Raw genomic sequence first — 245,216 nt, forward strand, 5'->3', positions numbered from 1 at the left:
CCGATTCAGGCTGCCTTTAATTGTCTGCCTGCTGCGAGGCTGCACAGATCAGCAGCCCCTCCTCGTTCGTCATAACTTCACTCCCGCATTCAGTATTTTTTCTCCAGCCAACAAAAGCGGATCTGACTACATTTAACACCCATTTTGAAGATCCAACAGCCACCGGACTCTTTTTTTTTTTTTTTTGTTAATTCTGTCCTAATCCGTCTTTATCCTTATTTAAACGTCATTTACTACAACACAGAGGCGCGACATTACGCAGGTGAATGAAGAGGTTAAGAAAATAATTCTCCTTCATTGTACCACGCGCTTCATCACGGAGTCAAGACTGAAACACATGTTCTCCATTTCCACATACAGTCACTTACTCCACTGTGACCACAACATAACAGCATCCATTAAGTATAATTCGTAAATGTCGTTATAAATCGTTCATTAACATAATCCGCCCGAAATATTTTATTTGAATACTTAGGACTCGATTTCAGGTCAAAACACGAGCCTGTTATTTATTATTATTTATTTATTTTAATCGTATAATTTATTTGATCAATTATGAAAAATATAACTATTTAACATCATTATTACTATTAATATAATTATTGTCATTATTGTCCTTTAAAAATAAAAAAAATAAAAAATAAAAAAGGAGAGGGGCGCCATTGCATTTTACAAGTGTTTTACATCTAACGGAATGACTTACATGAAGGTGCAGCTGCAGGTCCGCTCAAGTGGCGCTGGTATTAATTTATTTTGTCAAATTTAATTTTCTTTCGGAGTGCGCCAATGCCAGTGAAGCCCAGCTTTGTCGGCATGTTTGTAGTTGTGCTTGGCAAAGAAAGCTGGCGAAGTTTTCAGATCGCACGAACTCGTGTTTCAAAGAAGACTTTCATGAGTTTATTTCATTTTTAAATATAATCTCTCAGCTCTCGAGCTTTGCCGAATGTGCTCTAAATGCATCGGTCTGTATGGAAGAGTATTTATTACAATAGTGGGTTCAAAGAGTGCGTCGTTAAGTTTAAGGGACATTTAAAGTCGTTTTAAGGAAAATAATAATTTAAAAAATTGCTTAGGATGTGTTTAAATAATTAGAAACAAAATAAATAGCGTAAGAACGAAAAAGAAAGGGATCAGAAGGACAGCATCTCATTTGGAATTAAAGGGCTAGATTAAACGTGTCTCCCTCAAGGCAAACGTGAAGCCAGGATGACCTAAGCGACATGGTTTTCGTCTGAATACATTAGTCTGGCCACACGGCTGCTTGCACACATGCCCTTGGTTAGGTCGTCTCCTTTCGTAGATTTCCCACAGATTTTTCGGTAACTCAATCTGTCGACAATCAATACGCTGCCCAGAGCCTATTGAATAAATACATTATTCAATTATTTGGAAAACTCTTCACAGCCCACTCCTTTTTCATCTCATTAGACTGCGAAATCTAATGCTGAGCCAATTCGGCATCCTCTCAGTAGTTCTTCAAATGTTTAGGAAATGAACTCTGAAGAAAATGTACTTTAATTAGTTATTAGACCACAATCTCCAATGAACATGACAAGTTTTCAAATGTGAGTCTGCAGCCATGCCCAAGGAGTTTATTCCAGTCAGTCGGACTCAAGCGAGGTAGCAGAGAAGCAGGTGGTTTCTCTTGGTTCTTCAAGGGTCCCACTATAGCCTTAAGGACACAGTCATCCTGGGTTCCCCCATTCTGCAGCACTCCTTCACCTCCTCTCTCTCCTGGATGGCCCGCTGCTCTCCCCCTCCCTCCTCCTCCTCCTCCTCTTCTTGGGCCTTTGATCAAAGCTGGCCTCTCTGCCACAGCTGCCCATCAGGGGGCTCCTCACCCTCACCTACAACAACACTGCCTGCTGGGCGCCCTTCTCTGATGCACACACAGCCACAAACATACAGGGGCTAATGCAGGAACCCACACACAGATTCACACACAGATCAGGCCTGACCCCCACACTCCCAAAAAAATATTATTAATCTCTAAGGACAAAGCAAAGCAGATGAAACCTCGGACACAAAGGTAAAGATAAAAAAGAAAAGAAAGAAACGTTAACTTATTTGTGCAAAAACACACAGGAGTATATGTAAAAATGAGCCATGTGCGTTTGCATGTGTGAGTATGCTCAAAGTTTCCAAAAGGCTTCTCAAATTCACACAGGTTCATTTGTTTTTGCAGAGTGAAAGAGACAGGGAATGTTACCCAGAGTACATGCTATGCTTTGAAAGGGCAAACACATTATGTGCTGGGAGCTGCATTTTGTACATACAAACAGACGCCAGAACAAACAAGCACCACAGCTTGCTTGCATATGTAAAACTGTACTTGGGTCCACCTGTAAGCTTTTATCTGAAGGTCTGGTACCCAAGTTACTTCCTCTTCTGTGCTTGACCTCAAAGTTCCTCTCATCTGGCATGTCTACACCCAATTACAGACACAAGAAAGGCTTTGGTCTGCCTTCCAGTGGCACTGAGAGCATTCTGGTACATAATTTTTATAATCTCTTATGTTCCACTCATCGTGGTGGCAAATGTTAGTTGACTTCTTTTGTCTTTCTCCATGGTGAGCTGTTGGTTTCTTTTTGAAAACCCACAGTTCTTCTCCAGAACTGGAAGTAATCCTGTTGAAACATCTGGTGATGACTCAGTCGGCATATCAGATACACATCACATGTGATTCATTATCCTGAGGTTGGCCTGTCCCGGGCAAATTGGACTTTGTATATTTTCAGACGGTCCCATACATATACATGGGACCCGGCTGTGATGACACATCGGCCCGATGAAAGTGTTTCCAGTGTTTGTGTCCCAGTTCAAAGAGGTTGATGGGAACCTCCGCTGCTGATGTGACACAGGAAGCACCTTGGGCCAATCCTCTCCACCCTCACCTGCGCCCCGAAAGCCCCTGTCACACTGTTAGCCCAACAGTGCTGGGGTCAATTAACTAATTAAGTGCCAATTAAAGCATTAACTGTTTCCCAGAGGTTGTGAGGTAGCACGGGGGTGGGACATTGAGCAGGTGGCCACGGGGCTGAACAAGTATGAAAGGGTTTCATTTCCAAAAACACAATGACAAAGAAGAAGAAGCTTGGCTACCCGAGCAAGAATAGTTGACATCAGTGTATTTATCCTGCTGTCCGTGCATAATTAAATGAAACAGACTTTTTTCCAAGTGCGTTTTTTTTGTTGTTGTTTGATTATTAGCTCAGAAGCCAATGATGATATGAAATTTACCAACTTATTCTAGAAGTAAATGAATTGAACATTTTGCAGTTGCCATCAGCGGTTTTGTTGATGGATGTTTAATCAGCAGCAGCAAAATTCTGAATGGTTTTCTGTCCCCCTGCATCCAGTCATGTGACAGTCCCAAGAAGTTAAAGGCAAACACGTAAATTAATTATATTTATCTTCCTGCTAGTGTCTGGGTTACTCTTACTGGTTAAAGTCCACCCATCTGGAACTTCACGCAGGTTAAAATACACAAAATTTCAGGACACTATTTAATATGAGTCTGTCTGAGTTATGCCTCACAAAGACACAACTACTGTAAGACCTCAGGCTCTCTGTTGAATACAATGTTCTCTGTGTGATTTTCTGACCCCATGCTGGTAGTATGGTCTGAGCTTAAACCTTAAACAGTCAAAGTTGAAGGGGGAATAGAAAGTCAGTGAGGTAAAAAGCATTAAAGACGATATCCATACTTCTTCCGAGGGGTGAACGTACAGGATGCAGAGCGGATACATAAGTAGCGGTGCATGTCCATGTAAAGCTCCCCTGTAGAGTTGTGGTCAATTTGCTCTTGGTTTGCCCAGTTTAGCATGTAATTTAAAACTGGAATTAAGTAAATGATAACATGAATCTAATCCTCACTCACTTCCTTGTAGGTTAGAACAGAAATTTTATGGTTGTTTTCAACCTTTATTTTCAAGAAAATCTACCTAATATATTGACTTAAAAGTGAATTAATCTTTTCTACTTTGCAAATGGGATACTGCTCCCTAGACAATGATTTTCTGTTTAAAAGGCCCAGGCTCAAATCTTGTGTGCTACCTATACATCCCTCCGAGCAGCTGTCATGCAATTCCTTTACCCACTCCCAGCGAGCATGTGTAAGGGTTAGTGCCTTGGCGCTGCTTGCTCCCCACAGGCTTAGTTATTGGACGTTTTTCCTCCACATTTAGGACCAACAGGCTGTGTCCCTGGCTCCCCCTCACTCTGTGTTTACCCAGGCGGGGCGCCACCTCCCTTTCAGCAGGTTCACGTGGAGTTCTGGGGTTTCAACTGGCCAAGTGAAGTCTGTGTCAAGAAATCCCATCATCATGACATGGAAGAGAGGTTAGCAAGAATCACTGTGCTGCTGCACAGAGCAAGACAGTTAAATAAAGTCTGCTCTTATTGTGGGTACCTAACAGGCAGTTTCACTGATCGCTAGGAGGAATGCAGGGCATTAGTCAGCTAATACGAAAAGGGCAAATGAAATGGCTCAGAATAAAAATATTATCAGAGATTGTGGTAACTAAATGATGCTGTTCTTGCTGACTGGGCAGGTTAAGTTTTAAGATGTAATCCATCTCACATTTTAGGCATTTTAGTGTGACAGAGGATAATTAATGTGAGGCAAAAGTTTTTATAAGCCCTGCGGCTTCCAAGGCATTCATACAAGTGTTATGTGAGACAAGAGGAGAGGGAAAAAGACACCATGGGAGTGAAGACTGTGAAGAGGAGTGATACAGCAAGGAGGAAGACAAGGAGTCGGGTGGAATGCCCAAGAAAACAGAAGACAACACAAGAGACTGCAACTGTTGGATATTATCATCCTTTTGCAGCAGCAAAAAAAATTCCTGCAATGCAAATAAGCATGCACAAGCACATACATGCACGAACGGACAATCCACGGAATGCTGACAGCAACTGGTCCTCATGCGCCTTCAGTGTTGAGAGAGAATCTGAGGAATGGTATAAGGAGGAATTTCAGATCTCTAAAACAATCTTTCACTTTCCTCCTAGTGCAGGAATTTGAGATCTAACCGTTTTGTGAAAGCACTCAACATCTGAGACATATTCATCGACTAACGCAGCTCATATGCTATCGCTATCGTGTATCAGTGCTCCACCTAAACTGAAAACAAGGACAAATGCTTCTGTTCTATATGCTGGGACACAGCAGGTCGCAGGTTAACACTTAAACCAGCAGCCGTTCATGAAATATCGCTCTCCAAACTACAACTCTGTTCTCTCTGTGTCTTTCTTTCTCTATCTCTAATATCTTCTTCACTCAATGTTTCCTCTGGCACTCAGCTTCCCTGTCTGTGTGCATCAACAAACACAAGCGGCGAAACCAGCAACTGTATTAACAGATGGCCAGAGTCAATAAAACACACACAAATCAAGTGCTGGACACATCTGTTGTATGTAGAGTCTGACTAATCTTTCTGTGTGGCTCAACGGGAGTGATGGAATCACAGCAGCTTGGTCAGATTAGAGGGAACGGGGCAGATCACTCAGGGGACAGCAGGCAGCTTTGTAATGGATTGCAGGATGGAGATGAAGTCCGATCGAGGCTTGGGGGGGGGACATGTTTTAGTCCGATAAAGTCAGTAGCATACATAGGAAGTAGAAATAAATGGGCCATCGTGGGTTACTGCTGAGGAACTTTTTGTTTTTAGTCGCTGTCACTTAAGCTTTTTGACAGTCAGTGTTATATATGGTTTGGCCCTGAAAGTCTGATTTCATATGGAGTTTAAGGTGTGTACCTGCAGTAGAAGTGTGTCAGCTGTAAGCAGCTGAAACCTCCTCTGCACAGTGAGAACAGACAAAAAGTGATGTAGCAACTGCTACTTACATTTATTAAAATTGCATATGTACTGATTGTGAACACTTCAATGAGGGCTGGAGCATAGAGGTTATTTTAATCATTTCTGAGTAACTGAAAGATTTTAACTGGAAAAAAAAAACGATATGAGAAACAAAGTATTAGCCACACTATACATTATTTAAATATAATTTAACTTGCCTGGTGGGAAAATATTAAGATATTGTTCAATAAACTCAGTCACACAGCACTTTTTTTAAGTAAGTGAGACATCCTGAAAAACACAACACAAAAAATAAAGTGTTTGATTTTTTGGAAACTCATAATAAAAACTTTCATTGATAAATCCCCTCGTAAGTATTTGTACCATCTAACCCAGTGCACTAAAGAGATGTTGCAGATTAAAAAGTTGCTTTCTTTAGTTATCTTCTTTAGCCAGGACATTTTTTCACAGCCACCAATTACTCAGCTTTTACATGATTCTATTAGTTTTTATTTTATCCGCTCTCTATATATTTTATATAAATAGTGTGTGTGGAATAGGCACAAGCAAGACACCATTTATTGCAGAGATGTCCATTTTACCAACCTCTGCATGCATGATTGGAAGGTCAGATATCACTGGTGAGATTTAATTAGTTATCAGCCACCATGAAAAGGCCAGCATTACTGTAGCTGGAGAGTTCCCGACGCCTGTAATTAGAAGTGCTGCCCAATATTAATCTCTATTTTCCTGAAAAACATTTAACAAAAGCAAAAAACAAATATCAGTTAGCGGCTGAAAAACCATTAATGCTGAAGAAAAACATAAAAAAGGTAATCAGATGAAGCTGATGAGCATTTGGGCTTTGTTAATTCTCAACAAATTATCTAATCCAGATGTTGCACTCTTAGTGTAAACACGGTGCCCTGTAGAATCATAAAACAAATAAGCATGAAAAAGGTTTAAAGTTTCAAACAGAGCCCAACCCCAGACTGAGACCTTTCAACTCCCCCCCAAAAGAAAGAAAAGAAAAGAAAAATCCACACCGCACACACTGACTTTGTTGCCTTCTTGAAACAGGAAAATGTAAATATGGTAATATTTAGCACGTGTTTTAAAACAGATCAGTTTTCTCAAGCATTGGGGAAGCAGAAAAAGAGAGAGAGAAGACGAGAGCGACAGAGAGAGACTCAGACAGAGAGCAAAAGAAATGAAAAAAGCGGCCCACACACGATAGAAGGCCTCCCCAGAATTGTGTGTGTGTTCCACTCTCTGCGATGTGGACAGGCTGCGGCTTCCTATGTTTGCACACAGTACCACCGAGAGCTCTGGCCCGGTGCTGATGGCCTCAGCGCACTCCAAAACACCAAACTGGATCTGTCACACTGTGAGTCTAGAGAGTCAACAACAACTTAACAATAGGAAAACACCACTCCAATGGGTCATATCATCCGTCTGTGCGCCGCAGCCATTTTTCACGGAGGGAAAATAAGAGGAGGAGGAGAGAGAGAGAAAGAGAAAGGGTGAGAGAGCCAGAGGGAGGAGCAGAAATGGGAACATGCTGGACATATGGATGTGTTTAAGGACCACCAGGGAAGGGAAACTTGTGCATTTTCGCATAAAGCCCGATAAACTCCAAATATGTAATTACACGGGGTTTAGGGCTTGTCTGTTGCCGATTCATTCAGGAATTTCTGGTTACGTCTCTCTGAGAGTTCGGGTGTAACAGGGCTCTTTATCGTTCTCAAGTGGCGGATCTGCTCAGCTTTAGTGCAGCCAGGCCTTCCACTCACACTTAGCCCTGGACCTGCTCAGTGTGAGAGTGCCATTGTGCCCCCACCTATTTAACAAGGCGGTGTGTGAAAGAGGAAAGCAGTCAAAAGAAATACCTCCTACTACATAAAAAAGCCAAAGGAGAGGGACCCTCGTAAACTACCTGCGGCACGTTTAAAGATTTCATCACGTAGCAATATTTATAGTTCTTCGATTCCTTGTCAGTGTTTGTAGCCAATTTGTTGTGCTCCAATAAATAGACTAGCTTATTTATCAGCACACCACATGGCAGCCATTTATTGCGGCTAACAAGAGGCAGATGTGTTTTGTATATGTTTTCACATGCAGGTTTGACGCTCTGACAGGCTGAGACAGATAGCCGAGATGTACAACCTCTGTCCTGACTGCAGGAATGGCTGTAAACATTGGCTCTGATTAAACCGGGCAAAACACAAACATGACTCTTTGGCCATCCTTGAGCCTTATTTGTCTTCCCATGACAAAGGTCTTTGAATCATACACGGGGTGCGTCATTTCGACTGCGACCGAGACATGCGAGCGCCCGGGGAGCGTGCACCTTTTCGTCGGCTGCCTGTGAGGCCTGGGTGTGTGTTTCTCTGTGCGTGTGAAATCCACTCCCGAGCGTAAACACAATGTGTGCCTACACTAACTGAGCGAGCATTCAAAAGTGTCTATTTCTTTGTACTGTCTTGTGTTGCGTGTGCGTGTATAATGTGTGTGCGTGTCTGAGTGTTGCCAATTACCCCAGCTATAAATACAAGATCCCCATCCGTCACTGAGTTTCTGGGTGGCTGCAGCGCCGCCATAATTGGTTTCAGATGGTCACCCAGATCTTTCTCTCTCGGCTGCAGCACCATCACACTGGCTGTGTGTGAGAGAAAGCCACAGGGGAGAGCGAGGTGGAGAGTGGAAAAAAAGAAGAGTGACAGGAGTGAATAAATACAGAGGGAGCACAGGAATAAACAAGCAGACACTAAATGTTTCTTTTGTTCTGAAGTTCTCGTCATCCTGCGTGTGGCGAGCCGGGGAGGGGAAGGAGAATTTAGCTTGTTAACGCAATAAGTGCTCGTGGCTTTTATTTTGGCGTGAGACTGCAGGGATACAATATTTGGATTAGAAACAATAAAACATGGTTATATTTGTTATCAGTTATGAATGCTCATGCAAATACAAAAAGTCAAATATTTGCTGCTTCATGACAGCATTACAGAAACACAAAAATATCATCATTAGTTACATTATTGTAAATTATAGCATCACCAGTAAGAACTTTTTAGTTCCAAAAACATCTATTTAGAATGTATGACTTTTGCTTAATGATATTTCTGTGACGTGTGATCTTACCCAAGGAATTAGTTAAACTAGGCTTAACTGTGAGTTCCCAATCTGGTCCCCGAGGACACATAATCAATGGACTTATTAACAATAAATTAGCAGACTAGACCTATTGATTTCCAAAGGAGAGGACATTGTGACTTGGTGACAGCTGGTAAGAGGTTGAGTCTGAAAAGGCTGGATCAAAAAGAATTACAGGCATAAATTGGTCCACTAAATCCAAAGCTTCATTGGCAGAAATTAAGACACGATGATGTCATTGATGGCATGTCAGAACATTCACCAGCGAGAAATTCATTTTACAGATGGTCCTGTTTTTCTTGTCTTTGTCCCTCCTGCTACGTTAGTATATAATGTCAGTTCAAATGTCCACTTAACAGGACATGTAAACTTAATCTTATGCCTTTGAGATCATTAAGTGAAGGATTTTTAGTGTATTAGCTTACTAAACACTTACCCATGTAAAATACATGCGGCATTGTATAGATTACTCATTCCACCTTTAACAAACTCAACTTCTATAAGCTGCAAAACTTCTGTGAAAAAGAATGTGAGAGAATTTCCTTCATTACGAAACTGATTTTCACACAAACACTTTCACACTACTCCCACAGTCCTCTTCTCACTGCACTGCATCTGTGTTGGCCTAAGCTACCTGTTCTCATCACTGCCGTGGGAAAGCAGTTTGAGAGGCATTTTTTCACCCTCTTTGGTCCGTGCTAATGTGGAGGCGGCTCACCAATTATTACAGACGTTTCTAGTCAGTGAAGCCAAGAGCCTGCGGACACGCAGGAATCCTCCACTCCTATAAATCCATTAAATCCCTCTCATTAGAGCGCGGGCCTCATCACTGCGAGCCGGGATGCGTAGCGGCAGGCGCGTGCAGTTTCTCACACCGGGTGTCAGCCTGCCCTCGTGTGCTCCCTTCACACCACAGTCATTACTGGCTTGCTGGGGCTCTAATTGCCTCACTTTGTTCACAACAACACGACATCAGCACAACAACGCACGCAACGCTTATTTTAACTCAAACGTGCACTGTAAAGTTAAGTCAAAGTTAATGCATATACAAAGGCCTGCAGTGAAAAAGCCAGAGTAAAATGCAAGCGTCATCATTTAAACATATTAAAGAATAAACATGAGCAATACTAGTAAATGATCAGTAGCCGACAGCTGGCCAGCATTTCACTGTTCTAGTTACTATAATTACATTATCATGTTGCGTTAGTATATCTTAAGTTTTCCATATAAAAGTGAAGTCCTATTTTTCCTGTAATCCACAGAGCTATATAAAGGAATCAAATGGAAATACTCGTAGTGAATAAAGCAGGTTTGCATGTTTAATTTTAGCTCCACAAAGAAGCTGGCGAGCATTCATTACTTCAGCATACACTTGAAAAGAGGCAAACAAACATTCTCGAAAGCTCAGTCTAGCAGTGGGCTAACATTTATGGTTATTATCACTGATTTGATAAAACGCCCAGCTTTGGGCTACAAAATACATTCTAAAGACTTAAAACGAATGTTTTTTTTGTTTTTTTTACGAGGAGCAATAGCAAAGTGAAGTCCAATTCAGTGGAAGGCCAATTTATAATATTATTCTATTTCCCATAATATAGTATGACACACTCTTAGATTTTATTGTTCGACTGGAAAGTGAGTGAAACAGGAAGCTAAAATAACAAACCCCACTTTTGCCAGGGCGAATTTATTGCAATCCAAAACATCCAACAGGATCAGAGCTCCATTTTTGAAAAGGAAAGTGCACAAGTTGTTTCTATAACACAGCGGAGCCTCAAACTTGATTTATACATGGGTCTATAAATCACTGTGGCATTTTCAACGGTGTCAGCTGAATCCTGTTTTTCACAGTATTCTCTAGCCCGTCTGTCTACAAGTGATACATCTGTGTTAGAGGGGATTAAGACATCAGAGCCTTTCAAGTTCAGTTTATGATAGAATATTAGAATTTCTGCATTTTAACAAATGGACAAGACCGTTGAAAAGAGTAGGCAAGAGAGAGAGTTTGTGTGGAGGAGGAGAGCTCTACCGTACAGAGTAAGAAGGATACTACTGGAGGATGAAGAGGAGGCAAGGAAAACGAAAGGAGGAAGACTGGGAGGTGAAGGAGAGGGCAGTAGGCACTCATCAGGAGGAGAGCTGAGAGGAGCGGAGGCCACAGCGTGGAGAGCAGGCCCTTGTGTAAATGGAGATGTACTAAACCTTTGCTAACCTGCGTTGCCCAAGATAAAATATTTATATATGCTATTGTGAGACAGAGCGCTGGGATGAGCAGAGCCTTAATTTGTTTTCCTCCAGGGTAAATTAATTCCCTCCCCATCATCAACAGAGTGAACCTGCAGTGATTACTGCCTGGTCTGTCTCTAGCTGCTCCTGGAACAAGCACTTGAGAGATTTTAATGGTCAAAGTCCAACTTGCAATTATACTTCATCTCCTCCATACATTTCCATAGATTAAAGGTGAAGCAGATGTGCTTGAGGTGGATGAATACTGTTTCCTCGCTGCCTTTTCTGCTCTCCTTTAACTTTGTATTCGTTTCCTCTCCAATCAGCGTGTTATTTCTTAACATTCGTTCTTAGGTGTTGATTATGAAAACAGTTTAAAACAGCATACTCACCAATGATTTGAAAAGTGCACACAGTCAACTCTTTATGCTTTAGATGTTGGCTACAATATAGTTCCAAGTGGGTATTTATGAGGACATCACTATAAGCAGTGTATACGTACGCACTGTACAGCACGACTTCTCGACACTGATAGATGTAAAAGCAGCATGCAAAGAGTGGAGGCGAGGGAAAATCTGTGTATGCTAACCATATGTAAAGCACACAGTCAAAGGACACAGAGTGCGAACAACACTGGGAGCCCAGCACAGATTGTCACTGATTGTCATACTATTACAGGCAAATAGCAACACTTGGTCGGCCGTCGACAGGGCATAATCATGTGTGACTAACAGCGATGGAGAGAGCGCTACAAAGGAAAGGCGAGATGGTGGAGGTACAGGCTCTTTGTCTCCCCTGCCATCTTCCTCATCTCTGAGTAGCCTGGAGGACGCACAGAACGGGAGATGATAAAAAGATGGAAGCCACTCAAAGTTCAAGGCAGACATGCCCTTTCATCTATTTCAAGACAATCATGTTGGGTTCTACATGTGCATTACTGCAAACTACCAATCTTTGCTGCCAACAGAAGTAGCCAAAAGCAGCAAGAAGTGAAGAGGTGGTGGCACAACTAACTCCTGCATAATACTTTTCTCTTGCAACTTTGATGGGTCTGGCTGTGGAATAGAAGTTCAAATATATGTAAGACAACACACTATTGTTCTTCTGTTTCAACCCCGTCTCCTTTATATCGCAACAGCAAATGCATTCTGACAGAGACATCAAGCCCACAGAATAGCAGTTCCATTTGCAGCAACTAAAGCATGGTTGACATTTTTCATGGTTGTGATTAGGCATTCAAATGAGTTTAAGGGTGAGTATGAGACGGGACATGTTTACTTTATTAACTGAAACCAAAGAGCTTTTGTTGCATAAATCATACCCAGAAGTCAGCACGCATAAACGGAAAAAAAAAAAGAAAGCTTGGGAGGAAATTAAAAACACACATACATTAAGTCACTTAAATTCAAATATCTCTGGCTGAGCAGTTACTTTACATGCAAAACGGATTTGTAATAATAAAGTAATTAAGAGCTTGGCCAATATGTCAGCCCCACACTCAAACTAATTTATGTATTTTGACTTGATCATTTGTAGAAATGTATGTACATGTACATGGAGATTGGAGATGATGTTCCAAGCCCCAGGCCCACAGCAGCAAATTTCATACAGTCTTTGTATTTTAGACATGCGTATCATATGAATTCCCCCCAGCTGCATTTATGACTCTGCCATAGTCCTTGTGTATATATCTTATATCTTATGTCAAGTACAGTGGAGTAATCCACACTTTTCACCCCCTACCTCACAAGCACACAGAAAGGAAGTAGTGGTGATTCAGCAGCTTGGATAAGTCAGGCAACGGGTCAGTTGGGAAGCCAGTAAGTCCACCACAGCCCGTGCAGTCTTTGTCTTGTCCTTTAGCATTTCCTCAACACTGGTGGGCAACCACAGCAAGAAAATTACAACCGCTAAGCCCAATTTCCTCTCATGCACCAAGTAAATGCAAGTCCAATGTTAAGAACGGTTTTGATGTTGCTACATGCAGCAGAACCACAACTGGAACTGATGGACAATTAACTTTAACTGTAATTAACCCCAGTCAGTGCTACTGCTTAATCCTCATTGGAGAAGCAGCCTTTCCTGTGTTACTCATCCCGTGTTACTCATTAAATAACCCTGTACACATATATACACACACACACACACACACACACACACACACATATATATATATATATATATGTGGCGGAGTCAGGAGGCCAGCAGTCAGACAGGACAGAGAGTGCAAAACAGTCCCTGCCACGCAGTCTGATAACGTGTTCATTTCACCCTTACAGTGGAGCAGAAGCCCATGGTTTAATGAATGTAACCTGAGCTCCTTGTTAAACAAACAGGCTGAACCTGTAAGGAAAACCTCCACATCGCCTTTTATTCATCTCTCATTAAAGTTTCTTAGACCTACAGTGAGAGCCAGACAAAACGGCTGCCTTCTATTTCTTTAATCTTTCAATTATAGTTACTGCGTTATTCTGCGTATTTTCATAAAGAAACATTAGAAGCTTGCTGCTGATGGGTTTTGCCCTTTTACAGAATGTGGATGGATAACCTAACTGATAATTCTTGACATGGCTATGGAAGGAAACACATGCTTGATGTAAAGATTCCAGATAAATGATATACATTCCCTTAATTAACATCTATCTGCCTCATACTTCATCCCGTCTCTCTTCTACCCATAATAGACCGATCTAGTCCAACTCTACATTCAAGCTACAAATCGTCTTCTAAACTTTTCAAACTTTATATTTTTACCTTTAGTTGACAGTTGACTTTGTTAGTAGGAAAGTGAGAAAGTTTTGCATGGATATACAGCGATAATAAGAAAAGATCTCTGCAGAAACACATTTTTTATTATTATTTTTTAGATGGTTATGTGGCCTATAATGAAAAAAAGATTCACCCTGCCCACCCTCTTAGTATATGCTTTGCCTCAGCTGCCTATCAAAAACCAATATCCTCAAATTTGATGCAAGTGTTGTTGTTTAAAATTAAGAAAGAAGCTGTGTCTAATGCAGTAAGCCAAACCTAGCTGCTGTGAACTCTAACCTCCTTCAACTGATCTCCATCTCCCCCTTGTTCTTCTTCCATCCTCTCTGTTCCCCCAAGAACTCGCTGTCCAATCTGTGCTGCTGAGGCCGAAAAGTAGACCAAGGATTTAGAGACCTACAAACCCCTTTGTGCCCCCCCCCTCCCCTACCCACTGCACAAATCCCCAATCCCCCAACCAACCCTCCTCTCCCACACCCCTCTTTTTTTTGACTCTCCAGTCATTTTTAAATACAGTAACACAATCTTAGGGAAAGCTGATATAATCTTTTCTAAACTATAAAAGTCAGTCACCCAGAAAAACATCTGCACGGTCAAATTTAAAACAAACTGTCAGAGAGTCCGGTGTCCCCATAAAGAGGGAGTAGAGCAGGAGGAGAGGTGGGGAGGGGTAAATGGTGGAAAATAAAGAGAAAGGGAGTGATTTTTAGGAGGGAGTTTTAGTGCTTTCCACTTGTGTTACTTAAACGCAAAGCTCCCTCAGGCTATCCGGATCCTTGCAGGGTAAAGCTAAGGCAAGAGCAACGTTACCAATCGTCTTTTATGGCTGCTTGAATTACCAAGTTACTGTCACTGTTTTACAGTCTCTTGACACCTGAGACATCCAAATATGCAAAAGTCCTCACAGCTAACACCTTAACAGGCCCACATTAGTGAAAAATTCACGTTTAGATGAAGCGTACGAAGCGCTGCTGTAGGTAGAATCAGTGCAGGGTAAACATTTAATTAAAATTGCACATTGAAACTTTTATTATCACACAAATGAAGCTGATTTCACTTTTAAAATATGCTTTTGTTAAACTGTACGCCACGCAAAGTGAAAATATAAAAAAGTGACTCCCAATTAGAGAAGCCTTATTAATGCAGTTAATAAAAACAATTAATAAAAAGCTGATGAAAACAAAACTGTTATCAGATCACAGTGTTTGCAACCGACGCCTCCTCAAACACAATTTGTTAATAGCACTCGGACAACAAACAAGCAGAAAGCAGTAATTGTTGGGTTACACTATGATGTTTTCAATATTCAGAATGTATTTCAGCCAGAATCACACTTTATTTATGAGCCTACGCAGAACAGCAAACTGATCCATGAATTCACGGCACCATCTAACATAATCTGACCATGGACGTCAGGAACAGAAGCTCAAGAAAGACTTCAACGTCTTTCTTTCTGATTTATATTTAGCCTTTTTCTCTTTTGTTAAAAATCTATTTCAGTCATAAAATCTAACAGCATCAGTCAGCATGACGAAGAAGCTGAAGACTCCTGTTCATGTCTTTGTTTAATACCAAATATGAAAGAGGAAAAATTCAATAACAGACACTATAGGATTTGGGTGATGTACGTCATTCATGCTTCAAACAATGTAAATTGACCATACAGTTTAAAAAAAGAGAGAGAGAAGAAATCAGAATGGACATATTGTTATTCATCTCAAGGCCTCAAATGTAAACGGGCCTCTACAGAAGGCATTATCCTGGAGTGAGTATAGCTAAACAATCCAACACACTTCAGTCCAATTTCCACGGGTTTTAGGTTAGAATGCCACTGAAGTACACGTTGAACAGGGGGGCACAGTGCCTGCTCTACTCTGCCCCGTCTGTTTTGAGCTGAGTGTTGGATTGGTTTAATTGATTTAATGGGAGAGCATGGAGTCATAGTGGGAGATGGGGAACATGGGATGCTTTAGGGAAGTCAAGTGTGTTGCACTACCTCAACTCGATCTTAGACTGCCTGTGTCAGCTGGCAGAAACAGCCGATGGTGATGATACATGACAGTAAACACAACAGGCGAGTACACACGAGCAGAAAGAGCCACACACGTGAATTTCCTTTCTCACATATAAACACACAGAAATCCATACACACTTGTTCCGAGCCTAGAACATCATGCACCCTGCTAATGGTTTGAATAACACCCAGAGTGGCCTGATAATGCCTTAGTGAGATGTGTTTGTGTGTGTGTGAATGCTGCGTGTTTGTATTCACACACAGTGTGAGGGACACAGTGGCAGAAGCCTGTGCTAATGCCACCCTGAATGGTGTGTCTAATTACTTGGCCTACAGATAGCTTTTAGCTAAATCACCCCGCCTTCTGAAGAGCCAGTATCAACAGTGACAAGGGCCTGGACAATTACATTAGCCCTCTCCCCATCCACCGGGTCCAGCACTAACAATCAGTGTGATTTGCAGCCGCTTCATTGTTGTCATCCCTCTCTCCATGACAATGATGTTTTCCCTGCTGGATAGACAGAGAGACACAGCGAACAACAGAGAGAGAAAAAGGAAAAAGAGAATGCAGAAGAGAGGCCAATATAAGAAGAGAGAGCGAAATAGAGAGGGGAGAGTTGACAGAGAGCTTACTTATGTTAATGTTTGCCCTGCTTGTGTGTTGGCTGCAGCAGAGAGCCGGATAAACCTGGGTGACAGCCGCAAGTGGAGAGAGCTGGTGAATTAATTGATGCTGGAGAGGGGTCTTCTGGATGGATTGCTCACCAGCCCACTGTGCCAAACACCACCACCACACACAGACACACATAAAACCACATTACACCAAGTACAGTAGCCACCCACAGAACAAGCCAAGTATCCAAATCACATTACAGCTAAAGTAGAACTTTCATTCAGCTCTACTTAGTCCTCTTGCATCTGCCAACTATAGCGTGAGTGAATGCAGAATACCGTTTCCCAACATGGATTTTTTACCTCAGACATTCCTCCGGTTTTATTTTCCCTATTTTTCTTTATCTATTTCTCTGACTTGCACATGACTTAACATACACCCAACACAAAATAAGCAAAACTTTTTTTTTTAAAAAGCCAGGGACTAACTTCACAGTGTCTAAATAGGAGGTTTTATGGTTCCTGAGTTCAAGGTCAAATGAAATTTAGCGTTCTAGCTACATCAAACCAGTTGTGCCAGTTTTGAGAACAAAGACTGACACGATTCCTCTGAAAGACCTTTCCTTACTTTTGAAAGCCTTTTTTTTTTCTTTAACCTCCTAGGACCTGGCATCCACATATGTGGACATCACGTTTTGGGACTAAAATAAAAAGATTTGCTCTACAAGGGCCTAATTTCCACTTACGAGGATATTAGACTGCCACTGTTCTATCGAAATTTAAAACGAATATCCTCTTATGTGGATCTCATTTTTCTCAGAAACAAAAATCAGGTAAAAAAAAAAAATCTGGTAATTCTTTGTTTTTACATTCATCAGGTCCCAATCATGCATGCCACGAAAGAGTTCGGGTCTTAGGGGGTTAAATTAGAACATTTATGATATAACCATGTGTGTCATGATTAGGGATGGGTACCGGTGTCCGGTGCCATGATGGCACCGGTTCTGACATAAACGGTAGTAACCAGACCGAAAAGCAGCGCACATTTCGGTGCTTTATTTCGGTGCTTTTTTTTCCTGAGCTGTGATACACTTCTAGCTAATCATTTTACGTTTCCGGGGATAGTAGGCGGGTCCAGGTACGTACGTTCTGTTAGAGCAGAGCTACAGATTAAAATGCCCAAGGCGAAGCGGTCAAAAGTCTGGCTGTACTTCACAGCAAAATATGCAAACTCAGCAGCAACAAGTGCTTTAAGCTGATACTGTGATACTGTCAAAGGAGGTAACACCTCGAAACTGATGAAACACCTGGCGACGCATAGCGTTTTTTTTTTTTTTTAAAGCCCAGAAATGCGCCGTATGATAGCTTGCTGCGAGACCTCACACCGAGCGCATCTACTGTGCGTGGGTTGCCTGTTATCTGACCCGGAGTTAGCAATATCCCCCAAAAATCCCGAAGAGGAGAGTCCTGGCCCCTAGCCCTGCCAGTGTATCAGAAATGATGAGGATGATGATGCAGCAGCAGCCGTTCTTCTCTGCGTGAGTAGCTTAATGTTGTTCGTGTGTAATTTACGTTGAGTAGGCTAACCACGTTATTACATTAATGCATGTAAGGTGAACTAGCAAACATCATCATAGTTACATGCGGCTGTCTTCTTGTTTGATGGCAGATACTCCCTTCACCCTGGCCAAAAAGGCTAAAATGACCAAAGAAAAAGTGGGAAACAGTTAAACATGAGAGGTTTTTGGACAAAATTTGTGTTTTTTCCATTGTTTAAGCTTCCAGCCAAGAGTGATACCATATATGCCCCATAGCTGCAGAAAAGGCTAACATTGTTATCTTTTTACAAAAAACCAGCTGAACATGAGAGGTTTTTGGACAAAGTTTGTGTTCTCCATTCTTTAAGCACCGGTTTGAGCACCGTTTGAGCACCGGCACCGTTTCAAAAGTACCGATTTGGCACCGGTATCGGATAAAACCTAAACGATACCCATCCCTAGTCATGATATTGTATTGATGAAGGAACTCAGGCAAAGCATAACTAATGCAAAAATCTAACGATCTCATGCTAATAAAACTTGAAAAACAACTGAAAGCACCTGAAAAGGAGAGTTGGAGAACTAGAAAACTCCTGCACTCTTTCATATAGACAGGACTGTGGAGCAAAGTGGTGCCAAATGGGGTTAGATCACTCGACAACAGCCTGTCTCACCCTATTACCCTTTGAGTCTCCCCATACCCCTTTTTGCCCCCCTACCCGTGTTCCTCTGCTCAGGGAGGTGCACTACCAGCTGTAGAACAATGACACCCTCACTGGCTCTTATTGGGTGAATGCATATAGAGACAGAAAAGAGCTTGAAAGGGGACAGTAGGTTGCTCTTAATGTTGAGGGATTTTGCAATAGCTGCAAATATCTAAAGATGCACAGTATCATTGTAGTTGAAGTCTGTGGCTCAAGCTTAAAGAAAATTTGCACTGCAAATATTTCAGTATCTTGCAGTTTAAGGAAATTACAAAAAGGTTGTTGCTTTGGTGAGCTTTTGTGTTTCTAAGATTTAAGTAGTCTTGAGCAGGCTTCTCTATGGAGCTACTGAGTGTTCCCAATGTGCAGAACATAAATTCATAATAAGCACAGCCAGAGCCCAAAAAACCCCCAAAGTATAGTCACCAACATGGGACATACACGTCACTTCTCCTTGATGTAGATGACATAGATTGGTTCCAGAACCCTTGCTGTGCATTAAACCTAACTGGATGTGACCAGTATTTGGGTTTCTTCCCCGCACCAGAGAGGTGGTATTCACTGCCCCAAAAGCCAGTTTGACTCACTGAGAACTGGACTCCCAAGGCCTTGTCATCTGACTTTATGAATCGCCACCATTACATGGTGGAAGGATTTAGATCCCCATTATAAATTGACTGGCACTTTTCTGCTTTGAGCACTTTCTTGAGTGCTTTCTTACTATTCACCCATTCACGCATACATTCATACAATCTTTTATTTCTAGGTGTGCTTTTTAATGACATTCACATACACTCACACTCTGAGGGATGCATTGGGGATAAATTAGGTTCTGTATCCTGCCCAAGGTTCTTCAAGTTAAAACTCCTCCTGTGTGAGTTGCCTGACTAAGTTCAGCCACATGGGTCTGCCTTCCTGAGGTCCAACCCCTATGGAAGGAGCCATAAGGGTTGGCGGTGGTAGGATAACCAACCTTACTATTTATTTTCAAGAACAATAACACTTAAAAGTGTCTTATAAGTACTACGGTGTATTTTACCATAACAAATACTTCATACGATCAATAACAGACATAAAATGAATGAATGACTGAATGAATGAATGCCCTTTAAGACTATTTTAATTAAACATGAACAGTCACAGTTCAATATGAGCTTTAAGAATTGCACAGCAGCTGTTTTCTACTTGTGAGTCTCTGTGTACATAGCCTGGATGCAGCAGATTGAGGACAAAATGCACAATGAATCAATAAATAAATGAAAATGAATAATCAAGCGTCATTGATACAGGTTGGAGCCTGAGTGGGGTCATTATTTGTGGGCGGATGCAGGTGGGCGGGTGGACAGGATGGGTGGACTAAGAGGAGTTAAAAGTAGAGCGCTTTTGGAAGCACTCTGGATCTCCTGATGTTAAGGAGGTGCTCCCAGAGGTCCGACACAATGGTACCAGTCAACAACAGAAGCTGGCCTGCCTCTTTTTCATGTCTCTCTCTCTTTCTCACTCTCTCTTAGCCTCAGTGCCTCTTCTCAGTGCCACACAAAAAGCTTGTTGGGGGGATAGTAAGGTAGACGGGTCGAGAGAGCTGCATGGCATTTTAATGGTGGTGGAGAGAGTGAGAGAGGAGGGGAGGTGGTCGGGTTGGATGGGTTAGAAGCAGAGGATCGCCCCCCACTCACACGCACACCCCTACACACACATAGCAGTATAGGGGGCTTTTTATCTGAATGATTGCCCTCAATTAGATCCCTGATCAGAGTAGGTGAGAACAGACAGCTATCTGGAGAGGGGAGGGTTGGGGGTTCAAACCAGTAGAAGGCAAGAAGAGTGAGATGGGGCATCAATCAGTAAGGGGAGCTCTTCCTGCTCATGCTGAGGACCAAAAATGAAATGTGTTTGTGGTTTTCAGTTCATAGACACAGAATGAGTAAAGAAAGAAAGAAAGAAAGAAAAAAAACACAATCAATCTGTTTTTGAAAATACTCTTTTTGGACATTTCGCTGCAGAGAAATACAGGACAGTTTGACCACAGGGACAGAAAAAAAAAGACTGAAACGTGCTTTGAGCTTAAAAGCCTTAACAACACATACAATGTTGAGAACAACCACCAGCTGCCACGATGGTGCCAAAACAAACCACTCTGTGTCCTATAAATTACTTTTGTGAAATATACATTTATTTTCCAATAACAACTGAACTGCATGCAAAATAATATTTTTCTTACCCACAATTCGACGCAGATTAAGCTACAAGCCACGTGACATAATACTGATAGGTAGGGCAATAGTTGTTGCTTTACAGCAAGAAGACGAATCTTCTCCCTGTGCATGCCTGTCTCCTCTGAGTACTCTGGTTTTCTCCTACAGCTTAAATACATGATTGTTGGGATAACAGTTGATTCTAAACTGGCATCTGTTATCCCTGTTATGGACTAGAAACATGTCCAATGTGCACCTCCAACCCCTGGGATGAGCCCCAGCCCCCCTTTAACCCTACATTAGATATATTAGTTATGGAAAAGGATGCATTATCAGAAATTACATGTATGTTTCCTTTAGTGTATGATCACCTGTACCAATAAATCACTGTGTTTTCATTAGTTTACAATGAATGTTTTATTCTGGATACAGAGAATGCCTTTTACATTTTAACCCATCTGAAGTGATTGCTACTACAAGTTCTCCTAAGTGTAGTATTCAGTTGGTTGTACTCTGTAACCTCAACGCTAGACGTGAATAAATCCTGCACGCTGGTCTTACAGTGCAACAAAATCTCCAGTAATTTGTAGTTCGCACCTCATCTCTGAGCAATTCCTACAACCTACCTATAAGTTGCATTAACTGACACTAAAATAACACATCTGAAAAACCAATTAAACTCCTGGCAGTTAGCTGGCATTGTGGGGAATAATGGTGTTGTGTTTTGACATTGAAAAAAAATAGGTATAGCAAAAAGAGATCATATCCCCCCGTCCTGCTACGCTGATTTTAAATTATGTTTGTAATGCGTCCCTGAACTTTAACGAGTTTGTCAAATTGCAAAGAAAAAAAAAAAAACAAGAGTTCTGTCTATTTTCAATGTGGTGAGTTTGCAGGTTTCATTAGTTAAATTGCAGTTTTAAATGCTTTAATCAACGCAAGCAAAATGTAATTTCTTCACTAAATATATATATATATATATATATATATATATATATATATATATATATATATATATATATATATATATATATATATTTACTTATATTCATTATAATATATATGACTTTTTTACCATTCTGAGATTAAAGACGGAATATTTTTTGCCAGTGAATATATTTCCCTTTCTGTATAAATAGACATAAACTAGCAGTTTAAACATTATGAAAATGTTTTAAAGGAAAATAAGTTCATCGCATTGGTGACAAGCTCCGTCTTTTTCCCCCCCTCCATCTTTGTATGGACTTGTAGTACTTATAGGACTGATAAATCTATCAAATATAACAATAAAAACACCCATTACAGTTGGCTGCCTGTATGAAGGCTGCATGCTATCGCACAGAGCAGCACACTATCACATACACAGGATACAGAAGGTTCAACCATCCCCACTGCTGCCCACTAAATCCCAGTGTTTACTCTGTTTTGTTTTTAATCACAGCAAGCCTAAACTCTAGATGTAATTTTCCACTCTGCATACACCTAAACACAAACACAGACACATAGAAAGATACACATACACATTCACACACACACACGCACTAACACATACAGTACGGTAAACTCAGCTCCACAATTACCCCTCAATTAGAGATAATAACATGACCACTTCCTGACCAATCACCTGCAGTCTTGCTATGACTCACACAGTGTTGCTCTCATACAGACACACACACACACACACACACACACACACAGTCAGATGGCTTATAAAGTTAGTGGTGGCTGCAGAAATCATTGGTTATTTTGTCTGACCACTGAGCTTTGTGATTTTCTCTGTATCAGGCAGGTGGAGCAAAACCTTTCCCTCATTTTATGGAGACAAATGTTAGCGTTCTGTGGTTTCCTGTATGTGCTGACTGCTGTTGACACACACACATACACACACATGTGTGCGCATGCATGCACACACACACACAATACAGACAGATTTCCTGGCAAAACTGAAATAACCTTTCCTGTCTCCCTGTCTCTCTCATGGATGAGTGAGAGAACACAATCTTTTCCCACTCTATAGCTTCCACTGCCAAGACATCAAAACTTCCACAGTTAGAAAGAACAACTTTCCTCTGCCTACTGAGTATACCTGGAGGACAGAAATTGGTATTTAATAGCTGACCGTATTCCCACGGCAGCCATTTTCAACTTAAGTCACACTCAAGCAGGAAAAATCTGACCCAGATTTACAGCTGAAAGCCTTTTGCAGATTCATCTGTTATTAGATCAGCCATGAGGACAGCAAAAGTCAGCATTTCAGTGAAGAAAATAATCATTTTTCTTTCCATTTGTGATACCAGGGATATATTTTTTGTGATTTCTTCAAAAGTTTTTCCTATCTGTTTCTGTGTCAGTACAAAAAATGGATGACACCAAGTTGGGAATCTATAATAGCGGTGCCTTGAGAACAAGCCTAAGGTCCTGAAAGATTTGTTATTTGGAGTTTATTGCAGGCTCTGCTTGACTTTATTTAAACTGCAGTGTTCAAACTGTTTAAAAATAGGTTAAGCCAAAGTTCAATAAATGACAGCTCATGATAGTTGATATAGTAACTCAAGGCCTTTACACAGTTTTTCAGGAGCTCAGTTAAAACAGTGACCATGAGAACAAGTGATGGAAATACCTGACACAAGTACTAAATGTTGAACAAATACCTCTCAGCATTAAGCCCAATCTTACGTGGCTGCATCTGAGCACCAACAAGTTAAACAACAGCTTAACAAGCAGGTTCTGACTGCCAATGGAACAAAAATATCCTTTTTGTGGACTTGCAGTATCCGCCCTCTCTGTGTACCATCAGGATTATCAGGGGCTTTAAAGGCCTCCAAACTATTTGTTTTTTCCCCTGTATCGCAGAGTTTATATATATATATATATTAATTAATATCTATATTATTGCTAAAGCACTTTCTGGATGGATGCAAACTGCGTTTCATTACCTTGTACTTGTGGCATGTGCAATGACAATAAAGTTGAATTCTAATCAAAATTATATATAAATAATCTACATCATTTAAAACGATGTAAAAAAGCAAACAAAAAACGCACACACACACACACACACACACACACACACACACACCATCTAACAAGGACTCCTTTAGAGACCACTAGATTGATCAACAGTATATTTGATGTAGGCCACCAGGGATTTATGCTTATGATTTAATCATCTATTGCATCTATTGTAACTGGCCTTTTCATTTTTGTCAATTCCTCCTGTGCATTTCCAAATATTTTACACAGCAGTCTCTGAATATGAAAAAAACCCCAAAGAGTGGGAGGGGAAAACAAAGTTTTAGCATTTTATTTGTTTCTGTCATGGCTGGCACTGCATATAGAACACAAGGTAGCTAGCTAATGTATAATACACCAGTACAAGCACAAATGCCAGCAATGATGTCAGCCACTTACATAAGCCAATTTTTGGTATGTTAAAATACTGATTTTTCAGTAAAACAACAACATTTTCACTAAGCCGTGGTGTTAGTAATGTTACCCGTGAGTCCAATGAGGACACCATCCCTAATTTTAGTCCAAGTGTGCAGTTTTTACCATGTTCACATTTGCTAAGCGTGACCACATTGCACACATGCACACCAAAAGATTAAAAAGAGAGCCAACTTAAAGAGTGAGCTTTGGCAGTTTGGTAAAATACAACATAGCAGATTAAAAAGAAATTAACAAATAAAAATTTACTTATTTATAAAATATCTAAATGGGAGTAAATGTAATTTAAGCCAAGCGGGTTGTTACAGGCATTTAAAACAGATGCCAAATTGTAATTGACAGTAACATGAACATGAACCAAACAAAGCATCTTCAAACTACACTGTCAGTAGAAAAATGAATTTAACATTACTTACAGATAAAGTCTCTCCTGTACTGACTAGGAATTTAAATAATGACGGTTTATTTAAGGTTGAGATAACACCAGGTACAGCAGGCACATTATAAATAAGTGAATCTTAAAAGTGATGCTTCCATTGAAACAGGAACCATTAACTAGTTTTTGTGGTCCTAGGAACACTTGACTACACACAATAGGCTACAGTTTTAATACTAAGTGGTAGAGCAGTATAGGCAACCAAGTCAGGACAAAAGCTGAACACAGCCTGTACCTTGGAAGAATCCTCTCCACTGAATCATTTCTGTTTGCTGGGAGCCTGATCCACCTCTTCAGCACATCACAGCTCCACAGTTGTAGTTGATAGGTGCTTCCAATGCAAGCAGTTAGTTCGAATCTCTGTGAAACGTATAAGAAAAAAAAAAATCCAAGATAGACACAGTAAATATAAAAATAATGCATGGACACACACACACAACACTGCAAAATCAACCACATGTAAATGCTTGCATGTGACACACTGACACAAATCCTCAAAGAGCTCTCCCCTCATGTTCATAGGATCATTTAGACTCCAATACAAAACATTAGCGGATTGACACTATCACACCGGCTATCCGGCAGAGCCCTTTTCACACATAATTACTGGCTCTCATTTCCCCCGCCGAGGGAACAGGTGCAGGCGGAGAGGAAGAATCGCTTAGGCCCACTGTCTCCTTGGGCTTAGGGCCTTTTCCTGGCTCTGAGAGGCCTGTATTGACAACGACAGAGGGAGAACGTCAGCGCCAATAAATCACTGTGAACGTGTAAATGCCACTGCACTGCATTCCGCGAAAGAAGGGGAGGCCAAACGGCTACAAGTTCCTTTCTCTTTCTGTTTCTGTTGTTTTAAGACCTTCCCCCTCCTCCCACACACACACACACATATATTATCCATGGCTGCCCCCCCCTCCCCTCATTCTCTGTTACTGCTCCCCAAAGCAGCTAATAGCATAATTTGAGGAAGAATGTTCCTGGAGTTTCCTGTGAATTCTGCCATTAGTCATCGGAATGACCTCTCTGTTCCTCTCCTTTTCCTTCCCTGTCACTAACATAGCACTGCTCTGAAGCAATAGCTGCCTGGGGAGGAGGGATGTAAATAGGAACCAGAGGTGAGCTTAGTTTAGCCTACGTATGTGTGTGAAAAGCATCTCTACTTACAGTACATATTGTGTTTTCTGTGTATGGGTATGAAAATCAGAGTATGTATGTCTATGTGTGTGTGGGGGGGTCTGTGTGTGTGTGAGTGTGTTAACCCCCCCTCTGCAGGGTGGAGAGGCAGGGCCCCAGTACTTACCCCCTGACACTGAGCTGTTAACCGGGAAAAGTAGAAGAGATGTGTAGGGTGCACTGGGTGGAGGGTTTGTATGTGCATGCATGTGTGTGTGTTGAGTGCAAAAATAGAGTTGTGCAGCACACAGAAGGCAACCAAAAAAAAGTTTATGTCACCACCACCATGATAGCTGACATTACTTGTTTATGTTTCTTTCAGCTCTAATAACCAAAGCAATTATTTGCTTTCACAGCGCAGTTACTACTTTGGCTGCGTTTCTATATAAGATTTATTTGAACTGATTAGAAAACAAGACAGAGAATGGGGTTGTTATGCTGCGCAGTTACGAAAATTACATACATATAAACATCATTGTCTGGGATAAGTTGGCCTTTGCTGTGGTGAGTGTGCAATTAGTGTTGGGGGAGCGAAAGCAAGGACAGTATTCAAAAAGCAAACAGTCGCTGACAAATTTAACTCCAGATGATGCAACATTTGCTGGATTTGGAAACAGAACTGGGAATCTGAAACCAATTATTTACAAAAGGAGATTGGGAAAGACTGAGAGTTAGCTTCATAACAGATGTTTTTGTAACTTATGACTGACTCTGGATAGGATTATTATTAGCAGTTCTGCTCAGGTCTTTCCAACATAATCCTCAGTGGAAGATGTAATTGGCAGACCTTGTTCTATTATTCCAAAACATTTATGTTAAAACCATCAGATCGTCAATTATATTATGTTTCAGACTATAAGATATGGTGGATACAGGGAAAACATGGTGGCCTATATCGATAAAAGTACACAGAAGTCAGTAACGTCAATATATATCAGACATGCACTGTGGTGACACAGTTGTATATAACAGCAGACTCCTCTGTGGCCTTAAGCCTGGTTTTTACCTATCCGTACACTCCTTCCATCCTCCATCCCAACACCCTGAGCCTCTGCACCTCAATCCTCTATTGCGCCACCCCTCCCACATCAAAGACCATCAATCTCCCACAGTACAGGGGGAAAGGCAAATATTTAGAGAAGGACTGAGCCCCCATAAATCTGTAGTAGGAGAGAAAGAGAGAACATGATACACCCTGCTCCTCCAAATTTCTACCCCCACCACCATCGTCAGCGTCCCTTGGCAGTCCTACGTCTCTCTTCCTGTGGCCTCCTAGGAACTGGAGAGGAAGAGAAAAGGAGGTTTGTGGCAACACCAGTGAGGAAGACAACAGAGATTAAGAGATTAACAAAAAGAGAAAGAGAGAACACCCTCCCACACTCTGTAGAAACACACACTCCCCGACAGCCAAAGAAAAACACACTCTCATGCACAAAAAAGGGAGCTCACCACAGCACACATGGGCACAGTGGTTGGACTCCTCTTCTTGGCCTTTGATTTACTACTCTCTCAGTTCCACTTGAGTGAGACTCTAGAATATTAGCAAGTATTTATGTCCCTTTTTCATTTGAAAACAATATGGCTTTCAGCAATAAAGAAAGGAACGCTGCACTGATAGGTCAGGGTTGGGAGGTCACTAGGAAAGTAAATTGGGGGCAGATGAGATCCCGAACAAAGTGGAGCTAGCTAGAAAAATTCCCTGGGTAGAGTATGGGGGCTAGTCCTGAACAGCATAAAGGGAAGCTAGGCACGAGGACAAAGACAGCTATTAGTTTACTGTCTGAAAGATATGTGGATTTTTATATATAAAAATTAATTTTTACTGAAGAATCGAACAAAAATAAATAAAAATGTAAAGGAATTTGACACGTATTAAACATTAGAAGGTAGAGAAGCACACGTACAAATACACACATACACTTGGTCTGAAATACACAGTCACATCCACTTTAAAACTACATTTTTTCAGATCAATGCAGACAAAACCAAGCTGAAAAGCATTAATTATAATAATAACACTGCGCCAAATGTGTTTCTTTCATTAAGAGTCCAAATGAACACTTGCACCCACATTCAGGCATATACCCACACACACTTAGAGAAGTATTCCCGGCAGGCAGCTGTCAGAGAAGTACGAGGGATTTAAGGAGCTTTGCAATACCCCCACTGACTAAGCAAGAGCCTCAGGGGTGAAGGGTATTGATCCCTGTGCAGAATATGCATCCTGCTCTCCTGACAGACTAGTTGATTGACTTTTCAGCCCCACTGGGCAGCAACACAGGCAGATAGAGACACATAAATGCCTTAACATCACTGTGTTTGATATAGTAATACATTTACTTGTCACTGAGATAGAACACAAGTGCAAGGACATACATTATTTGTGGGTCAAATTACATTTGCACATAATGCTAGTGCATGCATGCAGTAGAATACAGTACGTGCATGTATTTTACACACACGCACATTAATGCCTTTACTGCAGTCACCACCACAGCTGCCATATTCATGAGAGGGATCTGCACTGAGCTGCATTATCATGGCCCAGCTTCTGCCTTTGTTCTGCCCTTTGTTGGCTTTTCTGCCCGCCTCTGCCTCTGTCAAATGTCACGTCTCTGCGGACTCTGTATTTTGAGCATCAATGTCAATAATTACACATACAACATTATGGAAGCCCGTAGACCCTCCTGCACAAGACACATTAATACATTTTTATGTGTGTGGTTTTGTGCTTTCTTTCTCCCTTTGTTCACCATATGCCTAAATATGAATTTAAACCGACCTTGCCGTTTTTTTCAATCACAGTTTCTGTCTCTGTACCTTGCTGTTTTTCATCTCATCTTCCCTGTTTTTGATCACATGCAGTCTGAATGCCAGATCTTCTTAAAATATGTCTAAAGGTACTGCACGACTCCTGTGAGAATCTATTTTTTGGCATCTGGCAAAACCTTTTGACAGCTGGATGACTGTTTGACATTTTTTAACTGCAACACAGAAACACTTATTTGACATTTTATTTAGTTTTGAAGAAATCAAGTTTGAGGCAGTTTATTTATGATTTCCCCTCGTTCACTGCCTTCTTTCCTTCCTATTCGTACTTCAAACACACATATGTAAGCACACATGCTAGATGTGCTTGGGGAAGGACAAAGGTTTGGGATGTGCTGGCAATGGGCACCTAATTGCTTCTTACTGATCCAAATAGTACATCAGAGGCAACAGCACTTCAGTGGACCTCCAATGAGATCCACTACGTTGGGCCTGTTCATTACCCTGCTGACCTCCCAGCTCGACCCCATATATGCACACATATTACACACACACCTCCACCCCTTCACCTACCCCAGCTCATTGTCTCTGGGGTTTAATTGGGGCGATGTTCTCCATTGTGAGCAGGCTCAATGGCTGTGGAGGGCTCCATTGTGGGGCTGAATGAGGGCAGGAGTGTTCATTAGGTGAGTCTCTGAATAAGGCCTTCTGGAGGTAGGGTACTGAGAGCAGGGGGCTGCCGGAGACCTCCGGGGTGGGTGAAACTGCATGCTCTTCTCCTTTCCTCTCGTCCCCTCACTTCTCTTCTTTCTTCTTCTCTCCTCTCCCTGCCGCTCTTCTCCTCTCTGTCCTCACTGCTCCCCTGCTCCTCTCCGGTTGTCTACTTTTCCTTCAACAGCCTGACGCTTGGCCCTGAAAGGCAGCGGCTGCGTTTGTTGGAAGGACAGTCTTTGTCTGTTCCAGGAGAGTGAATTGCAGGAAAAGAAGAGAGAGGGATCAAAGACGGACTACAGAAAAAGCAAGGACCACCTCCTCTGATAGAAGGAGAAAAAGAACCAATGAGTCCCGCACTACGAGAAATTTCATCATTCCTAAGTTTGCATTTGGACCTCGATGCTCAGTGGTGGTCCTTACCAAAATACTTTATGAAACAAAACTATGAAAGTAATAGTTCACTGATGCCTGTGGGGAATATTCTCTACACTTTCCAAGAGTCAGGAAGGTCAGGATATTGCTTCAGCTGCAGAGCAACACTTACTGGGCTTCTGTAGGTCACTTTAGGTTCAGATTGGTAAGCCACCCTGCAAAAAAAACCCCGTAAATGCTATATAAGCAGTTGGCTTCTGTTAAAGCTCAACTTTCTTCAAGAAAAGCGACAGTTAAGCGAAATAACTGTCTGTCTGGGTTTTGATTTAAATAAAGGCTAAATTCCCAAAAATTGATAGCCGTGCAAAATAAGCACTTATCACGGTAGCATTTCGAATAAATAAATATAAAAACTGAAGGAAGGGAAACAGGTGGGCATTTCTGCACACTGTCTCACTGCTGGAACTGGCAACATCCACACTGGGCTGGCACACAGCCACACTGCCGATCAAGAGACAGAACTGCATCGCAGATTACAGGGATTCTCTGCTCGGCTTTTTTTGTGACCGAGTTTGTTGAAAATTAATTAAAGCAACTGAAAATCCACTTAAAAGAGAAAATCGCAATCAGCTACATCTGATTGGCTTTAAAATGTTAAATTTACCATAGAAAAGTACACACCATTAACTTCATACGGCCACGAGGTTGAGATGGAAACCTTTTAATGTAGAAATCCAATGCCAGCCTTTCCTGTGACTGTTACTTTTCTCAGTCCAGATTGCTGCACTGAAACGTTTAAGCTGCCACGGAGCTGACAGCTTTTGGCAGACCACCGTCAGCCAGCCCTCAAACCACTGCCAGTGGCTGAGTGCTCTGTTGTGAGTGTGGCTTGCAGTCGCACAACGTCTGTGTGACAGACTTGACTTTCACACTGACCAGAGCCCCTTCACCCCTTCCCTGCCCAGCCGCTGATGTCATTATCCCTCTACCGCACACCCATGCATACACACAAACCCACGCATGGAACGTCTCTGGTCTTCCACTCTCCCTTAGCCACTACCTTCCGCTGTTTACATTTCTCTTACTACCCAAAAAACAATACCAGACATCTTGTTCCACACACACACACACACACACACACACACACACACACACACACACACACACACACACACACACACACACATATATAAACACAGGCTCAAACTCACGCTTAATGCTAATCTGACGTCATCTGAGTCGTGTGTAGAGTTACACTGGCGTATGTGTACACACAGAGCCAAGTCTCAGAACTGTGTTATTGCTGCCACACGCAAACATACTACCTCTGCTTAACAAGGGTGCGTTCAGGTTTCTGAAACAGGATGATTCATCTGTCTCTCAGTTCACTCTGCAGCTCCCCGACTTCAAACATACTTGCTTTCCTCTCGTCCTCTGACACTATTTATTTTTCTGTCTGAATAGCACACATGAGGCTCTGCATGGACAGTGTACCGTCTGCCTGCTGCCTGGACTGGCACGACTGTTGCAACACACCAGGTGTCGACTTGCAAACAGGAGTACAGACTCGATATTGCAGGTGCAAACACAAATCCCTTTACAGCGGGGCTTTGACTTATATGAAGTCACTTACAGGTGTTATGAACAGTGATCATGTATGACCAATGGCAAGCCTGAGGCATGCTGAGGGGGCGCCCTTTGGGTATAGGTCTGATTTCTGAATCCCAAATGACGGTCTCCTGTCCCTTCCTGTTTAGCCTGGGCGTCTGCCACACATAAACATTTTAGGGGCCTCCTCTGCTCCACAATATGTGGATGTATGAAAGTCAGGGGTAAGAGTCATGGTTTCAATCCCACAGGAAAGCCACCTCCAAGAGGGCCAGTGGAGAAACTGAGTTGAGAAGGGACAGAGTGTGACTCGGCGTGTTTGATTTGGCAAATATTTATGTCAAATGTCCTTCCTGACGCGACCCCACAAAGATTTATGTCTCCTCCAAGGATCAAACCAGAGATCTTTTTGCTTGTTAGGCACATGTGCAAACCCCTTCGCTGCAGAGCAGGGGTCGGCAACCTTTTTTATGATGAGTGCCATCTAAAATTTCCTCACAAGTCAATGTGCCATATGATTGCATTAGCAATAAATGTAATAATGCTCTATATGAACAGTTACACACTATATAGAACAACTTTACAGAATTACATTTGTTTACAGATGTTGGCAGCTATCAGCGAATAGTTATCAGCTATTTTGAAACAAAAAAAATACACTTTTTATCCATAACAGTAAATGAACTGTACAACATGCGAATGTTATTTATGGTCTCCTCACAACAATGAAAATAAACGCTGTTGTGACAATGATGCACACTGTCTTGTTGGTATATGTATGATTTCTATACATTTTACATCAGACAAAAACTTTGGTTGTAAGATTCAGATAATTATTTATTAAAAGCGAGACATTTTAAATAACAATAAAAAAAGAAAAGTATTTCTTTGTGCCCCCCTTTCCCTGTTAATGCCCTACCTGCCCCCCTGGCAAAACTTTGCTAGACCCGCCCCTGCACAGTTACCAGCTGTCAGCTACATATAAAAGGATCCTGGTGTTACTTGTCTTGTTGGCAACTCTACTAACTAACCTTATGAATAAAATAAAGTTCACTATCAGTAACATCATAGTCCTACCCAGCTGAATATAAACTCCGTCATTTGTTTTGACATGTTTCAATTTATTTTAGTTTTCTTTTTAGTTATTTATTTTATCTTATCTCATTTTAATTTTCTTTACTTATGCTTTTAGCATGTACAGCACTTTGTGAACTCTGGTTTTATGTTAAAGTGCTTTATAAATAAAGGTGGTATGGTATGGTATGGTATGGTATGGTATGGTATGCTAGCTAGTACGCAGTACGAGTTATTGTAACTGACTGTAAAAAGTCAGCTAACTCCACCTAATCTTGGTTTATATCTGGCCCAGATAGACTGCAGGTCATAACTTCTTACTTGAAGTTCAGTTCACCGCCTCGGGTCTCTCCTCCTCCAGCCTCCCCTTTCCCTCATTCCCCTGCTGGCCTCTGTGGAAGCTCCGCCATAGCAACCACCAAACAACTGAGTTATTTTTACATTTTACACATCGGCCAGCATCTGGCCAATCCACCACCTTTCATTGTTTATACCGTTACAAAAAAACAAAACAACAAACAAAAAAACATCAGCCCATAAAAACGAAAAATCACAGATGACTAGTCTAGCTATGGTCGTGCCATCAGTTAACCCTTCCCATGCCAACTGTGGCATGCGTGCCCAGGGTTGCAGACTCCTGCTGTAGAGCCACACAGAATTACTCAGGCAATATTCCACACTTTTCTTTTTTTGTCAGCAATTCCTTTGAAAGAGCCCAAACAAGAAATGATTTGACTTTCTAATAAGATTGTGCAATTAATTGGAATTTATATTCAAGTACAATTATAGTTGTCGACAATTATGTAAACAAGAAAATGGAAATAAAGCAATTATTGTGCCACTTTCTTTTCTAAACCCAGCACATGCTTTTTCTTCATAGCGCAGGGCTTTTACACCTAAGAATTTAACCTAACTCTTGTGGTAGGTTTCATTCTATTAGAGCAAAAATGACAGAAAGAGGCTTTAGTCATCAAGGAAAGCACACACAGTTCACTGAGGATGAACAAACACAAGTGCAATTTTTGCTAACAAATGTTCAACAAATGCTGTTGTTTCAAAAGTGCAGTCGTTGTGTTAAATAATTGCGATTTTTTTTGTACCTAAAGCCTTGCAATGTGTAATTAATTCTGCTGTGCCGTAGACCTCCGCTCTTGTCCTCACCCCAGCAGATGGCGGTCCTTCCCTGAACCTGGTTCTGCCGGAGGTTTCTTCCTGTTAGAAGGGAGTTCTTCCTTCCCACTGTTGCAAAGTGCTCTCTTGCAGGGGATCATTTGAATGTTGGTGTTTTAGGGTCTTTAATTTACATATAAAGCACCTCGAGGTGATTGTTGTTATGATTTGGTGCTATATAAATAAAATGAAATTGAATTGAAGTTGGCTAACAATGATAAAATGAGACAAGTTGCAATAGGTGACATGTTCATCGTGACACACATGGACACCATCCTTCTGATGTAAATCCGCAGAAGCCAACAAGTGCACAGTTGTATCCTGTTTTGCAAACTTCTTGCAGACCATTTATATAAAGTTCACTAAAGGAACAATAGATTTACAGGCTGATCAGCAATTTGTTGGTACATGGCCTTCATTGTATTCATGTAGCTCCTTTTAAACTTTAGCAAAGTACTACAAAGAGTTTTGAAAGGTGTATCTCATTTACATATTTCCTCATGGACCAATTGCGGCAGAGCGGCCACGCATACCCAAGGACACTTCTTGGCTTTACAATGCATAAAATCTTACTGACAGGTCTTCTTCTGCCCACCTTGTGTTGACATTTTGCAGGCACTGTGTAACCTGCGCACTTATCACTGTGTACATAGCAACAACTCACAAGCTACAAACAGAAGTCCACTCCATAGGGCGCAAGTTAGCTTTGGATTTAATTATATGTAACAAAAAGGTCACTAGCATAAGTACACATAGTTGTTCTGCTTTGCTCTCTGCTTTTAGGTTGTTTAATTTTGAGCTGTGTATGAAGCAATCAACATGCAATTGTGTGGCTCGCAGAGACCGTATGTTACTTTGTTAAAAGCATCAATTAAATAAACTACAATCACTGGATCAATCACTACAGATGTTTACAACACAGAGCCCACTTAAACAAGGTATGTGCACGTGCGCGCGTGGATGCGTGCAGCACAGATGCAGTTTGAAAGATGAACAGGAAGAACGACTTCCCTGTCCTGTTACTCTGCCATTCTGACTGCTCTGATCACAGGGGACGGATTTGGTCAGAGATAATGAATTCAAGAACACAAACGCAGTGTTGCCGCACCCAACTCCTTCTCATCTCTAACATGGAGGCGAACCGCTATGACACCAGCTGCAAGGGCCACAGAGGGACCACACAGCAGGAGCTCAGTTATTCATCAGTGTGAACATCTAGTTAGGGTTTGGGAATGATAAGACGTTATGGTAACTGTGCAACATGGGCTGTCTGTCCCCAGTGTGATTACGAGAATAGTTCCACTCTTACTGCAGACACTGCTGCAAAGAGGAAGTAATTAAAAATTATTTGCCATTATGGTAGGGTTTAACGCAACTGCATAAAACATTGTGTCTCAACTGTCACTGTTTTACTCCTGTAAAGTTCTAAATATTTACAATAATTTTTTTTAAAAACAGAATGCCGTGCCATGAAGTCATCCATAACAAAAACACTTCTATCAGTAATCTCTGTGTATGACACCCGTTATATATTGCATGTGTGTGTGTAAATTCAAGTACATGTATTTACTTTCACATCAGCAGGCTTCCCTGTGTATGTGCTTGAATTACAGCTGAGGGAACTTGGCAACACTTGTCCCCTGTGGCACTGTGAGAATGTTTCACAGACTGTGGCGTAAAGTTCTCTAGTTTGTTTGTTTTCTCTGTCTTGGTACCATAAAAACTCAAGGCCATGCAATTGGCACTGCCCTGTTTACTGTACAAACTGAGACTGCAACTCCAGAGAGATGAAGCAGAGTAGCTCGGGGGAACAAATGCCTCCCCATGTTAATTTCCCGCAGAAAGGAAGCCGTAGGGAGTTTGACCAGTAAACAAACATCGGTTTGGGGACTGGGGACGGGTAAAAGATGAATAGAAGACATTAGTGAGTTCTCTCCTCCTTGTTTGGTCCCACTGCTTGTCTTGGGAAATCTGAAACTTGAGTAAAACCACATTACCAAGAAAAAGTGGAGAAGACAACAAAATAAGCGACAAAGACCAAACTAAAAAGAACTCTTGGTGGTTTTTCTCTATATCCAAGAAGTTTTGTAAAAGCACAGCAACAAAATTCACTTACACAAAGGCCACTGTTGATATGATGAGGACTATTTAAAAAGGGCATCAAATAACAAATTTGGAATAATTTACATCCTATTCCCAAAGCTTGGACACTTAACTCACAGCTTAGGACTGGAAATAAATATTAATGATAAAGTGAATGCATGCCAGATTAACACACTATACTTAATCATACTACAATTAATGAGAACATTGGACATGGGAGTGTTTTAAGAGGCAGAGCTATTCATCCACCAATCAGAGAGTAAGTAGTACAATCCCTGGTTCCTGCAGTCTGCACTGAACTTGGACCCCACCCATCAGAGTCTGAGTTTGGGCAGTTACGGCCCCAGTCCACATCCCTAGAGACCAGTCATCGAAACCACTGACCGCAAAGAAAAACTGTATTCCCCAACCTGTTGGTGAGTGGTTGCTGGAGGTTGCTGAAATCAGTTACAAAGAGGTGGAAAATCTCAGTAGAAGACTGCCTGTGGTTTGCATGCAAGATGCTTACTTGTCTGCAAACACTCAACAATGACTTGCAGAAGTGAAACTGTGAGTAAAAGTTGTGCCTTTTGAAATATATCGGCTATAACACTAAGGCAAATTTATTGGTCCTGCCAATTTTCACTGCTCCTTCTTTCATGCAACCCTCAGCAACCCTGGTTGCAGCAACCCTGGTTGCAGCAACCCTGGTTGCAGCAACCCTGGTTGCAGCAACCCTGGTTGCAGCCGATATAACTTACCAAAGTCAGCAGCATCCAGCAGCCACTTCTCAATTGGTCAGGAAATATATATTTTAGCCTAAGACATGAATGTGGCTTGTAGTAAAAAGTGCTTTGAGTACTCACAGTAGAAAAGTGTTAAGTACTAGTACTACCATAGTTTTACTATGTGTAGAAGTGCAGAAAATTTTAAATGCTACAGGAAGACATCGGACTGTCACCAAGAATTTTTTATTTTCATTAAAAAAAAAAAAAACAATTAGACCCAAAAGCTGTTTCTCCTTAGTTGGCACAGTTCAGAATAGCATCATTCTCAAAAGAAAAACCTCATAGCCCAAATGTTAAACACCAGATAAAACAAATGATGTCAAATCTTCCACAAGAAAAAAAGTGATCTGACCTCACTGAGCATCAGTCTAAATATTTGTTGGACAAAAGCTGAAGGACACTGAAAAGAAGACAGCAAAAAGAAAAGGAAAAACACATCCGTAAGCAATGAACATCCTGGCTAAAGGTGTGCCATCTGGGGCTGAACACTGAGTGGAAGAGAGCTGGGATCTGTAAGAGAGAGAAGGTGGAAGTCCAGCTGGGTCCCATTAGGGCTGGACCACATGTGTTCGTTGGGGGGGAGTGGGATGGGGTGGCGAACCGAGGGGGCAGAAGGGAGCAAAGAGGGCAGCGGGGAGGAAGTGCTGAGAGCGATGGGCCTAGACCCTGTGAAGCTTTATTAGGCCTGTCGTCTGCTCTTCTCACCAGGGCCGCTAACACCCCCTCTGCAACACCCGCCGCCTTACCTCACCTCCCTCCTCCCAGACCTCCATTGCCCTCGGGCACCGCCAGGGCAGAACAGTATAAAACTATTAGAAGGAAGAAGACGGGACTAGACCACCCAGACCCACATATACACACACACAGACACACACACACACATACACCCATAATGGCTACCAGGAGGAGGCCCCAGCATGAGAGGTGCAGCTGGAAACGGAGAGGGACGTTCACGAACACACACATATCCACTAGAATGACACAAGATGCACACACTGAAGTGGGGTGTATGAGCAAGCAAAGTGTAACAAGGACAGTTGAGTCTTTTATTTAAATGTCAGACGCACATGACGGTTTTCTGCAGTTTCACGTGTTTTACTTGAGTCTAAATCCTGAGGGGACATTAATGTGACATCTGTATTTATGTTCATGGTTTGCAAATTGTGTGTGTGTGTGTTCATGTGTGTATTTCTGCCATAACCACCTGTCGGTCTCTGACACCTGTGATTTTGATAGGTACAGACATCAGAGGTGTGTGTGCGAAGGAGAGAGTCATGCATACATCTGGCTACCTTTATTTATTTACGTGGTTGCATTTGACACATCTTACATTCTTGGATGATCCTCTGCCCTTTGCTTTCATACCACCCAACTATCCATCTATCTGTCCTTTCACTGGGTCGGCCTAGAATTTGGCAAATTCCATGCAGCACCATGAATGGATGTGTCAGTTTTGCTGGAGCAATGATGGCAATCACTCTCCATTGTAAATAAAACTTATCACTGCAAGTTAAGTGCTGCAAGTCCGGTATGTCAACATTAGCATACAGTTCAAAGTGCCTCAGCAGTGGAGGAAGTCCCAGCTTTTACTGTATGTGTGATGCTTTCAGAGAACCTGATGGTGCCCCACAGTGGCTGAGCTTCAAAGCTCCACTTGTATATCCAATGCCACAAAGCCAGTATTTGCTATTGTTATATGAGATAATATCAATGCGAAAAAATATTTAAAATATGTATGCAGAAAAAAAATAAGCGATGACTTGCAGATATAAATGTGAAACACTTACATAAAGAATATTTACTGTTAATGTCTGTAAGATTAAACGAACGAAAAGGCTACTGAAACGTGTTTTATTGTAATTTTAGCCAGCATCACGAAGAAGGAAAATATTGAGGGTCAAAGTCTGATTACAGTTTGTTGTGTTTAAAGGGAACTGAAGGCTTTTTGTTCAGATTTAATCATTCACTTCAGTATCCATTCCAACAAAAAGATTTACTGTGGCAAATCCTTTGCCAAGGTAAGTCCCGGGGTGTGTATGTCACTGTATTAGCTGATACAAGCATCTGAAAGGTGTGTGCACTGGTAGATTTTCCCCTATCAAGCTGCTATAAAAGGACTAGTCTCTTCTCCACCCCTGTCCGGGTCAGGGCCCAACAGGCATAGTTACAAGGTTTAATACTTCAGCCATTCAATCATTACGGCGTTTTATACAGTCTGTCCCCAGGCTTCTCTTGCTCATAAAAAAAATAATATTTGTCTTTCCAGCTGCACAGTAGACCACAGAGTCCTCGTGTTTTATTTTAGTCAGAGCAGTAAAACTGTATTCTTCCCCCTGCCAACCTACTGTACTTCCATGACAAGCTGTTGTTCTTGTTTTGTAACTGTACAAGGGCATGTGTGTGTATGTATGTACTAGGCTGCTTAAGAGTTTAAGAGCTTTTGTTTTTTTGGGGTTTTTTTTTTATTATTTTTAAGCTGGAGAGATGATATCACGAGTGATCACACTTTTGTACTTAAATTAAATTTTCCCAATAAAGTTCTGCTTATTTTCTTCCGCGTAAGGAATGAAATGTCACTTGTGTTTAACCTATATTTTAATATTCAATCACTGGGACAGAAAATGTTTGATGGGGAACGTCAGTTTCTTTTTGGCTACAGAATTTACAGACTAAACGTGTTTGAGAGCAACATGCACATTAAAAAACGATTTAAATCTATTTAATTCATGATCTTTGGCATAAATGTTTTGTAGATGTTAAATGAACTACAAAGCTCTGTAAGCAAACACAACAAAAACACAGAGAATCCAGGACTTCAGCAAATGAATAACGTCAGCCAGAAATCTGACACATTAAGCATTTTCCTAATTTTTGAAGATAATTTCGTTTTAACGTGAATAAGACAAAGCTATAGGAATGTTGTGCTGAGTTATTGTCAGTTATGTGGTTTAAATTCTTATGAGGCCCATTTGTGTATTTTTTTAGCATTTCCACTTGTAATTTATATATCCAGACAAGTCTGTATATATTATCGGAAACGGTCACCATGGAGGAAGAAGTTTTCTGTCATGCATGCTTATATGAACATGTTGCATGCAAAGCGCTTATCTTATTTGAGTTGCAGTTACCCGCTGGCTATCAGGCATAATTACTAGTCGTTTTTCACCCTCAGAAACAAAGTCACAGAACACAGCCACTTAAGTGTCTGGCAAACAAGCAAGATAAGGACAGACCAAGAGATGAACTGCTAGCTTAACCAGATAGAGATGCACTTGAAGTGTGCTGGGGTTTATTGACAGGTCTATTTGACTCAATCCTTTTAGTATGAGACATGTTTTAGTACTCAGCGGTCTTGGCTCTATCCACCATATAAGTTAAACAATTTAAAAGTTCATTTATATAGACATACTTGTGCTTTTGGAAAGGAAATCCTAGGGTGTGAGCTTCAAATGGAATGTTTTTGAAGTGCATACGTTGTTGTCTGTCAGCTATAGAATGCTAGCATCTGAGTTTTCCCTCACGCTGTAAGACTTGCTGCATAAACATTTCCATGCAACACCTGAGCTGGAAAACAGAAAAAATATGTTAGAAGTTTTCAGTTTTTCTGAAGAAGAATCCCATATTGGCCATAGTAACTGTGGATTTCTTTTCATATATTAAATAATTCTGTGCTTAGATCATGTTTTTCATTGGTGCAGCGGTTAGGATTGTCCTCACAGCAAAATGGCTCTGAGTGGTTCAAACCCACTGGACAGCTGTGCCCTTTCTGGTTGGTCTCTACATGTGCCTGCATGGGATCTACATATTTGCCTTGGGTATGAATGTGAGCACGAGTAACTCTCTGCATTAGCCCTGCGGTAGACTGGCGACCTATCCTCCCTCTTGTCCAATGTTAGATGGGATAGGCTCCAGCCTGGATGATTGGATAAACAGATAGAAGGATGGAGTGCGAAAGTCTTATTTGTAGCCTTAAAGTGTTACATCCTCAGTGTTGACAGAAGTAGCCCTAACTGAATAAATAGTTTTACTTACTTTAAAGATAAATTGTCTACTTTTTTAGTTCTCACTGCCCACATTAAATTCTCACTGTGGAAGTTCAGTAATGACACAAGCAGGTGCTTTCACATGCTGAATTTATTTCATGCTACAACGCAGTTATTAAAGCCTCACAGCTGTCAGGCATCATCAAATAAGAAAATGCTGTTAAAGGATATCCTCACACGTATTAAAAAACTTTTGCTTTAACACAAGTAACACATTGAAAGTAGTAAATGTCCCCTAAAGTGGTGCCCTTCATTATACAGCTGAAGACTAACTATACTTCTTGGATCGGGTATTTTCAGTACTTTACAACACAACAACAACCAGACTTCAGGAAGCATATGAAAAATTACTCAATATTAAAACTGCCAAATATATTAGAAAATCTAGATGATCTTATTCTAGGATATGTGAAAGCTCAAACCTATTTTTAAAGTGTTTCTTAACAATCAATACCAGACGAATCACTCAATTTTCTACAACGTAACAGGGCCCGCTGAGCATTTAAATACACAACGCTGAAGCATTAACCACAAGTGCATGTGTAATTCCACCTTATTAGCTAATCAAGTGAGAGTCGTTGACACATCAGAAAATATGTCTCATTGAGCAAGAGAGGAGACGATAAGACGAGAGAAGAGCCATCTCTTAAAGCTGTTGCTTAGGTCTTTAAATGCTAGAAGACAAACTCGAAGTCCATGAGTGGTCAGGATTGTCATTTATAAAAGTCTCTTGTGTACAGATTTGCTCAAGGTCAGAATTTTGTATTACAAGCGATTTATCAAACCACTAATATCTAAATCAGTTGCTTGGATCTATTTCCAGCACTTACACCCAGAAAGCTGTTGATCTTGTTTGAAATAGAGTAGTCTCAAAAGGAAAGCAGCTCAAAATAGCTGCAAATAACAGATATTTATGTGCATTTCAATTTATGTTAATAATTTAAAATGATGAAGAAAAGTATGGAAACAGCTTGTCATTATGCAGGTCTGCGAGAACGAAAAAGCAAGGACAGTTTGATGGAGTATGTCAGAGGTCGGCTTTGTTAGGGGTATGGATTTGAGAGAGCTGGTGTACATTAATGACCAATGTTTTATCCACTTGTGTGCTAAAGCATAAAAGTAGTCACATAATGGGGAGCTTCAAGTGTTTGTATCAGGTTTTTAGATATTACATGAGCATAAAGGGTTTTTTTCTAACTGGTAAAGTGTAGCTGTACAGTGAGAAGGAGCAGCTATAACCCTGACTGCATCATTACTTGCACCAAACAGAGCAGAGCTACTGCTGTGAGTGGTAAATGGATGTTATGGTTGTGATTCATAGATTTGCTCTACAGGCATTATTGAAGAAACAGTCTTTGAATATTTTCAAACGAACATTAACTCGTGTCCCAGCTCTTTGCTTCCACCACACAGCTTTTAAAAGCTGCATTCCCTTTGAACGCTTCTCTCTCGCTCTGTAATTTCCTCTGTCCACTCTCCATCTCACTTTTTCTCCAACTTTTTTAGCTTGTCTTAAAACTCCTCGCTTATTTCTCCCATGAAACGATGCTGTTGTCCCGTTCATGTTTGCTCACAAAATAAAGTCATGTTTCACGTAAAAACACCTGTCGATTTTCCTCTATGATATGACTCATTATATTTCACGCCTTATCAGATTTTGACAGCGATACAACAGCAATCTGCAGCTACTGCAGAATAAGATGCCAAGCTTGGCTGCTGCTTATCAGCCGTTTACGGTGCTATTAAGCACAGTTCTTTGCCACTTTTTCTACCTTCACAACAATCATCACCATCACCACCATGCACCATCAGAACTTTTATCTACATTGAGCAGGTGTCAAACAGGGAGATTTGAACTCAGTGACCACGACAAAACAGCGCCCACTGCAGCTGGTTACAAGTGTCGTGCATTTAAAGGATTAACTTCTGACTGTTCATCTGCACTGGTGGTAAACTATAACCTTTGATCAATGTATGCTCACTACATAAATCTATTACAGTGAAACCACACAAGACTACACTGGCTGTGTGTATTATTCTGTCTTCTTCTATCATTTTTGTCTTGTATTGCTTAGTAATTGGAAGAAAACTGGTATCCCACTGCACATTTCCAATGTGAGTGATCCAAAGAAGCAGTTTGTTTTAAAGTACAAATATTATGTCACTTGAGTTATTTATGAGACTCAACTTGTAAAGCCTTTGTGGAGTTTTATGATGGAGCAAACTGTCAAGTAAGCAGGGTAACAACGGACAGCAATCAAGAAAGAGGCCGTGAAAAAAAAAACAAGGCATGGAAAAAAAAAATGTATACAAAAAGTGTCGACCTGTGACACCCAGACAATCTTGCACACACACACACACACACGCACACACGCACAAAGATATACACATAAAACCATTTGCTGGCTTCTTACATTTGTTTGCTTTTTTTATTTCATTTGTTTAACTTGCACTTTGAAATGTGCAGGTAGGGTTGATATTTTCATTTTTGTTAAAGCAGGATTTTTTTTAACCTTTTACAGCATTTTTCAAATGACTTCCTTGAATCGAACTGAGGTACTCAGAAAAAGAAAGAGAAACTGCAATGGTGAGAGTTATAAAGAAAATGGATGTCAGTCTCTACCCACCATGGAAAGCTGAACCAAACAACCCAAACAAATAAAAAGAAACAGTGTGGAAGATAAAAAGTAAGAAAAAGTGACAGACAGAGGGAAAAATAAACATCCCTGAGGAGTGTGATGTTTGTGAAGGGGAACATGAAGTGGCAGACTGAGTATTCAGTGTCAGGGATAGGCTCGGTTTCCAACTTTAGCATTGTCAACACTCTCACTCCTGCGCCTGATCCTGTGTCATTCTGCAGCCCACCATGTGTTGGCCAGGAAGGGGTTCACCCTCAGAACAGGAGCTGGCGTCACCATCCGTGCCAAAACCACTCCAACTTTACAACACATGGACTCTGCGAACATAACACCGGTGCTCGGTGGAAAACAGCACGCAGGACCAATTCTGTCACGGCCTGGGCCATCTGAGATGAATGTTCTCACTTGATCTTGTTAATCCGTACCTTTACTCCTGCCTGGTTTGGATTTCCCTCCTACCAAACACGTCACACACGAACCCGCCGGATCAGCCTAATAAATTGAAAATGCTTCACTTCTGACAGCTACGTGTCACGTGTGCATCTGACAAAAATACAGTCGCCTAAGAATGGGAAACAAAAGAACTGGAAGATCAAAGATGGGTGTGGATCAGATAGGAGACAGAGTGGGGAGGGAAAAATATGAAAAAAGAAGTCTGAGAGTAATACTGAAGGAGCAAAAACATGTGTGCCTGTTTAACATCGTGTGGGAAGCCAACAGGAGTGTAGTGACTGGCTAAGAGAGAATAGGGTCTGTGGCTGCTAGTGTTTAGGTTTAGCAGTGTCTGATGACAGCTAGCTATTCTTGAATGTGGCTACACGCTGCCCACACTGGGGCTACAGAAGTAGAAATGATAGAAAAATAAAATATGACAAAACAATCCACTCAGCATGACAGCTAAGTGGATTGGTGGACAGATAACAAGGATGTCGGGGTGTATAAACAGATAATGCATTTAAAAACATGAGTCAGTGTGTTGCAAACAAAAATATATTTTCAATTTAGTGGTGTGTTGTGACATTTTGGGATGCTTACTTAGCTTCTCGCCAAGAGTTAATTCAGAAAATTGATACCAGTCTCATGGAGCGCAGCAGTCTGTTTCATCTGCGTAAGATCTGTCAGATGACTTGTTCCTAATATGTCAGCTCGCTGCATATAACACATAGGTTGAGGAAAGCCATCAGCCTCCATCAACGGAGGATCAACTATGTGTTTGCAGCGGGGTTGCTGGTAAATAAATAAATACATAAGTTAAAATGTAAATTCGGAGTAAACAGCAAGCTTTGTCACAACTGATTTTTGGCTAGTGAGTACCTAGCAGAGTCATAGGAAGTGTGTTTGTTCTGGAACCAAAAACAAGGTTTAGGTCTGATTTATTTTTGTAAGAGGTATCTCCCTTTTCTTGGGCAAACAATGATGCATCCATGCTTCAAAGTTCAGTGTAATATTTTGTAACCACTGGCAGCCAGACCAGTAGATCAAAGGTTTACTGGTGCCTTGGATAAATGACTTTTCAATAAAACGGTTCATTTATTTGTTTGTACATTTCTAGCCACTCTAAAAAAAAGCAACTTAAAAGTATGGCCCTGGGACAATGGCCGATCGCTTACGCATTGTGGGAAGACGGCATCAATTAAAATGATACCAAAGTGAAAGCAATCTCTCTCCTTACATGGGAGAACAGCAGTTTGCCTAATTGCATCCATTTTCTCATTTACTGCTTAATTATGCCTAAAGTTAGCCATTGCCTCTGGAGGCGAACCTGTTGTTTTATTATTGTATGTGTGTCCTGTTGTCAACACAACAAGTGTTGATGTCTGTTAAATACTCTAAATACAAAGAGGAAGCAGGGACAAGAGAACAGTCACATTTTCCTACGATTTATCAGCTGAACAGATCAGCATCTTTTACTAATCATCATTATCAAGATGTGCGACAGCCAAGCAGTTAGTTTGTCCGATTGTTTTGATAAAAACATCTTGATTTTTCTTACATATTTTTATTCTCCGTGGAGATATATTTAGTTCTGCGTTTTTGGAGGAGGGGGGCTGAAGGGACTAAATGAGGCATGAATGCATTTTAATGTTATTTTGTGGTCACTCGGACAGTTACCGTGTTGAGGTCATGACAGCAGAGCTTTCAAAAAATGTTATTGAAGCATATCATTTTAATAAAGCACTAAAAGGACTTTTATAATTAGTAAAGCGCTAAAGCAGAGGGAAGATGACAATTTTTTGTTCGTATTTGTTTCTTACATTTCTTCTGGAAAACGCTGCCGAACAGACCTCTGCCAGTTTCCCACTGCTCCCAGTCTGCTGAAGGTAGTCGCAACACAGATATGACTGCTATGATCATTCCATCAAACCCTCCACAAAAACTGAAAAAGCCTACTTCTCCTAATTTCAGACTACTCCATTAACAGCATCATCCCTCTTCCCTAATTTGAAAATCACTCTGTTTGCTTGTGTTTTTCTTAGCACGGGTCTGTATGAAATGAAACACTCAGGCTTTCATTGCTCGATGCCTTTTTTTTATTAAGCCTGGATATTTTATGGTCAAGAGGAATGAATTATATTGGCTAAATGTGGTCTGTTGTTTTAGGACTCGTGCAGCTATTCGATTAGACCAGTCATTTTGGTCTACACCTCATTCTGCAGGCCGTAAAGAGCAAAACCTCAGAAAATGTGCATGTGTAAGCTTTGTGTGGAATAACAATGACACAAGAATAGAAGCAGTACTCTGAGGGAAAGAAAATTCTCTGAAAAACATTAGAAGAAAGGATCAAACAGCCTTAAGCAAATATGGAAGACTTTTTCATCATCCCCACGCACGAATTCAGCATGGACTAGTCCCTTTTCTCGCTCTTCTCTTTCTTGCCTGCTTATATGGACACACAACCATTAACACACAAATAAACACACACAGGGCAGCGATCGCGCTGACCACCCAGCCAGTGCCCTCTGGGCCCCACCTCTCACCTCGCTCAGAGGCACTATAGCTGAGAAAAACTACACCATTCACTTCCTTTACCTCCCTCCCTACCTAGTTCCCCCCTCCCTCCCTCTCTCAGTGCTCCCATTCATGTTGTAACAACTCGTAAAGGAAGGAGACTTTGACCCCCTCTGTAAAAAGCTCCCAATCGCCTCTGTTCATCTGCTGTGTGTAGGAGTGGGCTAGGCAAATTCAGACTGACTTCTCTGGAGATGACGACTGCAATCTCACATCCTGTTCAAAGTCCCGTTGTAAATGTCAGAGCTACTAAAAGGATTTTATTGAAACAAAATACTGACTTGCATTAAAACTCCGTACAAATAGGACTTATACCAAATGTCATGACCAATCCCTTTTAAACAGTACTGTAAACTTAAAAAGGGGTAAGATGAAAAAACACAGCCAAGCTGCTTTTGTATGGCGGTCATTGCTATAAAATTAATGTATGAAAACAAATTTCTCTTAGCACATATGCTTTGGCACAATATTTGCATCGGTACAGTTATCTCCCAGCGATGGGTCAAATAGATCGGTGTTAAAAATGGATTGTGCAGCTTCTCTAAACAACTGCATTAAATTTAGTCTCGTAATGCTAAAATAAACTGTCGAATCATGAGATTAGTGACAAGGTGGAAATACCACGCCATCAGCTTTTAACACGATGCAGACTGTTTCATGTTGTAGCCTACTGCCTCTCAAGTCAAAGTACTCCTGATACGACACTCAAAATGAATGTTTTTCACTTAATAGACTGAATAAGTCGGTGAGTGTTTTCAGTTTACATCTTTGTGCAGTGCTGACAAGCTGAGCTTTCAGCATACAGCGAAAGAAGTTCCAGTCCTGCAAAATGCCTCCCATGAAATTCTCCCTTTAAAGGCTGTAGTGGACATCCCTCTAGAGGGAGCAAATCCTGACTTCTCTGTCTTTTCAAGACTCCAAACTGTTCTGACAACAAGTGTTAGAAACCAATACCGAGTTGTAATTATTTAACAAAAAGACTATGTCAATGCTGCGTATTGCTGGTGTTGCTAGATTCCAAAAGTCAGTTTTCCTCATTCTTTGACTTTATTTCCACTGACAGTCTCCTGCAGATGTGCCATAACTGTGAAATATACTTTACTGATTGTTTGTCTCATAGCTTCTTTTTTTGGCACTTGTACCAAACCCCTTTACATGATGACTCGTGTTTTTGACACTTTGACAGCAGTTTGACTTCTATGGCTGCTAGAATTTTTATTATAAAAATCTACAAAAACAATGAGATTATTTATTTTTTTACCTCTTTTCTGCATTTACCATAGACGGCATAAAACATGGATTTAGCTGCCAGGTTGGAAAAATTAAGCTAATGCTAATGTGCCATAAAGCTGCATTCTGCAAAGCCACCAGGTGGCGATAGCTGTGGTAGCAAACAGACATTTAGTCTGTAGAAGTCTATGAGAAAACGCTTTCTTACTTAACCTTTATAAACACTTTCCTAATGAGTTCATGGGGCCTGTCACTCATTCCAGGTTATACTGAAAACTACATTTAAAAAAATAAATAAACAAATAAAATAAATGTGTTTTAAAATGAAGGATTATTTATGCTCATTGGCTAAGGACTTGTGACTGACAAGTCTTTAGCCAAAGACCAAGAGGTTTGACAGTCAGACCCACCTTTCATCACATTAGGTGTTTTGAAACTAAGATGAAAACACTAATCTCAAGGCTTCAAAACAGAACTTCAAAAACCAGGCGACGACATCACAGTAACTACATCCATCTTTCATACTAGCTGTGGCATTAGTGTATGACTTACCATTGTTTTACAATGGACTGAAGTTGTCTATGTGAGGGCTGTGAGCAGTGCTACTTCATGATTTTCCAGCTCCAGTTCAAAATCATCTGGATTCATTTTTTGAAAGTAATACTTATCACCTTATTTTGGAATTACTACTAATTTACTGTCTTTTCATGCTGCCGTTTTGATCTTTAATGGTGTTTTTTGTGCTTTGACATGTAGACTCTGCTGTCACTCCCTTCCCTGTCCTGGCCGGATTTTTCACCAAATCGACATTTAACCGATACATCGTCCCCATCGAGCACCATGCAGTTGGAATTTTAGAGGACTGCAGAAAAGTTGCCTTGGCTGAAAACCCCTATCTGTAAGGAAATACCTCCACAAACAGATACAATCGCTCTGCTATAAATTAAGCATGGCACAGGTTGACACTGTAAGATCAGGGAATAGTCCTGTCTTTAATACAGACAACTGAAGAGACAGCTAAACTAAATCCATGCAGGAAAAACGTCAGGCAGACAAGACAAGTCAGGTAGTCTTTTAGTAACTCCAGCCAGGACCATATGTGGGCCCAGTAGTAGAGGAACCAAACAGAGCGCAGAGGTGAGGTGGGATTTGGGGTTCCTGCTTGTAGTGACCTGTTGCTCTATTTTATTTCAATATTAAGTGGAGCTGCTCTTACACAAGCAAGAACAATAGGGAAAAGAATTGCTCTTAATGAGGTTGGTTATGCGCACATTTACTGGTTGAGTTAATAGCTTCTTTTGTTATTTTAACTATTGTATTTTTACTGTAATATTTTCACATGCTTTATGCACATCATACACGCATGAATGGCATATGAGGGACATTTTAATCAGCTTGCAAAGTTGTTTTTCTGCACACACAGTCAAATATGTGGGTTTCTCATAGATGTCCGCACATGTGAATTTTTCATGCATGCTGTTGTTTTCATTACTCACTTCTGTGTGCTTGTGCGTGTGTGTGTTTATGGGCCACTGCAGCCCTCTTTATAAACACATCAGCTGGGCTGACAGTGCACAGCGGGAGGGAAAGAGAGCCTTGAGACAGCCTGAGACAGAGGTCTCATAAAAAATCACTTCTAATTTATTTCCCTCCAAATTGGAAAGTGCACGCTCACACCTGACTAAATCATCACGCGTCAACTGGAGACGGCCCCCCACTGCACGCTGACGAAACCTGATCTCAGTTTTACCGCTCAGGCCAAAGCCAGGCCTGCCAGGGAAACACAGCATCACGCCGCATACATACACAATTCTTAATGGCTTTTGCAGATGTGTTGTTCCTGATAGCCCCTCTAGCCTTGATCCCTAGTTCTCTCTACCTCACTGCACACTTGATCTGACCCACACTAGCAATCAAACCAATCACTATTTTTTTCATTTGTGGTTTACGTAGCCTCCATGTGACCTCTTGCTTTTTGCCACCATCTCCAGTCCAGCCTTTTGCTTCTTTGTATGATTCTACCAGTTTATTTTTCACCTCTCTTCTTCCAACTCTATCACATATCACACTCTATCAATTCAAGGCCTGAGCTAAGGATTCCTGCAGACCGACCTCCCATTCTAAGTGACTCCCATTCGATTTTTCTCTTTGTCCATTTCTTATTATGAATCTCACTACATCTTTCCTGTTGTCCAAGATAGATTGCCTATGTTCTAACATGGCTGCCATAAACCTAACACTACTCAAACAGCAGGGGTGGAGGGGTAGAGGCCATGGAAATATGTGCATGCATTTGGGTCTGTGACATATAATGTGTTTCTACACAAGCATCCACTGATGCAACCCCACCGGTGAGTCACGGGTCCAAAGGGTAAAATAAAGCCCGTTCAATATATGACATACTAACTAACACATCCACTCATATTGCAGCTCGTGTACTATAGGTCCATATCCAGTATCTGATCACAGTTCAACTCATAGTATTTTTACATTTGCCTAATAGAAAAATCAATGCATTTAAGGATTTTAGTTTTAGCATCTTTCATATTACTCATGCCATGGTCACATTTGCTGCTACCTCCTGTAAACCAGAAACGAATCAAAAAGAGATGGAAAAGGAACCTCAACAATTGAAGCTATGGCTGAACTGAGTTTAGATCAGAAGCATTTTGGACATGCTTTTGGGTTTATATGCAAAAGTTTTCCTCTTTAAAATGAATTTATTACAACCTGCAACTAGAAACAACAAGCCAATCGGTTCAGGCTTACTGTAATGTATTTAATCATGCAGGCAGATATGCAGCTAATAAATCTGCACCAAGTGTGTGATGCTATCATGTCAACATGGACCTAAACCTCTGATGAATCTTTCCACCAGCTTATTGAATCTATGGCAGGAAGAACTGATGTGGTAAAAAGGGGATCCAACCCACTACAAAATTTACAAAAAAAAGTAAATATGCAAAGAATTCAAAATTAGTTTGCTTTAAATTAAAAATACTGATATGTCAACAAACATTAACTATGAAAATGTCTAAATTCCTACCAATGAATCTATTAAAAAATCCAAAAGTATCTGGCTCTCAAAGAACGCGCTCCACATATTCATAAAAATCAATGAAATATTTTACTTACTGTTTTGTTCCAGGTGTAGAGATGTGTGTGGCACAAAAGCAGCTGGAAATAGCGCAAGATGAAACCGTCCCATTAACCTTTCCGGATTACCTTTGTCCCTCACGAGCTCCCGTCGTCTAAACTCCCTTGTTGGGGGATTCAGTTCTCTTCCAGTCATCCTGGGTTCTTGTAACTTTAAAATCAAAATCCTCGGTAATTCGCTTCACACACAAACTAGCGCTGGCTTAATTGCATTGAGACCAAACTAACCCCAAACGGGTTCACGATAATTAATTGAAATGATAAGAGCTGTCTTCTTTTTTGGCTAACCCCGCCTCCCCATCTGGTCACGTGGTCATAGCTTACTAAACACGGCCCAATCACCACACTTACAGGTTTAATATTTTTGTTTTGTTTTTTTATTTATTTGTTTGTTTTTTGTTTTCCCCCTCGGGTAAACCATTACTTTCCTCTATGTACACCACGTGTTGTTCTACTGCTCACCCCTCTAATTGTAACTGAAGTCAGTTTGTATTTGCCACCAGTCGAGTTCATGTTTTTGTGTATTACTTTCTTTATTCAGCAGTTTTTATTTGTGAAAATTTAGCTAAATAATCATTAATGTTGCTAAATTTTTCAAACCTGCATCACTTTTGTCTCCCACTTCTGGTAGTTGAAGTGATTACAAAGACATGTTCCCGATCGGTAGTGTTTCATGCCTGTCCTGCCTTTTATTTCTTTAGACTGTCGTCTTTCTGAATGTCAGGTTTCTTTTTCATATGAACAATTTTATTTTTTTACCTTCTAGGATCTCTTCATAGGCTACACAATGCTACCGTTTTGTGTCTGAGATCACATACTAGATTCACTATATCCAGTATATGCACCACTGTTCAAAATACTTTAATGTCAGTAGTATGTGTTTTGTTGGCTGCACCACTGTAGATTGCAAGTCATGAGCTTCACAGTTAGAGACATGCTGTCATGGTAACCTGACCTTGTTTGAGATTGGCCAAGTACGGACAAACATTAAAAATATATATTACATGGGACAAAAAGAAACTTTTTTTTATTTAAATACTTAAGTTGAAGAGTTACTGATGTCAGATCTCAGCTGCCTTTCTCACCGTCAAGCAATGGCCTTGCATTATGAGATATTTATGTTGGCCTGCTGTCCGGTTCTTGCATACTTTGTTATTACACCAGAAATACTTGGCATACTTTTCTCAAATACTACATTAGCATACTAAATAGCAAGTCAGTATCTCATTTTTAATCCAGCACCAGTTCCTGTGGCTAAATCTGTCTTTGTTACTACAGTTGCTTCCCTAGCTATGATCTGCACCAAAACACATATGGCAGTTGTTTTGCTGAATCTTCAGTCTGCATAACCCACCGTGGTTGACTGACCAGTCATGCATGTGTGTTCCAAACACAGATTTGACCTCCATCTGCCCACCACAAATACCGTCCCCCCTCATTATATAATGAAGACTGTGGCTAAGGAGTTGCAAACCAAACAAAACAGCAAATCTCAACATGTCATGTAAAAACAAAAAGTGGTGAGAGAGAATGAGGCAGGGAACAAAACAGTTCACTCATATACAAATAGGCCTAGAAGTGCAGATCTCCACACAACATAGGCTTACCTTAAAAATAGCCAAACACATTAAAGGGCAGACAAATGAGCAGCATGGTAACATACATAATATTTATTGGTCTTGGCACTGGTTTGCCTTTTGTCTCCTTTATTTGTCATTGTGCTGCCTGTTTGCCCTGAATAGTAAAATGAAAAACATGGTGTCCTTCAACCTTAGGATAAAAGCAAAGACTATAGTTAATATTAATAGTAAAGCTGAAAATGATTGTTTAGGTAAATTATATTTTTTAAATCACATTTAATCTAACAGCTGCCTAAGCTCATTGTGGCCAGCAATACCCATTTAGAACACTACATGGACATCTTGCTGAAGTCTTCTCGCTCAATAGCCGACTCCGTTGAAATATTCATTGGTGTTTTGTTCTGAAATGTTTTTAAAACCTGACTAACTTAAAAGATGCTTGAATGTTGATTCTCAGTGGAACTGATAGTACTAGTAGCAGTGACTCTTAGATTGTTTGACATCCTTTTCAGCACAATAATAATTTCTAGTCATCTCTATCTCCCGATCTTCTTGTCAGAAATGAGTAACTGTATTTCTGCTGTCTGTGTGGCGAGCTGTTCATAGATGCACAAATCCAGACATATCAACTTGGGTCCAATTCAATTCAATTCAATTCAATTCAGTTTTGTTCATATAGAGCCAAATCACAACAAAAGTCGCCTCAAGGCGCTTCATAGATACAGAGAAAAACCCAACAATCATATGACCCCCTATGAGCAAGCACTTTGGCGACAGTGGGAAGGAAAAACTCCCTTTTAACAGGAAGAAACCTCCAAGAGAACCAGGCTCAGGGAGGGGCGGGGCCATCTGCTGCGACCGGTTGGGGTGAGAGAAGGAAGACAGGATAAAGACATGCTGTGGAAGAGAGACAGAGGTTAATAAAAGATATGATTCAGTGCAGAGAGGTCTGTTAACACATAGTGAGTGAGAAAGGTGACTGGAAAGGAAACACCCAGTGCATCATGGGAATCCCCGGCAGCCTACATCTATTGCAGCATAACTAAGGGAGGATTCAGGGTCACCTGGTCCAGCCCTAACTATATGCTTTAGCAAAAAGGAAAGTTTGAAGCCTAATCTTAAAAGTAGAGATAGTGTCTGTCTCCTGAATCCAAACTGGAAGCTGGTTCCACAGAAGAGGGGCCTGAAAACTGAAGGCTCTGCCTCCCATTCTACTTTTAAATACTCTAGGAACAACAAGTAGGCCTGCAGTGTGAGAACGAAGTGCTCTAAATGGTAAATGGCCTGTATTTTGTATAGCGCTTTTTCTAGTCCCTAAGGACCCCAAAGCGCTTTACACAACCTGTCATCCACCCATTCACACACACATTCACACACTGGTGATGGCAAGCTACAATGTAGCCACAGCCACCCTGGGGCGCACTGACAGAGGCGAGGCTGCCGGACACTGGCGCCACCGGGCCCTCTGACCACCACCAGTAGGTAACGGGTGAAGTGTCTTGCCCAAGGACACAACGACCGAGACTGTCCAAGCCGGGGCTCGAACTGGCAACCTTCCGATTACAAGGCGAACTCCCAACTCTTGAGCCACGATCGCCACCATAGGGTGATATGGTACTACAAGGTCATTAAGATAAGATGGGGCCTGATTATTTAAGACCTTGTATGTGAGGAGCAGGATTTTGAATTCTGGGTTTAACAGGAAGCCAAAACAGGAGAAATCTGCTCTCTTTCTAGTCCCTGTCAGGACTCTTGCTGCAGCATTTTGGATTAACTGAAGACTTTTCAGGGAGTTTTTAGGACTTCCTGATAATAATGAATTACAGTCGTCCAGCCTGGAAGTAATAAATGCATGAACTAGTTTTTCAGCGTCACTCTGAGATAGGATATTTCTAACTTTAGAGATGTTGCGCAAATGGAAGAAAGCAGTCTTACATATTTGTTTAATATGTGTGTTGAAGGACATATCCTGGTCAAAAATGACTCCAAGGTTCCTCACAGCGTTACTGGAGGCCAAGGTAATGCCATCCAGAGTAAGAATCTGCTTAGATACCATATTTCTAAGATTTTCAGGGCCGAGTACAATAACCTCAGTTTGATCTGAATTAAGAAGCAGAAATGTCCTACCTCAGCTTTTGCTGGGACCGTCACAGGAAAGTCCTGCAAAGTTATTTTGCTTTTATCCAATTGTACTTTATTTTGACTAGGCATTCAGGAATGGGAATTGTGTATCAGTTGCTTTTCTCATCGCTGGCATGTTATTCTGACAGTTGCACATTGCAAACTCATAGCAGCGGAGGTTTTGTACACTTGGTTTACCTGTTTTTAAGGCTGCATTCAGACTATCTTAGAGATAAACAATCAGCAAGAAAACTGATCAAGAATCAGTAGGAAAGTGATAAAGAATCACACGTGTAAACAGATTAGCAATACAATCTTTAAAATAATCACGCCTAATACTAACTGATAATCCCTTCGATTCACTTAACATGCTGTAAATTAAGACTGAAATGTAAATAAAGTAAACCTTATTAGTCAAGTCATATTATATAAATGTAAAGAGCATTCTAATAATATGACTTAATTTATTATGACATTATATTGTTTGTTAACAACAATCATCAAGTCAATTTATTTATGAGCACATTTAAAAACAACAAACATTCACCAAAATCCTGAAGTAAAGGATTAAACCATAATCGGCCGTGGTTCAGGGGGTTGGGAAGCTCATCTGTAACCGGAAGGTCGCCGGTTTGATCCCCCAGCTCTCTCTGTCCTTGTCGTTGTGTCCTTGGGCAAGACACTTCACCCTAACGCCTCCTGGTGTTGGCCAGAGGGGCCGATGGCGTGATATGGCAGCCTCGCTTCTGTCAGTCTGCCCCAGGCAGCTGTGGCTACAACTGTGGTTTGTGTGAATGTGAGAGTGAATGAATAGTGGTATTGTAAAGCGCTTTGGGTGCCTAGAAAAGCGCTATATAAATGCAATCCATAATTATCAATAAAACACCATGAGCTTCTAATTTTAAGGTAAAATTGTTCCAAAGTGTAGGTGCAGCTACAGCAAAGGCTAAATCTCTTCTGCGCTCCTCTTTCATCTGCTTTCTGGTACAATGAGAAGCATCTGGTCAGTTGACCTTAATGATCTTTTGGGACTGGGCATAGTTAAAAGATCAGAAAGGTAAAGAGATGCTAACCCATTTAGTGACTCTTAAAAACAAACAATAAATCTTAAAATCAACTCCAAAGTGCACTGGGAGCCAGTGTGAAGAAGCCAGCTTCAAAAAGTTTAGCGCCATCATTGATTTTATGTTTGCAAGACCGTCAGGCATGATTTTCAAAGGGGTTGTGGAAGAAAATTTTGTGAATCACTGGCATAACACTGAAATGAAATTCCAATTTTTCTGGAAAATTGAACCTAATGGGAGCATGTAGAATGAGAAGAACAGGAACAAGAACTGGTCCTTGGGGGACCCCAGACTGAGAGGGGAGCAGGTGTTAGCGAAAAGCCACCTAAACTGATCGAAAACCTTCTGCCTGTTAAGGAAGATCTAAAACATTGGAGAGCAGCCGCTTTAAGGCCCACACAGCTCTCCAGTCTAGAGATTAGGATACCATAATCCACTGTATCAAATGCACCACTTAGGCCTTAGGTCAAATGCTCACTCAGGTCAAACATATGAAAAATGTTATTACATGTGTGCTTCCACTGAGATATACCAGTAGTCCAAACCAGAAAGCTGTTATATATGGGCCTGTGTTATCTTTTAGCGTCAGTGGTTTTGGACTTGAAATTAAATTTGCACTGACGTATTGTACACATGGATACGGACATGTTTTCCTTCCCATTTATCACCAACTGGTAGCGATGTAGGGCACCAGAGGAGAGACCGAGCAACCTACAGAACAATTCCCTGTCCTCTCATATCCTGTTGGGCCACAGAGGCCAGTTTGTAGGTGAACCTCTGAACTTCATTACATAATGACAGGGGAAGTCATCCGTCAGTGCAGTGAAGTGTGATGGACCGCAGCTATGTCCCCCTTTTTCTCTCCCTCTGTGAGGAAGCCGCCGCTTCCAGTGTGTGAGGCTGACAGCGCAATGAGTCTGAAGTGTTTGTGTAAGCCTAAATCAGTTTGAGAGAGAGTCTGGGGAAGCGATCCAGGGGGCTCAAAAGCGCATGTGTGTGCGTCCCTCCCTAATGATTTATTGTGACAAATGATCGGCCATAAACAAACAGCAAGCAAGCCACCCGCCTGTCCACACAAACAAACAAACAAGCAGAGGAGACGGACAAACAGGCCGTCAGGCAGAGTGATGGCAGAGTTTAAGATGATCAATCAAAGTTCGACAGGCAGGGATGAGTGAGTTCAGTTGGTTGTGATAAACGATTAAGAGTGCACAGTTGTTTGCGTGCTCATGCATGCCTGCACACCGACTGGTATTAATAAGCGTGTGAACATGTGTTTTTGGCATGAATTTAAAAGTATGTGCTGTTGCCAGTCTGGCCGTCATGAGTGCGTATGCGTGTGTTTCGCAGAGAGCAAGTGTGTGCGATGTAACCCAAGCCAGAGCGGCACAACACAGCAGCCTGTTCAAAGGCCTGTTTGTATTATTACAGCTTGTGCAGCTGCTCGGTACAGACAAACAAGGCTTAGAGCTCTGAGCTACAAAACACAGACCTCCCACCCCATTGCAGAAACCCCTGTGGTCCAGCCCAGCCCAGCATTGTGGTTCAGAAATGGACAAACAAACGCCTGCGTAGATAAACTGCCAGGCATGAGGAGAAGTTTGCTGGAAAGCAGCAAAGAAGGAATGCAAATTCAGATCACTGCTAAAAGCAGCGTCCATCCTTTGTTTTGTGCTTTCCGTGACTTGTGGAAAAAAATTGGCCATCTGAGTCATTTCTACTGAATTTCCTCTGAACGGGCTCCATCGTTCTTAACTGCAGTGTGCTTTTGTTCTGTTATTAAAGGCGTTTCCATGATGCACAGCTTTGTTTCCAAATGATGTTGTTTATTTCTTTAAAGTAGATATGCTATACTTAGGTCAACATTTATGTAAGGAGGGCCCCTCCATGCGGCATTCTCTCCCTGCGAAAGGTCTGGAAAGTGCCTATACATTTCTACGACGCAGTGTAATGCGTAACGTTAGCTCCTGTCAAAATATTGAGTCTCCATTTCACATTTGCTTTTTAAATCTCACATACTACTGTGAGCAATCACCCTAAAAACAAAATATTGCTTTATATACACAGGGATCAACTTAGAAAGCTGATGAAAATTAATGCCTGTGTTTTTAGTGCAGACTTTTTTTTCCGGCAATATTTCTTCACTGTGTGTACTCAGTGTGCACTTAGTTGCCCTCTGAACAGCGCTCTCCTCTGGAGATCACCACAAATGGATCTGATTGTGGTGATTAAGATCAGAGTAAGCTAACACTCTTGCTCTCCTCTCGCGCCTCTTGCTCCCTCACCTTCTCTAGTCCTCTACTCTGTTCACCTTATTCCATGCCTATGTTTACTCCCCTGCACCCTCTGTCCTCATCACTCGTCTGCCTCACTTCTCCATTCCTCATCTATCCCGCTCTCTTCCTCCTCCTCTCTCCTTGTGTTCCTGCTCCCTCTCTGACTCGGGGTCCCTGTGTGCCTGTATGTAACATCAGTAAAGCTGTCAGGCAGCCAGGCCAAGGTAAACAGCCCAGCACCGGGTTCAGGGGTGATGGGGGCCGAGATGTTTTTCCTCAGGAACCAAGGGACCCCTGGAGGCTTCTGGCTGGGGCCAGGGAGGGGCCAAGGGGGGGAAGATGATCCCCTAAGTTGCCCCCCAAAAGAACGCACACTAACCAGTTTATCTTTTTTTCTCTTCCAGTCGTGATCTTCTGCCTTTTGTCACTTTCCTCCTCATCGCTCTGTTTGTGGTTCTCTCATTCTGCATCTCTCTGCGTTCTGTGTTGGCATCTGTGTACACAGCCCTTCAGCAGCATCTGCTTCACACATATACAGCCATTCATCATCACTCTTATACACACTTTCATTCACAGTCTTTTCCCCAAAGCATTCCTCTGCTGGAACAAAGAAGATATGCACATGTGTGTACCTTTAAAATTTCCTGAATACGTACAGTATGCAGCACCTGGGAGAAGTGAAATCAGGAAAAAAATAAGGCGTTTATTTCAGAATGCAAGCCAGTTAAAGTGAAACAAAAAGAGTATTTTAACTTGATGTGCTTCTGGAAATATTCACTAAATCCATTATGTCAGGAGGATGAGGGGGAAACTGAGGAAGAAAAGAGGAGAAAGAGGATAAGGAAGGATGTCAAGAGGAAAGAAAGGGACACTGCAAAGGGAGAGAAAGAAAATATAGAGAAGGGTTGGGAAAGGAGGAAAGGGGAATAGGGAAGGGATAGAAAGAGATAGGTGTGAAGTGATATCCCTCACCCAGGCGTGACCCCTCTCAGCCCCAGTGCTGCTCTGTCTGAGTGAAGCAGACGGCCCAGAGAAGGAGAGAGAGATAGGGAAAAGCCAGAAGTTGCATATCAGAGCCAGCACTAAAAGCACAGCAACTGGGAACAAGGAGACAGAAAGCTGGAGAGGAAAAGAGAAAGGGATTGCTGGAAGTTAAAGAAGAGTGTGTGTGTGTGGGGGGGGGGGGGGGGGGGGGGTATGAGTTTAAAGGAAGAAGTCAAAGAAGAAATGCAACAGGCAGAGGGGAAAATTGTTGAATGAGGATGGGAGCTGGTCGGGCCAAGAAAAGCATGTAGAATTGAATTAGGGGAGGGAGCGCCACCAAGCAAACCAAGAGGAGAGGAAAGCAGGGGTGCAAAGAGGAAGAAGAGGACCATTACCCTTCGTACATCAGCCGTTACGTCCTTTAGCAGCTGTCGGTGAAGGAAAAAAAAAAAGAAATACTGCAGAGTGGATGGAAGGATTACGATAATTGGAAAGGAGTTAAGAAAGGGAGAGCAGATTCGGATGAAAAAGAGGTTAAGACCAGACTTTGCAAATATTATTTCTTTTTAACCTTTTGCGAGCAACAGGTGGGACTGGTTTAATGGACAGAGGGACACCCAAAGCATTATATGTATTTACTGTGGAAGAACAATTCAAACCCTGAAAGGGTGCCAAGATTTTCCCTGGGTAAAGTTTGTCAGAAAATTAATATTAGTTTACCAATGATTTTATGTGGTTAATCAGTCACAACTCCAATAAATTATTTACTTTTTTGACATTTAAAACTTTTCTCATTGATATTCAATCCAGACCAGATCCTGAAGGGGTAAATGTAAGAATAGAAGGTGAGGGAGCAGGAGAGATCCTTAGCCCAAGAGACCAGTAGGAGTTTAATTTTAAGAGATTTGCTGACATTCCCACCTACAGACATGAATCCCTAACCTTTTGATAAGCACTTCAGTTATCTGGATGGGTCATGTTATCAATCTGTCTATTTAATTTGTCATCACATCTACATCTCTCTTCCTCCTCGCCTTCTACTTCTCATCTGTTCTTCTTCCTGTTGTAGTTTCCAGCAGCCTTCCTGTTGCAAGTCCTCATCAATCCCACGCTGCCACAATTGTCTGTGACAGCACACTAACAGGCCTGTGACTGACCTGCCACCCAGACAGCCTGCCCCAACCAGCCACAATATGGTGAAAGACAAACAGGCGGGAACACCAACAACTCATTTCCCTCCTCTCCAGATCTTATTGGTGCCTGACTGCGTGTCCTGCCTCTCTCTGCTAATGCAGTCTAAACTTCTCTCAGCGCAGTCACTGCCTGCTACCTGCCTCCATATCATGCTGTAAAACTGCATGATTGCTCTAGGGTTGCAATGTAGGTCTCTCAGTCAGTCCAGCACTTCAGTCCAGACTGAATAATCCACCCACAGCTGCCATGAATTTTTGCAGACATTCAAGGTTCCCATATAGTAAAACCAAGTAATGCTGATGATCCCATTTTTTTCCTACCAAGAACTTGACATTTGTGGTATTTGAGTAAAATTTCTCATAGGGGACCTATTATGCGTTTTTTTCTCTCATATATATGCTGTTACAATTGTAGATGCTCATATTAAACATGGCCCAAATTTCAAATAAAAGAGTCAACATGTGTGCAAGAAAATAAGTCCAAACCTCAGGATTCAAGCTGCTCTGAAGACCACAGTTCAAACTTTTTTTTCTTCTTCTCTGCATCATATGGTTATCTCAGGCACAGCAGCCGTACCCACCTTCTGTTTCCAAGGGGCAGCTAATCAGAAAAAAATGGTTCAAAGTTGTGATTATCTGGCTTGCCCAACTTCAGGAGCCAAAAACGTGCCATCCCACACTGCACAATATTTATTTATTTATTTATTTATTTATTTATTTATCAGTCATTAAGCTTAAAAAAAAGGGGGGGGGGTAGGCTGATTCTCATTTTGATAACAGCAAACAAACAAAACCTGTGGGGCTTTTTTGTTTGTTTGTTTTAGTTAATTCTCCTGTTTAAGAAAAAAAAAACAATAAAAGAAAATCATCTGCATTCAGCCGGGTCCCACTTACAGTGGCTCACTTCACAGTTTGAGAACCAGCTGCCTTAAAAAGAGAGTGGGCTACTGGGGGAAGATCCCCACCCCAGTTTCATAGTTAATAGCCTTTCTTGAGGACAAATTTCAGTGGAGGTTTTTACTTTAATAGAAAAAGATTCATTATTTCAACCTTTCATCTCAATTTATGCTTGAAGTTAACATTTGCTTTAGAAAACAACGGGAATTTTAAAGTTTGTTTGTTTTTATGAATCATGGTCCACACATTGTGTCCAGTTAATATGTTAGTTTTCATTTTGTCGAACTTCATAAGGCTTACATTTGATTTTTTTGTTTATTTGTTTGCTTGTTTTGCAGATGACACCACATTTACCAAATAAATGTCTTCAAAACTTCCAGTGATCCAATAAACCCAAATAATCTGAAAACGAAAGGCAACTGGAAACCTTTGAATTTCATTTTTTGAAGCCACATTAGTCATCAAACAGACTCTAACACACTAACCAGACTTTTCATTTTTACGACTGCAGATGACCATTGAACAGGAAAATTTCTGCTAATTACCCACACTTTTGTCACTCAGTTCCACTTAGAAATTAATGAACTTCAAGCTGTTTCTCACTGCGGGAACACATCATGGAGAAACAGGAGGAAAGACAGAGTGACTCCACCGTCGTGTTCCTATGCCGAATAGATAAATAGCGAAATCTGTCAAAAATGCAGCATTCCGAGTACGATTATGTCTTGGTGGCACTTTTTGAAATATAGCTTGTGAGTAGGGGTCTTTCTAACTCTTTTGCTCTAACGCTTTTGCTCCCTTTCTCTCTCACACACATACAAACTCCCACTCCCCCACTCTTGATCTACTTAGATCTGCAACATCTAACTGCCACTTAACCTCACTTTCTCTACTTACCCATCTGCTCGCCCCTTCAGCTTCCAATCCATCATCCAGCCGTGCCGCTAGCCCTGTGAAATGACTCTACTAGTCATGAACAACATTAACCTCCCCCATCCAAATGCACACAAACACACGCACACATCGATACACGCACGTATGAGCACACATGTGATCAGATGCCCCTTTACCTCTACTTAGAGTGCAATCTCAAGCTACTTCACCCCTGCATCAGCCTCTCTCTCTGTTGTTTCTCTGCTCTGCTTTCCCTTCTTTATGTGTGACATTTCTCCTCTGGATGGGGCCTCAGAGTAGCCCTATCATCTTTGGCCTTTTCATTTGGCTCGCCTTTGAACCTGGGTTTTCTGTGAACTCCATTGCAATCACACACAGACACACACACACACAGATGAACTCACAGATGTTAAAATACACTCCATTTATGATACATCAGGCCTAATTGGATTTCAGCATTCCAGCCTCAGTACAAAGAACACGTACACGGTCTTGAAATGAACCACAGTGTCTTTATCACATTATTTCTTTTTTTTAATGAACCGACTCAGATTAATAACATGAAAAAGAGGGAAAAAATCTAAACAAAGGCGTTGCACTCTTTGATGCTTTTCAGGGACGATTTTCATAAATGAGGTGTGTGATGTGTGTGTTGAGTCAACATGTTTGTGGTGTTTAAAGATGGATTTTGTACAGTCATACCTTTGTTAGGCTCATACTGTGTTGTTTTTTTGTCTACCTGCATGCATAGATGAACTATACCGCTAAAAATGACATTTCAAACCAATATAAAACCACAGATACGCTGGCTTTACTTTACTTATCATTTAATAAGAAGAAACATGAGTCCATGTATGCATATTTATGCAGTATTTTCTTGTTTTAACTTATTGTGTCTTCAATAAAGCCCTAAACTCCCTGCAAATCAGACAATGGGATCCTCCTGCGTTGTTTCTTTTTGCAAATAAAAAACCTCAGCTCTACCAGATGGGACAAAATAATTTAACTGTTTAAGCACAATGTTGTAACCATGGTTTTTTTTTTTTTAATCTCTCTTTATCCACGTCTTTCAGTCTTGTAATTCTTACTGTACACTCTGCCTCTCCACTGAAGTGGCTGCTCGCAGGCTATGTTGCTGCTGACTCTATAACTGATGTTGTGGCTCCTCAGGGCTCTTATGTGCTGAAGAATCATATGGGCCTATATTGTGTGCAATTGTACAGCACTTTCAGCCAATAACTCACATAGAAACTGTATCCACAGCAAAACTCTTCAGACACAAACACTAACAATAACCACCTATATATATATATATTATTTTTCAATCATACATAAACATATAGCAAACAGATCGATATATCTACCTATCTGTTTATAAACGTTTTCCCTTGAGCAGCTGCAGGCATAGACATATTGATGACTTATGAGATTGATAAATAAATAAAAACTTTTCTTTTCGAAAGCACCCTCACCTGGCCTTTAGACTTGGCCAACCACTTTAAATTTAAAATGAACCACACAAATCCTAACCATAAAGTTTTTAAAAACAGTCCCTTTTATTAAGCATGGACTCAAATTAAGTCACAGAGCATATTTTGCACAGAAATTGAATTTTATAAAAAAGAAAACAGCCCCTGTCCATTAGAGCAAGTCTATCCAGGAAAAAAAAAGTGGCCCATGTGATTAACAGTGTCATTTGACAGTCGTTCCTGTCCACATGTGATTTCCTCTGTGTATACAAGCGCTTTCCGCTGGGTGAAATGTGTGCACAATGCGCATGCTCATGGGCTGCAGGGCTCCCTGTGTGCCTTATCCTTGTCAAGTCTGCTTCTCAGATCAACGCTGGTGGCTGACTGTGAGCTGTTCCGAGGAGGAGAAAGTTAGGTGTTGGGGGACCTTAGGGTGTTGGGGAGGTAGTGGGGGTGGTGGGGTGTTCTGGTGGGTCAGCACAGAGAGATTGTAAAGATAGAAATAAATGGACAGCGTGGACACAATGTCTGATAGCAGGTCCAGCTGAGAAAACAAAAATACCCACGGAGCACTAAAACCTGAGGGGTGAAAAGTATGCCGGTCTGGAGAGAGGTCAGATTCCCCACCATATCTAATTCAATTTTACAAACTGTAAGAAAACACGCTGCTGTTGCTGCTGCTGCTGCTGCTCTCCAAGCGCTGGGGAAAATGTGCTGCAAGTATGTCCGTTTTTACACTTCGTGATCAAACTTCTTTCTTCTTCCAGTGAGTCGGAAACGGCAACGTTTCGTTTCGCTTGTTGAGCAAACCGAACAAGGAAGGCTTCTGAATCCCTCCTCGATATTTTTATTAGAAGGGAGATTTTAAAAGAGTGGTAGTCTAAAACAGCTTAAAAAATCCGATTCAATATTATTGTTAGATTAAAAAAATAAATAGGAGCTTAAGACTCAGTGGAAAGGATTATCTTTGCTGCTTGCAGTAGTACACGTTACGAGTTTAAAAGACAGCAAACCTGCTAAAATGAAGCCTAATGTTGGGCCAGGGGGACGTGCTTGCACGGTATCTTGTGCTGAATGTGGTCGTGTTTGAAAAGGCCACAAGAGGCTACAGACTGCACAGAGCTGCATGCGCTCTTGCTGGTGGTCCAGTCGGGCCTGGTAAAGACATTAGTGCAGCATTCTGGGAGGACGGGGAGTCCCATAGACAGCGCTCACTTCTCTAAATAAACATTAGTCTTAAAAAGTTTGGCCCCACGACCTCAGCGTGATCGCATTTCACTCTGGATAGTAAACTTGAATTTTATCACGAGGTTTTCGACGACTTTTGAAAACACACATTCACGCTGGAAAATAAAAATAGACGTCAGATTAAACAAAAAGTTCGTGTTCACATTTTGGTGAGAAATACACTTGCAACCAAGTTTGAAGTATAATCATTATGCTCTTGAAACCCACCAGCCCTGTGATCAATTAACCAAACACGCTGAAGCTGGCCTACAGTAGACTGGCGGGAGTACACGTGTGCATAATTTGTCCTCGCTTAAAAGAACTGGGATCAGTTCCTTCATTAGAAGAAAGATTTGTGTATTTAAATATGAATGTTTGTTATAAGTGGCTCGCTGATAATAACGGTTTAATTCATATTAAATACACGAAAGGGCAAATCTGAAGGTTTAACATCCACACTTTTGTCAACAACCCGATTTAATTAAAACAATAGCAACATAATGCTTTTTCCCGCTGTTTGTTCTATGGGGGTTAAATTAAACGCTTTATCTGCTCGGAGAATATATCCTAAATCAATAATTATAGGCTTTGATAAGTGGGTCGCAGCCATTAATCGCAGTAGATCCTTGCTGTGAGTCTAACGCGCTGGCATCAAAGGTCAACTGGAAGAAGCCAGTAAAAGCGCCCGCAGTGACACCGCTCAGTGTGCAAGAGCGACGGGCAGCAGCTGCGCCTCTCTGTCAAAGCGATAGAGAAAAGTGTTGCACTGTCGCCTTTCCGTTAGTGCGGCTAAGCCAAACCGGGGAGACGGACTGCGGGAGGAGAAACCGAGTGCCAAACATAAGGTCCGAGGACTACCTGAGGGCCTTACAAGGCACTCGTTAGGTCCCTTTTCGATGTAGCCCTAAATGCATCGAAAGTGAGTGTGCAATGCTTTCAGATCAATAGTTCTGGGGGGATTCTAAGGGAGGATACGACACACTCACATGACACTTCAACCTGAGGATGAGGATCAAGTGCTCAGGTCCCAAAAACTGTCGCTCACCAATCATTTTTCAGAAATCCCTACTTGTGTGATAGAATAAGAGCGTAAATTCAATTAAAAACGGAACCAATACACGAATACAAACAGCTAAAATAAAAAAAAACAGAAACTTTAAAATAACTTAGACATTGTTTATGTAGAAAACAAACTGTATTTTCTCCTATAAGTGCTCTCCGTGTGCTACATGATCTGTCACTGTAGTGTTTTTGTTTTTCTAAATTTTGCTGATATGCGCAACTATGTGTTGCGCATTGTGCCATTTCTTTAAACTGCTTCCAGAGACAGATGTGTGAACAGTCACGGGATCGCGTACGCGCAGGCCTTCAGTGGCGTGCAAAGCAGATGTACCCCTAAGTCCACGTATGTGGCCATTAAAAGAATGTATACCAATTTGCGCACAGGCGACACATTTATTAGTCACGGGCACTTCCCAAAGCTTTATTTTATCCACGTGGATCGTAAAATATGACAAATTAAAAATGACCAATAAAAAAAACTTTTTTTAAAATCCAGTAAACACGAACCAGACTTTATACGATCCCCACTCTTCTTAAACAGGCTAGAATGACGGGTGCAGTAGCCTTACCTGATATCATATTCTGGTGATCCTTGCGCAGTAATACTATCTTCAGTCATTAATACCCCTGCCCCGATAAAGCGTGTGTGTGCATAGACCAGGCAGGCCATCGTCTTTATTTTCTGCAGCAGGTGTTCTTTTAGTCTGTCGAGTCGGCAGGGCGAAGATCTTCCAAAGTTAATATTGTGTTTCCAGAGATGATGGGGAGTTCACTGTCCTCGCTTTGTTTACACATTCTAAATTAATTAAGCGAAGGATTCCTCTGTCTGTTGCAAAAACACGGAGGCTGGAGGGAGGCTGGGTGCAGCGAGGGGAGGCTGTGATTTATTGCGGCGGTGCAGATATAGGGCCGCGGATCGCCTCTCCTCCAGGCCGGGGAGCCGCGGACCGAGCCAACATTCCTGTGCGGGGGCGAGAAAGGGAGGCTCGCCTGCACGCACATAAAAACACAAGGGACGTGGAGAGGGTGATCTCTATGGGACAAGAAATGGTCATGTGTACAAGTGAAAGTATCTGGGGGGAAAGTGCATAAAAATGAAGGAAGGAAGCCTCACCAGTGCTTTCACAAGTCGAGGGGAAACAACGTGGAGTGTCTCTGTCTATGTGTGTGTGTCCAGAATGTCCCCACCAGTATAACGAGAATGGTTTGTTTTTATTATTAGCACACTCCAGAGTTATCCCAACTGTGCAGCAGCAGGTTTTATAATTATGTATCCAGGCGGGCCTGTAGGAGCATAACCAGCGGAGGTTAAGGAGGAATCTGATTTCTCTCATCAGAGGAATCTGTTTGTATCATAGAACAAAGTTGACGGATTTTAAAGCTTATAGATGAATCTTTTAAAATAGGAAGCCAGCTTTTGTGCCTTTAAGGCTACAGGAGGCGGGTATTCTCATCCTACATATTGGCATCTTTATATTATATTATATTATATTATATTATATTATATTATATTATATTATATTATATTATATTATATTATATTATATTATATTATATATGAGTAAACGTGACTATTCTCTTAACACCCCGAAATCAGGAACTTGACCTTGATTATCGTACGCAGTCACACATCCCGCAGAAAAATCACACACACACTCATGGTGTCCTTGTACTGTCAGCGCACTCTGTCCTTACGTCCTTCAAGATGCAGCGGTGAACGATGCATCGATCGGGGGCATGACGTTATTGGCAGGGCTGTGAGATATTTAAGTAAAACGATTTTATTTAATCCTCTGGGGTCATATAGTGTGTACTGAAAAACATTAATAATAATCATCATTATCATCATCATCATAATCCTGGTTACCATATAATTTATTGTTATTATTATTATTATTATTATTATTATTATTATTATTATTATTATTATTATTATTATTATTATTATTATTATTACTATATGACCTAGCTCTTTATTTTTCCCGAGGACTTGAAGAGCCTAAAGGGAACAAATATTTAGAATGAAATGAAAATAGTTCTAAATGTATGTTGACATCTAAAGCCTATAAATAAATTTTAGCGGGTTTAAGGCTGCTTATACGCCCAAGCAGGGGCATATGGAAGCGGTTAGAAAGAGACTGGAATTGCCCCGAAAACTAAAATGTGTTTATGGTGACTGTTGAGTCATTTGGCTGTCACTTCACATAGCACTCAGTTATTTCGTTTGAGGGAAAACGTCACGAAAATGACGAATGTCGTTGTGGTGTCGGGATCAAGTCGCAGTCTGGTGCTGAAAGCACGGGTGGTCTCGGAGTGACAACAGCGCCAAAGAACTTTATGAAGCATTAAGCTATCAGTGTGCATGCAGTGATTGCATGCTGCGTGGGACTTGCATGACAAATTAAAGAGTGTTTTTAAAGATGCGCCCCTGATATCTTTGTGTTTGTGCTCGTTGCTCGCAGTGGTTTGAGGAAGAGCAAGTTCCACTTCTATTCTGGTCACAAGCCTTTAATCTTACAGCAGAGATGGAGCTTGGATGGTCAGTGCGCATTCGAGCTGAAAATCCATACAAATTAGTTCAGTCTCAAATGGTCCGTTTTCAAAGCTCTTTCCCTCTGCATGAACCTCCCCGTGGCGGATCTGTAGCTTGCATTAAAAGTCTCGCGATTTTTATTGGCTTCGTTTTCGTTCCTGTCGTTATTTAACCGTTTAACCACCTCTGCACAAGCTTGATGTGGATTTTAATGGTCTGATGCGGCGCATAATGACTCCCTATCAGCGTGGGCGTGCGGAGAAAACTCTCAATAGTGCGCTAATGTTTTTTCCACCTCATTTACTCTGCAAATTATACATAGAGGATATCAATTAACACTGTGGATATACCGGGAGAGGCGCTAATCATAATGATTTCCCAAAAGCTGTATGCGACTTTTATTAGTTGTCCAATTTTAGCTAACAAGGAGAGGAGAAGAAATAGAAATGAAATAAAGGCTGCTTCTGAGTAAAGAAAGTAGTCATGTGTTGGTTTTCGTTTCAAAGACTTTCAGTGAGCTGTGCTGAGGGGAAAACACAGGAGTCAGCCCTCCCACCCTTCATCCTTAATAATCATCTGTCAAAACACCCACAAACTAATTTAACCATTTGCGCACAGATCTGGTAAATAAAAGAGGCTTTACACCAGCTTCTGTCTGGAAACATGTGCTCCAACAACTCTGAAAAAGACCAATAGGCCTGTTTTCTGTAGCCGGACTTGTCCCACTGTTTCTTTTGAACGTATCCCGAGACAACACAGATGACATGAAAGCCGAGCAGACCGAGGGCCTTTTGAGAAGATTGCTTTTCAGGGTCCAAATGCATGTGGCTGGTCTCACAGGGGACCGCTCGCTGTGCGCACATTCACTCCCCTGGGCCAGGGGTCCACACTGACAACATCAACAAACGGCCAAAAAGCCGCATTATGGTGGATTAGGAGCCTGGTGAAAAATGCTGCTACAAATTAGCAACGAAAGCCCAAAAGACCGTGGGTATATCCTTGTTCACTTTCAATTACAGACCGCCGAGGCCCGCTAATGTTCCCATTCATTTAAAGCCTTTGTAACTCGCTAGAAAATGGTCCTTTACAAGCGAGCAAGAGCCACACAAGGGGAATGCATGCCCACTGTTGCGTGATATTCGTGCGTGTTATAAACGTCGAGCCGTGTTTGAAACATTTAAAACCGAATTTTGTGGGTTTCGTTTCTCACAGCTTAAATTAGTCTTAATTTAGCGGACTGCATGCCCAGGACGCCAAATTGGTTTAATTGGTCAAATCAACACCTGAATTAGTCACATTTAGGAATTGAACGACTGATACATCGTTAAAACTGTGGGTTATTCAGGTGGGCAGGATATGGACTGTAAGTGTCATTATAAATAAATAAATAAAAGTAGCTTAAATGCAATGAAATCTACGACATTTAGTTTTCAGTTTAAAAAATTGTTGCAAATATAACATGAATGCAATTCGTTATTGTTCAGTCTATGGCGTCGAGTCTGCTTGAAGGTCATCTTCCCATGCAATAAAAAAAAAACATTTCTTTAAGTCACAAACATTTATTATTCTTGTCATTACAACAAAAATGACCTATGAACATTTAGGTGTTTTTCTATTGGCAACACATGACATACTGTATGCTTCACAGATTAAATTGCGAATAGGTAGGAACGAACAATTAAAAGGTTGAGAGAGGTAATACGCTCTTTAATACCAAAAGTCACATAGCCTAAGGGTCCACTGACAACATGAAATGATATTGTCACAAATTTACCATGTAGAGAAGATTCAGGGGGAGTGATAGTGGAAAAATTGTAGTGTTATTTTTTTAAATTTCAGAAACACCCCTTTGTCTCCGTGTGCTTTCTAAGTAAAAACCTGAGTTTACAGTCTCTTGTCAGCATATCTCAACAACAGTGCCACTTTTTCTATAGACACAAAATAAAAAACAATATAAATCAGAATAAAATTCTCAATTGTATTTTGGAAAAAAAAATCAAAAATAATCCCCCGTAACCACTTAGGACAAATTTAACTTATGTTAAAATAACAGACTCCTTTTTTCCCCTCCACTGACAATTGAAGGCCACACGCCACACTGCAGGCCAGCATTATTTAAAAAGCTCCCTCTCCGAGTTTCTCTTGCTTTTGTCTCTCAATATTATACACATATTTACACCCTATAAATAAACCTGTCTCTCCTCGTACACTGTTAAGAAACTGGGAGAACAAGAAACATTCTTACTTCCCGAAGAATGTTTACCCTACCTTCACAGAGGACGACGCCACAATTGATTTTTTTTCATGAAAAATATTCAGAGGGCATTCTGGCAGTCTTTTCTTTTTCTCCTATTTCTTAAAAAGGGCAAGTGTTCATATTCGGTGTTTTACTGGAAAAAGTTTGACTCTGCGGCCCAGGTTGTAATATGCTCTCCTGTGCTAAGTTCAAATGACTTGAGGCAGAGGCCAGTGCTGGGGTCAGCATGGCCAGAATCTGAGCCTGGCTTCCCGGCTGTGCGCTGTAGGAAGAAGCGGTGGAGTTGGCTGCACCAATGATATTATCAATGGAGAACGAAGGTCGACTCGGGGCGCTGGAGTCCGTCTTGAGGGGTGGCAGAGAGGGGCTTAGCTGAGGATAAAAAGGCTTTCTTAAATCGGTCCCTAAAAGGGAGGGCAGATGATGCGGCGCGGGGAATATGGAGGCTGATGAGGGCAAGGTGCAGGGGGCGTTAGGGAACGGGAAGGAACCACCTGTGTGGTGTGGGTGGTAAGGGTTGTGGGCTGCGTGGAAGTTCTGCAGCTGAAGTCCATAGTTGTATCCATACGGCGCATATCCAAATCCTGGTAGAAAGCCACCGGAGTCCCTGAGGATATCATTATTTTGGTGCCTCTTGAAGCGCTTCCGCCTGCGCAAGAAGCTCCCGTTGTCGAACATGTCTGCGGAATCCGGGTCGAGAGTCCAGTAGTTGCCCTTCCCGGGGTTGCCGGGCTCCCGTGGGATTTTCACAAAGCAGTCGTTAAGGGAAAGGTTGTGACGAATGGAGTTTTGCCACGCAGGGAATTTTTCCCGGTAATAGGGAAATCTATTGCTAATAAACTCGCAGATCTCACTCAGAGTGAGACGTTTCTTGGGGCTCTGCAGGATGGCCATGGTGATCAGAGCGATGTAAGAGTACGGTGGTTTCACAAGTGCACTTTTTCTGGGTTTGTCCCCAATCGCAGTCCCGGTCTCTGCATTGGACCCGACCTGATCCGACGGGCAGTCAGAGCTGCTGAGCCCTGGAGAGGCAACCCTCTCGGCCGTGTTCTGGGAGTAATTATCGTCCGAGTCATTGTCGAAGTTGAAGTCATGGTGGATGTACTTTCCGTCTTTTCCAACCGATATGTCACCACCAACCACATCGATGTCCACATCCTCGGACAATGCAGAGCTGTCGGACATATCCGTCCCTAAAGTCATCCTTGGAGTTGCCGCTTGTCTTCCTCCTCTCTCCCAGATTTCCTCCTGCTCTCGTCCGGTGAGGCTACAGAGCGAGAGCGCGCACACACCCTTCCTCTCTGCCTTACAACCACACAAGGGTTTTTATTGCAGCTTTATCTCCAACTACCGAAATCACACATGGCTAAAATTGAAAAAGACAAATAACTCTTTGACCTGTGGATTTGGCGTGTCCTCGGAGTCCGAGTCTGGTCAAGCGGGGCCGTGCGACGCTCTCATCGAGAAAACTTCTGGGAGTCACGCGTAAAAAAAATAGAGTCAAAGATCAACGATCTTGCACCGATAAGAAGTCGTGTTTTCCTCAGACACGATGGTTTCCGTCTGTGATCACTTCAAGCTTATTCTTATTGTTCAAAAACCTACTTCGGGGCATCCAAATGTCTTTTCAAAAAAGCTTTTACGCACAAGATTGGGTAGGTATCCAGCCAGACTGTCACACTATCCTCCTTAGTGCTCAAAAGGTATTTATAGGGCCACGCTGATCACGTGGTCTTTGAGTCACTGTTACCAGGAACTGGACGAAATTATCCAGCAAAAAACAATATTTGCATTTGCTCTTGAATATTATATCATATGTTAAAATGTTATACTAATAACAGAAGCACTCAAGTCTACACAGGTTGAAACGACATCAGTTGTTCCCTTGTATATGTACATATTTTAAGACCTCCAAGTGCGAAGATCTCAAATATTCTGTGCATATTTTATGCTTTATCAGAGGGAAAAGAATATAAGAAATAGGTATGTGAATGTATGTGTTAAAAGTGAAAAACTGTCTTACTGGTAGCTTCTTATTCACTTTAAAAAAAGAAAGAAAAAAGTTTCATACCTGGACATGAAGTGTTTGATTCACTTAAAGAAGACACCGTGACTTCAGGGGAAGGTGCACCACTGATGGTGACTGATCAGAAAAAAGATTATAAAATTATTATTATCATTATTGATAATAATAATAAAAATAATAAAATGATAATAATAATAATAATAATAATAATAATAATAATAATAATAATAATAATAATAATAATAATAATAATGCACGCATATTGAGAGAAATCAAAATTTTGAATCTGTTCATAAAGTAAAAAAGATGGAAAAGAAAAGATAATAACAATCTGCAGCTCAAGTTATTATTATTACTAGTATTGTTATAAAGCTTTTTAATTGAGGTTAATTTATGAAGTAGAGTGCACAGCACTTTAAAATCCGAGTGTGAAATAGATTTTTTTTTAAATATACATATTTTACTAAAATAGTCCTCGACACGTTTTGGTTTTTTTTTTTTGTTCAGTATTTTACATTTTTCTTTCGATTTTATCTAATGTAACGTAACCTTAAATCCGTTTTGTTTATTCAAGTATCCAAAGTGCTGCATAAATAAGTTGTACAAGCGGAGCATGCACAACTGTCTGAAAGGTTTCAGACAGGCGCATAATTCCGTGATTCAAACGAAGAAAAAATTCTCACGGGTTTAGTGTTTTCCTCATCAACAATTCGCAGCATTATTCGTGGGCATTTTTTGCATATTTTACAGTGTTACACGGGGGTATAGTGTGCCGCAACCTGCTTCAATTCATCTTCGTGAAAGGCCAGGAGCAGATGACAAAGTGCAATGTGTGCGGGCTTATTTAAAGCAGGCGGGCATTCCAGTTCATTATGGGGCAGAAACATCGAATTACTGTAATGCGTTTACATCAGCACCCCATTAATCCTAGCTACAGGTCAAACAGCAAACAGATCAGATTCATATATGTCATATTTTTTGCTTTTAGGGTGGGTTTTTTGTTTGTTTGTTTTTGGGTTTGGGAAAGTCAAAGAACAAGACTTTCATGCGTTTTCGACGACACTTGTTTTCTTTATGTTGTTTGTTGCCTTTTCTTGAACAGTGTGTGTGTGTGTGTGTGTGTGTGTGTGTGTGTGTGTGTGTGTGTGTGTGTGTGTGTGTGTGTGTGTGTGTGTGTGTGTGTGTGTTGTTTTTACTGATAGAGCAAGTTCAAATCGAGCATGCGTAACCTTAAACATGGAAGCGCTTGCTGATCTATGTGTCCTGCTCTCTGACCTGCCTGTCACAAGTCTTTAAAAATCTGAAATAGACGCTCTGACACCTGCCTGACAGCTACCCAAGAGACATAACACATTAACTTATATTAGATCATTCTTATGGAACCCAAGGCCCAGCCTTAGTTTTATTCACAGATCAGCGAAAATATTGCTCTTATTTGTTTATTTATTCCCTCTATTATCTTTTAAAACACCGACCATATGTCACAATGACCTGCCTTACGAACAGAAGGGGTAGCAATTCGCATTGCCTTCATTTGATAACTAATGCTGGTTTTTTACTTACAGTATAACCAATGAATTAATTATATACATATTTACGTAAAAATATTGTCAGTCTACTTAATGCTACGTGTGTAATCACGTGGAAGTAAGAAGAGTAAGAGTTACCGGAGCTTTTGAGAAGTTATCATCTTTTAAAGCTTCAGTAGGCGTTAGTTCATATTCTCTGCGACTCTCAAAAAGAAGAGGCTTATTTCAGTTTATGGTGTTAAGGCGCCCTCTGCTGTTTGCAGAGCAGTGATGATTAAAGTCTTGCACTCGCAGGTGAGACTAGCTGTGACTCATTCAAGCAGCAAATCGGTAAAACTTGCACTGACTGGCAGAGGTTATTGAAACATTCTCACGTAATGAGGAAACCACTTTATACAATGCAAAAGCCTTTGTTAGAAAAATTAATATAGTTTTATTTTTTTTATAATGCCAGAGAAGTACATAACTTCTATATTAGGCTATAAAATATCAACTACTGTTGATGTGCAACACAACACTTCCTGAAATAAACTGTCTGGCTGAATAGACGGTTAGTGCTTGACTTGAGGTTAAGGGAGCAGATTGTACTGTGAGACTAACACCTGCTGAAAACTCATATGTAATGTAAATGAAGCCTGGTATAGCTACACATGAGCGCCTGCTGGATATTATTTTTAAATTGATGGCAAATAAAGAATAAAAATGTGATCATAATGACTGGATTGTGGCTTTCCTGGATGTCCTTTGGGATACTTAAAAAATAACATTTTGCTTAAACAGTCACATTGTGTGTCTCAAACCTTCAGTGCGTTTTGTTGACGTAAGCACTTTTCAGCACTTGAATATGAAAATTAGATTGAGATTGCATCTCAGTGATGAAACACGAACACCCAACAAGACTTACCAACAAAATAAAAATTTAAATAAGCTCATTTCAATAAATCAGAAAGTGTTTTCACTGGTGACTGCTCTTCAAAATATGTTCGGGTAAATCATAATTCAAAAAGTTAATGATTAAAAAACTTAATGGAGGGTGGAGAAAATTATACAAGCTGGACACGTCGTGCCTTTGCTTCCACCTAGTGGTGAGGCAGCTGTCCGAGTCCTTCGGCGACTTCAGCGCTTCAGAGTTATCTAATAAAAGTTTTGGGGCGTTTTTGCTGAATACACGGTTGTTGTGATTGGTTGGCGTGAGGTTTGGGCGGTGATGAGCAGACCTGGACTTTGAATTTGACTTTTCTGTTAGAATTGTTAGAAATTGTTGGGTTTTATCCTTCAAACGGAACAACCATTACAGTTTATACTTGCAAGTAAGTGCTTTACTCATGGGTATGTTTGCGTTTCCACAAATTTGTCCCAGGTGCCTAAAACGGAATGTTTTTCTTACACCTTTCTTCAATCTGTATTATAAGTCAAATATAAGTCATATAACTGTTTACACGATAATTTATCCCAACTATATACCTCAGAGATAAAAAAAAAAAAATTGTCCCAGCTGTTGTCTGAAACATATTTTGTCTCCAGCAATAACTGCTATGCACACTTTCTTTATGTCCTTATTTCATTAGATTACCAGGAAATTAATTTCCACAAAATACGGCTCATATGTGGCTCTTTTTTTGTTGTTTTCTTTTCTTGTGTTGTATTGCTGTTGTTACAATTCACAAGTCTAGAAAATTACATGTAAAAATCCATAAAGAGGAAAAGCCTACAAGATATTAAAGATTATTATAGCAGGGATGCTTAACATAGCATAATAGTAATTAATAATTAATTAACAAATTTTAAAAAAGGCTTAATGCAGGTTTTGGGGCATTTATTTATTTATTTTTACAGTTTGAGTATCTTTGTTAAATCGCCATGCATCTTTGCTAACCTGAATTCCATGTGATTGGTATCAAATTCAAGAATGATGGTAAAGATGATTTTATTTTTAGTTTTGAGCCTAGTTTTTTAATTGAACACTTCTCAATAAAAACTCTATTTGTTTTATGTCATTTATTATTGATTATGTCAGTGAAATACATTTAAAATATAATTATTCATTCGTGCATTTGAACACAGAAAGTTCGAGTCTACCTGTACCCAACTCAAGACGTCATTTTAAAAGTGTGGATTTTGAATGGTTCATTGGTGATTCGTGGTGATGCAATGATTCATTCCAAAGAACTGACTAAAGTGGTTTATTTGTGAACTGGTTTAATATTTTCTCACACCAATTTAGGTTAAATCAATGTAAGAAAACTGTGTTCATAGATTTTAGCTTGTATTGACATGGAATCTTTTAAAAATAAATATTACCCATTTTCATAGTTTTAAAGTTTTAAATGGTCAAGGAAAAAGGCTACATTTACTTTACTGTAAAAATCCTTTTTATTTCCTTTTTATATCCTTTGTCGCGTGTAATGCTAACACCCTTCCTTTAATAAAGTCTTTACATCAGCACAATATTTACATAAAAAAACAGCAGACGTGAAACAGCAGACGTGAACAGTCTATAAGTCTATAAGAAACATGTAAACTTAAAAACAAACGGCAAAATACAGGAAATACGAAAGCAGTGTTTCACAGATTAGTACATATTGAGATACACTCATGGAATGTGTCAAACTAAATGGCTTTACACCTTTTCAAATAGGAATGTTTCATAGTGAGGCTCGGTCTTATTGTGTCATGTCCTTTTGAGCTTGGCAAAAATTAAATTCCGAAATTCCAGCGTGAACTAAATCTATTATTTATTGTTATGCTGACTGAATAATATGGACCTTTTATTTTTAAGCTGTTCTTCTGATTAATTTGGGGCTTTTTCCTTTAATGGGCAATTTAGGTCTAGAATCCTTCCTGTCTGCACTCAATTAAGTTTTTAGTTTTCATCTTACATATACCGCTCTAATCCTGACGCAAAGTTGGCTTGTCTCATGTAAGTGTTGTTGTAGTTCATGGGGCTGGAGAGGCCCAGTAGCTGCTCCGAGTGCTCGGCGCAGGAGCTCGGGCGCAATGCCGGTAGGGAGAGCCGGTTGCTCGTACAGTACACTTGGGAGCTGCCCGGGGAGAATCCGGACTGGGTCATGGTGGGTAGATTTGGAGGAGAAGCCGGAGAGGAATATGGGTACCCGGTGGTCAGGTTGGATGAAAGGTTCCCGCTGTTTCTGCTCAGCATGTTCGCTGACGGGTTGACAGTCTGAGTCTGGAAGCAAGCAGACGGGTCGGCGCCGGTTACCGAGCAGCTGGAGGTCATAGTGCTCAGATCGCCTCCACCCAGTCCCAGCGCTTGGGAGTTGAGGTCCCCAACTGGGCCGCTCTGCACAACCGTCTGCTGACTGATGATGTTGTCGATGCTGAACATGCGCGGCTGTCCTTGGCTGACTCCAGCAGAGGTCTGGTAATGATGCAGCATGGCTGGGTGTGGGGATGTGGCCGTCAGCTGAGAGCCGTAACCTGACCCTATGCCGGCATACAGGGCGTTTGGATACGAAGGCCTTCCCATTGGCGTTGGCGTAAAAGCGCTGGAGCTCTGCATGTAACCGGGGTATGTGCTAACGTCTGTGCGCTTGAATCTTTTCCTTCTCCTCAAAAAACTTCCGTTGTCAAACATGTCCTCAGCTGCGGGGTCTAACGTCCAGTAATTGCCTTTACCTGGTCTGCCGGGCTCCCGGGGGATCTTCACAAAGCAGTCATTGAGCGTGAGGTTGTGGCGGATTGAGTTCTGCCACTTCTTCGAGTTCTCCCTGTAGAAAGGAAAGCGCTCCATTATGAACTTATAAATGCCCCCTAAGGTGAGTTTCCTCTCCGGGGAGTTGGCAATGGCCATTGCGATGAGAGCGATGTAGCTGTAGGGAGGCTTCCCCCTCTGGACGGGCCTCTTCCTCCTGCGGCTCCCCGAGGGCAGGTGCTCTTCAGTCTGACCCAGAGCGCCTCCGTCCTCCGTGTTGGGACTGTTTCCTCGGGGCTCGGACTTGATCAAAATGCTTTCCTTTGACCGGGCCTGCAGCATCAAAGGCGGCGGAGGCAGTGGCGAGTCCAGGCTCACATTTGGAGACATGACAACAGGACTTGCCTCGGCAGGTGATTGCTCTGCGGTCATGTTGCACATGCCAGAGAAGTAGGAATAATTTGCTAGATTCATAAAAGAACCAATGCAACGATCGCCTTTTTGTCGAAATGATCAGCAGGGGAAAGAATCAACCAGGTGCATGTACAGCCCCTTGCTCTGGCCCCTATCCTGCCCTGGTGTTTGGGGTAGTGTGTGTGTCAGTTCAGGTGAGAGAAAGGCGTTGACAGTTTTATATGACAGGGCAGGAATGACGCCACTGAGTAGCCAGTGACGACTGAGGCAGGAGGACCCACCGAGTACTCACCCAGAAATTGACAATTTTCTAACAGACTGCTGTTTATATAATACAAAGACTTGCATGTAATGCTAAATTTTTAGATTGTAAAAAGTGTTGTATTTTTACATTGTAGGATTTAACATCTTTAATCAGAAGAGGCCCGTATATGGCAGAACCAAACAATAATATTGCATTTATTTGTCATTCTCACATGGATGTAATGTTTGAGCCACTAACAAAAATTTTAGTGGCGATGCATTCTCTGTCTCTCTCTCTCTCTTTCTCCTTGTGTGTCTTTATCTCAGCTGCTCTCTCTGTGCTTTCACTAATGCCTGTGTGTATATCCAGGGCAGAAACAACACTCGGAGAGCTGCTCCATGCTACTCCAAACCCAACAGCCAATCCACCAATTGAAAAATAATAACAAGCCACTGAAAACAAGCAATTGAGCTATCAAAGCTTTTGGGCAAGAAAAGTAAATATCCCTTCATTTCATTTTCATTTTTGGAGAGTGATAATCAAACACTCCCCGTGGTGTAGAGGAGAGGTGTTATCTTATGGATTTTGAAGTAAAAACAGGGTTGTGCACACAGTTGGTATGCAGACAACACTCTTTGAAGACCAGAACTTGAAAGTGCTTTTAATTGATCATTCAGGCAAAAAAGAAGGCTGAAGTTAATTGCACAGGTAAAACGCACAGAGATGAACTACCAGTGTTTAAAATGTGGGTTAAGGTGTTGAAGCGAGCTGAAGGGAAGCTTAATAATGTCAATGACATCCAAGCAACAAATTAAAGGAAAACCCAGGATAGAAGTGGTGGAATCCCTGGAAGAGTTCATAAGTAAATATTACGTGAGCAGTGTTATAAGTCACGCAATCACCAAAAATCGAATTCAACAACAACACATCACACAAGGTTACATTTTTTGGTAGAAGGGTCAACTCTATGACAAACTAAACTGGGAGCATGCATTTGCCAGACACCATATTGGAATATTTTTTGTTGTTTTTCCTTTTAGTTGATCTCCCAAATATTACTGTACAAATATGTGGTAAATCATTGACAACTAGGTAGAACAGATCCATGGAGACAGAGCGATGATGTTCAAAAGAAGAAAGACGAAATGGCTCGTTTTCCTTCCAACATGAGTAACACAAATAAAAAAGTTTTGACAACAGCCAGACCAAAGCTATTAATCATCGCTGCCCACTCTTCTCCCAGATGCCTTTTCCCCCCGATCACCCTCTCTCTGCCAGCACACAGGAGCTGCCACCTCTTCCCACAGATGACTGGACCCCTCCCCACCCAGCCACAGCTCAGACAACACTAAGCCCAGCTAGCTACTCACAGCCAGTGGCTAACAGCTTCAGACAGGCGTGGGAGCGGGGATGTATCCAAGCAGGATCTGCCCCCAGAGCTGTCAGGTCAGGCAGGACAAACAGGGGCTCAGGCCAGGAAACGAGGCCTTCTGCCTCGGGGCCTGCGGCCTCTTGCTAATCCCCACCCTGACCACCTCATTACCCTGTCAGAGCCTTCACACCTCTCTGTACCTCAACACTATCAGTACATTAGTCATGTTGTACGGCCAGTCTGCATGCTTGTTTCTCTGTCACACCGTACTTTTACTTACTTTATTATGTTGTGGCTAGTCAAGAAAAAGCCCGCTACAGTAAAACATTTTAAATTAAGTCTATGGATGTGGGAGAATTAATCTAAAATGTAGAACAAGAGACGTTACCAGCACCCAAAAAGTGGAAGTTTCATCTTAGAGTACAAAAACCCTGCTTAATTCTTAATAACTGCAAGAATAGTGACTAAAACTAACTCCAACTCTTAGCTGCAATCCAGTTGTTTAATATGTTTAATAGCTCCATTAGAACATTTTTCATCAAATTAAACTTTCATACATTTGCTATTTTTTATATTTAACTGTATATTAGACTGTAGTCAGTCAGTTGGAGTAACTTCACTGGTGGGAAATATTTGTTTGTTTTTTCGTTAGAAAAAACCCGACTTCCTTAAACCCCTCTGAACCTATGCTGTATTCTAAAGCGAGATGAATCATGTATCATATCGACAGGATTTTAACTGGAAACTACTTGGTAAGTGACAAATTATTTTAACGTAGAATCCCCCAAATTCACTAGTAAACAGAAGTCACAGACTTTCTCTAACATACAGAGCAGAGCATATATTTATAAGAGCATGAAGACAAAATATGAACAGGTAACTTTTTTACCAACATCAGACACAGTTAAACGTCGCAGCCACTGTGCTTTAAAGGGTAAACATGAACTAATTAGACCGCCATTCACTGGACACTTTTTTAGTTCCACCCGTTTCACTGCGCATTAACCTAAATATATAATCAGCCACTCACATCACAACATAATGCATTTAGACATGGTCAAGTCAACATGCTGAAGTTCAAACTGAGCATCAGAATAGAGAAGAAAGTTGATTTAAGTGACTTTGAATGTGATATGGTTATTAGTACCACATGTACTGGTCAGAATATTTCAAACTGCTAGTCTGCTGGGATTTTCCCACAAAATCATATTTAGGGGTTACAGAGAATGGTCTGAAAAGGAGAAAAATATCAACTCAGAGCTGATAGGAAAGCAACAGTAACTCAACTAACCACTTGTTACAACCAAGGTGTGCAGAATAGCATCTCTGATACAGTCCTCACAGATTCGCCAGAATTGGACAATAGAAGATTGAAAAGCATTGTCTTGTCTGACGAGTCATGATTTCTTCTGCCACATTCAAATGGTACAGTCAGAATTTGGTATAAACAACATGAAAACGTGGATCCTTCCTGCCTTTAATTAACAGCTCAGGCTTCTGCTGGTGGTGTAATCATGTGGGGGAGATTTTTTCATACACTTCGGGTTGCTTAGTACTGACTGAGCATCATTTAAACACCACAGACTGCTTAAATATGCTTGATGGACATGTCCGCCCTTTTATGACCACAGTGTACCCTGCTTCTGAAGTCTCCTTGCAAGAGGATGACACACTACCACAAAGCTCAAATCACCTCAAACTGGTTTCTTGAAGATGACAATGACTTCACTGTGTAGTCATCTACAGTCACCAGATTTCGGTCAAATAGACTTTTGGGATGTGGTGGGATGGATGTGCAGCTCACAAATCTGCATCAGTGGGATGATGCTATCATGTCAATACTGAATGTTTCCAGCACCTTGTTCAATCTATGCTGCAAATAATGAAGACGCTTATGAAAGCAAAAAGCAGTCCAACAATACTAGCAATGTGCATCTAACAAAGTGTCCTGTGAGTGTAAACTGGATGCTTATTTAAGGGTAATCGAATGAAGGAAAGATGGCTACTTCATCTCAGACAGACAATTTCACATGTCCAGTTTTATTTTGTTCTAAATGTTGATTCCACATTGTGCCGCCACACTGGATATTACATCCATCCTGAACCACTTCAGCCAGAGTTTGACATTGGGGGAATTTTCTCTCAGGAACTGATCATAAGTTTGCAAGATTTTCTGAACCACTTATGCCACTGGTAGGAAATCATGTAGCACGACTCCTACAGCATGTACTTTTCCAGTTTTGTTTTAATGTTCTTCACAAGTTTTAGCAAATCTCAGTTACATTTCCAGTCATATTTCCCAGTTTGCTAAGAGATTCACTGATGGTAGCAAGTTCACAGGTTCTCTTTTCCTTTTCCATGAAATCCTGAGAAGTACTGAGGGTGAGATGGATGGACAAAGTTGCTGAGTAAACACTTGGAATCTATTCATTCGCACAGTGGCTCCAGGGGATGGGGAGGAGGGGTTCATGAGAAAAAGTGGGGGAATGAATGAGCGAGGGACAGAGGGAAAGAGAGGGAGACACAGAGAGAGAAACACACGGGAGAGCGCAACCTTTTTCTTGCTCAAGCTCATCAAGTACGGGCCAGGGCTCCTGAAAACGCAGGGATTACCAGGGAACAGGGGCTGTACTGGCCAGGGCCGCCTCTGCTCACTCCTGCACTGCACGCTACACTGCCCCGCTAAAGCACAGCGCATGGTTCTCACACACACACACACACACACACACACACACACACACACACACACACACACACACACACACACACACACAAATCAGTCATGCTTGATGCTTACATATAAGGTAATCAGAATCAGAATCAGAATCAGAAACTTTATTGTCATTGTCATGAGAACAACGAAATTAAGAATGGTCCCCGATCATTGCATCATCCCTAGCAATATCAAAATATAATATAATCATATCTCATTTTCAAAATTTCACATGAACACACACAGATAAAAAAAAAGAGTGAATATATGCATCATAAATAGCTTTATAATTACTTCACAAGTAGTAATTTAAAAGTAATCATCTCTAATTATTATTATTATAATTTTTACATTTTGGGACGTTAATGCAATAATAAACTGTCTAGAGCAAACCCCAGTTTTCTACTACTGACCTCTGACCATTCAAATGAAGAAACAGACTTTACTTAATACAGAATATACAGTTTATTCTGCAATCGTTCCTTCACCAGGCAACATAAACCTTTGACCCATTGCTATATGATTAAAGATGTGCTACTTAAGTTGCTTCCTGGATAAATACTTGTCTGCCCCCAAGACACCCAGACAATCCCTCAGCCTTGGGCAATGCAGTGAGGGATGCTGCAAAATACATACGTTAGACTGAACACCAAGCAGAGGTCAAATCCTGTTAAGGTAAACACAAACAATGAGGAAGTGAGCAACATGTGCATAAAGTGGAAAACATGACCATCTGACAGAGTCTGTTGAAATGCTTCAGGGGATTCTTTTAGCAAGAAGCAAGCGGTGCATAAACAGAAAACTGAAGGTTAAGGAGAAGGGAAAGCAAAATATAACGGCGAAACTTTTAGTGTTGATGTCTAAGCCAAAAAATATCAAAATAACTGACTGTTAACATCATTAAAGGAATAATTTGGCCACTTTAGAAATGCATCCATTAGAAAGATGAGAGGATTAAGTCCACTCTTTCCATTAAATATAAAGTTATAGTAGGAGATGGCTAGCTTAGCATACACAGTGAAAGCAAGCAAACAGCAAGCCTTGGTATATCCTATCTGAAGGATTAAAGAATTCACCTAACATCTTAAGTGCTCTCTAATTTAACATTGCATAGCCTAATATAGGTATTTCCAGACTTTCTACCCATTTGCTATTATAATGGACTAGTTCTTATACAGCACTTTCCACTGGTGCTGTGTGATACTACAAAAATTGGCATTTATCTGATACCAAGTAAATACAGAGCCCATACTCCCAACACCAATATCGATACTTTTAACCTATAAAGGCAGCTTATGTATGGGAGAGCAGGGCGTTATGAGTTATGAGATGAATATTCATCAATTTGCAAATTCTGAACATATTTTAATGATCACTAAATTATTTGTACTTTCTTCTATAATTGAATAATCTGTCAAAACACACCTTACAGTTTCAGCGGGTGTTTGTAAAGCTGGGTTTTTCTGGAGACCTGGAATGTAAATGTTCCTGTCTCTAAAGCACTTTGGGTCAACTTGTGTTGTTTAAATGTGCTACAGGCTATAAATAAAATATAGATGACAGTCAACACAAAAACATTCAAACATTTTTCATACTGGATGTTTAAGAAAAAATTTTTTTTAACCACAATTCAAACTTTTACATACTGAACTTATAAGATGGAAACAAAGTATCACTTTCATTTTGCTAGTATTGATCCAATACCAATACTGGCGCTGGTGTACTATCACTAATGATACTACCCATATTTGGATCCATCTGCCCACATTTACTTTCCACTATAAATCTCATTCACCCAATCGCATTCATTTTATCTAACATTCACACATACACTCAGATCAGGGACAACTTCATGTTCAGTATCTTGCCCAAGGTAACTTTGACACAAGGACACGATTGATCCAACAACCTTCCAATTGGTAAACGATCCGCTCTACTACCTGAGCCATAGCCACCCTAGTTTAATGACATAAAACACAGAAGTTCTTATATTTAGGGGCTAAAGTAGTCAGAGAAAACAACAAACAGCCTCGTTATAATAAAGTGAAGAGGCAAACACTGCCCTAATACTCCGCTCCTTAGTATGATCAGTCAACAGGGGGAAGCTTGCTGAGTGTAAAGGTCTTGGCTGACTGGTCTGTAGGTGCTTTTCTATAACAAGAGCCGCTGACAGAAGAGCAAACAGAGGAAACCATACACCCCTCTGTCCTGGAGAGCTGAGGTGGCCAGAAAACAAAGGAAGGAAATTCTTTGTCTGCTGAAAATAGTTTCACATAGATAAATAAAAACATAATAATGAAACCTTGTTTAAAGCATTAAATATACCCACAAGCAAACCTTTAAACAGAAGGAAATATAGAGCATGGTGATCTAATTCAGATACTGAACGTTGGAAATACTGTTTGTTGGCTTTACTGTATGAGGTACTGTGTTTTTGAAGCATTCCTGAGAGGCTATGTGGACCAGACTGGCAGACTGGGTGATGAGTAAAAGCTCACCACAGAGGGAAGAAAGGCATGGCTGGCTTGTGTCTGTTTACATATTATCAAATGCACACAGATGTTAGGAGTAAATACAAGTGTTTTACTCTTCAAAGCTGTTTCACCTTGCATTCTAATCATCCCAAACTGCAGAGCAGAGTATCAGTGAGGTCACAGTGACATAGGTAAATCCTTCATTAGACGTCAGAGTTTCGGAGCAGAGTGAAAAGGCAAGAGAGGTGGGCTCAGAGCGGAGACAAGGACTTTCATTCAGCTCCTCCATGTCTCCTTGTAAAACTATCTTTCAACATGCACTTCTCACTCTTTCAGTGCAAGCCTTCAAGCTTCAAGCTTCAAGCTTTGAATGTCTTATTTTACTCCAGAAAGGAAGCAAAAGGAAGCCACATTTCCAGTAGAACATTAATTTTATTTAATCACAAGTATTACAAACTGACACCAAAAGTGTCAATGTTTATGTCACCATCATTAACAACACTTCTTGTATATCTCAAAGCAGTCATTGGTGCTGGCATTGCCTGGTGGTGAGAGATGGCCAGCAAGCATGCAAGCACACAGCAGCCATCTTCAAGGCATTATTACTCTGAGAGAGAAGAGAGTCGCGATAAGACCCGGCCTTTACACAGACTGATAATGTAGGGTTAAGGTGTCTCTCTCTCTCACACACACACACAAACTGTATGCACACACAAATACAGGCATGCACTTGTGTGTGAGATCAGTTTTAGTGCCAAGTCCAAATGGTCAGCCTTCATCGTGAAAAACTCATTAAAACAGAAAGGTCAGAATAAAAGTAGTTTCAAAGGCTGGATGTTTTCCAACACGTATAAATATAAAATATGAAGAAAAAAAACCTTACTGGGAATGGAAACGCTTTTCTACTCGATTTGAGCACTCAAACGACTTTATATAACATGCTTTGTTCACACAAGCAGATTTTTCTACACTCAAGCGCTTTCTATCATTCACACACAGATGAACGCACTGGAGAGCAACTCTGCCCAAGGATACTTTCGTAGTGGAGCAGCCAGGGATTGAATCACCAACCTTCTGATTAGTAAATGATCTGGTTGACCTCCTGAGCTACAGTCACCTCAAATAGACAAGGATAAGAAGAAATAAGAATATAAAGCCAAAAGTACATTCAGTTTTAGATACCCAGTTATTCTTATGTTCCCTCTTGCTGTCTACTTCTAATGGTTTGTGTGCTCATTTCTGTGGAAGGGACTTAAGACAGAAGTAGCTGACCAATGTTTGCCATCCAGTACCACACCCTGTCTCCTCCTATTGTCCTTCCTGTTGTTTAAGACTAGCCTATACAGGTGGGATAAGCATTCATTATGTCTTCTAAGACCAGTGTACACAAACCACCACAAGTAAGATAACTAACTAAGCAGATATTCACATATGGGCTGAAGATACACATGTAGGTACATGCATCAGGTCTGCATGTTCTCCTCTGCATCTGTCTGTGAACAGGTTCCAGCCAGGTCATCTCTGTTCTTCTGACACCCCAAAGAGATTAGCTCCAGACACCTCTTGACCCTCAACAGAAACAAAAACAAAAAAGAAATCAAAACGTCTTTACATCAACTGAAATGCAGAACAAATACAGACTTAAATGTAGTTTAAAAAATTTTTTTTTAATTAGTCCTTTATTTATCAAGGTAAAAATCTCACTAAGATTAAAGATCTCGTCTCCAAGAGAGACCTGGTGTCATGGCAACAAAAGTCAAAAACACATGCACCACATAACTACATAGCAATTAAAATAAATACAATATTCCGTACAAATATGTGAAAAATATACAATAACAGCTTTTAGCTTTTTAGTGAATGAAGTTTACATGAATGTCAAAGAAGTTGAGCTTACACTGACAGTGGATGCAGGCTCTTACACCCATCTAGTGGTTACCAGATCAACTGCAGTCTCTGAAATTACCTGAGGTCAGTAGGAATTCTTTTTTCCAACCATAATTTGACTGGAGATCCTCGGCTTGGTCACAATATGCAGTTAATCCTATAAGAGTTAAGTATAAGTTTTTTAATTACAGTCATTTTTATATATAGTGGCCATATTAAATTGTGACTGGACAATTGTAATTGAAAAATTAGGGCCAGGCGAGGTCTATTCTTTCATTATTTAATGACAAATTAAGAAACTAAAAGATCTGGAGTTGATCCCAAGTGTTGAACTTGCAATTTGTAGCGTTTCATTAGAATTCAGTCAGTGCAAGTGAAGGGGGCCATAATTAACCCCCACATAAATCTATTAGAAAAAGTTGCAAAATCAGCAATCTGGTTCCATCTTAAAAAGAATGAATACTCTGGAACACCAAAAGGTCAGGAAGATCATGGAAGACAACCAAAGAAGATGATCACAGAATTCTCTCTGTGGTAAAGAAGAAAAAAATCAGAACATCTACCCAAGTAAAGAACACTCTCAATGAGGTATGAGTATCATTATCCAGGGTTTACAGCAGGGTGCCATCCACTAGTTACACTTAAGAATGGGAAGGGCAGATTAAACTTTGAGAAAACATCTAGAAGACATCCACAAACAAGCAACAGCTGAAAAGTGCTGCAGTAAAGAGAGAAAACAGTATTTGGTGATATCCATGAATTTTAGGCTGCAAAGGATTTTCAACCAACGACTAAAAACTGTTTTTATACTTAAAATTGTTGAAATTGTCCTTAATTTTGAGCTTCTCAAAATAGGGAATTGTGTATAAAAAGACAGTTAATGCAGTTAAACCCCATAAGGTAAACCTGAAAGTCTGCACTTCAGTCAGAGCTTGACTGCATGATTCAAAATCCACTGTGGTGGTGTACAGAGGCACATTTGCAGAAAATTGTCCCAGTTTGCAAAATCCTAAGGCCGTAACTCTATGTGCAAAGACAATTGTTGCTGTTAAAAATGAAGCAAGCTTCAGAATAAGGAGAAGGAACTTAACTAGAGCTTATGGGATATTCTGAAGGAAAAGATTACGTAGCTACAAATCGTTTAGTAAAAAAACTAATTTAGATAAGCCGTGATAACTGTACTTACTTCAGTACTGTAGGTGCAACAGACATTCCAGTTGCTTTTAAACGTCGAACGCGGAACAAAAGCGTGAGTTCATGTTTCTTCCGGTTTACAGAGTCGGCGTACAGGCGGTTTTCTTCAAAACATTATGGCGTCGAGAAGAGCGACAACAGTTCCAAGTAGTTTTAAAAGCATCCCCACCGACTCTAAAAGGTAGTTTCTATATTCCCTTTTTCTTTTACACTGCTGTTGTAACATTCTCCGGTGTGTGATTTGTTTTAAATTGTAGCTTATTTTAATGTGCAGAAAACACACTGAAGCTCAGCGGTTTTTCTTTGACGCACTATATATTCTTTTCTTTAGCGACAGGCCTAGACGTATTTAGAAATAGTTTATAAATAGAAATACATTTACAAGAATTTTTTTGTGTAAAGAAAGCTCAGGATAGCTCGGCTAACATTATAGCGTCTGGCTTAGCATACTTTCTGTTTGTTCCAATTTCGTCCTCATTTCTGTATCCTTTATTTCTTCTCAGTTCAAAAAGCAGTAACCCTGCTAATAAAGCCAACAACGTCGGATCTGTGAAGAAAACTGTTAAATGTAAGTATGCGATACTACTATGGGCTTAATAGATTGTTAATTTTACCTACAGCTGTCAGTGTCAGACATCACATTAATTTATAGTCCTAAAAACTCCTCAAAGGGTCTTCCACAAGGTATTTGAGCTGATCACTGTCTATGTGATTTTCCACAAAAGATCTAATAATGCAACTCAATTTGCATGATAGCTGTTAGGTATAAATAAAATAATCATGACACAATTTTTCTAGAACTTGCTGAACTATTTTTCGTTTATAGAGGACTTTAGTGATGTGAGGCTTGCACAGATGTGTTACAACAGGGGTGGGGAACTCCAGGCCTCAAGGGCCGGTGTCCTGCAGGTTTTAGATAGCACCCTTGGTCAACAGACCTGAATCAAATGATTAGTTCATTGCCAAGCCTCTGGAGAACTTCATGACATGTTGAGGACGTAATATAGCCATTTAAATCAGCTGTGTTGGATCAAGGACTCGTCTAAAACCTGCAGGACACCAAGGCAGTTGGGGCCTGGAGTTTCCCGCCCCTGTGTTACAGCAACATTCAGCCTAAATGTTTTTTTTTTCTTTCTTAAATAATATCCATAAATGTCCTCATTAATCTTTAGTAAGTGGGACTGTTGTTAAGTCTCGATATCTTCAGTCTGCTGAGAAGACATCTCTTTCAAAGGTAATGCTATTTTTATTTCTGTTTTTCTGTACAATATGTGCTTCACTTGTTCATTAGATACATCGTTCTTCATCGTTTTACATAGCTTTCAAAGCTAAGATGTTGAGATATTGTCTTCAGCCTCACATTTATATTTAGCACACGTCTTAATTTCATCTTGAATTTTGCTGTCACGTTTTTCATACTGATTGCATCTCTGTAAACATTAACAGAGTAACTCACTGACCAATGAGTCGAACACTGTGCCACGACCATCTTCACCAAAACCCACAGGTGTCAAACCAAAGGCGGGTACTCCGACAAGACGCTCAATGGCCCCATATGCAACATGTAAGTAATCCCTGTGGCCATAGTTGTGACTGTGGGTGCTGATTCAGACATGTATAGTAAGTGTTGTGTGCTGTAATCATATTATCAGCTTTATAAAAAGCTTTTATTTTCATCTGTCAAGACTTTGATGCAGATCAGAGGTATCCAGTTCACTTTAGAGCTCAGTAATTAGGTCTACCTTAGCCAACATGCCAATAAAATCATGCATTATGATAATAGATTTACAAGTAGGCTGCCAAACAACCAAGTCACAACCACTTGAAATATTACAGCTACTGGCAGTTTTTAGTTTTGGACTGCAAAAGATCTTGTATCATGAAGTTTACAATACTGCATGCGATCTAGCCTTCTGGAGAGAAATTGGATACACATAAAAATAAAATAAAAATTTAAAAAGAGAGAAGTGAGAAAATCCCTCACTTTGGCTCTTCTAAGATAAAACTTTCCAACTACATTCCATCAGTTTGAGACTTGATGGAATGTAGTTTTATGCCTCTTTTCAGTTCAGCGGCTTTCCAAATCCACTGTTCCTGGATATGGATGTGCTCTGCTTGTATATATTTTTTTTTTAAAAAGGGACAATGGAAATTATGTGTTCTGAAAAAATATTATCAACTGACAAATGGATACAGTCAGCTATTTAGATTGATTCTAGTTGAATTGTTTTCAGTTAATATCTTTAGTAATGCAAAAAACACAGCATCTGAGTAAGCGTCTATGGTCTAAATCAGCGGTCCCCAACCTTTTTTGCACCACGGACCGGTTTATGCCTGACAATATTTTCACGGACCGGCCTTTAAGGTGTCGCGGATAAATGCAACAAAATAAAACTAGTACCAGTACTGAAAAAAAGATTTATTCATAACACATGTGAAAAGACCCAGGAAAACTGAGTTAGCGATAAAAATGATAACAAAATAACGCTGAAAACCAATAAAAACCCTGAAAACTGTACATTTCACACCTGAGCCTCAACTCTCGCGGCCCGGTACCAAACGACTCACGGACCGGTACCGGTCCGAGGCCCGGGGGTTAGGGACCGCTGGTCTAAATGATAGCTGTAAATAACACATTCTCATTTTTCTTCCTTTTTAGCAATGATGTCACGTGAAAATGAAGCATCACTTCTTGGGAAAAGTGTTCTGCAGTCCACATTCTCAGATAATCCCCGCTTTCGACCAGATTTAGATATTTCGGTTATCAAAGGTAAACTGAATAAAAATGCTGAAAATTTTTTATGATTTGGACTGTCCTGTAACTTTGTTTTTTGTTCTATCTCCCAAGATCGAACAGTCATTGAAAATGCAGTAGAACCTGAAAGAAATCCAGAGAATGAAAAGATGATGGTTGAGATGGAAACATTTCTTCTGGCCTACCTCACAGCTAAGGTTAGTTGATGTAATAGATCTGATAATAGTTCAGTTAGTGTACAGTAAGATGCTAAGTAAAAACATAGTCATCTATTTTATTATTTTGGTGACTTCTACATCGAGAGATATTATGCTTACAATTTTTTACTTAAGATGGAGAGCAATACAGCAAAACTCAAGGCTGAGGCAGAAACAAAGATTCTGCAAGCAATGGAGGAAGAGCAGTCATTGCATGATGAGGTCAAGGAGAAGAAACGTCAGTACCTCCTTGCAGAAAAGAAACGGCTGGTGAATGAACTGCTGGATTTGCAGGTCTGGAATAATAAATGGTGTTTTCCTTTTTTAACATGCGTTTTAATTAATACTGTGTGTTCTGTTGTGGCACTGCTTACAACACTTGTAAGCAGATGAAGCATGGTTCTCTAAAATCTGCTGGTAGATGTCTGTGTTGATTTTGGACATGAAAAATGCAGTGATCTGGACCTGGATTCTGTGACACTGGCCTTCATTCACTCCTTGTGAATCTCTCACATGTCCTTGAATCAACTTTTCTTGACAATCCTCTCAGGGCTGTGCAGCTTTTCCTACCACATTTTTTTCCTATTTGTTGATAAGATAACAAATAGGAAAGATTGGGGAAACCTGCAGTCAGCTGAGACTGAAGAAGTCACTTGGATGAGTGACGAAACGTTTCTCCCACAAAACGCTACGTCCAGATGAACAGAATCAACTTTTGGAGAGGTCCTATTTGTTGACTTCCTATTAATATGCTTTAGTACAGCACTCTGTGAGCATTCAGCCTTTGCTGTCCTCTAGAGGGTGTCGATCATTGTCACCTGAGCTGTGTCCCAATTCAGGGGCTGCATCCTTTGGAGGATCGGGCCTTTGCGGTCTACGTGGGCCAGCTCCTTCAAAGACCGAGAAGTGTGAGGCTGTGAAATGGGATGGTCTAGCCTTCAGATTTGTTTGTATTTGAAAAGAGTAAGAAGAAAAATCTTACAACCAAGTAGCTGCCGTCATTGAATTCTGGGATAGGTTGGGCCACGACGGATACACCCGGCCCATCCTTCAAATTCGGGGAAATGAAGGACTCATTTTTCGGCTGCATTTGGAGCCTTCGAGTTGGGACAGCCTTCATCACCTGGCTGTGAGGTAATCGGCCTTCAAATGCGGCTTCCGAAGGATGCAGCCCCTGAATAGCACTGGACAACTGTCATCGGTTTTCCTCATGTGGCAGCTGTTAACCAAAATCATCAAAATTAAAACAAAAAAGGCTTGAAATATTTCACTTTAAACATACTGAATATAAACTATATTAAACCTTTACTTTTTTTAATTAAGTTACAATTGTTTTTTTGGGTTTTTTTTTATGATTCTAGTTTTTGGTGACGCACTAGTATATTTAATGTCCATTTGAATTTTGGGTTAACTAATGCGAAAATACACTTAGGTAGCAAACTTTGGTTCTTTTGTACACTCTTTTGAATCAAGCTGGATTCTATTAATGTCTGGTCAAAACATGTTTTCGAAATGAAAAATGGTGGACACACAAAGCGTATAATTGATTCATGTTCTATAATTATTGCCCCTCAGGTTGCTACACTGACTCCTGTGGCAGAGGCTGTTGGTCAGTTTACAAAGGACTACAAGTCTTTTGCTACAGCTGTTGACACCACCCGACATGAGCTGCCTGTTAAGAATTTCTACATTGATGGAGATAGACGTGAATTTCTAGGTAATTTTTACGTTAAACTCATAAGTACGATTTAAAAAACAAACAAACAAAAAAAACCACAAAATTGCACTGATGCAGACTCCATTAAGCCTCCATATAAATGTTTTGATCTACTACTTATGTTGGTGAAATTTAAAAGCTACATGGAGAAATCCTTTCTATGTCAAACTGTTGACAGGAGGAGGATACACACACACACACACACACACACACACACACACACACACACACAAATTTAAAAATATACTTGATTTAGCTGTGGTTTAATAACAAAGTGCCCAGCAGGGGGGTGCTCTGACTGGAAAAATAAAAAAGACTTAAAGAACTGCATTTAAAAATAAATAAAATAAAATTCTTCCATGAATCAAGTTTTGCTTGGGCTCTGTTGCTTGGATTTTACAGGATAGTGGTATACTGTAAGGCTATGGTAAGAGCCTTGTTTTAAGTCTAATTATATATTTAGAAATATATTTTTCAGGCATCTACATGAGTGATTACACGAGTGATTACATGATCCATTTAAAACTGTACAACCACCATGGGCTTTTGTTACAACAAAAGTCATATGTGGTATGTAGCTTGGAGAAAATTATTGTTTTCTGATCTCTTTTTTTTTTTTTTTTTTTTTTTTTTTTTTTTTTTTTTTAATAAATTTAAATTGAACCCTTTCAGATAAAGCTGTGGCATCCTTAAAGGAGAGTGAGAAATTGCTGTTGGAGTGCACAGAGGGTGATTATAAGGACAACAGCACATCTCTGGAGTGCCTTCGAGACATAAAAGTAACATCAAAGGACATCAGTCAGCAGCTGTCCGGGTAGGCGCATGTATAAAGAATGTTGTGTTTTGCTGTGTTAGGTTATGATTGTTTTGTTCCTTCACAGGTTGTGTAACAGTGTGGGTATGGCAGCTTTATCAAAACCTTTTAAAACCAATCACTTTTATTTTTATTTTTTTTCCCCTCCCAGGGCCTTTAAGGAGCAGCTGGAACTGTCATCACTGGTCTGTCGTCAAAGAATCTATGTGCAGCAGAGCACAGAGGAGGAGCAGCTGGGCAGTTCAAGATCCAGAGAGCTCTACTGCCCCAAACACTGAAGGATCGCATTCAGCATGGCATACACAGAACAAGCACTTTGGATATGCTCCAACTCCACATGTTTTATGATTTCTATATATTCACAGGTTTTGTCTGTTTTTGTGTGTACTGTGTAGGTGTACATTTGTGATTTTCTTTGTGGTTGTGTTGTAATGTTGTAAATGTGGACTAATTGCTTCTTTATAGATGTGACCAATAAATACAAGAAAGAATTTAGATTTTGCAGACTATGAAAAATCGCATTGCACTAAGAATCCATAATATCCTAACCAAGGTTGCTGAATACAGAGGAGTTTGAAACTTTGATCAAATAACTAACATACCTTGTCACTAAATCACAAACTTGTGATATCTCAGAAATTGGCAAAATTATTAATTTGATTTATGAGTCTAACAACGCGTTTGAATTTTTGTTCGACCCCTTATGTGTGCTTGTTTTATTTTGCAATTTTAACTAAACATCAAAAACTACGTTTTAAAGTCATAAAACATTCGACCTTAAATGAGTCCATCCTCACCCGGATGTGACGTTAATCAAGACAACAATGGGTCATTTCTATTGGTAGTTTGTGGAAAGTGACGACCTTCCCTTTACTGAGAGCCAATGAATCGCAGGAGAAGCCGTCGCATGTGAGTAAAACATTTATTTCACATAAAGTGAGCATTTCTTAAAATTGTATTATAAACCAAATGTCAGTTGTATGTTTTTTGCTTCGAAAAACAGATGTTTGCGTGGAAATAACGATGTGTTTTTGTTTGGTAGCCAACCGTCCAGACCGCTAGCTAGCCGTCCAAGTTAGACATTAGCATGATGGTCAGCGCTGCAGTAACACCTGTGGCAGATATATATGTATATGCGGTGATTTGTCCTTTACACATTGCATGCACGACACCGTATCCTTTGTTGCGTTGTGTTATTCTAACCCTGAATCTGCAAAGGAGCAAGAGAGGTATTTTAAGATTTGGGGCTTCCTGTTTTAGCGGTGGGATGAAAACGTTATATTAAAAAAAGTTGCTTGTTGCACATTTACTTGGATAAAACTCGAATATGCACATTATAATACAAATGTTAGCAAAACGTTTATGCTGCAGTTTAAAAATGTTGAATTGGCGCATGTATGAGGATAGTGAGACGGTGGTGGCGTGTGCAGTAGCGGGCATCAGTACTGAGATTTTCCTTGTTTGCAGTGGTGATGGACAGGCTGACAGATGAGGTCAGGCAGGAGTCTCCATGGACCATGATCTCTGCAGATGATATTGTGTTCTTTAGCGAGAGTATGGTGCAGGTATGCTCTGGCGATGAGAGGAATAAAAGTCAGTAGAAGCTAGACAGAGTACATGTGTGAATAAGAGGGATTAACGCGCAACAGCGAAGTTGTAAGAAGTAGAGGTATTGAAGGTAGGTACGTTTAGATACCTGGGGGCAGCCATCAAAACCAAAAGACAAGAGAACAGAAGAAGAGGGTGCAAGTAGGGCGGAGCAGGAGGATACAAATCTTGGGACACATTTGTGACAGATAGCAGCAAGAGAAAAGGGGAAGACCTATGAGATGGTGAGACCTGATCTGTGGTTTGGAGACAGTGGCACTGACAAAAAGACAGGAGGCTAAGCTGAAGATGCTAGGATTTCCATTGAGAATGACCACAGGATTGCAAAGATAGGGACTGTTCAGGTTGAGCAGTTTGGGGGCAAAGTTGGAAGCAAAGATGAGACCAGAGAAAGCGGTAAGAGCAAAGAAAATGTATTCAGCTCCAGAGATAGTCCTTGTTCTATTCAGCAGTTATTGTTGAGTTTTGTGGACCAGCTGATGAGCCAGTTCTCCACCTTCTGCAGGGGCTAGCTACAGTGGCTTCTACCTCACAGCAGTTCCCTGGTGTAGAACTACCATCGTCAGCTCCAGTTCAGTTGAAGCTCCAGGAACACAATCCCCAAGGATGACATTTATCCATATATCATCTTTGCTTTCAAAGACTGAGTATAAGCGGTAATGTTAAGATGATGCTGGGAAAGATCATGATTTTAGAGGCAGCACAGAAATGAAGTAGCAGCCTCTGTTGTTTACCGTGGCAGACGGATTCAGGCACAAAGCAGGGCTCATTTAAGTTTGCTTGACAACGAGTAGAGATTACTTGTTGTTGAAAAAGGTAAATATGAGGTAAAAGGTGCTTCTAATACTTGCTTTGCAATATCAATATTAATTACTAATTAAACTGTCAATCAAACAGATCTCACTCACAGAGGAGGGGTGCACCATCAGAAGGACAATGGAGACAAAGGGATAAAGAGCAGTGGCAAGGTGAAGGGAAAGCACAAGTTAGACAGGCGGACGAGGAGGAGCAGAAACCCAGACAGCATGAAGAGGACACGGTGCCAAAAGGGACCTGCCAAACGATGTGCCCCGCTCAGGAGTTACGGGATCGTGAGGCTCAGAACCGACTTCACCATTTTGAAATGTTACCAGGCACAGAGAAAGATCGGCGGCCAAAAGGAGACCCATTGCGTGCCGTTAAGGAGTATTCCAGACCAGCAGCTGGGAAGGACTCAACCAAACCGAGTGACCTCAGACCACCTCCTGTGCTGCTGAAAACTGTTAACTACCTTATTAATGACATTGCAGCCGCCCCGAGCCTGTATCCATGGACTGAGGTAAGTAATATTTACACCGATCGTTCAAATTGTTGATTTCCACAAAAGCTTGGGACTTTGTGTAACAGTAAATAAGTCCAACCTTTTTTCAATATTTTACAACTGGATGATGGCAACAGATTTTAAAAATGTTGGAAAAGGAAAGAAAGGCTGTAAAATGTGTAAAATACTGCATTCACAAGAGTCTTTCTGAAGTAACATTTCTCAGCAAAAATCATTTCATTGTTTATGGTACATAATATCAGGAAATGATTCATGTTTAATAACTGAATTGGTGACTTAGAAATTAAACTTTTGTTATTATTTAAAGACAGCTAAAGAATTTAAATTTAGGGCCCATTTATTTATTGTGCAGAAGTGTGTGTTACCATCTTCAAAACAACATGCACGTGCAGAAGCCAGTTCTTTATTTTACCAAGAACCTAACGGTGCTTTGACAAAAAGTGCAGTTGTAAAGCTTTAATTTTTGTTGTTGTCATAATCCCAATTCTTGAACCTTCCTGTCTTAAACTTGCTGTAGGTTATTCTGCTATATAAATTTAAACTGTATTGCAAGTGATTCTTACAAGGGATTTATGCTTCAGCGGGAAATCTACAGCGTTGCTACGTTGTAACTAATCGTTGGGTCGACATAGGCTACTTGCTGTGAGTGACTCTTTCAATGTGGTCACTTCCCCCTGTGCATTACTATTGCTACAGCTACTTTTTTGCTGCAGTTTTTGAATTTATCAGTGAAAGAATAACAATCGCTTTCTCTTGAACAAATAATCATGACATCGATATAAACACTCACAAATGTCAGCAAATTCTTGAAGGGAGATTGGTGAAACTATCAGAATGAATGTGAGCAAATGTACAAAGAAGTGGAAAAATTTAAAGATACAAATATACTTGCCCCCGAAAATAACTAACCACAACAAAGAGGCGGGTCACAGCTCGCTGTACAACCCAGGGACATTACAACAAGGTAATTAAAACATAATACACCAGCACAAGCATAAATGCCAGCAACGACATTAGCCACCTACGTAGGTTATGTTATAGCCTCTCTCCAGCAGAAGTCTAAATCAAGCCTTGCAGGGAACGACAAATATTTCACTGTCTGTTCATTTTAAAATATGTGAAAATATCTGATGGAAAAATAGCAAAACAGAATCTATCATCGTAGATTAAAGATGACTAATTTGTTGTTTACTTATTTGTTGTCGCGCAGGTTTATACCTTTGTCTTTGACCGTCTTCGTGCTGTGAAGCAGGACATGATCATCCAGAGGATGTCAGGATTGGACTGCGTGGTCATTTTAGAGCGAACCGTTCGTTTCCTCATCTATGCCTCTTATCGTCTTTGTGGGGAGCCGCTGCGTCTCTACGACCCACGTATCAATGATATACACCTGCAGGAATACCTCAGCTGGTTGCTGGATTGCTACATGACCAAAACAGGACCTCATCCCAACCAAGAAGAGTTCCAGTCGCTCAGTTTGCTGTACAACTTGGGTTGGTGACTTTGTTTATCATCTGCTATTTTGGTGTATTTGTATGCATGTTCAAGCTGGAAGTCATGCATGCATTAGTTCAGTGTTGTGCAAACAGATTTTTGATGCAGGGAATGTTTTTAAAAATTAAGGACTCCTCCACGTCCTCCAGAAAGCAATTAATTTTGTATGCTTTATTTTCTCTTACAGGTTCAGCTCGCACTATGCAGCACACCATGCAACTCCCATTGCGACTACGCAGCACTCCAAACATCAAACTTGCTCTTTTCATCAACCAAGCTTTCCTTGAGAGAAACCCTGTCCGTTTGCTTCGGTTGGCTCAAAAGCTAAACTTCCTACAGACCTGTGCACTGCACCGTCACCTGATGACATGTCGTCAAGATCTGCTGCTCGTATACAGCCACGGATACAGCAGCCGCAACTGTCGCTTTCCTCTTGACAGACTGGCTAAGCTCTTGTTCTTAGACGCATCACTTACAGCTCAACTGTGCCGGTCATGTGGAGTTGAGGTTAACAAGGACAATCAAGTAGTATTCTCCAAAGCTGCTTTCACGGAGCCGGGACAAGGAACACTGCACTGTAAACTGTATCACAGCATAGCATCTGAGAAACAGAGAGATCTCACTGTTAAGAATATTGTTCAGAGCTGTGTTGAGACAAATAAGAAGTAAACAAGCCATACAAATACCGCTCGGTATTCTTATAAATTAGGAAATTGACTGTTTGTTTGTTTTTTAAGAAATCTGGACTGTCACTGAGCTGATGGCCACGAGTTACATTAAGATGTGAATTACTTTTATATTACTACCAATATTTTGTGTTGATGTTTCCCTTGAGTATTTTTTTTACAAGAACTGTACAGAAATTCAAAGGTGTAACTGTTTACTCATTCTTATAAATTCAAATTTTGGAATCATTTTAATAAATTTGGTTACAGTCGAAATACAATGGTGGTCAGAAGTTTACATACATCATGGATTTGATTGTCGTGGTAATTTTGAGCTTTTTAATGATTTCTTTCTTTAATGGCTGGAATGACTGTAAAGTGTACGTCTTTAAAGGCTTTTTCTTTAAAAACAAAATGAATTTATTTAGGATTTTCTGTAATCCACACAGGCTCGTGCACTCACTTCATTTGTTAGTAAGTGGTGCTGAAGGTTCTACAGTGTCTTCTACCTTGACAAGACTTATTAACTTATGGTGATCATCATCAACTGAAACTGGTAGTTTCTTTGCCAGTTTAAAAAACAAAAGGATTTGTCAGCACTCGTTGGACTGACCAGTAGTCGGCACAATGTTAAAAGTCCAAGGAACTTGGTGTAGATCTAAGAAGGAGAATTGTAGATTTGGGATAGTATCTTGGGGTCATTTCTAAACAACTGCATTCTAAGATCACCAGTTCAAGCAATTGTACGCAAGTACTAGTTATTCAGTTATTCACTGTCACCCAGACGTTCACCCTCAGATGAGAGGAACTTGATTACGACGTTCAGGAACCACAAAAGCTCAAGCCTGCCATGAACTGAAAACTGCTGGTTATCCAGCATCACTGTATACAGTGAAGTGGGCTTTACATCAACATGGACTGAGAGTGTGTGACCAAAAGGCCCTGCTCCAAAATTGACACCTTCCAGTCCAACTGAAATTTGCAGCTGCCCACATGGACGAGCCTGTTTTGGTGCCAGTGGTAGTGGTGCATTGCGCAGTGGACGGAATAATGAAGCGTGACTATCTCCAAATTCTTCAACCTTACCACAAAAATCAACAGTTAAACGGTTGAAACATGAACACAGCTGGGTGATCCAACAGGACAATGATCCCGAACAGATCAAAATTTATTTGAAAACGAATAAAGAAGGCTAACGTTAAGCTTCTGGAAGCTAGGATACGCTTAAACGCCTTACCAGGAAACCAATTTAAATGAACTTTACTAAAAACATGTATACTGTACAATCATTCCACCCTGGACAAACAGCAGTTCGAAAAAGTAAATAAAAGACCAAAATAACCATGACATTCATGAGTGTATGTAGACTTCACGACTGCATCTAAACCTAAGTGCCACTAGAGGGCAGCAGATATCTTATCAGGGCATCAATGAACTCCAAAAGTGCAAATTTAAGTGAGTAAAACTGTTATAATCATGCCTTCAGTAATTGAATTGTGTCATTCACACCGCTTGGCATTTCTGTTGTGTTTCATAACAAAACAGAGTAGCTGCAGATTTGAGATATTCTGACTTTTTGGCTGAGCTAAAAACGTGCAGATAGTTTTTAGTGGCTAAAAGGACACGTTGCTACTGTTTCTTAAGCTGGTCTCATTCATGCTCTCTGCAGAGAAGAGAAGGTATCAAAGCGAAAGAAGCGCCGTCTGAAGCCTCTCAACGCGATGCTGTAGGAGCGGAAAAAAAGACCATCCGACTTGAGATCACCAGGAACAACCGGGACAGCGAGAGCTGCGCGGATTTTAGATGTCAAACAAATCGTAACGGTGACATTTCTCCGCGCTGAAGTGGGAGGACACTTACAAATTGTAATGCTGAAATATGAGAGAGCGAAGCCGGGGCGGGTGAAGGCACATGGGTGAGGACTGCTCGTATACTCCGGGCTCTAAAAGACGAAAAAAAAAAAGGCACGATTTGCTTGGACCTGGATTTGGCGAAGACAGATGAATTCATTAAGTTGATCTTTGGTTCTCAACGGAGCTCTGCACACCTTTCTCTCCTACCGATCTCAATGGATAAATAGATAGACCGTGAGGGCTGGGATTAAATTTCATTTAACATTTAATCAGGGCTTTCAGAGCCAGTCTCATTCAGACGGTAAAGACTGTATCCTGAAGTATCCTGGGCTCTGGAGCCAAAATGTTACGGTTGTCTCTGACAGCTTTGAGGCTTTCGTGGATTTTGTACATCTGCACCGTGAGCACAAGTTCTGCACAAGAAAGACAGTAAGTAGCCTGTGTTACATGTGGTGTCTTTGAGCTGCTGTGTGCTCTACTACAAGCATTTCCCGGTGCTTTAAGTATGGATAGACTGTGATTGTTCATTGAAAAACTTTTAAAAATTATCTTTAAAAATAGTTTTATTTAAACTGAGTGCATTTCATTGTACGGATCAGTCAGATTAAAACCTTTTTGTGAATAAGCCACAATTTAATGTTATTACTGTCCCAACCACACTGCCACTTAATGTATTGTTATCATACTTTCATTAATTGTGTTACTAACCTGTGAGGTTGTCACACAGAGTGATGCATTAGGTCAATGATAGCCCATAACTTGCCAAATATGAATAGATGCACTCCTGTGTGTCTTTCATTGTTGTTTTGTTTAACCCAGACCCAGGACGGATTCTATCAGTCAGGTGCTTGAGGGGTTAATTGTGACCTTGGGAGATAACAGACCAACTAGTTGTAGCCAGGGGCGTAATTTCCAGGGGGGTTATGACCCCCCCCCCCCCCCCCCCCCCCCAATAATCAGACCCAACCAATATACCCCCCCCCCCCCCCCCTCCTCCCCCCAATAAAATTATGAATTATCTTGCATAAATAGGATGTTGATTTTCTTTACTCATTTCAGGTATTACCAGCAAAATAGTTGCATGTCTAATCATCTGGGAATTTACCCAGATTTATTTATTTAGACAGAGATCAGCACAAAGTTACGCCGATGGTTGTAGCAATTCTTCCAGGAAGAGAGGAGGGGTTACTATCAAACTCAAGCTAAAGCAGATCTTTTTGTGAAGCTTTAAACAAGTTAGCTTAGAAGTTTAAGCAATGAGCAAAACATGAAACCATGTGACTCTTAAAAGCTTCACCTACACATGAGAGCAGGCTCTTAACTCCCACAGGACAAAAGTTGAGCAAAAACAATTAGAACTTGAGTAAATGGAGCCATGTGACTGAAATAAGCACGGTCTCCACCACCTGATCCCAGCTCATCCAAGAGCTGGTTAAACTCACTGTAGATCAAACGCACAGAGTCAATTTCCTCTTATTATCCTCATTCTCCCGAAAGCCTTATTTTCCAGGGGATTTTCTCATGACTTTTTCTCTCTCTCAGGAACTGCAGTTGCCTCTAGCTGTAATGCCGTTGTGCTGTAATGCCAACCACCTGATCCTTCTCTCATGCATGCAACTGGGCTTGTGCTCAAGGATTTGCTCACCTCTAATTTGTGTGATCTTCAGTTAAGTTGTTAAGGGGTGAGTTGGCCCAGTCGAAAAAAGCTGCAAGGCTGGGGTGAGCAAGCAATGAGTTAGACTAACAGGAAGATATTTACACTTGCGTTGCTGTATCAGCCTCGGTCATCACATGGTCAAAAATAATTAAACTGACTGAGTCTCAAACACAGCTCAACATTTGGTGGACACTTCAGTGAACTTGCTCCACACACTCTGGTGATTGAGTCATACTGGAGCATGCTAACAAGAGCACCTATTATTCTACCTTTGTTACCTGAGAGAAGTAGCCCCTTTGTGCCAGAAGGCATGTTCTTTCAAAATAAAACTTAAATTGAACCCCCCCCCCCCACACACACACACACACACACACACACACACACCCTAGACTCTTAATAAGCATCAAAGAATGACCTTTGCTCTGTGACCTCAGTGACAGGTCCCCTTCCCTCAATTAAATGTCAGAGTGACTGTGAGGAATCTCAGCCACTATTTTTCCAAACAGATGTCGAGGTTCTGTCAGAGGGTGCCGGACCACCCAAAGAAAACATTAAAGCAACAAGCTCAGTGGTCGTCAGGCACTGCATCCCTGGTGAAAACTGCAATTAACCTTGTGCGTGCATGGAAGTGAAAAAGATGAAGCGAGACAGAAAAAAATGTGTATTTACACCTGGTCTCCAATCTCCTTTTGCCTCCCTTGCCATCACCTGTATTCTCCCCCTACTGTCATCTCACCTCACTTTACCCCCTTGCTCCCTCCTTCCTTTAAACTCTTTCCCTCTCTCTGCCCTCCTGCTCTTCTCTCAGGGGTTACTTGGTCGCTGCACCCTCTGTCTTTCGAGCAGGCGTCGAGGAGAGCGTGAGCGTAACCATCTTTAACGCGAAAGTAGAAACCCGCGTCCAGGTGCAGCTGTCGGTGAAGGGACAGACGGTTGCCCACAGCCATGGCTCAGTGCTCGGTGAGAACAAATTCTTTAAGCTAAAGTTACACTGGCACAGTGGGTTACGTTTGGAAACAAAGCATGCACTGACAAGTTAGGCAAGCTAAAAGATACCCCCTTTATGTCACTGTTTTCAAAGGATGCAGGCAGGCAAAATATACACATAGATTAAAGAACACACACACACACAGACGGTGTGAGCCTCTGCTACAAGACAAGCTTTGGCTTTTATATAGATTATCTGTGACTGCAGGCATCAGTTCAGTCCAGCTCATCGGCCACTTAATGTACACACTGTGTGATTTGTTTGACAGCATAGATAGATGGTGCTGACTCTGCTTAGAGGAGACAGGTTGCAGCTGGAACAGCAACTGAACTGACTTAACCACAGCGCTTACAGTTAAAGCATGTTAGAAGCATGCATTTTATTGATCACTTTACAGATCTGTGAGAAACTGAGGTTTAGTTTAGCTTGGTTTATTAAGATCCCTATTAGCTGTAGCAGCACAGCAGCTATTCTTCCTGGGGTCACAGATCTCTACACTTTGACTGTAACTGATTACTCAAAGCCGTACAGCATCTTAACAAAAACAAAACGAACCACACATGCAAACAATCAAACAGCTCCTCACAACACAAATGGTGTTCCGCATCAAGCTAGGCACTGATGACATACTATTCGTACGTGCACACTAGTTCTGCTACATTGGCAATGAATTCTATTCCATAACAGACCAATAGAAAACTGCTCTACTGATTGAACTGGTTCTTGCTGTGAGTTATAAAATCTCTCTGTGGCGTGTTTGTTAGAATAATTTGTCATTCATTTTCAAACAAAATCATTGGAGTGTTTGTAACAAAAGCATGAGGCGTTTGTGCATTGTTACAATGTTTGTTCTGTACACACAACAAAGGACAGCATGTGCTGCTCTGTTTTCTACCACTTGCTACTTCTTAATCTACTTCTTTGTGCCACGTAATGTTGGGCAATAATCAAGATGAGACAATATCAAAGTCTGGACAAATTGTTTCATTGGGTTTGGTTTCAAAAACTTTGCACATCCTTTAACTACAGAAATCCAGTTTTTCCCCATTTTAGCGAATAGCTTATTAATGTGTTGAGTCTCAGGGACTTGATCATCAAGCACATCGTTAATAGAAACCTCTAAAAGAGTGGTTGTAGCCCAACAAAACCCATTCAAAGTCAATTTATTCCTCTATCTATTTGCACTTAAATCTGAGGTGCAGTCAGTGGTCTAATCGAGTGTGTATGGCAGAGCCTGTGGGGGGAAAAAATCTTACTTTAAATCTCACTTTTTCTCCTTTTAGACAAAGGCGCCATCAAACTAAAGGTGAGTCGAACTTTGTGTGCCACTAAGTGCGCTTTTATTTTCTCAGCAGCGGTGACAGCTGCACAGTAGTGAGAGCCCCCTGTCCGCTGTGTGCACATTCCTCAAGCAACATGCAAATCAACACTAACATTATTTGTAATGCAACATCTGTCTCTGCTCATTCATTGGGAATAAGGTAACAGCCTCGATATAATATGCAACAGCTGTTGACGTGCATGTATGGTCCGCCGCCCCCGAAGGCTGGAATAGATCAATCTAGTATGCACGACTTTTAGAGATTCTTTGCCTCTGTCTCTCTCTCTCCCTTCCCTTCTCATAACCTCTACCCTCATTCTCGTAAAATACTGTCGCGTGAAGCGTACTCTGTTGGAGGCTGACGTCTTCTCTGCTTTTTTTTTTTTTTTTTTTAAATCTGTTTTTGTTATTCTGGAGCTTTTGTTCTCTAGAAAATGAAATTGAATAAATCACGGCAAATAATTCAGCCTCGAGTAAACACTTCAGTCCTAATTTACGTTTTCAGTTCCCGCTGACTTTGCTTTTGTATGCGTTTATGGATGTGTGTATACACCACCAGGTTCCCTCGGGGCTGAGAGGCCAGGCCCACCTGAAGGTCTGGGGGAACCGTCACCTCGCGGAAGGAGGTTACATTTTCCACAACTACACCACCGTCACCGTGGAGAGCAAGGGCACAGCTGTGTTCATCCAGACTGACAAACCCATCTACAAACCCAAACATAAAGGTTCCCTCATAGTGCACCTGGTAGTTAATCAGTTAATCACAGAGTAATGCCAGTTAGTGGAAATAAGTCAGGGGATGCAGGCATGTTGATGCTGCATTTGAGCTGTACAAATGTTGTAGACATAGCTGCTGATTGCATAATTAAGGATTTCAACCCATCAAATGACTTCAGACAGCTGGGGTTGTTTTCTTTAGAAGTATCAAGATTTTCATGTGCGTGCAGATTTTTCTGATTAGAAACACGAAAGACTTATTTTAAGATTATTGCATTTCTTTTTTTGTCTTTAGTTCTCATCAACGTTTACACAGTTGACCCTGACTTGAGGCCAGTAAACGAGAAGGTAATTCCGAATTGATCTCATATTCAGACAAATATTAAAGCAATTTGTCGTGCTTCTTCAGCAGATTCACAATAAACAGTAAACCCATATTTACTTTAATAAAAATGGGTTGGGTTATTAGCAAAACCTGTGTTTTTACGACAGAGTTGACAGACAGACTTTGATTTATGACCGAGTGTTTACTACAGGCATACTTTTCCACCTTTTAATTGGTGGAGTTAAGAGGAGAAACTTTGCACTGTGTGCAAGAAAATGTACAGTTGCCTATTTACTGTAGCCAAGCTAGACTCATTTCTCTTGGAATGTTAGCAATGACTCCAAAAATACTGTGCAACTGTGCACACAGACAGCTTATTGATGTTTGCAGCTATAAAGGTACATTGCAGGTAAAAGGGCAATACTTAATTGTACAGACAGAAAATTGTTGAAATCGAAATGAATGGGATGAAGCATAGAGATAAAACACAGGATTTGTACTTTTTTTTAAGCAACTTTATTGCAACTTTTTCTTGTGTTTCTCTCTTTTGTTCTTTTTTTTTTTTGCAGATTGAGGCATATATTTTGGTGAGTGCAGGCTGACAGGACCACCCAGGGTTGGCAGAGCCACGTCCGGGATGGGACAGTGGCAATTTTAGTTCCCAGCCTGCTTGGAGATTACAGAGCAGAAGTCAGGGCAGCTCACCTAGATAACAGGGTGCTCTTTGGACCAGTACAAGGATAAACAACATGAAAGGAACCTCTTTTCTTCTCTTCTCTTCTCTTCTCCTTTGTCTTTTTGTATCTGTACATCTACAACACACTATAATCCCTGTATTAGCAAACCTAGCTCACATTGGATCTTCATTCATCTTTCCAGATCTTAGGAAATATTTGGAAAACACCAAGCAAAGACTTCATGGGAAGCGAAGAAAAGCTTATACATGAGTTAACAGTAGCAACAAGCACACAGATGCATTTTTCTTCCTCAGTTATAGACTACAGTATATGTTATTTTTGGAAAGAGTTTTAAAAGTATTTTGGAAAATATATCAGAACCCAGATATCTGGGTCAAGTTCAGTGAGGGGACTGTTCAGCAATAATAAAACTATTTATGACTTTTTCTATTGTGTGATAACAACATTCACTGAGCAACTAAACTTGTACCGCATTTTTGTTTCGGTATGTGAAGTAAAGGAATCTTAACATTGGTTTGTGACATCCTGCTTTGATCTTCCAGGATCCACGAGGATCCAGGATGGTGCAGTGGAGAGGGCTTAATTCTGTCTGCTGTGGTGAGCCGCATCATTTGCAGTATTTTTACATCATCTTTGTGTAAGCTGCACGTTTACATTTCATTGCTAGGTTGCTCTGGGGGATTGAATTAAAACACTACTTTTCTGGACTCATAATTGAAGAACGGTGATATATGATTGCTACAGTTTGGTTAATCACTATCAAGGACACAGGAATTAAATGTGTTAATTCGATTTTTGCGTCCTGTAGGGGTGGTGAACATGAGCTTTCCTCTGTCTGACCAGCCTGTGTTGGGAGATTGGTTTGTCTTCGTGGAGGTGCAGGGCCACACCTATAACAAGTCGTTTGAAGTGCAGAAATATGGTGAGGACCTACACACTGTCGCACACCTGCCATTGTTTATTGAGAGCACTGTAATGAGTGTGTGTGTGTATGTTTTTTTTAACATTGTAGGCTGTTTTAAATGCCTGTCTTTTTATTTCAAGTTGTGTTAAAAGCATATTTACTGTTTTACTCTACTAAAATGTGTGTAGTTGTCAAATAATATATTACAAATAAACAGCAAGGCTATTGATGTATAAGATATAACACAAGAAAAAGTTCAAAAAAAAAATATTGTGCTGCCTCTCTTTCAGTGGCGCCCAAATTTGAGTTGGTGATTGATCCACCGCGCTACATCCGTGATCTGAACTTATGTGAGCAGGCCACAGTCAGGGCCAGGTAAGTCACTAAATATTCAGCGCTATACGAAAGTGGAACAAGACTTTAACCTGGACTTGTGGAGTGTTTTCTTTGTTTCTTTGTTTACACTAATCAGCCACAGCATAAAAACCATTGACTATGGTGAAGTCATAATCTCATTCCAGTGCAGCACTCTTCTGAGAAACGGTGGGTACTTACGTGCGGACTTTGACACACAGCGCCTGCTAAACATTCTTGCAAAATGGGACATCTTCCCATGGTAGTAGCCTCCTCCTTTAGGGGGTGTGCTCTCATATGCCACATATCAAAAACTGCACAGGATCAGCTTAAAGGACACATTAAAGCGCACAAAGCGTTCACCTGATCTCTAAACTTAACTACCAGCATGACAGAGCAGCCATGGGGTGCACTAGAACAACCCTGGTCCACAGAGCCCACTGCCATTGTCCCGGTGCTATACATCACATGAAATCCCAGCAGGTATTGTTTCCATGCCCCCACAAGTCAGAGCAGTTTTGAAAGAATGAAGGGGACTTACTCAGTGGTAAGCAGTGTTGGTCAAGTTACTTGAAAAAAGTAATCAGTAACTAATTACTGATTACTTCCCCCAAAAAGTAATCCCATTACTTTACTGATTACTTATTTTCAAAAGTAATTAGTTACTTAGTTACTTTTTAAAAACACAATTTACAACCTGAGTAGGTGATAAAGTGATAGATCTTTCAGCCCAATTCTACTTTTTCTGCATAATCCATCATACAAAATGTAATCAGATGGAAAAGTCTCTTTTTTTTTAAACTTGTTTTATCAGTTTTGATCTTTTAACTTTATGCATCAAGCAAAAATTTAATTATATGCACCATTCTCTGACTTGAAGAAATTAGTTTAACATTTAAACCTATTTTCTGCACATTCCAGCACATAAAATAAAAATATTTTTTGTGTTTACACTCAGTCTTTCAAATAGATGCAAGTAAAACACAGCAGAAAATAAATAAAGTCAAAGACTCAGCGGTCCTGTTGCTCTATTTTCACCTGTAAAGCAGGAGCAGGGTAGGCGGAGGTTTACCCTGGTGCAGGTGTGCCGCAGCGGTCAGGTGAAGAATCCGCGAGTTTCTCTGTGAGTTTCCCATTACGTCGTTGCGCACTCGGTGCTTGTTTAGGGGTTTTTTTCGGTGTAAAAAGAAGTTTTCTTCCCACGCACAGCGGACACTAATGTTTTTGTCACTTTTTATGGAATCAATCTCAAAGTAAGGTCAGTACTTCCACGCTTCAAACGCTGCACGCTCATACTCTCTCTGCACTCGATATATGATCCATTGTTGATCTGCACACAGCTGTTATCACAAACGTCGCACTCGCTTACGTCACTGTCATGAGACATTCTCGCAAAAAAATCATGGTTTTAGTAACGCAGTAATGCAGCGTTCCTACGGGAAAGTAACGGTAATCTAATTACCGTTTTTGCAATAGTAATCCCTTACTTTACTCGTTACTTGAAAAAAGTAATCAGATTACATGTCCATCTCTGATAATAGGTTATAAATGTTTTTTATTATTGTAATGTTTATTTACAATACAACAAAAAAGAACATCAATTTTACACTCTGGCATGTCACTCTTATGCAGATATACCTTTGGGAAACCCGTAACTGGGAAGTTGACAGTAAATATGACGGTGAATGGGGTCGGCTACTACCGCCATGAGATGGGCCATCCTGTCATAAAAACTATGGAGGTTAGTTTATTTAATCCCTATTCTACATGCTTTGTGAATGTATTAGAGACTTCCAAGCTGATATGGAAACAGGGTTGTTGATTGATTGTTGTTTTGTCTTCAGAGTTCCTTCAAAGTGCTACTGTTTTATGCATACACTGTAAATCATTGTTATTATCTAAGAGGTTAAGCTCCAAACCCTGACACCAAAATTATACATGTCCTGCTGTACCTGATTACATCTTTTCTGCTGTCAGATCAAAGGCTCTGCAAATTTCAGTCTGTGCGTCAAAGACATGATGCCCTTGGATGTGGCTGATCACTTCAGAGGGACTGTTAGCATTTGGGCTTCTGTGACCAGCGTAGATGGAAGCAAGCAAGCCACATTTGATGATTCCACACCAGTCCATAAACAGCTCATTGACATCAAGTACTCTAAGGATACACGCAAACAGTTCAAGCCTGGTCTGCCTTACAAAGGGAAGGTGAGAGCCCACAAAAAAGTTATTGGCACCGTGGGGAAAAAAAGAGAAGAGAAATACGAATCAGCTTGGATCTTCATCTCACTGGGATTTGCTTTGAGAAGAGCTCAGAGTATATTTATTTGTTGTGCTTTTTAAATAAAGTATGACTTTAACTGCTAGTCAGTTAGATGCTAAAGCTAAATTAAGCCTGTATGCAGCCATGTACATTACTGATTCACAAATGAGTCTGCATTTGCACACTCAGTCGTTTTCCCTCTGCTTTGTAGATCGAGGTCACCTATCCTGATGGGAGCCCTGCTGAAGGGGTAAAGGTGCGCGTTAAAGCAGAGCTGACCCCGAAGGACAACGTCTATACCAGCGAGCTAATCTCCAAGGACGGTCAGGCCACCTTTGAGATCCCTTCCATCCCGGCAGCTGCTCAGTATGTCTGGCTTGAGGTCAGAACTTCCTATTGTCACGTAATATAAACAGAGTGATGCAAGAAGTAATTTGAAGCTAATCTTAATTGCATTTTCTTGACAAAGACCAAGGTGATATCCATTGAGGACAGGACAGTTGGAAACCAGTACTTGCCCAGCTACCTTTCTATCAGTAGTTGGTACTCTCCTAGCAGGTGTCACATCCAGATCCAAAGTCCCAGCACCCCGCTCAAGGTAGGTGTGACCTTTTTCGGTGGTATGAGTTTCTTGCTTAACTTTGGATGATTTAAACATGTTTCAAAACATCAGATTGTGAAGTATATTTATATCTGTCTGCATGTATAGGTTGGACAAGAGGCAGAAGTGGCTCTCAAATCCACTTGTCCCTGTAACTTCACCCTGCATTACGAGGTAGCATCCAGGGGAAACATTGTCCTATCAGGCCAACAGGCAGCCAACCTGACAGCCTCCCACAGAGGAAAAAGGGCCACAGTCACCTTTGACAAGAACATTCACAGCACCCACCTGCCTCCTTCTGCTTCTGGTACTCATTTCTTCTTATTACAACTCTAACTTCACTGTCATCCAGGTAATTTTAAGAGCTAAAGTTTCACAGAATAATCCTTTGATGAATCAGCTTTTTTTTTCTTTCATTGTTGTAGTGCTTGGGAAATCAGTGTCCAAGCTTCTCAATCGTAGTGGTCTTTGACATCAGAATGCCAGATAGTTTTGGAGAAAGCACTGTCACCCTGTCACTCTGCCAGATGTTGCAGGCTCTTCCTCCCAGACTGAGATGGACAGATGTGTGTCCTACCTACGTTTTCCTGTTAGTCACAGCATGGCACCACTCAGCCGTCTGCTGGTCTACTATGTGAGGGAAAACGGTGAGGGTGTCACAGACAGTCTGCAAATCCCTGTCAAGCCCGAGTTTGAGAACCAGGTTTGGAAACAGAACTATTATAACTTAATTTATCCAGAGAAAAGTACTGCAGTTGGTACTGTTGCATATGCTTGTTACGAAAACACCAGTGTTTTTGGATATACAAAATTAAGTTTGTCTTTTCATGTTTTGTTTGGGGGTTTTTTTGCTGCTAAAATAGCGATTTATTAAAACCCGGAGAAAAGGGTGCACTCTCTGTATACACCTTGGAGCTGAGCCTAAGTATCCATGCACCAACCATTACACCACAGTGTAATGTCTGTAAACAAACAGCTGTGTTGGCTTGGGAGAGATCCCCAGTTCCTGCCTGCATTAGGTGGAGTTAACTCCCTGAAGTATTTACAGCTCTCTGGTATGCCCTTACAACACTAAGTGTGTGTGTGTGTTGTGCGTATGTGTGCCGGAGGAGGGGGTTGTGAGGGCAGGATGAGACAGCGGCCGCACAGGCCGCAGGCAGATAGGTGGGGTCATGACAGGAGAGGATGACAGGTTACAGAATGGTGAAAGGAGGGCAGCGGAACCGATTAACGGTGTTAATTTGTGATTTTGTGCTGGTGAGAAATAGTTCTGATTTGTGAAAGCTGACTCTGGCCATCCCTCCCTCTTTCAAAGGCTGTAGTTTTCCACTCTCAGTCAGAGCTTTCCAAAGTTTGCTGCTTAGAATTCTCAGACTGATATTATTCCGAATGCCACTGAGGATCTGCCAGCTAGTGCTGAAATTATTTAGTTTTTGACCTGACAGTTTGATATTTGATATTGACATTTTGATAGATATTTCAGATTTTTCTCTTTCATGAGGGAAACATTCAGTCTTCTGGTTCAAGTTTTATGTTCAAGTGACCAATTTGAAGACATCTCTGTGAACCTTTTCAGTAAACTTATAACCGTACAGTCTTACAAATTCACAATTCTGTGGAGCGGAAATGTGTTAAATGCACCTTGTTTATGCAGAATGCACTTATGTGTCATGTTTTGGATTGCAGGTATCTATTTCTATGTCGACCAATGAGTCCATGCCGGGGGACTCGGTGACCCTGCGCGTTCGGGCTCAGAGGGGATCCTGTGTTTGCGTGGCCACTGTAGATAAGAGTCTTTACCTGCTGAAGCCCGACTTTCAGCTGAGTCCTGAAAAGGTTGGTCATATTTATAGATTATGGCGATATTACACTTTAATAAACAATCGATTAAAGCGTTCTGTAACTTAAAATCGCTTTATAGTATAGATTTAGAGAGCTGGTTTAAATTACTTTCTTAGATCGTAGTTTTTAAGATGTTACCTGCTGTATTTTTGTAAATAACTTTACTTTTACTGTAACTTTATATAAATATGTTTTTCACTCTGCAGGTGTTTAAAGAGCTGGCAGAGTTTGATGTTTCAGACGCTTTCAACATTCCTAAAGATGACGGACACTTCTGGTGGCCTGGGCTGACGGCAAAAAGACGGAGGCGGTCCTCTGTGTTCCCATGGCACTGGGACATCACTAAGGACGCGCGCTTTGCTTTTACAGTGAGAACATACACTTAGTGAAAGAGCTCAGCTAGTGCTGTCACTGGGTTAAAAGGTAATCGTACTAGTGCGTGCAGATGTTTACTTCTCTCTATATTTAATACAGGAAACGGGACTGGTTGTGATGACAGATATGGTGAGTTTAAACCATCGGCAGAGTGGGGGCATGTACACAGATGAAGCTGTTCCTGCCTTTCAACCGCACACCTCTACCTTGGTGGCTGCTATGCCCTCCCGCCCCACAAACAGGTACAGGATGTTCTTTATAGGTGTCCAAGGCTGTCCACTGGGCATCAGCAAACTCTAATGATCTCATACCTAAAAATGTGCAAATTGTATTATTCAACGTTTTCATAAATGGCGTGAAAGTTCTTCTTGTACCAGCCGACGTTTCTTTATATTTTACTTTTCATTTTTTTAAAGTGGTTTTGAGAAATAGTTCTCCAGGCTTTTTGAAGGACTTTTAAAGTTTCTCTTTAGGCACTGGCTGCTTTTGCATTCATTTTCATGACCATGACCATTTTTCATGGAAATGATTGTCTATGTGACGCTTAACTCTGTTGAATCATTCAAACATAAAAAGGGCCCCTAACTCAAGGGATGAACCAGTCTTGTGTCTACACATAATGGGCAACTTAGCAAAAAAAGCATTTTAAATTGTATCGTTAGACACTTTGTTACTAGCAGCCCGCTGCAAAATTAAATCATTTCTTCATTTTTTTAGTTGAATCTACAAAAATCTCTATTTGTCAGCGTTTTTGCACCATTGAGGTGATTCCTAAAGAGCTGTAGCCAAAAACTAGCGTGTCCTTAAAAAATGAGGAAATTGGACAAATCCAACAAAGACCTGACACAGGACCTAAGAGATTAATCTGGCCCTTCAACTGATCCATCTGCTGTTCACTACTGCCCGCTGTTCATCAGAATTTATCTCTGTTAAAGGGTGGCTGTCAAAGAAGCCATTGTAAAGGAAGGGAAACAGGGGAAAAGGCTGAGGTTTGCCAAAGAACTGGACTAAAAACCATTGGCAACAGGTCTCATGGAGTGATGAATCCAAAATTGGCATTTTTTGTTCAAATTGTTGTCAGTATGTATGGAGGAGGTCAGGAGAGAGGTGCAGCAGTGAGTGTCTACAGCCCTCTGTAAAGTACGGTAGAGGCTCTGTCAAAAACTACCATCAGATTTTGATCTGCCATGCAGTGCAGCTGGAAAGTATCTGATTGGCTGCAGCGTTATTCAAATAACATCCAAAGAAGAGCTTTGAATTTCCTTTAAGAAGCCTGGAGAACTCTTCCTGAAAAATACTTAGAGAAATCAGAAGAAAGCTCATTCAAGAGATTTATTTGTTAGAACTATACAAATAATTGCATTTGTATAGTAGTATTTGAAATTTGGCAGTTTTCTGGCAAGATATAAAGGAATGAGGGGTGGATCAAGACTTTTACACAGGACATTATAAATTTTAAAAACATGAATTATAGGAAACTAGCTTATCAAATACCATACTCTATTGGTATTAAAAGCCAAACTGTGAGCCACCTGGGTGTGGTGTCATGTCATAGTCAAGGTTATTCAGTTGTTTTTGTGTATGTTGGCTCATTAACTGATAAAAACAGATGATCCTTGTCTGTTTTGGAGGTTCTTTTAAACCATTAAATTTGTGTACTTGTATGTATTACTCCACCCTCTTTAATGTCAGAGGGAAAAAAGTGGTTATTATTGTTGAAGAAGATTAACTGTAATCCTTCACTGGACCACACACTGTAATATGGGCATGTACTTTACCGAAAACAAGGAATCTGAACGCAAACCCATAACAGAATAATAATTACATCAAGATCGCCCTCTTTGTTTGATTTCACATGTTAGGCCTGCATTCCCCTGTGCTACAAATACTTTTCATTTTAGTGCCGAACTTCAAACACATGATGTGACTTATCATTGTGGAATTTTAAATAGTATATTTTTCCATTATGTTGTTATTTTATTAGCTAAAGCTTTTTCACTGATGTCTTCTTGTGTTTTGGCTGTAGAGTAGAGAGGCGGAGGCGTACATTTTTCCCAGAGACTTGGGTGTGGCACTGCCTCAACGTCAGGTATTTAAATCTTTAAATAATATTTGTCTTGTGTGAGCGTGTCTGTGTGTCTGCGTTACTTGCCTCTGGCTAGATATATCAGGTGCAACAGATTGTCTATCCTTTTATGTGATTTAGTGCTTGAGAGAATAGAGAAATGGAAAAGAGAGGAGCAAATGTGGAAAAAAAATGATAGGGTGAAAAAGATACAGGAAAAATATTTACAGAGAGCAAAAAGGAGGTGAGAAATATGTGAAAAGCAGAATATAGGTAGAAGAAGAAAGGCGAGAGTAGAGCTGGAAGAAAAAAGATTGGAGAGTACTGGAAAGGAAAACGTGAACATGACAGACTCTTGGAAGAAATTTGTGAGAGGAAAGGTGCGAGGCGGTGCTGTATGCCAGACGGCCGATCTTCCATCATGCAGCAGCATCCGCCACTTCTCCCACTGGGTGTGAAATGCCTCATTCAATCTTGGAACAGACTCTTACTTTCTCAAGAGCTCCTTCCATTCATGTTTAGCCAATATAAATGAATTGCCCATAGATTTCCATATGCTTGATTCCCTTGGATGGGACTTCAGCTCTCACTAATTTCCTGTGAAGTGCAGAGCTCTGATTTTTCCTTAAAAGTATATTAAAATGGATTTTGGATGGCTTTGATCAAAAGGAAGGCTGTACATGCAGTTTTTGAAGTTTATTGTGCCCTCTTGCAGTTTGCCAAGACCAACATCCAGTGAGCGCTGCCAATAATGACTCCAGCTCATTTCTTTCAAAGAAACAGATTGGGTCAACACCTGACCGTCCCTTGAAACCGTCCATTTTAGAGTGTTTGCTGTAGTTATATTGGTGCAGATGTTGGTGTTGACACAGGTGCTAACATTAAAGTAATCTCCAGCCTTTGATCAAGCTCTTCCTTGTAGTTGATGAATTTTAATAGCTTGTCTTAAAAAGAAAATATGCTCGAATTATTTTATTCCACTGTTGTATCTCCACGTAACAGCTCTGAAACTGGGGAAGCTGAACTGCACCTGGATGCGCCGGATTCAATCACCACATGGGTGGCAGAAGTTGTTTCCCTGTCCGAGCAGAAGGGGTTGGCGTTAGGAACGAGAGCAGAGCTTCGCACCTTCAAGCGCTTCTTTGTGGACTTTACGCTGCCCTACAGCTTAATCAGAGGGGAGCAGACCAAAGTTCCCCTCACCGTCTACAACTACCTGCCTACCTGCTCTGCGGTAAGATGTTTTCTTAATGTGGCAGATGGACAGGTCTCTGACATTAGTTCCTAGCAACTGCCTTCAAGTCCAATCTTGACATCATATTCTTTAAGACAGGACATGTCACATCTGTGCTTTTTAATCATTTATGACTTGTAAACCATCGCAGAACATATTTTTTAATACATTTTCACTAATTATAGGTTTGTATGACATGTTATGCAAACTCTTGACAGTTAGTTTTAACACTAATCCTAAAATGACTCCATCTAAACTTGCTAAGAGTCTATTAGAACATCAAGTTAGGAACCACAATGACGTCACTGAGACGTCTCTTCCTATTTAAAGGCAGTTTTTCCTTCCCACTGTCGCCAAGTGCTTCCTTACATGGAGTCGTTGGCTTTTCTCGCTATTATCGTAGGGTCTTTAACTTACAATATAAAGCACCTTAAGACAACTGTGATTTGGTGCTGTATAACAGACCATTCTCACTCCTGAGGCGTAATATACCGACGATTTGTCACGTCCCAAGGTGTTAAATAGGAACGCGCCCGGCGCGAAAGGTGACCTTCAGCATTCTTATGCTGCGTGCTGGGTTGTGGATGAAATCCAGTAGAACAACGGTCCCGTGGTAATAGGCGTTCCAGCCATGTATTCCAGCCCTAACCATAACCTCATCCCTAACCTTAACCAACACTTTAATGACGTTAGATAGTGTTTTCCAAAGCGATTTAAGTAAAATAAACGTACATGTGTAGATTCTTTCCAAACGGTTCTCCTGTTTCCTAATTTTTCCGATCTCGTAATATAGAGACGTGTTGGGTGCCCGGAAGCGTAATATACCGACGATTTGTCACCTAGCGTCAAATGTTACGCTTTGGGAGTGAGAATGTGTTGCGTATAAGTAAAAATGACATTAAAATTGTATTAAAGTGAAGAAGAGCAACCCATAATGTAGCGCCCGAAAAATTAAAAGACCACACTAGGCAAATATCTCAGTAATCTGAATTTGATAGTTAAATAAAAGACGTAGGCAGACAGACAGACTGCTCACAACTCTCACTATGATCAGACCCCAGATTTGGTTAAGAAAAAGGTTTCTAAGAGGAAAAGAGAGAAGGATCATCAAAAAAGAAACTGCAGGTTTGTCAGTCAAATGAGGCATAAAGTAGGTGCTCCGTTTAGTTGTTAGACAGAAGTAGGTCAACGATAAGCTGATAAAATCCATAGTCATAGAGATTTGGGAATCTTGGAACGGGATGAAACCAGCCAACACACAAATGAGTTCTCAAACCACTTCAGGACCCCTTAGAACACCTCGTTCCAGCGGATCTTTATGCAGAGCTTGTGGTTCAGACCGGATACGTCTTGGAATTTGTCCAGTCCTTCATTTTGTTCATAGCTCTGCACTAGAAATGGTACATGCCATAAATCACAGAGGATTATCCAGGTAGGAAATATTAAAATATAAGATGCAAATAACTGTGTTGATCTATTTCTTTAAATTATTATTTCTGCATGTATCAGAACTGGTTCGATATTATATACACATGCAGAACAAATATTTTCAACTGAAATAACTTCTTCGGTAGTAAGTATAGGTTTGTAATGTGACCATGAAGAGATTAGCCTAGTATGTTTGTTTCAGCACTTACTCCGAAGAGCCTTCTAAGCTCTGTCCTGGCCTTAAATGGGTCCATCCTGCACGCCATACGGATGACATCATGATGTTTGCAGATGAGCCTGTTAAATGGCCTGTGCGTGTGCTGCCCTGATGTCATGTTAGGTGAATATGCAAACCAGAATAGCCCATCCTTTGATGTCCACCCCAGCAACATGTGATTCCTATATTTTCTGCTCAGTTATTTATGACTTGTGGCATGCGGATAAAGAACAGTTAAAAGATCCTTCTGCATTACTGAGCCCTGTGAAAATTGGACGATGAGTGGAACTTAATCCTTCAGGGAGTTTGAGAAGCATGAGTCAGTCAGCATGGAAAATTCACAGTGTGATTTAAAAAATTCGCCCTTGCTTTCAGAGCTTTGATGAAGCACGCTATATGAGGGAGGGGCGTGCCTAACAGATATGATGTCATTAAAGGCTATCAGAGGAGATCGCTTTTCTCTGATTTGTCTCTTCTTCTCCTCTCCACTCGCAGGTTCATTTAAAAGTGTCGGTTCCAGAGGGCATCAAGTTTGTTGGCCATCCTGGAAAGCTTTATCTCACCAGGAAGAAGTGTGTTGCTCCTGGAGAGGCTGCTCCTACAAATATTGTATTGTCGTTCACTGAGCTGGGATCAGTTAACATCACAGGTATCCACAGAGCTCAGTCAAATTCATAAAACTCGCTTATTATTTTATTTCTAGTACTACGTTGATAAAGTGGCAGAAATGTTTTAATTAGGAAGCCATAATTATTTTGTTGGGACACGTATATGTGAGCCACAGGGCAAAGTCAGAGGGCAATTTTTCACTTCTTCCAACTGTGGAGAAGCATCTGTGCAGCAGTGCATGCTCATGGATGGTGATTGTGTTACCAGTACTATAAAAGCACAGACCTGACAATGCCATAAAGTTCCCATTCTCTAGATCAGCCATTCTTTAGAAAAAAAGAATGATGCAAGGTTTTGATGCTAATGTGAATGTTACAAGATTGATTTGTGCTGACTCATGGAAATGGCCTTATTTGCATTCTTTAGTGGCGTGGCACTTACAAGCAACAGCAAGCTTTCACCAGGACTTTGGTCCACTCAGTGTGATTCCACACAAAAGGGCGAGCCTATGACTGAGGAAAGCTTTGCTGGCCAAGGAGCCGTGTGTGTGATCTGGTCACCCACCCAGGTTACAAATAGTCCCCTCTGGAGCGCATGTGAAAACAAAGCAGGCCAGCAGTGGGGGAGTAACCAGAGCTGCACTGTGACACTCAGTGGCATGTTGATGAGTTTGCAGGTCACTGGCGGCCAATGGGCCCCCCATGGCCCCACTCCTAGTCCACTAGCCCCTTGTGTTTCCTTCTCACTACACACACACAAAGAGACACAATTGGCACAGGGCCACATTTCCAGTGGGCTCCCCAGCAAAAGAACTGGGAATCCTTTTACAGATATGCTTGTCTTGTCTAATGTATTTTGATGTCTGGAAATTTTGCAAAACATATTTATTTGACTGCTGATCATCTCACTAAGAAACTAATTAAGGTAATTAGAAAAAAAAAAGTATCCCAAATAGACTTACAGAAGTACAGATGGGAACAGGCTCACTATGCCTCATTTCCCTGGCTAAAGAAGAGCAACTGCTCAAGCCACTGTCTCTGAAGCTGCATATGGTGTCAAGAAAAACAAAATCTTAAGCTGACTTTTGTTCTGTACACAGCTCGTGCCATTGCCTTTAGTGAACCAGGCTGCTGCTCAGATGGATTCCAGATAGGCAAAATAAGTAACGACATGATCCAAGGCCAGGACTATGTCCGTAGGACTGTCCTGGTTGAGGTAAGAAAGCTGAGATTTTCCTTTAATGTTTTTTTTTAATCCTTTAATCTTTTAATAAGAAAGAACTACTTTTTTATTGTTTGTTTTGTGTATTTCTGTAATGTTTTTCTGCATCTTTTCTCTTGCTGCCACCCTGTTTACAGCCAGAAGGCCTGCCCAGAGAATACACCTACAGTGTTTTCTTCTGTCCAAATGGTCAGTGTAAATCATTTTTAATTGATATAGCATAATGAGAATAAACTTTACAAAGTTCAAGTTTATTTTGCATTTCATTTCTCAGAGAGGATTCATATTTCTACCCCCAACAAATATGAGTATCAGTATGTGAAAAAGCCAAGCAGGATGAACCAGTTCCTGGTGGCAGTAAAGACACACAACGATGCCCATTTTGCCCTCTCTGCCAGTCCCCACGACAGCGTAGAGATGCTGGAGATCGTACTCGGGGGCAGGCAGAACACTCGTTCCTGGATTTCCGCTGGCAAAATGGGCGAGCCTCTTGTCAGCGTCCCTACGCCAGGGATCCTGTCTTGGGATGAGTTCCGCAGCTTTTGGATCAGTTGGAAGGGAGGTGTGGTACAGGTAAGAAGAGAAAGGAATCATAGATGTAACACTTCCAAATGTACGGCAGATTTGCTTCGAGGTTGTGCTCGGATGCTCTGACACAAAAAGAAGTGCGGCAGGCCATGGGGTCTGTGTGTTAGGAGAGCTGGCGTCGTTTTTACTGGTGTGCCTCTGGGTGAACTCACACTTAACAGGGGACACTGAGGGCAGTCGATGATCCATGGCCAAGGACTTGCATGGCAGTGAATGGCTGGCACACCACTTCCCGGCTCCAGCCACAGCATTAATTAGACTTGCACCATTCACCAAAGGCAGTAATTAAAAAGCCGCGTATTACTTCCCAAAGTACTTTGGGAATACATTTATTTTCTACAACACCAATAGCGTTGGGAAATGGATGAGTTTCATGGTCTTATGGTGTAATGTGATTATGAAATTAAACTCTTATACGGGAGAGCAAGTGTGCTCTGCATGGGTCTGTGTGAGTGTTTGTTTTTGGGATTATCTGTGGGAGGTGCATGAATCACAATGGCATCACCAACAGCTGGAAGAAGGACCAGCTGGAAAGGAACTGTACCAGTAGGTTCACAAACCTATCCCATAAAAATTAAAATCTTTAACACTGTTAGCATGTTCATATGGGTTTTTATATATATATATGCTATGAGAGAAGTCAAAGCCATGGCTAAGAATTTTCACTTTGTACCTCTATATGTACCAGTGACAGGAGGGCACCTGCTTTGTAACACACTAGTGGAAATCCCTTATTTTATTCAGTTTGAATGGGTACCATCCAGGCAGTGCCCACTGTGGATTTGGGACCTTTTCCATCTCCTGATCGTCTGGATGGATGTTGTGTCTTGCTTTAAGTAGCAAGAGAACCCAGTTATGAGTTATGAGACTGCAGATGCAGTCAAACAATAAAGGGGTGAGGAGGGAACTGAGTTCTTGGAGCATAGTTTCAGTAACAGATTATCTGTCAGCTATCTTGGGTCTAATCTGTGCCAATGTTTTTGTTGGTATCGTCTATAATGGGGCAAAAATAATGAAACATTTCAAGCAAATGCAGAATAATAATTACAAATAATTATTCCTGCGTTCCTTCCAGGTGGGCCATGGTTTACATCCAACCAATGAATCGGTCATCCTGCGATGGGCAGGCCAATTCACAGGACAGGTTTGACACTTTTATGACATCTTTGTTCCAACTCCAGGAAATATCTTTAGAGATCATTTCTGTAAAAATACCTTTTTTTTTCATCCAGGTGCGGCACATAGGCTTTTCTACAGGCTGGGGCTCAGTAGGGGAGTTCAAGATTTGGAGGAAGGAAGACTCTGATGACAACCACAATGAGGCTTTCACACTTGGAGTCCCACAAAACATGGTGCCTGGATCAGAAAGAGCTGCTGCATTTATGATTGGTAAACTGTTTTCTGGTTGGATGCTTATATATTCCATATACTATTATTACTTCCACCATTGTGTCATTTACATCTGAAAAAAAAACTATTTTAGATCATGCAATCCTCAAGCGAATGGAACTAATATACAGCACATTTTGCAGTGTCAGTAAGTGAAGTGTGTTTGTGTATCTTGCTCTAATATCAGGTGATGTTATGGGGCCAACTTTGCATAACCTGGACAAGCTCTTGAGGCTACCCTTTGGGTGTGGTGAGCAGAACATGATCCACTTTGCCCCCAATGTCTTTGTTTTGAAGTATCTGCAGAAGACCAGGCAGCTCAGCCCTGAGGTTGAAAATGAAGCAACTGACTACTTACTTCAAGGTAAAGAAACTGAATCCTAACAAATCGCTTCCTTGGATCAGATATTCAGTATTTTCTTTTCCTCGTAGGTTAAATATGACCTCCTCGCTTAGACAAGCTCTGATGGTCTCTTTAGAATTATTTTTTCATGTCCAAATGTGCTTGAGCTGCCATCAGAGTATTTAAGATGAATAATATATTAACGAGATGCTGAGTTAACTCAGTAACACCAATATGGTGATTCTTAAACATATGGATTACTTTCAGTACCACAGATTCTGCCATTTGTGCCCTCCCAAATACCCACCGATGTAAACCCAGTTAGAGACCAGCGCTTTAAACACAGGAACAAGGAAGTTATTTAAGTTCTTCAAGAGTGTGTCATGAATTTCAACAAGTCAAATCCTTTCTGGCATGAAGCTGCGCAAAGTGGCGTCATGCTCAAAGAAAGGAATGATTTCTAACAGTTTGCTGTTTTCTTAAAGTTATGCATCATAATTGGGCTGTCTGCAATCAACAAGAATATAGTTTACCTTGAATAACAGAGTTCATTTATCAGACAAAAAGTTTTTTGGCAGCGGAGCCTTGGACTGGCTGGGATTCAAAACTTTGAATCGTAACCCGAAACATAAAGGTTTATTCAGAGTTATCAAGATTAGTCTTTGTCCCTCACAAAGATATAAAAGGAAAACTTCAACTTTAATAAATGTCAATAGGCTTTATTATTGTGCCACACAAGGACAGGTCACCCTGCACATATATGTAAATTCAAGAGTTTGCCTTTGACACTGGGGCTGACCCTAAAACAAAGTGGAAATTCAGCTACCGAGTGTTTACTGTCTTAGGTACAGCAACAAATGTTTGAATATTGGTAAATTATTATATTGTGGGCTATTTTTCTTGTTCGTTTGTGTTTTTTAAGACCTGAAAACTATGCTGGATTCACCCTCTTGGAGGCAAGCACCAGAACATCTTTGCACAGTTTGCTTCGTTGCATAGTTGCAAGTGAAACCACTTGACTGCATATGTAAGAACATCGAGAGCATGTCCGAGTAAATGTTCTGTTTTCCTTCATTTATTTAGTCGCAGCACACTATGCACCACAGAGCTGGGTGAAGAATCAGAAATCAATGCCAAAAGAGAATTTTAGGGATCCAAGAATACCACAAATGTTATATTTTTGAAATGTATTTGAATTTTTTGGCTACCTTTTAATATACCGTGTTTAGTTTCACTGCGTTGATTCTGGTCTGCCTGATCTTCCAAGCTCACACGGGCTAGTTAACATGGTGGTGCTTCTCCTGCACATTACTTTTATTCTGTGCACATTTCTGCAGTGGTGGATAAAAACGAAAAAAATACATCCACCTCGAGATTTATCAGCAAACCTGAAAAAGATGTACATAATTTCTGCGTGTTCTTAGGAACCAACCTTTCTTACAGTACTCTCTTCTCATCCAGGCTACCAGAGACAGCTGACCTACAAGCGGCGGGATGGATCATACAGTGCTTTCGGAGAGAGGGATTCCTCTGGCAGCATGTGGTAAGTAGCTGTAGGTGTAGTTGCTGAAATGTGCACAACACATACCATCTAAGCTATGCTTGGCTGTAGCCACATTCTTCAGCTTTCAGTGGGACATAGGTTGCCGGCCAAAGCAGTAAAGTTTTTATCAAAACCTTCGTACTCTGTGCTCATATTAATCTATTCCTGTTGGTATGTTTAAATCTCTGAGTTTTTCCCTTTCGAGTGTTTACTGCATGTTTACAGTGCCTGGAGGCAGGCAGGCAGACAACCATGTTAATATTTATAAAACTCAATTCGGTTGTCTCAATGGGGAGCTCCACTGCTTGTATTTTGAGGCCCACGCAGAATGTACATACCTCTGGTTGATTTATGAACTGAGGTGGGTATTGTGATATTTAGTAGAGCTAACACCGTGAAACAGCAGGTTACATAAATGACAGAGAATCATAAACAAACTGCATAATTGGATCCCTGAGGTAGGCAAAGTTGTCAAGATTTATTTGCAATTAATCAGGGTTCATATCCGTAGCGCTGAGTGGACCCATGCTGCTTTGGCCCCACAAACAAGCTCTTAATGCCACTATTGGAGACAGTGTTATAAGTTGTCTGGAGCCACTTTACCAAAAAGGTTTTACCTTTTTTTGACATGGTCTAGAAAATAGAAATGGTGCATGTCTCCTTATGACTCACTACCTGGGTGTAATTGGTAACATTAAACCGCTGCTGAAAGCTTGAACTCTTCCCCTGATGACTGTGAGAGGATATGAGGATGTAACCAGCAGCGGTTTGGAGTTTTCCTTGGCACCCAGGGTAACAAGTGTGGGCTGTGGGCACAACACAGATGGACACAGATGGTGAACATTCAGTAAAACTGCATCAGACACTTTATGAATCCATCAACAACATGTTTGCATCCAAAACAAGCCCAGCTTTTGCTTCAGACTCCGGGTTCATGAGCAGAGCACTGCTTTACTGCCTGCTTAAAAGCAGCTGTAATGCAGTGTTAATGTATCCCAGGATGTGAAAATGTATCAGTATGGAAATTGACAGGGTTTAATGAAAATACAGAGCAGAATGACACAGGCTGGCAATAATGGTTAGGTGTGTAGCGCTAATGATCTCTGATGCCAAGGCCGTTAACAGTTCACAAACTGGGCTGAACGTTCGCTGACTTGATGTTGTGCAAAAGTAGAGAAACGCTGGCAAAGAAAGAAATTATGAGATGTGTTTCTGACCCTTTACCTCTTTCATTCTTATGGTGATAAGAATTAAAAGACCAATATTTTGCAAATACAAAAATATAGAGATAGAAGAAGCAAATGATGACTTCACCCAGTCATTCGCACTGGAGCTGAGTTTAAGCTGAGTGCAGGGCTGTCAAAAATAAAGCCCGGGGACCAGAATCAGCTCGGTAAACACTCCAATCCAGCCCAGCTTTGGAAAATGTAAAGTAGGGCCTAAATTTTTAACTTTTATCTTAACTTTTAGAATTTTTTTCTAATGATAAAGACATTCCCATGGCCATTCTTACTACACTGAAGTAATTAAGTAATAGTTAACAATTAAAGGACCGAAAAGTTCTCCTATAGAAATTTCTTTTTTTTACAGTGTCCACAGTTAAAACAATAAATAGGGCATTCCTTAGAATTAACAGACACCTGGGCAATGAGAAGCCACATCTTTTTCTGTAATTTTACACATTTCCTTTTTCCAATTCTTACCCCAAAGAGTTGTGCTGACAGATATTTTTCATTTACTTCAAACAGAATTTCTTTATCATACAGAAAAACTGAGACATACAATTGAATTTGCACTTCTTTTTCTTATATTAAGATATCTCCAAGATTAAACATGCATTTTAACCTCTATACACTGACAGAAAGGAGAGTTTCACTGATCCGACCCACATCAAAGTGATTTGTATGCGGCCCACAATGTAAAATGACTTCGACATCCCTGGCCTAGAGATTCGCTTTATGGTCCACACCATCTCTTCTGGTTGGAGCCAGGATGTTCCAAATATGGGAAGGGAGCTAGAGCAGACGAGTGCCACTTGATCCTGACTGGGGTGCATAGCTAATGTGTACACATTGTACTTAATGCCAAAATTGCCTTGTCAGTCTCTCTAGACCAGGCATGTCTTTTAAGCCAACCACGCCCCTAGAAATACCTCCTTTCAGGCCTGATATTTGCTTCATATTGGAATTAATTTCAAGATGATCACCAGCACACCGAATCGTATGAAGTGGGTTTAGCGAATGACATCACATGGACTTGTGGAACCAATTTACAGACTTACTATTTAATGAGAGAGGTTGACTCATTTTCATTTGGGGTCTATTGAAGGCAGAGATTCCTGTTTTGTTTTGTTTTTTTTAAGCCAGCACCTGGTGATATTGTACTTTAAAGTACTTCTGGATTGTCTTCAATTTAAGATGTGAAGCCCGTTCACTGACAACATCAGTTTCCCCTCACTTAATCCCTAATGTGACCTTTACCCCTAAAAGTAATTGAAGCCTTGAACTTCATTTCAAACTAGAGGTATGAATTCACTATTCGGATACAATTACAAGATTTTTACATTCCCCCTGCACAATATTTTTAATATTCCAGGCAGACAGTAAATAAAACTTCAGAGTGAAGGCTGTCTTGCAAACTGCAATAAGCCTTCAAATTGTCTTGTATTCTTTAATTTTAGCTAAAAGAATAAAGCAAAGTTGTAGTAAATCAAAATGTGCTTTAAAAACTTGTTGCTTTTTCCTTATATAATTATCCTTAATAATAGGGTTTAGTTCTTGGCTCTACGTGTTGAGACCGGCATGTCATTTGTGTCTCGACCCAAAGGTTGATCTGACAGCATTAGCAGGGTTACAGGCTGAATACCTGAGATTAAAAGAACTGATACACAATGCTGTATTAACTTAATATCTGTTTCCATTCCTGTGCCAAACCTGTATGTCAGTGTTTGTGTTGTCGCTTGCCTTCTATTTGCAGATGTGTTGTAAAATATGTTTTAAAGTAAAGCCATTTACTGTGTTAACTATATGATATATATAGTGAATCCAGGCTCGTTACAGTAACGATAAGCACTTTCTCTGAATCCACCTCGTAAAATTCTCCTTAACGCTTATCAACCTCAGCTTTATCATGGAGCACACCCATGTATTGTCTCAGAAAAGTCCTTTAGCTCTGACGGGGCTGAATAAGTGTAGCTCATAGAGAGGATTTGGATGTGTGGAGTCAGAAAACAGGAGAAACAATAAGTGAAGGCGAGAGTCGTGAGATGGTGACCTTAGTCGTGGGGTGAGTGGTGGAAGTGAGCTTGTCTACTGCTTCCTTCCTTCTCCAAGCTAAATCATATTTACATTTTCCAGTACCTTTCCCTGAAGCCTAACATTTAAAGTCAGTGACACAATATCACTTAACATTATAAAAATTCCAGCGGACTTGTGGCTTCAGGCCTAGTTTTGTCTCTGGGGAGGAATAATCCAGGTTCCAACCACGGAAGATTTAATGTTTTTGGTTTATGAGTGCAAAGATCTTTTTTTCCAGTTCATCCCCTCTGGTACTCTTTTCTTGGAGTGTGATCTCACTTACAAGCTGCGTTGAGAAACTAGAGTGTGACCTGTTTGTTTATTCCGTTATTTCTCTCTTGTGTTTCTTTCTCTTTGTTGTAAACAGCTTACCTCATCCTGTGAGTCTCTTTTGGTAAGGGGGTGCTGTAATGGAATGTCTTGCTGTCACTGAGCAGTTGTTGGCCAGAGACTGCTGCTTTCTACCAGTACCGGGAGGTCTGTTGTTTATGGATGCGTGTATGTTTATTAGCTCAGCCGTGTCCCCCTGGGCTGACCTTAGCCTTTCTCCATTTCTCCCCTGGTTCTTCTCCACTGTGGCCCACTAAAGCCACAGCTCATAAACTCTCAGTTGCACTCCCAGGCCAACTGGATTCCCAACCTTCGTTCCTGATATTCATGTTTGTGTAAGTTTCGGAATGCTTTCGGGGAATCTTCGAATCACAACCAGAAACATACTTGATTGGCCCGTGTGCAATTTCACATTCCCAAGAGCACAGCTGCCGCATCCTGTAGCACTGATCAAACCCTGCCGCACCCATCTGCTCCCCTCCTTACTTCCTTGCTTTTTTCCATTTCATCAGCTCCATCTATACATACCAGTCCTCTTGGAAAACAACATCCCAACATTTATGGACGTCTCTATCAGCCCCTCTTCCCATTTGTTGACAGATAGAAAGAGTGTGGAAAAACGTCTCAGTCCACTGAAATAGTGATTCCATATGTTGTCAGAGATCTTTGATATCTTTTCCTTTCCCTTACTCGTCTTTTTTTCTCTCACCTCCATCTGTCCTTCCTCTAAGGTTGACAGCATTTGTGCTGAAGTCCTTTGCCGAGTCTCAAGGCTTCATCTACATCGACCCCGATGAGCTTCATGCAGCCAAGTCTTGGCTCATCAAGCATCAGGGAGATGACGGCTCCTTCCCCGCTATGGGACGCATCCTCAACAAAGACCTGCAGGTAGGGCTGTGTCTACATAGATGTGAGGTGACAGATGTTTAATTTTCTGTGCTTGCAAAGCAGGAACGGGTGTAAGAAGTAGATTGGATAGACAAGATGGATAATGGCATTGATTGAGAGGGCAATAATCACATAAATTTACAGCATGAACCTGGTGTCAGACTTTTTAGCTAAAGGATTTCTGGACCGATGAATACATTTAAAGTTTAACTATATTTATACTGCAGAGAAATGAGAGCCGAGATGTTATTAAGTGAAAACATGTCTGGTTTTGACCACAGGGAGGAATCCATGGGAAGATTTCACTTACAGCTTATGTGGTAGCAGCTCTGTTGGAGACAGGGATGACCACAGAGGTAAGCAGGCCAGCAGCACTGAATGACACTGCAGACTATTTATTCCTCTCGCTTCACAGTTGCTCCTCAGGGGCAAACGAAATAGTGTTGAATTAGGCAGGCCTAAACAAACCCACTAAAACATGCTAAAGTTTCTCATTTTGACTAATACGTCACGTAAAATCAACGCAGTGGTGTAAAATTTGATTCATGGTTTCATCCAGTCTCAAAGTGAGGTGCTTTACTTAATAAAACATACCTGCTCTATACTCCTAAAGTCCTTCCTCGCAGCCTGGGTCGTGTGTGGACGTATCGCTGCATTCCTCATAGTTGTGAAGATGGATGTGTTGGCAGTCCGCCTACTCAAATTTGTTATGCCCCAGTGCTGCTAATGTACCATCTTATCACGTTTAGGACTACTTCAAAAGTTTCAGGCTGATGTGCAGAGACATTTGATTCCCATGAAAGACACCTCTGTTGCATTGCTCTCTTTCTGCCATCTGTTTTTTCCCTTTGTCCCTCCGCTTTGCTCTATTTTTTTCCCACCTTGCTTTTTCTTTATTCTCCTACTAGTAGCCGCCCTCGATAAATAAACATTAGTGTTCACTAAAAGAAATGGAAAAGTTAGGAAAAGAGTCTTCTATGATCGTCCTCAGCGTGTGCTGGAAATTCCTTAAACATGAAAGCCTCCAAACCTCAGATTGTTTTTGTCTTTGCTCAACAATCGTCCAGATAGTTGACTCTTTATTTAGCATTTCCTCCGCCTGGCTCCTCTCCACCCATCTGTCTTTCCCCCCTTCCTCTTCTATCTCTCCCAGAAGGTTTCTTCTGAGAATCTGTGCTTTTACAACTGATAAAAACCAAAAAGGTATCCTTCACTTCAAAGCAGTACACCCCCCTCCCCCCCCTTCAATTTCACTTAATTAAAAGATGACTGCTGCAATTACAGTGAGTGGCTCTGGAGGCCTATCATCGCATGGATGAGAGGGAAGGTCACGTCTGCATGAGATGAAAGTCACTCTCAACTTTTTAATGGCTAAAATGAGTGTTTATTCAATAACTACTGTCGTGTTTTTGGACAGAGCAGCCTCTAAAAAATATTAGGTTGGTGATGATTTTGTGTGTGTGTGTGTTTGCATTGGGGACACGGGATTAAAAGTGTAGCAGTAGTTTCAATAAGTAAAAGCTATATCTGATGATCCTGGGATATAGAATTGCACAAACAGACCAAATCACTATAACCCACTCTGTTATTTGCAATGTAAACTATAGAGATTTTGTCGCAATGTTAACAGCGCATTAAATGTGAAATGCAAAATTCTGCTTCACCCATGAACAGCGGACATCAGCTATTAGATATGAAATGTGTTTGTATCAAGGCATACACATATTTCTGCCAATATGACACTGAGTAGAACATTTTTACAGATTCTAGAAAAATGTCTCTATGCCACATTTTGTAAACTTTTGATCACACGTTCATCTGTGTTTGCCCTGTGGTCTTTCTTGTCTGGTCCAGGAAGAGAAAGTGGCAGTGGCTAAAGCCAAGGACTTTCTGGAAGGGAACACATACACTGCTGATGATCCTTACACTACCGCTCTGTCTGCATATGCCTTGGCGCTGCTACGCAGTCCTTATGCCCCGCTGGCCTTGCGCCGCCTCAACCACATGGCTATCACCCAAGGTACCACTATGAGCAATACTGTTAGTAGTAGTAGTATTTTAAATCAGAACTTAACCAGGAAAATTGAATCAAGTATTTTTTGTAACCACGACAATATTGCACGTTAAAATGTAGAGATTTAGATCTTCTTTGGTCAAATCTTTGTAGCAAAACAAAAGTATTACTGGTTTATATTTACAGCTTCCTGCTCACAATTTGAACAAGCAGTCAGGCCCAAACTATAGGAGAGCAGCTACTTTAAAACCAGCTGCTGCAGTATTCAGCAGCAGTTCGCTCCACCCCTCCCTTTCCCCTTGTCTTTCTTATCTTATTGTTGATTTCCTTTGGCCATTTCCTTGTCTTCCTTTTGCCTGAAACGTTCTGCAAGTTTGGCAGATTTAACAACGTTGCAGGCGTCAGGGGGAGTGGGGCTCTTCCTTGATAGCAATAATTTTATTCCCCAGGTACAGTAAAGGCATAGGGTGGGGTAGCAAAAGGATAATCAGGATAACGATCCATGAAATATCTAGCATAGTTAGTGAGCCCACAGTGAGCTAATGTGTTGAACTTTGCTTGTTTCACTTTGTCTTTGGGCTGGCACCGTCCCCATTCTGGTGTGGATGTTTTCTTTTAGTTTTTATCAAAGGAGATTGATGGAAGGAGCGGTGAGTCGTTACCCCTGCCTGTCTGTTTCACCTGGTTTGTCTTTATAGATGGACTAACCCACTGGAGTTTAACTGGGAGCACAATGACAGATGAAGACACTTTCATGGGCTTCAGTGATGGCCTCGCTCAGTCAGGTATATTGTACATCTGCAGAATAGCTCCTGCCTGTGTAATATAATGCAAAGGAGGTGACAGCACAGTACTATACACTAGCTTTGAATTAGCCTCTGTCAATAAAAACACACTGAGAAAATATACTGCCCTTCAAAATCAGTTTTTATTTGTAGTGGTATCAGCAGAAGTGGAGATGACCGCGTACGGTCTTTTGACCTACACGCTGCTGGGGGATGTGGCATCTGCCCTACCCGTCGTCAAATGGCTCTCCCAGCAAAGGAATGCCTTGGGTGGCTTCTCCTCCACACAGGTACCTCTGTTTTTCTTTTCTATATTTTGTTGTAGATTAAATTAACTATAAGTAATAAATGACAGCAAACTGTCTTTCAGTGTTATGGACAGTTACTACTAAAGTATAAATTGTTAACTTGATGCTTCTTGAAAACCCCTTGTGCCAGGACACATGTGTGGCTCTGCATGCTTTGTCGGAGTATGCCATCCTGTCTTATGTCGGAGGGGTAAACCTCACTATCTCACTGGCCTCCACCAACCTTGACTTCCAGGAGACCTTTGAACTCAATAGGGACAACAAGAAGCTCCTCCAGAGTGCCAAGGTAACCTGAATACATGGTCTAGTTTAATGTCAAGGCTGTTCAGCGTTTTTGCACACAGGTCATGAAGGAAAAGGAAGAAGTTGTCCTTACGCACATGTACCACACAGCAGGATATACACACATCTAGTTTAGGCTAGCGTGGTCACACACACAACACCCACTCGGTCGCTGTGAATCCTTCTGACAATAAACAAGCTATCCTCATGTGGGAGCAACAAAGGACGAACTCTGCAATATCTAATGTCTTGAAAAGTCTGGAACTGCAGTGCGGTGTGTGAAGATGACCTAATTTGACAGCGCTTTATCAAAAATGAAATCCCTTAATCATTACCAGTACTTGAGGTGGTAAATCCTCCTTAAGAGAACCCAGTGCACTTTAATGCAGTTTAGGAGCTGTGATTGATGAGCAGTTATGTACCAGAGCCACACACCGGTATTAAACATTAATCCCCGTTTCCGTGTTCAACTGTGCAGTAGCCAGGACCTTTTGATACTGCCAAACCACACCAGGCTTAACTGGGCCGGATTTCCCAAAAGCACCTTGTTGGTCTGTTGATTTAATAACTGGATTTATACAAACCTGACAGCTTGGGCATGAACTACCTTGGCCAGAGCACTGTGGTGTCAGGTCAGCACTACTCTGTGTGTGTGTGTGTGTGTGTGTGTGTGTGTGTGTGTGTGTGTGTGTGTGTGTGTGTGTGTGTGTGTGTGTGTGTGTGTGTGTGCGTGTGTGCACGTGTGTGTGTGTGCGTGTGTGTGTGTGTGAGAGAGAGAGAGAGAGAGAGAGAGAGAAAGCGCTCCATCAGCCAGCTGGAGTGGTTCAGGTGAGAGTTCAGTAGGTTCTCTCTGCCAGGCATATTCCTCCACTGTGATTAGTAGTGTCATCTTAATTGGGGCAATTAAGGCCTGCTGGTTAGTAGCCAGGGAACCACAAGTGGCAGTGTAGCAGCCTACAGCATTCATTCACTTGATAAATGACTCATTCACCTCTCTCTGCCCCCCTGACTCTCTTTGTTTCTCCTCTCTCTCCCATTTTTTCAGATCCCCAGTATCCCCACAGGCCTTTTCGTCAGCGCTAAAGGAGAAGGCTGCTGTCTCATGCAGGTACTGTGCTACTACAGACACAGGCTCACACAAACACACATTTGCATTCTTGAAAATTGCCCAAAATTGAACTTTAATGCAATGCTTATTTCAGTGACTCACAGCAACACTCTGCCAGTAGGGGAGAGGCTCCATAACGCCTCAAATTCCAACATGAAATTTGAAATGATCTGGCATAATTTGGCCAGTTGTTTTGGGGTGTGTTGATCCCTGTTGTCTCTCCCTGTCTTGTCACAGACAAACAAAAGCCCCTTTTATAAACAGAAAGAGTTATTTTTCTTTGTAGACGATGACCGTGCCTCTCTTCTTATCACTCATACTCAAACATGTGTCTGCTTTAAAACTAAACAAGTTGTAAATGAAAAAGCATGTGCGATCAAAGATGTTTACAGTCCCATTTTCCGAATCCTGTATTTGAAATCTGACTTGATTTGAACGAGGCACTAGAGGATGTGGTGGTCGGCTTCCAGCTCTCTCCCCTCTGCACGGTTCCCACACACAAACATGTTTTTTTTCTTCACACCTCTCTCCCTCTCTGCTTTCCCCATATCCACACCTCTCCGTGAGTCAACACACCTCTCTGTCAGCCCCTGGGGCCAGCAGCACCTGGGCTCTAATGAAATACTTGAGCGGTCCTGCCTGTGTATGTGTTTGTAGGCATGCAATGAGTATATGCAGTTGCCTCAGGAATATCATTTAGCAGCTCTGCTAGGGTCTCGGGTAACACTGAATGATTTATCAGAAATGTGGACAGTTCTGTTGAGAATAATCTTCTGTGAAATGAAAACGAGCATCAAAGCAGTGAATTGTCCCCAGGCTAAAACACAGGCTGCTGAATGCATTTCTGTTGTCCACAGAATATGATTTGCAGTTTATACTTTAAAGACCTTTTCTGCTTTCACTTTTTGATGTTAGAGGTTATAAAAGAAGGCGTCAAATTTTTAAACATTTTGTTACTTTATTTTTATTTTACTGACCGTGTTGGTATTTTTTTTTTTAAAGTAAAGCTTCCATCCAAAAAATGAAATAATTTGGTTGAAAACAAAAGGCTTCACCTCTGTAAGATCAAAGTTAATGAAGAGGAAATAATCAGATTTCACTTTTTTAGAATAAACTTGAAATACGACAAGGACTACTAATCAAGATTTAATATCCGGATCACAAAGGAGCATTTGAATGGTAAATGGCCTGCATTTGTATAGCGCTTTTCTAGTCCATAGGACCCCAAAGCGCTTTACACTACATTCAGTCATCCACCCATTCACACACACATTCACACACTGGCGATAGCAAGCTACATTGTAGCCACAGCTGCCCTGGGGCGCACTGACAGAGGCGAGGCTGCCGGACACAGGCGCCACCGGGCCCTCTGACCACCACCAGTAGGCAAACATGGGGTTAGTATCTTGCCCAAGGATATTTGGCATGCAGCCAGGATGCAGCCTGGGATCGAACCACCGACCTTCTGATTAGTGGCTGACCTGCTCTGCCACCTGAGCTACAGCCACCCCTGAAGTCTACAAGACCAACAGGTCACAGTCATACTACTGGCTTTATGAGACAGAACTGTTCTTAGGCATCAATGTTTTTCAGTTAGCATAAGGCACCTCGAGGAATAATAATATTACTATTTGCATTTATCATTAAACCTGTGGTATGGAAAAAGTGGTTGTTAGATTCAACTTGAGGGGAGCGTGAATGTCGATAACAGCTTTAATGGTTGTCCATTAAGCAACATAATGACACAGGGGAACGTTGGGGAAATACTAAAGTCAGCAGGCTTCATGAAATATGTGAGCTTTTACCATAATTTGGAAAATAGTTGCAAAATGATGGAAAAATGCAGTCATGGTAAAAATAAAGTACACTCACTTTCACTTCTAAGAGCTTACGCAACAGGACATAACGACATTCTGTTCCTTGGAAGGTCTTAAAATTGCGTAAACACAACCTCAGATGAACAACAAAACATGATGTATTACATCCGTCATTATTTAATCAAAAGCCAAAATGAAGAAGCAGTATGTGAAAAATGAAGTACACCTTTACTCCTTCCACGGGAATTAAGAAGGTGCTGCTAATCAGATGCAGTTGATTACTTGATCATCAGCAAGTGTGACCATGTTTGTAGAAGCAGAAGTTTTGGCAGTTTGGAGGTCTGGAGCATTCAGGTGTGTTCACACAATGCCAGGAAGAAAAGTCATCAACAGTGATCTTGGAGAAGTAATTGTAGCTCCCCATCAATCTGGAAAGGGTTAGAAAACCATTTCCAAACAATCTTAAGTCCATCATTCTCCAGTGAGACATATAATTCACAAGTAGAAAAAAATTTAAACAATCTTCCCAGGAGTGAACATCCCAGCAAATTTGCTCCAAGATCTGACTATTCATTTCTCAGGGAAACAGTCCAAAAGTTGAGAGGTACATCTCAGACTCAATAGACCTCTGCTAGCATGTAAATGTTAAAGTTCGTGGCAGTACAGTTAGAAAAGGACTACCGTATTTTTCGGACCATAAGGCACACTGGATTATAAGGCGCATTAAGCGAAACAAAACAGTCAGATAAGTCAAACTTTACTCAACTCATTCTTCTTGCTTCCTCCACTTCTGTACCATTGATTCATTAATGTTGAATTCTTTGCCAGCTGCTCTATTCTCATGTTACTGCAGTATATTAATGACTAACCTCGTACTGTTGATGGATTATCTCAGTTGTTTTCCTGACTGAAGTTTGGTCTGTTTACAGCATCCTGCCATGCGATTGCATTTGTCCCTAACCATCGGGAACCCTCACGTTAACTTTTATCGAGTGGTAAAAAGTTAGCGTTCATCCTCCAGCTTCACTGTGTTTGTGTTATGCTAACATAGCTGTGTCGCTAGCGATCACGTAGCACATCATTATATACCAGCTGGTCCAACTTCAGTAACCCTACAAAAGTGCTGTTTAGTTTTCTGTCTTGATTTATGTTGGAAGTGATAGCAGAGCTGTACCTTTTAATTTTTTCGGAAATCTCTCAGTCAGAACATGCTATATCGTGTTTAGGTGGAAACTAGCGAGCTAACTTATGCTAACTCTAACTCCATTAAATTGAATAAATTCTGTTTTCATGGATGCCTGGATGTTAAACTTAATTGTTACACCTGGTAAAGCAGCAACGCTGATCATTTTATTAAAGATGAAAGAATTTAGACAGTTTTTAACTCTCAGTGATGCCGCAGTGTTCGTGCGACTTTGGGACCTGAACCCAGATTACTCCGCGAGGCTCCTGACTACGGTAGCCCTAATGCTCCGACAATCCATCAACCGGTGCAGCTTCGTAGCTTACCAAAGTCGTGCTAAAACATTTTTGACAGGTTTTTTTGAGCACCATGTACAACATAAAGTTGGTTCGAGGTCAGTAAGCAGAACCAGAAGTCATACATAAGGGGCACTGGATTATAAGGCACACTGTCGATTTTTTGAAAAATTAAAGGATTTTAAGTGCACCTTATAGTCCAAAAAATACGATAAACAAGTGTGGCCTATTTGGAAGGGTTGCCAGGAGAAAGTCTTTTCTCTCTAAAAAAGCATGGCAGTACAGCTTACATGTATGTTTGCAAAATTCACCCAACGTCTGGAACAATGTCCTTCGGATGAAATGATACCAAAATGGAGATGTTTGACCCTCATGTACAGCACCATGTGTGAAGAAACCCACGTACAGGATAAACTCATACTGTAGATCATTGGTTAAATGATCGCCAAACAATATTTGTTTATGCAGACCTGCCTGACTGTGGGGGGCTAGTCCAACCGGAATAGTATGGTGGGGGGAGTTTTGTTCTTCCGGTACTACCATTGTGTTTTGTCGTGTGCTGGAGTACGCATTAAAGTTTTACAGCGGACCAACATCCAGAGTGATCATTGGCTCGTCACATCACACGAGAGTGCTACACATACCAAGTGTTACGCACGGTGGTGGCGAGGTGATGACTTTGGCTTGTTTTGCAATCACTGAATCAACCATGAACTTTTTTGTATACTAAAGTATTCTAGCGTCACATGTGAGGAAGGGGTGTTCACACTCGACTTCTTGGTCTTGGCTTTGCTTTTATTAAAAAAAAAAGAATCACCTGTGTTGTTGGTCATCTGAGTTTGTATGTGCTTTTATTATGTCCTGATAAGTAAAACCTTAGGATTGACAGAGGTTGTGCTTTCTTTCTACTATAACTGTAGCTCAGTGGTACAGACCCTGAAGCCACATTGCTAGCGTGCCTGATTTTCACAAGTATCTCCTTCTCTCTGTGTGTCTGTAGATCGACGTGTCTTATAATGTACCTGACCCAGTTTCCAAGCCAGCCTTTCATCTCAAGGTGGATCTGAAAGAGCCTTTTCAGGAACGAAACCTACAGCCCCTCTCCTCCTCCTCCTCCTCTGCCCGTCATTCTACTTCACGATCCCGGAGCCGCGCTGACAACCGCTCTGAGCTTAACTGGAAGCGACGGGCACCCATTGACGATGATGACCCAGCAGCCCACCAGGACAAATTGGATTATCACATCTCATTAGAAGTTTGTGCAAGGTAAATGATTACCACACACTTACACACAGAGCTGGGGAAAAACATGTATTCATCGCCAATCCTTTGTCTAGGTGGCTTCATTCAGGCTCGTCTAACATGGCTGTCATAGAAGTACCTATGATTTCTGGTTTCCGAGCAGATGTCGAAAGTCTAGAGCGGGTATGTAATCGCACATGACCACACTTTAAAAGAGGCATTTAGCATTTAGCCATAGTGACTGACATATTGCTGGACAGGCAGGTAATCAGGTAGTTGACTAAACTGAAAAGAAGGTAGAAAGAGACAGATTCATCTTGAGGCCATTTAACAATAATGAGTATGTCATGGAATTGATCAAACCCCTTTGCAAACACCACGCTCACACGCTTCACAACCTTCACAACCAAACAGGATGCAACATTTAATTCACTCACATAAACAAACACACACATTTGAGATATTGTTGGGTTTTAGCGTAAATAGCACAGTGAAGCATTCTGTCCCGTGTTGTTTGACAGCACAGCGCCGGAAAACATCCTTCAGATAGAGGCAGGTCATTTAACTACTGCATGTTATGCAATATGTGCTGCTGAAATGTTATATTCATGTGTCTGCATGTGTGTGTATGTGTCTTGCTGATGGGGATCATTTTTAACTTGGAGGTTAAAAGTCGTCAGGCCTCTCTGGGCTCACTAGGCCATGTGGGGTACATAGAAAACTTGTAAAGTGTAGAGTTGACAGACAGCATTATGCTGGATGGATGAAATGAGTAATGGAGAGTAAGGTAAATTTAAGGGCTGTATCAAGGTCAGCCCTCCAGCCACCAATCTGAAACTTGTCCCTCATTACTAGACAGTTATAGGGCTAAAGTCTGCAGGCTTCCACCTCCAAAAGAGCCACCTCTCTGGCTACCTGGAGAGATGTAAAACACGCATACTCATACACACATAGTACTGTGAGTATATCAGTCATGACTGACCCGAGTTGTAGTGGCTAACAAGCTCAGTTTACACCCCTGGAGTTTTACTGCTGCCTGCCCGACTGCCACTTGCATTCCTCAGTTTATGGTGGCAAGCTTGGCTTCTGCAGTGATGTCTAGTTGCATTCATTGATGCTGCAGTACTGAATGATTAGTCCAGTGACTGACTGGGAGCTGCCACAGCCATGGCCTCTTATCACCCAATATAATGAGCTTTCTTTAACAACCCAGGGCACTTTGGGGGTATAACATTTGAGCAATGGGAGTTCATGAGCAATTTTTGGTTATTATATAGACAAACAATGCTCTCGTAAACAGTGTGTAAGTGTGTGTGTCGTGGTGGCGCCAGCTCAGGCTGAGCACCTCATAAACCCCTGCTGTCCAAAGGCTGCCACCTCTGACAGAATGAAAATCCCCTGGTGGGGGGAATTAACTGCTGGCTCTCTATGCACACACTCTGATTCTTAGTAAACAGCATCCTCGTCGGTCATTCATACCGTCCTAATTATTAGACCGTAACAAAAGCCAGGCCTGCCTATTTCAAATTCTTCCTTCCATATTTAGTGGTGAGTCGAATACAATTCTATTGCAGAGACAAATTTTTGTGACTATTAAGTTACATACAGGCGAACGTGACACGTGGCAACAGTAACGTTGCATTCGCAAGGGGATGATGAATACAAAAATCCCAAGAATACTGATGTTAAATGTTTTTAAAAAACATATAGACATGAAAATTGCTCCTTGTGTGGTGATGTTAATGCAAAGTTTCATTCATATTGCCCCAGGGTACATACAGGAATATATACATACAAACCCTATGATCATTATAGTAAGATGTTCATGTAAACATGATTATTTGTGCATAATTTAACTACTTAGAAAAAGCCTTTCTGAGTCTTTTTCATTTTCCACTGTGGACATGACTTCATGATAGAGTGGGTATGGTTTGCATTTTGGTTTGCAGAAAAGGGAGCATTTTAGTTAAATAATAATATCCTAGATGCACTGTAGTGTAGTGGTCACGGGGTTAACATAAGAACTGTGGGTTTTCTTTCATGTTTGACATATTATATTTACTGGTCTGTGTACGGTAAACCTCGGTTGGCATGAGGTGGAGCTGTCCAGACTGCTGTGGTGCTGATTACTGCTAATGTCCATTGTTAATGACTTCTCTGCATGTTCATATATAAATACTGGAGCCGTACATGTAGCTGACTTAGCTGGATGCCATGCATTATGCGTTTTTAAATTGACATTTTATAATCTTACTCGACTGCAATTTTAGAAAATCTAAACACGTTTTTATCAGGATCTGATAAAAAGGACCTTTAATTCTTCTCAATAGGTACAAAGGCAAGAGATATTCACAAACCCCTTCCAGCATTATAAAATCAACGTTATTAAACTTTTACTATTTTAAATGAGAATGTCAAGAGATCGAGGTTAATATTTGCGTATGAAGCTTGATTTCTTTATGTACTGTGCTGGTCAACAGCTGCTTATGGACAAGAGAGTCGGTCTGAAGAGATATGAGCTGAATGGGAGAAAAGTGTTGTTCTACTTTGATGAGGTGAGTGCAATCAAAATTCTTGATTGCTGCGTCTGATTTTGCACACCTGTTGCATCACTGTAAACACAAGATAAAAAGAACCTCTGATTTATTTATTTGGTTTTTTTAAGCAGGTTTAATAATACCCATGTTTGTGTCTGTATTCATGTGTATGTGGGCTAGGGTGCTTTCATAAGTCTTTCTCTGTTTCGACCTTTTGTAGATTCCCAGCCAGTGTATGACGTGCGTGGCCTTCCAAGCTGTCAGGGAGTACATTGTGGGCAAGACGGCGCCTGTTCCGGTCAAGATCTATGACTACTACGAACCAGGTGTGCCTCTGATGAATATTTTAACCCTTTAAAGCCTGAACTGTGAAATAATTGCCATAAAATTCATATTATTTGAAACTGGAGTGTTTATTGAACCTTTTGACAATAAATAAATACATATTAATATGCATGTATCATATTTGCTACATTCTGCATTTTGTTTTTGCAGTTTATTGCTTAAATATATTGTCTGATATATTACGACTTTTTTAATAGGGGAGAAAATCACACTGATGATGAAGAAGTCTTAAAAACTCTGGGCATTAAGAGCTTAAGTGCTCCTCTTTAAGGAGTTAAACAATTTTTTTTATGACCTACTAATGGTGAGCTTCATTGTTTCATGTGTGTGGATGTGTGAACATGCTCGTGTGGGTCTGTGCTTGTCGTGCAGCTTTCGAGGCTACCCGGTTCTACAATGTTAGTGAGAGCAGTCCACTTGCACGGGAGCTGTGTGATGGACCTACGTGCAATGAGGTGGAAAGTTCAACCAATCAGTGGATAGGTGAGAAACATGTGCAGCGCTCCTAAAAGTGTGGAAAGGTCTCACTTTCATGAATCTAATGAAAAATTCTGTTTCTGCAGGTTTTGTGCAGGCGAACCAGTGCAACAATGTGTTTGGCTGTCTGGAGGAGGAGCGGTTTGAGCGCTGCACGTGCTACAGGGATTGCGGTTACGATGGGGATCCTGTTTGTGGGTCAGATGGGCAGCTCTACCAGAACCAGTGTCAGATGGAGGTCTTTGCCTGCAGAAATGGCACAAGAATCAAGCAGGTTCCGTTGTCCCAGTGTCCAGACGGTAAGAGCTCTGTCATCACGCATCATCTCATCTGTTCACAGATTCTGGACCTCTTTGTTTAACCTTAGTTTTTTTTTTTTTTTTTTTTTTTTTAAATGCCTCTAATAGTGATGTTTGCACAATACCATAGCCAAGCTGCAGACCAAAGACTCTCCCAAATCCTGGATTTGTAGTGATTAAAATAGGTCTGGTTCCTGTTGACATTTGTTTCCACCCAATGGCTGAACAAACATTTGAGCAATCACAGTTTAGGCAGTGGTAAGAATAGATCCGTCATGTCTGTTCATCAAAAATGTATTTCAAGTTTTTGCAAGTCCACATGTTAAAAAGTTGTGAAAACATCCTCTGCCAAGTTCAGTATCAACAGAAAATGTCACAGACCAGATTTATACCTGACTCGCATCACAAAGGATGGCTGAATGAATGATCCAAAACTACTGTTAAATTATTGTGTACATGTCCACATTTCTCTCTGTTCTGGAAGAGAAATGTCACAGAAATAGACAAATTTCAGTTAATATAAAGCATGTGTCATTTCATTTCTCTATACAGTTAGTGGTCTGTGGCTCTCGGGCATTAACAGCGTGCCCCAGTGTATTTTTCCTTAACTGTATGTGTTTTTCCCAACTCTCATTGTAGGTTAATGGGCTCATATGAATGTGTAATCCTCATTTTTTCCTTTATTTTTATTTGCGTCTGTTCATGTACACATGCCTCTGTGTATGCAGTGATCTGAGTTTGGGAAACAGCTGTTCAGGTGTTGAGCTGATTACTGAATGAGTTTGGATTTTTTTTTTTTTTTTTTTGGGGGGGGGGGGGGGGGGGGAACTACCCATCGCACCCCAACCCCCCACCCCCACCATCCTCTCTCACTCGCTGCTGTATTACAGGGCTCCCTCCAAATGACAGAGTGCTTTTGTCCAGCCTTTGAAATCCTTGTCACATTCCTTTCCGACGCACAGCCCAACAACAAAGGAGCCTTCATGTTGTGGAGCAGATTGGGAAAAGGCATAGACAAAACTGTGGTGGGAAAAGACCTCAGTTTGTGCCAAGTCGTTCATGCTAGAGATTATCAAAAGGATTGTATTTTTTTGTTTAGGGCCCTCTGACCTTGTTTGTTTGTGTACAGTTGTGCGAGGGAGATTCATGCCACCGTTTCCCAGTTTTGAAAAGGAAAAAGATATGATTTGCTTCCACACATGGCCTCCTGGCCATGCTTTGGCCCCTGCTATTTTTGGATAGATAGAATTTAGTGCGAGCCTCTGTTCAGACTGAGTGTGCATCATTGTCTTGCCAAGAAGTGTTGCTCAGTGGGGTGGATAATGCTTCTGGCCAGTATTTAGATTATGCAACAATGAAACTCTGTTGAATTCATTACTTGTTTTTTAGGTGCTGTGGCAGCCACATAAATGTGAATAATCTAACATGTGTCTGTTTATACTTCCAGTGAAGACCACGGAGGACAGGCAACCAATAGTGAGTCAGGAAACTGAGCAACCCTCAGTGCCTGTACACACAGGTAGCCTCCCATATCACACCTTTTCCCCACTTACACAGCTTTGCATTCTTTCATCTCCTCTCTGCACTTTCTATGCATTTTTTCTCAAACTCGTAGTTTGTCTTAGAGACAAAGCTTTGCTTTTTTTTTCTTGTTTTCCTTCATTATTTACATGTTTTAAAGAGCCGAAAGCAAATCTACTGACTAATCCACTTTTGCTGCCATTATAGGTGAAACTCTATTTCTATGTTAACTAAATGTAAATGCAGTGGGCAGTGAGCAACCCCGTGTTTGTGGCACATTGGAGTTTGCAAGGGCAGGGAAGAAGAAAGGATTTAAGACCAGGATGAAAAGGTTGAGACAGTGTGTAAGGGCAGTAAAGCTAAAAAGGAGAAAAAAGAGTGAAGGGGACGACCAGGAGATGGGATCAGAAAAGAGAAAAGGAACAGGGTCAGTGGGAGAGTATAGGAAAGTAGATATGCAGGTGGGGCGTACGGCAGCACATTCCCCTGCCACCACGTCATGTTTTTACAGTCTGTGTGATAAATAGGTGGATCGTTTTCAAACAGCCGGCTTGATTGTTGCTCTGTCATGAGCTTAGATCAGCTGCCATTTTCAGGGAGGCAGCCAGAAAATTCCTGATAGGATGTTTGGCTGTGCGTGCAAGGAGGATGTAGCTGTGTTACATTTGGCAGTGCAAGCATAAAAAAAAACCAGTCATTCACAAGCTGCAGGAGCGTGTACTTGCATACTGTGTGCGCACACCGCATGCTGTTATATGTACATGATTTTAAACTCGGCCTGCATGAAAGTCTGAGTTGCCTACAGGTGCGTGTGTGTGTGTGTGTGTGTGCGTGCGTGTGCGCGCACCCCGTGTGGCACAGCCTGCACTGACTTGTTGCTGAGCCCGCTACCCTCGGTAGCTGCAGTTCACTAAGCTTCTCTCACTCAAAGGTCTCCTTAGTACAAAAGCCAATGCTTCACACTCACCACTGGAATGTTGTTTCGCACTTACACAAACACACACACATATCTATACGTGCACACATAACGCATACACTTCCTGCATGTCCATACAGGCAGATATTTGCCCACACACAGAGACACACGTGCACACTCATCTAGAATAAGATAACCCTGGGGTGATTAGATTGAATAAGTACTGTAAAAACACTGTCATTGTAAACCATTAGAATGTTCACTACATGCCAGATAAGTGCACCAAGAGTGCAATGGGTGAATGTGAGTCTTGCCATGAACCTGACAGTTTCCAGTGTAACAGCGGAGGACGCTGGAGCTCTGGAATTAGCTTCCTTGTGCAGACTTGTCATGTCGGTGACCTTCTGCCAGAGGACAACATACAGTAGAATACCTATACAGGCATTCCTTCAGCTGATTTTTGGTCATCACACATACATTTCTTTTTGGTTACAGACTTTACAAAATTCCCACATCATATTTGTCTTAAATTTGTTTAACTCTCACCATATGTGCTGCAGGCCTCAAAGAAGGAAACTCTGATTGCAGGCTACTCAGAATAAAGCGAACTTTCATAAAGCTATACCTTGAAAAGACCGATTCAAGCCTAGCACGCTTATACGAGGAGACAACATTTTAAGCAAGGTGCGACCCCTGCTGTGTGTGATGTGGTATTGCTCCTCAAGAGGTCCAGATGTGCAGTATATTAGAGGTGTCCTGTGGAGCTGTCTCGCAAGCCAGCAGGGTTAGGTTTAGATTTAGTGTTGCTAGCCAGGATTACGATCTGCATCCTGCAGGTCTAAAAACATTTTTCTTTCTCACAGTTTACATCACTATTTACTTCTTAAAAGTCTTCCTCATCCCTGTGTTGAAACATTGATATGTTTTTCGTGGCACATTACCACCCCCTGTAGTTTAGTGTAGTAGTACAACACCAACTATATATATATTCACATCAGGACAGATTTTTAGAGTATCCATGACAGCCAGAACTTTCATTTTTATCTCGCCTACCTTGTCTCTGTGTTTCTCACTAACCCTGTTCTCTCCAGGCGAAGAGGAGCAGGGCTCTATGGCAGAGGTGTCCTACTACTCCTATGAATACGACCCAGACTCTGATCCTTTCCTTGCTGATGCAGAGGGAGGGGACCATTTTGATCTTCCTGAAGGCGGCAGGGGTGTGGAGCATAACGTGCTCCTGCCAGTAGATTCCCAGCTACCCACACTGGACACAAAAAACACCCCTGAGCGATGGTATGAGCTACATCTTTGATGTATTTGTTTAACAGACTTTGGATTAGTAGACCTCTCTGATGTTTTCTAGGTATCTGGAAGAGTCTGTTGTGGATATTCATCTTTGGTAATAATATTAAAGGAATAAAAAAGCAGTTGTACATCTCCCAATATTATGTCTCCACAGACTTCAGCAAGACTTTCCCCTATAAAGAGGACATTTAATCTCCCCTGTTCCCAAATGACACCTCGGTATATATCAATAAAGTGGTTTGATGACCATTAGCTTTCCAGTTTTTCCAAGGGTAGCTGCACAGGGAGAGACTGTCCTCACTTACTTTTGATAAAAACCCAGTCACTTTGTTTTAAAGGCTTCAAGAGTTACTCCTAGGAGGCTTTCAAGGGATAAAGAGTTAAAGATGATCCTTTAAAGAACATATGTTCTGTTTTCTTGTCATCTACAGAAACACTCCCAGAGTGAAGCCATACCCACCTCCGAATTGTACATTATTTGTGAATATGCTAGTGAATGGAAAGAGAAGAGAGACTTGCTGAAAGGAAGACATGGGGGGGTCTGGAGAATGAGTGTTTGACCTTGTGTGAGTCAGAGTGGATGCATTTATAAGCCTGTGTGTGCGCTTGGATGTGACTGTGTACGTTTTTTATTAAGCTAGTATCCTCCAGACTTGTATTTTTCCTCCTCTAGACTCCTAGTAATCAATAGGCACAATATCATATTTGTTAATCACTGTACTGCCATAATAATCACTAGAAGAAATAATCAAGTATTTATGTTTGTAATTACACCTGATGTTATGCAACGTATTTTGTTATATTTTCTATCTGTGGTATTTATTTTTAGATAGAGATCATATCATTTTTATTTTCTAAGTCGCCCCCTCAGTACAATCTACCTGCCCCTTGTGGATTTTTAAGATGTATGCTATACTATCCAAGGCATTTTTCTTTTTCTTTCATAGCAAGCTTTAACCCAGTTATTGCAATGTTTGATGAAATTCCTCTTCTGGTATCCTGCTGGAAAACAGACATATGCTAACCATATGCTTTACGGAAACATAAGCTGAAATGTTTTTCATTTTAAAGATTTTTGGGGGGCATTTTTGTCTTATTAGACAGCAGAGTAGAGATTGACAAGAAACACAAGGAGGCAGAAGGGGACTGGCATGCAACAAAGGCCTCTGGCCGACTCTGACTTTTACAGTTCGACCCAGCTGTAGTGTTTCTGAAACTATTCTGCCAAGATACCAGCATCTCCTCTCACCATTGAGATTTGATTGTACAGCTCATAAGCTATTTTGTTTTTTTGTTCAATTTTGATCTTTGAAGCAGTCAAGTTAAAAATATTAAAGAATAATAAAGAATGAAGTTTTGATTTCTGTAAAAGTACCAAATTTGATCAAATGTAACCCAGATCGATATCAAATATTGTGATTTTTAAAACAAATGAGAATAAAATTTGTATGCAGTTTAGGCCTTTGGTTTTGTTACTTCACTACCTGTGTTTCTCCAACTGACTCACTGAGATATCTGCATCTGCAGCACAGTACGTGTCTCTTTTTTCAACTAGCAGAGCTGCAGTGCAGTTCTTTATGAGAGATGTGCTGCTCCATTTCCCTTAAATGGACGGTGAAGTCAGCAGTCAACTGTATTATACTCAGCTGTTTCAAAGGGCCTTCTGCTTTCACTCTCTTATTCCTTGTATGTAGCTGCATTAGAGACAGAAAGCATGTTAGTGTGTGTGAATTTGTACCTAACTGAATAGAATAGAATAGAATAGAATAGAATAGAATAGAATAGAATAGCCTTTATTGTCATTGTACAGAGTACAGCAAAATTGGAGTGCCACTCCCTTGGTGCAAGATTCAATAATAAATATAAATGTAAAATATAAAAAGTACAATAAAACAATCGCAAGTATTCAAACAATAGTAAATAAGATATATACAGGATAGCAGCATACTTGCACATGTTTGAGCCTTAATGTGTTGGTGTTATTTAGGTTGCCAAAGGAGGGCACCCCCAGGAGAGAGTTAAAGCCTGTGAAAGTTTAATGTTTGCTTACTGCACGTCACTTGTCGACCCTCTCGGTTACAGTTGTCTCTGGAAACTGGCAGCTCAGGCCTTTAAACCGAATCAAATCAACACATAACTGTGTCTGGAAAGTGTGCTTGGCTCGAGGTTAAGGTTGATAAATCAGGGGGTTGTTAATTCACTGTGTATTCCATCAGTCCAACAGGAGATGCCAAAATACAGGTTCATGTGTGCTGCACTACATTTGACTCTGGTTTGGGGTTTTATAGCGTGTACTCTGCATCAAAGCGTTGCTGTGCTTGTTCATTCATTTTAAAGGAAATCTTCTCTCTGCGTTCGTACTTACAGAAATAATATAAAGCCATGTGGCTGCACTGTATAGAGATCTGGTACCGTCAGCAGCGTGAGGCCAAATTTGAAGTTATCAAACTCTGAGCAGTGACAGCTGATGTAGCTGCTCATTCTGAATGGAAAACTTTGTTCTTGTTGTGACAACGAGGCAGCGGTGCAGGGGACCAGGCTGCAGCAAGCTACCCTCAGCAGTCTCCGTGGCAACTGTACGCATGGCTGAAGAGTGATATTGCGTCTCCACGCTGTGATGAGCAGAAAGAGTCAAAAGAGAAAGGACGGAGAGGGGGATCTTGGTTTCATGGTTTGCGGGGGGAGCGAGCTAGCGTTACATGAGAGTGAATCGGAGTGATGACATTGTTTCTAAGTGCCAGCTGAGTGCACCTATACACCTACCCCCATGGAGGAAGGGCTAATGACCTGTCCAAGCATCCACTGATGAAGCATTTGGACAAAGGGGCAAACGGGCAGACAGAGTAAACCCTATCCAGGGTAGATCCTCCTCTGTTGTTGACACTTTGACAAGCATTATAGGTCTCAGGTTTCCTGATTGCTTTGGAGGAAATTGGTGATTGATCCTAGATCAGGCAGGGTTCTGGGTTTCTAAAGTCACCTGGGGCTTTGGTGATGCTGGATCAAGAGGAAGCACAGATATCTAACAAAAAAGAAACAGACAATAGACCAAGAGCAGCCTGAATGAAGGAATCACTTGCGCCTCTGAATCTGATGACTGAATTTCCTGAAGCCTGCCTCACTTTTAGCTGAAAAGGGACATTACCTGTGCAAAGACCCCAGTTCAGCTATTTTTATTTATTTATTTTTAAATGGTTTTACGAGCATATAATGCCCAGAGCAATCTGATACTTCTATAGAACCACTACCATTGCTGGACTCCTGAAGTAACTATCAATTCTGCAAAGAGTAAGATGGAGAAAAAATACCCAGTAATTGCTGGACGAGAAAAAGGTAAGTCATCGTGAATAATGATCATGGTTCTTTTTTTAAATGTAAATTAATACTTACAAATAAATATCAGTAGCTTAATATACTGCAGTTAAGCAGAGTGGGTCGTTTTGCAGTGGGCAGACCTGTCAGGACTTGCTCCACTCTGTGAAAAAAATGCTCCCACCTTGTTAGCTGTTTGACATAGTGTGCATAATAGTGTTTCATTCAAGGCTGAAAACTGGAAGGCTAATCTCTAAAATTCACATGAATATTAATTTGTATTGTCTAGTTATCTTAGGCAAAATTATACAGACCTTATTTGCAGAGAACCTTACATAAAGCTGCGTTCACAATCAAAGGAGCCACTGTCACTTTAGAATTTTCCACATGTATGATTTTTGTAAACTGGATGTAATTTAAGACACTTGTATTTTGAGGTTATGGCAACTTTGTGACATCTTCTGCTGTTTCAAGGGCCTGGACCTGGTCGCTATGGGCTTCCTCCCACTATTGGATTTATTGGCCATGACTTCACAAAGTCAACTAGCCCTGCCTACACTTTCCATGGAAGGATGACTGATAATAGTGAGCACCGCTCTTGCTTTATGGTTTATCAGAAGTGGGTACTTTGAGGGCTAGTTTTCAAGTTTAACTTAAAGCTAACTAAAGTTTTACTTTTTTTTTTTTGCAGATTTTTTTCTTTTTATTTATTCTATGACTAACTAAATAACGCCTTTTTTTCGTCAAACTGCTGATTTAGGACACAAATTAGCTGAAAGCATTACAGTCACCAATACACACATTTCACAGAATTTGTGTACAGTAATTTATAATGTTTATGTCTTTGTTTTCACAATGATTTCCTCTCCTGTAAAAATGATCTCACAAAAATTTCCGTTTGGTGTGATGTCAAATTCAACCACTAGGTGGAGACAAGACGTTTTTCTTCACTTTTTGTTATTTTTTTAAAACTGCATCTACAGATTTTCAGGATCAAATCAAATCAAACTAAGCAAAAAGAATGAAAAGAAGTTTACTCTTTAAAAATATACATTTGTAATTATCCAATTAATTTTTAACAGTATATAGTGTTGACTCCAGTCCAGGGCCTCGGTATCACATTGATGCAAGAATCACTCGATTTGGAAAGGATGGCACACCTGCATACTCAATGCTGGGTAAAGTCAAAGCCCAGAGTAAGTATGCTTTCCTTCATTATTGGAGTTTATTTTAAAATTAATTGTGACATATTGTATATCAGTCAGATCAATAGATTAGTGAAGAAAACATGTACTTTTGACCCTTCTGGAGAACCCCATGTGATTGTCTTCTGCTCACTAGAGGAGCTTTTCCACACACCAGGACCCGGTGCATACAGCCCTGAGAGAGCCCCACCATGCAACCTGCAGCGCAGACCTCCATCCTACACCATGGGCTCTCGCACACACTACCGCAGTGTTGACTCGGTCCCAGCTCCCAACAAGTACTCTCTACCGCCACTTATGGGCGCTCAAGTCCCAAACAAGGCATCCAGTGCAAGCTACACAATATCAAGTGGTCTCAGCATAGGGGGACCATCTGAGGATTTAGCCAAGACTCCTGCGCCTTGCAGATACAATAGTACAGACCCAAATGTTTATCTGCTCCGACGGCCAGCGTTTTCCATGTCGGGACGTCACAGTTTACCCAGAGATGGCACCAAGAAACCAGGTCCAGGAACATATAATCCAGAGAAAGTTACAGTCCACAAGGCCCGGGCACCAGCCTACTCCCTGGGTATCAGACACTCAGAATTTGTTACTCCACTTATTGTCAATATTTCTGACTAAACAGTCATCTGAGAGAAAATTACATCATCCTTCAATTAAATAAAAAGAAAAGCAGCAAGTATTAAGGAATTAGCATATTTTATTTGTCCAGTATCAAAGAACTTGACAAATCAACCATAACGGAGAGCCAAATGTATATCAAGAAATAACATATGCACATAAAATACATACATTCAAGGAATTATCAAGAAATGTTTTAACAAAAATGTTAGGATGTCATTGGTTTGAGCAAAATAAAATCATATGCTCATATGGCCATTTAGTAAATAGATCAGTCTTGACAACATTACACCTAAAGATAAAAAAAAATTGGTAAATTGTACAATTGACAGGCAAACTTCCACCTTCAAATTGTTTTAAGTTATCATTCACAGTGAAAACAAGACATTTTTGTCTCTCATAACCTCTAAAAACTGAGGAAATTTGAATGAAGAAACACAAAAATATATACACACAAAACTACAGGGCATCTACACAATATATCACAACACAAATAGATTTATGTGCAGGACAGATATAGGATCGAAAGACAATACATATCAGCAGAGGAGATAGCAGGTATTTTAACAGACAGCTTCCCCTTTAATCCTTTGGGAGAGGCCTTCTGAAAAGCAGTATGTGTGGCTCTAGGGAGTAAAGCAAGAAAGGATCTGTCAGCATCATCAGTAAGTCATCAAACACAGTCAAGCCTACAGCTGTACGTCGTCTACACCCAAATTTGATCGTGGCCAAATAATGCAGTGTAGAAGCTGTACAATGACAGATTCAATTCTTATGTCAACTTTAGCATAATACTCATATGCTGTTGAAAGTATATTGAAGGGGTTTCAAACACAGGGGCCAAATGCAGCTCAGCAAATGCAGAGCCAAGTCAAAATTTTGTTATCAACTTATTGAAATTGAAAAAATAAGAATTTTGAGTTAGTAAGTCAAAATCTTGAGACAATAACCTGAAATTTTAGACTTAGAGCTTTTTATTGTCATTGTGCCGTTTCTTGCACAGTGAAATTGGGTAGCTGGACCACAAAGGTGCAAAAATAAGAAGAGAAAACAATATACAACAAGGGGGGAAATAAATAAGAAAATAAAATAAAAAGCAATATATGTATACATATATGCGAGTGAAACTATATACACATGCTGTATGCGTAAGAAACATTGAAACAGAAACATTGTGGGTCTGTATACAAGGGCAATTATAAAATATAATAATTGAAATGGTATGGATGTCAAAAAAACGTTCTTATGTTTGTTTATTTTTACCAACAATAACAAGGTTCAATAGGGTAATTATTAAATGTTTTTAGTCAGTAAAACACCTTGCCGTTACCAGCGTTTCTTCACATGACTGATAATTTATGGACATTTAATTCAGATTGCTTGGATCATAAAAAAAACAAACAAACACAAAAAACCAAACAAAAAAACCCCAATATTGCTTCTTTCCAAAAAAATTAACATTTAAATCTTCTCTAATTTTGTATATTCACTGTGATCTACACATTTTAATATATCTTCCTGGGAACCAAGGAAAAAAAGAATCTTCCCATTGAACTTTTTTGTGATTACCATCCTCTTTGGAGCTAAAAGAGGCCACCCAAACACATGGGATATCAATGGAAAGCCCAGAATGTCCTCCATTTAGTCCCTCAGGACTTAGTAGTATAGCTCAAATAAGTCAAAAGATATAGACCAAAAACAAATGCCCATTACAAAGGACATAAATGAATAGGCTGGTTCTCAGGAGGATGTGTCATAATGGTACTGGCTGTTTTTAAAACAAACAAAACAAAACACCTTCTTGAAATTGTGCTTATTTTTCTTACAGTTTCTCAGGGTCTCAACCATCTCTCCTGTGGATGTACTACTTCTTACCCACACAAGATCAAACTAGGCTCTTATGAGTTTGGCCCTGATATAGGGTCACCATGAAAATCACCCTGATATAGTCATCCCTCTTCTTTGATACATATACCAGGAAGAGATCTGTTCATAATGGCCAATAGAATACACACCATGTAAAAAGGCTGAGCTAAAGCTAAAGGCTTCAGCGTAGAGTGAGCAATGTTATGGCCTGTAAATGGTAAGTGGCCTGTATTTGTATAGCGCTTTACACTACATTCAGTCATTCACACATTGGTGATGGCAAGCTACAATGTAGCCACAGCTGCCGTGGGGCGCACTGACAGAGGGGAGGCTGTTATAGCTTTTTTTTTTTTTATAATAGCAACCCTGATCATTCCCTGGAGACGCTTTCCTACTCAAGTGACAGTAAACAGATGGTGAAATGTCTGGTTTAAAACAAAAAAAAGAGCCCTAAAACACATATTTGCTTTTACTGTGCTTCATAGTTTTCCAAAGGTTTGACAAATACACAGAAACGTGGTATTTTCACCACCTTAGATTCAAAGAATGATGACGTCAATTTGTAGTTCTTTAGATGCACACATGGGCGTCTGACTTAATTTTCAAGACAAGACTGAGGAAAATGTGAACTTATCCTTCACACCGTGATTACTGACCTGGTTTATGGATCATGTAGTGAATCCAGCCCTGGCTCTGTTGGACTCCAAGTCCTCTCCACTCTTCTTCTGTCATCAGGTGGGAGGAGGGCACCAGTTTGGACAGCTGCTTAGGAAGCACAACATGCCTGAGGATGGAAATATAACAAACATATTGTTAATTGCCTACTAGGGGTCAGACAGTTTATTTTGATATATTTTAATATCAACTGCTAACGCTAACACAAGACGTCTCAATTTACAGCGGCAATAAGTTATCTCCACCACGTTCAAAAGCTACTTTGACCTTAGCTAATTACTCGAACTAAATTAACGGACTCTTGAAAACGTTAAAAACACAATACCTGTACTCGAAGTCGTCATCGGTGTACTTGTCAGAATAGAAAATCTGTTTTTTCGACATTTTCAGTTGACAAAAGCAACAAAACTGAGCTTCAAAGAGCTGATATTGGATAATGTGAACCAAATATGTTCGCTAGCAGTATCTACAAGCTCAACGAACTACTGTCATCTGCCGCTGTTTTCTGGGGATGATTCAAACCCCAACGGTTACCCGCACTCCCCTGATTGGTCAAAGCAGCAGCACGCGGACTTAACAGGATCGTCTATTCAAAGAAAGATGACTCCCTCCGCAAGGAAAACACAAGCCTTGAGGCGAAGCGCTATCGCGATAGAATTTGTACATTTAACGGTATATTAGGAATGGCTATATATAAGATTTAAAAAAAATACGTTTTTGATTTTTTAAACCCAAGGTTTGTGTTGTATTTTGAAAAGTTTGTGGTCGTTTTGTCAGATATGTTGAGAAGTTGACACAGTAAAAGATCTTCGGCTCTCAATTATCTCTGCTACGTAGTTGATCTTCTGCAAGAGAGGACTTTTGACGTAGACGAGCCGACAACGGAGGGTAAACTTTCAGGAGAAAAGTACACAGGGTTGGCGATGTATCCACTGGGGGTGAAATCGTATGTATGATTCACTTCTATACTTTCTGTTCGACCTGTGGTGTATTCACAACAGCATGGGAATATTACGGAGCCCCGCAGAACACTTAGCATGACTACATACATTTTATTATTTTTAAAAAGCACTTTTGTCATAGAACACTGAAAGTGAATATGGCAAAAATATTTAGAAAAGCATCCATCAGCATTATCAGTAAGTGATTAAACAGTACAGTCAAGATGCAGGTCGTTTACACCCAACTTTCATAGCCAAATTTTATATATATGTTTTGTATAAATAGCATTATATTCTCAGTCTACTAACTTACTGCGAACTCATTTTACATTTTAACCAAATAACAGCTTAAATTTTCTGTGCTGCAGGTACCTTATGACGTTTTGTTGTATTAGGTTGTGTCAGTGGCTGCTAATGAGTGGTGTGTTATTCAGAGCAGGATTTGTTCCACTTGTATATGTAAATTCATGAGGTAAATCCGTTGACTCTTGAAATACAGAGAAAAAAAATGTGTGAATTAAATTGGAATTGGTATCATTTGTAGAATGAAAGTGGAAGTAAGAGTTTGAGGAAATAACATGAACACTTTAATTTTATACATGACACTCAAGTGTTTTGCCAGGGAAAATGGGGAACAGAAAATACCGAGAAAGGCTACTGCATCTGTCAACATGCATCGATTACATCTGGTTTATCAGTAACTTTTTATACTCTAGCAAACAACCACTGCAGTGGTCATGTAGCAGCTTTCTCACAGCCTGACACAGGTAAGATCCATGCTTCTTTCTAACTTTAAGATTGCAAATGTGTCAGTCGCATGCCTGTATAATCTATTATCTTGTTACTATTGTTCTGAATGAATTGGGCTGTAGTTTGTTTACTGTAGTTGTTCTAGAGTTGGTGTTGGATAAATGCCATGGTCTCCAGGTTCTCCAGATTCTCTGAAGCGCTGTAGAAATCCCGTGAATTACAGACCTTTCTTCAGCTTTTTGGCATGACAGAGTGTTGGGTTAGACACAATATATTTCTAGAAACTTGTTTTGGGGAATAGGTTTTCCTTCTGTCTTCTGTGTCAGTATCCTTTTTACTACTGTACCTGTTTACATGATTCGACTGAAAATCATCGTTTAACTCGCTTTATGTTTCTCACAGAGAATCCTGACTCCTGATGCGTACCTTCTGTTGCCTTTGTGTAAGACGGAGGAATGCAGTTGTGAGAGAGAAGCAGGAAAGAGGTTGAACGGGGGAAAGGGAAAAAGAGAGAGCAGCTAAAAGGATCTTGCTGAGATGGCTGATTGTTCTCTTGGGAGACGGTTGGGAGGGAGATGGGAAGGGAATTCAGGCAGATGGAATAGGGTGGATGTTTTTAGAGATGTAGTCCCTTAGGAGAGTGGCTGCATTGTTTTCTTTGTGAAGTCTTTGCCTATAACCAGGATCAATTATAAGCATACATCAAATCATACAAAATTCACTTTAACTAAATGGACAGGAAATTTTCTGATATTCATCAACATCCAAACTCAATACCCTAAATATTTTAACTTTATATCTCAATTTAGCTAGTTCTAGAGCTTTGTTCTTCTGTTGCTGTACATTTGTGTTATTTGTTTTTATGCGATTTACAGTAGTGTTGGTTACTTTTTGAACATGTGAATTTAAATTAAGGACATTATTTTGTGTTAGTTATCAAAATGCAGAGACAGTTGAAATACAGAAGGCATAGATAAAAAATAAACAGAAAATCCATAGATAAGAAAAATTCCAAATGATAATGAACTGACAATGGATGGGCAAGATGCTTCGGATGTTTCCAGCCTCTCGCCCAGTGTTAGCTGGGATCCCAGCTGGTTAAGTGGTTAAGTGGATGGATATATCGTTTTATTTCAGTCATATTTTTACCATCTTAAAAGCAATGCAGCCTTTTTTATAATCTTAATATCACTGTTTTTTTTTATTGTCGGAGGTCAAATGCTGGCATAGAGTTCATTTGAGGAGTAGATTCCAAAATGTAATGATTACTGGCTCCAATTACTGCCTTGCTGAATGTACTTTATGTAGAAACACAGGTGCTCTGTAGTGTCAATGTGTACGTGTGTCTGGGAGCCGGGTGGTTCAGGCAGATGTGTTTTGGCTAATACAGTCTGAGAGCAGCTGGGCAGGGCTAATAGACCAATGACATCATCCAAAGAGAGAGAGAAGAGAGAGAACAAGACTGGGAGCACAGCTTGCCTAAGGCAGGGAGAGGGAGCGGGGCAGCTCAGTGAGGAGAGCAGCATGAGAGCGGGACAGTGTGTGTGTGTGAACGGGAGAGGACCAGACAGCATTCAGTTGACTTTGACAAGGATATAAGACCAACAAGATTTTCCTGCTAGTTTTCTCCTCCTCCTTCTTTGCACCTTTCCCCCTCCCCTTCCCCCCTTTCCCCTTTTTCTTCCATCCTGTGGCAGTTATCCCCACTCACAGGTCCTGCTTCAGGCGGCTACTCCGGGCATGCTCCTTAAGCCAAAGTATGACCGCTTTCGCAATGAGTCTGTGACCTCCTCCGACGACCTAATGCAGAGCTTAGCCATGAGCGGCAAAGTTGTGGCCACACCAGTGGTTCCCTCCTCCACGCCAAGCCTTCCTCTGCCTCCTTTGCCTCCCCTGGATCCCAGTGCCAGGTCCTCCTCTTCTGCTGGGGCTATGGCCTTGGCCGACTCTCCTTGCCTGGATGGGGAACAAGATGCCACGACAACCTTCTGCATGCTCATTCCTAAGATGCCTCAGTGGAAATTCTCCAACTCCCTGCTTAGCCGGAGTCCATCCAACTCCAGTTCCAGCTCCAATTCTAGCAAGGACTCGGGCAAGACAGCGGCAGCTACTTCCCAGGCCTCTGTCACGTCTTCTTCATCATCACACAGGCCTGGTGGTGGAGCCTCAGCCAGTGGCCCAGTGGCGAGCCTTGCAGCAGTGCTTAACTCCTGTGACCCGGTGTGTGTCACTCCTTGTTCCCTACAGGCCATTCGGGGGCAGCGAGCAGTAGCAGCGGCAAATTCTGCCAGTCCAGGGGGGCACGTATTTGGAGCCGCAGAGGTCATGGCGAGCCCCGGTGGCTCCAGCAACTTCAGATCGGGAATGACGCGCAGCACAAGGGTCGAAGGCATGTGGCTTGGGGGAGAGGACTTCAACCAGAAGGGCAGCTTCATCCACAAACCCTCTCAAGGCTGGCTGCACCCTGACAAGAAGATAGTAGGACAAGGAGCGTCCTACATTGTCAGGGTAAGCTAGCTGGCACTTTTTTATTTTCTTCAAAGAAATAAAAAACAACCAAAGGAAATATGCAGTAACTTTTTTCAGGTGCTCATCAATGAGTAAAGAGAACAAGATAATTGCAGAATATTAAATATATGACCCCACTTAAATATTCTCTGTCTGACTGCACAGAAGACAAAAGGACACCTCACTATCAGGCAGTTTGTTATGCAGCTCATGTGGGAAGACTGGGGAACACATAATTTAATCCAGATAGATGGCTGAGCGTTGCTCATTGGGAGACAGCATGCAGGCGTCAGGGTGGAGAGAGATAAACCATGAAATTATGTGTACAGACTGTAGAAAGGATTGTGGTTCAGCTGCACTGTTTACCAAAGGTAGAATTTATCATACTGTACTTAAACAATGAGAATCTGTATTTATAGAGCTTGTAACTTAGGTCTGATTGTAAGCTCCCACTGCAAGCTTGTGGGAGTGGTTGCTCTTTGTTTTGTTTCGGGATTGTTTACGTTCTTGTGTGCAATGAATTATTATGATTTTACCCATAAAATGTTATTTACAGCATCTCAGCATAGTCGATACCAAATGTTTATTTCATTATCATGAAAATATGCTCAATAAAGCTTTTTTATTATTCTGTAAATTTGTATCAAAATAAACTGATACATATAGAAATGAATGTGATCATTTCAAATGATATAGATAAATCTGAGTTTCAAAGAAATCTTGTTCTCAATCCGAGCTCGCTGTGTTTACAAAGGGCTACCAGCCTGAGCAGAATGCTCGATGTCCCCTCAGCAATCCCCCATAACTGTTCACCTCTGCCCCTGTGCTCTCCTCCTCCTCAAACTAATGACATGACTCTTGATTAGCCCAGACTGGGGCCCAAGCACGCTTTCTAATAACATTATACAGGCACCATTCATTCCCATATTCAATTACATTTAATCACAGTCATTTGCATCATATGATGTGGAAGAGGATGGTTGGATCTGTATGGGAGCAGTCCAAATGTCGATTACATATGAGCTCTCACAGCCAGGAAGGGCTTTCTGAAATGGATAACAAGTGCTCTTTTCATATCTGACTCATAATCATATTAATGATGGGACCAGGCTTTTAACAGCTTGTTGTTGTCATCAGAAAATGCCCTCTGACTATTGCAGATGACCTGAAAGAGCCAGTGTTTGAACGTGTTTCACGCCTCTTAACGTAGTACTTCAGGAGACATGTATGTGCAGCATGCATTTCAATGGGAAATCTATGCAGGGAGGCGTAGTCTCTGCATGTATTAGTGTCAGAGTGATGGTTGATTTCTGCTGCACCTTGCCATTTTTAAGCAGCACGGCCACTATGCTGAGCGACTCTCATTCTCTCACTCACATATTCATACATATCCACTCCTCTGCTGGGAAAGACACAAATCAGATTTTTAGCAATGCTCTTACTCGCTCTCTCTCCCTCTCTCTCGCTGCATAGCCACGTCGAGATCTGTGTCTGGCCTGCATCTGCCGCCTCTGCTAGTCAGGATTTTGCACCGACCATCAAAACACCGCTTCTGCTAAATCATTTGCAGAGAGAGAGACAAACTGTTTCTATTTTATGTTTTTCACTTATTTCACTATCAAAGCGAAGCATAAATATTTGCAATGTGATTGCCTGTTGCTAATTGATGCAGTTTCTAGAAGGGTCCGTAGACTTGAGTTGTTGTAATTTTACTGTCATATATTTTTGAATATGCTCTGCGTAGTGTGCAGTTAACCAGGAATAGAGAGTAACTAATCACATACTTTTATCTGATCATCCTTTACTACATGGCTGTTGTTTTGTTGTAAAATCTGATCACATTGGCTAATAAACTTCTTTTGGAAATCTTTTACAGTGACAAACGATATAATTTGGCAATTATTTATGTCAAAGGCAGCCGCTACAGCAAAACACGGCTAAAGAGGACATGCTAATGTTATTAAATTTCTAAGGAATGTGTCTTGGAAAGTCTACGTCCCTGTAGTCATAGCAATAGTGTGCAAGAGACTTGGCCAAAAGGACAAGAGTGCAGATAGGGTGATAGAAGTAGGGATGTTGCATCAGTAGATTGAGTTTGTGACAATGGAAGCATTGGCAGAGAGAGGGAAAGAAAAAAGAGAGGGACAATTTCTCTGATGGAAGACGTCCCTCATGTCCAAATCTTGTTAGTGAGCTCGTTATGTTCTCTGGCTCAGAGGTCCCACTCTGTTTCTCTCTCCGTCTCTCCAAATAAGTTTCACAAAGAGCTGTGCTTTACATCCCCAATGCAATGTGCTGCATTTAAGATGAGTGTCACATGTTTTTAAGGAGGCTGCGATTCAATCAGTGTAGCAAAAAACACAGGAAAAAATGTTAATTATTAATATTCAATGTTGCATCTGTTGTTTTTACGTATTCATGGGTTTATTTACCTATGCAGCAGGAATGTGGTAGATGGTAGAAGCTTTTTTAAATGAGTTATTATCTCCGAGTTGGTTTTTAGAGACTGATTATGGCAGGCAAACAAATGCCAAGCAATTCGTTCACCACTTCATCTTTTCATGATAACCACACAGATATGCAAATAAGATGTAGAGGGCGTACTCACATGCTGATTGTTTACGCAAACACACTCACATCCCCCAGAGGGCTGAGAAGCTGCAGTTTATCCATGATTTGGAGCTCTGAGTGCTGCTAATCTAGTCACAGTGCCATTAGCACCCCAACCTGACAGGCATTAGGAAGCTGCTCAGCTGGGACCTTCCCACTGGAGGACACTACATTAATGGGCTATATGGGGATTTGATTTAGATTACTGTTGAAAGTAATCACATGTACCAACAGAGTATAGTCTATTGTGAACGTAACATCTCTTTCTGGAAGTGTTGTGGTGTAGTTAAAAATACAAACTTAATTTAAATGCAGCGCATGTTTATAGTTCTGTATTTTTGAATAGTTTCATTCAATTATCTTTTCAGATCATAAAACATATTTGAACATATCATGAGTTTATTTTTAAATTAAAAATAAGGTATTTAACTTAGATTTTAATGATTTTTCTCCCTTTGGTTTTTTCTTTACAGTACATGGGATGCATTGAGGTGCTGAAATCAATGCGATCCCTGGACTTCACCACACGCACTCAAGTGACAAGGTAAGCTGGTAACCGTCATATTTGACAGTGTAGATGTGTAGTATTAATTGAAGTGTGAAGAGTTTTTTTTAAATATATATATATATATACTATATATAAATACTTTTGCTTTAGCATGGCCAATAGATTTACACTTGTCACATTAGTCTTTTTTGATCAAGAGCCACAACTTTGAATTTCAAGTTTACGTTGCAGTGGAGCTGTCCAATAACTCATGCACTTGCAAGAACTACATGCATGAAGACAGCAGTTATAGTGTGGGACTGTTAAGAGATAAACAGAGCTGCTGTATTTGTGTTCACTGGCATCAAAGGCAGAAGGTTACACATTAAACTATGCCTCAGGGCCTTACTATGTCTGTGTCTTGGTGTTTTTATGCCCTACACGTCATGTTATTGTTATAAAAACAGGGTTTTTTGCAGTCCTCAACCTCATGGGAGAAGTCCTTTTCCCCACTCCCTCCCTGTCTGCCTCGCTCTCTGTCTCTCACCCTCTCCTCTCTCCTGCACAATCGATCGGCAGTAATCTGAGCCCACCGTGCATCCGAGGCTTAAGTGCAGGGGGGAGGAGGTAGCAGAGATGGAGTGATGGAGAGGGAGATCTATTATTGATGATGTTCGTTAATGACTGTAGAAAGCTGCAGTGGTCCCCATGAACGCACCCTGCTGGATAATGTCTGCGGCTGTAACTTCTTGAGGGGGGAGGAGGAGGAGGAGGAGGAGGAGGAAGATGTCCAAAACAAAGCAGCAAAACAAAATGTTTGCACTGGGAGTAGCCATAGAGAGTAAGATGGCTATGTCTGGTCTTGTTTTTATGTGACTGACTGAGTCATGATTATTTCCAGCAATGATGAATGTTTTTTGTTTGCATTCCTGTCGTGGTTGATTTTAAAGTCCCATTTAAGTGTGTTTACCCCTCGGTCAAGGTCAGAGGGGCCCTTTTCACCTAGTAGCTCACATAAGGCATTTTTTAAAAATTCAAAATAGGTTCAAGTCCTCCATGATGCTAACAACACAAGGCTTTTGTTCCTGGGTCTTTCCTTACTTTGTTTGCCAAAGTCGTGATATGTGTGTATGTGAATTGCTGGATATCATTTAAAGGCAGCACAGTAAGGGCTTACATATCCATTCAGAACAGGCCATTCTTCAGCTTCCTGACTTATACACAACTTGATTTAGTCCTGGAAGACCACAACGAAACAGTCAGTAGCTTCCAGTATTTCAAAAATGTAATTCAGCTCCAGGATTTAAAGAAGGTGCTTTCTCTTAACAGTCCTCTCTGTGTTTTTTGCCGTTTAACTGCAAAATGAGTGAAACGAGGTGCAGCATTTTATTGTAGTCGAAAACAACAGCTCATCTCTCCCCCCCTCCTCTGTCTCCTCCTCCTCCTCCCTCTGCTCTCTCATCAGCATGAGTCATTCGAACATTGTGGTGTTTTTCAAAAATCCCTGAGAAGACTTTTACTCGAGATGGGGCCCGGGACGCTGCTTTTTAAATATTTACGAGCCACTTGATAGGGGCAGCTAGGTTCTTGATTGTTCCCACTGTCCCCTGGCAGAGAGCGTGTGAGCTCCCGCCTCAAATCCACTTTATGGCTCAGCCGTGCCATCATGCTCACACAGGGACAGACCCTTTAAATGCCCATTAGGCAGTCATTCCCAGGAGTTATATCAGTTTTATCGCCAACTTGTAACAAATGTGCAGGGAGAATTGCACTGCAGAAAATAAATGCTAATGCTAATGCCCTAAAGAGGTCTTATACACTATTTACTTTTTATTTTCTTCATCTGATGCTGTTTATTCTCCCATACTTTGGGAATTTAAATTCCCAAATTATTCATCAACAGATGAATGCTGTTATTGTTTTCTTTCTCGGGTTAACATTTCCAACATTAATGGATAAGAATGTTGTGACTTTCTTATCTATTTTCGTGACCTTTGAACTACGATTTGCCTACGACCTATGGGCTTGTTTGGAGGAAGGGAAAACGTCTGTTCATGTTTAACCTAACGTTTTCCATTGCTGTGGGGTGGCGTTTTGTGTTGTGACTCAGTTTTCTGTATTTTTGCACAGACAACACAAGTCCATATGATTTATACGTTATATAATATTATTATTATTACAAATGGCTGATAATCAGTGACCAGTATATTCGTCTTTAGTCTGATCTGAAATCTTTCTTCATGTTTCTCTTTAGGGAAGCCATCAACAGACTGTGCGAAGCTGTGCCAGGTGGAAAGGGGGCTTGGAGGAAGAAGGTTAACAGTAATTTATAATTCTAACATACATGCAGTACTTTTGACAAGCAGTCAATAGTAATTTTATATACACACAACAAAGGGTAGAAAGGACTGCTGCTGCTCCATGCGGCTGTTTTTCTGGTAACTAATATACAGTATGACATTTTTATCTGTATCTACAACTGAAGCTATATAACTGTAATTTTCATCGTATCCTTTATTTTGTAGGTTCCAAACAAAGCTCTGCAGTCAGTCATGGGGAAGAGTAACCTACGATTTGCAGGCATGAGCATCGCAGTCAATATTTCCATCGATGGTATTAATCTGCTCATTCCTACCACACGACAGGTTAGCTGATACTTAATTAAGGTGGCGAATGTACTTGCATGACCACAATGTGATTAAGACCTTTATAATGTGCCAGCTATTATTTTTGCATTTTTCTTTATTCCTATAGCTTAGCTTTACATTGACGTTAGCATATTTTCTCTTAACTGTTAATCACTGGGTAAAATATGTGCGAAATCACTGATGAGATAAAAAAAAATTCTTTGTTGGAAGTTTGTAGTGAACAATTTTACACTCCTATGTGAATATTATAAATAAATACCACTTTTGTGAGGTACAGAGTCAAACCTTTAACCTTTAATTGGGACTTTGCCCAGTTGTCCATTATGTGTAGATACAACAGGTTCATCGCTGGATTTAGGTGCCTTTTTTATGCTTGAATGAGTAATAGGCCAGAGTTAGGTGGCTAAACAAACAAACAAAAACATGAAAACAGTTAAAAAGCAGCCAATGTCCAAAGAAAAACTTTGAAAGATTTTCAGAAAACCTGGAGGGCTGTTGCTCAAGACCACTTTATAAGAATTCAAAGAAATTTTAGCTCCTTGGAAGCAAAATATGAAGAAATGAGGGGTGGGTCAAAACTTTTACACAGTACTGTACATTCATTGACAAAATAACGAATGGCTTCCTTTCTCTTTCAGGTGATAGCTCATCATCCCTTGCAGTCCATCTCATTTGCCTCTGGGGGAGACACAGTGAGTGCAGCATTTAACATTTACTCTCCATTAAATTGTTGGAATGAACATTTTGCCTATGCAAACATGTATGACTTGAATTAATCGTTAACAGTCTCGAGCTTCAAAAATTACTGATGGCTTTGATTTATCGAGCTGATTTTCCCCCAAACTGATATGTTGCAGGACACACCTGATTATGTTGCATATGTGTCCAAAGACCCAGTGAATCAGAGAGGTATGTTCTAAAAAGGTTCCCTTTCTCCTTCCATACATTTTGCCACTAGACAAACACGTTTATTTTGTAAGGCAAAATAAGTTGCATTAGAAAATAATGTCTGTTGTCTTTTTTACTGTGGATTATAACATTACTATTGCGATATCTATAGACATTTTTTCTTAAAAATGCTTTGATTCCACCTCTAACTGTATTATGTGGTCTGTCTGTGGCTTAATTACAATTATTATGGGTTTAGGGTGGGTGAGACTGTAACAATAACAGTACAAAATCATTTAAAAACAATATTTTATTAACAATATTGATGATTTGATTTTATCATTTGCATTGTAAACATTAGTATTTCATTTTTAAACATCACAATTATTTAAAAAAAACTAAAGTATATAAAATGTGGTAATATGCCGGTGTCGTAAACCAGTATTGTTATAAAATATCAGCCTATTGCACCACAAAATATACTTTGTTGGAAATTAAATAGCTAATAAACATTGTGTTTGCTGATGTCTTAAAAAATATTAATATTTTAAAAATCCACATATGTAGAAGCCAATAAACTATTGGCTCATTGCTGTACCGGGAGTTTGAATAGCTCGTGGCAACTTTTTAACTCCTCACTCTCTCTCTCTCTTTTTCTTTCAGCATGTCATATCCTGGAGTGCTCAGATGGTTTAGCCCAAAGTGTCATCAGTACCCTCGGCCAAGCCTTCGAGCTGCAGTTCAAACAGTATCTGCACAGTCCACCAAAAACCATGACATCTGTGGAGAGGTAACAGAAAGTCCTGCCACTTCTCACGTACTTAACTGGATAAAAAAAGATGTTAAGAGTTGTTGTTACTCTCCTTAAAATCAGTGACATCGGTGAAGCGGTGGGATAGTGACTCATAAATTATCCCAACGTGTCAAATAGAAAAATCTAGTATGTTGACTTCATGTAACAAAAGCACCAAAAAACACTTCAGTTTAAGACTCCCAGGACTGTATACATCCTAAGCATTCTTACCAGCAGCTGTCAGACTCTATAATGCAGCTTAACACTCTTTTGGTCATCTTACTCACCAGCTTGTTTGTTTACTGCACATTTTATACATATCTCTGTACAATTTTTATATTTTTCTATACATATTCTGTACATTGTTACCTGTATATACCTGTATATACGAACCTCGGTTGCTTGTGTCTTCCTTTTATATTTTACTTTCACTTGCTGTAAGAGCTCTGTAACACCGAAATTTCTCATCCGTGGGATAATAAAGGTTTATTCTATTCTAAGCATCCAGCAGAAAGAGCTTAGCCACCACCAACCTGATCTAGTTTAGAGTTCTCAGATTTCTTTCTTATTTATTACAAGGAGATGTGATACTTTGTTCTTGTATTTCTTCAAAATCAGAGATGCTACCGCAGCGATGCCACTGCAGTCACCAGAATAAGTCCAGACAAGCAGTTTGTTTCTTCCTGGTTTCAAATAAACATCTTCTCAATTTCGGATGTGGAGATGTTACTTGATCAGAACAAATCAATTTAACAACGCTGATTTCCTCCTCAAATTAATGCTGTAGCGTTAACATCATTATAGAAATGAATACATAATCATATTTGGAAGTCGTGGTTAAAATACAGTTTTTTGCTGTCTTTATTTGGACATGTAGTTCTGTTGTCAGACTTACACTCACAGTATATTTCTCCTTAGGTCTGCCAGGACAGAAGAACCAATTTGGAGGGATGATGAGGACTTCTCTGAGCCGGATTACTATAACCGTATTCCAGGGAAGGAGCCTCCTGTTGGAGGTGTGGTAGACTCCAGACTCAGGCCCAGTGGAACCCTCATTGGTCACATGCACACTCAACCACAGAGCAAGACAGCAGCTCAGGTGAGTGTCCTGACATGGCTATAGAAATACTGTTAAATCAGGCTCTGCATGTTGTAGCTCTACTGTAGCTGAATCCAGTTTTGAGGTAATTGCATATTGTGTATTTATATTTTTCTATTTGTACGGTGTATTTCTGCTTCTCCAAATTTCATCGAGAAGACCTCCGGTGCATTTTTGTGTAAAACTGTAAAACCTGCATGCTTGCACTACAGACTAAACTAAAACATCTGGTCATTATCATGAAGTATTGGATTAATGTTTCGAACAGAACTCTCTGACATCTCCCTCGTGAACTGGTGACTGATGTGTTTTCATGCTCCTGCCTCATATTGTTACATGGAATTAAAGCATAGGATCATGAAAATATACTCCATAACTGTGCCTGCAGCATAATTGCCTAAGACAAATACGATTACACGAAGAGCCTTGGGTTCTCTGTAGCCTATCAGGTGAAAGGACCCATTGCCCCCTTTGTTGCAACTTGTTCACAACAGGGTGACATGCTGCAGCTAATGTTTCAAATAGAGTGCTTCGAAACTACATTATGCAGGGACACGAGATGAGAGTTCTTGGTTATACAGATCCAGATGTATTTAGGTTGTGTTCTTGTGGTGTGATTATGTGTTAGCAGATGAGCTCACCAGCCAGGAGAGATCAAGCATCTCACCAGCCTGGTCAGCTGTGTTATGAGCTTCACTGGGACACGGAGACAACCTGCAGCTCAGGTGAGACATCCTGTGGCAGGGAGCAGCTGTAACAGCTAAAACATTGTGACCTTTTAGATTAGTTTTTATAATACAGTTGTTATATAGAGGTGATGTACTTAACTGGGGGGATTTCAAACAGGTTTTTAAATGAAGGATTTTTTTTTTTTTAAATATATGAGTTGCAACGTTTTCTAGTCACATACTAAACAATGAGGATTGTCAGATTTGTTTTGTGTATATATTTATGTTAAATTGTCTCTGAAGGAGGTTAGTTGTTTTTTTTCCATCCTTATTGTATTACAAAGCTAATCATCACAGTTCTCATTGCCTGAGGGAGCTCAGCGTTTGCCCTCTTAATTAACAGAAATAGGATCTTGGCATTTTTAATAAGGCCCCCTTCATACTTCATATTGTTTATCATCTTTAACTAGACTGATGCTAGGAGGATGATCAAGATAGGTACGACAATTAACTTTTTCCTTTCAAAAATATAGAAAATAATAGTTAGACTTTTAGTAGTTGGAAATTTTAAGTGACATTTTGTGATTTTTTTTTCTTTTATATAATCAGTTGTTTCCGTTAGCAGCAAACAGTGCTGTAGCACGGGGCAGAAACTAGTGAATGAAACGCATTTTGTGCGCACCTTTCTGTCTTAGGTCTGACATCAGATGGTTATTTGTGCGCTGACGGTCAGCCTCCAGGCAGCAGAGACTATGAGGAGCATCAATATGTCAACACCCAGAGTCTGGAAAACCTGGATTCACTCACTCAGGGTCCTGATGGGCACAGAGGCACCAGGGCACCAGAGAGTCCCAAAAAGGATCTCTTTGACATGAGTAAGTCCCTGCCTATGACATCTTCGGACATATATATAACAGAACGACAGCCAGACTTTCTCTCAAATGTTTGATTCCCACCAGATTCCCTTTTTGACACCGTCCTTTTACGATTATCCACGGATCTTTTACTAGTTAGGCAGACCACTACACTATGAGGAAACAACAAAACCTTGTGAAACATCTCAAGCGCCTTTGTCGTCTCTGTAGGGCCCTTTGAGGATGCCCTGAAACTCCATGAGGCCTGTGGTGTTGGGTCCACTATATCTGGAGGCTCTGGTGCTGAGGGAGGAGTGGGAGGTGGTCGGGTGTTGGAGGATCAGTGGCCCAGCCCTCCACGACGCAGAGCCCCCGTTGCTCCAAATGAGGAGCAGCTTCGCCGTGAGCCCTGGTACCACAGCCGGATGAGCCGGCGAGACGCAGAAAAACTCCTGAGCCGGGACGGAGATTTTCTGGTAAGGGAGAGCACTACCAATCCTGGCCAGTATGTGCTAAGCGGCCTGCACCGTGGCCTCCCTAAACACTTACTGCTAGTGGACCCTGAAGGAGTGGTGAGTCTCTTAAGAAGTAGTTTCAATAAATCACACTGCTTATTTGTTTTGTTATGAAGTTACACTGGTGTACTCCTTTTGTTTTGCTTTTCCCTTCAAAAAAAAGGTCCGGACCAAAGACATGTTATTTGAGAGCATAACCCACCTCGTCTCGTTTCACCTGAAGAATGAGCTGCCTATTGTAGCAGCAGAGAGTGAGCTTCATCTCAAACGGGGTGTGAGGAGGAAGCAGTGAATTACCTGGACCTGTGTGGGACTGTAAGATAGCAGTATACACTATGGACTTTTCAAACCAGATACATGAATAATTTAAGGGATTATAATGCAGACGTAAAGCAAGGAGTGCATGCTAACATTATCATTTTAAAAAGCATTGCTATTTCTTTACATTGTTGAGGTGTTCAATTTGTCTTTAACTGCAAAGGGGAGGTTCACATTTTAGCATGTAGATTATTTAGATTCACACACTTGGTTACAATAGATCTAAGTAGAAATAATGTAGTATTTCTTTCTCTCTCGTTCTACAGTGCTAAATTCCTATGTGCCCATACAAATCACATAAAAACTGAATCTAGGACTCATTATGGGATGATTTTTCAACGGGAAGAAAGAATATCAGCAATACTTTCTTTCCATGGACAATCCTTCTAAGGAGTCTGCAGTATCTGATATATCCCTGTACTCCTGCTTGTTGACTACCAGGATAAACCAAATTTCCCTCATCTGTCATAAACTCCTCAGCATGCAGTTATTAAGCTAACAAACCAACCAGGATCCACAGTCTGTGCTGTGCCCGAGCTGGATAATCACCAACCGAGGTCAAAAATTAAACTGACAACCTGTCTGGAGAGGAGCCAACCTCAGGAAATCACAAAAGGATTTAATGCACAGTGAAGAAAAGCCTGTAATTGTGAAGTGCTTCCTTTAAACCACAACTTGCATGACTAGTAAGTCACAGGTTATTCAAATCAACCAGTTGTGGGAATCACCAGAACAAACTGTCACTAATTTTCTGGTGCACCAAAAAATTCAAAACAAGATGTCCAGTTCGTCCAGTAGTTCATCTCGGTACAAATGCAGGAAATGAAAATTCTGCAACTGTTTAGAATGTAAAGACTGTTAAATGCTCATGTTCAAGGTCTGCAGTATCTGAATTTATAACAGCCACAAAGCCTTTATTGTTTCTCTGAGCTATTTTAAGCCTCACATGCATCAAAAAAAGCATAATCATGATACACCGATTAGCCCCAACATTAAAACCACTGACAGGTGAAGCGCACATCACTGATTTACCTGGGAAACATTGGGTCCTGGCATTCAAGTGGAGGCTATCTCGAGACATCAACCACATAAACAAGTTCCAAGTAACAGCAACCTCAAGTGCTTTCCTCAGGAACAGTTGCAGAACATGACAAACAGTGCAAGCTGTTGAAACAGCCCGCCTCCCTGCAGGTTCTGTTTTCGGCCACAAGATGGGCCAGAACAAGCCAATCCACTGCACCGACTCCATGCAAAGAGCTAGACAACACGGCGCACCCCAAAACATCACCTGTCGCTGCACCGATCGGTCAGAGCCGTTTAGGTGGAACAAGCGGGATCTACACAATGGATGCTTTTAATGTGGCTTTAGTGTATTTATCAGTGCAGTGGAGATCGATACATTGTCCTGACTGAGAAGTTTGATCACATTTGCTATTAAATCTGCTATTTGTGCTGTTTGTAAGGGCTGTTCATTATTTTAGGAAGTCATGTGTGGTAAAAACTCCTCCGCATTAATGCTCAGTATAGCCATGCCCGTTCTCCCCAGCCTCCCCCACTTCAGTGCCTTAATAACTACACTGACAGGCGTTTGTGTCAGCGTGTATATAATGTGCATTTATGCTCTTGTTGCAAAAGAACAGTTTTCTTGCCACGCCAATGAGTAAATGAACAAACTTCAGGATGATTCAAAGTTGTGTACATGTAAACAGTAATGGAAGCTGCTCTTGTTTTGGGGTGAATGAGTAATACTGTCTATGATGGTCTTAAATGTTATCGTCTTATATGTGTGTCCCTCAGAGTTTTTAAGTCAGAGGTCAGTCATAGACATGTTAAAGAAGGAGCTTAATTTTTCCCAGCTCAGGGAAGTGCATCACTTTATTGTCCTTATTCCCTGTCTGTACATTTTACTGACTTGCTGGGTTTTTTTTTTTGCTCCACAGCGTTTCATTCCCAGTTTTGACACTGTAATACTTTAAAATTATTTTGTCTGCTTTCTGCCCTTTTCCCCCTCTCTGTTCTTGGCTACTTAAGTTTAATCAGGCCCTCCTTTGTTCTTAGCCTCATAAATGCACATAAAGATGAGGTAAACTTCAACAGTTTTTTTGCGAGATCCAGATCATTGTCATTCTTTTGTATCTCCCCTCAGGAATTTCCTGGACCTTTTCTTCTATGATTAACTGACTGACCTTTTGTTAATAAAATGTATTAAAAAAAAGGTGGGTTGTCATTTGTGAGCATAAGTTTAACCATCTAACCAACAAGCAAAAGATCCATGTTTAGATCCCACCTAATAGGGCACAAATCCCACTGGGGTTGTGTTAGGAACGGCATCGGATGATCAAAAATGCAGTACAACTTTTTGTGAGTAAGGAAGCAGCTGAAAGTTGTTTACACCGTGTTTTTATCCTCACAAAGTATAAATGGTTGTATGCACGTATTTCAGGCATATTAGTTGGTTCAAATATTGTGTCTCTAGCTTCCTTAATGTATGTGTATAGCTGCTGCAGAGGGTCATGGATCAGGATGGCCAGAACAGCATGCTGGCTTACATACTGTAAAATAAGGACCCTTAGTGTTTTAAATACGCATTTGACATATTACTATGCATTTTTCTCGCACACTCGTAGTATAGTTACTGGAATGGATCCTATATTTGTGTGCTAATGTATCGGGTCCACAGTTAAGCCCAGAGTCAGTCAACCGACACTCTTTGATGGATCACTTTAAAAAGAACACAGTGAACCGCAGAGAATTTATCTTCTTTTTTTAATTAAAACTATTATATAAAAAAAAAACAAATCAATGCATCTGGTATCGTCTAAATATTCACTCTGTCACATTCACATTCTGCTTTCATAAACTCCTCACATACTACACAATAAAGGCACTCCATGTTCCATTTTTCTATTGGTTGTTTGGGTTACTACATTACAAGCATGCAGCTATACCTGACCACAGATCAGTTGTATTTGGCTTTATACTGGGTACTGGTCCCACAGGCTGCTGTGATAGAGCTGCTATGCTGCCCTGTAGAGGGGACTGGAGCTGAGAGAAACTTGCAGATGCTCTAAATTTCATTGCCCCTCGTGTGTCATCTTCAGGATCTGGAGTAGCAAATGCTGCACCTCTTCATCCATGCGACCCTGTTGACAGACGATGATGCCATCTTGAAATGAAAGGTAACCGATACTGCAAATAGCAGTCCAAGATACTTGTATTTCCAGAAAAACAATGTCACCAACTAAACATTACAATAACTGTCCCATTTTAAGAGAGGCATCAAGAAGACAATTCCTACCTGCTAAAAGCATTAAAGGTAAGCAACTATGCAGCCAGCTCAACAACATAGAACAAATTATAGCTAGCACGCCAAAAGGTAATAACAAATGAACAATGAACTGAACACTAAAAATCACTGTGATCTAGATAAATCAACTGAAAAATACAGGCGGCAGCCAGTGGTACCCCTCAGGCTCCTATTAGATATACCTTTGGTATCAATTTGACATTGACCTTGAGGTCAAGGTCACTGAGATCTAAATTTGTCCGAGATTTATAGTAGATACACCTTTGTATCAGTTTGAAACTCCTATGTTGCATCATTCTGGAGTTATCACACTCATAAACGTGTGTGTTAGCGTTGCCTGCCTGGCAGGATGACTACAGTACTCCGTCTTTTACAGCTGAGGGTTAAAAAGTCAGAACAACAGGGTCAACAATGTGTACGCACCTGATGTAATTATACAAAGACTGCTGTTGTGTGATCCAAAGTAGACACAGACACACAAACAAATCCTCAACAAATTTCCATTTCAGTCCTAATTGTTGTGCATATGAGTGCACTGAACTGACCTGCACAGCTGCCAGTAAGTGTGAGCGGTATACAGTCACCACTTTTTTGTGCTTTCTCTCCCAATCCTGCAAAAAAAGGACAATATCATTATCATATTACAGTACAAATCTGTCTACAACCCAGTCAGGCCTTTCCAGTCATCAAGTGTAGATCTTTTAACTGTTCCCAGAATTAGATCCAAGTGCACTAAAAGCTGACTTCAGTTATTGTGGTTGTGTTCATTTGAATAAGCTCCCTGCTGGCCTCAGATCAATTATATCTATCCAAACATTTAGAATGAAAAACCACTCAAAACCTTTTTATTCGTCCAGACTTATGAGTACATTTTCACTTTGAATCTAATAGATCACCTGGAGCTGTTGAGTGAGGATGGCAATCCTATTCTGCAGAGCCATTTGCTGTCCAGGGTTACCATGATGGGTTGATGAGGAGGAAGAGGTGATTCCGAGAGGAGGCGAGAGAGCCCCCAGGGCCTCTTTCAGTCGGAACACCTCCTTTGACAGCTCTGTTATCTGCACACATATTGAACACATCACTTTTCACAACCTTGTTCTTCAAGAGCAGCCGTGAACTTCATGAACAGCTAGCATCTCACCTTGCGGTCCTTCTCTTTCACGAGGCTCTGCGATTCCTGGATGTCTTTGTGGAGTTCCTGGATATGGGTTGACTGGGCTTGTAGTTCAGCAAGTTGTTTTTGAACTGTGGCGAGCTGCGACTCTGCGACCTGCCGCTCACTCTTGTTAAAGAGTGCCTCCCTTTGTACCTGGAATACCTGCAGTAGACAAATAATACCAACAGTCTCATCCTGCCTCTTAATAAAAAAAAAAAATCTCTGCATTTAGCCGTTTAGTTTATTATTTAAATGCAACAGCAGATGTGAAGGAAAATTCAATTTGGAGTGTCCCTAAAATGAGATTAGATGTACTTTATTTATCCCACATTTGGGAAGTTAATTTTTTTACAGCAATTAAAATCAATTAAATGCAAAAATATATAATAAAAACTTAAATTAGTAGGATAGCTGTATTGCTTTCTGCTGTTTTGTTATATTTTGAATTGGTAGTGCACAAGCAAATTTAGTACATGACTCAGATGGGTCATTGCAGCAAAAAGAACTACAGAAGTAATGGAGTAGGATAATGTAAAGGCAGGCAGGAGGGCATCAAGGCCCACAGCTACTGCTGCTGTTGCAAAACAATAACATCTGAGGTCTCACATAATATCATAGACACACAGACCTCAGTGCAGGTCTTCTCGTGTTTACGAGTAAGATCGTTGAAACGGGCCGTGACGGCGTTGATCTCAGCCTGCAAAGAGAGCCGAAGGGCCTCGTGATCCTCCTTAGAAATCAGACCCTGTTCTGCAGCCTTCTGGGATTTCAGCTCTCTCAGTTCCATCTCCTTCTCACTCAGAGCATCCCGAGCTGCTGCTGCACCGCTCTCACTTTCCTGCAGGGCGTGCTGGAGCTCTGCCTGTGAGACGAGCCAGGATTAACTGAAGAGTTTTATTCCGTCTGACCATGTGTGCATTTAAAACAAACTTCTAAAATTTGGAAATTCAATATCAGTATTATCATTATTATTATTATCATATGCCATTTAATAATGTGCAAGATGGCAAGGTTCATTAACAAGGGATCTGTTTGCTTAAGAGTTGTGGTTGAATAAAATTAAAAGCAGAAGGAGAAGTCAACTAAAAGCACATGTGCATAGCTCTTACTTCTCTCCATACCTCAATAAACAATTTAAAGAAACTGCAAATGCCCATTTTGTAATTCGTTGTATTTAATATTAAAGATTTTTCAGGAAAAAATGGAGGCATCATTCAGGCCCTGAAGTTTCATGCTTCAGATAAAATGTATTAATTTTCACTGCAGGCAGATTCACTCACAATTAGCTTTTTACAGAACAATTACAGCAACTTATTACTGTATATTGTGCACGTGAGTTAAGGTGATGAAAAAATGTGAACCTGTCCTTTAAAAGTGGAGGAAATGGTTTTCCTTCCATTTATCAACAAGCTTCTTCTGCTGAGTCTATATTTAACATATTTAAGAAGAGCCCGGCCTTATCAGCTACTTTTGATCACTGACCTTTTGAGCTGTTATTATCATATTTGTACATTTCTGCTGACCTTGACTTTCTCATGCTCCTCTTTGGGAATGGCATCCTGCATGGCCTGCAGTTTAGCCTCCAGTGAGGCAGCCTGCTCCTCAGCATGGCCCCGAAGGGTTTTTTCTTCCTGGAGCTCTTGCAGTGTCTGAGCAAGTTGTTCTGACACCGCCGACAGCGCCTCTTTATGTTTCGCAAGTGGCACCGTGTCCTTCAGCTGCAGGGCGTCCTGTGCCCGGCTCTCTCGCTCGGCGCACAGACAATCCAGAGCCTGAGCTGCTTCCTGCCTCGCTACTTCAAGTTCTTCTCTCACTGCTGCTAAGGTGCGTCTGGAGTGCTCTGATTGGACAGAGGCACAAATAATAACACATGAACTCAACCTGTGAACTAAATACAATGGTTTTCTACTCATGCAAAATGACACTGCATTATCAGTTGTACCTGATATGACTGAGGGCTCTGAACTCTCTGAATGCTCTTCCTCCTCTTCTTCATCTTCCTCTTCTCCGTGTGGTGGAGGTCTGAGTCTCTCCAGCTCCAGGAGGGCATCGTTGAGCCTTCTAGCCACATCCGCCCTCTCCCTTGCCAGCTGCTCACACTGGAGTCCCAGATTCACCTGCACCTCCTCCAGCTCCGAGCGGGGCACACATTTCCTCAGTTCTCCCTCTAGCTCGTGCAAACGCTCCTGAAGGCGATGGACCTGATCTCCATCTCCTGCTCCGCCTCTATCTTTTTCTGATAACCTGCTCTCTGCCAGGGCTGCCTCCAACTTAGCAACGTTGTCACGTAGGCACTTCACTGTTTCTGTATCTTCTATTTTGTCTTCTTTCTCCTCTTCCTCTTTTGTAGACTCCTTCTGGGCCAGAGCAGCCTGGAGTTCCTTTACTTTCTCTGTCAGCTGTTTGATTATGTCACTGTCCGAATTGCTCTGACCCCCAGCCTCACCCGTTCTTTTAGAAAGCTCCTCCTCCAACTCTGTCACCCTGGCTCTCAGCTGCTCTGCCTCCTGGCTCAGGCCCTCCTCTGAAGCCCCAGCACCTGCTGCAGCAATATCCCCTATACCACACTCCACAGAAAGCACCCCGACACGCATCTGCTCCTTTAGCTCCTCCAGCTCAGATTTGGAAGAGGCCAACTGCTCCTCCAGCTCACGCAGCTTCTCCTTCAGAGCTTCTGTATTCTCTGAATCTGCAGCTCCTCCCTGAGAGCGCTCATCATCACTGCAAAACAACAGAGACTTGAAGTGAAATTAAGAAAACATGCTATATTCATATGAGTCAGACGTTTAGTTATTACAGAAAATAACACAAGGTGATGTCCTCAAAAAACAAAAAACAAAAAAACCCAACGTAAATTCTAATCAATTATAAATATTTAGCCTTTATGAAAACAAGTGACATACAGCTTATTGTTAAACAAACAAGGGTGTAAATGAGTGACTGCTTCAGAATTAGATAACACTTTCTCAGTGTATTATTGAGGTGTTTTGTTGCTTAGCTGCAACACAGATGAGGTTTTATATTTTTTCAAAGAAAAATAATACACATGATGCAACAGCAGTCATGAAGCCTTATGTCACGAGGACTCAATTTGTAAACAAGCACATTTTAGAATGAAGGCCAGAGCCAGTGAACGGGAACTCTTCCTGTGATTCTAGTTTGAAGTGGTAGTATTTCAAATAAATTCTTACTGCTGCTCTTCCACACTTGAAGCCTCTGCTGAAGCCTGGGCCTGAGAGAAGCGCTCCTGAAGGGTTTCATACTCTTTTCTCAGGGTTTCATACTGAACGAGAGGGACAAAGTCCGAACTGGAGGTCTGCATGTCTGTGTCATCCTTCTCGAACATCTCCAACATCTGTACACAACAGAGGTGAAACTATAGCAGCTTATTAAAAACTCAGTTAGCTTCAATATGTGAGCCCAACAGAATGTGCACAGAAAATTCAGGTAGTGTCGTTAGAGTACCACGTTTTTGTGACAGTGTGAGCACATGAGCATATACTGCCAGTTCAATTCAATTTTACTTCAGTTTATTTAAGTCTTTATTGAGTTTGGACTTTTCATGTTTCCAGTGGGGAATGAACAATCACACTATAACAGAATGCTTCATAAAACCATCAGCACTAATAAGCTCTGATTAACTTCAACTAGCATGAACCGGTCAGCATAGAACGCCTGCAAAATGCCTCCATGTCTACATCTGATGTTGCTGTGTTCTATTTATACCTAAATGAACTAACTGCCTGGGTACATTAGTGCACCAAAGTGAAGCGTCCCAAAGTTTAAGTGGTCATGACTAATGCTTGAATGAAGGACACTCAGCAACTCTTGAAACAGAATCTTCATCTCTTGCCAGGAAACCAATTAATACTCTTTTGACTACCAATTTATCTTTGTTAATGAGCCAACATAATGAAGGCATGAAAATGGTGTCTGTGCATGTGTGAGAGTAGGTACTTATGCATTAGCTGTGTATTTATGCATTTATGCTGCCTGACCTGAACTTTCAGAACAAGTTCAGCATTCTGGGAAGTAAGTTCCTCTATTTGTTTATGCAGCTCAGCAACAGCTCCTGGGTCTGCAGGGGCAGGAGAGGGGCTGACTGAGTCAATGTCCGTTTGAGAAGAGGCCTCATCCTGAGCAGGGGAGGCTCTGGAGCGCTTGGAGAGCAGCTTTTCTAGAGCGAAAGTTAAAAAGAAACAAAGACAAAAATAAATCAGCATGACTCCCTGACATGAAAGATGTAAGAATACCCAAGTGGCACAGCAATGACACCGGCATGAAGTGCATGCACGCTCTGTGCTAGGGACGGGAACGGTCACAAATATTTGGATCGCATACCTGGGAAGTCCAGCATTTCATCCAGGTCCTCAGAGTCACTCGCCCCAATACCATGGACTGCTTTCAGTTCCTCAAGCAGTTTGTCCCTCTCTGCCTCTGCCTCCTCCAGACGTTTCTTTAGTTGGGAAAGCTAGTGAGCAAACACACATAATATTGGCCACTGCAGTTGCATTCAGAAAGTACAATTTCAATCACTCATGGTTTAAACAAAATAAGGGAATGCACGCAAGGCATTAAGGAGACTCTTGTTCAGTACCTCCTCCAAGGCAGAGAGGGCACTCTGCTGCTGCTGCTCCAAGGCTTTGATCTTCTGGAGCAGACGGCCTCTCTCCAGTCGCAGCCGCCGAATCTCCTCAAACACCTCCTCGTCTTCAGCCTAAAACAAAACAAGCAAAAAACAACCCAACACAAAATAATTAAACCAACAATAGTCTGCCTTTTATGTTAAGATAAAGGAAGAAACCCTTAAAAGCCAAATAAGAGCCAACATTACAGTGCTAACCTGGGGTGACTGCTGGGTTTCTTGAGGCTGGGGAGAGGGAGGTGGGGACTGGGACTGATGGGGCTCTGGAGAGTGGGCAGGAGGAGCTGAACTCTGGGACTTTTGGGAAGGTGGCACACCCTGCATTTTTGAGATCAGAAAAAAAAATAATCAAGAGAATCACATCACACAGATCAATAAACAATCCAGTTAATGTCTTGAGAAGCAATGTTGTAGCTTAGAGATTTCACCAAAGAAATGATGGTACAATTAGTATAAACAGGGACACCTGCCAATTCTTTCAGAGTGCCAAGTGGAGCTGTAAACTAAAAATTCATTCACATCTTTTTATTTCCTACAGTCAATCAAAAGAAAATCTCAGGTGTAACATTTCTCAACTATTAAACTAATATCACTTCATGTTTAGGGTACAGGAGATACTGACAACACTGAACAGAGAAATGTTTCGTGCCCACTAACATGTTTCTTACAGTACCTGAAGAGGAGACCGAGGTGGTGGAGGAGCTTTCCGTTTGCGGGGGGTAGTCCCCCCTTGCACTGATGAAGCGGCTGAGGGGGTTTGAGAAGGCTGCATTGAGGTGAGAGGGTGATAACAAGCAAGCAAAGATCAAACTCAACTTAAAAAACAAACAAAAGGGAAAAAATGGAGAAAATCAAGATGAGACAAAAGGTCGCCAACTAAAGAGAAAGAAAGCCAACACAAAGAAAGCAGCACAAAAAAAACAAAACGAAAAAAACAATGACCTCATATTGGAAAACATGCACAATATGATTGCCAAAGTGAGCCATGATCTCATTTATGGAAGGAGTGATGCAGCACAAGAATATGCAACATTACCTCCTCCCCTGCGCCCTCAGAGACTATGTATGCATAGGGAAAGAAACATTAAAGCACTTAAACCTCACTTGCACAGAGACTCAGAAAACAGCTAGAAAAACATGCAGACAATGCCCTGAAATCCCTTTCTAATATGCAGTTTACATGGGTGCCATTCATGTATTATGCAGTAAATCTATGAAAATCTCTCAAATTATTATGAACCGATGTGGTCAGGCATCATGTGCACACCAAATTACCTCCTTCATCTTCTCAAAAAAAGTCAAACATCTGTTTTCCATGTAACCTATCAGCAAAGTCTTTGTTGAGAGATAAAAGCGGAAGCAGCCTTTTTCATTTTTATGCCCCACTTTACAATCACGCCCAGCTGTCCTTCTGATCCACTTCCCTCTATTACAGTTGTTTTCCAAGGAGGCCAATGAGAATGTCTGGATCTGGAATATCACAGCAACTCAAACCATACTCTGGGTCTGATTATCTCTGGAAAGTCACTGTGTACCATGTGTTACAGTGGGGATCAGAGTAGCTGTGTTTTCACCATTCCCAAACATTCAGTAATTTGATTATCTGAGCTGCACTACTGAGACAGGTCTTTTGAGATCTTAGAACAAAAGCAAATGCAAACACTACTGAAAGAAAACTTGGGCCTCATACCTGAAGGTACTCCATCCTGCAGCATCTCAATGATACGTTGGTTGCCTGTGGTTACGCTGTAGTCGGTAGCTTTGTGTCCGAGGCCGTCGACCAGCTGTGTGTTGGCCCCACCTCTCAGCAGAGCCTCTACAGTCTCAACGCTGTCACTCTCACAGGCCAGCATCAACGCAGACCTGTGACCCCACACAATATATAATTACAAGGCAATAAAAAAAATACTTACGATGAGGAATGCAATACAAAAAGAAACTACAGAAGTATTAGAGAATGTTTATTTCTTTCCAGGCCTTCACTTACATATTGTGCAGAGTTATCTCGTTTGGCATGTCAATCATTGCAAAATAAAATATGCTAAAAAAAGGCGCAATGTTTCATTTTGTTCAAAGTTTCCAGTTATAAAAGTCAGGATGTGTTTTGAAAAACAAAAAACAAACACACTGCAGGATACTCAATATGAAGCAGAAAATACTGCAGTTTTTCATTTTATGTCAAATTTGTGTCTTTTCCCTTGTTAATTTTAACCCGAGGACTGTTCTCTAGTAATCCTCTCCAAGGGGCCGTCTAAAGCCAACCCAAAAGCTGTTGCCCCAGCTGGAGATCCTGACCTGCATCCCTCCAAATCTCTCGACTACTGGAGTAATTCTATGGGAATCCTTTCTGCAGACCCAGACTGCTGTGGGAGTAATCCTGAAGAGATTTTATTTTTGTTCTAGCTTAGCTAGAGGGTTCTAGTGGTTTCATGACACTTTCTAGTGATGTGAAATTCCAACCTGTTTGACTTCAGTCATTGCATCTATAATGATTTCAAGAAACAGGAAATGAAGGCCCAAGCAGTCATACCCTGCCTCACCAAGCCATGCAAGGAAAACAATATTTGGGATACTATCAATAACAGTTCACTACCTTCCTTGATTATCTTGTATGTTTGCATTTGCACCTCGACCCAATAGAAAGACACACAGTTCCACTCTACTCATCTGGGCTGCCAATATCAGAGGGGTGGCCCCGTCCTGAAAAAAATAAATAAAAATAAAATTTATTTTGGGTCAGCAAAAACAGCAAACCAAACAGCTAAATTGTCAAACTTACAGTGTCCTGGGCATCCAGATTGGCTTTAAAGTCCCACAGGGTCTCAGTGCAGGACATGCAACCACTGACCGCTGTGAGTATAACCAGCGTTCAGGCAATTAAAAGTTTGCATATAGTACGTTTTGCAATGACATGATTAAATTCAACTGAATTTCTAAACAGAACGATCAATAAAATCTTGTTATAAGCAAACTGTTATGGAATTAAATAAACTGGTGTAATAATTTTATGCTGTAACAGCGACCTGCAAGATGGAGCGGTGTCCTTCCAATGCTGTCCGTGCAGTCTACCGCCATTCGTTCCTGTTAGAGGAAACAAGCACGCATCATTGGTAACCGGATAAATATTTAAAATAATGGCCATTATTTTTATTAATGATTTCAATAATTAATTGATTAGCTATGGTGTCATTGTTGGGTTTTTTTTTTTTACCTGTAACAGCCTCTTTAAGCACTCAGACTGGCCATTTTTGGCTGCAAGATGAAGGGCGCTGAAGCCTGGAGTCAGACAGTTACATGTATTTTATAAACAGCCCAGTGGCTTACAGGATACAACTATGTTTCTGTTTAATAAAATCCCTCACCGGCTCCATCGGTGACGCTGATGTCTGCACCATGAGAGATGATAACCTCCAGACAATCTAGCCGGCCTCGGGATACAGAGAGGTGAAGCCTGTCAGGAGAAACAGGACATGCCACCACATCTTACAGGTGAGAGGATAAAAATAAAAATGGCTTTTATTTCTGCATTTCTATTGCAAAATGTCACAATTAGTGATCCTTCTCATCAGTTAAGTTTCAGCTCAAGATTCTAGTTACTTTTATTTACACTTGTGGTCATAGATTGACATTCCCTAATTATGGACATGAATGTGATTGTAATTTAAGTTTTTTAATGATTTCTTTGGACAGTTTTTTTTCCCAGAGTTTTTGTCTAAGGTGCACTTTTTGGTAACTGTTGGTAAGTTTCTGGCACAGGTCTAGCTGATATTTGACCACTCTTCTTGGCATAAATGGTAGAGTTCATTTCAACTGGTTGGCTTCCTGGTACTACCTGGATACAAATTTTCAACAGGGTTGAAGGCACAGCAGACTTAGGCACTCAACTTACGCCGACTTGCCCTCAGCATCCAGCTTGGTAGGACAGAGACCTTTTTTGACAATGAGAGCTGAGACTTTATCGGGTTCATTCTGCTCCACAGCCTGCAAGAGCCTTTCATCACTCTTACTCCAGTCCTGACTCTGAGGGGGCCAAAACAGAGAACAGGTCACCACGAAAACTGATACCGTACCACTTCTCTTACCATTCAACACAACAGTTGACTGAGAAATATGGAGCAGTTAGAATGGGCAACAACTAGTGATAATGATCCAGTAAAGAAAAGAAAAACACAGTAAAGACAACAGAGCACAACAATTTTATAGTTTATGCAAAATAACTTAAATACAGAAATATTATAAACTACGGAGGCAAAAAAATCACTTATATTTCTATGTGATACCTACTGGCAGCGGTAGCAGGCTGAAACAAGGACAGAACCTCTTCATCAGGCTATAAACAGGCTGTTGAGGATCCATGCTGCTAACAGGGTGTCACACACAACTAAATACAGCTACAGTATACGAAGCCACCGCAGTGTTTCCTATCAGACAATACACACTGCCACCTGGCTTCATAACAATACAAACACACTCCAAATGATCGAGAGAAAAAATCAGCTACCCCTAAGTTTCTTTAAGCTACCCTTTAGAGGTCAGAGCAAAAACACAGCAAAGCTCTACCTACCAGAGAATTTATGCTCTTGTGAAATCATACCTCCAGTGAAAACGAAGGACTGTCACACATAAACTGTGACGCACTTACACATAACACAGCTATTTTCTGTCCTCCCTCTCCGCATTTAAAACAGCATCCTTTCGTCCTGCTCCAGCTGCTAGCAGAGTCGTAACAGTCTATCCACTGCACCACACACACTCTCCCTCCTTTCCTCACTGCCCTCCTTTCTCTAACCTAACATTTTCTCTTGTGCCTTCCTCTCTATAGCCACCTCATTTCTTTTCTTCATTAGTTTTTTTTTTTTTTGCCAGGTCTTCCAACAGTACCCCTTGGCGTCAGCGTCACAGATCTGTGCCTCTGCAGCTTCAGAGTAGGGCCTGTGCGATGTGAGGACTCAGCAAAAACAGGAAAAGGGAGCTGGACAAGCTGCACGCTGCTCTGCAGGTTTGGGACGTCATTTATAGGGAACGGGAGAAAAGCAAGACACAAACACAAATAGGTACAAACCACAAAAACAGGACAGCCCGAACTAGCAATTTTACCTATCTGGCCTCTTGGAGTGTTAAGTTATAGTCCACACAGTCTCACCTAAAGAGGTAACCTTCATTGCCACTAAGTCAGGGTGATACAGCACAAAGAAAAGCCTATAATTGTTCTAAAAGCATCACCACCATGAAAATGCTAACACAAGTAGGTCTAGTTAGATAAACCAGCAACTTTCAGTGCAGCCTATCAGTTTGAATACACCACACTGCATCGTGTAGAGGATTGCTATAATTCTCTGTTGGTTCTTATTTAAAAAGTAAAGTTAACATTTTAAACAGCTTTCATGTGAAAAGGGATGACAGCAGGATAATAGGAGCTATTTGTGTGTGCATGTGTGTGTGTGCAGGTACATGTGAATAATTGAGGGCTACCTGAGATCTCTGGTTACAGCTGCAGTCTGGAGACAGTCCTGCCTTCCTGCTGCTCAGTGACACCAAATCCCACTGCCCCCCATTACACATACACACAGAAAGCAACCTGGGACTGTATAAATGACTACATAACACAGTCCAGTTCAACACCTTAACATTCATTTAAAAACCAAATAACTTGAAGCAGCATATCAGACAGGTGTGCTCCTTTAAAACATACCCACCTGTAAAACTCAAGATGCCACACAACAGATGGCTCTTACCTCAATCTTTTTAAATTTTGCTTTCAGGCTTTTCATAACGGTTGGACAGCCTTTGTCTAAACAGGTGCACTGCAAAGTAAGAATAAAAAAAAAGAGCTAAAGTTAAAATGCTAGTGTAATTCTCAGTGGGTCTTAAGGAGGGTTTGATTCATTTACCCATTACTCAGCTCTCAACAGTGGACCAGCCACAGGGTAAGTACTAAAATTTGGGGAGTACATAGGGAATGCACCACCAGGCTAGCATCAACACTAACGCAGTTCATGCAGACACACAATTACACAGCTGGAGAAACGTGCAGCCTACCCGTGGACGACCGTCTAGCTCCAGGTGAGGGTTTCATCTGTCCCACGAGCTCCTCGCGGCAAAATACTGAAGTCACTGCTGCCTGGCGGACAGCAAGAATGCGCCCGCCCTAATCGTAAATTAACCAATCAGCACTGCAGGAAACGCCGGATCAGCGTTTGATTGGAGATGATGGATGGCAACTTTGTTCTGTCGCGTGCAGCACAGCCAGCCAAAGGCAGACTTGTTCTAAAAGTTGTGGTTTCAAGAAGCGTAGAGAAGCAGTGACGAGCACAGGCGTTTCATAGGGTGATGGTGACATTATCGAGGTATTACGTCATATATGATTTGTTGTTTTGTCGCTGTTTTCTGCGGGTAGTGGTAGCGGTGGGAAAGTTCCACAGTTTAGAAAATTTTAGCCAATCACAGAAAGTAAACCTCACCAATGGCAACACTGGAGGGCCCGACCCCGGAAGCAAACACCTTTATGTAATAAGAAAGAGTGAGGTGAGGGAAAATAGAATTTACCTTAATGTTACTGTATTACAGGTGCCACGTAAAGACTAGTGTGTGTTTTACTAGGCTGATTCGCTTTACTGCCTCTGCGGTTTATTTTTGTTTTTTTGTTTGCAGTTGCTCTGTTCTTTGTCATAACTGCAAGTAACTGACAAGTAAGTTAACTGTGGTTAAAGTGGGACACTGGTGTGCTCATGCTTATTAAAGAGCACATGGAATGCAATGCACACCAACCACCAAATGAGGGCAGTCGATGCAAGGCAGATGAAGCTATGGAAATCCGCTGCTTCTACAGGTCTGCTTTGCACCCCCCTCACTATCTCCTTTTGTCAAGGCAAACGCTTATGCTGACATTAAGATTAAACTCAAGGCTTTGATATATGTGTGCATCACTGTGTATGTGTGAAACCTGTAGTATGTTTGTGTTTGTCAAATTTCATAAATGATAGCACATTGAAGCCAAAATCTGAGTGAAGCTTGGAGTTCAGAGGAAATGTCACCTCTATATTTAGCCCGTTATAATGAGGCAGCCTTATTAATTCTATGAAAAGAAAAATACAGAGCTTCTTTTTCTGTTATGTAACTGCGGTTATTTTGCATGGAAAAAACTGCAGTCACTATTTACCTGTCTGATTGTGTGCCTGTCAGTCTGACTGTCTCTGATTTCATGTCGGTGAGAGATCCAAATTTTCCATTTCAGTTTTTCTCCCCTCTGTGCTCTCCATGTGTCCTCCTCTTGCTCACTCTGACAGCTTGCATGTCTGTTCATCTCTGATTGTTCCATCTACTGCTTAGTCTCTGTCTTTGAGTTCTGGCTTTCACCCTGGTCGGGATGGAAATAAAAAATTAGATGTGTCCTCAATATGGTACTCGCTAGGGGGTTAGAGGAGGTGTTGGATTGAAGGGATTGTGCAGATGAAAAAAGGGGAAGGTGTGACTAAGGGGAGGGGGAAGAGAAGAGATATTACAGCTACAGTGAAAGATATGAGAGGAGATAAAAATTCAAAGGTGGAAAAGAAAGGGCAGGGGAAGAGATATCGGGAGCTAGTAAAGCTCCAGGAAATAATGACAACCAAAAGATGGCTTTTTTCCGTTGTCATCTGGGAGAAAAGATTGTAGGTAATTTGATAACATGATTTTGTGGGGACGGCATATTTTTGTTAATAAATATATGGATCTAATTCCTATAAGATAAAATCTTTAGCACAATGCCCATATGATAACGACTGATTCTCAGACTACTTAAACCTCACAATGAGACTTTGTTTTCAACTCTGGAAACTTTCTTTTCCCCAATAAGAATAATGGCAGGCATTTAGTGGCTAGTGAAATTGAATCCCTTCTTCACATTTACTGCTTCACTGCTATAATTGATTTAAATTGAGCTGCAGGGCCCACAAAGATTTGCATTCACACTAATAAAGTGCACTCAGATTTTTTTCAGAAACACCTGGAGCCATGTTTTTGATCTCTTGACCCTCTTTAGGTATGGAGCCAGTACTTGGTAAACACTGGTGGAGGCACAATGGCGGAGATGTAAAAAGCTAGATGGGATAATGTTGATGGCTGTGCTGATAGTGTGGTGGGGGTGGATTCTAGCTTGCTGACCTCATCCTTTCTCTCTCACCCCTGGGAGAAAGTGAGCTCATAAAGAAAGAGGCATTTACGGTCTTTTAACAGACTTAGATGGTCCTTAACCGCTGTTGCACACAATCCAATTTTCCTGCCTGTGCAGTGGATGATGTGACGTTTGTGAGAGGATGAAACACATTCAGAGAGGTCAGTAAGGATTGAAAAGAGAAGATGAAACACAAACATCCTTAAGTTTTTCCTCAGAGTGGATGGGACTTGATGCCTTTTGGCATCTTGTTTGTGTGGTAGGGCTTTCTTTTGTTTGGTCCCTACAACCCTGATCATGTTGTCAACTGCGTGGGAAGCAGATGACATTTTCAGTACTATTAGTGCGTTTGAAGTTCCCAGTTGTTAAAGGCAAAATCATTTAACTTACCTAGACTGACGCTGAAACATTAAAATTGTCCAATGATGTCATGCGAATAAATAATGCACAAGTTTGGATGACATTCGTGCGAGGTGTTTTTTTTTGTTTTTTCTTTATTTCAGCTCCTAGATTCAGTTTTTGATTTGTGCTCCTCGTGCACCGCTTTAAGAGGATGCAGCTATTGTTGAAGCATGTGCGATGTGCAGATATTTCAATGAATGAACGGTCGGCTGACTGCGAAAGGGAGTAGGATGATATTCCACAGGGAATGAAGCACCTCCCCTTTAATCGCTCGGTTGAGTTTCTCTCGGAGCTGTAGTCGGTCTCGTCACTCGCGCATTTTCCGCCAGTCGTTGGAGGAACTCTGCTGGATTTCAGGGCTCTTGTGTTAGAAAGGATACTGTTTGTTTTGGTTTTTTTCTTGTGCTTTTGTGGAATAAAAAGTGGAAGTAGAAGGTTTTGACACTTGTCGGTGTCGTTTTGTTGTCATCGAGATGGAAAAACGCGGAATTAAGCATCCAAAGTGGCTGAAGGACTGAATTGGCTGGGTGAGTGAATGTGCTTTCGGAGCGCAGCGCTCGCTCTGGCGTTTAAATTCAGTGTTTTGGTCATTGCTTTTGAGGGGAAGTTTAGGGAAATCCGCGTATCTTCGGCTTTCTGAAATAAGACTGGGTCAAAACTGAACTTATTAATTTGTGTTCCTCAAATTCCAAAAAGTGAAATCGTTAGAATTTAAAACAACTTATATTTATTTAACTCCTCGTCTATTTCTAATATTCTCTTCCACACTTTGCTTTTACTTTTGTATCACCGCGTTAGAGTCGCCTTTTATTGCTGGGGTGTGAAATGTAATTGCAGCCTTGGGCAAAGTCCAGATGCCAGACGTTATTGCTCACTGCGTAAAACAAAAGGAGTGCGTAAAGCCCAGCTGTCGGTGTAGTTTAATGTCACACGAATGCATGTAAAAGCACCGAAATCGTGGCTCTGTGATCAGGGGGAGATAATCCTACACAAATATTGTTAGTGAAGCAGGACCTGTGGATTATTATCGTCGCGGGGTTTTTTTTTTTTTATAATTGAAAGATTTAATTTTTAATCATTGACCTGTCACATTTAGAAAAGCACAAAATCTCACAAAGCAAATCCAGCACATAGCTCACAAAGCCTTACAAGAAAAAAAGGTAAAGCAATAACCCTTTATCTGTCCATGTCTATCTCCTCCAGCCTCCTGCTCTCCCTTCACCACACACTGGCATATTTGGAGTGGAAATGGCCAAGTGGTTAAAAGACTATCTGAGCTTTGGCAAGAAGGTGCCTCCACAGCCTCCAACACCAGACTACACAGAGAGCGAGATCCTCAAAGCCTATCGGCTCCAGAGAGACCTCGATTTTGAAGATCCCTATGAGGACTCAGAAAATAGATCCAGGGGAGAGTCTGGAACTTCTGAACCTGCAACACCTGTCTATGGGTCTCCCATGAAGTCATCCAGTGTGGACGTGAAGTCTCCTAAACACAGACTGATCAAAGTGGACTCACAGGAACTGGGACGCACCAAGATCCTACTTAGCACCATCTCTTTAGAGGATCAGCAAGAGCCCGTGAGTTTCTCTTTGTACCTATATAAGGAAAAATGTAGGCGATGACAAGCTTTTTATGTGGCCTATCTCTTGAGAACTAGAGGGATGACCGGAAGGCTAGCGAAGGAAAGAAACTCTCCCACTTCTCTCATCCCATTTTCATCATTGTGACAGTTTTATTGATCAGACTCCATAAGCAAGTGACTTTAATTTGTGTCTGAAATATGTGTTGTTTACATAAATCATGATATGTCCTATGCAACACATAATCTTTACTACCTTAGATTGAAGAAAGAATTATTGATGGCTTGAGCGGACCATTGAATCAGAGAGGGTCACAGTCCCCTGAGTTTATGTCCTATAAATAATAGATGTGGTTTGGTTTTGCAAGCTGAGAGAGACCTCCACATGAGCAGATGTTAGGAACCATATACTGTATGGTGTATGGTGATATGTCAAGGGCCAAAGGGAGCTGAAATTTATTCTTTGGCGCTGTTTGGGTCATCAGGACTGTATTGCTCTCTTGGCTGCGTGCGCTGCATATTGTGCTGTAGAAAAGCTACTGAGAATTACAAAAAAAAGGCAGATGTTAACAGAACGACTGAAGAAAAAAATAAAAATCTTACAGCAGTATGGTGTACACATCAACTCGGCAACATATGTTGAATAAGTTATGGAATATTTCCGGCTTTTCATCACTGCAGTTAAATCTATGACTCCACTCATGGAAAATGCTACAAGTGCAAATGTCCTGAAGTGGCTTGAAGTAGCAGTCTTAACTGAAGTCAATAGCTCCCCTCTCTGCCCCACTCTTCTTCTGTTCTCATTAATTTCCCATGGTCTGTGGGAACATCCGCACTCTAATTAACATTGCAGATTCCTGTGCATTGATAGATAACCTGTTACAGAATCAACATGGGATTAGGATGTAATTTTACCAGGGCGTGTATGTGTTTATCTTGAAATTGGCCAGCAAGTCTCGCTACAGTGATTTCCTTTGTCAGAGAGTGACAGACAAAGAACATTGTGCGTGCGCATGGGTTTGTAGATGCATGTGCGACCATATGCTTTCCTATGTAGCTGTCACTGTGCCAGATTACAACTGTTTTCCTCCTGTGCTTGTAAGAAAGAACAAATGCCACCAACTGGACATTTCCCTCTTTAATCTCCTCTTCTCTACCTTCAGCCAAAAACTGGGTCGTGCTAAGATAGGATGATTTCTCACTGTGTTGTTTATTCATTTAATGTGACAAGAAAGATGCAGTATGTTTCCTTCAAGGGATTCAAGAGTTAACTGCCTTGATTAGCTGCTAAATATAGTATACACGGTAATGCCGTACATGTGTATTTGTTTGTGAGCAAACACCTATTTAGCATGCCATTGAGTGGGGATCTTTCTGTGCAGCACTCCTTACTTTTTTGGCATTAACATGGAGACTGTGATTCCCAATTATCCAAAAAACTCTTGTTTTCTAGGATTGGCTCGTTTGATGTGCAACTCCAGAAATGATGGATAAAAGTCCAACTAATTATAGCCTGTCGCTGGACTTGTAGCTCCTTTTGAAAATGTGACTCATTATACTGAGTCAGCATTTTCTTTCCAGAGGGTCAAGTTAAAGTTGTGTAAATCTTCTCTTTCATGAGGAAGTTTGTTTTGTCCTTTAGGTGGTGCCGTCCGCTCCGTTGGCTGGAGACACAGATTATTCGGACCCATTTGATGCTCGACTGAACCACCGACCAGACCCAGATCTTCGACCTGTTCCCTGTGAAAACAACGGCTATATGGAGCCCTATGAGGCCCAAAGGGTCATAACAGGTCAGGGGGCCCTTAACACCCTAATCTAACCAGTCCCAGTTTTGCCACAGGTTTTAATTTTTTTTCTCATCCTTGGCCTTTTTCATCTAAATGTCACCCTCTTTCCTGCAGCTTCAGAATACAACAGCTGGATGTGTTACTGATTTTAGCAGATGGCATTACGTCACCTTAATGGTATCTTCTCTTCATTAGCTCCTTGTACATTTTAGGTTCAGGTTACTTTATTTGTACCCAGAGGTAGATTTGGTCTGCAGTAGTACGTCATCCATCTTCACATGCACATTTTGAGTACAAGTACAGACATAATACAAAATACTAAGAAATAAATAATAATACCAAATTTGCACAACGTCATGTAGGACAGCCTGTAGGATGACTCGTTCATGTGAGTGATGGCTGCTTGAATAAAGCTTTGTTGTTTTGCACTTTGGTGCCAGAAACCTCGTCCAGAACGCAGAAACCTGCTATGAAAAATACAAATATAACTGAACCAGTGAACCACTGTAACTGTCTGTTGTACAGGGATGCTGGGTTCATCTGTGGCTTACTAAACATCCTGATTAGAAAGATTTTATGATAATTTTTAAAGTATTTCTTGGTCTGTTTCCAAGCTACACAGCCAAACCATTACCTCCATCGAGCTGCTTCTCAGCCCTCGGGTCATTCATAGTCAAGACTGTGCCCTCCAGCTTGGAGGCGCCCAAAGTATAAAGCTTGTGGAATAAGTGCCGTTTTACTTCCTGAAGCACATTTTTATAGACTTGTGAAGTTTTTATTCTTGCATGATTGTTTCTATAACATAATGTTGCTTTAACTTTCCCTTTTTTAAATTTTCTCTCATTTTTGTTACTCTTTCTCGTTCACATTGCTGCACTTTGCAAACACTGGTTTTAAAGTTGCTATAAAAGTAAAATTGTCATTCTTAATATACGCAGCTCTTACATGTAAATGCAAGTAACAAAATCACCGATATGTAATTTGTCAGCTCTCCCTTTACTGAACAAAACCAGAAGACCAATATAACAATCCTTTTCTCTGTAGTTCAGTATAAATATCGTATAATATGTTATTTAATTGCTACATTTATTCACCACCTTGAGCCTTGTAACAGACCATCCCAGAGTATTTTAGCAGCCAGCTGTGTCAGTTCTCAGCCTCACGAAAAGTCCCTTTAAAGAGTCTAGCCACGATACAGTCTTGAACCCCTCCCCACCTCTGTGATTATTTTCTCCCACATCGTCTAGCTCACATCTATCGTTTTCCATTTGTCTCTCCTTCTATAACATCTCTGTCTGCCCCTTTAGCCCCTCTCTCCCCCTCATCTGTCCTAGTCATTTAGTGTGAAAGCCTGCCCCCTCCTCTCTCTCCATTTCTCTATCTCACTTCATCTCAAGGGCTCTCCCCGGCCCTGAGGGGAGTCATTGGCTGTCACTCTAATCTGTCCGTTACCGAATTTTGTGCCCTGTCCTTTCTCCGCCGTCACTTGTGCTGCCCTTTTAGTCGTCACGTGAAATTCATAATATCATGGATAAGTGCATGGTGCATCCCTTCCTTCGCCTAAACCAAGAAATGCTGGAGAAATTGTTTTGTGGTTCAGCTGGATGGAGCTATTGGAGAGATAAGATGTGCAGTGGTGATGGCGCAGCATTTGGGAGGCCATTGTAAAATTTCTTTCACTGACATTGCATTGAGTCTGTCACTCCTGGGCTGTCTGTCTGCCTGCTTTTGTCTGTCCCTCTGTCTGTCTAAATCTGCTGTTTCCCGCTAAAGAACAGCAAAGCAGCAAAATCAGGTGCGCAATCAGAATTTTAATGATCTCACACAAAGACTGTCCTGAAAACGGTACTTTTTAGTAGTAAAGATCTTTAATGCTTACTCTTCTTAAGCAGCTTCGTCGTGATTCTTAAATTGTGCTCGTGGGGATAAAAGATTGGTCTCCCAACACGTCTGCATGCCTAAACACTCAGCAGACTTCCTGTCGTCATTCCCTTCTATCTCCAGTGTCTGTCACTCTGTCAAATTGCTGTTTTCTTACTCCCGCCACCCCACCCCCTGCTTGTGTTTTTCTCCATCGTGTTTTCTGTGAATTTATCATTTTATTTCCTTAATGTCGGTTTTTATCTCCCGACCTTCATCTTTTCCATCTCCAGGCTGCCACGGCACCACGGGTTCCCAGCGCAGGTAGAGCAGCATACAGCCCCGCTGTGCTTCTGTCTCAATGACTTAACATCAAACACTGACAGACCCCAATCCTCCCTCCGCCCTTCCTTGCCTTTCTCTCGCGTCCTCCTCTTGTTTCCTCATTGCTTCCCTTTCCCCTTCCTTTTCCTACGGCTCCACCACATCCTCTCCTCCCCTTTCCCTCGCTTCTCTGCCTTGCTCCTTCTCTTTTACGATTTGCCCTCCACCCTCATCTCCATTACCTCTGGGTCTTTCCCGAGGGGCCCACCACTTGGTCACCATGGTGATTACAAGACCGCCCAATAACTGTATCTTGCTGTGTGAAGGTTAAAGTTTTTCTCTGCCTTTCGAAAGCAAACCTTTCCATCTACTCTTCCTTACAAAACAACCAGATGTGTGCACAGAAATGTCTGCTCTTCTATTTTTTCCTCTCATTTTCACTACTAACACTACTTTGTTTTTTTAAAGCGGGCACATTTCTGAGGTCTACATATAAAAAGCCATTGCTGATTGGTATTGCTGCAGCATAGAGGCTCTCACTGATGCATTTGGAAATCAGATTTTCACCTCTTGGTTGCGTCAATAACCTTAAAGCCTTTTATCTCATGGCCACGTTTGACTCCACATAACAGTTGCAGGTGCCAAGTAGCATTTGTTGGTTGAAAACCCGCAGAGAAGGTAATGAAAATGTTAACAGGGAATTGCGGATGCTGTGTTGAGCTGTGCAAGATTGCTACTGGGATTCAGGTTGGACAAGAGGAGGGGTGGTGGGCTGTCTACTGTGTTGCTGCTCAGCATCTACCCCAAGGCATCATTAAGCCCCCCCATATGAGATTCTGAGCTCACAGCAAGCTGTGCAAACATAATTTGTCTCTTTCCCCTAATTCTAGTCGAGGCAGAGCTCAACAGGCTTCGTTTAAATTTTTTAGCTCAGAATAATATTAGCATAGGGGAACGTCATCTGTGTCAGATAATATTTTGTAATGTTAGCTGTTTTCTTTCAGACTGGTTAAACGCGATGCAACAGACATATTTTTGCATGTATATGTTCGTGGCGATGTATGAACTTGTGTTCTTTTGGATCTGACGTGACAGAGCTGCAGCGTAACCCAGGAGGAGGACAGGCGCGTGGAGGGCTGCAGCTCTATGACACCCCCTATGAAGACATCCGAGGCCAGTGTCTGGGTTTGGTGTATGGAGAAGCTCAAGAAGAGGGCAAGGAGAGCAGCAGACTGCCGCAAGATGACGAGAGACCGGCTGATGAATATGACCAACCCTGGGAATGGAAAAAGGACAACATCTCTAAAGCTTTTGCAGGTAGTTAGAAAACTAACTGTAGTGCTTTTTTAAACCTTTGTCAATATTTTCCAGATTATAGGTTATTTAATGCATTTCCCACAAAATGTAAGCAATGGAGACTCTGAACTGCGCTTTGTTTTATAGTTATACTGCCTAATTAGGTAGTAATTTATGAAGAAGCGGTGAATCACACCATTTCCCTTCAGTCAGTGTTAAGAGAAACAGATGAAAGTTTTCCTTTTTCACATGTCACACAAAACAGGACATGATTCACTTCAGAGGCGCTGCTCACTGCTGATAATGTCCTGTTTAATTTAAATGAGGCTGTTGCCTGGATAGAGCATGCAGGACGCATGATGCCCACTCACTCACTATTATTTTACTGGACAATTACACGTGTTATTCTCACACGGGGGCATTTGAACATTTGCATTCTCATCGGCACTCCATCAGGTAATATATATATAGAAAGGTTTGGGGTTGCAGTGAATGTGTGAAACTGCTTTAGTCAATGCAGTCTCACATAATAACAGGTTATTTGCAAAGAAAAGTGCCCACATATTGGCAGTTCTCTATTCTGTTAAAAGTACCTCGGAGTAAACCTGTGAATGCCTATCAGACGAGAGTTCTTGAAACCAGATGGTGTGATGTTAGTCTGATCCATGAGGCATGTTTAGTTTTTCAAATTTAGTTTTAGCTTTTTTAAAAAAAAAAAGAATCTGTAGAATATGTCAAGATGGTTAAAATCAGGATTCAAATGTTCTGTTTTTAAAGGTCAGAGCACTCCTAGGAGCACACAGACAACCCCTACTGCTGATACTACATGGCGAAATAATCGTCTAACTCTCTTGACCTTTAATATAGTTATTACACCCCCTCAACCCCACCCAGTCATTACATCTCCAACCCTTTTTCCCTGGAAATAGCGAGGGCTCTGACTTTCACTCTCATTTCAAATGACGAAAAGCCTCTCTTTTAATGTTTAAATGCTTTCTGGTGAATATTGATTTCTTGCTGTCACACATGTGGCTGACCGTGGACTTAATCTATGAAGTGATCATTAAAACCAATAATGGTTTCTTCTGTGTCCGTATGGGGGGAAAAGGAATAGTTGTCAAGAAGAGACGGATAAAGATCAACATTGTCATATTAGCTACAGTATGTCTTTAAAAATTGACATAGCGTGTCATTTTTCCCATTTGCTAAAGCTGTGTAGTTCATGTCTCACATCTCGTTATGTTCCATATAAGGAGTCAAGTTGGAGGGAAAGAATGAACTGGGAATGAAAGAGACTGAGGGGTAAAGCGAAACACAGTAGGACTGATAGATGATTTAGGAGTGGATCAGTGCAAGGCATTGCCAGGCCAAGCCAGTCTAATTGAGCTGCATCTCCAAGTCACCAAGGTCAAGGTGATGGGATAATAAATCAACTTGCCTTGTCCTCACTCCCCTCCAATACCACTCTCCTCCCTTCTCTTTCCCTGGTGTGTATGCCCACCACCCCATCCCCCTCTTCTCAGTTAATTACATGCCTACATGTGCGTGACTGATCTAGTGCTAATAGGAGAGTCATGGTCAGTACACCATTGTCAGACACATACACACTTTCAGAATCATATCCATGCACACTGTGTTCATGCCCAAATCGCGCTACGCAGAGGAGCAATGAAAAGACACGGTAACCTATTTGAGAGTGATTTCAAAGAGGTGCATGGCAGTTCATTTAAAAGCTAATATCACTTTTCACCTACTTAGCATTTATTCCTGCTTTATCTGTCATTTACTTCCTCTTCAGCTTTTCTTCCTGTTGCCACATACACCGTGCACTCCTGCAGAGGAGCGCTTACAGCACCATTAGAGAACGCAGTGGAGGAAAACGCTTGTGCAGCGCGAGTCGTCTGACCCCTTGTTTTTTCCATTTGGAGTCAGCACTCTGAGCTGGCGTGCTGTCTGTCTGAGCACAGCAAAGCACTGAAGTGTAAACACACAAACAGTATTTTCCATTCTCACTTTAATCCATATTCCCAGGCCCTCTCAGCGTTGCTAGGCATGGCCCACTTGCAAGGATGGGGAGAGATGGGGAGGTCAGAGAAATAGAGGGATGTAAAGAAGGGGAAAAAATGACACGAGAACTAGGTAAGAGAGTAAGAAAGATCCAAAGAGAGATGAAAACGGAGAGAATGCTAGCTGGAGCGTAATAGAAAGGGACATCCAAGGTTATGGTATGTTTGGTGGCACCTCACTGGATGTTTTTTGGAGTCCCAGTGCCTCTGCGGGGAGGGGCGGGGAGGGGTATTAATGGTCGGGAGCTATGGCGAGGTGTGGAGGAAGGAGAGTCAGGACCATTGTAGCAGGGTGCAATCAGTCATCCACTAACGCAGGCTCACACATACACAGCAGCCGTGACAGGGCTGTCCCCTCAGCCCTTCGTCCCTGCGGATGTGACATACTCACTCAGATAACCTGCTGAAGGGGGCAGCGGGGAGGGGGATGCTATCTGCCAGCATCCCTACATCATCACCCACTCACATGCACAAATATACACACACACATAAAATAGAGTTTCTACTAGGTTTCCCAGCTCTGATTATCACCATGCACCTAATTCAAGGGTGTTGCGTGCTGTTGGCACAGATGAGTGTGTGGCTGTGGGGGAGTTGGGAGGATTGCTGTTGCATATTGTGTGTGGATCTGTCTGCACTGCATTCATGCGAAAGCTTCTCTGATTGTGATTTTCACAGCTTATCCGTGGTTACATGTAATCACATGGATGAATATTGAACGCTGTAGCTGTATTTCATATATTATCAAAAATAAGCTTGCCTCCAAAGCATTGTACTTATTTTCCGTTGGTTGCCAGGTCCATATCAGCCAGTGCTGTGAGGTTGAGCCTGTCAGTGCCCGAGGAGTCGGACATGACAGGCCTCTCTCAGCCCAGTGGGTTTTAATTGCAACGTTAGAAAGCTGTCACTAGTTACTACCATCCAGCTCAAATTACAGCAGTCATTAATTCCTGGAAGTTAATAGACAGTCCAGCAGTGAGAGATTGGCCCTGCAGCCATTCAGCATTATTAGTGAGCTAATGAAAGGCACAGTCTTATTAGTTCTCCGATGGCCACACTTAATGAACAGATGAGTGGGCGTATAAGGTATTTCATGTTTTTGTATTTTATAGTCCACGACAATAGCTTTGAGCCATGTGATGCCAGTGATGGCTGTGTGAAGTCTGAAAGAGTGGGCACATGTTGAGAGAGGCACAAATCAGCTGGAAATCTGGAAAAGGGAAGCTGAATGAATAACATTGCCACCCCTAGTGATTACTATTATGGTGCCATTGAGCAAAGCACTTATCCTCCACTTGTTCCTGTGCAGCTGCTCATTAGGCACCACCAAAGGACTGCACCTCCCCATACACAGAAGCTGCTCATTATGAATATTTTGCATCCTAAAAGCAAGGTGGTGGTGAATTCAGGGCTTATTTGGGTCTAGCTTCAGAATAAGTCTTGCAGCACAAAAATACATTAAAGTGAAATAGTTATGAATCTATAGTGCATTTTTCTTTTTAAATACAGTGCATTAAATATACATAAATTAGCTTATTTCAGGCTAAAAAGAAGGTGAAATTTCCACTTCTGTTGCAGTAGGGATTTTGCAGCCTGTGCAAGTATAGCACTGGTAAATGTACCATAGTTTAAAAACCCTGCATTGTGGCAAGGTATTACTCACCGGAGCAGCAGATTCATACTGGTGACTTTTATGTTTGACTTTTGATGGCTCTTCTTCCATTTCCATTGTGCAATTAGCATTTTTGGGTTTTTTTAGTCAAATGTTTTGATAACTAGGTGATTGCTGTGAATTTTGGTTTATACTTTCGCATTTCCCAAACTGTTTTGATGATTCGTTAACTTTTCATACATCATCAGGTCAGAATTTTGATATGCTTTGGTTTGTGTTTTATGTGCAGCGATGGATTACTCTAGCAGTATTATTTCTGTAAGCATGTTATCATGGTGCTGCTAGGATTTAGCTCTTAGTACTGATGCATTTAAAAAGTAGGTTGTGCTAGCGGAGAATTGCTTGATGAATGTAAAAACAAAGAATTACCAGATTTTTTTTTCTTTTTTACCAGATTTTTGTTTCTGAGAAAAATGAGATCCACATATGAGGACATTCGTTTTAAATTTTGATAGAACATTGGCAGCATAATGTCCTCGTAAGTGGACATCAGGCCCTTATAGAGCAAAATTTAGTATTTTGGTCTAGACAACCCCAAATGTGATGCCCACATATTTGGACACCAGGGCCCTATTTCAGGAAGCCGGTTTAGAAAACTCAGAGTGAAAAACGATACTCAGGGTTGAGTAACCCCGAACTGTCCAACTCGGAATATTCGGTTTCAGAAAGGCTGATAACAATTAGTTCAATCAACGTGGAGTTGCTTTAACCCCAAGTTAAGCGCGCGCACGAGGATACATAAAGCCCTGATTAGCCCTGTGAGTGCCATCTATACAGCCAATCACGCCTGGGAACCGTGAGAATAAATGTAAAATTTAAGTAGTAGTTCAAGTATCACTACATCATGAATTAAGTTTTGTTCATCCTGATACCTGCAATTTTGTGGCATCCCTCTTTGATAAATCTTGTGGGTCTGTGACCGGGGAACACCACAAACGAGTACAGGAGACGTTTCAGTGCTACTGTAACATTCCTGACTGCCCGACAGACGGTAGCCTTGGAAACGTGCTCAGCGTCACCAATATTGTACAGAAAGCTCCCGTTTGCAAAGAAACGGAGTGCGGTACAAAGAATATGTAATGAACTGAGAGCATGTCCGCGATGTGTCACATGCGCAATATATGGCCTGAGGATGTTATTCAAATAACTTATTGATTGTGCTGAGAAACGGTAACGTTCGCACAGGAAATCATCAGGTAATGATAAAATGTCCATACGCGCTCTGATCACTCTCTCCCGGCGGAGAGCTCTGCGGAGTATTTGGGCTTCAAGATCTACTGGCTCTTCAAGGAAGGGACACGCCATGTCTGACACTTCCTACTGTCAGGTTTCCGACAAAGAGGCGGGGACAGTCAGGGTTAGTTGTAGTAAACCTGCTAGGGGGCAGGTTAGCTTCACAGAGTGTGTCGTCATAGTGACTCACTCAGGCTTCAGCTGAACTCGCTTTGTGAAACCGAAAAACCAGAGTTTTCGTTAACTCAGGGTATACTTAGTCAGACTTTGCACTAAACCGGCTTCCTGAAATAGGGCCCAGGTCCTAGGAGGTTAAAGATAAAGACAACAGTGTGCGTGATTCTAGCTGAATATTTAATTATTCTTCTTGGCAGAAATGGAAGAGTTCATTTAAATTGGCTGGTTTCCTGGTACGGACCATGCTTTGAAAAATAATCCACAATTTTTTAATAGGGTTCAGGTTGGGGCTTTGGGAAGGTCTGTCTGGATTGTTTATGTTAGCCTACTTTATTCATTAAAAAATGTTTGTTTGGTATCATTTTACTATTGGAACACACAGTTATGTCCAAGCCCCAGAATATGATGGTACCACCACCATGCATGATTGTTGTTATAGTGCTTTTAGGTTTGAAAGCTTCTACTTTACTACTGCAAACATTTTGTTATTGTAGACAAATAGCTCTGTTTTTTTTTTCTCATTTAATCATAAAACTTTCCTCCAGAAGGCTTTTGGCTTGAATATGTGAGTAGCTTCAAATTTAAGTTAAGCTAGGGGGTGTCCGTCTTAGGGCAGGGCCTTTTTCTTGGTCAGTACTTTCTCAGTCCATGGTGATGTGCAACAGACGTCAGTGTGGACAGTGACCGCCGGTGTTCCAACACTTTCCAGTTCATCGGGGTTGAACCTTGGTGGTTTCTGGTGTGTTGCTAAACATCCTAACCGATCCTAGAAATCTCATCTTAAAATTTTCCTTCTTAGATCTTCACTGAGTTCCTTGAACTTTGCCATTGTTCTGAGCATTGGCCAATCCAATGAGCCCTCACAAGCATATCCTGCTTAAGAGAAACTACCAGTTGTAGTCAATGATGATGTTATTAATGATGTTAATAAGCCATGGCCTTGTCAAGGTAAACATTGTAGAACGAGTATAACTTGTTAACAGATTTAAGTGATTGTGTTTGTGTATATTTGAGCCTGTATGTATACTTTTGAACATGTGTGGATTAGGAAAAGAATTAGCTCAAACCTGTGCATCCAGTCCTCGTTTTTCAAATGTAAATGTGTATGAAAACTTTTGATCACAGCTGTATGACCTTTTATCTGCAGGCAATTGCTTTGCAGGTTGTCCAAGAAAATATACAGATGAATAGTTCAAATCCTTCTCTTCACTAAATGGCACCGTAAGCCAGATGCTGAAGGGCGGTTTAAAGTGTTCATGATTACCAAAGTAGATGCTTTTTTGTGCAAAGCTTGCAAAGACACCATGACAAATGGGGTGTGCGTATAGGCTTTATCTTGATGCATGTACTCTGACAAGGCAAGGTTCCCAGGCTACCCTGAACATGCGCGTGTGTGTCTGCATGTTTGTTTGTGTGTGTGTCTATACAGTAACCTGTGTGTGTGTTTGTGTGTGTGTGTGAGGGGAAAAAAGGAAACAGCAAATGAGATTTCCATTTCTGGATTGATGCTGCTCTCTGTATCTCTAAGCAGGCCCTGGGGGCATCTGACCAGTCTCTTCATCAATTTACTCACACAATAGACTCTGCCCGCCTTCCGTCTTTCCCTTTTCCCTCCTTCAGCCTAAACCTTGACTGGCATTAATGAAAAGACATTTCATTTGTGTCTCTTCTTCACTGGCCTGTACGAGAGATAACAGAAGTAGAGTAGGGCAAGAAAAGAGACGATCAAGGTAGCCTGAAAAGAAAGACAATGTCCCAGTTAAAGGGGGAAACGGGTGAAGGAGTAGTGATGAAGAAGGAGGAATGCTCAGCATGGAGAAAAAAAAAGACGGAGAGCACTATAAATCCAGAGGGACATGGATATAATGTAGGTCTGTAAAATGAAGAAAGAACTGATGGGTAAGGAGTTGTTATAGAAAGGGAACTTGTTTGAATATACATTTTTCTGGTATAAGGTGATAATTATAAATCTTACTGGCGTCTTTGTGTCCAGCAGAAGGTCTTTGTGTGTAGAGACACGCTGTGATGCCAGAGGTATTTGGAAAAACAGCTGTCTTCATTACTGGACCTAATGATGCTGTTATATTGTCTTTGTCTGCTCTCCCTTAATTATGAGGACACAGAAAACAGCTGGTGCACTTGAAAAGTTACTTATCCATCACATGAGGAGATGTGTCCTCTGTGCAACACGCAGAGTCAAACCTACTCTCATTTCCCTCCCCCTCAGATCATTTCTGGTAATTGTCAGCAGGTATTTTCGGCAACAGGAGATCTTGGCAGGCCACAAATGGCTGTTACCTGCTTCATTATCTGGGTTAAAAATGGATTAAAAAAACACTCTTTTTTTTGCATAGACATTATTTACTTTACAAATGAAAAAGATTGCCTTTGTTTATTGATGTGGGCGCCCATTTGTCTGTAAACCATTATTCTCATTGTTTTGTATCGATGAACTTTCTGTGGATGACAGACCCACAGGTTCCATTAGGAGTGAATGGAAAACAGATGTTCCCTGGTAGTAAATCAGTGACATGCTGTGAGTGTGTGAATTTGAATAAGTGTGTGTGTGTCTGTGTGTGTGTGCTTGCTTGGGATTCAGTCTTTTGTTATTAAATGGAGGAGCTCTGTGGTTTGTGCTGTAATGCTTCTGCTCAGTCTTTTCCAGAAGAGAAATGCATTTGGATCGCAAAGATAACCTGTTTTTTTCTTTTGTTTCTTTAAACTAAAAAAAAAACTAAAAAAAAGATGTCCATCAAAGCTCTTGTATTACAGCCCTTCAATAAATTAAGTGAGTCTCATATCGTGTCCTCATGAAGTGTTTGATGCTCTACCACAAAATACCACCTTTGATATACGGGTGCAGCCCTCCCTGTTACAGATGGGCTGTTGTAGTCTTTGTAGCATGTGTGCAAAGGTCACAGCACAAGTTACACAGTCACAAAATCTGTCTTCTGTCTGACAGTTTCAGTTACTTTCTGAGCAGTTATTATTTAATACGTGAATGTAACCTGATATTTAAGGAGCAGTAAGGGTTCCCCGACTGTTGTTGCTGCTGATTCAGTCGCTTTATTTTTCCCCCAGTACTTTTCACGCCCTACATAAATAATGCCCCCCCCCCCAATATTAGTAAGTCAGTGTTAACTTTTTGCAGATTTCCCAGCATCTTACTTGTCTGGTGTTTGTATTTGTCTGACTACGAATATTTCGCCAGTTTTTGAAGGTTTCGTACTCTCAGGCTTGTTCTTGGTGATAATCAAGGCTAGTGCAGTAACATGAGGTGTCTAAATAGAAGTTGTGCGATCAATAAATAAATTAAGTAAAACACCTTGAAACCAGTGTGTTGTTAAAAATATTCAGTCGGATTCAGTTAAAGATGAGTCGTTTTTCTATTAAAGCAAAAATCTACAAATGATGTGAGACGGGATAAACAGCTGAACCACTTCAGTCTTTCAAGAATTATTAAATTTTTAAGTCAGTTTTTTGATGAGCGAGCGCAATTAAGATTCAAGAATACCAGACAAACAATAGGAGTAAAAATGAGGAAGCTTGATGGACTTTTCTCCTCCTGTAACACGCCACTAGCTGAGGTTATCTCTAACTCAGATGGCTGAGCACATTTTTGATCTCTAATAAATTGTCTCAGCTGTCTCCAATTTCTCTTTCTCTCTTCTTGTTACCCTTCACTTGCTTTTGTGTGCTTCTGATGTTAAACCTTCCTCTCGTTCCACACATCCCTCTCAGTTTTACTTGAGAATTAGAGGTGTGAAATGTGATGTGGAGGTGAGCTGACAGGCAGCAGAGTGTTGCAGTGGCAGCGTTTTCGGGGTTTCAGGTTAAATGTGTGCATGTGTGCGTGTGGACCTGTGTTTGCATGCGTGTCTCCCATTGAGGGGTGCCAGGCCACACTTTAATCCTGGCTTGAGCGGAGGTGCGGCCCGCTCCAGATGGGGCCATTGTACTGCGCCATGCATCAATAATTCACCGAGAGCCAGAGAAAGTGGCGGAGTATGTCTGCCTGTTCAATAATTAACCAGGGAGGGAGAGAGGCATGTATGTACAGCCCGGGTCTCTTTCCAAACGCCCATTCAAATGGCCTTTGATGTCGTGGGCCTAGGGGGTCTTTGGATTTGTCGGCTCATTAAGATGTCACCCCTCTTTCCCTTTTATTTGTTTTGTAATCCGTTTTTGCGGTGAGCAGGAGCTGAATGCACAGTGTGAAGCTGGAAAGATGCATAATGTACGTGTGTCTCCTTGTGTGTCTGTGTGTGTAAGGCTGCGGTAATGACTGTTACATTAGATGGTCGCCTGCCATGGTATATAATGAGCTATTTTCAGATCTGCCTCGGAGTGCACCTTCAGTAGCTTTTTCGCTGTAGGTACGACGGTAAATGGAGCATGTTTCGTCCCCACGCGTCACAGTTTCTCTGTCACGCTGCGCTGTGGGTTGTCTTGCATATGAAATCCTTGTTTTCATTACATCTAATGCTAAGGGACAGTTTCTTAAGATGAACTTATAGAGATAAATAACCCACGCCTGACATCTCCTGCTCTCTCTGTTTCATTTTCTTTGCTTTCTTTAGTCTTCTCTTCCACAATAAATTACTTTAAATATTGGCTGTGAAACACTACGCTATGTTTGTTCACGTGTGTGGAGAAAGAGGAGAGAGAAGGTACAGTATATCACTTCTCCCCTTCTGCCTAGGTTTAGTTAACTGCGCTGAATGGCACTACATATCTCTCATTTGACACGTCTTCTCTCCTACTCTCAGCTTCCTCTTTCTTTTCTTTCTTTTTTTCTTTGTCACGTCGACTTCTCACTTCTCTTCACTCTAAAATCTTGCACCCAAGTTCACTTTCACTCCTTAATCATCACCATTTTCCTCACTTGTCTGTTTTTTCATGCTTAACTTTGCTTAAACCCATCTGTTGTTTTCTCACTCCTTTTTCTCTTGCCTCCTCCCTGCTCCCGCCTTTTATTAGAAATGAGGGAGTTGGCGGAGTTGCCTTGGCCTGCCCCTGTGGGTCAGCTGGAGGAGGAGCACCCCACCAAAGAACAAGGTGACCTCTCACCCTGAACACCAACAGCCCCCTTCCCCTACTTTCCTTCTTCAACCCAAGCACTGAAACATGCAGTCGCCCTGACCTATATGACCCAAGCTGTTGTCCTGCATCTGCTCTGCCTCCACTCTGAGCCACCAGCGGCCTGCATCTGCAGCACCTGCGTCTGTCCCTGCCTGTTGTAACTGTTGGATGTGGTGTTGGGGGATGTAAGCACTCCCTTCTTACCGCATTTCCCCTCGTGCATCAACCATGCATGAAAAGCTCCCCATAAACGAGGATGTCGGCTGTGTTCATGTCAGGGTACTTAGTAGTGCTGTGGTGCACTTAATGTTTAATTACAAGTTCACTAGGTTCAATTTCACAAAATTCAGGCAGAAAAGGGGTAAATAACACTTCAGTCTCTGTAATTTGCTCCAAAGTAGTATTGGTACAGTCAACATCGAGTAATCTGCATTGTCTACTGCAAACAAAGACATGTGCGAGAAGGAAGCAGAGAAGACGCTAAATTCCTGCATTCCGCTGCCCCCCTAATCTTACAAACCCACCGATCGTGGTAATTGTGATAATACTGCTGATAGTTTTGTCACTGTTGGACCCCGACGTGCTGTCCTGTAGTGTGACCCACCCATGAGGCCTATGCCGCATGCGCAGCTTTGCAGTAGCCCGATGTCTGATGTTTACCCTAGTCTGGCTGAGAGGCTTAATCCCTTTTGATAATATTGCTGTGTAAATAACATGACTCACTCTTTCTGTCCCCGCCTGCCAACAGTGCAGTTTGATAATACAGAGTGGGATCGCTCCTCATCGCCAACAGAGCGGTTGCGTCCCCTGGGGCCCAGATCCAGTCCGCTGGCGGGAGGGGGAATGAAGTTTCGAATGCCCCACGAAGGCCTCACAATGGTGGGGGAGAGAGTGGACCCTACTCTGCCTCTGGAAAAGCAGGTGTATGTATGCTGTCTTTTTTGAAACCCATAGAAAGTCAGCATCATCAGTTTCTGTTTATCAGTATGGGCCATACTAGTCAGGTTTTAATCAGATTAAGAGGCCTGCATGCTCTGATGTTCAGTTACTTCTGACAGGAAATGACTGAGTGCCCTAGATGCTGTCACTTCATTTACATTCACTGTAACACAGGATAAAGACATTTCTACAGGCATCAAACTGTACGGGCAATGCAGTGAATGATTCAGTGTTCAAACACAGATCACTCCAAGTACATTGAAGAGTTGGATGTTCAGATGTAGAATCAAACCAGGTGCTTCATAACGCAGATTCATGTGTTGTAAATTAACAAGAAAAGTCTACAAACATATATGCTTTGCTGCTATGCGCATACCTAAGGCATCCCTATAAAAGTGGTTTTGAAATTGGGGGATTGTAGGTCCCACGAAAAAAATAAAATAAAAAAAGCCAAAGCTTGTCTGATTGCACTGCTTTGATCTATTAAGGGCTTGGGCACATTAAAGTGAAACGATTATGTGTTTCGGCTAAGCAGCACTCATCAGACCTTACAGGACTGAGTAAGGTTAGAACGAGAGCTAATTAAGTCAGAACATTAAAAACACACATTTACTTTAGTCTTAATTTCAGACATCATTGGTGTAATTTATGTGCTGTTTCTGCGCACATTAAGGGTCGTTTTACTAATGAAATCCAAGCACACGCACCCCTTAAGCACAGATACACATTCAAACACACATGCAACACTCTGGGTTGCTCTCACAAGCCTGAACCTTTGTACACATTCACATGAGGATGGTGTTGATTATTACGCTCCATTACTCCCTGATGATCTCTTAGAGGCTGTTTTGAGCTTTGTGGTTTCCTCCGCGAGAAAACAGCATCTCTGTCAGTCTGTAACATACAGCACCCCTTGCTCAGACATCTCCTAATAAAAGCTCATCGTTATAGAAATGGATATTGCAATATCCTTTTAATGACACTCCAAAGATTCTTTGCACTTTGCACTATCAGTCTGTCCAACGCTTATGTTCACACTGAAGGTTTTCAGCAGTGAGTGATGCACTGCAATAAAATTCTGTCTGGACATTCATGCTAGCCAAGAGAAAGAACTGATGGGTTTGGCATTTGCAGTTTTAAGTGCTCAGCTGTTGGATGAATTGCAGCGAACTTTGCTTCAGATATCTGTGTCCCACTGAGGATGGATTTAATTTGTGTGATCCCACAACCTGCTAGCAGGCATCCTGGCTTGTTGACATTTTAGAGCTAGGAAAGTAAAATGTGTGGTGCTCTGAGTTTGTCATCATTACATTTTTTGTAATAATAAAAAAAAAAAATGAAGAAAGAAGGAAAAACTTTACTCTCGGGTCCACATTGTACCAAAGACTGCTGCTGCACGTACCGGGGTCAATCTTACAATATATTTTTATAACACATGTCAACATCTGTTCCCAAAGGTGTAAAACTGACCCTTTTTTTGTTTATTGGTTTTGGCTTTTTTCCCCTCATGCCTTGTCATGTCTTTATGCGTTTGCTCAGATGGTACCACGGCTCACTGTCACGTTCGGAAGCAGAGTCGCTGCTTACACTGTGTAAAGAGTGTAGCTACTTGGTGAGGAACAGTCAGGCCAACCGCTCGGACTACTCCCTCTCTCTTCGGTAAGAAACACACGCATGCATGCACACGCAACAACAGGCAGCATAACACCTGAGCACCCTTTCAGATGAACAGCTATACAGTTTAATTGCATCTTTCTCTTTTTTTCTTGCCAAGTGTGGTAGGAGGAGTGTGTGGAAAGTATGTGTGTGTCACCACCTGAGCTACTGATATTATATTGCAGTCTCCCACACCGCTCCATCTGTCTCTCCCCCTTCTCTCCCCCTCCCTTCCCTTTACCATCACCTCCACTTAAGATCACTGCCACACTGATTCTCCTCCCGATACTCATTTGCAGGGCACAATACTGCTTATCTGGTCAAATCTCTCCCTTGTAATTACTAGCATGATCCATTGTCCTGGCCTCACCACCATTCTCCCATCAGCGGTCTGTCCTCACACCAACCTTGGGTTCTCTCTGTGGCCTTCCTTCACGGCCCCAGCGGGCCTTCTAAGTGGTAATCAGCCAGGTAGAGCACACTTCAGTGCACACATCATCCTCCACATAATCACTAATGAATATGAATTACCTTCTGTGGGACACACAAGAAGGAAATTAGGCAGAGAGAGGAGAGAGGGAAGAGGAGCGTGAGGGGAGAGGGAGGCACAGTGTGTCACCGTGTTGTGCTGACATATAAACAAGCTCATGCATTACTCATTTACATGAGAAGATGGATGTGACACACACACGCACATTTTTCTCCAGCAACAAGGTCAGTACTGGTAATGGTTCAACAGCTGGAAAATGTGCAGGAGAAGTCATATATCCAGAAACTCTTTGAACCATAAAGAAGCTGGCCTTCACTGAAGTCAACCTTCAGGGTCCAGCTAAAGCAATATGATCCTGAGATCTACTGACATACATCACTAAAAGACACCAAAAAGACAAGCAACCTGATGAATACAAAAAAAAGCTTTGTTAAGAAGAACTGACTTTAAAGATTAAAAAAAAAAGATAAAGTGCTTTCAGATGCCACCTTATTCCCAAAAGGGTTACCACAATGGATGAATCTGCATGTTTGATTTTACAGAGATTTATAACTTGTTGTTGTGACCCCCAGAGTCTGGTTTTTTTTTCTCCTAATACTAATTTGAACCCTTAAAATCTGTAAAAGCCCAACTCAGGTATGTGTATCTTCATAATCCTTTGGGTTTTACCATCTAGTGCAGTGGTTTAACTAAACTGGCTGATCTTGTGCCAGTACCATAGCTAGAAAAGGTAGACTAAGCTACTGAAATAAGACTAAACTATTGAAATAAGGGAGAAAACTGTCCTTCTATGAAGATGTATCAGTTTAATCTTTATCAGGGTGTTTTGGCTGATTGGTAGGCTTTTTTTTTTTTTTTTTAATTTAATACCAACAATAGAACCTTCAGAAAGATTCTTTGTGTAATAACAAGCAGTACTACCTACATTTGATCAAAAAATGCATTATCTGTATGTTTTGGGGTGGGTTTATTTTCGGCCATTGCTCTTATCTGTCCTTGGAAAATGTGAACCCCACCTACGCTATTCTAAGATTACACAGAAATGTGAACAATAGAAGCAGTGACTGATTAAGGATGTTTTAATGGAGACAGGAGGAAGCCGTGTCAAAGTGAGTCAGCACTGAAGTAGGCAGGCCTGCTAGGTTTAAACCAACATGTAATATGCACAAGAACTGGTAGGTTGTAATCTACCATTTAGTACAAAGAATCCCCAAACATACAGGACTGGATGGAAACACGCTGTCAACTCTGAGCTCTGACATGATGAAGCGTCTGGCTCTGGTGCTCAGGAAGCCAGTGGGACGTTACATACTGCCGGTTGTTTGGCTGTTTATAGTTGCAGTGAGTGCTTTTGGTTTCACTGCTCTTCAAAATTTAATTTGGTTTACTTGAACAATGATAATTATGGTGACCGGTTTCAGCCCTTGTCTTTCCCTCCGCTTCTATAATTAGACATACATCATGGCTGGCTGGCTGGCTCTTAAAGGGGAAGTCCTGTCGCGCTGCACCGATTTTAAAGGGGAGGTGTGGTCCTGTGAGCGGAGCCACTTTCACAGTCTGGAGCATTCATCTTTCTCGCTCTCCCTCTGACTTTGTGTTTCTCTACCATGTGTTAAAACACCGCTTATCCATCCATCATAATGTCACTTCCTTCCTAATTTGTGACATGGTGTTAAATGTTGGTTAAAATTGTGTCCTCAAAGCGAAAGAAAAAAAGGCGTGAGCATAAATCTGGCCTGTCACTTTCACCGTCATTACGTGACAAAATGTGTGGAAGCCTGAATGGTGTTTTATGTGCCCTACATTTAATGTCATCCCTCTTCTTTTTTTTGCTCTTTCTCCTTTTTATGTCCGTCCTCAATCTACGGTTCTGCTTTCACTCTCACAGGAGCTGTCAAGGTTTCATGCACATGAAGTTCACCCAGTGTAAAGATGGCAAGTACGTGCTGGGACAGAACAGCCCGCCCTTTGACACCATCCCAGAGCTCATCCACTTTTACACCACACACAAACTCCCGATCAGAGGCGCTGAGCACCTGTCCTTGCTATTCCCAGTGCTGGTGCAGACACTCTGACCGCCCTGGAGCGCCCTTTCAGTGATCAGACACTTCAAACATGAATGTTTGACTGGATCTACCCAGTGGAGTGAAAGCGTTCTCCTCTATTTTGACTGGAAGACTTTTGATGATTCAACACATGAGGAGCTTATCTTACCTACCACTGCTGTGTACCCGTGCCAAGCTGAAACATCTTGGGGACTGATTCACGTGAAATGCAGTACCTGAACTTGAGGCACCTTTTCTCTCTCATCCAAACGAGGCTGACTTAAGGACAAAAAAAACGTTCATTTCATTGCATTTCTTTCCAGTGGATGTTTGCAGAGCTCCGAAGAGGAGAAAGTGTGTATTCTGAATGTACCGAAGACCAGCAGGAGACTGAGATTAAATTATTGCTGTTCCACATTAACACCTCATCGACACTGGTAAAATATTGCTGTTGTTAGGTGAAAACCTTGCAGCCATTGTGCTGATTTTTCATATTTCTGCTAGAATCAGTCAGTTGAGTTTTACTGTATCAGATTAGATTCCTTCTTCATCCTCAGGCTTGGGAAACCCTTTTGTAAACATTGAAAAATCCATGTTGCAAGTATGCTATTTTCAAGTGTAAAAGGTTTTTACCAGCAGCAGTTATATTACAAAAGCTTTTCTACATAAAGTCTTGCTTATTTCCATCCAGTCAGTTCCGTACAGTTTTCTATTGATTTGCTTGACAGAGTTACGTTGTTGATTTTCCTTCATAAGCGAAGAGAAGCTGTGTTGTATTTGCCTTGAGCTCACTGACCTTTTATCTCTTGTTTCTTGCATTTGAAAGACAATACTGGGTTTATAAAAGCTGGTCTCGTCTTTGACTAACTTAAAGATAAGATAAGCCCAGAAACTGAGGAGAAGGTTCATATGAAGAAAGAGATGCGAATCAAATATTGAAAGCCAAAACAAATTGGGATTATTAAGAACACTGGCTATATTAAATCACATTTGATTGAATATTGCACAATTTTTGTCTGGCATAGTCATTACATGCTGTTAGTAGAAGATTCAGTTCAATTCAATTAAATTCAATTTTATTTATACAGCGCCAAATCACAACAACAGTCGCCTCAAGGCGCTTTATATTGTAAGGTAGACCCTACATTAATACATACAGAGAAAAACCCAACAATCATATGACCCCCTATGAGCAAGCACTTTGGCAACAGTGGGAAGCAAAAACTCCCTTTTAACAGGAAGAACCAGGCTCAGGGAGGGGCGGGGCTATCTGCCACGACCGGTTGGGGTGAGAGAAGGAAGACAGGATAAAAGACAAGATGTGGAAGAGAGACAGAGATTAATTATGATTCAATGCAGAGAGGTCTATTAACACATAGTGAGTGAGAAAGGTGACTGAAGAAGAAATACTCAATGCATCATGGGAATCCCCCGGCAGCCTACACCTATTGCAGCATAACTAAGGGAGGATTGAGGGTCACCTGGTCCAGCCCTAACTATATGCTTTAGCAAAAAGGAAAGTTTTAAGTCCAATCTTAAAAGTAGAGATGGTGTCTGTCTCCCGAATCCAAACTGGAAGCTGGTTCCAGAGGCCCTCTTGAAGATGAATTAGATGTTTGCAAAATGGGATGGAGTCTCATTGCTGCTGTCTGGTAACAGCACTGACTGTGTGGTTTAAAACTCCTGTTAGGAAAGGGATGGTTTCTACCAGACACATTCGAAAGGAAAATTAATTTCAATCATTGTTTCTTAAGGCTATAAAAATGAAAATTTAAAAAAGGCGCGAAAGATGTTAGGTTGCACTCTATAACCTCTGCATTACCCTGTAATCAAATCAGTGTTTTTAAAGGGTTGTCTTGTACATTTTTAATCACAATTAGTGGTTCCTGACTTGGGGAGGAAATGTAGAAGATTTGGAAACAATAAAAATCTCATTTTTTTAATTTCTTACTCATTTTGATTTTCTTATTATGAAATAATTTTCTTTGTTTGTTTGCAATTTACCTCCTTTGGAAAAGCTACTGGGGAATGGGAAATAGCAGAATAACTGCTTACAGCTTAGATGTGCATCCTGTGAGTAGTTCTAACACGTTGATGTTAGTCATGTGTAATAAAGGTTAGGAACCACTAATGTAGGCGGGAAAAACCTTCCAAAATATTCTGATTAAGAGCATTGCTGATGAAATTGTATACAATAGGCTCCTTTGCAGCAGGAGAAAAGAGGCACAAAGGACTTGGCAAGATTGCGTGCTTCACATACTCAAACACACACGCACACACATTTGCTTTCCTTCATCCATTAACAGCAGGGTTGGGAGGGAGAGGGTGAGAACTAGGGGTGAGGTGTGGCTGAGGAGGGGTGAGGCAGTCCTCATTATTTGGGCTGCGCTGCAGTGAAAAGCACTGGGATTGCTTTCATTACTGAGGCAAATGAAATAGCAGAGGCTGATTACCCGCGTGACGGAGAGAGGAGACGAGCTGGATCACCCTGTTTTGGGGAGAAAGAGTGAAGGGGGGAAAATGGGAGGGAGGGAGATGAAGAAAGTGAGGAGGAGCAGGAGGGATGGGAGGGAGACGCAGCCTGGCTGTACTTCCCCAATAAGACTCCAAACAAGTGTGCGCGTGGGTGTTTGTGAGTCTAAGAGTGAGACGGTGACATTACGGGGAGGGGGGGCTGCTTCAGTCCCATTTTTTCAAACAAGCCTCCCTGGGGAGGAATATGAATAATAACGACAGCGGGAATGCAGCATGTAAAAATCAAACAAATATTCCCACATTTTTCTGGCTTTTGTCTAGCGCTTAGCTGTTCTCTGCTTTGAAGGGTGTTTTTATTCGATTTTCTTTTGTTTTTATCAGACAGAAACTTGCCTACTGTTAAGCTATATTTTTATGAGCGCATTTGTGAAGGTTGGAGAAGTGGCTCCATCCCTTCAGCAATATCCAGTAATTCGGAAAAATGTGTGTCTTCCACTGTGTCTGTCTCTGTGTGTGTGTGTGCGCGCGAGCGGCGCACAGAATCAGAATGTGTGTAATGTCAGATGTGGTGGGTGTCGGCGATTATGCGGTGACGCCAGCTGTTAATCCATCAGATAAGCTTGGAGGAATGAACACCTGTGATCACCTCAGAGCCAGACAGCATTTAGGGAACCACATAACGTATACACACAGATCCATAACATGCAAGTAGAAGTATTCAATACATAAATGGATTTCTTACAGTTTAGATACCTTTTGTTTCAGGGTCAAAGTCTTGCTGTTGTAGAAGCCTGATTGTGAAAAGAACACAAAGACGTAAAAATTTTGGTTGTTTTACGAGACATTTCGGTGGGGACTAGGTGACCCATCCGAATATTGCAGTGTTTAAACCCGGACCTGATGACAGACTCAGACATCTGTTGTGTTTAATGAATGTTATGTAGAAATATTTATTCCATCTCCAGCCCCAAGTTGCCTTGGGCTTTAACATTTATGAGATGCACACTTTGGATCTTCAGCCTCAGTTTCTCTTTCGCACAATATTGCACAGAAACCTCCAGGCTGTTTGCATGCACAGAGGCAGGGAATTAGCCAGCTGTGCACACAAACTCAGTGCCACAAGTGAGGGACGGGACATGCATGTCAGACTAAGAGGCCGCCATCCTCCCTCTCACTTAAACCCCTATTCCAGACATGTTAATCCCTACAGTTGTGGCAGGCAGGCGTACAAGAGATAAATTGGAGGTCAGTGTGAGCAGGTGTGTGTTTGCCGTCAGAGCCTGCCAGAAGACTGCAATCAGAGAAGGCTGGGTGAGGGAGGCAGCTGCTGTTTTGGGGGGTTTTGAGAGGGAAGGAATCTTGAAGAGATTGCTTACCCACTCCTGCCACCTATCTGTTCAGCTGTTGCCGAACGGCTGGTTGCTCAGACTGATGAAAACATGACGTGTGTTCATTTAATCAGGTACTGTATTTAATTTTTCTTTTGCAAGAGAGACCCGGGTACTGCAAAATAGAACAAAGATGAGCTTGTTTAACACACCACACGCAATCACACTCAGGTTTAAAATGCACACTCACTGACCATGGAGTTCTGGTGACTGTGCAGGGCATTTGAGATAATTTGAGCTTTGTGACAGCCGTCAGAAAAAAAAGTACACTGTGGTCAAAAACGGGCCAGCAACAGTAATCAGGTAGGCTGTGGTATTTAAACAATGCTCATTTTGGTACTAAGAGGCTCAAAATATTCCGGGAAAATAACCCCCACACAATTACATCACCACCACCAACCTAAACTGCTGCCATGACGGAGCCATTCAGCTTGTTCATGCCAAATTCTGACCCTACCATTCATATGTTGCAGTTACAATCAAGACTCATCAGACCAGGCAACATGTTTCCGTCTGAACTGTAGTCTCAGTTTCTTATTCTCAGCTGACAGGAATGACACACAGTGTGGTCCACACTGTAGTCCAGTGGCTTCATTTTTCCATTTGTACTACATTCAGATATAATCTTTTGTATACTTTGGTTGTAACAAGTGGTTATTTGAGTTACTGTTGTCTTCCAATCAACTCAAAGCAGTCTGGCCATTCTTCTTTGATCTCTCGAGCGCTGCCGCTCACTGGATATTTTCTCTTTTATGGACCATTTCCTGTAAACCCTGGAGATGGTTTGTGAGAAAATGAGAAATATTCATACCGGCCAGTCGGGCACAAACAACCACGGCACATTAAAACTCACTTAAATCTCCTCTCTTCCTCATTCTGATCCTCTAAAGTTCAGCAGGTCGTCTTGACCATGAATGAGCATAAACGCATTAAGTTGTTGCCATGTGATTGGGTGATTCGATATTTGTGTTTACGGGCAGTTAAACTGATATACCTAATTATGTGGCCGGTGAAATATTAAATTCCATTTATGTGGTGCAATGCATTAGACTTCAGACTTTCTAGGTGTGGTATTTGTGTGGCGTCATGACAGATAACCTGATAAACTGGAGATATGATGTCCTCCTTGAGCCTTTCTGGGAGACATTAAAATATTACTTTACAAAAATCTCCTGTTTTTGTTGCCTGCATGTCGTGTAGTTTGTGTAGTTTGGGTGATGAACACAATATTAATTCCTGCAAACAGACACAGAGCACAGATGAAAAATACTTCAGACTGTTTTTGGACAGCTGATCATGACAGAATAAAATATTTCCACTATCAAGCGCAGACATGATGGCTAGGAATAAAGATAAAAATAGATGAAAACAGAGTCTCTATTCTCATATGAAAAACCAGTAAGTAAGTCTCTCAGCATTTAATCAGACATAAATAGGTCATTAGGTAATTTCTCTAGCAAATATTACTGTTTATGTGAAAATGTGCAGTTTTCTTTGTCTCTGTTTTTTTTACCATTCACACTGTTATTAAGCCAATAGGCTGTTTAAAACCATCCAAGCAGGCTTTGGAAAATGGAGATGAGAATTTTTCTGTTATTTTCACACAGTTTGTAGAAGGATTAGTACATTAATCAAAAATCAATTAAGAGTGAATAATTAGTCGCAGCCCTACAAGCCACAGAATTGGCTCTGTGCTCATCTTTGATCAGATATTGTCTCGTAGTTGTCTAGTATATTAAGATGTTTTTGTTGATGCTGAGAAACAAAAAGTAAAAAATGAAAAAATGACTTAGCTGAGATGATAAAAAAGGCTGTCAAATTCAACTATTCTGCTTTCATTCTACTTGATCAGCACTAGACAGGAGAATTAATGGCAATGGGGTGCTGAGGGGAATGCTGGGAGGAGTGTCCACCAATCCAAATCTCAGCAAGCTCCTCCAGATATCCTCCTGCAAAGTGACCTTTGCCTCGGCTCCCTCGGCTTCATCCCACCTGCTCCCTAGATAAAGCCCCGTGATCCTGGGGGGCTTATCACCAAAGTCTGTTTGAGTCTTTGCTCTCTTTGTTCCACGTGTAATTACACTGTATTGAATCGAGGAGCAATGGAGGTGAAGGCAGGGGAGGAGAATCATCACACACCAGATGAATGATTCCCTCCTCTGGTGAGAGTGGTACAACTCGGCTGCAGAGCAGGGAATGGCTTCAACTCGGGAGCTCCCAGCATGAGTGGCCGCCTCAAATGGGACCCCTCGCAGCTCTCGGCCTGGCTCCACTCCACCTCCAAGCTACATCAAAAAGGGACTTGAGAATGACAGAAGTGTTTCATACTGGCACATTCAGTGACTGGACCAGATGGAGTCTTTGTTCTTTCTCTGAAACACGCGGCGTGCACACGTCTGTGCACAAAAACGGGATGTGTGCAAATGCATGCACACGCATGCACACTTCCTCAGCACACAGCGGTATAAAGCCAGGATTGTGATGATGGGAGGGGGTGTGATTCTCTTGTCCTCCGTTGTGTTCACATTAGTCATATGCAAATAAGCATTGTGCACAGAGAATAACACAAATCCACCATGTCTAAATCCTTAAAGAACACTAGTCATGGCTATTTAGTTAACATGATTTATTAAGGTGATTGACCTAGTTAGCACACAGACCATTTACGGTGTTTGCTTCAGGTACTGGAGAAATTGAATCTGTCATAGCTTGGATTTGAAGAACAGGATTATTATTTAGAAAAACAACATTTATTCACTTTTCTACTTTATGTCTTCACAGTCCCCAAATTAAGGCCCCTGGGCTAAAGTCCTTTTCTTTATCTGGGCATAGATGTTGGGCAAAGAAAGAAGGCTTTTGGATTAGAAAATGATGCCGACATGTGCAACATTGTGTCTTTTATTTCCACCTTTTTGTTTTCTCTCTTAAAAAATAATGACTGTTGTCTGCTTCTGTGTTTGTTAAGAAGGTTTTGTACAAAAATCATTATCAGTGGCAGTAAGTGATGTTAGGAAACCACAGCTGATATATACTGTAAGTTATTATAGGTTTATATTATTAAACGTTTGCCAGCACATCTCCAACACTGTAAAGCAGGTTATTTCAAGAAAATGTACTTGGGTCAACCAAGAACTGTCTGTCATTTCAAGACAGACTGACATCTTTTTATGACTTTCTTCTAATACGTTGATCCAAATACAAGGTCAGAATGAAAAAAGGGGTTCTAAAATCAGCTGGAAACTGTAATTCACTGTACTTTCTTAACACATAAAGTACACATACATACTACACACGTCCTTAAATAACATTTCAGCCAACACCACTACAGTCAAAAGAAAATCTTAGGTTACATTTGTAGTCATTTGTAAATGTTAGTGTAGCTTTGTTTTGGGACCTCCCCACCCTTTCTCATAAAGCATAAAAACATAAGGAGCTCACCTCCCCACTCTGGAGGCAGCTGGAGGAGTGAGATCAGTAGCAAAATCCCAGCATAGAACTGAGCAGTAAAAGGGGTGGAATACAGGTGGGTTGCAAAGTGGCTTGCAAAGATACCGCAGCTCTGGGCAGGTTAAGTCAGCATGGACTGTTTTGCTGAGATTTGGCGAGTGGAATGTCTCAAACTGCTTCAGCTGAGCCGTCACCCGGTGCTTGGTGACACTGAGATCAGCTGATCTGCACAGCTGTTAAATACTTTGGTCCCTGTAAAAATCCCACATTGTTGTAATCTTGACCACTGTGATTGTGTTGCTTCTATTTTGGACAATTCTGCCTATGATTTTTTTCCCCCAAGTTATTTATTCATTCCTTGTTTTTCATTGTATTGTCTATGTTTTGGAGTAGCAGTCCATCTTGCTGTTACATTATTTGTACATGATAGTGCCAGAATATTTAGTTTACTTTTTTTTGCCATGACATTAAAAGATTTATCTCAAACTCCAAACTTTATGTTAAGGAGGGGATGAAGAATAATCATCCTTTTTGGAATAGATTTAATTTAACGTGTTTTAAATATCGCTGGATCCCCTCGGTGAAATTTCTGAGAGTGAAATTTTCTATAATTCTGTATGTTGCTTATTTTTATGGATTTTTATTTATCTTCTATTCTTTGCAAACCTGTTTTCAGACCAAAAAAAGACAGATTTAGCGGAACTAAAATGAGGATGTGATTTAATAAAGCAATGGTGAGGATGAAGCAGAGATTGGGTAAACTGTTTCAGGAAACACAGGATACACTGTCTATAAATCACACTACACAGCTCAACATTTGGACATTTTCCGGTGTTCCACGTGGCATAAGGCCACAATCATCCCCAGCTAATTCAGAAAAGAACGTGTTCAGACATTTCTGACAGGAAGCAGTCAGTGACCTTTAAGCTGGAAATGTTCGGCCGGTATTGCGTCCTCGCTGTCTCTCTTCATCAGAACTGGAAGTGCAGAGCCGAGACACATCCTTTAGCTGAGGCAAGTATAAAATGCCACTCTGACAGCACCTGTCTGGTCTAGCGGTGCAGTAAAAAGATCAAACTCTGCTCATTTGTCAGCTCAGTGTAAAAGTACGCTTTAGTGCAGCAGTATTTTAGGACAAAAACAAACAAATTCTTTCCTTGTCTTTAGTTATCAATGTCTAGAAAATATGCTGCTTACACATCTGATTATTATCTGTTATACTCTGCCAATCAAATCATTCACACAGGTATCACTCTTTTTTTGTTAAAGAAACATCCTAAATGATTTTCATAGAATTCATACAACACCCAGACTGTTTTTCCACAGTAGCCACAAGTAGTATGCCTTTTATCGGCAAATGACCTCACTGACTGGAAAGATCAAGTCATAATAAGGATGAAGAATTTTTTTTGCATTATTCATCAGCGTCTGACCCATGTCTGCATGTGTAGGCGTGTAAGATAGCAGGAACGTGCTCCCATTAGGGTATTAAATGAGTGCAGCAGGTTAAATCTGATGACATTTCTTCTCTCCTCTGTGAAAAGCAATTAATAAACCAACGGCAAATTATACCGCACATTAATAAATGTGTGGAATTCACGGCTTAGGCTTCAATAAGGATCTTATGAAGGATTGATAGTAGTAGAATCTGCCATTCATTTGGCAAAAGGTTTTTATCATCGGGTTTTATGACTATTCTTTAGCAAATTTATGCAGCTGGCGATCACAGGGACAGACGAAAAGAGAGGAAGGGGATTCGGAACGAGCCCCTGATTCCATAAAACAAAATGACGCATGAAAATCGGATAAAAGCGAATAGAATTTTATTTGCTATTTAACGTATCAGGCAATACATCACCCTCAGCATAAATGTCATTTACAGTCTACAACTTTTAAATAATTCACATCCAACACTCGTATTTACTAGTGGTTAGTTGATGGGCAAGTGGTTTGTAGATGTGCTGATGAGACCCTAAAATTTTCATGATTGTCGCTATTAGCCAGGCCGATTTTGCTCACAGTGTAGCTTCTGTTGACCTGAACCTGAAATGTCCATGAGTTGAATCCCACAAATTAACACCACCTCCTGCAGCACTACCATCAGGGCATACTTTACTATGTTGCCCACTAGTGGTAAGAATCAACTACTAGCAGTGTCATTTTTCCTTCAACCAACAGGTTTTTTGTTGTTTTTGGTTTGTAATTATGCACATCACAGCCTGATGAGGCTGCTAGTCTGGCACTAAACTTATAGAATAGGTTTCTCTCACAGTGCATTGCAAATAATCAATAATAAAGTGAACAGTAAAGTCCTAGTACCATGATGGGTTTCATGCACACAAAGCAAAAAACAAACAAAAAATAAAACACTGCTGTGTAGCATTAAGGTGGCAAATGTTCTCACAGAAAATAAATAGTCTATCAAGTCAAGTAATGAAAAATGCAGGTGTTTGAAGATTTCCTGCGTATAGTACATGCAAAAAAAAGAAAAGTGCAAGAATTTGATCATTTTGCTTAAAATGACAAGAAAAAAAAAACCAACTCAATGACAGACAAAACACTAAAAGAGTAAATCATGCTTTACGGCATCCCCAGTCAATATGAATTCAATGTCAAAAATTTCTAAATCCAAGTAAGTCTCCGACGCTGTATTCGAGCGAGTTTAGTGTTGGAAAAGACATCTGAGTTCCTGTAAATAGTGGCTTTAAGAGTTCCTTTGTACTATGATTCAGAATCAGATGCATTTGGTTCCAAATGAATTTCTGAATGTATTTATCATTACTTCATCTAAGCCATGCTTCCCAAACGACACTGTACAAGCAAAAAGTGGCTGGTAGCAGGATTATATCAGACCAGTCTGTTTCTGTGTAACTGTAACACCTCATTTAGGCTTTTCCATTTAAAACTTGTTGAGGGCTGGCAGCGCTCCCGCCTTCACAAGTACAGCTGAAAGCAGGTCTGCTGGCCCTGAAGGATGGGGCACGGCAGTGGCGGAGGGATCTCCGTGCTTGTTGTCTAAGTTCACAGGTGTGGGAACCTTCCCTCTATTCATTGTAGACTTCCCATCCCCGCTCCCCCCTCCTCCACCAAAACTTGTCTTGCTGTTTTCTCCTGTGGGGATGATTGTCCCTAGGTTGGGGTTGCCCACTGCAGGAGTCCCAGTGTGCTCCATGCTGGTCTGACAACAGCACAGCAACCGGAAAAATGCGCTTCTCATTTCTCTGCTGGACAGAGTATATATGAGGGGGTTAAGGGCTGAGTTGAGTACAGCAAGGGCAATGAACCAGTCCACCTGGTAGAGAACAGGGCACTTATCTGGACTGCAACCAACATCCAGCAGGAGCAGGAGAAACAAGGGAGACCAGCACATGACAAAAACCCCAAGCACAATAACCACCGTACGAAGCAAGGCCAACGAACGCTCTGAAGGCCGGCTGCTCACCCTGCGGCTACTGGAGGTCACCAGACGGTAGATCCTGATGTAGAGTATAATGATGGCCACCAACAGGGCACTGAACACACTGATGCAGAAAGCAATATAACTCTTAGCATAGAGCGGCAGCACTGTGGAGCAGGAAGGCAGATTGTTTAGGCAGTTCCAGCCCAGGCTGGGCAGAGCACTCAGCAGTACCGACACAAGCCAGCAGGCTACCAGCAGTGCTAGAAGCCGACCTCGACCTGCTGTCTCGCAGGGGCGCAGACGCACCATTGTCATGTGCCTCTCGATCCCAATGGCCAGCAGGCTGAAGGTAGAAGCGCTGAGGGCTACAAACATGCTGCCTTCTCTGGCCAGCCACTCCAGTGGTGTCAAGAAGAAGGTTTTGGGTCCCGAGGTAAAGATGTTAACCATGTAAGCCACCCCAGCCAGCAGGTCTGACAACGCTAGGTTTCCAATGAGAAAGTACATACGGCTATGGAAGCGCTTATTCCTCCAGATGGCGAGGAGAACTGTAATGTTCTCCAGAACAATCAGCACGCAGATGAGAAGCAGCAGCACCATTTTACAGGCCCCACTGACGCGGGGCCGTTCCCACTTTCCCGAGTGGTTGTAGTGGATGACTATGACAGGGTTCATCCCCTCCTCTATTTGATTACTCATACTGCCTGGCCCTTCTTGACCTTCCTCGGTCACACAGCAGAGGGCGGCACAGCACTGGACACAGAGGCAAGGGTGGTCAAGTTGGCAGAGTCACATCCTTTGAGGAGCCTGTGAAGAAAAGTTAAAAGATAACGTTTAAAAATTACTCGGTTTTCTCTGAGCTTGGGAACTAAAGAAGATTATTCTATAGAAACATCAAATCTGCATTGAAAAAAGGAAAGTATTGCCAGTTTAAAGCTATGCAACTAAGCAAATAAGTACATCAGAACAAAAATCCCTTCAGACAAGTGTCCTGACAAAGACAGCAGTGGCACTTACAGGTTAAATAGAACACAGTCTCATGAAGAAACTGAAAACAATCAGATGATCTAAACTGCCCGTTCTTTTGTTCTATCCACTACCACTTACTTCAAGTACTTACAATTTTGGCATTATAGTTGAATAATGAGTCTAGGGAGTGTTTATGTCATCATTTATTATTCTTTCTTTCTTTTCCTTAAAAAAAGAAAAGACTTTTATAAAGGTCTTTAAATGATCCAGAAATGCCCCCCTCACAATGACGCTGAACATAAATTAAGTTTCTTCCAGTTTCAGAAACAAGGCACAGTGTTACAGCCAACTTCTTTACAGAAGTAAAAAAAATGCCAGAGGCTTTAATTGAAATCCTGCCTCTGCGTAACTTTCCTCTTCCTGACTTTCCTGTTTTGTGAAAGTTATCAAAAATGACATAGAGCTCGTGCATTGTTAGCGCACAGTCTTTGCGCAATCGGTGTGTTTTTCTTCGCTCCCGCAACAGTATGCTAGAAAGTTATCCTACCTGTCAGAACGATGTGGCTCGTTTGAACATCCCTGCAATGAGCAGATTTCCAAAAATGTCGAAGTTGTTGTTTTATTTGTTTTTTCCTCTCGTGCGTAAAGACGCAGAATTGATGCGTTCCAAAAAGGCGATATACTCGATGTAAAATTAAAGTTTCATGTCCTTGTCCGCTTAAAAATAGCAGTAAAGTAAAGACCTCGTTAATATCCACAGTAGGTTCTGTCCTAACTTTCCAGCGTCCTCTCACTTTGACTCTCCAGCTTCCAGCTTTGACTGTCCCGGTCTCACCCCTCACAGCCAACGGGGCGGGATTTTCCCTCACCTCTCCATTTGGTTTTCACCATTAATTATGAGTCAGGAGAGAAGTCGAACCCACGCGAGTCATTGCGCTATACTTTTGAGCCGTGCAGTGTGAATGATACCGTTTATTTTCCAAGTGTAGGTCAAAGCGATTTGTTTTTGTTCTCCGTGGTCAAAGGACAGCTGACTATTTCAGAGAAGAACGTCTAATTTGTTTCTTCCAGTGTGTCATAAAATTGCTGCTCTTACTTGTTGCAACACATGTAATAGATTTTGCCCGTTGGGCCTTAATACGCCGCTTGCATTACATCACTGTAGCACGCCTGTTGTTTTGATCGTTTGATGTTTACCAGTATAAAATCATATTCCTTAAAAACATCGGAAATGTTGCAGAGGAAAATCACAAACCAAAGTATATCACTCTATCCAAAGGTTAATATTTCATTTTCATAACACAATCAGCCATCTGTGGAATATTCTCCTCCACTGACAGGCCAAGAAGTTGCTGGAATCCACTCATTGTTTTTCATGCTCAGATAAAGGATCACTGAGTCCCTTTAGTGCTCTAGGAGTGTGAGATAGGTCAGACCTCTCCCATTGGAGCCAACTGGAAGGATGGAAAAGGAAGAGTTACAAATTTCTTATCCTTTTATGCACTTTCTCTGAACAGATAAGATACTGGGGTATTACGTACATGGGTGTCATCTCTAGCTTGTGGAGTTCTGACAGTTTGGTCATTGCAGAAAGGTCCATATTGGCGAAAAGGGTTAGGGATGGATTTGTGAGTTCCAAAAAGGAGATATACTCAATGTAAAATCAAAGGTTCATGTCCTTGTCTGCTTAAAAAGTAGTAAAGTTGACCTCCTTAATATCCACAGTAGGTTCTGTACTAACTTTCTAGCATCCTTTCACTTTGACTCTCCAGCTTTGACTGTCCCAGTCTCATCAGTCCTGGCCAGCAGGGTGGTATTTTCCTTCAACTCTTCATTTGGTTTTAACTATTAATTATGAGTCAGAAGGGAGTCAGAACAGCATTCAAAGGGAAAAAACAAAAATGAAATTGGACATAAGTAAGAAGGTAGAAAACACTATGGCAAGCCTTATCATTATTGCATAAAACCACTTTATTTAGTGTACCTTCTTAGTATCAGGTTGGACCTCCTTTTGCCTTCTGTCCATTACACCACATCCCAAAGGTCTGTCAAGCCCATTTCAGTAGAGTGAATTTATTGTCATGTTCAAGAAACCAGTTTGAGATTATTTGATCTCTGTGGCATGGCTTGTCAGAAGAAGGGTACACTGGTTATAAAGTGACATTGATATCAAGGTAACAAAATGTGCCAACAAAATATCCCTGATAGTATTACACCACCATCGTGAACTTGAACCGCTGACAGAAGGCAGGATGGGTCCATGGTTTCATATTGTTTACAACAAATTCTGAAATTAGAGCAAGCGACATTTTTTCAAGCTTCTATTCCCTAACATTGGTGGGCACGTGTGAACTCGTGGTGTGGTTTTCCCTGTTACTGCTTCAGGGTTCAGTGTTGTGCAGTCGGAGATGCTGTTTTGCATACCTTGGTGGTAATGAGTGGTTGTTTGGCTCGGTGTTCCCTTCATATCAGCTTCATGGACTCTGGCCATTCTCTCCTGACCTCTGGCATCAACGAGGCATTTTCACCCAGAGAATTGCAGCCCACTGGATTTTTCCTCTTTTTTTCTCTTTTTTTCGATGTTCTCTGATGTTTCAGTGTTCTCTGGTTGTGTGAGAAAATCCCAGTACATCAACAGTTTTCGAAATACTCACACCAGTCCAACTGGCATCATCACTGATTCCATATTCAAAGTCACTCAAATTGCCTTTATTCTCTAATCTGATGCTTGGTTAGAACTTCGGCAGGTTGTCGTTACCGTGCCCAAATTCCTAAAATGCGCTACTTTGCTGCCATGTGATTGGCCAATTGAATATTTGCATAAATGAGAAACTAAACAGGTATACCAGAGGAATGAATGGTGCTTTCCCCACTTTTCCTGCTATAGTGTAACAATGGAGAGACTATTTTAATTCCTGACATTATTGATTTGTAACAAATCAAACATAAGCTTTCAGTGTTAAGTAAAGACGGATAAATAGTAGTGAGACCACGTTCCCCCACTTTATGTGGAAACTAACTGCACTGCATTTTTATCTGCATAAATTCACTCAAGTTTATGAAAGTTAACACTCTCGTAGGAAATCTGCCCTAAAAACAGTAAGAAATTTGCTGATCTGTGGTTGTATACCTACTGAAACCTAAAGAAAACTGGCAAAAAAACGCTCAAGGAGTTGTGAACAGTTATAACAGTTATGGGAAGAAAAAGAAATGACAAGAGAAAAGTATAAGCGCATGGAAAAAATTAGCTTTTCATTTAGCTTTCAATAAAATACAGCCATTTGTCAATAACATGATCGATGTTAAACCTATAACCAGCATAATTTGTGTGTCTGTTTAGGTTACATATACTTTGAATGTGACTACGTTTCAGTCATTTCGACCTAAAAGTGAAAGTAAAAAAAATACAAAACTACACATGAATATACTGCAGTGAAGTTTAAGGACGGGATCCAAGGCCTTGTTCTGCGGTCACAGATTGATTTGACTTGTGCTGCTCGATAAGCCTATTCCAAGGCAAGGTAGTCATCCTTGATATGTTTTAAAAGCATCTAAAAAAGAAGTGAAAGCGGGGGCTATTTTGTTTTGTTTTCCCTTTTTCTCTTTTCTAAGAATGGCTCTGTTTTTCAAAGTGTCCATCACTTCCATTTTTTTGTTTTCACATTCTTTGTTTTTCCTGGATCGAAAGAGCTTGAGTAGCATTGGACAGGGTGGAAAATGGCTCTTCTGGCTAACTCAGACCGACAGCGTAACAAATAGTGATGAAAAGAAGAAGAGATGGTAAGAGACAGAAAAAGCAGGAGGCCAAGGTGCAGCCGAGCAGACAGCTTCTTCTTATTCCCGCTGTATCGCTGGCTCTGTGATATCACAGATAGTGAGCGGTTACAGGCAGCCTGGCCCTCTTACAAATGTCAGCCCAGGGATGGTAGATTAATGAATGACCTCCACAGCTGTTGACTTTACCCTGAGAGCAAGAGATGTACAGACACTCTGACAACACATTTATAACCAAAGAAAAACACTCCAAAGGCCTTGGCTCGGTGTTGGATACACACTTCCTAGATTTTTGGTGCTGTGTTGGAAAGAGGAAATGCTTCAGGTCACCAGATCCTGAAAACTAGGCCCAGTAATTTGCCATTGCTCTGCTGTGTGTGTGTGCATTGTGCATATGCATGCACATTAGTGAGTGAGTCAGGGCACAATGACGCAAGCTCCAGTGGTGAGTTAGATGTTTGGGAATGCAAAGTGTAGTGGGAGCGAAGAAGGAGCTGTGGTGGTGGAAAAGGAAGGCCTCTTAGGCCGTAGACCCACTGCCCTCCACTCCTGCTGTTTACCCACACCCACTAAAAAAATGTTCTGTTACAAAATTAGACATACATAGATTTACAGTACGTATATTAAGTATGCACACATCGTTATTATTTATTAAGGATGAATTTGAGAATATTTTATGTCCTCGATAAGTAAATGACAACTGATGTACCACCGTAATCCAACTTTTGATGGGCACCATGCAGATATATGTAACAATAAATGTAATGTGTGCGTTACATTTGATTAGATTGGTTTCCTTAACTTCTTTAATAACTACATTTGGTTGAAGTTTGGAAGAGAGCAGCATTAGACTCTATTTTCCTTTGGTTCGCAAATCCATCTGTTGTTGATGAAAATAGCCAAATTTCAGTTTGTATAAACCATGCAACCATTTGGCAGGCTGAAAGGACTGAGCTCAAGAAGAGACCGACCAGTGTTTGATTTATCTTTAGTGTGACAGAGAATGTTAGTAAAGACAAAACTTTTCCTTCGTTTCTAAAGGGCTGCCAGTTTCTGTCTGCTTTTTGGTGGAAGTATCCACCACAAGTATCTGTCTGAGGACGGGGGCTAAGGTTACATCAGTGTTTGTCTGAGTTTTTGGGCAGAGAAGATATGGCCAGACTTTTTTTTTTTTACCTGATGGCATTTGGTTTGTGAAATTGCCAAACTACATCATAACTAATAGGTATGAATCGAATTTAGGTATTCAAATTCAAGTAGTGTTGTGACATGTCTAAATGTCTAAATTGAGCGTTTGAGCTGTTAGCTCTGGGGCAGTCACCACAGCCTTTGGGTTTTGGAATCTAGACTTTTGGCTGGATAGTGACATGTTGTTTGGAGGAACCTCTGGATATACTAATTTGGTGTAGCCCCCATTTATTAATTTCAGTTTTGGGTTTGGTTGCTGGAATTTTGCCAAAGCGGTGCAGATTTGTTTTCTAGAACTCTCTCATCATGGGAACATTTTGCTTTCAGTTGAGAGGTTAGCAAATCTGACAGATGTTTTTCTTTTCTTTTCTTTTTTGCTTATAGCTATTTGGCAGAGGATCTCTGTAACATTGTTCACAAAATGAATATTCATTGAAAGGTTGAAAGGATGAGTTTTTTTCACAGTTTTATGTGTGCATGTACATGTGCAAACATGTTGACTGAAATTCCATGTAAAAACCTTTAGTTTACAATCTTGTACATGCACAGTCATGAGGAAAAGAAGGTTTTCACAAGACTCTGTGCGGTCTATGAAAAACTAAGTAGATTCCATGACTCAGTAATTTGTAGAACCACATTTAGTAGCAATAACCTGAAAGTTATTGCAGGCATTTCTTTATGCACATCCCTCTTTAAACTCATATCAGTGTTTAAGTTGAATTGAGACTCGGACTTTGACTGGACCACTTATATATATATATATATATATATATATATATATATATATTAGGGGTGCAACGATACACAAAATTCACGGTTCGGTTCGATACTTTGGTGTCACGGTTCGATATTTTTTCGATACAAAAAAAAATGTTCATGCCTTTTTAATTTGTCATTTATTAAAATTATAAATATATATTTTAACTCAAAAGTACAGTTTTTAAATTTAACCCTAACCCTTGTGCGTGTTTTTTATTTTGACAGCGAATGCGCACCTGCGGACCACTTATGTGCAGCCCTGGTTATTTAGCTCATCATATCACAGCCACAGAAATTATTTTGTCCATGAAACCATAAAGCTGCACTTTCTTTTTGCCTTATAGTCTGATTTGTCATAACTTCTCCGTTTTGTGGTAAGCTTTTCCTTGGCTGTCACTTCTTCACCCTGACCTGTCTTATTTGGCTCAGCAGAACTAAAATATATATCTGTCTGTGAAGGTTCTCAGTCATCCAGGTCATCGTAGTCAAATATATATCCTGCTGCTTTTACACGCGCACTCACATAAGCTCAGCGATTCTCTGCGCGATCAACCTCTCACATGTTTAAGCTGCGGGAGATTTCACTTGTCATGTTTGCATAGTAAGCTAACGATTAATAAGACGATGTCAGAGGAATTGGTGCGCAAATTATCATCACTCACCAATCAGTGCTGTCGCTCTCTATACACAGTTCGCACGATTGCAAAGTGAAAGCAAAAAACAAGCGCAAATTCAAACGCGATTTCAATATGTCACATATTGACAGTGGCTCACCGATGCCAATGACATAATTACCCAGCTACATTTCTGAAAGAATGCAAAAGCATTGACATATATTTTTCCTTCCTACAATAGCCCGACGGGCAGGGCAGAGATAGATTTTGGTAGCCCGACTGGAAAAATCGCTAGCCCCGGGACGTCGGGCAGGCGATTTTGCGAGCCCTGTATCTGATTGAGGAATCACTCATCTTTGGAAAAGAGAGTTTATTACAGAGAAATGGCTCTTTCCAAAATAAAAACTATACTATACGCTTCTTCTGGGCTATATTCTCAGCAGCATATTGTAGCGGGTCAGGGCTGTTCGGGGTTCTGTTTGTACAGTTATGTTTTGTTTATGTTGCCATAGTGACGGGTGACGCCCTCTCGCTGCGACGGTGTGTCCTTCCGGGGTCAGAGGGCGCCCTGTGTGTTGTTGTTGTTGTTGCTGTGCGGTTGCCGCGCTGAGCAGTTAGCTAGCGGCAGTGTTCTTCTGCAGATGTCAATAAACGGCTGTGCTCCCTGGCTAGCTCACGGGAAGCAAGACCAAACGACACCTCCGTCTCCTCGTTGTCTGAGCTCGCCACAATATTAAACATATCAGGTCCCCATAAGGAGAATCATGTGCTAACGGCTGTCTAAATGACTCGGGTAAAGTTTGTAGCATGCATGCTTGTTGTTTTTGTCTGCTTCCACTTGTCTTTGCACTAGGATGATGTCGGCGTAAATGTGCAGTCATATTCGTTGTGTTCCCTCTAGTGCTGTCAGCATTAATCTCGTTGAAATGACATTAACGCCACAACACGGCAAATCTCCGTTAACGAGCTACCCCTGCATGGGGCTAGACGGCCAACACGTTAACGAGCTAACTGCGCTAACACACTAGTTCCCACCCATGTAATTGAGCATTGCTGGCACATCCAACATACTGTTTTACTTTAGTCCATGACGCGCTTACCTTCAGGGTCATACGTCACATGAAAACCAAAATAATTCCAAACGCCAGATCTGAATGAGGGTGGGGGAGGTTCAATTTGCCATGTTGCAAGGAGAGCTTAACTTCTGTCTCGCTAGCTTGCCCTGCGCTCTTCCTTCTGATGATGCTGTCTGTGTTGAACGCTCAGTGGATCTGCGCTCGACAGTGCAGCCTAGGCGGAGTAGTCGAACGCAGATTCACTGAGCGCTCAACACAGACATCATCGTCAGAAGGAAAGTTGATAAAATAAATTACAAATGTTGTATTGTTCGATACATATGCGTACCGAACCGAAAGCACTGTATCGAACGGTTCAATATCGATACGAGTATCGTTGCACCCCTAATATATATATATCTATGTGTATATATGTATATATGTATATATATATATGTATGTATATGTATATATGTATGTATATGTATATATGTATATGTATGTATATATATATGTATATATGTATGTATATGTATATATGTATGTATATGTATATATGTATATGTATGTATATATGTATATATATATATATGTGTGTATATATATATATATATATATATATATATATATATATATATATATATATATATATATATATATATATATACGTATTTATATGTGCGGGTGTGTGTATATACATAAACATGTTTACTATTTAATACATGTTACTAACTTGTGTTTAATTATTGTATTTTTATTTATAATGTGTCAGTATATTTATCTTATTTAAGTTTTTATTTGTAATGACCATAGAGAGCCTTCAATCTTGAGTCTGGAATCCTTTAAATTCATCAAAATTTAAACATCAAAAGCCTTATAACACTTAAAGCATCTTCTCACACAACAAAAGTGAAGACTCACCCACACTTTTTGTTTACATTTGTCTTTATTATTGCATTATGACATCCACGGTGGAAACAAACCACAGATCAAGATTGCACAGCTGCAACCAAACTAATGATCACAAATATTAAAATGAAAGCAGCTCTACTGCTTAGAGGCAAAATTATTTATTCTGATTTTCAAATCACTTTCCAGATCACCTCAGACTACATCAGTGACTTCCTTTCAATTCCTGACAGATTAAAAAAAAACTCTGCTGGTGTCGATTGAAGCGACTGATGGTTCTAAGAGAAATGGATCTGTTTACAGTTTTTTGCAACTTTTACTTGGTTTTATTTTAAAACATCCTCTCTGTTTACCTCACTCGCTTGGTTACTTATTACTAAAACATAAATGCATTCTCTCTTTTGGGGTTTAGTGTTTTTTTTTTTAATTTCATTATCGAATATGCACAAAAATTGAGGTATTATTCCTTTGATTTCCCCGGAGTAAAAATATTCTATTTGCACTTAGCGGATCCAAACAGAAAATTACAGCAATAACAACAAAACCCCCTGTTTGATTCTGCTCAGCCCACATGATTTTAACATTATCTGGATACTGAGTACCATCACATATTTTCTTTCGTGAATCATGTTACCTCACTGTTGGAGGCTGTGAGTAGAGTTCTGAGGGCTGATAGTGTATCTGGAGGACTGGTGCTGCTGGTGGGTTATCAGCAGAGGTCTGAAATCTTTAAGGGCACAAGGTGACTGCCTGTCTGAGATACAGCCATACTGCTTCTTTTAGATAACGTTCTTATCTGCATTTAGCTCAAAATAGTTCCATCAAAGGACGCACAGCTGGAATAATAATTGGAGGACAGATGGATGTACATATTTAGCGGTAAGTTAGCTTTGTTAACTGGCACAGTTACATTACATTAAGATTCCATCAAAGTCTCTCTTTTATATACATAAACACACACACACACACACACACACACACAGGTGCAGGAAGATATGAACGTAGGATATGGGAAGATAAAGCGACGTGTGATTTGACAAAGACTTCATCCTGCTTGTAATCAGTTGTCAGGGGGGAGGAAGGCAGAGGAATTATCAGCTAGAAATCCTCAGTCAGCCCTTCTTGGTTCACACTCTCACACACACAAACACGCAAACACACCCTTCTTGCTGTGCACTTTGGAAAAGTGTGAAAAAAAAACTGATCTGAGACAGGAGGTTGAGATCTCTTGTGTTGCAAAATTCATGTTCAGAAACAGCTGCATGACTTAAACTCTCAAGATTCGCAGTAAAACACAATGAAAAAGCTGTGGACCTCAAAATAACATTGAGTGCATGTAAACACAGCTCCATATCTGAACTTCTCATCGTCCAGCCCCCGCCCCACCCCCAACTTTGAAATGTCACCATCTATTTTCTCACACAATAAGCCTGCGACTTCACATGTCAAGATCTTTATGATGTTATTTATATTCTTTAGGGCTCTAAACACTAAACTTCAAACTATTTGCCAGAAAAAAATGGTAAAAATAACTTGGACCCCTCTCATGTAAACAGTCATGCCCAATTTTCTCAGAACTGCTTCTCTAATGTCTGGGAAAGAATCCTCTGTGTGTGCGTGCATGTGTGTAAGACGAATGAGTTTTTCTGTAGGCATGATGCATGTCTGCGTCTAATTACTTTTGTGTGTATGTGTTTCCGTACTCCGTTTTCATGTGGTTTTCATGACTATTTGTCAAACACAAACATTTAAGAGGCCGTCATGCAGAAGAAAATATGCATCCTTTACATTCAGGAATTATGCATCCTGTTTTTTCAGGTTTATTTTCACCGCCTGTTATTTTTACGGCTGCTGTTCTTTACGATGATGTCAAAGGTGCATTTCCCTTGAGATGAGCCCAGTGTGTCTGCTCCACACATGTACCGCTGACCCCAATCAGACACTATCCGCTACCCCCACATCCACCATTACCAGCAATCTTCCCAAGTGCAGAGAAACCCTTTACCGAACCCCACACTCTCAGTTCCTAAAAAGAAAGGCAGCAGAAGCCTGAGAAAGAACTAACCCACTGACAGAAGCATACCAGGCTCAATCTACAAATGCCACCAGTGCAGATTTAGAATCACTCAGACCTTTGAAAGACGAGCACGTGCATGCTTTCCCCTCCCTGTCCTTTAACTAGTAGCACAAAGTGGTACACAGATCCGACCTCACGAACAGTGCAGATCTAAATTCATAAACAAAGCTAAATTATACAACAGTAGATACACATACACTCAATGGCCAATTCATTAGGTACACATGTTGTTGTGAAAAGGTGATTTCAGTGACTTTGAAGTGGCACGGTGCCTGTAGTTCACGTGGACTCACCGAAACTGCAGAAAGCATATCAGAAAAAATGTTGCCTGGCCTGATAAGTCTCGATTTCAGCATCTGAGTGGCAGGGTCAGAATTAGACCATGTCCATGTCTGTGTGACATCAGCATACGCATCTTCCAGCTGCTTCCACTAAACTAAATGTGGTCACTTGAAACTTTTTACTTTTAACTTTTTACTACTTTTTACTTTTAAAATGTTGATATGCTCAGTTTTCTTATAGAGAGTTGTATTTGTATCTTATCTTATGCCTGCAACACACCTAGACTTAAACAAGGTATAAAATTTGTTACGTGGTACAAAAGGGCAAAACACTTTCTTTTCATCAGTATATAAAAGTAAGTACGTAAATAAGTATTTGCTTGTCACTATATCGTTTTGTTTTTCCTCAATTTTCATCAAAAATGTATTTAACAAATGTTGCATACATTACATAAAAGTTCTGTATTGCGTTATCTTTCTACAGAGGCTGGCTCTTTGGTCTTGTTTCCATTCTTTCTGCTAAGTCAAGCTAACCACCTGCTAACTAGCTTAAAAAGTTTACGATTTCTTAGTTTGATTTGTATCTTATCTTGTGGCTGCAGAGCACCACACGCCCACAGCTGTGTCCACATTGTTTTTCTAAATTAAATTTTTTTAAGGCATTAAATAAGATTTAAAATATATACTGTGACAGGCTAGGACAGAACTCTTTCTTTTCATCAGTATACAATAGTAGGAATATAAGTAAGTATTAGCTTGTCACAATATGTTAGTTTTTCTAGCAAAGTCAAGCTAAGCTAGCACTAGCTACTCAGTTTGGCATTTGTTTTCTCCTCTTACTTGCAAAAAGGGTAACAAAATTCATCCATCCATCCATTTTTTTTCACTTGTCCGGGCCCGGGTTGCGGGTGCAGTAACCTAAGTAGAGAAGCCCAGACCTCCTTCAGCTTGTCCGGGGATATAACAAGGTGTTCGCAGGGCAGCTGAGAGGTATAATCTCTCCATGCATGTGCTGGGTCTGCCCCAGGGCCTGCACCCTGTGGGACATGCCCAGAACACCTCACCCAGGAGGCATCCTAGTCAGATGCCTGAACCACCTCGACTGGCTCCATTCGATGTGGAGAAGCAGCGGCTCTACTCTCAGTCCCTCCTGGATGGCCAAACTACTCGCGCCTCTCACTGGGCCAGTCACCCTTCGGAGGAAGTTCATTTTCCCCGCTTGTATCCGCGATCTTGTTCTTTCGGTGACTACCCACAGCTCGTGACCATAGCTGAGGGTAGGGACATAGATCGACAAGTAATCGAGAGCTTCGCTTTTACACTCAGCTCTCTCTTAACCACGACAAACTGGTAAATTTGTTAAAGTACGGTGTAACAAAATTAATAACTAATTTTTCAGCATGTCAGTTGTTGTATAGCATGTTAATGCACAATTACAAGTTTAAATTTTTTGTATAATACAAAAAAGTCTTCGGGTGAGGGCCTCCAGCTCGCACTGGAACGGTTCGCAGCCGAGTGTGAAGCAGCGGGAATGAGGATCAGCACCTCCAAATCTGAGGCCATGGTTCTCAGCCGGAAAAGGGTGGAGTGCCCACTCCGGGTCGGGGATGAGTTCCTGCCCCAAGTGGAGGAGTTCAAGTATCTCGGGGTCTTGTTCGCGAGTGATGGGAGAAGGGAGCCGGAGATCGACAGACGGATTGGGGCTGCAGCTGCAGTAATGCGGACGCTGCACCGGTCCGTCGTGGTGAAGAGGGAGCTGAGTGTAAAAGCGAAGCTCTCAATTTACCGGTCGATCTACGTCCCTACCCTCACCTATGGCTACGAGCTGTGGGTAGTGACCGAAAGAACGAGATCGCGGATACAAGCGGCAGAAATGAGCTTCCTCCGAAGGGTGGCTGGCCTCTCCCTTAGAGATAGGGTGAGAAGTTCGGCCATCCAGGAGGGGCTCAGAGTAGAGCAGCTGCTGCTCCACATCGAAAGGAGCCAGCTGAGGTGGTTCGGGCATCTGACAAGGATGCCCCCTGGGCGCCTCCTGGGTGAGGTGTTCCAGGCATGTCCCACCGGGAGGAGGCCCCGGGGCAGACCCAGGACACGCTGGAGAGATTATATCTCTCGGCTGGCCTGGGAACGCCTTGGTATTCCCCCGGATAAGCTGGAGGAGGTGGCTGGGGAGAGGGAGGTCTGGGCCTCTTTGCTTAGGCTGCTGCCCCCGCGACCCGGCCCCCGACAAAGCGGATGAAGATGGATGGATGGATGGACAAAAAAGTCTTACATTTTTTAAATATTATAAAATGTAAATGAGGAAAATGAAGTTATGTTGGTTCAGCTGATCAAATTGCTCTTCAGATATGGTTACTACATTAACAGACATTTCAAATACTTTCTATTGCTATAAAAAAACACTCTGCAGACACATTTTGCTCTAATCTCTTAGCTTTTTAACTAAAGTTCATTGTGTTCTGTATATAACTCTTGAATTTTTCAGAGATTTCAAGGTAAGCCACTAACTATAAGGAGCTTCCTATAGTGCTGATAAATTAAACAGCAAAACCCTTTCATATATGGGGCTGGACTATGTGGACATGCTCAGGGGCATTCTGACAGAACGTGACCTTGCCATAGTCACTGTTTGAGATGAATGGTGCATGTTTGTGAATGAATTACTGTGTGAATGGTGTTCAGCCAGGGTACCAGTCTCTCGCTGACAGTGGGCTCTGTGGTCTGTGTGACATAGCGATGGTTCACATAAAGAAAGGCTCGATAGAGATCTGCAGAGGTAGTAAAGGCTGCCATGGTGACCACTCAACCAGCAACAACAATAAGACAGGTTGGCCATCGGACACAGCAATCCTAAAGCTCTCTGGCTCCAGGGACATGCCGGACAAAATAAAGGCTAAAACACACACTTCACATCTCATTAGACAGGCCCACTGTGATAACCGACTAAGGGCCCAACAAAGGTTGACTTGACCATGTAACCTTCCCAAAATCTGCATGTGAGGAATACAAATCATCAAATGTTTACCTGGTAGACCTGCTTGTAAAGAATAATTATTACCCCTCTAACATACTTTTACTTAGAAACCCTTTGTCATACCAAAACAGCCATGATACTTAAAATGTTTGCATGGTTTTTAAAATAAAAATAAAAACAGACTGCAAGACAGGCTGTTTTTATAGCAAGACTGTTTTCCTAGAGATCCATGCTGGAGTAACCCATTTACAAAGTGGCTTCATATTGTCTTACTGAAGTAATCCCCCCAGTTCACCTTAAATGAGTTCAGGCCCAGAGAAGGGATTTCCAGAGGTCACATAAATGCAGCAATGAACTGTGGATTTAATGTAATGCATAAAACACTAGGACATTACAGGATCATATCAGTTTTCATGAAAGTTTAAAACAGGGAGCAGGAAAACAACCAGAGGAAGCACTCACAGAACAGGTTTAAAGACTGATAAACCAACCTTCATTATTATGGTCAAAAGAAGAGAAAACAATAACAAAAAAGAAAAATGGGGCAATAAACAGGAAAGTTGCGGTAAACAGACGCTCTGGCTGAGAGCACTTACCAACTGACGCTTTAAATATACAACAGGTAATGAAGGAAGTGGAGCACTGACTAATGTAATGACACACAAGTAAAAATAAATACAAGACACATTAGAAAAATGACAGGAAGTAACTTGACAGGGAAACGCGTAGACTGAAGCTCAAGGAATCAAATAGAAACCACAGCCTCAACCACAAACAGAAAGTAGATTTCAAGGGTGGCAACAACTAAACTGAGAATAAAATCATTAAAAAAAAAAACAGCAAACATTCACCATGCAAAACTCAAAAAGATCTCAATCAAGAACACAAACACAGAAAAGCAAAACTACAAATAGTGAACCCATCATAGAACCCACATGTCAGTACAAAAACTGCAGACACAGTGTAGACACAACCAACCAAGGGTGCATGACAGTTTTGTTGCAATAGTGCCTAAGGGCCTGAATATCACATCCATTTCATTCCAACACAAATTATCTGACTCTACTAAGGAGTAATGATTATAATTCAGTTTTAAAAGTTTGGTTACTGAGAAGAGTTACTTTTGAGTTATTTGCCCAGGCAATGCATCAGTGTTTTTCCACCCGTTTATGTTAAGCTTCAAAAAAACTTGTTTTTTAAGCATGTTTTTGTCATGCAGCCTGGTACAATGGTGTTAGCACTGTTGCCTCACATAGTGTTGGGGAGTAACGGAATACATGTACCGGCGTTACGGATTTAAAATACTAAATATAGGTAACTGTATTTTGCTACAGTTACCGTTTAAATAGGTGATAATTAGAATACAGTTACTTTGTTGAAATAATTGGATTACACGGTGGTCTTTTCCTGTTTCATATGTTTGCCTATGGCCTCTCTAATTTTGGTAATTAAATGCATTGCCGGAAATCCAAACAAAACATGCAATAAGATGCTCTAATGTAAGCGTCCTGTTAATGTCGGTGGTGTCAGTTACACGGTGGACAGCACAACAGAGCCAGCAGTGCACGGGCAGGAATAGATTTCTTACTTAGAAACTCCAACACCACTTCATATTTAAAGAAGAAAGGGATGGGTGAAATCTGACCGTGCAATGCAAAGTCTGTTTGTCAGCAACCTGCTGCTCTCAGCGTCAAAAGACTCCACCTCCAACCTAAAGAAACATCTGGAAGTAAGTTCTTTTTTAAAAACTAACGTTAGCCTACTGCAACTACCTTGTTTTAGTTGTCCGACCTTTTTAAAAAAAAGTTTTCCCATCGACATCAAACTGAAACCAGTCACTCTAATTTATTAAATTTTGACATTATAGTAAGTTAACTGAGTGTAGATAGATATATTTGATTGCATAAGTATAATTACAATCAAATCACACATTACTGCGACTCTTTCATTTAAGTAAAGCACTGAATTTTAGTTCCTGGTCAACATGCTTTCACTGGCACACAGGTTTGAAATGTTCAAATTCCTCAGATTGAACACAGTGATGAGTAATGATGTTTTCAGCCACTGTATACTAAATGTGTTACAAAAGCTCGGGCCGTCTGCGGGGCACATGTTGCTGCAGTTCATCTGGTGACACATACACATTTCCAAGAAGGCACACAGCGGTTCAGAAGTCTACCTTTGTTTATGATTCCAACACATGATGGTCCATCACACTGTTGAGATCACAGCAGTCTGCTCCACCTCCCATCCAGCCAGCCAGTCATGCCACATCTGTCATCTTCTCCCTGCGAGTGTGCTGTGGGAGCTCTGGTGGTTTCTGAGAGGGTCTAACAATGGCATGTTGAGAAAATGTGGCTGTGATCGTCACAGTTTGTTTATTGATGAAGGCTGAAAGGAACAAGCAAGAGGAATGAGGGTGGAAGAGGTGTACTGGAGTTGCCCAGGGAGAATGTGCTGTTAAAATAAATGAACTGCTCTGCAAATGGTAGATCCAGCAGCAGTGTGTCAGATCCAGTTCTGTATAAGCTTTGTGCGGCTGCTGTATAAGCACTAAAGATTTGCCTGCTTTGTGAGATCATCCTTTCCTACAGGAAAGCCATAAAGCCAATGTCTCCACAACGTCTCTGACTGAGGTAAAGTAAATCTGACATTTGCACAGACATGCACAAACACACACACATGCAGACACGCACAAACCTTGCACAATGCACAACTGCCACGACCTTGCCCTCGCCTTGGACCTCTGGACCATTTTCCCTGGAGGCTAAAGTAAAACAATCAAACCACAGGAAAGTAGACATATGTCTCCAACACAGCCGTCACCTTTACAAGCCACCATTCTGGAAACACATACACATGCACACACTTCTTAAAACATTGTCTTCTAGATAAGATCTCTAAATTGTTATGAAAAGCTAGCAGTCGCAAATAAGAAGGGCAATTTATCTTGTGTTTGTAGGTTTTGAACTTGTCTCCAGCACCCATATTTCAGCCTGCTGTACTGCTACAGTTCCCATCTTGGTTCTGCACCTTATCATACTGCTGAGGTGCTCATCAGAGCAAAGGCTTATCAAGGTGAGACGAATAAAAACAGGGAAACTTGCATTTCTAAAGAGGTTGGGCCTCTTTGTTTCCTCTGCAATTCTCAACCCAATGGATTTTTTTGTGTCTTGTTTTTTGTGGACACATGCCAAAAGATAAAGACCTGACCTCTCAGTGGACTGCCAGTTCTCTGAGACCGTCACCACAAAGGCACTCGCTCACTTGGCATTCTTGCTGTCTTGGAACATTTTACTTCCAATATAGCCGTAAACCGTTTAAGGGAAAACAGTCATCATGGAAAATTACCACACCACTTTTGTTAACAATCAGAATAGAGACGGGCACAGGCTACTGGGACAGGTTTTCCTACTTTAGTTTAGGTTGTTCGTTATTAAGTATGATCATTGCAAACACATATAAATATAAACTGAAAAATGCTATTTAAAAAATCAATAAGGAATATGAACAATTTCCATGGAGCAAGATTGAGTGACTTATGTGATCTACAGTAGCAAACCAGCGACCGTTAAGTAATGGCGTAACATTTCAAACAGCCTGTATCCACTCATATGACTGTGAGCCAGTAAAAGGCAGCTGGTTACGATCGCAGATTAACTGTGGATTGGGAACAGTAGACAGGTTGTGTGCTGTATCTATGGGACTTGTGTGTACACACACCAGTGGGTCTTCAGAGTGAAAGGCCTATGTGTCTGGGCGTCAGTGACTTAATGACACCACTTACCGCCCTAATTCACACTCAGGTTCTTGTACATATTTTGAAAAAATAACACGAACGGAAATCCTGCAAACAGAGAATCACTTGTGTCAGTCAGATGGGAGATGTTTGACCTGCTTTGATCCTTCTTCTGGGTTAAAATAGAATTTTGTTGACGCTTTAGTGCAACGGGCATCATTTGGTAATGTTGCACATTAACTACCTGAAAAACGATGCCTTTTAAAAAAAGATGAAATGTTTCAAGTCAACTCAGCTGCTGAGCTACTAATGAAATAAGTTGGGGCCAAAAATGGTAAATCTGAGGAAACGTGGTTTGGAGACTTTCTGTGAAACGGAGAGTGATATGGGAGTCAGAGGGTGGAGCAGCACTAAAAGGGGACAGGGCAGAACCACATACAAATTTCCACTCCTGTGTTTTTATTTGAGCTTGTTGTGTCTCACAGGAAATGCCCACAACTGTTCCACGAAAACATCTTTTTCTACAGGAAAAGTCATGCAGACTATTAATAAAATACGAGGACAGAATATGCTGTTAGGATATGAGTGTAACCATAGCATATATTTTTGTATTTTACATTAAGTTATTCCCAGTTCAGTAAAAGTAACTCTGCAATTTGCATTTGTCACTTTATATGAAACAATTAAGACTCTGCAAAAGCACAGGAAAGGAAAAAAATGTCAGTCTTGCCCCACCTCAGGTTTCCCCTCTCTTCTAAGTCGTGCTTTGATAACTCACACTGGGCAACATTGTTTTGCCATGAAATAGCTTGTACTCATGATTCAGATCCTGTGCTACCAAATCACTGCCCAGGCAGGCATCTAACATTAACTGGAGTTTGTTCACACGCACACCAACACAATACACGGAAACTCAAGTCTCCCGAGTCTTATTATATCACCTACGACTGTATTCATCTTTGTATTATTGGTCATAATATATAACAGCGCTAACATTCTTTACCGCACTTGATCTTTAGCACCCAAACAAATCAGAGATCACCTCCTGTAGATAAGAAGTATGACATCCTGAGATCTCTTTGAACATTTACTTTCTTTCTTTTTTTACACAGAGTGTGAGCCTGCTTGGGTATGACACGTGAGGCTGAGAAGCAATGTGAAATATCACACGGGGAGGGGGGTGCCTCACTCTCAACACACGCTGTCGGTTGCACGACCTCCTGTGTTTTGCTGTCTCTTTCAGTGTGTTGGTTTAGTGGGGAATCCAAATAGAAGCCCTAAATCCCAGTTAATCTGTCACATCATTGGGGAAGCTAGACACTCCACGGTGAGGCTATCAGATCATCAGCTTTCCACTGGTCTACTGCGTCCCCGCTGAGACACAAACATCCTGTTTAGAGAGAGAGAAAGAGAAAGAGAATGAAATTCCAGTGAATATCCTGAATAAGTGAATGAGAACGGGTAACGGCAAGTATGTCTTACAAAAGGTGGGTAGAAAGTTCCAGAACTACCTGGGGCTAGAGACAGGATTGTCAGGACCCGTGTTTGCATTTCTTAGAATTTGTGTCCATGCAGGATCACTAAGTGTAGAAGATGAGGGATGTTAATAAGCCTAGAGAAACCTGGGATGGAAACATGCCAGCCAGTACCCTGAAAATAAGACCACTTATATCCAAAATGTACTGCTATAAAACTTTTGAAAACCCCCCAGACATGTATACTAAATGTAGAACTAATAGAGCTAATGGTTAAGAAAACTTGTAGTTTGTGAAACAGAGTAGTTTAGTGCCAAGCTCGAGCTCCTGAGTTGAACAATACATAAGTCAGCATTGCCCCCTTGTGGAATGGTAGTTACAGTGTAAAAGAAAGCATACTGTTACATATAATTTGTCATATGTTTTGAAAAAATATTTAGAGGCCTTATTCTGAGTCACATCAGACAGAAGAGAAAGATTTAAAACGAAGACAGAAATCAGGACAAAGCTTCACTGTTCCTTAAAAGAATAAAGAAAGAAACATTGTAAACAGAAAATGTATAGGTCAGCATTATTCTAGCAACATTGTAAACACTTTGCAGTGATGTACGTGCACAGGAGACCAGTTGCACAAGGTATTTCTATTGTCGTACTTTATTAAAAGTACAATTTAATATATGTTTTAAATGCATTAAACACAGCTCAGTATACGAAGAATAAAACAGATGTTTAAAGTTAAAAAAGGAGGTTCGTGTTTTTACACAGCTTGACATTTTTTGTGTTACACTGGGTGAGCTGTGGTGGTTAAAAAGTTGATAATCATGAGCTCGGTAAAGAAATGAACGCGGTCAGCCACACTTAAAAAACAAAAAGTCATTCCCAGGAAGTCACTTGAGGAGTAAGGAAATAACTTCTTCCTCCCATTCTTTTCTAATTACTTTGTGAAATAAGGAACTACAAAAGGTGAAACAGATCAGCTGCAGATAGTGAAACTACTCCAAAATGCTTTGCTTGTTGGTTTTCCACCTCCTCCCAAACTATGTCAACACCAAGTTTTATTTACAACGTACAAAAAAGTTGATTTCCTGTTCCTGTTGATGTTAAATTAAAACAAACTACCAAAGTAGGCATCCATTAGCTCCCCAGCTACCCAGTACCTTACCCAAAATAATTTACACACTTTGTCAAATCATAGATTACCATTTTAATACTTAAGTTAGTAATTAAAAAAACATTTAACTACTTTGTAGTAGTTTTAATTGCATTACAGTGTCACTTTTCATATTACAAAAAACCTCTGTATATTTGGCTTTTATTAAATCAATCCCAAGATTACTAAATGTGTTTTCAGTGCATCATTTCTGAAACATTTATCACATGGGATGAGATCACATTTCTTTGCTGCACAGTTGGCATTTCACTTTGACTCTTGTGACAACTTAGTGCTTACCACTTGTCTAAGTTGCACTCAGGCAGAGCAATCACTAATCGCATACAGTGCATCCAGCGATCCATTTTAAACGACCGCACATATTCACAATCATCGCAAACAAATGCCCATGTCACAAACACCCACCTCTGTTACTGTTTTTACTTTTCTGTGCAAAGCAGTTGTTCTGGAACAAACCCTAATGTGCCCTGAGGCCTATCAGCTGACTGCTACCCTGTAGCATTCTGCTGGGGCTCGTGAGGTTGTCAGGATAGCACAGCTTCCAAACGAGTCTCAGATTGGACAGTCTGAACCTCCTGACGTGAGTTCTTCTTTTGAAAAGCATATGTACCGAGTAAAAAAAAAAAAAAAACATCTGATCTTCTGTGTGCTCTAATGAACATTTTAACATCTAATCACTTACATCACGTTGTAATGTCTGCAGTGTGTCCTCTCTGTGTTTACATTTCTCTGACTTTCTGCTCTGTCTTAAAAAAAGACACTGGGTGATAGCTGTTACATTGTAACAGTCAAGCTGACTTTTAACAAATGAAAATAGTTACAACTTAATGTACAGTTTATGTATTTCTTACATTTCATTTTACACATATTTTATGTTAAAGCAGTTTATAAAACATACAGTACACTTAACAGAAAATGAGTCATAAAAAGAGAGACAGTATGAGACACTAAATATAATCCCTGCTTCACATCTGCCTCTCATCTGGAGCTGGAACAGGTAGTCCTCCCCATAACAGCGTGGTGTTCGTGGGTCATGGTTCAGTCCCAGATCCCTGTGATGCACAGCTAATTCTCCTGTATTAACACCACATGCAGAATATTTTTTAAACTGAATCGGGGTGTTTAGTTAGGGTTAGGGTTTTCAGTGTACCCTCAATCCAGGAATCAGAGAAAATTAAGGATAATTTGGATTAATGATCCACTCTGTCTTTCAATTCAATTTTATTTATACAGCACCAAACCACAACAACAGTCGCCTCAAGGTGCTTTATATTGTAAGGTAGACCCTACTGTATGTATTATTATACATACAGAGAAAAAGCCCAACAATCATATGACGCCCTGTGAGCAAGCACTTTGGCAACAGTGGGAAGGAAAAACTTCCTTTTAACAGGAAGAAACCTCCGGCAGAACCAGGCTCAGGGAGGGGCGGAGGGAGGGGCTCAGGGAGGGGCGGGGGCGTCTGCTGTGACCAGTTGGGGTGAGAGAAGGAAGACAGGATAAAGACATGCTGTGGAAGAGAGACAGAGATTAATAACAAGTCTGATTCAGCAGAGAGGTCTATTAACACATAGTGAGTAAGAAAGGTGACTGAAAAGGAAATACTCAATGCATCATGGGAATCCCCCAGCAGCCTACACCTATTGCAGCATAACTAAGGGAGGATTCAGAGTCACCTGGTCCAGCCCTAACTATATGCTTTAGCAAAAAGGAAAGTTTGAAGCCTAATCTTAAAAGTAGAGATAGTGTCTGTCTCCTGAATCCAAACGGGGCCTGAAAACTGAAGGCTCTCCCTCCCATTCTACTTTTAAATACTCTAGGAACAAAAACTAAGCCTACAGTGTGAGAGTGAAGTGCTCTAATGGGTTAATATGGTACTATAAGGTCATTCAATTGTGGATTTAACAGGGAGCCAATGAAGGGAAGCCAATACAGGAGAAATCTGCTCTCTCCCTGTCAGGACTCTGGGCATGTCTTAAAATCAGGATTCACAAGTTGTAGTTTGTCTGGAATACCAGGCAAAGTCTTCATCTTCTTCTTTTGGTTGCTTCCTTTAGGCATCACAGGAGTGGATCATCTAAATCCATCTCACCCTATCCCTAGCATGCTCCTCCGTCACACCAATCCCATGCACGTCTTCCTTCACTACATCCATGAATCTTCTTTGTAATTTTCTGTCTCTCTGATCTTGCAGCTCCTGATCACTTCTAATGAAAACCTTAGCATCTCCAGCTCCACATCTTGTCTTTCTGCCAGTGCCACTGTCTCCCAACCTGACGTCATAGCATTGCCTTTTCGCTCTTCCTCCTTCCATCACAAATCACTCCTGACAGTCGTCTCTACCCGCTCCACCCTGCCTGCACTCTCTTCTTCGCCTCTTGTATGCATAGTCTGTTGCTTTGAATGGCTGACCTTTGGTATGGGCATACTATTCAAAGCATTATATATAATAGATGGAATATAAAGTAAAGACACCATGTTTGTTTACTCCTCAGTTGAATTGCTCAGATTTGTATGTCTACAGAACCACAGAGTGAAGGTATTTTCCTCACTTATCACCCAGTCCAGACATTAAACAGACTTTGCAATACACATGCCCTCCACTTACCAGCAGTATTCACACAAATACCCATATAATACTAAATACGTAGGCATAATCTAAGCAGTCTATACTGAATATACAACTTTCAAGAGTCCTCAATATCTTAGTTTGCTTCACTTTGGGGGTTTTTTCTTAATAACAGTTTCTAATTTTAAAAATGCACACAAAGTTTGGAGAAGGAGAGAAACAGCTTGTGATCTGAAGCATACCACATTTCTGCCAAAGATAGTGGAGGCAATGTTATGGAATGGGCATGTATGGCTGCCAGTGGAACTGGGCCACTACTGTTTGATGCTGTGACTGCTGATGGAAGTAGCAGGACAAATTGTGAAGGGTACACTGTCTGCTAAGATTCAACCAAATACTGCAAAATTGATTGAACAGTGCTTTGCAGTGCAAAGGGGATAATGAACCAAAAAGTAATGCATGAATATCAAATAGCAAAGTCAGTCACCTGATCTCTCTTATCAGTCGTCCATGCTTTTGTCACTAAAAAAAAAAAAGCATGAGACACAAACAAACAACAACCGAAGGGAACTTGTTCATCTCAAGGGAAGAAACACAGCTTTTGGGTTTGGGACTCCTAACAGTCATTGAATGAATTTGATTTTCAACCAAGAATTAAAAACAATTGTTATACTGAAAATTATGCTTATTTGACTCTACAAGTACAGAAATAAGTATAAAAATCTCATTCTTAATAAGATAAAGCAATACTTTTGTTAAACACTTGGAATTAATGCTGAAAGTCTGCACTTCAGTCACATCTTGATTATTTGATTTTAAAAATCCACTATGGTGATGCACAGAGGTAAAAATACAAACGTGACACTGTCCAAATACTTACAGCCCTGACAGTAAACTTATAAAAATAACTTTTACACTCCACTTCTGTTTTGTTCATTTTTCTCTAAGTATGAATATTTGGAAGGTAGTTTTCACATAAGGCACAAACTGCTTTTTCCCCTGCATGCCATAAAAGTCTAGGTCTGTGTGCTAACATGACTTCTTTCATTGAGTTATGATTTTTTGTCCTAGTGTGTGACAGAAGCAAAACCTCCTTAACAAGCTAGTATAAATACCACTTTAGGTCATTTATTATTATGCATAACTACTATCTCAGATATAAATGTTGTTTACTAGAAATTACAACTGATGATATTTGTTGAAGATGTAAATGGTAGATAACAAATCTCTCCCCAGTTGAGTCCAAGAGCTTACGCTCATCTGTTGTTATGTGCATAACCAGTTATGCACATATTATGCATAAATTATTGCTACATTCAAAAAGAAGGTACTATTTTTAACCCCTCATCAATTGCTTCCCTTTTTTCCTCATTTTGTGATGGAAGGATTTGTTAAGTATAGTGTTTGTAACGTTTACACTTTCATACAACTTTTAGCACCAACAAAGTCTTACCTTACACAAACATTCACTTGCTTGTTTTGTGGACAACTTTCACCTTCTCACATAAAGCATAAACTCTCAGTTAATGAGTCCCAAAGAAACAAAGGGAATGAGTGTCATTGCTTGTATGACCCCACTCTCAGTGAGGGAGTTTATCACTGTCTCTTACAGCCTACTGTTTGTACACATGTTGATTTATGTCCAATCTCTTCAATATGTAAAACAACATGACATAATTAACAAGATGACAGACATATTGAACCATGTAAAAACAAATGTAGGGTAATATAATAGCTTTACTATTACTAGACTGTAGTTCTGTCATGGCTGTGTGGCAGGCAGGCAGGAAAAGGGACCCAACATGCAGGACTCACAAAGACAGGACTGGAACTCAAAACGGAGCTTTAATGCTGGAAAAATCTCCTTGAAAATAACTCTCACAAAAACACAAAACTCGGAACAGAGGACCTGAGGACCTGAAACACTGGAACACGACAGGACAGAGCGCAAAGGCAAACACAGGGCTTAATCAGGGAATGGGAAACAGGAGGGAGACACAGCTGGGAGAGATTAGGGCTAACGAGACAGGGGCAGGTAAAACTGAATACACTGACATAGGACTGGGACTATCAAAATAAAACAGGAAATAAGAAACAAATCACAAAGACGCAAACTTGACACTGAGAGCTCGACAGGCAGAATATAACACATAAAACAGAGAAGAGTGGGTGGTAGGGGGTCCAGGAGCTTAACCAAACTAGAGTCGACTGAGACTGCTCAGGAGGCCGACCCGGGGGCTGACAGCACAGGAGTCCGAGCAGTTCAGGTGGCCGACCCGGAGGCCAGTGACAGAGACAAAACGGGTCTAGAGGCCGACCACAGGGAAGGCAGTGGCGGCGACAAAGCAGTTCATGTGGCCGACCGCGCTGACGGCAGCAGCGTCGACAGAGCAGGTCCGGAGGCAGACCACGCGGGAGGCAGTGGCGGCAGCGACCTTGTTCAGGGGGTTGCCCTCAACAGCGATGAAGTCCAGCTAGAGGCCTGGAAAGTGGCTGGCAGAGGTGAGGTGGTTCAGGCCGAGCTGGACCAGACGAGGCGGGACCAGACGGCAGCGTGGCAGCTGCGTATCCAGACGGCAGCGTGGCAGCTGCGGGTGGTGGCGCTGCAGGCGATGGCGTGGAAGCCCCTGATGAAGGCACTGCAGGCGACGCAGGAGGTGGCAGATTGGTTTCAGAGCCGTCAGCGGCCACAAGGTGCTGAAGCGAGTCCTCCGACCCTTCATCAATGACGGACGGCTGAAGCGGCTCCTCGGGCCCCTCAGCAGAGATGGCTGAAGCGGCTCCTCGTACCCTCCAGCGGAGACAGGCAGCTGAACGGGCCCCCCGAACCCTCCAGCGGAGACAGGCTCAGGGCCAGCAGGCACGGAGACCTCTGGCAGGGACGAGACAGGACCAGCAGGCACGGAGACCAACAGGCACGGAGACCTCTGGCAAGAACGAAGCTGGTTGGAGCTGCACAGGACAGTGGCTTTGTTCACGGTGCAGTTCTCAGGTGGCTGCTTAATCTTCAGGGTTCCAGAATCAGCTGGGGACTGAGATCTAGCCTCTGGGGAGGCCCTGGAGTAAATAAATGTACCTAAAGCAGCTAAGTTATGAGAAACAACCAGGGTGGGAATGAGATTTCCTCCCTGCATAGAGATGATGATGACTGAGTGGCTGACAGAATTGAGGTCTGAACTGGGGACAGCTGAGCAGCTGAACGCGCTTCAGGCTGGGCAGCTGATCCAAAAAACATAGCCCCAGAATAAATAGTCCCATTGTCCAAAGCAACAGAAAAATTGTCTTTTTCACTCACCACAGCCTGTGAGTGATATCGCGAAATCTGGCTGAGGGGTGACGCTCTGGTGGCGCAGCCGTCACTTCCTCCTCGGTGATGGTTCCGGTGAGCCGGGCAACTCCAAATCCGGCAGGCCGGGCAGCACATCCTTCTCCGAGCTGGGTGAGTAAGTGGTAGCAGCAGGGGAATGCAGATGAAGCTCATTAAGGAAAATCTCCTGTATGAGTGGGTGAAGAGAGTCCAAGAGCCAGGGGAGACCGGAAACCAGTCGCTGTAGCCGGTAGGTTACAGCACGCTGAAACTCCTCCTCTGGATGATTCAGCCACAGGTCACATAATTTATTCACTGAATAAATTATATCCTCCTTAAGCTCATCAGATGGGACGAGTTCTGCTGGGTCCATGTACTGGTCGCGTCGTTCTATCATGGCTGTGTGGCAGGTAGGCAGGAAAAGGGACCCAACATGCAGGACTCACAAAGACAGGACTGGAACTCAAGACGCAGCTTTAATGCTGGAAAAATCTCCTTGAAAATAACTCTCACAAAAACTAAACTCAGAACTGGAACACGAGAACCACACAGCATGGAGAAAGTACGACAGGACAGAGCACAAAGGCAAACACAGGGCTTATATACACAGGCGAGTAATCAGGGAATGGGAAACAGGAGGGAGACACAGCTGGGAGAGATTAGGGCTAACGAGACAGGGGCAGGTAAAACTGAATACACTGACATAGGACTGGGACTATCAAAATAAAACAGGAAATAAGAAACAAATCACAAAGACGCAAACTTGACACAGAGAGCTCGACAGGCAGAATATAACACATAAAACAGAGAAGACAGTGACTTAAACTAGAGGCCAGAACAAGAAATAACGTAAAGAGAACAAAACCAAGAATAACCCTTAATACAAAATCAAACCAGCACAACTGAAAACCCCAAACAAATCATAATTTAGAAAAACACCAAAACAGAAACAGAAAAAGCTGGGTCAAAATGATCCAGAACCGTGACAAGTTCAGTCTCAAGAAAAGTTCTCTGGGCTTCTTGAAAGACATTCAAAGCTCTTATTTGGATCTTGGCTGCTTTTTGTTCTGTTCTGTGTCAAAATGATCCCACACACGGGCTCTGGGGAGTTCATTTCCATGACTTATAGGGCTCCATTGTATCTTCTTGTATCCAGGTGTGCTTTTACTGCACTGGCCGTGT

At 41.3% G+C, this 245,216-nt stretch overlaps 11 protein-coding genes and 1 long non-coding RNA gene across 33 annotated transcripts; 6 read left to right on the top strand and 6 right to left on the bottom strand.

The window, feature by feature from the left end:
* Positions 1-69,595: 69,595 nt before the first annotated feature.
* On the bottom strand, positions 69,596-71,938 carry foxd2 (forkhead box D2). The gene is made up of 2 exons (XM_086282530.1): positions 71,672-71,938; positions 69,596-71,574 (listed from the first exon to the last, which is right to left on the bottom strand). Exon 2 carries the CDS (start codon positions 71,474-71,476, stop codon positions 70,373-70,375), a length of 1,104 nt encoding a protein of 367 aa, XP_086138656.1. The 5' UTR covers positions 71,477-71,574; positions 71,672-71,938; the 3' UTR covers positions 69,596-70,372.
* Positions 71,939-76,703: 4,765 nt separating this feature from the next.
* foxe3 (forkhead box E3) lies at positions 76,704-77,954 on the bottom strand. Its single transcript, XM_086283316.1, has one exon. The coding sequence runs from the start codon at positions 77,952-77,954 to the stop codon at positions 76,704-76,706; it is 1,251 nt and encodes a 416-aa protein (XP_086139442.1).
* Positions 77,955-85,173: 7,219 nt separating this feature from the next.
* LOC147301003 (uncharacterized) lies at positions 85,174-87,813 on the bottom strand. Its single transcript, XR_015127093.1, has 3 exons — positions 87,771-87,813; positions 86,664-86,741; positions 85,174-86,266 (listed from the first exon to the last, which is right to left on the bottom strand). It is a non-coding gene; the product is annotated as an uncharacterized LOC147301003 (long non-coding RNA).
* A 6-nt stretch (positions 87,814-87,819) lies between these two features.
* On the top strand, positions 87,820-93,756 carry haus8 (HAUS augmin like complex subunit 8). The gene is made up of 10 exons (XM_086282020.1): positions 87,820-87,959; positions 88,282-88,346; positions 88,951-89,012; positions 89,225-89,342; positions 90,438-90,548; positions 90,627-90,730; positions 90,866-91,024; positions 92,306-92,447; positions 93,120-93,261; positions 93,413-93,756. The coding sequence occupies exons 1-10, from the start codon at positions 87,895-87,897 to the stop codon at positions 93,537-93,539; spliced, it is 1,095 nt and encodes a 364-aa protein (XP_086138146.1). The 5' UTR covers positions 87,820-87,894; the 3' UTR covers positions 93,540-93,756.
* A 134-nt stretch (positions 93,757-93,890) lies between these two features.
* Positions 93,891-98,630, top strand: sac3d1 (SAC3 domain containing 1). 6 transcript variants are annotated; one of them, XM_086282014.1, is made up of 5 exons: positions 93,891-94,170; positions 94,729-94,826; positions 95,767-96,187; positions 97,401-97,683; positions 97,872-98,630. In XM_086282014.1, the coding sequence occupies exons 2-5, from the start codon at positions 94,792-94,794 to the stop codon at positions 98,351-98,353; spliced, it is 1,221 nt and encodes a 406-aa protein (XP_086138140.1). In that variant the 5' UTR covers positions 93,891-94,170; positions 94,729-94,791; the 3' UTR covers positions 98,354-98,630. The 6 variants fall into 6 exon arrangements, with proteins under 6 accessions (XP_086138140.1, XP_086138142.1, XP_086138139.1 ...); XM_086282015.1 differs by lacking the exon at positions 93,891-94,170 and adding an exon at positions 94,218-94,490; XM_086282017.1 differs by lacking the exons at positions 93,891-94,170; positions 94,729-94,826 and adding exons at positions 94,833-95,265; positions 95,375-95,685.
* Positions 98,631-98,686: 56 nt separating this feature from the next.
* cpamd8 (C3 and PZP like alpha-2-macroglobulin domain containing 8) lies at positions 98,687-145,288 on the top strand. 2 transcript variants are annotated; one of them, XM_086282011.1, is made up of 44 exons: positions 98,687-100,631; positions 102,668-102,819; positions 104,131-104,153; positions 104,728-104,893; positions 105,181-105,233; positions 105,780-105,797; positions 106,451-106,505; positions 106,717-106,830; positions 107,103-107,187; positions 108,799-108,907; positions 109,144-109,371; positions 109,638-109,808; positions 109,896-110,024; positions 110,136-110,334; positions 110,555-110,730; positions 111,714-111,863; positions 112,076-112,237; positions 112,344-112,486; positions 114,271-114,333; positions 115,312-115,543; positions 117,684-117,837; positions 118,897-119,012; positions 119,156-119,207; positions 119,293-119,591; positions 120,682-120,750; positions 120,839-120,995; positions 121,183-121,359; positions 122,800-122,881; positions 127,239-127,395; positions 127,677-127,751; positions 129,250-129,415; positions 130,108-130,194; positions 130,348-130,484; positions 130,633-130,788; positions 131,830-131,892; positions 136,189-136,454; positions 136,526-136,613; positions 138,911-138,985; positions 139,188-139,293; positions 139,685-139,795; positions 139,876-140,088; positions 141,536-141,607; positions 143,617-143,818; positions 144,262-145,288. In XM_086282011.1, coding segments are annotated over exons 1-44 (5,595 nt in total). In that variant the 5' UTR covers positions 98,687-100,545; the 3' UTR covers positions 144,263-145,288. The 2 variants fall into 2 exon arrangements, with proteins under 2 accessions (XP_086138137.1, XP_086138138.1); XM_086282012.1 differs by lacking the exons at positions 98,687-100,631; positions 104,131-104,153 and having other exon boundaries at positions 102,674-102,819.
* A 1,641-nt stretch (positions 145,289-146,929) lies between these two features.
* Positions 146,930-149,210, top strand: cimap1d (CIMAP1 family member D). The gene is made up of 4 exons (XM_086282001.1): positions 146,930-147,163; positions 147,617-147,727; positions 148,225-148,338; positions 148,484-149,210. The coding sequence occupies exons 1-4, from the start codon at positions 147,124-147,126 to the stop codon at positions 148,969-148,971; spliced, it is 753 nt and encodes a 250-aa protein (XP_086138127.1). The 5' UTR covers positions 146,930-147,123; the 3' UTR covers positions 148,972-149,210.
* On the bottom strand, positions 149,031-152,058 carry cks2 (CDC28 protein kinase regulatory subunit 2). Its single transcript, XM_086282000.1, has 3 exons — positions 151,838-152,058; positions 151,494-151,621; positions 149,031-149,597 (listed from the first exon to the last, which is right to left on the bottom strand). Exons 1-3 carry the CDS (start codon positions 151,894-151,896, stop codon positions 149,554-149,556), a joined length of 231 nt encoding a protein of 76 aa, XP_086138126.1. The 5' UTR covers positions 151,897-152,058; the 3' UTR covers positions 149,031-149,553.
* A 26-nt stretch (positions 152,059-152,084) lies between these two features.
* On the top strand, positions 152,085-168,819 carry shc2 (SHC (Src homology 2 domain containing) transforming protein 2). 10 transcript variants are annotated; one of them, XM_086281994.1, is made up of 15 exons: positions 152,085-152,458; positions 153,170-153,220; positions 154,901-155,711; positions 158,795-158,865; positions 161,063-161,123; positions 161,334-161,453; positions 162,095-162,148; positions 162,314-162,365; positions 163,008-163,134; positions 164,056-164,236; positions 164,865-164,961; positions 165,600-165,779; positions 165,990-166,330; positions 166,437-166,588; positions 166,858-168,819. In XM_086281994.1, the coding sequence occupies exons 3-14, from the start codon at positions 154,944-154,946 to the stop codon at positions 166,563-166,565; spliced, it is 2,181 nt and encodes a 726-aa protein (XP_086138120.1). In that variant the 5' UTR covers positions 152,085-152,458; positions 153,170-153,220; positions 154,901-154,943; the 3' UTR covers positions 166,566-166,588; positions 166,858-168,819. The 10 variants fall into 10 exon arrangements, with proteins under 10 accessions (XP_086138120.1, XP_086138119.1, XP_086138118.1 ...); XM_086281997.1 differs by having other exon boundaries at positions 152,100-152,458; positions 155,451-155,711; positions 166,858-168,818; XM_086281993.1 differs by having other exon boundaries at positions 152,085-153,220.
* Positions 168,820-169,340: 521 nt separating this feature from the next.
* Positions 169,341-181,904, bottom strand: ankrd24 (ankyrin repeat domain 24). 2 transcript variants are annotated; one of them, XM_086282369.1, is made up of 22 exons: positions 181,739-181,904; positions 181,435-181,503; positions 179,589-179,719; positions 179,062-179,150; positions 178,911-178,975; positions 178,723-178,780; positions 178,479-178,549; positions 178,293-178,399; positions 177,390-177,562; positions 176,373-176,446; positions 175,898-176,017; positions 175,652-175,771; positions 175,396-175,525; positions 175,053-175,231; positions 174,246-174,409; positions 172,997-173,775; positions 172,578-172,894; positions 171,683-171,916; positions 171,040-171,216; positions 170,795-170,956; positions 170,444-170,509; positions 169,341-169,734 (listed from the first exon to the last, which is right to left on the bottom strand). In XM_086282369.1, exons 2-22 carry the CDS (start codon positions 181,468-181,470, stop codon positions 169,666-169,668), a joined length of 3,321 nt encoding a protein of 1,106 aa, XP_086138495.1. In that variant the 5' UTR covers positions 181,471-181,503; positions 181,739-181,904; the 3' UTR covers positions 169,341-169,665. The 2 variants fall into 2 exon arrangements, with proteins under 2 accessions (XP_086138495.1, XP_086138496.1); XM_086282370.1 differs by lacking the exons at positions 176,373-176,446; positions 181,435-181,503; positions 181,739-181,904 and adding exons at positions 176,736-176,758; positions 179,984-180,934.
* Positions 181,905-181,922: 18 nt separating this feature from the next.
* Positions 181,923-208,965, top strand: shdb (Src homology 2 domain containing transforming protein D, b). 6 transcript variants are annotated; one of them, XM_086282375.1, is made up of 9 exons: positions 182,082-182,224; positions 182,351-182,528; positions 185,457-185,831; positions 187,476-187,626; positions 190,903-191,124; positions 201,232-201,309; positions 202,082-202,256; positions 203,812-203,931; positions 206,307-208,965. In XM_086282375.1, the coding sequence occupies exons 3-9, from the start codon at positions 185,502-185,504 to the stop codon at positions 206,491-206,493; spliced, it is 1,263 nt and encodes a 420-aa protein (XP_086138501.1). In that variant the 5' UTR covers positions 182,082-182,224; positions 182,351-182,528; positions 185,457-185,501; the 3' UTR covers positions 206,494-208,965. The 6 variants fall into 6 exon arrangements, with proteins under 6 accessions (XP_086138502.1, XP_086138499.1, XP_086138501.1 ...); XM_086282376.1 differs by lacking the exons at positions 182,082-182,224; positions 182,351-182,528 and adding an exon at positions 181,923-182,046; XM_086282373.1 differs by lacking the exon at positions 182,351-182,528 and having other exon boundaries at positions 182,077-182,224.
* Positions 208,966-213,246: 4,281 nt separating this feature from the next.
* On the bottom strand, positions 213,247-219,149 carry s1pr3a (sphingosine-1-phosphate receptor 3a). The gene is made up of 2 exons (XM_086283166.1): positions 218,690-219,149; positions 213,247-217,980 (listed from the first exon to the last, which is right to left on the bottom strand). Exon 2 carries the CDS (start codon positions 217,870-217,872, stop codon positions 216,673-216,675), a length of 1,200 nt encoding a protein of 399 aa, XP_086139292.1. The 5' UTR covers positions 217,873-217,980; positions 218,690-219,149; the 3' UTR covers positions 213,247-216,672.
* Positions 219,150-245,216: the final 26,067 nt, after the last annotated feature.

Source organism: Aulonocara sp. 'chitande type north' Nkhata Bay, linkage group LG23, assembly GCF_057382095.1.
Source record: "Aulonocara sp. 'chitande type north' Nkhata Bay isolate Kocher_YH1m ecotype deep benthic linkage group LG23, A_spYH_male_GT1.1, whole genome shotgun sequence".
Taxonomy (NCBI): Eukaryota; Metazoa; Chordata; class Actinopteri; order Cichliformes; family Cichlidae; genus Aulonocara; species Aulonocara sp. 'chitande type north' Nkhata Bay.

Bases quoted from the DNA above. Each gene is read 5' to 3' on its own strand.
- foxd2 (XM_086282530.1), bottom strand. From the start codon at position 71,476: ATGACTTTAGGGACGGATATGTCCGACAGCTCTGCATTGTCCGAGGAT.
- foxe3 (XM_086283316.1), bottom strand. From the start codon at position 77,954: ATGAATCTAGCAAATTATTCCTACTTCTCTGGCATGTGCAACATGACC.
- haus8 (XM_086282020.1), top strand. From the start codon at position 87,895: ATGGCGTCGAGAAGAGCGACAACAGTTCCAAGTAGTTTTAAAAGCATC. The intron at 89,013-89,224 runs GTAATGCTATTT...AAACATTAACAG, and splicing joins AGAAGACATCTCTTTCAAAG to AGTAACTCACTGACCAATGA. The intron at 93,262-93,412 runs GTAGGCGCATGT...TTCCCCTCCCAG, and splicing joins ATCAGTCAGCAGCTGTCCGG to GGCCTTTAAGGAGCAGCTGG.
- sac3d1 (XM_086282013.1), top strand. From the start codon at position 94,423: ATGCACGACACCGTATCCTTTGTTGCGTTGTGTTATTCTAACCCTGAA. The intron at 96,188-97,400 runs GTAAGTAATATT...GTTGTCGCGCAG, and splicing joins GCCTGTATCCATGGACTGAG to GTTTATACCTTTGTCTTTGA. The intron at 97,684-97,871 runs GTTGGTGACTTT...TTTCTCTTACAG, and splicing joins CAGTTTGCTGTACAACTTGG to GTTCAGCTCGCACTATGCAG.
- cpamd8 (XM_086282011.1), top strand. From the start codon at position 100,546: ATGTTACGGTTGTCTCTGACAGCTTTGAGGCTTTCGTGGATTTTGTAC. The intron at 121,360-122,799 runs GTAAAGAAACTG...CTTCTCATCCAG, and splicing joins AACTGACTACTTACTTCAAG to GCTACCAGAGACAGCTGACC. The intron at 131,893-136,188 runs GTACTGTGCTAC...GTGTGTCTGTAG, and splicing joins AAGGCTGCTGTCTCATGCAG to ATCGACGTGTCTTATAATGT.
- cimap1d (XM_086282001.1), top strand. From the start codon at position 147,124: ATGGAGAAAAAATACCCAGTAATTGCTGGACGAGAAAAAG. The intron at 147,728-148,224 runs GTGAGCACCGCT...AATTTTTAACAG, and splicing joins TGGAAGGATGACTGATAATA to TATATAGTGTTGACTCCAGT. The intron at 148,339-148,483 runs GTAAGTATGCTT...TCTGCTCACTAG, and splicing joins GGGTAAAGTCAAAGCCCAGA to AGGAGCTTTTCCACACACCA.
- cks2 (XM_086282000.1), bottom strand. From the start codon at position 151,896: ATGTCGAAAAAACAGATTTTCTATTCTGACAAGTACACCGATGACGAC. The intron at 151,622-151,837 runs GTATTGTGTTTT...TTCCATCCTCAG, and splicing joins GATGACGACTTCGAGTACAG to GCATGTTGTGCTTCCTAAGC. The intron at 149,598-151,493 runs GTCAGTAATCAC...TTTACTCCCTAG, and splicing joins CTACATGATCCATAAACCAG to AGCCACACATACTGCTTTTC.
- shc2 (XM_086281993.1), top strand. From the start codon at position 154,944: ATGCTCCTTAAGCCAAAGTATGACCGCTTTCGCAATGAGTCTGTGACC. The intron at 164,237-164,864 runs GTGAGTGTCCTG...ATTATGTGTTAG, and splicing joins AGAGCAAGACAGCAGCTCAG to CAGATGAGCTCACCAGCCAG. The intron at 164,962-165,599 runs GTGAGACATCCT...TTTCTGTCTTAG, and splicing joins GGAGACAACCTGCAGCTCAG to GTCTGACATCAGATGGTTAT.
- ankrd24 (XM_086282369.1), bottom strand. From the start codon at position 181,470: ATGAAAAGCCTGAAAGCAAAATTTAAAAAGATTGAG. The intron at 178,400-178,478 runs GTAAGTTTGACA...TATTTTTTTCAG, and splicing joins ATCTGGATGCCCAGGACACT to GACGGGGCCACCCCTCTGAT. The intron at 175,772-175,897 runs GTTAGCACTGTA...GTTTTGTTTTAG, and splicing joins AAACCCAGCAGTCACCCCAG to GCTGAAGACGAGGAGGTGTT.
- shdb (XM_086282376.1), top strand. From the start codon at position 185,502: ATGGCCAAGTGGTTAAAAGACTATCTGAGCTTTGGCAAGAAGGTGCCT. The intron at 187,627-190,902 runs GTCAGGGGGCCC...CTGACGTGACAG, and splicing joins GGCCCAAAGGGTCATAACAG to AGCTGCAGCGTAACCCAGGA. The intron at 203,932-206,306 runs GTAAGAAACACA...TCACTCTCACAG, and splicing joins GACTACTCCCTCTCTCTTCG to GAGCTGTCAAGGTTTCATGC.
- s1pr3a (XM_086283166.1), bottom strand. From the start codon at position 217,872: ATGAGTAATCAAATAGAGGAGGGGATGAACCCTGTCATAGTCATCCAC.